This window comes from Doryrhamphus excisus, linkage group LG2, assembly GCF_037039965.1.
Source record: "Doryrhamphus excisus strain RoL-2023G ecotype Guam linkage group LG2, RoL_Dexc_Guam_v1.1, whole genome shotgun sequence".
Lineage (NCBI taxonomy): Eukaryota > Metazoa > Chordata > Actinopteri > Syngnathiformes > Syngnathidae > Doryrhamphus > Doryrhamphus excisus.
The window spans coordinates 674,472-915,775 of record NC_136358.1 but is presented as its reverse complement, the minus strand read 5'-3'; the positions used below and the strand labels follow the sequence as shown (position 1 = coordinate 915,775).

General features: G+C 40.8%; 20 protein-coding genes and 2 non-coding genes across 51 annotated transcripts; 10 read left to right on the top strand and 12 right to left on the bottom strand.

Moving 5' to 3' along the window:
• Positions 1-2,031: 2,031 nt before the first annotated feature.
• Positions 2,032-17,213, bottom strand: LOC131125039 (protein bicaudal D homolog 1-like). Of its 5 annotated transcripts, none has more exons than XM_058066159.2 (12): positions 17,138-17,213; positions 16,064-16,362; positions 11,475-11,687; positions 10,777-10,929; positions 9,057-9,361; positions 8,030-8,195; positions 6,744-7,226; positions 6,117-6,295; positions 4,676-5,042; positions 4,417-4,611; positions 3,961-4,112; positions 2,032-2,992 (listed from the first exon to the last, which is right to left on the bottom strand). In XM_058066159.2, the coding sequence occupies exons 2-12, from the start codon at positions 16,304-16,306 to the stop codon at positions 2,110-2,112; spliced, it is 3,339 nt and encodes a 1,112-aa protein (XP_057922142.2). In that variant the 5' UTR covers positions 16,307-16,362; positions 17,138-17,213; the 3' UTR covers positions 2,032-2,109. The 5 variants fall into 5 exon arrangements, with proteins under 5 accessions (XP_057922142.2, XP_057922140.2, XP_057922145.2 ...); XM_058066163.2 differs by lacking the exon at positions 17,138-17,213 and having other exon boundaries at positions 2,260-2,452; positions 2,782-2,992; positions 16,064-16,550; XM_058066157.2 differs by lacking the exon at positions 17,138-17,213 and having other exon boundaries at positions 16,064-16,549.
• A 315-nt stretch (positions 17,214-17,528) lies between these two features.
• strap (serine/threonine kinase receptor associated protein) lies at positions 17,529-21,080 on the top strand. The gene is made up of 9 exons (XM_058065973.2): positions 17,529-17,963; positions 18,190-18,325; positions 18,614-18,695; positions 18,788-18,860; positions 18,929-19,028; positions 19,115-19,252; positions 19,426-19,562; positions 19,948-20,097; positions 20,358-21,080. Exons 1-9 carry the CDS (start codon positions 17,852-17,854, stop codon positions 20,417-20,419), a joined length of 990 nt encoding a protein of 329 aa, XP_057921956.1. The 5' UTR covers positions 17,529-17,851; the 3' UTR covers positions 20,420-21,080.
• A 1,264-nt stretch (positions 21,081-22,344) lies between these two features.
• On the top strand, positions 22,345-24,871 carry spx (spexin hormone). The gene is made up of 6 exons (XM_058065976.2): positions 22,345-22,401; positions 22,550-22,630; positions 22,944-23,001; positions 23,099-23,161; positions 24,052-24,138; positions 24,717-24,871. The coding sequence occupies exons 1-6, from the start codon at positions 22,396-22,398 to the stop codon at positions 24,779-24,781; spliced, it is 360 nt and encodes a 119-aa protein (XP_057921959.2). The 5' UTR covers positions 22,345-22,395; the 3' UTR covers positions 24,782-24,871.
• Positions 24,872-26,980: 2,109 nt separating this feature from the next.
• gys2 (glycogen synthase 2) lies at positions 26,981-39,528 on the bottom strand. 4 transcript variants are annotated; one of them, XM_058065963.2, is made up of 16 exons: positions 39,364-39,528; positions 36,912-37,093; positions 35,648-35,839; positions 35,021-35,206; positions 33,286-33,430; positions 32,435-32,552; positions 32,208-32,328; positions 32,004-32,110; positions 31,836-31,895; positions 31,683-31,761; positions 29,630-29,743; positions 28,905-29,031; positions 28,696-28,791; positions 28,446-28,609; positions 27,954-28,034; positions 26,981-27,407 (listed from the first exon to the last, which is right to left on the bottom strand). In XM_058065963.2, the coding sequence occupies exons 1-16, from the start codon at positions 39,485-39,487 to the stop codon at positions 27,189-27,191; spliced, it is 2,115 nt and encodes a 704-aa protein (XP_057921946.2). In that variant the 5' UTR covers positions 39,488-39,528; the 3' UTR covers positions 26,981-27,188. The 4 variants fall into 4 exon arrangements, 3 of the variants coding, with proteins under 3 accessions (XP_057921946.2, XP_057921947.2, XP_078650719.1); XR_009128956.2 differs by having other exon boundaries at positions 27,339-27,407; positions 28,446-28,523; XM_058065964.2 differs by lacking the exon at positions 35,648-35,839.
• Positions 39,529-40,217: 689 nt separating this feature from the next.
• kiss2 (kisspeptin 2) lies at positions 40,218-42,303 on the top strand. Its single transcript, XM_058065977.2, has 2 exons — positions 40,218-40,480; positions 41,579-42,303. Exons 1-2 carry the CDS (start codon positions 40,384-40,386, stop codon positions 41,830-41,832), a joined length of 351 nt encoding a protein of 116 aa, XP_057921960.2. The 5' UTR covers positions 40,218-40,383; the 3' UTR covers positions 41,833-42,303.
• A 692-nt stretch (positions 42,304-42,995) lies between these two features.
• ldhba (lactate dehydrogenase Ba) lies at positions 42,996-49,761 on the bottom strand. Of its 3 annotated transcripts, XM_078794586.1 has the most exons (8): positions 49,490-49,755; positions 46,942-47,077; positions 46,723-46,840; positions 46,473-46,646; positions 46,227-46,400; positions 46,028-46,145; positions 44,604-44,727; positions 42,996-43,607 (listed from the first exon to the last, which is right to left on the bottom strand). In XM_078794586.1, the coding sequence occupies exons 2-8, from the start codon at positions 47,068-47,070 to the stop codon at positions 43,440-43,442; spliced, it is 1,005 nt and encodes a 334-aa protein (XP_078650712.1). In that variant the 5' UTR covers positions 47,071-47,077; positions 49,490-49,755; the 3' UTR covers positions 42,996-43,439. The 3 variants fall into 3 exon arrangements, with proteins under 3 accessions (XP_078650712.1, XP_078650711.1, XP_078650706.1); XM_078794585.1 differs by having other exon boundaries at positions 46,227-46,646; positions 49,482-49,761; XM_078794580.1 differs by having other exon boundaries at positions 46,227-46,646; positions 49,490-49,760.
• A 5,425-nt stretch (positions 49,762-55,186) lies between these two features.
• On the bottom strand, positions 55,187-61,944 carry slc25a3a (solute carrier family 25 member 3a). Of its 3 annotated transcripts, none has more exons than XM_058065968.2 (8): positions 61,806-61,944; positions 61,234-61,418; positions 59,700-59,824; positions 58,037-58,216; positions 56,829-57,010; positions 56,477-56,649; positions 56,050-56,160; positions 55,187-55,644 (listed from the first exon to the last, which is right to left on the bottom strand). In XM_058065968.2, exons 2-8 carry the CDS (start codon positions 61,373-61,375, stop codon positions 55,484-55,486), a joined length of 1,074 nt encoding a protein of 357 aa, XP_057921951.2. In that variant the 5' UTR covers positions 61,376-61,418; positions 61,806-61,944; the 3' UTR covers positions 55,187-55,483. The 3 variants fall into 3 exon arrangements, with proteins under 3 accessions (XP_057921951.2, XP_057921950.2, XP_057921952.2); XM_058065967.2 differs by lacking the exon at positions 59,700-59,824 and adding an exon at positions 58,573-58,697; XM_058065969.2 differs by lacking the exon at positions 59,700-59,824 and adding an exon at positions 58,573-58,697 and having other exon boundaries at positions 61,234-61,413; positions 61,806-61,937.
• On the bottom strand, positions 55,777-55,980 carry LOC131127000 (small nucleolar RNA SNORA53). Its single transcript, XR_009129488.2, has one exon. It is a non-coding gene; the product is annotated as a small nucleolar RNA SNORA53 (small nucleolar RNA).
• Positions 57,540-57,744, bottom strand: LOC131127001 (small nucleolar RNA SNORA53). Its single transcript, XR_009129489.2, has one exon. It is a non-coding gene; the product is annotated as a small nucleolar RNA SNORA53 (small nucleolar RNA).
• Positions 61,945-62,410: 466 nt separating the features above from the next.
• On the bottom strand, positions 62,411-73,079 carry tmpoa (thymopoietin a). 2 transcript variants are annotated; one of them, XM_058065965.2, is made up of 7 exons: positions 72,554-73,079; positions 67,099-67,216; positions 65,621-65,770; positions 65,281-65,390; positions 63,835-63,969; positions 63,515-63,615; positions 62,411-63,137 (listed from the first exon to the last, which is right to left on the bottom strand). In XM_058065965.2, the coding sequence occupies exons 1-7, from the start codon at positions 72,788-72,790 to the stop codon at positions 62,732-62,734; spliced, it is 1,257 nt and encodes a 418-aa protein (XP_057921948.2). In that variant the 5' UTR covers positions 72,791-73,079; the 3' UTR covers positions 62,411-62,731. The 2 variants fall into 2 exon arrangements, with proteins under 2 accessions (XP_057921948.2, XP_057921949.2); XM_058065966.2 differs by lacking the exon at positions 63,835-63,969 and having other exon boundaries at positions 72,554-73,077.
• Positions 73,080-74,869: 1,790 nt separating this feature from the next.
• On the bottom strand, positions 74,870-81,952 carry golt1ba (golgi transport 1Ba). Of its 2 annotated transcripts, XM_078794571.1 has the most exons (6): positions 81,806-81,952; positions 80,657-80,748; positions 79,201-79,379; positions 78,845-78,926; positions 78,599-78,633; positions 74,870-76,454 (listed from the first exon to the last, which is right to left on the bottom strand). In XM_078794571.1, the coding sequence occupies exons 1-5, from the start codon at positions 81,828-81,830 to the stop codon at positions 78,625-78,627; spliced, it is 387 nt and encodes a 128-aa protein (XP_078650697.1). In that variant the 5' UTR covers positions 81,831-81,952; the 3' UTR covers positions 74,870-76,454; positions 78,599-78,624. The 2 variants fall into 2 exon arrangements, with proteins under 2 accessions (XP_078650697.1, XP_057921957.1); XM_058065974.2 differs by lacking the exon at positions 78,599-78,633.
• Positions 81,953-82,347: 395 nt separating this feature from the next.
• On the top strand, positions 82,348-92,405 carry recql (RecQ helicase-like). Of its 2 annotated transcripts, XM_058068797.2 has the most exons (16): positions 82,349-82,486; positions 82,794-82,853; positions 83,127-83,351; positions 83,738-83,917; positions 84,018-84,124; positions 84,232-84,430; positions 85,122-85,288; positions 85,516-85,594; positions 85,693-85,841; positions 86,765-86,882; positions 86,954-87,092; positions 87,179-87,270; positions 87,660-87,876; positions 88,391-88,520; positions 90,643-90,789; positions 91,806-91,955. In XM_058068797.2, the coding sequence occupies exons 2-15, from the start codon at positions 82,835-82,837 to the stop codon at positions 90,748-90,750; spliced, it is 1,929 nt and encodes a 642-aa protein (XP_057924780.2). In that variant the 5' UTR covers positions 82,349-82,486; positions 82,794-82,834; the 3' UTR covers positions 90,751-90,789; positions 91,806-91,955. The 2 variants fall into 2 exon arrangements, with proteins under 2 accessions (XP_057924779.2, XP_057924780.2); XM_058068796.2 differs by lacking the exon at positions 90,643-90,789 and having other exon boundaries at positions 82,348-82,486; positions 91,806-92,405.
• Positions 92,406-98,271: 5,866 nt separating this feature from the next.
• On the top strand, positions 98,272-164,972 carry LOC131126458 (pleckstrin homology domain-containing family A member 5-like). Of its 14 annotated transcripts, XM_058068999.2 has the most exons (32): positions 98,278-98,417; positions 98,536-98,612; positions 99,115-99,172; positions 128,837-128,920; positions 130,738-130,791; positions 131,724-131,880; positions 133,250-133,354; positions 133,675-133,747; positions 134,276-134,376; positions 134,779-134,894; positions 135,516-136,553; positions 138,117-138,403; positions 139,358-139,590; positions 139,759-139,842; positions 142,417-142,536; positions 144,244-144,297; positions 146,449-146,529; positions 147,758-147,814; positions 147,895-147,975; positions 148,651-148,803; positions 150,183-150,284; positions 150,354-150,462; positions 150,589-150,632; positions 152,010-152,207; positions 154,778-154,913; positions 155,408-155,532; positions 156,324-156,515; positions 156,655-156,771; positions 157,719-157,841; positions 159,794-159,939; positions 160,708-160,868; positions 161,020-164,972. In XM_058068999.2, exons 1-32 carry the CDS (start codon positions 98,326-98,328, stop codon positions 161,052-161,054), a joined length of 4,593 nt encoding a protein of 1,530 aa, XP_057924982.2. In that variant the 5' UTR covers positions 98,278-98,325; the 3' UTR covers positions 161,055-164,972. The 14 variants fall into 14 exon arrangements, 13 of the variants coding, with proteins under 13 accessions (XP_057924982.2, XP_057924984.2, XP_057924989.2 ...); XM_058069001.2 differs by lacking the exon at positions 130,738-130,791; XM_058069006.2 differs by lacking the exon at positions 142,417-142,536.
• Positions 164,973-165,648: 676 nt separating this feature from the next.
• On the top strand, positions 165,649-174,089 carry LOC131126244 (zinc finger protein AEBP2-like). Its single transcript, XM_078794522.1, is given in 14 exon segments — positions 165,649-166,309; positions 166,956-167,172; positions 167,304-167,411; positions 167,517-167,703; positions 168,367-168,491; positions 169,502-169,569; positions 170,071-170,208; positions 171,272-171,329; positions 172,057-172,111; positions 172,237-172,256; positions 172,841-172,885; positions 173,131-173,247; positions 173,425-173,490; positions 173,959-174,089. Coding segments are annotated over 14 exon segments (1,815 nt in total). The 5' UTR covers positions 165,649-165,800; the 3' UTR covers positions 174,061-174,089.
• Positions 173,328-179,828, bottom strand: cog5 (component of oligomeric golgi complex 5). Its single transcript, XM_078794515.1, has 22 exons — positions 179,605-179,828; positions 179,325-179,464; positions 179,185-179,242; positions 179,057-179,111; positions 178,770-178,839; positions 178,586-178,706; positions 178,348-178,478; positions 178,058-178,217; positions 177,816-177,928; positions 177,632-177,709; positions 177,377-177,458; positions 177,106-177,301; positions 176,811-176,972; positions 176,646-176,745; positions 176,303-176,413; positions 176,131-176,193; positions 175,885-175,988; positions 175,552-175,789; positions 175,402-175,478; positions 175,198-175,324; positions 175,010-175,089; positions 173,328-174,746 (listed from the first exon to the last, which is right to left on the bottom strand). Exons 1-22 carry the CDS (start codon positions 179,744-179,746, stop codon positions 174,614-174,616), a joined length of 2,541 nt encoding a protein of 846 aa, XP_078650641.1. The 5' UTR covers positions 179,747-179,828; the 3' UTR covers positions 173,328-174,613.
• Positions 179,829-179,935: 107 nt separating this feature from the next.
• ipo8 (importin 8) lies at positions 179,936-191,833 on the top strand. 2 transcript variants are annotated; one of them, XM_058068535.2, is made up of 25 exons: positions 179,936-180,438; positions 181,520-181,601; positions 181,903-182,059; positions 182,147-182,305; positions 182,602-182,758; positions 182,830-182,919; positions 183,837-183,931; positions 184,095-184,179; positions 184,279-184,413; positions 184,888-184,987; positions 185,232-185,308; positions 185,473-185,589; positions 185,804-185,893; positions 186,015-186,180; positions 186,363-186,523; positions 186,636-186,761; positions 186,861-186,936; positions 188,103-188,228; positions 188,369-188,466; positions 188,575-188,670; positions 189,172-189,392; positions 189,545-189,750; positions 189,877-190,101; positions 190,625-190,754; positions 191,303-191,833. In XM_058068535.2, coding segments are annotated over exons 1-25 (3,060 nt in total). In that variant the 5' UTR covers positions 179,936-180,354; the 3' UTR covers positions 191,304-191,833. The 2 variants fall into 2 exon arrangements, with proteins under 2 accessions (XP_057924518.2, XP_057924519.2); XM_058068536.2 differs by having other exon boundaries at positions 179,938-180,438; positions 186,861-186,927.
• A 455-nt stretch (positions 191,834-192,288) lies between these two features.
• tmtc1 (transmembrane O-mannosyltransferase targeting cadherins 1) lies at positions 192,289-201,999 on the bottom strand. The gene is made up of 19 exons (XM_058068537.2): positions 201,544-201,999; positions 200,923-201,100; positions 200,285-200,358; positions 199,972-200,148; positions 199,743-199,824; positions 199,119-199,222; positions 198,255-198,444; positions 197,962-198,083; positions 197,588-197,755; positions 197,322-197,435; positions 196,628-196,771; positions 196,206-196,314; positions 195,915-196,017; positions 195,615-195,750; positions 194,988-195,132; positions 194,181-194,318; positions 193,936-194,058; positions 193,685-193,762; positions 192,289-193,476 (listed from the first exon to the last, which is right to left on the bottom strand). The coding sequence occupies exons 1-19, from the start codon at positions 201,837-201,839 to the stop codon at positions 193,351-193,353; spliced, it is 2,607 nt and encodes an 868-aa protein (XP_057924520.2). The 5' UTR covers positions 201,840-201,999; the 3' UTR covers positions 192,289-193,350.
• LOC131126243 (galanin peptides) lies at positions 194,910-214,682 on the top strand. The gene is given in 12 exon segments (XM_078794518.1): positions 194,910-195,769; positions 197,642-197,807; positions 197,947-198,095; positions 198,261-198,425; positions 200,294-200,388; positions 200,887-200,976; positions 212,209-212,326; positions 212,392-212,472; positions 212,934-213,011; positions 213,013-213,166; positions 213,464-213,535; positions 214,387-214,682. Coding segments are annotated over 5 exon segments (432 nt in total). The 5' UTR covers positions 194,910-195,769; positions 197,642-197,807; positions 197,947-198,095; positions 198,261-198,425; positions 200,294-200,388; positions 200,887-200,976; positions 212,209-212,326; the 3' UTR covers positions 214,434-214,682.
• Positions 202,244-209,187, bottom strand: caprin2 (caprin family member 2). Its single transcript, XM_078789133.1, has 18 exons — positions 209,042-209,187; positions 208,032-208,283; positions 207,879-207,941; positions 207,501-207,587; positions 207,040-207,278; positions 206,508-206,590; positions 206,198-206,279; positions 205,949-206,123; positions 205,610-205,795; positions 205,439-205,480; positions 205,257-205,382; positions 205,021-205,105; positions 204,606-204,655; positions 204,442-204,537; positions 203,884-203,983; positions 203,691-203,767; positions 203,190-203,241; positions 202,244-203,048 (listed from the first exon to the last, which is right to left on the bottom strand). The coding sequence occupies exons 2-18, from the start codon at positions 208,266-208,268 to the stop codon at positions 202,474-202,476; spliced, it is 2,355 nt and encodes a 784-aa protein (XP_078645259.1). The 5' UTR covers positions 208,269-208,283; positions 209,042-209,187; the 3' UTR covers positions 202,244-202,473.
• An 841-nt stretch (positions 214,683-215,523) lies between the features above and the next one.
• On the top strand, positions 215,524-218,893 carry cfdp1 (craniofacial development protein 1). The gene is made up of 7 exons (XM_058068554.2): positions 215,524-215,771; positions 216,104-216,227; positions 216,404-216,638; positions 217,056-217,153; positions 217,519-217,629; positions 218,141-218,302; positions 218,568-218,893. Exons 1-7 carry the CDS (start codon positions 215,708-215,710, stop codon positions 218,662-218,664), a joined length of 891 nt encoding a protein of 296 aa, XP_057924537.2. The 5' UTR covers positions 215,524-215,707; the 3' UTR covers positions 218,665-218,893.
• A 912-nt stretch (positions 218,894-219,805) lies between these two features.
• On the top strand, positions 219,806-229,523 carry bcar1 (BCAR1 scaffold protein, Cas family member). The gene is made up of 6 exons (XM_058068542.2): positions 219,806-219,994; positions 222,238-222,783; positions 223,250-223,384; positions 224,292-224,684; positions 224,871-225,722; positions 226,163-229,523. The coding sequence occupies exons 1-6, from the start codon at positions 219,959-219,961 to the stop codon at positions 226,688-226,690; spliced, it is 2,490 nt and encodes an 829-aa protein (XP_057924525.2). The 5' UTR covers positions 219,806-219,958; the 3' UTR covers positions 226,691-229,523.
• sult4a1 (sulfotransferase family 4A, member 1) lies at positions 227,791-234,452 on the bottom strand. Of its 2 annotated transcripts, XM_058068560.2 has the most exons (8): positions 234,157-234,452; positions 232,829-232,959; positions 232,403-232,483; positions 232,102-232,228; positions 231,931-232,025; positions 230,350-230,488; positions 229,849-229,923; positions 228,912-229,054 (listed from the first exon to the last, which is right to left on the bottom strand). In XM_058068560.2, exons 1-7 carry the CDS (start codon positions 234,323-234,325, stop codon positions 229,883-229,885), a joined length of 783 nt encoding a protein of 260 aa, XP_057924543.2. In that variant the 5' UTR covers positions 234,326-234,452; the 3' UTR covers positions 228,912-229,054; positions 229,849-229,882. The 2 variants fall into 2 exon arrangements, with proteins under 2 accessions (XP_057924541.2, XP_057924543.2); XM_058068558.2 differs by lacking the exon at positions 229,849-229,923 and having other exon boundaries at positions 227,791-229,054; positions 234,157-234,450.
• Positions 234,453-241,304: the final 6,852 nt, after the last annotated feature.

Sequence of the window (241,304 nt, the reverse complement as noted above, 5' to 3'; positions counted from 1 at the left end):
TCATCCCAGTTAAGACACCGCACATTGCTGCCAGCTTTATTTGATGAGATGAAAAAAAAACAAACATTTACAACATTGACAATTGATTATCGTGTTAACTGTAAAACATACATTTCCAGAATATGGCATAATTGCCATTGTTAAAAGGTCATGAATCCAAGCCCATGGATGTACATGCTAAACACTTACAAAACTATTGATTGATCCGTTTTGACAAAGCGTGGCAAGGCACTGCAACGCAACACCGTGACAATAAGAGATATTATGATTTTAAAGCTGATATTAGAAGATAAACTTGCTACATATTGCTTGTATATACTGCTGTTTGCCTCCACGGATGGCTCCTTCAGAGGCACAAGGGTTACTCAGGTAGTCCTAGATGACATCCTTTTGGTCATATGCATTTTTGTACTCTATGTTTTGGTATGCTGAACACATCCCTTCCTTGTTCCACAATGTCCCATCATGTCTGGACACAAAAAGCATATATTATACATGTATATAATTAGAAAACAGGAATTTAATGTATATGATATATATAAATCATTATTTGTATTTATTTATTATTATTATTATTTAAAGGGCCTGTATGCAACTCACCCCAAATTGCATTTTTGACACCAAAAAAATGTAAAATATAGTGGTTGAAAAAAAGAGACTGTAAAAATGAAATGGTCATAATTTTAATGCTTGTTGTACGTCCAAATGTTGCTTGAACTTAATCCCTTTAATATCAATGAACTTAAACTTTTGTTGCATAAGGAATGCATATTATATTATTATGTCCAGACACATACACCCTGTACAAATACCCTAGTATATACCTAGTATACCCTAGTATACGTACACCCTAGTACAAACACACCCACATACACACAGTACAAAGTAATGTACTTCCATCAGTCGCTGCTCTATAGGTGAACATAATGAACATAATAGGTCCCCTTTAATTGTAATTCTGCAATGTGCTATGGCCAATAAAAAACAAGCTGCGGGCCACAAACGGCCCCCAGGTTGCACCCTTGCCCTAACCCTTTGGAAATTAATAATTAAATGCATTTATTTATTTGGCGCCTCCCTTGCAAAAATATGGTTCGGTTAGCTAAATTTCTGAAAACATACTCAAGCCTTCACTTGGGGCTTCACTTTGCTTTTGTTTAATTATTTTGCACTCTTGACTTTATTTTTATTTATAATAATATTCAATTTATAAATACTTATATTTTATAGTATATATATATTTTACTTTTTTAACAATTCTATGTAATAAAAGGGAATAATTGTATTATTTTGTTATACTGTGTTGCATTTTGTTGCCTAAAATCTTTGTGATGATCGACAAATTACATGGAAAAAAAAACAAAATCATTGATGATGATTTATTGGTATTGGTATCTATGATACTGAACTTTGATTTGCTTGGCATTGGCTTGCTGTACTGGCCACCCCAAATCTGAATACCATTGAAAACATAACATGTCCTTTAAATATCAGTTTGCGTTTCTTGCATGTGTGTTGTAAACTAAAAACACTCATTGATTAAAAGTCTATTACAGTGGAACCCGGTTATGTCGACGTGAGTCAGCCAATCTGAGTGAGGAATGTCGAATTGAGCCACGTAATTGTCGAAACTAGCCATTAGTACTTGTGACTTTGGCCCAGGACATCAGGAGAACGGGAACCTACGGCAGTTTGTTGATATTGCCAGGTTTCAAAGGACCTTGAAGGTTAGCCATAACCACAATGGAGCGATCATGATGAATTTAACATATGACAACATTTGTCAACATAAACCTAATGATTTATTTTTTATATAAATGATCCCTCCGCATCTGACATCGACTTTTTAGAAATGAATAGAATCCCGTATACCAGGACTTGATGAGTTGGTCGACTTGTCGACATGAACTGGTTCTGCTATAATGTGCTCTTCTGGACCGCCAACCGGTCGTTGCGGAATAAAGGGACGGTAGGGCCACTTGTGCTCCGTATATCAAATCCCTGAGAAATGTTACTATAGAAGAAGAAAGAGGAAACGGTGCTCCCACTCTCTCAGGCCAGGAGGAGAGGATAGATGGATGTTTCACAGCAACACAAAGACTTTAGGAGTCAGTGTCGAGGCCGGTAGGAAGCGTAGTATCTGGGGTAGAGTGGAGTGTAGTGGGTAGAGTGGCTGTAGGATGAAGTGCCGGAGGAGCTGTAGTAAGTGGATGAATAACTGTGGGGGGAAGGCCCGGGACGAGGCGACGAGGAGTAAGAAGATGATGAGGGAGTGTGATGTGCCAAAGTTCCCGTCATGCCGGGGAAGGGACGAGTTCGGATGGAGGGGCTCCACAAGGGGCGGTGAAGCCCCAGCGTTGTGGATCGATAGGGAGAGGAAGGCGCAGAGCCTGTCTGGTTAGGCTTGGGTGTGGTTTGGGTATCTGGGGTGACATGTCTTGAAGCCCCCGGGCTACGGGAAAAAGGAGAAGAAATGTTGAAACGAGAGGAGTCAATTGCAAAAGTTCGAACACCGAGGGTCCACTTGGAGGATGTCGACCCCTTAGGGGTCGAGGACGGGGTCTCTGGAGGTTGAGGAGGCGAGGCAATGGTTGGCGACGACGGACTGCGTGGGAGTACGCGTGACACAGGCGAGCCCGAGGCTGTGGCCGTGGTAGCGGGATCTTCGCACTCAGCTAACGTTGGACTAGTAAGGCAGGATGCGGAGGGACTACTCGTAACCAAAGCTGCACCGGAGCCTTGTGCCAGGTCGGCGGTGGAGGCTGAGGTTGGGAGACTTACTTTGGAAGGAGTGGACTTCCTGCGGGTCAGCTTGCTGCCACGATTGCGGTGCGTTTGCTCTTGATCGAAGGCCAAATCCTCAAGGCGCTGGGTGAGGGCCAGTTTTTGCTGGATGGCCATTCGCAGGAGAGAGTTCAGAGTCTTCTTTTCGTCCTCGGCAGCTGCCAACTGTCTCTGCATCTCATCCAGCTGGGTTACGTACTCGTCGCACCTGAGGAAGTGATAGAAAATGAACCCTTTAAAAATCGCAGTACTGGGAGCTGCACGATGATCAATATCAATACTAGCTAAACCAGGGGTGGGCAAACTTTTTGACTCGCATTGATATGACAAAATTTACGGGGGGGGGGCAGACTATATATTTTACACGTAACAGTCAACCTGGTATTATTGTATCTGTAAAATTGTCATGCAATCTGCTGTTATTATTTATTATTTTATATTTATATTTAAATATTTTAAAAATAATAAAATATTATAATAATTACAATAAAATTAAAACAATAATTATTATATTATTATTATGTAAAATATGCAAATATAACAATAATATTATATATAATTAATAATTAGCATTAATATAATAATTATAATAATCATAATAGTTCTAATAATAATTATAACAATCTAATAATCTAATAATAATCTAATAATAATAATAATTATTATTATTATTATTATTATTATTATGTGCTTGTGTCCCTTTTTTCAGGAGCATTTTGTAAACAACATACCATGTCAAAAAACGAAATTGATAAAACCATCAAAAGGTTGGCTCAAGCCATGATGCCAGCTTGTATGTTGAGTTTAAATACTGAAATGAAATACTTTGGAAAGATTGGGCGGGCCGTATTCAAACACTTGGCGGGCCGGATGTAGCCCCCGGGCCGTAGTTTGCCAACCCCTGAGCTAAACCAAACTGTTGGAAGAAAACAGAACACAATTTAGACCTCAATCCCCATGTTTTCATTTGCTCCGTTATATAGGAGTTTCACGCTATCATCTTATCAGAGCAGACCATTAAGGCTGGGCCATTTTATCAATCTACTTTCCAAAGAAAGTGTCGATGTAGTAAGTCCCATTCAAATATCCACGTGGAAGAGCTTTTCGATCAGCGAGCCGCTACTGTCATTATTGCTAAAAAACACCACCAACCAAATGTGCACAGTTTCAACTGACCTGGTGGCGAACATTGCTCGTAGAGAAGAGAAAGTGGCGGCATCCTCTTTCAGGGCCTTCAGCTCGTTTCTGAGCTTTGTCATTGTGTCGGTGACCATTGACTTCTCTGCCTCGTACTTGCTCTTCAGGTTGGTGAGAGCCACCTCTGCTGTCTGGGTGAATGCAGACACAAAATGATTCATATTGTCATGTCTGTTCAGATAATAGAAGTTTTAAAATGGCCACAGTTTTTACATTAATTCTGACAGGGAAAATATTTGCAATACAAACAAATATGTAGTATGGAGACAATAATTCAACAATAATTTGCAATTCATTTTTGTCCACAGTAGGACTCAAACCATCACCCTCCGCCTTCCTCCACCATCCTTACGGTTGCTACAAAACTGGGAAAAGCAGTGTAATCCCTGCACGAGACTACGGCTATGGCTAAGTACACAGTGTGAAAAATCCTACCTGCTTGTTAGCTTTGAGCACCAGCCTGAGTGTGGCAATTTGCTCTCTTTTAGTGCTGAGCAATGACTTGAGCTTGAGGATCTCCTCCATGCAGCTTTCCTTGTCCTTGTCAAGCAAAGGCGCCAGTTCCCTGGCCGCAGCTCTCTGCCTGGACAGCTGCATGGACCTGTCCACCGCCTGCTGGAGGTGCTTCACCTGGGAATCAAGAGTGGAAATCAGATCTAAAAAAACGGGAAAGAAATCCCCGACGACGCACTACCTGGTCTCTGATGATGGCGTTGAGGTTGTAGACATTCATGGGCTCTCTGCGCAGCTCGCTGGCTGGTTCCAAGGCAGGCGATGATGAGGATGAGGACGATGAAGAGGCACTGATGCTGGGCGAGCGGGTCGGAGGCGTGTAGGAAGTCAGGCTTTGCTCTGACTTGTCTCCGTCCTTACCGCCTCCGTCCCTACCGGATAGGGGCTCTTTGGACGGAGACTCCGAGGGGCTCCGTGACTCTCCAGAAGTTGAGGTTGTGGCGGTGGCGGCCAGTCTCCTGGCAAGGCGTGGCGTGAGGAGAACTTTACTGTTGTCTGACGACATGGCTTTCAGACTGGCACAAAGGCCCCTGAGCCCTCTGCCTTGCCTAGAAGGAAAAACACGATTTTTTCATCCTGACGTTTGGAGTACACGTCTCCATCATGCTGAAATTTAGAACCTTTCAATTAGTCTCACAGGCAGGAACCAAAAATGAAATATTTGTAATTGTTTTGGTCACCATTCATACAGTCATTGGGCATTCTACAGTGGAACCCGTTTACGTCAATGCCCCTCCGGCGTCGACATTAGTGGTTGTCAACATAACTCAAACTGAAACTAGCTATTGCCTGCACATTTGTGCATATTTTTTTTTCTGTTTTCATTAATTCATTTCATTTTCTACCACTTTTTCCTCCCAGCGGGGTACACCCTGGACTGGTGGCCAGCCAATCACAGGGCATTTATAGACAAACAACCATTCACACTCACATTCATACCTATGGACAATTTGGAGTGGCTAATTAACCTAGCATGTTTTTGGAATGTGGGAGGAAACCGGAGAACATGCAAACTCCACACAGAAATGGCAGAGGGTGGGATTGAACCCTGGTCCCCTAGCTGTGAGGTCTGTGCGCTAACCACTCGACCACCGTGCAGCCTTCTGTTTTCACAGAAGAAAAAAAAAGAAAGAAAAAATTCATGTAGTATTTTCTACTTTTGTATAAAATATTTTTGTTTAAAAAAAAAACTTAAACTGTATTGTAGAAAGCAGGAAGTGAACAAATGTAACAGTTAGTGATTGTAAAAGTACCAGATGGAGGGGTAGGATTTAATAAGCTTTGCTTCTTCCTACTCCTTTTGGACATGTGGAACTGGGAACTGATTATGGGATGCACTCAATTGGAATCTGATGCATGTTCAAATGAAATTAAACCATTACCATTACCATTACCATTACCATTACCATTACCATTACCATTACCATTACCATTACCATTACCATAATTCCGCCACATTGCCAAGATAACAACGATTGAAGATGGTAAGTGTCCAGCACTCCATTTTTTTTTTCAGTGTTTTGAGTGAAACATCCGGGTACTCAAAAGACTAAGTGTACAAATTCCGACACAGCCCATCTTTTGGGAGAAATGTAAAGAAATGCAGACAAAATACTAAAGACCTGTAATAGTCCAGCATGACACGGTTGGGTGTCTCGTTGTTGCACAGGCAGACGTGATGATAGAGCTGGGCAAGCTCCTCACTCAGCATCACCAGTTCATCTTGAGCTGCATTCAAAGCCCCCTGACTCTCACTGACTGCAGACTGAGCCGCCTGCAACTCAGTCTCCAAACTAGAAACCTGAAAGAAAAAGACATTTCCGTCAATATAGCAAAAAAAAATGAACTTGATGCTTTTTGCTCCCATCTTTCATGAGCTGAGTTCAAAGTGTACGTACACTACGGATATTGTTCATGATCCAAGTGTGCTGATTAAACATGATTATTGCACGGGTGTGCCTTAGGCTTACCACGACAATAGGCCGCTCCAAAAAGTGACAACATATCTCCTTTGCATTGAGTTCATCAGGTTGTTGGTTGTGGCCTGTGTAATGCTGGTCTATGAAGTTAACAATAAACATAAATGGATGCATTTTTCATAGAAAGACGCCTCTGGGTCTCAAATGTTATGCTAACATTGACTTAAATTGGCTTTTTATTCCTAATAAGAAGAACATGGTGGAGAGTTCCACTGTATTGGAGGATAAAAGGTCAATTCCAAAGTACTACAGTAGACAGTACAAGTTTACCTTCTCCTTTCCCTCCTGGCAGCTCTTTTCTAGCGAGGTCACCTGCCTCTCTAGTTTCTGTAGCTGAGCATTTCCTCTTGGCTTCTCCCGTGCCGTGCCTTCCCCGCATCGAGCCAATCTGCCTTGCAGAGCTTTTACTTCTGACTTGAGCTCAACCACCTCGGTCACAGCCATCTCGTATTTGCACTGCAGGATCTCCAAACTGGGGGACTGATGTGCAAATGTCAGCCTATCGTCCGTTTTCGCCAGCTTGTCGGCCTCATTTTCTTCATCGTCAGCTTTGTGGAGTTCCAAAAGGTCCCCGGGGTAAATCTGAGAGGCCGTACTGGTTTGTGCAACTTGCTTCCCGCAGCAGAGGGCACTGACCTTTTGACCGAGACGCAGGGCCTTCTCGTGCTGTTCAGTCAGAGCCCCCTGGGTGTGCTGGAGCTGGGTCTGGGACTCCTGTAAACTGGTCATCAGTGCCACTTTCTCGCGTTCCACCTGAACGGGACACGAGGGATACAATGTTGTCGTTGATATTTCATATGCACTAGATCCTCGTCTAGTCCAGACTAGGGATTGGAGATTTATTGGTGCCGTCTCAATAAATCATTTCACTCGACATTTTCCAGCAGGAAGATGCTTTGACAAGACGTGATGTTTTGTTTTTGTTAAAAATGTTGTTATCTGCATTTCATGTATTCACAAAGCAACTGGAGTGGACTAATGCCCTTTTGGCGTAAGAATATGCTGGAATAGACAAAGGGACTGTATAGGAATAGAAACAGAATTGGAGGTAGCGGAGATAAGGACGCTGAGGTTCTCATTGGGAGTGACCAGGATGGATAGGATCGGGAACAAGTACATCAGAGGGGCATTAAATGTCAAAGGCCTTGGAGGTAAAGTCCTTTAGGCCAGACTGAGATGGTTGGGACATGTCCAGAGGAGAGATAGTGAATATAGACCAAAGAGGAGGTTTATGGATGTAGTGAAGCAGAACATGAGGGTAGTTGGTGTGAGTGAGACAGATGCAGACGACAGGGTTGGATGGAGGAGACCCCTGAAGGGGAAAGCCCAAAGACAAAGACGAAGAAGAAGACAAAGGGACTGTAGATAAATTGAGAGACTAGGATGTGGTTTTGCAAAGTGGGAATACCGTGCGTGTCACACTAAATTATTCACAAGCCTATAGCTTTAACTCGGAGCCAACCGCATTATGAATCAAACAGATGCTGTCATAATATCCCAAACACCGTTTATAGTTTAAACTCCGCTCGCAAAAAAATCTGGTTGATCATACTCACTGTCGACAGCTGTTGTTTGAGCTTCTGAACCTCTGTCAGGTTCATTTCGCTGAAAAGGTCAGACGATGTCACACCATCAGCTTTTCGACCCGCGCCACTGTTAGCCCCGGTCGCCGACCCTGTGGCTGTCAGCAACCGCGTGGCACCTTGTACATGGCCGTTACACCTGGTGGATCAGAATGAATGAAGCGTCTTGGAGCTGTCATGTAGAACTCCTTATCATAACCCCTTCGTGTCGACACTGCAAGGACTGGCTGAGGTTTTTGTCTTGTCTTGTCATTATCTTTGTGTTTTTTAGCCAAAATAAAATATTACCAAATATCAGCTTTGACTTTGGATAACAGACATTTTTGCACTTTTTCTGATATATTTTGGACCCAGCCACTAACTGGTGGAAAAATGAGAAAAATTAGAAAAATGAGAAAATTAGGAAAATTAGAAAAAAATGAAAAAAATAGAAAAACTACAAAAAAAATTTAAAAATTGAAAAAATGAAAAAAATGTAATTTTTAAAAATAAGGAGGCTGAGCAAAATAAGAAAACATTAGAAAATGGAAACAAATTAGACAAATGGGAAAAATGGGGAAAAAACGAGAAAAATGAGAACATAAGAAAAACAAACAATTGAAAATGTTTTAATCAAATTACTAATCAGATTACAAAGTAATCACATTACTAATGTAATCAGAGAATTTACAGACTTCACAGCCTTGTAACTCAGCCATACGGTCACGCAAACGTGATTAATGGCTCATTTTTAGACAAACTTCTCAACTAGTTTTTTAGTTGGATGTTTAGTTTTGCCTTCTCTGGTCCCGAGAAGCAACAAAAGCCCAAAACAAATCTCCCATTGACGGCGTCTTTTGTTGAGGTACATTTACCATGGAGGCTAAACACAAGAGGCTATACTTAGATATTGGTTCATTTAAGCCCGGGAAATTATTGTAACTACTTTTTTTATCATCACTTCTAGAATGGTTGTCAGAAGTCCAACTTTTCTACCGCTATTTGCTTATTTATGGAGTACCTTGTTGACTCTTCTGCAGTTGGTGACAGCAGCGTCGTCGGGGTCGCCGTGCCGCTGGGTGGGGCAGAGGTGAAGGTCAGGTGCGCGCTGCCAGTGAAGGCGACATCGCACATGCTCAGATGGTGAACCAGCTCCCTGCGCAGGTGTTTCTTCTGCTCACGCTCGCTCTTCAGAGACTCCAGCGCCTCTTCCAGATGCGAGTCAGAGATGTCCTTCAAACGCAGGGCATCCCGTAACTGGCAGTCCAGGACCTCCGCCTCCTCTTCCAAAACCTTGATTTCATGTTTCAAGCCTTCAAATTCCACCTTGATCACAGAGAGATAAAGGGATTTTTAGAAACAGCAATAGTGAATTGCCCTCCGGACATGAAATAACACCCATATAGTCACCTTTACACTCTTATTGCCCAATATAGTAGACATCAATAATAAGCAAAGTTGCATATCTAAGCAAGAAAATAATAATCCGTTTGAGATGTAATTAAGATTTGGGTTGCAAAAAATGTTTTCCGGATGTGTGGAGACCAGGAAGTGAGCCTGTTGCTCCAGCGATCACGGCTGATGCTTGTGTGCCATTACTGACACCTAGTGACCAGTAAAGAATACAACATAGCCTCATACTTTTGAATGCGTCTTCTGAATGACTTTTATTTGTACTTTACTTCATTTCACCATTTTAATGCTTGAAATGACTGTATACCCATACTTTATTGAAATTGTCAATACATACTGTAAATAAGTACAAATTGTTATCAATAAAAACATTTTTAATGAAAATTTTTATTTGGTGGTAAGGATAGTTACATGACTGCCACATGACAACTAGAGCTGCAACAATTAGGTAATGGAATAATCAACGGTTAATTAATTACCCAATTCATCGACAACTTTTTTGTAATAAATATGCCCTGATTTTAGCCTCTCGAATGTGAATATTTTTTTATTTCTTTAGTCGTCCATGAAAGCAGATCTTTGTTTTTTTTAGCAAAAATAAAATATTTCCAAATATCAGTTTTGACTTATAATAGCAATTTTTAATTTTTGCCTCTTTTCTGATATATTGTAGACCCGGCCACTAACTGTAGATGTTTGCTTCATATTAATTTGCTCCATCTATGATCTAAACGATTACTCCATAAATTGAAACAACAAGCTTGAGATTAATCGTCTAAGAAAATGATCATGATCATGAAACTATTTTTTATTATTTAACATTATTTTAACATAGGCTGCATGGCGGTCGAGTGGTTAGCATGCAGGCCTCACAGCTAGGAGACCCGAGTTCAATTCCACACTCAGTTTGCATGTTCTCCCCGTGAATGTGTGGGTTTTCTCCGTGTACTTAGGTTAATTAGGGACTCCAAATTGTCCATAGGTATGTATGTGAGTGTGAATGGTTGTTTGTCTATATGTGCCCTGTGATTGGCTGGCCACCAGTCCAGGGTGTACCCCGCCTCTCGCCCCAAGACAGCTGGGATAGGCTCCAGCACCCCCGCGACCCTCGTGATGAAAAAGCGGTAGAAAATGAATGAATGAATGAATGTGTTTTATTCACACAATTAATAAAAGAAAACAATTAATCAGTTATCAAAATAATTGTTAATTGCAGCCCTACATTTGATCATGGATTAAATGGCGTTTTTTTTATCTACAAACACAGAAACTTGCATCATGAAGAAAAAAAATATGAAATTTCAATACAATGTTTCGTATATCTGTACCTGATTCTGTTTGAGGGTAGAAACGAGTTTCTGCAGTGAGATGTTCTCCTCTTCCAGCTCGGTGTAGTCCTGCGTCAGCCTCAACTCTCGAAACTTGTACTCCCCGATCTCGTCCCGCATGCGGCTGCGCTGCAGTTCCAACATCTCGTTGCTCTGCCGAGACAAAGGAACTGAGACGTGGTGCTACAAATGCTTAGAATGATGTGATAATGTTCCTGTTTAGACTGTTCTTCTTGTACTTGTATCTGCTTGGGTTGATGCGCATACCAACCTCACAAGAGAAGATACTAACTTCTAGCAAACTAGCTTGTATTCTTGACACAATCCATCCTCACCCTTTGGGGTGCAGGGTAGTTTGAACATAACATCATCCATCATTAGAAGGAAAATTCAGGCCTGTGTTGGCCTTTCAAAGCCATGATATGAATCTTTACATCATTAGGCCACTTGATGGCACTGTTGGCCTCACAAAGCTGTTCATGCTTTTGACTGATTGATGACAAGCTTTTTTCAGTGATAAAACCATGGCAAATTATTATTATTATTGATGATGAATATGGTTCTAAGACTCATGGGTATTTTTAAGTCAACACATGTCAGCCAATGTAAAAATCCACAAGATACTGCAGTCCTCTCTGGGACTGGTGGTATCAGTACCGCTTATATATGGACAGCGACGGAGGTTTGGGTAACATTACCTCCCGCACCTCCTGCAGGAGGCCGCTCAGGTGCTCATTGTCAGCCTGCGCATTGGCAGAAGTGGCCCGGCTGTGTTTGAGCTCGGCCTGGAGCTCCAGGAGCCGGCCTATGTAGTAGGCTTCCTTGGTGGCGGACTCCTGAAGCAGCGTCTCCTCATTGGTCTCGCCGTCCTCAGCCACCTTACGCTGGGTGGAGTAGGCCTGGCCGAACGCCTGAATGCAGTAAGAGAAAACAAGGTGTGAAGACGTCTCTCGGCAGACGGCTGGGATAGGCTCCCGCGACCCTCGTGTGTGAGGATAAGCGGTATAGAATGAATGGATAGATGTTGCTATTGAAATTGGATAGTTACATGACAACTAGAGCTACAACAATTAGGTCATCGATTAATCAAGGGTTAATGAATTAATCCACAACTTTTTTCGTAATAAATATCCTCTGATTTCAGCCTCAAATAAACAAACTTTACACTGACAACAATAAGGATGGATGCCGATGTTCCAGAATCCTTATGGAATAAGCATGACTCCATCTTTGTGAATAAGTCATGACACATCTTCCCCTGTGTGTGTGTGTGTGTGTGTGTGTGTGTGTGTGTGTTTTCAGACATGCATCTTTCAGACAGTTAGTCCAGCCTTAAGTGCTTCTGTGCTTGTGGTTCTGCGTTATTCATAACTAGAGACCACGGAGCAGCAGCATGAAGCTTAGAGATTCATAAGCACTATGTTCAGACCAACCCTTTCACAGGGTGAAGTCGCAAGTCCACCTGGATTCTTTTATTCTAACAGTTGTGAAATGAATCCAGGAGTTTCAAGGACAGTTTACATTTAGCAATGCCAGCACTGGAGAGAGCGATCATCTGCCAACAAAGATTTATCCTCTTTCCTTTATGACCTCTGTCAGCGAGGTGGTGCCGTGGGTCTAAACTTGTGTATAAGCACAACCGTGTTGTCATACTGGCCGAAAACATTGGGGAAAATATTCCATTCCTAACAGGTATGAAAGTGAAATACAATGTCATACGATTAACCTGTTTTTAATTCACGTTGAATGGGCGATCAAGAATGTACAACAGTTTCTCCACTTTATTTGTTGAGAATTTTCATTTTTTTATATGATATTTTTATACTCTTATCTGACAGAGCTGTTGTTTTTTGTGGTAATGCTTTTATGTTGAAACTTCAAAAAGCAAACAGGAAGTCACAGTGTGCACATTTTAATGCCGTGTAACTAGACAATGGGTGGGCAAACTTTTTGACTGAGGTTGGGTTTTAAAAAAAAATGTGGCTAGATACAGATCCGACATACTTGCTCACGGTGCAACAAAACAAAAAACACAACACATCCGCAGCGAGTTAGCGCGTCACACGAATCGACAACTAAGCACGAAACGTAACACGCAACTTCAAACTGTTGTTTTCAAATGCCCGCAAGGCATGCTGGGTAGTTCAGTTGCAACAACAATATGAGCTATGTTAACTCCTCCTTGTTGACTTCTCTGACAACCTAATCAACATATTTTGCAATCAAGCAAAAATGTGACAAATGTGGGAACATGTTGGAGGGGGAAGAGTACCACAAGCTACCCAGCATGCCTTGCGGCGGGAATATATGCATGGTTTTTTTTGCATGGGTATAGATATTTGTTTGTATGCCGGTTACTTTGTGCCTCTTGTTGTGTTATTTGAACGGGTTTGTTGTACAATCTACAGAATGCATCTATTTTGGCGACTCAAGCGTGATAAAGGTTTTAAAAAAAAGGAATTCCACCTTTGAATATAACATAACATAGCCAGGACCTTGTGACTCGACATAGACATTTATTAACTTCATTGAAGTCATTTATTCTGAATAATATTCATTTGAAGCTGCACCTCTTCCAGTATGATCCTACCTAAAAGCTCCTTGAGGAAAGCAGTGGGCTGACAAAGGGTGTCAGATGACAATATACCAAGCAGAGAGGTGCGTCACTGGCTGTGACATCATACACGAGTAACAGAGCATCCCTATGGGCCGTGCGTTCCTTCTCTGTTTTTAGCACTGATGCTCAGCAAATAATGTGCATCACAAACACCCTTCCTAACGTTTTCCAACATGTTCAAGATCCGTTTGAACATGACTACAGCTAAGGATCTGAAAAATAAAACTCACTGCATTACAGTTGGAAGACTGTTGGTTGTTTCTATGAAAAATGGGTCCTTTTGTGTTGACACGTGTTGTAATATTGTCAGATTCCTCATTATTGCTATATTGTGTGGGAAAAAAAGGCAGCAATGTTGAAATTGTGTAATTGTAATTTTTGGAAAACTGGACTGGACTGGTGGCCAGCCAATCCCAGGGCACATATAGACAAACAACCATTCACAGTCACATTCATACCTATGGACAATTTGGAGTGGCTAATTAACCTAGCATGTTTTTGGAATGTGGGAGGAAACCGGAGTACCCGGAGAAAACCCACGCATGCACGGGGAGAACATGCAAACTCCACACAGAGATGGCCGAGAGTGGAATCGAACTCGGGTCTCCAAGCTGTGTGGCCTGCGCGCTAACCACACGTCCGGAATAAAGTTGAAAAAACAATCAGAGAAAAAGAGCTATTAATAATACACTTTTTCACCTACATCACAAAGCTGAGAGGCAGTTTTTCATAGAAATATCCAGTAAACCTGCACTTATACAAAACTTAATAGCATCTACTGTACTGTATGAACATGCGTTGGGTTGCAAAATACAAAGTCACCCTTGTATCTTTTCATTTTGTGGCAAAAAAAAGTTTGGATCCCCCAGTTCTATGCTCAGTCGTCATTCCTAGCATTTAGTACTTTCGGTATGTTATGCCTTATAATACTGTTAGGATTTTGTTGTTACTTTCTCCTTGTTTTTTGTCTGGCGTCTTCCTGTACTGCTGTGTTGCTGTTTCCCAACTTTTACTTGTAGTTATTATTATCATTACAATTTGACTTTTTCCCCAGCTCTGTCTGAAGTCCTTAGTTTGTGCTTTGTTCTCAGCCATTTTATTTTTAGCGCTGCGGTCTTGACTATTTTTGTATATTCTTAATATATTTGTTTTTGTACAGCACTTACAGTATTTTTTTCCAAGATAGCAATGCATGTGTCAACAATACTGTGTACAGATACACTCTTAATCCTTATAATGTTATTATTTGAGTAAATGACATTTGATGTATGCCCTTGTCTGACTGTGTTGCTACCCTTTCTCGCTGTCCTTGTTGTATAGGACAACAGAGCCCTCAGCCCAGTAAGCGTGACTGGCATGTGATGTTTTCCGTAATGGATTAGTCCAATATTGTTGCCTGGCAAACAGGTGGCATGAAAAACAGGAAGACGCCATTTTATAGTTGCACACACTCAAGTGCAACCTGTGGGGGATCCATGTACGCTCCGATCTGGAAGTCTTCAACAGGCAAATATAAGTCTGGATCCACATGCATTTGTACTTATATGGAGCCAGACTTCTCCTGGACTGGATCTCATAGAATTATTATCTGCTCAATCGTTTCCGTTTCACATGATCTTACACTATTCACTGTGTGGAGTGAATGGCTTTTGTTTGAAGCCTCGAGGCTCCTGGTGAGGTAATTAGCAGCCGGCTGCGGCTAGCTCTCTACTGCGTGACTGACCAAGCGGTCTGAGGCTACCTCATGCTGCAAAGAACACGATTAAAGCAACAACTGTGGTTGTCTTGGGGGCGTTTATACCGTCTTCAAATAGTTTTATTTCACTTGTGTGGTGATGGCTTTCCTTTTCTTTGACGCACTTGACCGATGTAATGAAGTCCAAACAGATAAATAATAACCGATGATGACTACTATTTTATTGTATTGCGATATTAACTTATTATTTTTCTATGTATTTTAAACCAGCAATGGATTCCAATGTATCTTGGAATTTGCAGCCTTGGCTGGACTGACTGACTGACCGGCCGGACAGTTTGGGCCCACAGGAGTGCTAAGGGAAGAGCAAAAAGGAGCTTTCTCGATGTGGTTTGAGAGGTCATGAAGATACAAAGGAAACCCGTTATCCGCTGAGGCGACCCCTAACGGGACAAAAGCTGAAAGTGAGAGAAGAAGACACTAATTTGCTTTGTCACCATAACAAAAAGCACACAGCGTATACTTTCTAATACAGTATTTTGACCTACGCTGGATTTGTATTACCATCTTTAATGCCCCGAATGCATCAAAGTGCCCCCACCCATCAACGCGAAAGCTAAGCAGTTTTAAATGAGGAATTTTGTTCCCTTATTGTGCCCAAAATGAACTGAAGCGTGAACCTTAAAGCTGAGGTACATACCAAAGCATGATTATGGAGTACCGTTACACCCCTACGATCAATACTATTTGGAGAATATTATAATGAATTTTACAAGTATTGCAATACTGCAATCAATATTACCTGAACATGCATGCAGGTAGAAAAGAAAATGACACTTTTTCTTTGCATTGTTACCACCACTAGAGTAAAATATTAAATATAATTAAAGTACGCCTCACCAGCATGCAGCCTAAAATGACTTTTTAAATCCCATATATCAATGCCTTACTTTTTTTTAAGTAACAAGCCATACCGCTGTTGTCCCCACCTCCTGCAGCTGCTCCAGCTCCAGCCTCAGAGCTTCCTGCTCGGCCTCTAGCTCGGCGTACTGCTGCTTTAAGCTCTGGTTCTCCTCCAGGACCGCCAGCCCGCACTCCGCCGCCCGGATCTTCTCGCGGTTGGCCTCCGCCAGCTCCCGGCTCAGACGCTCCACCTCGGCTCGGCACTGCTCCACCGTGTCTCCGCATCCTCCTGCTGCTGCTCCCCCGGCGGCCATCGCCCTTCTCCTCCTCCTTCTCCCGAACAGGACGCGGCCGGAGGAGGGACAGAAACCTGCTTTAAATGTTATGGAGTAAACAATAGACATCCATAAATCCATAAATAGGTTGAGTCATCTTCAGCCAGAGGATGCAGCAGCTCGTCATGATCCTCTTTGTTGGATCCAGCTGTGGACCACATTTATTGTTAACGGCACATCACTGGAGGAGGATGCGAGTGTTGATATCAATCCGATACCGAGTACTGTACAAACGTGGACAGTATTGCCGATACCAATAATTGAAATATTTTGTGATGAACACAACACAGCAAAACGATTGCAAAATATAATACATTTAAGAATATTTTATGTAATAAAAGATAATGTCACAACAAAATAATACAACCACTCCCTTTTATTACGTACAATTGTTTGAGCTATGATACTGATACTGCCCTATGTATCGATATCGACATTTGGATCAATCTGCCCGCCCCAACCAGCACTACTGCCTTGTAGTGACACTGTCGTAGAGACACTAATGACATTAAACATACACCATTAAAGAACGCAAATGACATAAAATCCATTTTAAATAATTGAAATAGTGACATTTATCGAGTGGCTTTTTTTGCTATTGCGACAAATACGTCACACCAGGCTTTCAATCGCAACTTTAAGGCTAAAAGCACGATAGCGATATTTCACTAGCGTTTCTATAAATTCATTGAAGAAATATAGTAAGCAATGTTGTAATATTTGACGTCCTATTAAAGGATACCAACTGTTAAATGGCTTGAGAATGACCTTTAAATCGAAAAATTAAGATTTAGTAAATTAGCTGTTTACCTGACAAACTGCCATTTTGGGCACTATATACACTATACTGTAAACTTAGTTATAGTGTCCAGCAGGGGGCAACACACCCCCATTTTAAGATAATAAGTGGAGCGCACGAGAACTATGACGTAAGGCCTTCAAAATAAAAGCATGTTATGGTGTTAAACTAATATAGTACTATATTATTTAGCAGTATAAAATTCGACATTGGTAGGCGTGGTAGTATGGCAGTAATATACATACTATAAGAGCATATTCAATAAGTCAATGTTTGATGGGGTCAGTTATTGAGATAAAGTAAGCGCCAATCACGTCATCACTTTGATTTAAAATATGTTAAGTCACGCTACTGTTTTTATTTTGAAAATGCACCCGGAAGTGAAATCCCTGCTGTGGCTAGCGGATCACTGGGTATATCACTCCCGCAGCAGTTACAACACATTGCACGTTGCTAGTTAGTTGCTATGTTGTAGCTATTAGCACGGTAGCCATTCCTTTGCTGGGGAGGGAGACCCGCCGTTTTTTCAACAATTCTCAACTGATTATACTCCAAAGCAGCAGATCGACTGCTATATAACGGATACCGCCGAGCAAACTTCGAGTGTTTTCCATTCGTCGTTAGCTTAGCCAGCCAGCCAGCCAGCTAGCTAGCTAGCTAGCAGCTCCAGTGCTAACCGGCTCTTCGTCCTCGAAGCGAACCGTCACCCGGCCGGCTGGAGCACCATGGCAATGAGACAGACTCCACTCACCTGCTCTGGTCACACCCGGCCTGTGGTGGACTTGGCATTTAGTGGAATAACTCCCTACGGCTACTTCCTCATCAGCGCCTGCAAGGGTGAGACTGGCATGCCATTCATTCACATATACACTAGTAGTAGTTGTGTCACTGCAGGTACCCAGAACATGCTGACTCATTCTTTGTTTATGCTGGTTAGTATAGATTAAGTTAGCGTGTCAGCTTTGTATCACCATATTAAATAGCAAAAAAACACCACACTGATTTACCTGCATGGCACCTGTTGATTGAGCTGTCTCACTGAACATGACTTTTCTTACGTTAGATGGCAAGCCCATGTTGCGCCAGGGAGACACAGGGGACTGGATTGGAACGTTTCTGGGTCACAAAGGCGCAGTCTGGGGAGCCACTCTGAACACAGACGCCACCAAGGCAGCCACCGCCGCAGCCGACTTCTCAGCGTGAGTGAGAAGTGATGATTGCCGACGTACTGTCAACACACGACTGACCTAAAAGGGTCATTTCTATGAAAAATTGGTCTATTTATGTTAACCTTCATGATTATCGCTAAACAGCAACATAACTACTGTCTAGTTACACAGCTTTAAAACATGCACACAGTTACGTTCAGACTTCCTGCTCAGTGCAAAGTTACTTCCTGCTCGGTGCATATGACTTACTTATGACTCCATTCATGTCAAATAATCACAGCTAGACAAATATTTAATGTTAAACATTGTGCTCTCCAGGAAAGTGTGGGATGCAGTGAGTGGCGATGAAGTTCTCACCCTGGCACATAAACACATTGTCAAGACTGTCACCTTTACTCAGGTGAGTAGCGTCCCGATGCCGATGAAGCCATTTGGAAGTGTTACATTTTCAAAAACTTGACTAAATAATCACCGACTCTGGCAACCTCTCAGGACAGCAACTGCCTGTTGACAGGAGGCAACGACAAGCTCCTGCGCATCTATGATCTCAGCAGCCCTGACTCAGGTGAGGACATGCAAACATGATAGTCTTATCGTCTTATCCTTATTTTTCACATTATTTTGTATATTCAGCACCACAGGAGATTGCCGGTCATACCTCAGCCATCAAGAAGGCCCTTTGGTGTAACGACGACAAACAGATCCTCTCGGCCGCAGAGGATAAAACTATAAGGTCAGTGAAGTAACCATAACGTGGTCCCATGCATTATTCGCGAATCAGGCCAATGAACGATGAATGTTTTTTCCGCGTACGGCCAGACTCTGGGACAGAAGCTCCATGGAGGTGGTGAAGACACTGGCCTTTGATGCGTCCGTGAGCAGCATGGAGTACGTGGCTGACGGCGAGATCCTTGTAATCACGTACGGCAAGACGATCGCGTTCTACAACGCTCTCAGGTTTGTCGCGCTTCCGTCATATTGTCCACATTAAGCCAGCAATTGGCATTTCAACAAATTGTATTTATCTTATCATTATGGTACGGTTCCATCATCATAGTGTTACTACAATATAAAGACCTAAATCACCAAAAAATAAAAAACATGACTAATTAAACTCCTATTTTAATCAGCCTGGACCTGATCAAGGCTGTGGAGGCGCCAGCTCCCATCAACTCGGCTTCCCTCCACCCAGAAAAGGACTTTTTTGTTGCTGGTGGCGAGGACTTCAAGCTCTATAAGTTTGACTACAGCACCAAGGAAGAGCTGGGTGAGGACCTGCTTGTACTGCTTGCTTTGAGGGGGGGGGGGGCACAACATGCACACCGAGGGCATTAGCCAACTCCTGTACACGTGTTTGAGAGTGGCTGATAGATATGCCAATACGAAAAATGTAGCTCCTGTATTGCAATCGCTCCTCCACAGTAACATTTCATAAGCCTCCATATTAGAAAACAATAAACTAAAGGTGTCATTTAACAATGCGATGCAGAGAGCAAGTGATAAACTGTAAACATGTAGAAATGTCTTAAGGATATTTACTGCACTTTCGTTGTGATCTGGAACTATGTAAAAGTAAGATATATAAAAAGTAAATAAATGTAGTTTTTGGTAGTCACTGTGCCTAATACCATTATTGGCTCTCCTTTCTCTAGAATCCTACAAAGGTCACTTTGGTCCTGTGCACTGTGTCCGCTTCAGCCCGGACGGCGAGCTGTACGCCAGCGGCTCCGAGGACGGCACTCTTCGTCTGTGGCAGACGGCAGTGGGGAAAACCTATGGCCTTTGGAAATGTGTTCTTCCTGGTGAATATCCCGCTTTTATCATTTTTGTTAAAAGCAAATGCTGCTCGGAGCAAAATGATGGGGAATGGAACAAGTGGTGACGGCAGTATGACGCACGTAGACTGTAGCTTTTAGTACTCACTAGTTACATACACTACCAGTCAGACGTTCATTGAATAGCATGAGGAAGTGTGTCCATCATGAAGGTTTGAATTAGGTTTATTTTCTTCATGCAATCCTCCATACTAATTCTATCTTCTGTGTTTTGTGTGATTCCACAGAGGACCTCGGAGCAGAGAACACAGAGCCGCTCTATACTACGCCCCCTGAGATAAAAGTCTAAATTAAAAAAAAAAAACAATGATTTGGAAAATGCACACAAAAAGGTTGCAAAAAAACAAGGAACGGTGGTCCAGGTTGTATCAGGCCCCAGCAAGGAGCAGAGTCTGGAGCATCTCCATCTGCCAGGAACTGATGTGGATATTATGGCTGACTTGTCTGTCATAGACAACGCCCACCCACTCACACTCACACACACACACACACACACACACACACACACACACACGGTTTATGTAGGCATGTGGCCAGTGAGGGCTACAGGGTAAAGCAGCAGAGCTTATTGGGTGTGTTTTGTTCATGGCTGCCTGCTTTCTCTCTGATCAGCTGCGTTGTTTATGTCTGCTTAAACATTTGTACGCTCAGTTTTGGTTTCATCGTATTTCATAATGAGCATAATGGACATTTTTCTTTTCAGTTCATGGTCGCAGTATCGGAGCTACTTCTACATGCAAACTCTGTGAGGACCTTTTGGTTTATTTGCTTTGAGGGTTTGCTGGAGCTGCACGCCTTATGGAAAAAAGTTCATTGTACAAGTAAAAGAATGTTTTGTGACAAAGTGGAAAGGGAAAGAAATATGTCACCTTTTCCTTTTTGGTTTAATTGTCATCCAATGGTTAAATAAATAAATGTGTTACTGTTTTATTTCAAGGTAATGCACAAAATGGCAATGTGGATCTATTTCCTTTTGTATACCTACAGTAGGTAGTATGTGGGAAAATAAAAAAAAACACTTTTATCCCCTTTAAGAAGCAATTGAACAATTTTTTGAAATGCTCGTGTAGTCATAAGCTCTCCCAAGATTAAAATGTGACGAGATAAATTAATGGCCGTAATAAATCAATCACAAAATAAAAATTAACTTGCTAATTTTTGCCATCCTCAATATATTGCCACGTTTTCCTGATATCTAGAATGCTTCAAAAAGAGGCAGAAGGTTCACGCTCTCTCCGTGGGGGGGTGGCGGGGCCGTGAGCATACACAAAGCGCCAGACTCCAGCAATGCAAGGTTACGTAGAAGTGAGCCGAATATGTCAGAAAGTGGTGGCAACAAAACTTCCCCACTGAAAATATAACCCATTATGCCCAGTGTTTTTGAATTTTTTTTTGGGGGGGGGGGGGGGGCAATCACAGGGCACATATAGACAAACAACCATTCACACTCACATTCATACCTATGGACAATTTGGAGTGGCCAATTAACCTAGCATGTTTTTGGAATGTGAGAGGAAACCGGAGTACCCGGAGAACATGCAAACTCCACACAGAGATGGCCGGGGGTGGAATTGAACTCAGGTCTCCTAGCTGGGTGGCCTGCGTACTAACCACTCAGCCGTGCAACGTGTCGATTCTTGTCATTTTTCAACTGGTCCTAAAATTCTGAGCAGGAGTTATTCATAAATATGCAAACATTTTCCCCAAAATTTGTATTTAAACCATTTTGGAATAAGGCTGTAACATAAGAAAATGTGTAATAATAATACAGTACACAGTATTACCTTGAAGTTACCGTTACCAGAATACTATGAAACTATCAAATGCTTAGCAACTATATCTTTAGACACAATTTCTTGTTTTGTTCCATCTTTCATCTATCTATGTTTGCTTCTGTGAACGAGGGACACATATCAGTACTTGTACAATATTACTGTTGATAGTATTGAGCGCTGCAATGCCATCATTGTGAATGACGGCGCTGTCCGTTAAGAGAGGGAGAAAACTGCTTATGGACGCATTTTTAATTCAGAAATATTTACAGTGACGCTCACCCAGTCAATGAACAAAGCTGAATGGATGGGTGGCGTCCATTCATTCGTTCAACACATTGACGTGACCTATCGCTTGCTGGCGTCCCCCCCACACCCCCCCACATTGATAATATAAATACCACAAGGAGGACGCGCAGCACAAGCAAACCAGGACCTTTTCACCCTTCTGTGTTCCTATTCTGCATGCCAAAGCTGCCGGCTCACTTTCACCATGAAGGTAAGACTATTTCAAATCAACATTTAACAATATTATTATTTATGCACTGATTCTTAACATTTTAGATGTGGTGTCTCCACCACGATTTACGATTTATGATATTTAATTGCTAAGTATCGAAACCATGTTTTTTTTATCTCACTCACAGGGTTTGAAGACCATCACTTTAACTTATGTTCTCACGCTCGTACTGGCTGCATTTGTCATCCAAACCTGGAGTGCACCAAAGGTAATATTAATATACAATATATACATTTATAGTATACTCTACCGCCATTATTTATTAGTTAAAAATATATAATTAATATATGCAGAGTATGTGGTTTTTGTCAATCTCAAGGTGTCGATTGCTGTTAAAAATATATACGGTAAATATATTCATGTGCTATATTACTATGCCGTGATTTGACAAATATATATATATACAGTACTTTTTTTTTAAAGCCGCAATCAATGAAAACACCTTAAGATAGAGAATAAAAGCACATTGTCATTTATTGCAAAGAAGTAGAAATCATGGTGATTGTATTCCTCCCTGGAAGGGTTCTTTCCAAAGGAGAAACTGGACCCCGCAGGCTATGCTGTACCTGAAAGGCACTCGTATGTACCTCTACTTTACCTCTAATGTACTACTTTTTATGTAAGATCACACTTACTGGTTTTCAGTAACGTGCACTGTTTTGTTTTGTTTTTCCAGAAGGACGCAGGTTCATCTCAGAGGACCGAAAAGAGGGAGACGTGTATGATACGTTACACTTAGGTACAGTGACATCTTCCTACATTTAAGTAGAATAGAACGGTCCACATGAATAGAGGAAATTATAATACTTTCAAATTCATTCAATGTCAAATTCATTCAAATAAATAACAATTATTAATGATACATTATTGTTATTTAAGAAAAACTAAAAGAGTGTAATATACTATTATTTTAATGACATTGTATAAACAGTGGTGTGAAAAAGTGTTTGCACCCTTCCTGATTTCTTATTTCTTTTTTTTGTTTTGTTTGTCACACTTAAATGTTTCAGATCATCAAACACGTTTAAATATTAGTCAATGACAACACAAACGAAAACAAAATGCAGTTTTAAAATGTAATTTTTTATGGTTAAGGGAAAAAAATTCTAATCTACATCTACAATCTGCCCCCCCCCCCCCCCCCCCCAAAAAAACCCAGAATTTAGAGATTAATTGAGACCTGTAAGTCTGGAAAAGGTTATAACGACATTTCTAAAGATTTGGGACTCCAGCAAACTGCAGTGAGAGCCATTATCCACAAATGGCAAAAACATGGAACAGCAGTGAACCTTCCAGGAAGTAGCCCGGCTGACCAAAATGAGCCTAACAGCACAGAGACGAATACTCCAAGAGGTCACAAAAGACCCCACAACAACATCCAAAGACCTTAAGAAAGACACTGGGCAAAAAGTTCCTAGACGAAAACCACTGCTGAACAAAAACAACACTAAGGCTCGTCTCAATTTTAGCCATCTTGAAACATTTACGTTTGACAAAACAATAAAGAAATAAGGCAAACACTTTTTTCACAGCTATGTGTATATATTGAAAGAAAAAAGTTTTTTTTGGTGCAGTATCATTGCAGGGTTGAAGGTTTCAAAAGGTACATGTGATGTTTTTGACTTTCAGAGACCCGCAGCCAGAATACAGAGAAGCTGAGTGTGGACCAAGCCGCCTCTATTTTACTCAACTTTTTGCAGCAGTCCCGGGATGGAGGTGAGAGTGGCATCTATGGCATCCAATGCTGAGCACAGAACTCGGGAAATACAAGACGCTATAACTTGATGGTTAAAGGATAGTCAAGACGGCAAAGGAAGCAGATTTACATGTTTGGTTTAGTCTTAAGCATACAGTAAGATTGAACAATAAAACATTCATTCATTCATTTTCTACCGCTTTTCCTCACGAGGGTCGCGGGGGGTGCTGGAGCCTATCCCAGCTGTCTTTGAGGCAAGAGGCGGGGTACACCCTGGACTGGTGGCCAGCCAATCCCAGGGCACATATAGACAAACAACCATTCACACTCACATTCATACCTATGGACAATTTGGAGTGGCTAATTAACCTAGCATGTTTTTGGAATGTGGGTATACAAGTATAATGATGATTACAAAAATATTACAAAGCAACTTCTATGGTTTTCATATGAGATAATTTATGGTGTCATCATTATATCTTCAAAATAAAGTCACCTTTAGTTTTACCTTTTAGGCATTAAAATGAACATAATCATAATAATTTCTTTCCATGAGCGTATATTAGAAATATTGCTGACATTTTCCTCGTTCTTGCAGCAGACGAAAACCCGGATGAGGTGTACTTTCAGGAGATGCCGGTGTGGAAGAGAGAATACTTCTGAGTACTCCTTCAAAGATGTTTTTGTACATTGTGTAAATAACCTGAGTATATTTCAAGCGTGATGTTTTAATAAACGACAATAAAAGTATTATCACAAGTTGCACTGCTCTTCACATGGCCAGCAGTTTTTTATATACACTAAATACTATGTACACTAGACCATGGTTGGGCAAACTTTGACTCGCGGGCCGCGTTCAGTTAACCAAATTGTCCACGGGCCAAGACTCAATATTTGATACATGCAAACTGTTTTACTTTATAATTCTAACAGAATTATTTATCCGTAAAAGGAGCACTTTAAACATCATATCCCATCAAGTAACAAAATAGAATTTTACAGTTTTTTTACGATAAAACACTAACTATTAAAGAACAACTCTGACTACTTGAAAATCATGTTGACAGCTTGAATGTTAAAGGTTTAAATACTTTGGTAGCGACTGGCCGGTTGGATTCAAACGCTTAGCGGGCCGTCGTTTGTCCACCCTTGCACTACACCTTATAATACGTATATTAGTGTGTTCTTTCCATAAACCGTCAGGCAGCTAATGAACACAAGAAAAAAACAGTTAAAAGTTCAAACTAGCAAATATAAACACACGTTGGGTCTTTGCCCCCCATTTTTTTTCATGAACGTGTGAAAGGTTGTTTGTCTATAAGTGCCCTGCGATTGGCTGGCGATCAGCCCAGCGTGTAACCCCGCCTCTGGTTCCAAGTCAGCCGGATAGATATGAGAAACTACAATGCAGTCCTGTTCATTTTTTTTAAACCACAAAATAATTGGGTCATTTCTATGAAAAATATACCCGTTTATATATCAACATTAATATTTCTAAGTCGCAAGACACAGCATAATACAGCATTTAAAATGTGCACACAGTGACTTCCTGTTGAGTGTAAAGTAAGCTTCAAAATAAAACCTTGGCCATATTAACCAGGATTCTAACAAAATGCACCAGAGTTAGGGCATGAAATATTATATGAAAACAAAAGTTGTTATGCAGGGAACATAATGTTTACCGACTTTTACTTACTACAGTGGAATCCATTTACGTCATCGCCCCAGAGACTGACTCTCTGACGCGGACATAAGCGGTTGTTGACATATCCGAAACCGTGACCTTAGAACCATACGTGATTATGACGCACCATCACACCCCTTCAGAACCTCTCACCTGTCATACTACGAACCTGACACAAAATATTAAAGTATGTATTTTTTCTATCACTAATTGGACTTTATTCCTGCAATACTGACACATTTATCTTGTATTATGAACACTTGATTGTGTAACATTAAATCTAAACTCTTTGGGGTTTTTTTTTTTTTTGAGTGTCTCTCATCATCATTGGTGGATTTCAACAAATTTGCAAGTCAAAGAAACTCAAAGAAAATGTTTGTTGTTGAAATAAATGACAAACCTCCCACATTGTCACAGCCATTGCCATATCACCTTCAACTCATATTAGTCAGATTTGGTGTCGGATCAATTCCACTGACCTTTGGCGGGTAAAAATGCCATAGATCAAGGTGGTGTTTACAACCTTATCATAAACCCGTTTGAGCCAAACATACATACATAGATTTTATTGATTTCTGGAGATGAGCAAAATACATCAAATTCCATACTGTTTTGGGGGGCTAATATTTACAATGGAACCCGTTTAAGTCGTATGTCGACCAACTGAAAAGCATCCGCTTAAGTCATACCACTCTTTGTCAAGCCTGATAAAATAAGGTGCAAAATTTTTTGCACAAAAGTAAGCACAAATGGAGGGAAACAATGCCAATGTGGGATGCCAACCTAAATGGGCTCCACTGTGTTTAACATTTCTGCATGTGTTGTGTAGAGCACATTATTACTTTTATTCCCAGTTAGACAAACAGGACTACTTTACTATGTCACCCTAAAAGAGCCAACTACAAAGTTATGAGTGGAACTTCTTAGGGAAGCAGGAAAGCAACCAGTCAGGTTTCCGAAGTGCGGCCCAAGAGCCATTTTGAGACTACTATTATTAATGAGATATATGATTACATTAATTTGCTTTGTCACCTATAGCAGTGTGTTTAGTTTATCTTAGTGCAGTGGTCATTGACCTTTTTGGACGTACAGGCATGTAAAAATGCATTTATATTTCCTAATACTTTTGGGATGTGCCGGTATAAATGGGCTTGTCGATATAATATAATATAATATAATATAATATAATATATTGACCTACCTACACTGGAATGGTTTGAACATGTTTAATGTACAAAATATCAATTAAAAGTGTCCCCAGCATCCTAGGATTTGTCTGTATACGTTTGAACAGCCCTGATGTAAGCCTTCGGCAACGTAATAAAAAATGAAAAAGTCTAATCTCACCCACTTTATGTTATTTCTGTGACGCAGGTAGGCAGCGTGTCAGTTTCCTGATTCACCTGGTTGCTTCTTCTTGCCCTCTGGCGCAGCACCGAGGACAAAAGGAGCCTTTATGTTCAGTCGGTCCCTTTCGGCCTCCTCGTCTTCATCGTAGGGCTCGTCGTCATCATCCTCCACATCACTGTGATGGGGCGTGGAGTGGACGGAAGCCGAGGGAGAGGGGGGCACCGAGTAAGGTCGGGGATAGCGGAAACCCTCCGTCTGAGGAGACAAAGGAAAGAGACTGTAATGAGCGTTGATACTGAAGAGTTTAGATGTTCAAAAGCAGAAAGGGAGAAGAAAAGGAAGAATTCATGGGCCAAAGTAGACAATTTGGGGGATTTTTTTTCTCATTATATTATTATACCAATCTTGTGACCTTATTGTAAAATATTAAACAAGAACAAAAACAACAATGGGGCATTTTAAAGAATATCTGCATTAATTCTGGCTGGGAGGAAAGTCTTATATTGGGACACATTGCACCAATCAGCAATCAGCAATCAATCCTCTCCAAAGTGATGGCTTGTCAATCATCCAAATGTCAAGCTGTCAATTAAAACCCTGACAAATGTGGGTCAGAGAACACAAAAAACCACCGTGCACATTACTGGGAACACGAGAACACCTCTTGAGACCCAGCGATGCATTTTTGTCCTCTGTAAGGGACACGTGTTTGACAGCCAAATATGTCAATCATGTATAATTCTTTACACAAAACACATGGCTATTAATGTAGCCTATTTGCTTATAATATTAATTTCTTACCTTCAGAGGGGCCAATGGGTCCACTTTAAACTTGTCAGGGAAAGCTCTGCTGAGTGCAAGGTGGCGTGCATGTACATAGAACTGTTAACGACAAGTCAGCAAATGCACCATCAATGACAAACTCATTATGTAGATAATTTTTTTTGCATGTGTTATTCCCAGTGGTGTAGCCTGGGTTGCCAAGTGTAGTACATACTTGCATCTGCTTCGTTTAGTGTAATTGTCCGCTCTTAAATCCAGCAAAAGTTTAGCTGCTAAACCAAGTACGAGCAGGTGATTATTTATAGTTGTTGACGTTTCTCTGACCGTCCCCTCTCAAATACTATAATGTAATTATAAACTATAAGTCAACTATAAGTCAAAAATATAAACTATATATATAATAATTATGCTATAGTACCACAAAAGCAACCCAGCTGCCCCCCATGACCGGGGTCCAATGCCCTTCTAAAGGGGTAAGTGTAGAATGCCATAGGTTTTGCATGAACCAACCCGTCCCAGGTATCTCCAGTCCAACAAGTCGGATAACCTCTCAGCTCTGTTGCGTTGGATGATGCGCTGACGACGTGACTGTTGGCAGAAATTGAACATGAACTGAGTCAACTGGTTACAGGACTCCTCCGCAGAACGGAACCGCCGGTCCACGATGTAAATACCTGAAGTCAGGAAAGAGGGTTTTTTTGTTTTTATTCAAAAGTACCGCTATCTGCACATGTGTGTGTGTGTGTGTGTTTATGCACACCATAGGCAGCAGGGTCCGATACATGCTCCTCCATGAAGCAGCCAAAACCAGAAAGATTGGTGGTTACACTGGGAATGCCCATAACCGTGCACTCGCCTGGGAAAGCAGAAGAAAGCACCTCATGAAGGGTACGAGCTAAGATTTTCCAAAATACATTTGTGACAGTAAAAAGCCCTGAGAAGTTGATAAAGCAATTGTAGTAACCGTACCTGGTGTGTATCCCCAAGGCTCATAGTAAGAAGGGAATACTCCAAGGTTACAGCCACGGACAAAGTCCTCATAGTCCATGGGCAACAGGGGACTAGTAGAGGACAAGAACTCAGGATGGAAGATAACCTGGGAAGGACAATATAGAAAGTGATAGAAAGCCTTCATACAATACGGGTATTTGGAAAAATATGTCTCTGAGGTCACACAAATGGTTTGGATCGGTACCAAACATTAAGACACACATTTTCGTGTATTTTCCAGACTATAAGTCGCACTTTTTTTACATAACACCTTTTCTGTTCATGTTTATTTTTTGTGTAGCTGAATAACCATTGTGTTAGCATATCTTACACCTATTCAGGCTGTTCTCTATTATTTTATTAATGTTAGAACTTGCCTTACAAGATGACGTAATGTCTGTTTTGGTCAAGTAGTTTGTAAAATAAATTACCTACAAAAATGCAGTGCGACTTTTTCTACCTATTTATTTAACTTATAGTCCAGAAAATACGGTACTTATTACTTGTTCCAAAGGAAGGAGCAACGTCAATAAAAAGTCCTGACCATCAATTGTTACCATGGTGGATTATAGAGGATAAAACAGTTCCAGTTATGAATGTTGAAAAATGACAAGTGACTCAAATCACCCATGGTTTACTCCTTCATCACTCATTATTTAACATTTGACATCTAAAAGCAAATGGAGGAGCGACCCACTGTATACCTTGATGCGGTCATTCCTGGAATTGAAGAGGCCAACGCGTCGGATGTTACTCAGAATGGGATCTGTTGAGTCATCCAGCATGTTGTGGGTTGTCACCGGAGGGAGGCTGTGTCTCTGTAAATAGAGTGTACATTATGATGTTATTATGACTGGCAAATGGACGGGTTGCCGACCCCTCCCATAAAAATTGTCAATCCCACTGGTGGGGTTGTTTTGCTGCCAGTCGCGAGTGAATGGATGGAATGAAATCATGAAGAAGGACGACTACCTCCTTATCCTTATCCTAATCCCAGACTTCATATTTATTATAAAGGACTCTGCTTTGTATGAAAAGTGTGATATAACTGTAGTTATTCGCGACCAAAGATGTACAGTATTTATACGTCTTCTATGTTTTTTGTGTTAGTGGCAAAAAGAGATGATGACGCAACTCCACAATAGAAGAGAGCATGTGTGGTGCAGTTTTATGAGGAAAAAATGCATTTTCTAAGAACTCGGCCTGCAACTTTCCCATTGAAAATACATGTTCATGCGTGCATTGGTGAAAATATGGTCTCAAAATAACGTTGACGATAATAGCTTTTTATTTGCAATCATTATTCGCCCAGCCTTGTCTATATTTAAAGCGTGCTCTTATTTTGGTTGTTTCCTGTTCATTGCCGGTTGCCCGTTCTGTGTTTCTTCATAGCTTGCAGATATTTTTGTTATATTTGTCTCAGTGGTTATTGATGCTTTTGGGGGCGGTGGGGCTTTTTTTCGCCCTTTTTTATTGTTTCCCCAGACATGTTTTCACTTCTTTGGACTTGCGGCCTCTTGGCTAATAAACCGAGGCTCGCCCATCAACTCACATCTCTGCACCAGGGTCCTAACAACCCAGTTCGTCACGCCACACTTGTCATCAGCTCCATTTGCACTCCATTTCAAATATCAGAAATATTGACATTAGCATAAATTCATTTCATGGAGAGACTTTTTAATAGGCATTTGGATTTTAACTGTCTACTATAGCATACATCACAATGAGACAACAAACCTATTAAACCACAGTCCACAGACAGCTTCAGTCAGCTTAGTTATTGCAGTGGCTTTCATTCATGGTTTTCCACACACGGGGATGGCATACCCCACCATTTTTTGTAATTCATGAGCAGCGGGCGCCATCATTTCATTTTATCGCTACTCTACTTGAGAAATGTCTTATCCATTGGTAAAAGTAGAGCTGAGGTTGTCAAAGTGCAGTGGAACTCCATCTTGCAGATGGTTTTCAACATCTCCCCGGTGGTAGAGAAGATAAATGAATGGAAGAGTGGAAAAAAAATGACCGACAAGTGGGAAGGTCATCCATAGCGTCTGTAAAATTAATTAATATTTATAATAGAGGGGTCAGAGTCCAAAGGGAGCCAAATAACATGCATGAGTGCCAATTGTGGTTTTAATTTGCTCAGACAATTATATGTAATAAAAAGAGACTAATTGTACTACCTTGTTGATATTATCTTATGTTTCTTAGTTGTATTGTTATATATTGCTGAAAAATTATTTGTTTGATTAAATATTGCCAAAAGTCTGCATTACAGACCTGAACGTGATCAGGGAATTTCCACTAAGAAGGATTCCTTATTTCTAAATAAAATATTTTCCTAGTTAGAACATTAAAAACCTGTTTATAACCTTTTAAATATGGTTAACATTACTAGAGCCCTCTAGACATGAAATAACACCCCTACAGCTGCCTTTACACTCGTATTACCCTATATACATAGGAGACAATAACAAATAAACTTCTTGAATTAGAATCAATGGTTTGAATGTGGGTCACATTGATATTTATACATATTTTTTAATTTTATAAAAAAATATGTTTTGAAAATACATTTATTTAAAGCCACAGATTTGCATTAATAAGTATTACAATGTCAGGTTTTGATACCTAAATTTTCATCTTACACCTATGTCACATTTTTAAATACATAAATGTTGTAACTGTATTATTACGCTGTACATCTTATACTTTGACTTTTTTATACTTTATTTAAGTTAGCTACATTATTACCTGTGTGGCATAGATGGCTCTCTTCATTATAGTCAGGTCATCACGGTCCAGAATGGAGTTCATATCAGGGATCTGACCTCTGAGGATAACAACAGAAATAATGTTCAATTATTAAAGAAAAAACATGAATTTTGACACGTAGAGTCTACTTACTTTAACAAAGCATCGTACAGGCGTTTCCCAAATTTCTCTTTCACAGTGTGGGCGGTATCCCTGTGAAATAACAACAAACTGAGCAAGGACATTGAGGTGATGTGTGTATTTGTGTATGAGCGGATATTAATTGCTGTAGCATGAACATTAATAAAACACAGTGCATACCACAGCTGTTTGCGTATAGCTTGCCCCTTCAGGGACTCCACATTAAAGTTGTTGGTTTTCGCTGGCATGATAAAGAAAACGACCACTGTCAGATCATTTCTGTGGACCTACGCAAAAGGGAGGGAGAACAGAAAAGAAAGATTTGCACGAGTAGAAGAACAATGTAAACACATTGAGTGGATTGCGCTCAAATGCAGGCCACACCCTCAGTAGGTAGTTCAGCCTGGAAAGCGACTCAAGGAAAATATCAGCACCCTTGTTGGAGAACTCATAGCGTCCGGCTATGAAGAAGAATAAGGTTTTCTCCAGGTTGAAGTCCAGATGTCTGCCAAAGTGAATGGAAGAGAATCAGAACATCACACAAGTCAACAGTAGACATATAACATAACGTATTTTAAGAAACATTTTTTTTTTAAAAAGAGTCTACCCACCCGTAGAAGTGTCCTCTGACAAACTCCTGGATGCGAGCTTTGTTGATGGAGTGTAGGTTCTGGAACTCATGCATGGCAGAGAACTTTTTCACATTCAGCCCATTGGGAGTCACCGTATCTGTTTGATCAACACACACACTTTAGGTGAAGAACAACGACAACAATTATTCTCTTAAAGGGATTGCGAGAGAGGGAATGAGGGGACTTGCAGAAGCAAACTGTATCAGCTGAATTGGATTGGGCGAACTGGTAACTGGGCATCATCACCATTATGAGTCATTACTAACACAACTGATTGACAGTCGGTACAGTGTCCTTAGGTTTGTTCATCATTGTCACTTTTGGTAGCGGTTTTGGAGCAGGGGTACCTTTCTTGGTCCGCACACCCTTGTGGACAGGGACGCTGGTGAGTTTTCAGTTCATGGCAGACATCAGCCTTGGAGGCTCCTGGGTCTTTTCTGAACATACTAACCAATTCCCTTTCATCTGAGGGTGAAGGTTTTCATCCAGACCAGTCCACATACGTAACTTGTGTGAACTCATGGTATGGGATATTGGAATTTTCAGTTGTTTGGAAATGTCTCTTTCTCAACTTATATCGACAAATCTTCTTAGATGTTGACTTTGTCACTTTTTTATGAGTATTGGTGCCAAACACATCCCTTTCTACTACCACAAAGAAACTAATTGGCTGTAGTCAATCATGATCACAAACAAGAAGGCAAGAAACAGGAGAAAAAATGGACGCAAAGTCCAATCATTCCACCCTGGAGTAAAATAACCCGCAAACGTACGAGCGCCTAACCCTGCCTACATTTCGATACGTGGGTACAGTTAAGCAATATGTCCACCTGGCTTCCTGTGCAGGATGTGATTGGCCTCCACAGCAGTGATCTGGGAAACTGTGGTGAAGACGTGAGAACAGTGGACAGCAGCTCTCTCCAGGCAGTAGCGATGGTAGATCTGGCGTTCACCAGCTTCCTTGTCAATGTTGAACTGCAATACATACACACATGGGGAGGAAAAGGCATTCATTTTGCGTAGTTACGTATTATGTCGCCGACTTTGTCGCCAAATCTGGCGACATTCTGAACCCTCTTGGCGACATATTTCCTCAAAAGCCAATAGCAACAAATCTAGCTACTTTTTCTGTTGTCGTTGGAGAATTTTCTGTTATTAGGGGACTTAAAAGTGAAAGCACGTATGGTTGTGTTCTCACAGAGCACTTTTATGTCTCTTCTACAAGGTTTTGCTTTTTAATTGTTATAATATCATATGCAAATAACATGCAAATGAGCTGAATGCTTCATCTAGCGCCTTTTCTTACTGAGGAGCTGGCACACATTTGTTGATGTGCATGCTGATCGATGGATCATTCTCACCCGTAGACAAGACATCATTCAAAATCAATATGATTCTTTCCTGAAGGTTTTAGATGTAAATCAACATGAATCTGGCTGGGCAATAGTATTGATTTATAACTGCGAGATGTCTGGTGTTTTATTGGAATCCTCCCCATAATTATGCATCAAGGCAGTGTGTTCTCAATATGCCATGTGGAAAATAAATAGTGGATATCATTTCAACAATAAAATAGATTAACTCAACATGGATTAACTGTTCAGGTCAAGGCTGCACGGCGGACGAGTAGTTAGCACGCAGGCCACACATCTAGGAGACCCCAGTTCAATTCCACCCTCGGGCATCTCTGTGTGGAGTTTGCGTGTTCTCCCCGTGCATGCGTGGGTTTTCTCCGGGTACTCCAGTTTCCTCCCAAAAACATGCTAAGTTAATTGGCGACTCCAAATCATCCATAGGTATGAATGTGAGTGTGAATGGTTGTTTGTCTATATGTGCCCTGTGATTGGCTGGCCACCAGTCCAGGGTGTACCGCGCCTCTCACCCGAAGACAGCTGGGATAGGCTCCAGCAGACTCGCGTGAGAATAAGCGGTAGTAAATGAATAAATGAATGTTCAGGTGAAACTTTTGTGGTCAATTACCCACTGAACCAGTGAGTGGCCTTTTGCTCCCCATGTTGACCTTTACAACGAGCCAATTAGAACCCCTTCCTCTGACCCAATTACGCACATTTCAGCAGCATTAATGATACTCTAAGTGTTTGGAAAGGTCTACAATCTTTTTGTGTTTGTGTACAAAATGACATTTTAAAACATCAGTTCCTACATTAAACTTTTTAGACATAAAAGGAACCATGACAACTAAAAAACAGTAAGAAATTACTCACTTAAAGTACATTTTTGTCATACTGCTTGTCATAAATAAACAAGTAACTATGAAATACGTAACAAACAAACACACAATTTAAAATGTACCAGTGAGTATTGTAAGATTCTATGTATGGGTTGAGTAAAAAAATATAGATTCACTTACTGAAAATCTGCAGCAATCCATATTTTCCCAGTAATTAACTTCGAGAACACTTTCCAGCAACCAGCCATGAAATACTTTTATTTGACTATGATTTTTCATGTTTTGTGTCATGTGATGTATTGAATGGTCTATTTGGTTGAGATTATCATTACTAAGATGAATATGATGAATATGATTAACAATGCAAAGATTACCTTGTCTAGGTTGTTGTAGAAGTCAACATTCCCTGCGCAGAGGTAGCGGCCCAGAAGAGTGGCGTGGGTAGTGAAAACCGTTGCCATGGGGATCTTACGAGAGCGTGACAGAATGAGCCCTGGACCTGCCTGCCACTCATGGAAGTGAGCGATGACATTCGGCTTGTCTCCGAGCTGGTCTGTTAACTGGGGAATTTGGGACCAAAATATACAAAAATGAAACAGGACAAAAAGCAAAAATACAAAATACAAAATAGGCAGGAACTATTTTATTTGTGAATGTCCCCCCAGGTCATGTCTTAGGTTTTCCCTGAACCAGATGACCTGTCATCTTCCAATCGGACACGTCCAAATCACCTCACTCGGAGGGCAACTGCTGTATAGTTGATGCCTATGACCTGAGTTCTTCTCTGCTTCTTCACCCTCGCCTTAAGGAAGAACCGAGACACCTTTCTGGGGACTTGTGTGTGTTCTGTCGGACTTCTAGCTTTTAGATGATTCGCTAAAAGCCACTGTATGGCCGAACACAGAGGTTAAAGATAACAGCTGGTCAGACAGAAAAGGAGCCATGGAGCTATGCTAGGAGACATGACATTGGTCATACCAGCAGTCCAAACACTTCCTGACCTCTTTGAAGAACCAGGCAATCAGAGAGCCCAGGATGAGCGCGTCGTTGGCTTCCCTGTCTTGGTACGGAAGACCAATGTTGCAGGTCTCCCACAAGTCCCCCTTCCAACGGTCCAAGTTCCAGGCCGCTGAGCCAATGTCAAACAGGATCACATAGGGACTACCCTCGATTAGCCAGCGGCCAAAATAAACCTGGAATCAAAAAATGTTACTCATAGTATTGAATGTCTGTGGATTATGAAAACGTCTTTGGTGGCTGGATTGACACTGAAACTGATTTAGTGTCTGTATCCAATTGTTTGAGTTGTTGCTTTACATGTATTTTCATGTGACCAAGTGTCAAAATCGGGCACATATTTTATGTTAAGCTACATGTTACATTGTACTGTATTGTATTCCTTATTTGAAAACAACTCAAATTTCCACTTTTTGGCGCACCACAAATAAACTTTGAATTGAATAGCAGAGGCATTTACTCAGCGTCTTATTAGCATGTTTGCTCTCGTGACGTCATGTCAGACACAACAATTATTATGTATTTTCCTAGATTGTTTTCTATGAATTCATTGAAGACATATATACTAAGAACAGTTGCATTGTGATATCTGACAAGCTATTCAAGCAGTAGAATTGTTAAATTGCTTTAAAATTACCTTAAATGGCCAAAAAGGATAAGCTTGAAAAAAAATTAGCTCGTGTTTACGTGACACTGCCATTTTGAGCAATTCGTAACCTGACAAAGTCACATGACTGTCACATGACCATTCCAAAATGTTTAATGAGCTTTTGACAGAAAGAAATGCATTTAAGCGACACTTTAAAGTACTAAGAACTTTAATTAATTTAATACTACAGTATCATTATTAGCACACCGCATGGATGTTATGGGGGTGTATGGTGTACGACTGCCATCTAGTGGCCAACTATATCCATTACTACATTTAAGAAACTACTACAGTAAACATTGACTGTCATAGTAAAATAGATTTTTACAAAACATATATATTTTAGAATATGTGTTTATCATTTTCATTAGTGCACAGAAATTCTAAAATAATTATTTATCTCCCTTAGGAATAATTAGTGATGGAGAGAGTGTCATATTCTTGTGTACCAGGATTTATGCATGAAACCTAATGGGCACCCGAGTGACAGCTAGTACGCATGAGCCCTGCAATTTTGTTTTGTGCGAGTGCATTTGTTGTGGTATTTGAAATCAGCTCCTTCAATCGCTAGAAAGGACACGCATGCAATGATCTCTTGCCTGGCAGCCATTGTGGATCAGAGCATCCATGGCCTTCCGGATGCTGGGAATCGGCGGGTCACAGGCCTCCACCTGTGTCTTGAAGTTGTGCTCAAAGTACGGCCCCAGCATGAAATAGTTCTCCCCCCATTCGTCCACGGTGACTTTAGCCTTGGTCTGGATCACAGTGTAGATTCCTCCGACTGTAGGAACACAAAACATCACAATCAATGTTCATAATATTTTTCATACATTTTTGCCCAATTATCTCTCTGTGCAAAACTCCCAGTGATAAAAATAAACTAGTTTCATATTTTATTAACCCAGACTCATTTTTTTATTTTGCTGGAATGTGAAATCAGTTGATGAATATATCACACTACAAAAAACAACAACAGCCAAAGTAGAAATATCAGCTGCAATTTAAAAAATGTTTACAGATAAAAAGTTGAAATCAAACCAAAAAAAGCTGTCATTTTACAAGAATAATGTCGTAATACTAATGCAATTCCAACAATATATAGTATCCAACTCACAAAGCACGTCTCCGGTCCTCTTATTGCTAACGACACTTCCTCATTCTCACGAGACGACCGCGAGATAGGTTCATGAACACTCGGAAATCGAAAAAGTGTAATATGTGGGTATGTGTGGTCTAAATAAACAGAAAAACAAAGAAAAACAATAAGCGGATATTCTTATCACTCACTAACATAACTCTTAATGTGAAAGTACAATTTGATACATTGAAGTATGCTCGGAAAACAAATCTAAACTCAAAACGTGAATTACTGCGTGTCTTTGAAATCAACTTCATGGCTCATAATGGCTCATAATGGTCAACGTGTGAATCAAATGCTGTGCTACTATTAAAGAGACTACTGTTTTTGTTTTGTTTTTATAATAAAAAAAATGGTGATTAAAGTAAAAATAATTTCTCACAGTGTATGACTTCTTTTGATTTGCCATTTACACAAAACAAATGCTGAAAACTAAACATAAAAAAACACCAAATATTAGTTTTGAACGTTGGCATGTATCCCCAGGAGTTGTTGATACTGGTCTGTGTTGTGCAATAGTGGTCCACGTCCAGGATTTGTTATGGTGTAACATTTAAAACATGTGGAAATGTTTTCTTTTTTCCTCTAGTCTCGTACTTGGTACCAGCAAAGACGACACCGATGTGACGATTGACGTCAGAGCAGAATGACGTGAAAGGACATAAGAGGACATAAGAGGACAGCATCTATGGACAGCATGACCACTCTTGGCAAATTAGTGGACGATACTGACATGAATATGAACTTATTGAACTGAACATATTATTTGGAAAAACAACATACAGGGTGCCCTTGAAGTCTGCACTAACGAACATACAATATACATACAGTACAGTACACTAAATATACATGTTTTTGTCACTATATCGTTACTATATGATCACCTTACACATGTTAAAAAAACAAAAAACAAATCATACTAGAAAGGCAGGAAATGAAAAAATTGTAAAAGTAAGTAAGGTAGGATTTAGTAAGTGTCACTATATAATAATAATCATAATAATAATCTAAAATATAATTCAAAATGAATACATTAAACTTAAAATCGTTTTTATATTAATAATTTACATGATATACAGTTGTGTTCCTAGTAAGAAAATGCACCTATTATTATTAAATCAGAATTTTGTATACACAAAAATGATAAATACCAAATATCGTATTTTAATTTTAATTTTAATTTTAATTTTAATTTTAATTTTAATTTTAATTTTAATTTTTATTTTTATTTTTATTTTTATTTTTATTTTTATTTTTATTTTTATTTTTATTTTTATTTTTATTTTTATTTTTATTTTTATTTTTACAAATGCAATATTTAACAAATATTTGTATGAATGAAAAGGAAAATAAATACAAATGACAGGAAATGCAATATGAAATACGTTAAATAAGTTAAATAAATAAAATAAATAAAATAAATAAATGAATAAAATAAATAAAATAAATAAAATAAATAAAATAAATAAAATAAATAAAATAAATAAAATAAATAAAAGATTAGCTGAATAAATAAAAACAATACAATAAATATATGAGTATATATATGAGTATAGACGCAACATAAATATAACGTCCATCTATAAAATGTTCAAGGCAAACATGAGAATTTGACTTAATATGATCTAATATCATGCTGCACAATGCACTGTGATATGGATTTGCAGAAATATGTGTTCATGTTAATAATTTGGTCGCCAATATTGTAGCAATAGCCAGAAGCACTTATCTGCAGCTTAATGTTTAACCCTTCAGAGGCCATGGACTGTCTCCACTTACTCTGGCTTCCAATATTTACTCTGTGAGGAGCTCAGAGTTTGACCCAAAATGCAACACACGAATTCCAAATGATTGCCAAATATGTGATCAAGTATATGATTTCTATTTTTTTGTTTATGACCTGACCATCTCACCTTTATTGGTGACTTCCCAGGCCACCTCAAAGAGCAGCAGGTCCTCCACAGGTAGCTCATCTTCCTCCCAAGCTGGCAGCACGCCACTTAGAGATGTCATGGACAGCGACCGTGACAGTGGCATCTTCAAAACGTGTGGAATGCAAACCGCCGCCGAAGGAGGACAACACGACAGGAAATGGATGTGCGGATGGATGTCCAGTCCTTCTGGAGACAGGAGAACAAGACAGATACAGGGTGAGGGCGGGGAGTATATAACCTCTACCCCGCCTACCGCCATCAACCTTTAGCCTACCAACACACACACATACACGGCCAACACGTTGGGGTGAAATGTTGGGTGGACATTATGCGTATTGTGAAAATGAAATATAAATGGTCACAAAATTCTTCCATTTTTCAGGACATGTATCCAAACTTTTTCCGGTGAAAATTCAAACCAAAGATTGTGAGGCCATTTTTCGTTCCGTAGTACTCCCATGATGTGGATGTCATTACGGTAATCCGAGGGATTGCCTCACAGCAGCCCAGAGAAGGCGAGGCTTTCATACAAAGCAGAGTGGGGGTTTGTTTGCAAGGTTTCATACGACAACATCCTGCAGAAAAGTCATTTTTATCTGCCGTTTTGTCTTCCGTTTGCGCTCTCATGTCACACTATTGTTGTTTTGGTCGGACGGCAAATAATATCAGCATCGTTTTTTTTTGTTTTTGTTTTTCAACACTGAAACCAAAACGGGCAATTACGTTACGCAGCACCGCATTTCCCTTCACTTATTCAAACTACAAACCCAGGCGTCAACATTTCTGCGAAAAACGATATGAATGATGCATTTGACGGCCAGAAAGGAGCAGACTACTTCCAGCCTGTGAGACGTCAAAGCGTGTGATTGGCTGCAAAGGTGAGCAAGGTCACCTGTTGGGTGGGGTATAAAAAAGTCTGCATGGAGCGTGGAGAGAGTAGTCAAATATTGGCGTTGATGTCGTCTGGATACACAGGAGGAGGACTTCATATCTGCCGAGATGAAGCTTGCAGCTCTGGTTGTGTTGTGTTCACTGATGGCTTGTCAGGGAGCGTCTCTGCCAGGATTTATCCCCGTGCAGGAACCGCGGGGAACAGGTATGATCCGTCTATTATATCTATATTCCATAAACGACTGATATAACTCCTATTGTGTCACGTAGCAACTGAATTTGGAATACTGAATATTATCAGCCATAATGAAGTCAATAAAGTGTATGTCATACTAATATGTAATCATCCTTATCATCATAAAATACTGTAATACACATATGTAATGTAATGTTGAATTTAATTGATCATTTCAATATTTAAAAAAATATATAACTGACAAAGTTGTTTAAAAATGAAAAAAAAATACATATCTTATGCATTATATATGAGTTTATACGACACATGTATTTATATTTATTTGTTTAATATAAGTCCAGACTTTAGGTACACCCTGTAGAGTACAGTACAGTACTGCATTGTACTATATATACTAAACTATAGTGTATATATGTATATAGATAAAAGAATACCTGGATAAAAAAATGACACTCATTATGCAAATGTCAGTGGATCTATTAGTGTTCCTTGTGGGACACCATTTCTGCTAATGCAAACTCCAGATGGATGGATGAATGGATAGCTACCTAGCTCTGTAGATGGGTAGAAATAACCTTTGTTATGCTAATAACACAAGTGGTTCATGCGCAGACCTCACAGCTAGGAGACCAGGGTTCAATTCCACCCTCGGCCATCTCTGTGTGGAGTTTGCATGTTCTCCCCGTACAAGCGTGGGTTTCCGGTTTCCGGTTTCCAGTTTCCTCCCACATTCCAAAAACATGCTAGGTTAATTGGCCACTCCAAATTGTCCATAGGTATGAATGTGAGTGTGAATGGTTGTTTGTCTATATGTGCCCTGTGATTGGCTGGCCACCAGTCCAGGGTGGACCCCGCCTCTCGCCTGAAGACAGCTGGGATAGGCTCCAGCACCCCCGCGACCCTCGTGAGGAAAAGCGGTAGAAAATGAATGAATGAATGAATGAATGCTAATAACAGTGGACCCAATAGAGTTCCCTGTGGGACACCACAAACTCCCTAAATGGATATATTGATTGATTGACAGTTGTTAATTGTATGTACCCTGCTTCTATAGAGCACAGTTGTCCATGTCCGGACTGGAGTTAGATTTTGTTTGTGATTCTCAAGGTTCCGTCCTCATTGAGCTGAGAAGGAGCACCTTAGGAGACGTTTCGGAGGATCCCAGCCTGTGTCTCTCCATGCGAGAAAACGACGCGCAGCAGCAGCAGCTCCTCTGCAACGACCGCAGGAGCAAATTCAACGTGAACCCATTCGGCCTTCGTTTCGGGAAGCGCTACAATCAGGGTTACATCTACAGGAGAGCTGTTAAAACGGCCACAAGAGGTCCATTCTCACCTGGCCAACCGGAGGTGCTGACCTGAAGCAAATGGAGACTTGTGCAGGACCACAAAAATGTGCCATGTGATAAGTAGAAAGGAAAACACGTGATTTATCTTTGTACTTATTAAACACCCGAGCAAAAAAAGCTTTTTTAAAAAAAAAACATTTTATGTAATGACTAAATTTGACACAAGATGGCAGTAAAACGCCATCGTTTAAATTGCTGCTAGGAATGTACCGGGCAAGAAAAACATAATTAAAATGGCATAAATCATAAGTATTGCCTTGACCAGAACTTCATTTTTGAGTTTTGTTGTGGTTATTTCTATTTACTTCCTGTGTGCACTGTCCCTATTGAGACATTTTCTTGATATATTTTTGTCATAATCAGCTCCCAAAGAGTGTTTTTGTCAGTATTATTATTTCATATTTCATGTCTTGTTCTCCCCACCTCTCACATAAAGTCAGCTGGGATAGGTTCCAGCTCACCTGTGACCCTGATAAGAACAATGATGAACAAAAATGAATGAATAAATACATATTTAAGTTGAGGTGTATCATTTTTTCAGGAAAAACCAATAAAAACAAATTTGCTGGATTAAAAAAATGTGATTTTGTTATTGTTTAAGCCACAGAAGTCTACACTTGAATAAATATCAATTGACAAAATTATTTTTATTTTTTTTAATTAAATATTTTATTATATTTATTTATTTAATATTTTTATATTTTTTATTAAATATGTATGAAATAATGCCTATAAGTAGTTATTTTCCATTTAAATTATTTCCATCAGTAACTATTTTTTAATAACTAAAAAAGCTATAATTTTCATTTAATTAAAAAAATGTTCATTATTATTGTTTTAGTTGAAAATACACAAATTCTTTACATTTTAATTATGAGTATAAGTGATTATATACATGACTGTACACATGCATATGTTTCTAAACATCACAATTAGAGATGTCTGATTATCGGTACTGATAATTATTGGCCCGATAAAAATGCAATATGGGTTGATATCAGATTTTTTTTCCCAATCACAAAAAACAATATTTAACTGGTATCGGGAATTGACAGTTGAACAATATAGGCCAAATAAAAGTCTGTAGTCTACCGTGCCATTCCAGTTTTCATATAAGAAAATGAGGGAAAAGAAAACAATAAAAAAATAAGAATAACTTGCATATCTAAAGGGCCATTTGTCGGGTGGTTGAATTCATTTATTAAGTGCTTCTATCACAGACACAACTTGTGCACGCTCAAGATCTGTTGTCTTTATGGAAATGTGCTCTGGAAAAACTGCTTCATAAGACACAAAGGCAAGAGGAAAAGCGTCGGGTTCCTTCCGGATACATCAGGTTCTATTTCTTTCACATTGAGTATGGGAATTTGATGAAATATGCAGACAAAAAACATTTTTGGTTGTGCTTGAATCTGCAGCGGAAACAATCAAAAACACAAAAACACTTTAGTCACAGTTTAGGATAAAATGTGCTTAACACTCCATCACGTCATGATTGAAAAACACTGGTTGTTGTGCTTGAACAGGATGATCAAAGTCCGACACGGAGGAAAGACATCAAATGATGAAATTGTGCACGTTGATTGGCATCTCTGGATGACGGCGGTCTAACACTGAAGCTCACACGTCCTTGAGGCCCTTCTGGATTCCCCACAGAGTGTCGGCGCTCTTCTTCAGTTGGGCCACTTCGGCCTCCGTCAGGGTGACATTGATGACGCTGCTCACGCCGCCGTTGTTCAGAACGCACGGCAGGGACAGGAAGACCTCCTCCCCGATGCCATGCATGCCCTTTGGTAAAAAGACATGTATGCTTACAGTTAAGGAAATACATAAAGTGGTGTTTCAGTGTCTCAGATCATCATACAAATGTAAGTATTCGTCAATGACAATACAACCGATCACAAAATGCAGTCAGGCCATTCCAAAGTCTCCATTTTGTTTTTCTTCAGCCACTCAAAGGTGGACTTGCTGATGTGTTTTGGATCATTGTCCTGCTGTAGAACCCAAGTTGGTCTCATCTTGACGACTGGACATTCTCCTTCCATTCCAGCAAGTCTTCCAGGTCCCGAAGCATCAAAACCAGCCTCAGACCATTACACTACCGCCACCATATTTTACTGTTGGTATGATGCTCTTTTATTGAAATGTGGCGGTATTTTTACACCAGATGTAATGGGACACACACCTTCCAAAAAGTATAATCCAAAGAGTATTTTCCCAAAGGTCATCAAAATGTTTTCTGGTAAAAAAAATTTTTTTAGATGATGCTTTTGTGACCTCTTGGATTAGTTGTTGGTGCGCTCTTGGTATAATTTTTGTCAACTGGCCACTCCTGAGAAGGTTCACCACTGTTCCATGATTTTGTTATTTGTAGATAATGACTCTCACAGTGGTTTGCTAGAGTCCTAAAGCTTTAGAAATGGCTGTATAACTTTTTCCAGACTGATATATCTCAATGAAGTTATGTTTTAACGGGGGCCTAATCACTTTTTCACACAGGACCATGTAGGATTGAATTTTTTTCTCCCTTAATAATAAATAGTTTCACTTAAAAACTGCATTTTGTGTTAAGTTGACTAAATTTGTTTCATGATCTGAAACATTTAAAGGAGCAAACACCTTTTCACGCTGCTATGTGGAGAAAAGACACCGCACCACAGTGGGCAAGACCAAAGAGCTGTCCAAGGGAGAATCCAAATAATAACAGCCTTTAGTCTATACGCCATCATGTGATGGCGTATGAGGGAATAGCATCATTTTCACTTTCTTCTGAATGTATCTGACCTTGACCATGGTGGAAACAGGGTGGACACGGCTCATGTTCTTGACGATGCTCTCGGTCAGGTCGGCCACGCTCAAGCCGATGGCCCAGTTGGTGTAACCCTTCAGCTTTATCACCTCGTAGGCACTTAAAAGCAAATAAAAAAAAGATGTATATGTGAATACACTGTAACACTTGTGAGCATACAAAAATAACCGTGTGCTAAATGCGGCGTGTTATTATACACTGACATTCTGTTCAACAAGTCGACACCAAGGAAAACACTGCCCTCTAGTGTTTTGGTAGAGATTTGCAAGTCTCGAGCTCAGCCTTGCTTATAAATAAAATATTTTCATAGAGCATAGAAAACCTGTATCGTTCAAGTATCAAGTATCATTCCTTTAGTGCTAAACCTCACCATTGATGTATACATTTACACATTAAAACATAAACGTGCCACCGTTTCTTTGATAGCAAGATCATCCATTTAGACCTTCTACATGCACGTACTAAATCTTTTTCTAGCGAGCTTCTCCAGGCCAGAGTCGAAGCGGTTAAAGAAAATGCATGCACGTATGTGGTATGTGTAGCACAGTGTGCTCATAATTACATAAGTGAGTGTTGGATGCTCTTAATACGCATTACTCCACACAGATTGCATTAAGCTGACCACAGCTGCAAGTAGCAAACCCGCGGGGCCGTTTGTACTAAAACTGTTGTCATCGGTTGGCCTCGGATAACAGAGACACTCCCGACCTTCCCGCTGAACATAATCCGTTCACGAATTGATTGGTGATTATTTACCGCCTGTGTTATTGTCTCCAATGTGACATGAGTACACTCAATAATTACATGAACGGTGATTGAAAAATCGAACGACGACAGTACGCTCAGACCAGATCGGGACACGGAAGACTGTCAAATTCACTCTTGTATTGTATATATAAATTCACTGTTGTATGTACAGTTATGCACCACTTTCCTTTGCAAAAAGTAGTTGAATTTGCATAAGAAGTAAGATGGCAGGAATTCTCCGCAGCACGTAGCGGGGCCGCGTGAGGGCTAACTAATCCTTTCACCAGTATGAGTCAAGCCAATGGTAATCTGGAATGCTGCTCGGTAAGTAGAGTCCAGAAGATGACATTTTTATTTTGTATTTGTTCCACCTACTAACTACATCTTTAGTTTAAATAATATACTGTATTTTCCTGAAACCATAGAATGACTATTTCACTCTTTACCAAATAATAAATTTCAGTATTATTAAATTGATCTTCTATTTCTGGCTACATTCACAGCTAAATGTGCAAGCAACAGCCAGTGTTGGTTTTGATTTTGTTTATGTTGACAACCGCTTAAGTCAGCCGGTCCGAAGGGCGTCGACTTAAACGTGTTTTACCGTTTGAATGATATATGATAGCGAGCATTCCACCCATACACAGCATACCTGTCAACCACAGCCTTATGTGTGGCATTCCACTGTTCTTTATCAGCATCAGTGCCGATCTCAGCATTCAGTTTTTGCAAGTTGACCCCGGCGACATTGGCGCCGCTCCACACAGGCACTGAAACAGAAGAGTGCTGTATTAGCACTCATTTGACACGTTTCAGCATTCCAGCAAAACAAAAGGTCCGCAGACACCCACCGCTGGTGTCCCCGTGCTCGCCCAGGACCCATCCGTTGAAGGAACTGGCGTGGATGCCGAGGCGCTCGGCCATCATGAAGCGAAAGCGGGCCGAGTCCAGGTTGGTGCCGCTGCCGATGACGCGGTGCTTGGGCAGGCCGCTCAGCTTCCACGTCACGTACGTCAGTATGTCCACTGTGAAGGGTTTACAACACCAACATGTGACACATGACGCCTTGCCCCGCCCACTCCAAATGTGGTATTTACCAGGGTTGGAGACAACGATGAGAGTACACTGCGGGCTGTACTTAATGATCTGAGGGATGATGGACTTGAACACGTTGACGTTTCTCTGCACCAGGTTGAGGCGGCTCTCACCCTCCTGCTGACGGACTCCGGCTGTTACCACCACCAAGCGAGAGTTGGCCGTCACCGCGTAGTCTGGAGTACAAGACTCATGTTGACATGTGAAGTACTAGTACTAGGGAAGGTGCTGATGTGCTGCTGGAGTCCTGACCTTTGTCTGCAACAATCTTGGAGGTCTTAAGGAAAAGGCTGCCGTGCTGCAAGTCCATCACCTCTCCCTTCAGACGATCCTCCATCACATCCACCAGCGCCAGTTCATCACAAAGATCCTTACAAAAGAACACCAAACCACTCAATTCTCCCAGTAGGAGGCTCAGTGTCCAACATGGCTGCCGATGTGACGTATAAGATGCCGAGGAGGCAGACTTACCCGCAGGAGGATGCTGATTGCACAGGCCATACCCACTTGGCCCACCCCCACCACTGTCACTTTGTTCCTGGGGGGCTCAGTGGAGGTACCAGGCAGAGGGCTGATCAACTTCTGCAGGACCGACGACATTATGGAACTGTAGGAGAAAAACGTGATGACATCACGCGGTAGCGGTGATACAGCTTTAAGAGCCGACTCTTTGATCTTTGCTAAACATTGCAACGCATCACAACACATCGTAACTCAACTTCTGTATGATTGACGATGTCATGGAACTGGAGGGGAAAAGTGATATTTACATTATGTAGTAGTGATGATACAGATGCGTTGCAACGTATGCCATTGCAATGCAGCGCATTGCAACGCAGCGCATTGCAACGCAGCGCATTGCAACGCAGCGCATTGCAACGCAGCGCATTGCAATGCAGCGCATTGCAACGCAGCGCATCGCATCACAACGCATCGCAACCATCGCATTGCAACCATCACATTGCAACGCATCACAAGGCATTGCATCACAAGGCATCGCAACACATCACATTGCAACGCAGCGCAACGCAACGCAGCGCAACGCAGCGCAACGCAGCGCAGCGCAACGCAGCGCATCGCAACGCAACGCATCGCAACGCATCGCAATGCATCGCAACGCATCGCAACGCATCGCAACGCATCGCAACGCATCGCAACGCATCGCAACGCAACCATCGCATCGCAACCATCGCATCGCAACCATCGCATCGCAACCATCGCATCGCAACCATCGCATCGCAACCATCGCATCGCAACCATCGCATTGCAACGCATTGCAACGCATTGCAACGCATCGCAACGCAACGCATTGCAACGCATTGCAACGCATCGCAACGCATCGCAACGCATCGCAACGCATCGCAACGCATCGCAACGCATCGCAACGCATCGCAACGCATCGCAACGCATCGCATCCCATCGCAACCATCGCATCGCAACCATCGCATTGCAACGCATTGCAACGCACTGCAACGCACTGCAACGCATTGCAACGCATTGCAACGCATTGCAATGCATTGCAATGCATCGCAAGGCATCGCAAGGCATCGCAACGCAGCGCATCGCAACACAATGAATTGCAACTCAACAAATCGTAACCCAACGCATTTGCATTTGCTTCACAATGCAACGCAATGCAAAGCATCGCAGTGCATCACAACGCAACGAATTGCAAGTCAAGAAATCATAACACATCGCAACGCAATGCATCACAACGCAATGCATCACAACGCAATGCATCACAACGCAATGCATCACAACGCAATGCATCACAACGCAAAGCATCACAACGCAAAGCATCGCATCGCTTTCACATCACAACACATAGCAACAAAACACATGGCAACACAATGTGACATGACGCTGTACAACACGACACATGGCAACATACGACATCGTAACGCAAGGCAGCACATCACTCCTACAAGTTGTGTTTGACATTCGCGGATATCCCAAATTCCGAGCAATAAAGCATAATAAAGAAAAGCAGGGCAAAGATGAGTTTGATCAAACAAGACAAAACGGTAATGACATCAAGCCGAGCCATGAGCTCCTCTAGCAGCTCCTCTAGCAGCTCCTCTAGTAGCTCCTCTAGTAGCTCCTCTATAGTAGCTCCTCTAGTAGCTCCTCTAGTAGCTCCTCTTGGAGACTCTTCAAGATTTAGCTGAGCACTTTACATGCAGAAACAGCTGCAGGCTTGATGAAGTGCAGTTTCCCATTGGGATTATTTCCAATGAAGAATAAAAAACTGAGATGTGGGCCGCAAATGACCCCCCCCCCCCCCCCGGGAGTTTATTTTAGCCTAAACTCCAAATCTTTTGGACTTCAGAAATTCAACTGTAGGCCAAAATAACTCCATTTTTCATTGAATAGAACAGGTCCAGGCACATTATTATTATCAAGGTCAAAAGCATGAAGTGGTCACAAAATGGGGACACTGTTTTTTTTTTTTCCAAATCTACAGAGGCCTGCCTCTAAATCCAGTTTAACACGCTTCAGCTGTACTACTTTTTAAATCAGCCAGCCAGGACACTGAGGCTGTAATATTTATAATATATTTGTATCAAATCTATATCTTAACAGGTGTTATAAGAGGAGGCGGTTTGGGTGCTGAATGCAATGCAGCCTGATGGTCCAGACAATGGCACCAATAGCAAAATGACACATTTTAATCTGCAAAAAAAACCAGCCACATATTTTTATATGTTATTATATGTGCAGTTTAGACGGGTTTAAAAAATACCCCTTTGGACGCTTATGTAATCGTGGCTGCCATCTTTATTACATTTTACGGATGCTGGCGCATATTTCACCTATACTCATGTTGAATTGTGATTGGTATGGATGTTTGTTTTGAAACATAATGAGGTGCAAAGTGTCAAGTTAAATAAATGAGCCACTTTGCATCGGTAAATCCTGCACTGGTGCGGTGGAAGTATGAAATGAGTGCAAATTAGCAGAGTAATTCAACTCAAGCATGCAAAAATGAAAATGATAATAATAATACGAACAGGCTTACGTGTGCGGGTGTCTTTTATCCGTTATATCGGGTCCTGGTGGGAGGCAGGTGGCGAGTCAGCGAGGAGGCTGCTGGGGAACTGGAGAGAGACAGAAGGAGGAGGATGCAGATCATACGTCACAGATCGGGGCTTTGTGCGTGTGCGTGTGACTTGCAAACATATAATGCAGAAAATATCCCGAATTAAAGGATATTGTAGGAATACTACAGTACAAATAACGCGTGGTTCGCGTCCGTCCGTCTGTGTGTGAGTCCACTAAGATAAGTCCAGTAATGCAAGTTTTCAGCGCCCCCTAGCGACCACGGTACCACAGTATGGCCACTTTTTCATTCTCAACTGATGGATTGCGGACTAAAAAAAGTGAATAGCGGATGTGGATGGTAGCAAGCGTGGGTGGATATATACGTACTTTGCACAATTCACTGTATTTTGATCAAACCGTTGTACGTAATATTGTTATATTACTGTTATGTTGGGCTGTTATACTGTAAGACAAAGTTGAAAAAAGTCATCCATTTCCGAGAACGACTTCGTTCTCATTTGTTTACTTGAGGATGAAAGGAAGGACACTTTCCTCTTGCTTCAGGCAAGCTTTTATTTTGAACGTAGCGGCAAAACAGAGCAGTTTAGCATTTAGATTAGCATGGCTAGTCCTTCTCACTTACCCCGCTCCCGCCACATTCCCAAGACGAAGGTCCTCATTTCATGGCTGTCTCAGGCAATGCCTGTAACATAAAATTACCACTTTTTTTCTCGAATATTTTTTTCTCATAATACAACAATTTTTTGTCGTAAATTTACTCTATTTGTCTTATTTCTGGAAATCTTAGATTATTTTCATAATTAGTAGAAATAGGCATCACCTGAGACAGATATGACGGGGGACTTAGGTGACATTTGGCCAGTCGTAAAATTACGACTTGTTTTTCAAGTTGTAAATTTATGAGAATCAATAAATTAAGTAGAAAAAAGGTAAATAAATAAATAAATAAAAAATAAAAATAAATAATGTGAATAATAATATAATAATAATAATATGAGTTTGATCAAAAATAATAATAATAATAATGTAAATAATATGAAAAAATTGTAGATTTACAAGAAAAAAGTTCATAAATTTATAAGATTTTTTCCAATCAATTTATTACTTGAGTCTCATGAATTTAAAACTTGATTTTATTTTCTCGTAAATGTATGACTTGATTTTTGTAATATTACGGGTTTTTTCTTGTAAATTTAAAACATGATTTTTTGTAATATTACAACTTTTTTCTCATAAATTTACTCAGTTTATTCTCAAAATCTACGATTATTTCAACACCCTGTCGTAACAGGCATTGCTTGAGCAAGGGTATTTATATGACCCTTGGTCACGGGTAATTGTGGGTGATTCGTTGTCATATTATGATGACTATTGTCAGTTTTCCGTGTCTTCTCTATGGCTCTAATGTTGTACTCGTAAAATGCTGTTTGCTTCATGATGCAACCACAGATCATTGGAATGGGCCTGCATTAGCTGCGATGAATAAGATGTCCCTAAATGCTCAGCTTAGCACGGTAGCAACGGTAGCAACGGCAGCAACGGCAGCAATGGTAGCAACGGTAGCAACGGTAGCAATGGCAGCAACGGTAGCAACGGCAGCAACGGCAGCCTCCAGTGTGCATCGCAGCAAAAAAAAAAAAAAAAGCCTGCAGCCAACGGGGTGTCATACATGCATGAGAACACGCTGTACCCGACAACCCCTGCTGATGCTGCGCACGTGATGCCATGATGGCGGTGGTGATACCGGCTGGTACCCAATGGAATGTGCTGTTTCTTCCCCCATCCAATAGCACGGCAGCATCAATGGGCTGCGTCAGGAGCTTTTGTTGGCGTGTTTGAGGACCGTTACATTTGAACCATGAAGGGAGAGGGGAGGATTAGACCAGTTCGGGGCAGGGGGGGCGGGCCTATGGTTACATAACATAACAAAAGCTCCCCATCAAAGAATGAGCCTCACGGACATGTCAGAATCAACAATATTGGCCTGTATGTGCTGGCTGACTTCAATTCAAATGCTAATTTTATGCTAGTCTTCTATGGTGCTTTTCCTCACTAGGGGCTCTAACTTTGGGCGAGAGGTGGGGGACACCCTGGATCCAATACCAAGTAAATATGGGGCCAGGATACCAATACTGAAACCATAAACACAAGGGATGTCCGATAATTATCCGTACCGATAATTAGTATAATAGTCACATTTATTGAGATTCTTTATTTTTTTACTTCATTGTTCAATTTTATGCTTAAAAAGCTTAATTTTGGGGAAGAATACATAAAGTAAGGTGAAATATGCATTTTTTGATGAGTAATAGGTAGGGATGTTTGATAATTATCAGTACTGATCATTGATATCGGTTGATATCGACATCGGATTTTTTTCCCCCGATCATGAAAACCAATATTTACAAAATTCTGTATACAACACATACTGTATGTGTTCATTCCACCACAGGAGATATGTTACACTTATCGGTATCAGTATCGGCTGATATCGGTATTGGAAATTGAGAGTTGGACAATATCGGTTTTCAGCAAAAAATACAATAATAATAATATCATATATTATTATGTATATATTTTACATACATATTAACATTATATACTGTATATATATCATACTAATTTTATTGCAGATTATGTTAATTTTTACTTGACATGATTTTTTGTAATATTACAACTTTTTTTCTCATAAATGTACTCAATTTATTCTCAAAATCTACATAACAGGCAAAATGTGTAAAATTACGACTTTTTTTCGCAAATGTAGTACTTTTTTTCTGATGAATGTATGACTTTATGCTCGTGAATTTCTTACGACTATTGTCAAAAGCTTAGATTTTGTTTTTCAAAGTAGCCAGGATACCAATACTGTATAATAATATCATATATTATTATGTATATATTTGACATACATATTAATATTATATACTGTATATATATCATAATAATTTTATTGCAGATTCCGGTATTTTTTACTTGACATTTTTTAAGATCATTTTTATTTATTTATTTTTTGCTTTAAAAAAAACACTGGACATCATTTTTAGGCCACCCAGTCCGGCCCCCATGGTCATGTGACCAAGCACATCATCACTGAGCTCTGACTGGCACGAGACTGGAAGGTCAATGAATGGACGGATGAACGCGTTAGCACACAGACAACGCAAGACAAGAGTCTTGCTGACTCTTTGCTTTGTCTCACATGCACGCCAACAGGATATGGAGGCTTGCAGCACCGAGGCTGCTAGTGGAGACAACTCCACACCTCCACAATACGACATCATCTGGAGCGCTTTGGTGTCAGTGTTTACATAATAACATGGAAAATGAAATACTCACCAGCGACCATTTAGACCCGCTTCGCCAGCTTCTCATATCTCATTTATTGCGGTTCATTGGATTCCTTCAAAGTAGAATTAAATATCAATAAATGGAATATTTTCATGGAAACAACCCAATAGTCACTTTTACACTCCTGTTATTCTTTGTTTACATTACATTGCACAGGCTACGGGATCTCAACTTAAAAAAGTGTTTCAAACTGAGTGAGGAAGAAAGTCAAAGTAGCCAAAAATTTACCACTTCCACACGGAATGAGAGGAGATTTGGGGTTTTAATCCAAATGGCTCCGGGTTTATAAGATGTTCCGCTGAATGTCCTGAAAATGTTATCTGCCGTTATACTGTATGTATGTAGTTTTGTCACAAAAGGAACGCGATAACAGAATACATGGAAATCACTTTCCATGTTTGAGGACACGGCGGTAACATGACGATCCCACATATAAATGAGCTCCATTTCCTGTGACCCATCCTCGCTACCTTCTCCAATAAGTAGGCCCGGCGAGATGCATCCATCGTTCCGGCAACCGTGTTGGCCGCATACAAACAGCCTACTTTATGAGCAACCAAATGGATTGTAATGACAGAAGGGCGTGTTGCTATGACCCGGGCGAGGCATGCTACCATTAGATGATGCATCTTTCCATGTGTCATACTTTTTGGTTCATAAAATGAAAAAAAACTGCCTTGGCCACTTCCTGTCTTAATAGAATACAAAACGAGAGTTCATCTGCAGATTGTACTGATTAATTCAGTGTTCTCCAAACATAGATTTGAGGCTGTTGCTTGGCAAGACAAAGTTTCAGCTCTCTTTAAAGACATTTTATGGGATTAAATACCAAGATACTAACTTTGTGGATTTTCTCAATTTTGGCCTCACCCCACCACATCACATCCCATCCCATCCCGACGGGTCTCCTATCATTGATTGTTATTGCAACATAGGCTGGTAATTAGAAAATACAAGCTAATTGGCCCCAATCAACTTCTATTCAAAGTGTAGAACATCCACTAATGGTACAATATCATGTAGTCCACTGCTTTAATATTTTATGCAGCATTTTTTCTTTTAAATCTATGACAGGCTGTAACATAAAATTACGACTTTTTTTCTCGAATCATTTTTTCTCACAATACAATAATTTTTTGTCGTAAATTTACTCTATGTTTCTTATTTCTGGAAATCTTAGATTATTTTCATAATTAGTAGAAATAGGCATCACCTGAGACAGATATGACGGGGGACTTAGGTGACATTTGGCCAGTCGTAAAATGACGACTTATTTTTCAAGTTGTACATTTATGAGAATCAATAAATTAAGTAGAAAAAACATAGTACGGTTATGAAAAAATAAATAAATTTACAAGAACAAGGTTTGGAAAATTACGAGAAAATAAATTGTCAATTATTTTTGCAGTACATTTATGAAAAAAGTGTAGATTTACAAGAAAAAAGTTAAATAAATTTATAAGAACCGTCTATTCGGTTCAAGGGTATATCTGTTCTGTAAATTTATTTTACTTTTTATCACACCATTAAATCATAAAAGTGTCAAGACTGACAACAGTCTGTATGTTCACTTCAAGAGTATAGCTGTTCTGTAAATTTACTTTACTTAGTATCACACTAGTTAATCATTTAAGTATACGTTTTCACCGACTCAGTGTCTGTGTATGCAGTGTCTGTTCGGTTCAAGGGTACATAACATCCATTCAGTCAAATTCCATCACAATATATACGTAAGTATATATGCTTTTCCTGACAACATTGTGTAATGCCGTGACTGTCATTTCAAGGGAACATAATTGTGTATTCAGGAATGCAGTACTACCTTTAAGTTCCTTGTTTTAAGTTAATTGCAGCGACACCACCAAGTACCTGGCAAAATAAAGCCAACAATTAAAACAATGGCCAGGTACGTCAAACAGTGGGTTAACATCGCCCCCTTGTGGGCAAACATCAATTTCAATTAAATTAAACAGAAGTGTTGGGATATTCAACGTATTGATTATATAGTTCAATTGCCACCCAAACCTTTGCGTTATATTCTTTTCCATTACGGTACTGAATCAATCATTCACCCAGCTTACTGTTAAATTGATTACTTCAAAAATAAGTGGACACTTTTAGTGCTTAGTACCACGAATGTACTTCATTTTAAGGCTAAAAGCCCAACAGGGATATTTTAGCTTTATTAACAGATTTAGGGAGAAGTTACATTTTAATATGTAAATTGACTGGAACTGTGTCAATACCATGATTTAACTTGAGTGGACGCTTCTTTTGGACTTAATTGAAAAAGACTGAAACATTTCCAAGGAATTGTTTTTAATTTCCATTCTCTAATGACAAACGGAATAAAATCAGACAAGTGTTTTACAAGGGAGTATTCTTTGCCCATCTGTTAAGCAAAGAGTGACAACAGCAGGTCTTTCCGACTTATGTCTGTATGGTAAATATACATGATTAGTTACGGCCCCGATCCCTGAAGCAGCAGAGCTTGAGGACATAAATATAGAAAACTGCTGTGCACGCACAATGGAAGTGGGGAAATCAGTTGCCATCTGCTGGTTGCCGCCCGGTGTGCGAATGGTCGAAGGGATCATTTTTACTCTGTGAGGCCGAGCTTCTTCTTCAGGGACTCGGGCATCTCAGGGGGAGGGGGGCGGGGCAGACGGAAGTAGACCTTGACTGAATCGTAGATGAACCACTGCAGAGCTGTCAGAGTACCAATCATGATGATACGGGCAACCAAGCCCTTCCAGACACCTGCAGGAGTCGAGACACCGATACATAGAACAGTAAATGACTGGTCTAGATGACTAGAATCCACGTTAATACTACCTTGCTTTTATTTGCTTTATTAATTGTTAAGGGAGCCAATATTTTTAACTAAATAAAGCTGTCCGTCCCCCTGGCTAGCAACACTAGGTGTATCCCCGTCAGTATCAGACGGGGTTGCCAGTGGTGCAGGTGAGCCGGGGAACAGGTAGACTGCTCTCACACGCCAATGACTCAAGCACCTCCAATTGTACAGCCAGCAAGCTGCTGAGGGCCTCTGTTCAGAGAACAGCGCCCTCCAGAGGTGGATCTAAGGAGCGTGTCGATAAACATCGGCGTTGGCTCGACTACCCCTGCGGAGCTGCATATTAGTACATTACGCCTGACACACACCTTTGGGTCCCAGCTTCTTCAGGACCTGGACAGCAGTGCTTCCCTTCTCCTTGTTCAGCACAGACACCACAGAATCGGCAGGGTGGGAAACAATGGCGCAAAACACACCAGCTGAGAACAAAGCAGAGAACAAAGATGCATTACAATATTGCTAGCAGTTCCAATAGTCCGCATCTTTAGATAATGATACGGGTTCCGTGGATTGGATTGTGATTAATCAGCTATACTGTATGTAACATTACCATTCAGAATGATATTCATAATTACTGACAAAGAGCTCATACATATACAACACAGACCAACATTGGCGTTGGCACATCAAAACAAGTCTTAAAACTGTTGGCGAGTCACCACGAAGGATGGAAATGAGTTCTACTACATTGCAACCGTACTTGGTCAACTTGGCGATGCGGTTCCCGTTACTCACCGATGTAACCAGCCACAAAGGTAACAACCAGTTGCTCTGGTTTGGTGCACTCGCTGCGGGGCTTGGGAACAACATACTTGTAGAGCATCTCCACAGTGCGCTCAAAGCAGGCAAATTTCATCATGGTGTATGGTATCTGCCTCATCCACAGAGGTACCACACCCTTGTAGAAACTAGAGGGGAAAGATTCAAGGAAATGTTTACAAAAGCAATCAACAAGTTTATTTTTTTTAGTAAAAAGAACACGGTGGGACGGAAGTCGAGCTGGCTGACGACTTCACTGTAGCCAGAAAGTCAACTACTGACACCAAACCAATGGTTGGTAAAAAAAAAAAAAAGACGATAAACTTACGCCCAGAGACCCTCCTCTCCGTACATCTTGGGGACACACTCTCTAAGGGTGTTGGCATAGCCCGGCTGGGTCTGGATACGAACTTTGACAGCCTCCATGGGAGCCAGAGCAATGTCAGCAAAGAACTCGGCACTGGCTGAGGCAGCAAGGTACAGCGATGTTCTCCACATGTAAGAATTTTCCTGTCAAGCAAGAGAAACAAAGGAAAATAGAAATGCTTCGTTACAGACATCCATCCCTTATGATAAAACTGGACCTCTTAAAGATACAGTATGCCCCTAAAGACATGAGCAGTCCCTAACTTTTATGGTATGTTTTTGAAACAGAAAATAAATTAAGCATTTGATCCCATTCAGTTATGTGCCAATAAAGACAAATTAGTCTTTGCCTAGGAAAGTACTCCTTATATGGAGGACACCTGTCACAAACAGTCTTCCTTGAAACCTCTCCACCACTGTGGGTAAGACCAAGGAGCTGTCAAGATTAGTCCTGCCAAAGATTGAAATGGACTAAAAAGACAAACGTTTAACTTGGTGATAAAGGAGACCACTACTGGCACAATAGATTGGAAATGGAAAAACCCAAAACCTCATATGGTGCAGATAATAAGAAAGATCAGGGACCAGCCCAGATTCAAAAGAGAGCAAATGGTTAATGATCAGAGGCGGGGGCTACCACAAATAAAAAGGGTTGTTAGAAAAATGAGATAAAGCTGTCCGTCCCCCTGGCTAGCAACACTAGGTGTATCCCCGTCAGTATCAGACGGGGTTGCCAGTGGTGCAGGTGAGCCGGGGAACAGGTAGACTGCTCTCACACGCCAATGACTCAAGCACCTCCAATTGTACAGCCAAGCAAGCTGCTGAGGGCCTCTGTTCAGAGAACAGCGCCCTCCAGAGGTGGATCTAAGGAGCGTGTAGACAGATACAGTACAAAAAGCAAATGATAATCAGATTGTGTGCTCGAGTTTTTTCTTCTCGTTTTTCCTGTTGAGTTTCTGTTAAATAAAAGGGATTTCACAGCCACCTCGTTCACCAGATATCACTCCTCTGCCCTTCTTTTGTATATTAGTTACATTTGGGCGTGCCCATATGCGTATTAAATCAGGCAAAAACACTCACTGTAATGATACATAAATATGTTAAATTGTAGAGCAACTTTAAGGAAACATCACGTCAGTATGATCTTTGTGTGTGTGTCATTGTACTTACTTCGCCAAGCAGATCACTATAGAAGATTTTAAACACCTCGTAGAACCCAAACTTGCAGAGTCCCTGCATTGAGTAGCCGATGAATGTGGGCGCCCAGCCCTTGGCCAAGCCCCTGACACCATCCTCCCTCACGGTCACAGAAAAGCCGTTGCCAATGCTCTTGTATTTGTCTGGGTTCACCTACAAAAATAACAACAGTAAGGACATTGTATTTTTTCCCATGGATCAACTTCAAAAGAACTCACTCCATTGTTTCTATTCGGGAGGGTGGTTCATTTGCAAACACTGAAATTAACTGTTAGCAGCAGTGCATGTTCGCCACTACAACTTATGGCTGTTATTAATTTAGTGAAGTGACAAATTCACAATTTAGCATCTGTGTTTAGCTCCAGAAATGACACTTTACCAAAGTAGTTTCCACAGATTTCCTATAAATAAATGTGCTACTTAGCAATTCTCAATAGTCATGGAGCCGGGGACTTGGAGGAGTTGCTGGCCTCTTGCTGCCAATGCAAAGTTGTAGCGTCCATACAAACCTGCAGACGACACTTGACAAGGTCGAGGGGTACTACTGCTGTGTGTGTGAGGCCGCAGCTCAGGATGCCCCCAAAGCCACACAGGGCATAGTACTTTGAGGAGCCAAACTCGCAGCTAAATTCCTCTGTGGTAGAAGGGGGACAACAAACGTGCAACATGCAGGGTCACATGCAAGAGACAAAAAAAAATCAACACCAAATCACAGCCACTTAATGGGAGAGTTCTCAATGGAAAGGAATACAACCAAATCTCTATGGACAGCCTGCCTTTAATTCCAATCCCATTTTTGAAGGACCCTTTCATTGTATGTGGCTATATCACAAACATGCCACTGTGTGACAACACCAGTGATTTTAGTATTGACTTTATGGATCGCAGTGATGTTTTGGTTTGACTAGTCTTCCACTGTTGAATGACGAATGTGTGGCAAAAATAGTAAGCATTACTAAAAGCCAATCAAATGTTAAATAAAATAGGGCTCTATCAATACTATATAATTATGTATTTTTGATGGTCAACTTTAATGATTAACCCATTATCTTCCTGGTGTAAAAACATCAGTGTGGTCCAACAAGTCTGATTTCTGATCAAAGTCATTCAACAATTGCCATTGTACCCACTACTTATCCAAGTTATCACAATGCAATGCAGATATAATACAATGTAGCAACATGTTCATCGGTTAGCACTTTAGGATGTTGAAATCAGTCTTACCTGACAGGAGGTTGATCAGACAGTATGATAATGAAGGCCCATATCGTAACGATTTTGTGAAGACTCAACAACTGGTAAACTGTCCAGTCAGTGTTCAAAGACAAATGCCTTGTTCTGATCTCCTTGACCTATACTCTTCCTGAGTTGGCAGAGGAAGGTAAATGGCATTGTGTGTGTGTGTGTGTGTGTGTGTGTGTGTGAGCACGCGACGTGGATGGGGGGAAAAAAAAAATCAATGAGGTAAGTCATGCAGCCATGTCGTGATCACTCACAAACATTAAAAATCATAGGCATTATTGCATGCTGGAAAAAGACAACTGGATTGTGGGCATGTCTCCATGCAAATTCTAAATGTACAAAAAAGGGGAAGGGGCAAAAACTGACGACCGAGACGTAAAAAAAAAAAACAGACCTGCATTCGGCATTTGACCAGATCAAGGGGAACAACTGCTGTGTGTGTGGTGCCACAGCTCAGAATTCCACCAAAGCCACACAGGACGAAATACTTCTGAGAGCCAAATTCGCAACTGTCGCCCTCTGAAGAAATACAGGTGAGATTTAAAAACGGAAAACCTGCGACTAATTGCACAATATATGAAACACTAATTAGTGTCTTCGCAAGTATTAAGAATTTGACACTCTCAAAATTCAGGGAGTAAAAAGTTATTTTGAACATAAAACAGACAACTGTGCAACCTGCCAAAGGTCAACAGTGTTGTCAGAAAACAAAGTGGCATCGTCAAACCCAACGTGAACATAATTTCCTTTATTAAGCCAGCTGACTAATGTTAACATAAGCGGCTGTCGACAATCATTACTTCTGGAGATTGGGCGATAAAGGATCTTTTTAACCGACGGCAGTTTGTTGATGTGGTTTTCCTCCACTGGTGCATATTTTTATTCCAGATTCTTATATTTGCATATAATATTTTACCCTTTTATCCAAGAGAACTGCTGCGGTAATTTTATCACGTCTTGACTACAGTGTCAAAGCTTCCATACATGCACAAATCTTCCAAGCTGTGGATAATAACCTTACAAACAATGTTATTTTAAATGGGTGCACGTTAGTTGTTGTGGTAGATTCAACGTTTAACAACATACTTGCATTGAAGTAACCGTATGCCCATTTTAATGCTGTGTAACGATGCTGCTGTCGTCGTGTCACGCTGCTTAGCAATAATGACGTGAACAATACTACACAACACTAACTTATTCATCCATGTAATAGACACTTTTGAGTCAAAATGTTATGACAAAAGTGGGGGACCATGTACGTCAACACTGACTTAAACAGGCACTTTTTTTAGTAAACTACTTGAGTTGGTGACAGACATAAAGGAGTTCCACTGTATTTGTAACATTTGCACTGTGGCTTTAACACTACACAGGGGCCTGCTCAAACACGTAGTAGCCGTCAATGAAGGTCACTGTTAAAGAAATGAAATATCCTAGCATAAACATTAACATTTGCACTTGGAGAGAGTTGATTTTTTAATAATACAACAAATTGTATTACCTATATTCAGGTTAGGGTCCAAGCCTTCAATCCAAAATGTGAGGGCAATTTGTACAAGGACTGATATTAGCTCAAACTCTAGTCAAAATCTGCAGCTACACTGTACTATTGTGTAGTACATCACTTTAGAAATACTGACTGTAGTGATTTAAAGTGTATTCATGTCAATTTCAGTTGGAGCGGTTTAAAGGCTCGGTATTGTGTCCTTCCTTGTCCTCCATTAGCAGCTTAGCTTTAGCAATGACCTGCCGACTCGTCCCCGTTACCTCAGTTACGATTATCGTAGTTCAGTAGAACGTCACTGTAAGATGGTAGGTGCTAAAGTGCGAATAAAAAAAACGTACTACACAGTAAAACCGCTTGGCTAAGCTAACGATGCTAACACGAGAGTCCCACAGGCGGCCTGTATGCTTTAAGGGGAAGTTACCGTCTGTAGTGGCGGCTGCTGCCAGCCTGCGTGTCCTCTGTCCGTGGAGACGCTGCTCCGGTTCTTCCACCTTTTGGAGGCTGAACAGCGGGGCGCTGAATGGGTTGGCCCGAGCCAGGTGCGTCAAAGTGGCCGGATACATGGTGGTGGTTGTGGTGGTGGTCCTATCTGCCCGCGGAGCTGAGCTGCAATGAGCAACAGGTTAGCTATGAATGAGTATAAGCTAACGAAAAGCGACCCACCCCCAAAAGTCACCACGTACTGACAGCCGAACAGAACATGTTATAATCTGTGGAATTCAATGTAACGACGAGGATACCAAATAAAATGTGCATTCCGTAAAATAGACATTATATTAATATATTATAGTCAGGACTGTTAGAACGCTAATGGTGTAGCACCGCAATGCTAGCATGACCGCTACAAGGTGGAATGGGTGCCCTCTACAAGAAAAGAAGAAACAAGCATCTGTAAAATCACCCGACGTAGTTGAGAGTTCGTGAAAACATAACTCGAAGCGTGTTGTGTCGGATGTCTGCGATATTTACATTTAAAAAAGCAAATTAACTTACTTTATGCGCGAGTTAAAATGGCGCCTCCGCTTAGCTGCTACCGCCGGCTCAGAGAGAGAGAACGACCTCGGGGTAGCGACTTGTCCTTTCGTGACGTCACAACACCCACGTGTTGACTTCTTCTACGCTTTTTATTCGATGAAGGGTTGCTCGAGTCCACCCATTGGTTAAAAAAAAGTGAAGTGTTGAGATGTACATTACAGTACTAGCTTGCATTGTATATGTAAAATCTAGAATCAAATTCAAATTCTTCATAATATACATCGTTTCAAAAGCTCAACGAATGGATATGCGTCTGCACAGAGATGGAGCTGCTGTAAATTCATTGGATACGTATAAAGTTACAATAAAATCCATCCTACTTCTGTTCCTCAAAAACCTGCGTCTTTGCCATTGTCAAGTACACTTCAGTGTACACTAAGGTCCTGAGTGTGTGTGAGATTTCAACGCCTGATAATTCTAATTCTAATTCTCATCCTAAAAACAGACACTGTTTACATGTAATAACACATCCCACCAAACAATAAAAAAATACACAAACTGAATCCCATATTTGTAGTTTATTGGGAATATATTCAATGTTGTGACATGAATGCATAATTAGGTAGAATCTAGCATTTTATTATAGGAAAACATTTCAGAAAAATATTGATAAGGCTCAAAATTTAAAACATTTGGATAACAAAGCCTTAAAGACGGACAGGTTAAAAAAATACAGTTTCACACTCCATCTTCAAGACTGTTAATGACTATGCTAGTTAAGACACTAAATTCACTCACACCATGCAATAATGCAATAAAAAAGTCAAATTAGCTACTGTTTTAAACTTTTGTATATTATAGTCCAAAAAAAAAGACTATATTGGTGATTCACAGAAAAATGAATTACGACTGTAGACTGTCCTTTTGCCACACGTGGTGAACTTTTATGCCTTGCTGTCAATCGCCACCTCCGAGTTGTCTGCTGAAAATGGGTTGATGGTGTTGGTTTCCATTGCTTGGTAAACAAAGAACAGGAAAGCAGCCCCAATGGCCACCAGGAGCACCTTTTTCCACCAAGACATGCCCGGGCGTGCTACTTTGGTGGGACCAGCAGGGGGCGCCGCAGACAGGAGCTTGGCGGTGCTGGACGAGGGATTGGCATAGGAGGGGGAGGAGGCTGCAGGGGCACTGACTCTGTTGAGAATGCGGCTCTCGATGTAGGAGGAAGAGGTGGAGTTGCTGATGCTTCTGGAAGCTTTGGGAGAAAAGTAGGAGTTTTCATCATTCCAGAGATCAAGGGAGGTCACGGGGCGTCCGGAAGCTCCTCGGATAGGTCGTCTGCAAGTGACCCTACAAGTGGAAAAAGACTTCTTGTTCAGGATTAAGTTGGTCCAACACGAATCACAATGTTTATAAACCAGAAAATGAATAAACATGTGCACAAACTGCCCAAGTTCAGAGTTCACACTGTAGGTCATATTAACATGTACAGTACATGTGAAAATGCATCCTCGCCAAATATGAAGAGGGTTACTGCTCACTAATCAGATGACAAAAGGATGCTGATTTGTTTAGGTCCGGCATGGAGTCGAACAGAAACATTGATCAAACTATTGATATTTGCCTATGCAAAATGTGCATAATTAGGAAAATTGTATTTTTCTTTGTTTCAAACATAAAAATATCTAAATGCACTACAATACAAATACATGCTGTGCATTACTTACGTGAGTCCAAGTGGACTGTTCATATCATTGGGATACAGCTCCTTCAGAACATCCTTCTCGACCACTTTGGGGGTTTCGTCACCGGCTGCTATCTTCTCCACCTAAAGACGAAGAAGCACGTGAGTAAAAAGGAGGACGCACAATTTTACGGCAATTTGATTAAACTCAGGAGTGTCATTTTCCACATTCCCACAAAAAATCAAGTGCATGGCCAAATGAATACATGGACCGTCCTAACTAAATTGGCCACCTCACCAAACGTGTGACCTAGACCAACCTCCCGTGTTCCCCATACGTGGGACGCCTGCGAGTGCACAGACCTGGCTCACTAATGTCTCTTTGGACAGCGGCGATGCGCTACTGTGATTCCTCTCGGGGTTGCGTGTCGGCAGGAGGTCTGGGATTTTCTCTGATCTCCTTCCGTACATCAGGTCATCGGGAGGACCACAGTCTTCCTAGTCACAAAGAAGTGTGTGTGTGTGTGTGTGTGTGTGTGAGAGAGAGACTTATCCACCCAACTGTACAGCTGTCACCAAAAAAAAACCAGCTGTACACACACAAGCACAATTTATGTATTGACCCATACCAACTGTATGGCATGTGACAGCTAAACCTATTCATGCCTCACCACCCGTTTGACACGAGTGGAAGTAATATAATATGGATACCCCCCACCCCCCCCTCTCGGATTGGCTGACTCACGTTGACAAACAGTTGTCAACATAACCTAAACTAGCAGTTGCTTCCACACTGACTTTGGCCGGAGACATAAGGAGAATGGGATTTGTGCATATATTTATATTTTACGTAGTTCTGTCTGGGGATAGCAGATATTGGCATAGAAATGAGATATTAGGTCATAATTTTATATTGATATTGCCGCACAAGTGAGTCCTCATTAAACCCGTGTGGAATAATTGGCCAGTTTTGCCTTTGGCTTGTAAATAAAGTGATGGTGTGAAGAGCTGGTTATACAAGGGTGGAGTAAGGCCTTTAATACTTCTAAGCTAATATCACACCTCACCTCAGGACAACTAGTTTCATTAGTTAGTTTCAGTTTCATTCTGAAACTGTGAACGTGCAGCTTTCTTTATATTGTATTGATGGGAGGACATGTAATAATAGTCAACTATTAGTCTGGCCATTTTATTGAGACAAAACTTTTAAAATAAATGTGACATCTTGTATTGCATATTGCAGTATAAACCGTGTTTATTTGTGAAATGCATGCAGTGGCATCCCAGCAGAAGAGGCATTAAGTGTTCATTCATTTCACAAAATTACAAACGCTGCTGATATCGGGCTCCGTAATGAAGTGCTGGGCAACATCGAACATCTCAATTATCTGAGCGCGCTCATTACAAGTCTGGACTTGCAATAAACGTTGACAAACAAGAGGACTGAAATGTGCACGCCAGGAAAAACACATCGGGGCAAAGGGGAAGAAGAGTCAACAGTTAAAAGAATCTACCACGGCTAATCCACATCATGTGCTTTGCGTCTGACATGCTACGTGATGCGATGGGGAATGAAACTGAAGCCTTGCACTGGGTAAAGTCAAATCTAGACACACCTAGACTAATACTACTAGAGTGTCAGAATGCAGGCTTTTCGTTCGAGACGGGGTTGGGTTCATTGTTTGTGAGGACATGCCTTCATGAAAGAGTGGCGAGTGAAAATGATCGGGCCCTACTACAACTAGTACTTGGTGAGAGTGACAAATAGGGTAGAGAAAATAAACGATAAACCAAGGAGCATGTACTTACAGTCTTGTGCTGGCTGCTGCGAGTACGGGTTGTGACGGGCGTCTTCCCTCTGCTTCTAACAGTCCTCTCCACCACGGGAACTGCTTCAGGCTCAGGTTCTGCCGTCACATCTGAAACCAAACAGCATTATAAACACACACAGTGGATAAATACCTCGTTATGTTGGAGTGGCTGACTCGCGTCCGCTAAAACTAAAGCCATGGTAATTAACAATGGAATACCTCGCCAGACTGTGTCAATTAAAACATTATTTGTGGTGAGTCAGGATAAACACACAGTATGTACCGTTGTTAGGAGCCTGTGAATGTAGGATCATACATCATGACGTGCATTCCCTTACCATCCTCCTTGTCACTGTAGAGTTCGGATTCAGAGTTGCCGTTGTGGTTGACTTGGATCTCCGTGACCACTATCTTTGTTATTGTCGCCTGTGTAGGACCATCATCGAGGAGTTTCTGCAGCTTCTTCTCGTACAGTTGACGGGTGGATGCTGGCAGGATGAAAAAAAAATGGGTGGGATGGTGAAGAAAAAAAAAACAAAACTGTTCAATTTATGTATGTATGTCATATTAACATTTGGATACATCTACGTTATAAACATTGGTAAGAGTCACACTTCTTCAAAGCTGCAGTCGAAGAAGAGTGCATCAAAAGTAAGAGGTAGCGAACAACCTCGGGGTAGCGACCTTTCGTGACGTCAGAACACCCACGTGTTGACTTCTTCTACGCTTTTTATTCGATGAAGAGTTGCTCATGAGTCCACCCATTGGTAAAAAAAAAGTGAAGTGTTGAGTTGTACATTACAGTACTAGCTTGCATTGCATATGTAAAATCTAGAATCAAATTCAAATTCTTCATAATATACATCGTTTCAAAAGCTCAACGAATGGATATGTGTCTGCACAGAGACGGAACTGCTGTAAATTCATTGGATACGTAAAAAGTTACAATAAAATCCATCCTACTTCTGTTCCTCAAAAACCTGCGTCTTTGCCATTGTCAAGTACACTTCAGTGTACACTAAGGTCCTGAGTGTGTGTGGTTTTCAACGCCTGATAATTCTAATTCTCATCATAAAAAACCCACACATAAAAACAGACACTGTTTACATTTAATAACAAATCCCACCAAACAATAAAAAAATACACAAACTGAATCCCATATCTACAGTTTATTGGGAATATATTCAATGTTGTGACATGAATGCAGAATTAGGTAGAATCTAGCATTTTATTATAGGAAAATGTAATAATATAATGTAATAATGTAATATGTCTTTTTACTAAGTACAGTAACTCACCACGGGCCACAAATGCCATGCAAAATGTGCAAGGCACCTGTGAATTTCACCAGCTGTGTGCAGCGTGGAGCATATGGGGGAAGTGCACGACCTCATAAGCTTTTTGCACTGAGCCTCGGTCCCGTTTGAGGCTTCTTCCACCGAAGGAGTTTTCCTTGCCTCTACTCCCAAACGTGGGCTTCATTTGGTTCAGTGTCCCTTAATTTAACCAGTGTTTGGAAACATCATATTTCATACGGCGCCAGATCACACAACACAAGTAATTTAATGATACCTTTCATTGAAATACATTTCTTTTTTATGAAGCAAAGTATTGTCACATGACGTACTGTAATGTTACTTCTGTCTTGACACGGTCACACTTTCAATGTGTGCTTACACTACATGTGTATCGGTGTATTGATTATGCCTCCACCATATACAGCATATACACAAAACACACTTAAACTTGAAATGTGACTAAAAAAATAATTAAGACCATTAAGAATTGGAGCAATATAATTATTTGACTGACTCACCCACAATCGGGCCAGCATGTACGCCATGTTTGAGCAGTTCCTCCCTCAGGACGTCGTCAGTCAGTGTCGTCACATCCAGCTCAATCGGCAGGACTTTGTCAGTTTTCCGGGGCGCCTTCTGCGACGACAACAGCAGAGAACAGGTTGTTAATTATGACGCCCAGGATGAATTGACATGTGCATTTCTAACACGTGTTTCATCTTCCCGGACAACACAAGCTGGATAACAAGAGGGTTCACTGGGAATCTGTCTGTGCACATTTGGTTCTGGAGTGGAATTAATGGAGAGACTGAACCCCTCATACTTGCAGGAGCTGCAGTTTATTTGCCGCCGTTGAGGTGAGGATTGGTGACTTAGAAGAGTGGTTGTACACATTTGGCTGTGCTCGCTACAGCTAGCTATATTAGAGCACGCTGGGTTGCATCATCAACATGCAGTATCTCGATACTTGTGTTCACGCCACGCTCTGAGAGCCTCACCTTAGATACCAATTACACTCCCCAAATGGTAGTTTCTATGAACTGTATTCTTTAGCTAAGCAAACATCAATCTCTGTATAACATTTAAGATTTTAATGTTTGCTGAGCCGACAGGCAGTTCCTCAAACTGGTTTAGTGGGGAGATGAAGTAGACTTTAAAAGTACTTTTCAAGTCCTGCTCGAACAAAAACACACTTCTATGTAACCAAGAAACAAGAGACTATTCACAGAGTTTTTTTTTGTTTCTTTCGGCCTTTTCCTGATTCACAGAGTACAGCTGCCATAATCGCCATTCAAACGTTGGGATGAAATGAGTGCCAAGACAAAACTACAGTGCCTGACAAATGTCTTGTCGCTTATCCAAGCTGTAGAAAAAATAAATAACTTCACTTTTATTTGCTCATTTGGATTCAGAAATTGCTTGTATTTAAGCCTCAAGAGTATTGTATCATTTCATTAGGGCACAAAGGTTTGATTGTACTTGGACAAAAGTCTTGTCACATACCATAATAATGTCCTGTAAAGTATCTATATATCTAAAATACATAATCAGACCATAAAGTCGGGTGCCTGGGTACGATTGGGCATCATTTGAATTTGAAACGATTGAGGGTCATTTGAAATGAGGCAGAGTCATAAACGTTTGCATGGTTTAAATGAGGGTTGCTAACCAGAGCTCTTTTTCTATAAAATGTCTGAACTCGTCCATGAATTGTTAATGATATGAACTCTTCATCAATAGTTTGTTCATTTGAATACAAGGAAGTGAAACTTGAAGCCTTAGGCTTTACTGCGTCTATAAAAAATGCCCATGTACAATTAGGATGGATGGTTCTTGGTATGAAAAATACCAATACCAGTTCAGAAAAAAGCACTTTGAAAGCCCACAGATAGAAAGACATAACTGCATGGAAAAACCTGTAGTTTTTCCAGCGTGTAGCAGGGTTTTCAGCATGTAGACCAACTGTGCTTGCACAAACAGCATACTAGAAGTCAGCCCTCGCACACCCACTTTCAGGAAATTACATATTATGAAACCAGCTGAAAAAGAATTCGTAAGTTAGGCTCCAGGCTCAGAGTTGGAGGACCATTAAAATGCATGGAATGTTTTGCAGGAATGTTGTCTTCATGGAGTAGCAACTTTTTCCGGGGCTTTTCCGATTCTCGTTTTGTCCGCTAAATCTAGTGGCATCTAGGGTGAATAATTCATCCAAACAAACAGCTATAAAAGTCTTTTACGGGCTTCCGGCTTGTGACAGGAAAAGGCCTGCCGACGACTTTGAACCTGCACAAATAACCGACTGTGGAAGCGGCTACTTTTGGTCTGGAAGGTTTCTCGTACAGGTGTTGTGATGACACTTCAAACTGTCCTTTCTTTAATCTTTTTTGGTGAATGTGTTAATGAAAAGGACTATGATGGTGCATCAAACGTACAATTTCTTCCGCCCCTTCTATCGTGTTGTCCAATTCACATGGAATCGCTGCATAAATTGCCATCTCTAGTGATAACAAAACTGCTTTTTTGTGTGCCTGGAGTCATATTCCTACTCAGTGTGAATCTTTAGTGAACCTGCAGGCCTAAAAGAGTTGGTAAAAACGTGAAGAATTCAATGAATGTGTGTTAAGGTTGAGGAGGGAGCGTTACGACAGCATGTAATGAACGTGAGAGACACGCTTCAGGAGGTTGTCTTGGAAGATTTCTGGCATTCGCCGAGGCGGGCACGACTTGATTTGAACCTGAGCCGAGTGTTTCGTAACCACAACAGTCTGGTTGAGGAGAGCGGGAAAAGAGGAAGTCAGAAAGACCCCGCTGCAGACCACACCCGGGGGCCTTTATAGAAATACCTGAACCCTGAGCTCACAGCTGGATGTCAGCCTGCTAGCCCAAGTCTACACAAACACCATCAGACATTCATTTACAGTACAACTGGGGCAAAACACGTGTAGAGGTTGAATGTATACTTTAAATCGTTCATTCAAGATGGTGGAAAATGATTCAAATAATAGCAATTAATTAACAGGCAATTGTTGCAGAATAACGTGCGCATGCACGCTGCAGGAATGTACATTTGCACAGCGAGTGTGATTTGCCAAAATCCTCTTGAATTAACAGCCACTGTTTACACTTTCAACTTCACACAGCCTTCAAACATAACCACTACACTTCTACAACTCAACGAGGTGTATTCATACTTGACAGCTTTACACTCTACCTTCAGGTGAGTATGTGAAAAATGTGACCAATTATTGTTTGTGCGGAACAATCACTTCCACCTCCTCGCATACCTGCAAGACTTCTTTCACGCACACCGTGACAGGTTAACCCCGAATGGAATGTTAACCAATTTCCTATATGGAGTTTTTTTTCCTGACAAAATTGAATAAATATAAAAAAAAAGGTTCTGATATAATCTTTAAAAAAAACATTTAATGACATGACCAATGACAACACTACAACAACTACTATATCTGAGGTACACAGTGTTTGGCCAACGATGGAATTAAAGAGCGCATGTAAACTGAGACAAGAGAAAAATGGAGACCAAACCATTGTGTCAATCAAGATCATGGGTCTTCAATTAAAACTGAGTAAGGTCCGTTTATGCAGTTGTTTTCACACCAAAGCTCCGGAAACAAGTAAACAAATGATTTCATTGGCTCATTTTGAGTGACGTCGCTGTTTTTGCTGTCACATTAACTATAAACACTGAAGTCATTAGGCCCGCAATCTGCTTTAATTGGTCACGTGCCCGTAAAAGGCCATCACTGGGTCCGGATCCAGACCGAGGTCTGTTATTTGGCGACGGCTAATCTAGATCGATATTTTATTCATCTCCAAAGAGAATGTTAGTGAACATTATTGGTCACATGACGGCTTTATGTCATCCAAGTCCCATTCTGTAGTCTCTTCATATTCTAACGAAGAACAAGCACTCCCTTGCAGAGTTTATTTACCATGAAAACTCCCACCGCAAGGTTGGCCGACAGGCTAAGCAAACAATCAGCTTCAAATTCAAAGAGCTTAGAATCAACGTATGACTGAGGCGAAAGCTAAAAAAAAGGGAAGCCTGGCATGAACCTGAATGAAAGAAAAAAAAGTATGCAGTCTACCACCTGTACATACGGAAGTCAGAAGGCCCCGACATGCACCACCTTCATGCAACCGTACGCATCCCGTGTGATATGTAATTTCTCTATCATCGGTTTAGTTTACGACCCATGAGGTCTGTTCAATCATCATGGAAAGCTTGATGCCCAAACAAGACAAGACACATCTAACATCACACCTGTTCAATTAAATGAAACAGAGACATGTACAATAGAGGGCAGTTTGAACTGTAAAAACAACCACAACATTACAATGTTTACATGTGTTATTCCAACCATTAACTTCTATGGGTTATATATATTCAGGGCTCGACAATAACCATGTACCGATGGTCCGGGGCAAGTTAAAACAAAATTGGGGCAAGTAAATCCAATCAGTGATATTCCCGTCGGGCAAGTGCACTTTGGCATGCCATACTGCCAAGAGTTTTTTTAAAGCGGTTCTTATTGGGTGTTGGTAAAACATGGACTGCGTAATTCCGGTTGTAATTTGCAAAAAATCCTTGCAAATCTTGAAATGGACCAATCAGAATTGTTTATTTAGACCGCGGTCCGCGTTTTACCCACACCCGTTCTTGTTCGCGATCAACCAATCAGGGATGGTTTGACTAGGAAAACATCTATCATGGCGTCCCTGCCAACATGGTCTAATTCTTCAACAACTTGTGAAGGAAAACAGCAAAAAGTGATGAAACAGTGCCGCCGAAACAAGTATTTTATTAGCGACAGCAAATCAAATGATGGCGCAGGTGAGTGAATCACATTGCTGTGACAATTTGAAGTGGTCAAAATGAAACACCAGCGATTAGATCCAATACCGAGTGCTGATTTTGCACAAGCTACAAAATCTAGCGCTTCCATTTGTGTGCGTTTTTCTCACCTTTGCTTCACAAATTATTGTTTGACTATTGAGTTGAGACCACTTTACTAGTACACAAATGTGTCTATTCAATAATGTTTCATTGTGGTGCACAACTTGTAAAAGGCAAAGTGCCTCGAAGTCTCTTGACAATCCAGATTTCCATGCAACGTCATGATCTATGTAGGAAAACAACCACAAGAAATGATCATCATTTCATCTTTATTTGAGATTCTCATGTGATATCACAAAAATGAGATGATATCATTATGGCAGTCTTTTAATTTTACATGGGGCAAGTAGTTCTCACCTTAAGGATTCCCCATGGGCAAGTCATTTTTGTTTTTAATGTAGAGTCCTGATATTGCCTCTAAACTCTACTGGGAACTTTACAGACTGGACTGAGTCATAAATATGGGGCTGTGGTGACCTGAGAAGACAAAATACTTGATAAAACCCATTCTTAATAAAAGCAATCATGAAGCAGAAACACTGATGTGATCTCTGGACCAAAACCAGTCAGTGCAAGTTCACCAAGCTGGCTTTAGAAGTCACGCTACAGAAATCTGACCGCGCCATGCTTGCAGTCGAGGACTGGAGAGGGATTATTACATTGGAATGTTGACAATCTTTCCCCAAGACAAGAAACACTGTATTCTCACATTCGTCAACATTAGTGAGTAATCGGTGAACAAATTCAGAGTTTTTGTTATGTTCAACTTCTTGGCCAAAAAGACAACTTTTGGGTCAAAAAGCCAAAGGACTTAAATAAGAGCCAATAGTAAAATTCCAACATTTGCACTACTGACTATAACTAACCAATAATGTATATAATAATAAGTGAATAAGGCCATGTCTGTAATTTTACAACGTACTTTTTATGCAAAAGTATTTTTTGTCATACTATATGAAATACCTCTATCGATATTTGGATTAATTGGTTTTATTTAGATTTTTATTTGCATTATCTAAACACAATTACCAAAAAAAGTAAAAAGTGGAACTCACTTTGCCGGAGGATCTACTTCTGTTGGAGACAACAGGCGGAGGAAGCTCATCGTCGCTGGAGAACGCATCCAAAGTTGTGGCATGCTTCTTGTTCTGGGAAGTCAAGTTCTTCAGATAAAGCTGCACGTACACGTCTTTAGTTTGGTTGCCGCTCGGTAGCTCCACGTTGTGGGCCAGCAGCTCGCTCTTCAGTTTATCCTTGGTGAGCAACGACGGGTCGTCCATGAACTCCGGCATGACGGCGGGACAGCGTTAACAGCACACGGGTTTTTTGGGGGGAGATTTGGCTAGCTCAAGCCAACTAAAACAAAATGGCTAACGAGCGCCTCTTCTTGGAATGAATCCGCAAAGCAGCGTGTTCGGCGTGGAGCTAAGCAAACGGACACAAACGAGAATTACTTGTTGCTGTTTTCTCCCACATGCGTTGCAAACGCATGTTAGTAGCGGCCGCCGAATGAAATCCTAGCAAGGCTAAGCTTGTCCTGCTGGCGGGCGTGACCTGAACCGGGTGTGACCTGAATTGGGCGTGACTTCCTGTCTGGGATTTGCGTCTATTGGACACTTGATGTTCGAAAGTGCTTTCTCATTGGTCAATAAGTTGCCACGATTGAAAAGTGAGGAAAGCAGTTACTCACAACTTCACTTGTCTTTCATTTTGGCTGAAACACTGTGTAAACTGTGAACTTACAATGCGGTGCTGTTTTACATCTAGCACAGTACATTTTTTAATTTTACAACCATAGGAGTTGTCATTGTGAATACTACAATTGAATAGGACTATTTAGTCCACTACTACTCCCTGGGCGCGGCTTTGGCCGCCATGATGGTAAGCAGAACCCAGGACCATTGCCTTGAAAACATGTCGTCGGCACACGACGAATACGTTGCACTGTTGTCCGCCTAGCCCTGCCCACCATCATGGCGGACACTCTGCGCCGTGGCTACATACGCTCTCTTCCATTCATTTGCAGTTCGTCACTGTTTGTTAAAGTCTAGTGTCCTAGGTAGTGAGGCGACATAGGAGTTGCCCCCATAAGTAGCTTCACAGACGTACATGTCAAGTTAGTTCCCTCCTTTCCGCTACATAGTCAAAATGGCCATTTTTGAGTGCGTTTCAATTCGCTCACTGTCGAAGTCTGTAAGTGTACTGACCCAAGTGTTTCATTTGAGACACAGCCATTGTGAATATATACTAGTATACTTCATATGTCTATATATGACTATTATCATGTGATTTGATGGGGAAAAATACCAATTAACCGTAAAAAGATAAAAAGTTAAATTGTCTTTATTTGTACTGATATGTATTTAAAGGCTTTTACTGTTTTGTCACACCGGTAAACTATTACAGCTTTGTATGTAATAATATACATAATCGGTAATATAGAAAGTAAAATATATTACTTTTAGGATGTGCATTCTCGTGTGACCAGTGTGATGCACATTTTACATAAAAATAAAAAAACTGAAACCTCCCATATTTTTTTTACATGGCACCCATAACAGATTTAATTTCAATGATTATATATACAAGTGTTTTTGTTGTGTATTACCTCATTTTCTGCATTTTTTTCAGTTTAAACTGATCACCATTTTTAAAATTTCACTTATATAAAATATTTTTTCCTCCCCTAACAAATTTGTTACTTCTTAAATGTAACTAATGTTTATTTATTTATTCATTTACAGTAGTTTCGCCCCACTACTAAGAGGTTTTTAAACATAACTGTACAGGTTGGTTTTTAAATCACAATAAACAATCAAAAATTTTTAAATGCTTAACACAGCAGTCTTATTTGATCAGGAAAAAAGGTATTTGAGCAGTGTGAGTGCACTTATGACAGGGGTGTCTAAAATGTTGATCGTCTCGCGGCACATTTTAAAAATAAAATTAAGTAAATAGGGGTAATGTACGAAGAAAAAGTTAAAGTAACGATGCTAATAACAGCAGTAATACATAAATAAAATTAAATACATTTAAATATATACAATTAGGGATGGCCGATATCAGCATAAAAATCGGTATCATTTACCGATCATGAAAACCGATATTTAAAAATGCTGTTTACAATACCTATACATGTTGCACATCTCAGCATATTGTTTTTTGGCAAAAAAGCCAATATTGGACATCCCTATATACAATGTATGTTTTTTCCAATTTTCAGTATGCGGCCCCTCTGTGAAAAAAGTTTGAACACCCTTGACATAAAACATCCACCACTTTCCTTTGATAAATATGTACATATACATATGGAGAGCCAGGTTGTCCAATGATCAGGTGCAGCTTACCTATTATAACTCTTATTGTATAACTCTTAACAAGATTCCAGCAAAATGACAGATTTCTTGGTTTAGTGCCAAATATTCACACACAAAATACTGTACAGACCATTTGTACGTTCATGGGGCCACCTGGTAATAAATATGTACAGTCTGACCCCATACATGTTTTATACATGAACTCAAACATGACATTCAAAGGAGATGCGATGGGTGACAAAATACATTTCCTCCTTCTGACGAGAAACCGTTTTCCACCAAACTCACAGGAACCTTTTTTTACTACTTACTTTTAAAAATATACCACTCCCCGATAAGTCATCAACCTATTTTGTTAATGATGCCAAACTTTGAACACAGATCACCAATCGTTTTTTCTTACCGTCAAAATGTATGGCTGTGTATTAGGGTCACATTGAATAAAAAATTTTAGAAAATTTATGAAAAAAAAACAGTCATAAATTTACAACTTTACTGTCATCTGATTCATAAATTTACTGCTGTTATAGTGTAAAATTCCCAACTTTATTCTCGTAATATTTTGACTTTTCTTCACAAATGTATGGCTTTTATCATAAAATTCTTGACTTTATTGACCTAATATCACAACTTTTTTTCCTCATAAATTTACAGCTTTTATGTTGTAAATTCACAACTTCATTCTTGTAATATTAGGACTTTTTTTTCTCGTAAGTTTACGACTTATCTTGTAAATTCGTCCTTTATTCTTGTAAATTTGAGACTTTATTCTCGTAATATTACAACTTCTTTTCCTCGTAAATTTACAGCTTTTATCTTATAAATTCACAACTTTCTTGTTATATTCCAAAAAAAAATTCTCATAAATTTACGGCTTTTATCTTGTAAATTTACAGCTTTATTCTTGAAATCTCCAGATTTTTTCCCCCAATGTGACCCTAATACCGATACCAATAATTAAAATTCTGGTCGTAAAGGGGCTACTGTAAAAATGTATCACTCCCCTTACAGCATCGGCTTGGTTTGTATAAATGACCCTGAACTTTAACTTGCAGTAGAAATACAAACCACATAGTTTGGCAAGAACCTTTTTTTTTTTACCCAGGTAAATAACGTTCCTGGAAAGGTTGGTGGAAAATAATGCTAATAATAATGATGTCAAAAGTACATATCCTTGTGAATGTTATACATTTATGCTTGATTGATTATGCACTGCATTTTTTTCCTATAAGAGGAGGCACAAAAAGGACAATATGGCAATATTTGTTGCAGCACAAAGTTTCTGATTTAAAGCTCCACATGAGTCATCACGTGACTTCTAATGCTATCGGGATGCCATCAATCCTCCACGTCATGAAAGATTCACTCAATAGGGAATGCATGACAACGAATTAGAGTAACAGATAGTGCTACGATGAACTATGAATCAGCAGTGAAGACCAGCGACATAACAGTCTTTCTTCATCTTCCGTGTGCAGGAGGGAGTCATGATCCGTATGCATCCCCAGGGCAACCTCAAAAGGGCCCCATGGCAGATTTCGCTCCTGTGTAAAATCTTTTATGTTCAAACGAAGCCGTCCATGCGTACAAGATGCCTGTGTTATACCATCGTGTTGCTTTCGCTCACTTTGTCCACATACTGACAAAAAAAAAGAAAAACATGATAAGTTTGATTTTGGGGGGTATGAAATGACACTTGGCCACTATGCTTACAGCTGTAACGGAGGGCATGCGTGAGTTTAAGGAACACACCACAAGGGAATAAGACAAACACATTTTACATTGAATGTTATTGAAACAACCAAATTTGGTGTAATGGTAGATGTTTCCAAATTTAGATGTACTGTACACGCCTGCTTATTTACCCCTTGTGACATACTTCACCTCGTGGTGCGACCTGGACATCTACCTGCGGTCTTTCAGCCATGAGCCACTCATACCCAGGTGACCCGGTTGGGGTGTGATCAAGGAACAGGCTGTGTCCCATGGAGAATGTTAACCTATCCACTAATCTCCTCTCCTGATCCACAGCCGCATCTGCTGCTCCGTGGCCTCTTGGACAGCCCTGCTGGTCCATCACATGGAGTCCCTTCGCCTTCCTGCCTTGTCGTGGCGCCATATTGTCTTGCCATGAAAGCCTCCAATTTCCCGAATCCCTGTCCCCACCAGCGCCATGAGACGATACTTTTTTTTGCAGCAGTTCTGCAGATAGGAAGCCTCAGCTTGTCGTTTTGCCAACATAGGGCGATGCCGCTCAAAAACGTGGTGGGCACGGTCACAAAACACGACGAGCTAACAGCTCTTACAGCAAAGTGTGTCACAAACTCTGTGCTCCCAACTCTCTTGACATCATTAACCAGCTCCCTCTTTTAACAGTAATTCCGGGCTGGTCCCTCACTTTTCTCAAAATCAGAATTCCTGCTGGTGAGGATGAGATGAAAGATTTACTTTTACTGAATAGAAATGATGGACTGACAGAAGGGCATCAAAATCATTTGCCTTCATGGTATGTCACAAGAGGCTCTTACAGGTTTTGATGGAACAAATTCAATGTATGAGAGGGGACACGTTGGTGAATGTTTGTATTTCAGTCTCTGGGCATTTGATGAAAAGGTATCCATTTTACACACTGATTCAGTTGGATGAAATTGTATGAAATTCAATTCATTTTCCCCCCCACATCGCTATGCTATGCTATGCTATTCTATGCTATGCTAGAGTTAACCATTACGTACTCTCAAAGTAACCTGTGGTGTGTGCCTTCAGTGAAACTACGCTGAAAAGAAATACATTTAATATTACAATTTACAGTCACATGAAAAAAAGCAGGACAACTCATTAAATGCTAGTAAGACAGAAAAATATCAACACAGTCAAACTTTCTTACTTAAACGGGTTCCACTGTACTGAGTTTTAATGGGGTGTCCTCATTTTTTCACACTGCTGTATGTCCTCATATACAGTTGTCCCTCGCTACAACACGGTTCCAATATTGGACCCTCGCTCGCTCTATTTAAAAAATGTACTAATTAATTTTTCCGGTTTTGTAGTTCAACATTGTCTTTTATTAGTAAAAAGATTTGCATATTTAAGCAAATTGTTCTTCTTCTTGGCCTAAATGATGCATATTCAAGCATAAAAATGGCTATGTGAACTAAATTAGAACTAGAAGACGGAGGCAGCATTGTCATTGTTGGCCACTAGGTGTCAGTAACTGTTCGGTGAGACAGGCACCAATCCTAACAACAACACCATGACCCACGACAAGCTAAAACCCAACTCTGAACCCCCCTTCCTGTCCTCCACATGTCTACTATACTACTATATGTCTTTTATATTAGGGTGATACGAGTATAAAGGCATTTAAAGCTGCCATTACAATAAATTGATGAGGCAATAGCCACCACAGGAAGTACACTGAAAAAGACAATAAACTGCTAACGTCTGAGTCTACTGTATGTTGTGTTATTTATGTGTGATATGTCCTATTTTCTCTCATTTTTGTGACTATAGGGCTGTTATTTCATGTCCAGAGGGCTCTAATAATGTTCATTCATTTTCTACCGCTTTTTCCTCACGAGGGTCGCGGGGGTGCTGGAGCCAATCCCAGCGATCCCTAATAATGTCTCTAATAATGTTAAAAAAAGGATTTCTATATTTCACCTATTAATATTGAATGCTATGTTACAGAAATTCAATGCTCTAAACGAGGGACGACTGTACTTATTATTGTGATATGTCTAGTCAAGTGTGAGCATGCATGGAAAATCGGCAGTGACTGACCACAACTGCTGATTATCCTCAGAGCCTTATGAATGCTTCAAAAAAAAATGTAAAAAGACAAAAAATGATCTGTAACTACACAATGAGTAACCGTTATGTCCAGAGACTAAAGCACACATTAACCCAGCTCTTTTTTCCTGACATATTCAGGGACATCCAGGAAATAAAAGTGTTTCTTCATGTATGCTGTACAGTGGCTGTGGTGAACCGTCATGCTGTGAGAACATACGGTGTACAAATACTTACTGCACTGATGAAGGGAAGGTTGAGGATGGAGCCAAGGACTGGTATTCTTCTGATGAAGCCGACCACCACAGGGAAGAAGCCTCTAGAAAAAAGACGTCAGTGTTGGTATCGACCTTGTTGTTATTTCTTATTATTAAGTACTACAACTTAGAATATTGACTTTTGTTTCGCCAGGAAGCACCAATGAAAGGAAATACAGCTGGAATAGGTGCAGATTCTGCTAAATCTAAAAAGTTTTCTGTGCGGATTATTGTGTGTAGCTGCTCTACAGGAGACCACAACTCAATAGAAAGGGGTGAAAAATGAGCATAATAGATCCCATTAAAAGATTCACTGTATTTTGTGTCAACTCTTACCTGAACAAGAGGAAAAAGCCGTATATCTCCAGCACGACACCGATAATGGGCCAGCCAATGAGTACTACAAACACACCCCCGAGGAAGAAACCGGTGGCTTTCATTTTGTGCTTTTGGAAAAAGAAACGAAAGGTCCTTTCTAGGCCAATGACAAAGGCCAGTCCTGCAACAAACAGGATCTAGTAGGAAAAAAACCACATTGTACAGCATTACATAGACTATCTAGAGTAATTGAACATCACTATAAGTAACAGACACCCTATAAACAAATGTTTTCAGAGTCCTGTGGCCTGTTGCACAAAACTAGGATAAGGGATTAAGCCGGGATATCTTGGGTATCCTGTCATCCTGGTATCAAGTCACCATGGAGATGTATTCTGTGGAGTTAGTCTACTTTTGTGCAACGGGCTTATACACAAAGGATTGTTATGATGCCATTCACAACATTTACAGTAATAGAATGGATCAGCTTGTTGCAATATTGCCATTGCACAGCTTGCGTTCACATATTCAATGAATATTGCTACAGTGGATCCCCCGTTTAAGTCAAACTGACCACTTGACATCAACAAAAGTGGATGTTGACATAACTGAAATTAGGTGTTGCTTACCCATTTACATGTGACTTTGGCCATTCACATCAGGAGAATGGGTGACAATGTAGGTTTCCTCCATTTGTGCTCATTTTTATTTTGATTCTTCTGTTTTCAATTGATATTTTAGACTCTTATCTAACAGAGAAGCTTATAATTCTGTTTTATGTCTTGACTACAACGACAAAGTTGTCATACATGCACAAATCTTTCTTCCAGTGGTTAACAATCCCCCCAAAATTTTATAAATGAGTGCATTTTGTCTATACGTTATTTCGAAGCTTACTTTGCACTGAACAGGAAGTCATACAATGCTAATTTTAATGCTACATAGACAGTAGTTATGTTGCTGCTTGAGTTAAGTTTCACAGATGTCTCAAATTTATGTTGACAAAAGTGGTCGCCCGTGTACGTCAACGTCAACTTAAATGACGTTAACGAACGCTTTTAGTAATAAGAACACAGTGGATAGGGACTTGATGAGTTGGTCAACTTAAAAAGGGTTCCACTGTATTAGAATATCACATTTTGTTCACATTTTCTATGAATAAGGCACCAGTATTGCTATTATGAATAACTGTCCAAACATCAACACCAGTGTTTCCCAACCTTTTTTGAGGCACACACCTCTTGCAGTATGAATGGCAACAGGTGGATACACAAGTCAATTATGTACCTTCTGCCATCTAGTGGAAGAGCATTTCATTGTTCTGACTGTCACTCATCTTCGCTACAGATACATTATTTGTACAAAAACTCTTTTTGGACCAAATATTTTGTTAATTTCCCGCCACATACCACAACAGTGCCAGAACACATTGGTTGGGAATCACCGATCTGTACAATAGAAGGCAAACACTCACATTCCCAATTGCCAGGAGTGCTTTGTCAAAGAACAGGATCATCCCAAAGAAGAGGAAAAACACGCCGAAGCCTGTTAATCCCATTCCGATTTCTGTTGGACACACACTTAAATCAGATTTTTGTAGTTGATGTGGAACGCACATGATGTGGAAAGCACTCATAGGTGTCTTGCTTGTGACATAAAAAATAAATAACACAAAAAAGCAACAGAAGAAAGATTTGTATTTGTTTTGTTTTTGTATTAAAAATGACATGCAAATGTGTCATAGCCAATTAAGAAAGTTAGATAATCATGTCATCAAGTGATGCAGCCAAGTCAATAACAACAGGGTACATATTTATCAACATTTCATTGCAATTTATCAAAATAAAGATAAAACAAAACAGCCTGTTTACTTGTATACTTGAAGGGTTTAACATTTTAAGACCAGCTAAACAGGAAGTCAACCTTACTCCACTGGTACAACGACATTTTACAAATGCAGGGGAAAGCTTTGAACTTGTCTATTTGGGGTGTCACACAAGCTGGAGTCACAACATTCTGCAAGATTAAAACGTGACAAGATTTCTCATATAAAATATAACAATAATTTTGCCGGCCCTAATAAATTAGTGCATGCGCCTCCAAACAGGCAGAAAGAGAGTTCACTAGGTGTTTGTTACACAGAACAATGGCATGAATGGAGTGAGACCGTGCCACTCATACAGTTTGTTTGTCTCAGTGGGTGGAGGCGGGGTTGCTAGCATGCATACAGAGTGTAACATGGTATAAATTAAAGTAACAGTAGCAAATTCCAATATGTTATATGTTATATTTTTGGGGATTTCTGTCTACTTTTCTTAGAACCTCCTCTCCTAGACCCAATTTGCATATTTACTTCCTATTCTACGCTGCATGATTCTAATTCAATTTTATTATGCTGTATTGTTTTTACCTGAAGCACAACTAGTTGTCTTTTAAACGGATGTTGCCACGAGCAGCGCCAATTAGATGCTCACTGCATGCAGAAACCTTAGCACACAAAACAAGTAATAGAAGCTAGAGTCGCTGTTTCGCTGGGAATGCTACAAGCTAGCTGTGGAATTAAATAGCCGGTCTTTTCTTGTTTTATTTAACACAAGCGGTGCACAACATTCAAAATCCTTACTTTGTGAGTCCGTTAGGGATATCATCTTGGCACTAACTCGACGACCGAGCGTAAAAGACAATTTTAAGTGCTCATCTAAAAAGTATTATACTCCAGATGACAGCTGCCACTGCAGCAACAGCCACGTTTTCCGGAAACACACCCTCGTACAATGACAACTTCCGGAAAAGCATTGTGTTGCCTTCAGAGCAACGTTTTGGTTAACACTTTTACTGTCATATTTACAATATACAAATGCAATATAATTAATATATAACATATAATATATATATATATATATATATATTTAATGAATTGATGTACTGAGTTGTAATATATTTGTTGAGAAGATTTCTAAAGAGATTCGGATTTTTGTAACGATGTGTTTCTTGAATGCAACCCTGAATGTTTATCTTTTTTTTCATTGACGCTGTCAGGCACATCATATATTAACATTTCTATATTATGGCTAGGGCCTTGGTTGATTTTATATCAAATACATATTAAGTAATTACTTTACCTGTTAAGAAAATGGCTGATTTTTAAAAACTTTATTAGTGCAGAAATTAAGCATGTTGGTAACCTGTAAGACAAAACCCAGGGCAGACTTGCCAGAACAACAAGGGTACTCAAATGTTGAACCATAGCAACCGTGAAAGTGGGTTCAGCAACAAGGAAAGCGGTGTGAATAGTGTTTGAATGGTCAGTATTATCGGTTATTCCTCGACTAATTGCTTTGGTAGTTGAATAAAATGTCGACGCGGTGCTTCAGTAAGTGGGTATGAATATGAATTGATGAGGTAATAGTTCATTTCCTCGTTCACGTGCGCATCGCCTTTGACTCCTGCTCAGTGAAGTTAGCCTGGCTAGTTTGCTGTATAATAAAGGAGGAAAAACGCTAACCTGCTGATGGAAATAATGTAAATGTGTATGTTTTGAACTGTTCAAGTTTTGAAGACAACTAATAAATAAAGACCTCACAAAATAACATTCATTTTTTGTGTTGCAGGAATTCTATTTATACATCTAATAGTTCCGTTCATCATTATCATGGATGATCCCACAAATGGTGAGTCTGTGTTGTAGTATCCACATAATGGAGGTTAACAGCATAAGGGCACAGGGGAGTTACTAGAAAGGGAGGGAGAGACATAATTAACAATGGAGGTGTTAGCCTCAAAGGATGTCTCTGCAGGTGCAAGACCTGGCTGGCATTGTATACACGGTACTAGGCTGTTGGTATTAAAGCTGTTTACACAAAAAACACAAACCATACATAACTACTGTCACAATTAAATGATGAATAACATCATTGTGAAATTCCTGACATGTTCCTTTCCAGATGTTCAGAAAGAGCTGGAGTCGGTGGAGGCAGAGCTTGAGTTGGTGGAGCTACAGATCGCGGAGCTTCGTGAGAAGAAATCCGAGTTGACTTCCCGTAAGAATGTGCTGCTGTGCAAACTGGAAGATGCCTGTGAATCTGCATCTGCATCATCTTCATCAAGCCAGTCTTCCAAAGCTGGTTCAGTCATGAACAAGGAGGAAATGGAGCGATATGATTGCACAGGTACGCAGCCCGCTCTGACCATCATTTAAACACATGTTGAGGATTCACTGTAGTAGATGTAGTTATTATAGTAACATTTTTTTTGGGATGTATTGGTTCAATAGTGGCCAGAATATTTGTTGCATGGGTGTTTTTAGACCTGTATGATAAGTACATGCAGAGGGTATCTCATTGGTATCTCACTGCTTCTGCCACAAATGGAAAACAATGGATGGGTTAATAGTGATAATGCACTGTGTAATATTGTTATGTACCCCTCAATAGGGTTCTAAGTGTTTGCTCTGTAAAGGGCACTTATTTTTATTACTTTCAGTGTATTATTTTATGTTCTGTTATTGTTTTTATTGACTTAAAATATTTGTTTTCATTTTTTTTCCCCTTGCCAGATTTTGCGTGGTCTACGGATGTTACTCGGCAGCTAACAGAGTCGTTCCAGCTGTCCAAATTCAGACCCCTGCAGCTGAGGGCCATCAACCTGACAATGGCAGGGAAAGATCTGTTTCTTGTGATGCCCACTGGCAGAGGGAAAAGCCTCTGCTATCAGCTCCCGGCTATTTGTTCTGACGGTACACTGAAATCGGAGAACACATCCCACAATTGATGAAATGCAATAATGTTGTATGTCATTGGAATACACATGGGTGAAGAATGTGTGTGTGCACCCAGGTTTTACATTGGTCGTCACCCCTCTGGTGTCACTAATGGAGGATCAGATCATGTACCTGGAGTCCATTGGGGTGTCAGCAGTAATGCTGAATGCTTCCAGTGGCAAGGTAATACTTTGGAACCCGTTTATTTTCACGTCCCTTGGAAATAGGCAGTGAAATCACAAGAAAGGCACCCATACCAAATCCCAGTTATACTTCTTATCTCTTTACAGGAACACTCTAAGGCAGTAATGGCTGGTATGATTGACAAGAAGGCCCCATTTAAGATGATTTATGTGACTCCGGAGAAGATTGCCAAGAGCAAGATGTTTATGTCTCGTTTGGAGAAAGCCAACAATGCCTCGTTGCTGAGTCGCATCGCTGTGGACGAGGTACACTGCTGCAGCCAGTGGGGACATGACTTCAGACCAGGTAAGGGCATCTAAATGTTAAAAATGAACACCAGGTTATTTTTATTAAGCTGGACTATTAACTCATTTGCCTCCAAAGACATATTTAGAAGTTTTTTTCAACCCGACCACTTGCTCCCAAAGACATATTTGCACATCTTTTTTGCACGAGAGGCACAGAGAGGTGATGATGCAACTCTACAATAGCATGTTTGATGCAGTTTTAAAGGGGCCCATTCTGCTTTTTTCCACGTTTCTGACATATAAATGTAGTTAGAATGTTGTATTTTTGTGTTAAATGATGCCAAAGTTTGCGACAATGAGGTTTGCACATTTGGAAGTGAGCGCTGAAAGATGTTTGGGATGGCTCAAAATGCTCAGTTTCCAAAGGCGTGGTAAAACTGTTCCTTTGTGACATCATAGAGGGTGGACTTCCTTATATGGTTCATAGTTCAGTTCATAGTATCTGATATTTTGCTCAAAATTGCCTTGCCTCTTCTACTGCTGATTACTAAAGAACATCTTTCTGGTGAAAGATGACAGTCTAACCTTTCTTTTGGTACATACCATGTCTCTATCGCCGTAGAACACAATATTCTGTGTGTTTTGAAAAATCTGTCAAAATCATCCAAAATGGCCGGTACCGATAGGGACGGCTTTTGAAAAAGTGCTGTGATTGAGTGAGTTAAAAGCGTATGTGTTACCTTCTGCAGATTACAAACTTTTAGGCATCCTGAAGAGGCAGTTCCCCAAGGTACCACTGATTGGGCTCACAGCCACAGCGACTAGCAGCATCCTCAAAGACTGCGGCAAGATTCTGTGTGTAACAAAGCCAATCACACTCACGGCCTCCTTCAACCGAAGCAATCTCTACTATGAGGTATAGTAGTCGTGACAGCAATACTTTAAAATATGAAAATAGTTTATGGTTATGGTAACGTTCTAGTTAATTTTAAATGTATAAAGAAGATAAGATTACCTGTTTACGCCTGCACAATTCCATATATAACACTGATGTGGGTACACGCTGGACCGGTCACCAGTCTATCACAGGATACATATGAACAAACGACCATGTGGTAATCTCAGCATCTTTTTGTCTCTCAGGTTTGTGTTAAATCTTCTGACAGCACATTAATAAATGACATTGCCTCACTGATTAAGAACCGATACAAGGACCAGTCAGGTAAGCGTGAATACTACACTACAGCAACCCTCAAAAAGGCTTATAATTCAAGCTATGAATTTGAAGGGAATAAAAATAATTGTATTCTTACACCACAGGCATCATATATGTGTTCTCTCAGAAGGATGCAGACTCCGTGTCTGCTGAACTCCGACAAAGGAATATCTTGGCCTATCCCTACCATGCAAATATGGAACCTGATGATAAGTCTCGTACTCATCACAAATGGACCTCTGGCAAAATCCAGGTATGTGGAATTTATGACGCTCCAGAAGTGCTCCAAAAGTCAAACTTTTTAAGTTGAATGTGCTAGAAGTAAAACAATCCGGAAGGCAAAGAAAACTTTTTCAAAAGTATAACAAGGCAGACACTGAACCTCTGAACTGTAGAGTCTTGGATAAGAACATCCTGGCCTCAGCCAGAACACTGAAGGTAGGTCATAGGTGGGTCTTCTGGTATGATTATGACCTGAAACATAGAACCAAGGCAACAAAGGAGTGGCTTAAAACCTCTTCAGACGTGCATTTTTGATGGGTAAAAAAAACTTCTTCCTTTACTCCACACGCACATAAAAACTAAGTGGACACTTTTTTTTGGTTATGTTTTTTTCTAATTTTTCAATCCATCTTTCAATCCACTCCGCCATGATCATCTTATCGGCTTTCATGCAATCAAGGATCAGATGTGAAACATAATTTCTTGATTGTGATTGGCTCATTGGGAACCAATCATGAACCAGAAGTGCTGACATCACCCAAATCCTGTGTTTCTATTGATTGACAGACGTAAATATGTCACATGCACTTTGGGTCTGAAGGGTTTTAAGACAGGGATTCTCAACTAGTGGGTCCAGACTCAAAAATGGGTCTCATACAGCTTGTCCAAAGTATTAATTAAGAATATTATGGTAATGGTAATGGTTTTATTTCATTTGAACATGCATCAGATTACAATTGAGTGCATCACATAATCATTTATTATTGTTTATTAATAATAAAAAATACAAAACAAATACCAATAAAAGTAATATATGGTAAATACAAAAATACAACCAATGTTTGACTTGTTTTGTGCATATTTATTTTATTAAATGTGTTTCTGTATAGTTTCTCTATCTCCACTGTATGTCTAAAGTGCTATAAAGTTTAACATGAGTGTTGGTGCCACCAGGTGGTGGTCGCCACGGTGGCATTTGGCATGGGCATTGACAAGCCCGATGTCAGGTTCGTCATCCATCACACCATCAGCAAGTCAATTGAGAATTACTATCAGGAGAGTGGGCGTGCAGGTACAGTAGACGCACTAAGATCACTAATAAGTCAGGAAAAAATGGTCAAGTTTGTCAATTGTCAATTGCAGGTCGAGATGATCGTCCAGCAGACTGCATTGTCTACTTTGGTTTTGCGGATATCTTCCGCATCAGCACCATGGTGGTGATGGAAAATGTGGGTCAACAGAAGCTGATGCAGATGGTGTCGTACTGCCAGAGCGTGGACAGGTACTGTCGGGTACTGTCGCGCCTTCTCAGGACTTCACACCGTAATCCTATAAAGCCTCACGGGATCTTTTTCTTGCTGTTGCCAGGTGTCGCCGCTCCGTCATGGCTGTTCATTTTGACGAGGTGTGGGATGACGTAGGATGCAACAGCATGTGTGATGCTTGCCGCAATGGAAAAGGTTTGTGTGAAATCCATCTCTTCAGGGGGGAGACCTGGAAGATTGCTTGATAAAATCCAGGCAAAGCCCCTCTTACTTAGCGGCAGTATTCATTCATATTTTTCAAAGGATTGTTCCCTTGTACTTGGCTGGTAATAACATTTGTATTCATACCTCCGGGCGGCCTTGTAGATCAGATTAAGATTAATATGGGAGTTAATGAAATTAACACAGGAGATGGTGCAAGTACCCTGATTAAAAATTTTAATATTTTATAACCCAAAACTATGTACTTGTATCAGTGGAAAACCTATACTGAAGTAACTTAATAGGCTATGATTTTTTTGTTTTGTTTTTTATAGTAATACCACCCTCCTGTTATCGTCTGACCACCATGTCGATATTTTCAGACTTCCTTACCGTGGACATTACCCAACATGCCAAGGAAGTGGTGCAGATTTTGGAGCTGGCAGCATCCATGCAGGAGAAGCTGACGCCTCTAAAGTTGGTGGAGGCCTGGATGGGGAAGGGCCCCGCCAAGCGCAGGAAGTTAATCGAGACCACCACTCTGTCTCGGTTACAGGTTGAGGATGTGGTCATCCACCTGCTGCTCCAAGAATACCTCAGGTTACTTTTCATGTTATGGGGAGTTTTAAAAAATAATATTAATGGATGGAGACAGAGCAACGCAAATGTGGAATGTGCGCCAATGTTGCGTTGTGTCTGCTTGTTTGCATTAAGGTGACGCCATTCAAAATGGTTTGACCATGGCTTTACATTTATTTGCATTGACTATGAGTTTTTAAGGCATTTTACCCCTCCAAAAATCACAGAATTTTAAATTCTGCACCAAAATTGAATGGTTTCTTAATAACTATGTATGTAACTATGAAAATGTAACACCCTGTTTAGAATACCCTCTTCTAGAATAGAATATGATATGATACTATGAAATTAAAGTACATACAAGTCAGTGTATCATTGTAGGACCTTACATAAAAGCTATAAAAGAGCCTAAAAACATAACAATGGTGCCATTCAATATGGCACCATTCAATAGGCAAGAAAGAGGATTTTTTTTAAATGATGATGTGTAATACTTTGAAATACCATCTTTCATTGTTCTGTCTGTCGCAATCAGGGAGGACTTCAGTTTCACTCCATACACGACTCACTTCTACTTAAAACTGGGCCGCAAAGCGCCCCTGCTGAAGAGCCCCACTCACACGCTGAGCATGAAGATGCGTGCAACATATGCACACCATTCAGGGGTAGGTTTTAATAAGTGTCATTTGAATTGCTTTAGTCAGGTGTTACTTTATGCATGACCATTTATTTGCTTCAGTGTAGAGAACGTATTCATATTTCGATATTTTTCAGCAAAACCAGTCCCAGATATTGAATTGATTTAGCAAAGTACACCCAGTGCGACCTCCTCAGATGGCAAGTCCTTATTTCACAGCCTCAAAATGCAGAGAACGTGTTATATATGAGCTCTATTATCAGAATTGTATGCAGTTTTCTAACAAGGACTAGAGAAGCTCGGTTGTCTTTAAAAAGGACGCAGGGAATAAATATCTGGCTCTGATTTTCATGCTCCTTCTTAACCTTTTAGCTCTCCTGGTTGTGAGAAATGAGTGATTTCAGTCCATTCTCTTTGTTGCATTTTCTCTAACCACTTTCTTCCTTCTTCCAGTGGCTATAGTGTTTCTTTCATTAGTGTCTGTTAGAATATTCTGGCATTTAATGTGTGCATTAGAACATCTTAAGGTAAGTCACCATTGAATCAAATGCTTTATTATGTGTTTGTTTATTGCTGTGTTTTATTTGGAAAATATTGCATTCAGTGACATTTCATTTGTTACCGCAACATAAACGCAACGTTCCAAACGCTCCAAACACAGAAATGATACAAAACCAAAAACACACAAACAACATAAAACAAGAGGCGGGGTACACACCTTGGACTGGTGGCCAGCCCATCACAGGGCACATATAGACAAACAACCATTCACACTCACATTCATACCTGTGGCCAATTAACCTAGCATGTTTTTGGAATGTGGGAGGAAACCGGAGTACCCGGAGAAAACCCACAAATGCATGGGGAGAACATGTAAACTCCACACAGAGATACCAGAGGGTGTAATTGAACCCTGGTCTCCTAGCTGTGAGGCCTACGTGCTAACCACTTGACCACCGTGCAGTCCAGTCACACAAATCGTCAATATCAAAATATGTAGTTACAAATTTCCATGGAACTTATCACTCACAGTGATGGGTTTTGACATCTGCGCAATGTGGGGTTGGAACCCCAATACCCGATTATAAATGAAAGATGAAACAATCTTAATGCACAACATAATCATCAAACCATGTTTATGGTGTTGATGTGGTTTTTGGAGCGTTTGGACGTTGCTGCATGTTTGCCCCAGTCGGCCGCCATACTGCTTAATCATCAATGAAAGGACTTGCGTCACGTAATTTACAGCAGAAGAATATTCATATAGTCAGCTCAGCACGGAGCACCTCCATCTGATGATAGCAAATAACTTTTCCAAAAATATAGATAATCTTGGCGAGGGATTGCTAAACTGAGCAATCAACTGTGCGCTGTGAATGTATATTTTGACGATTTGGTTGTGATACTTGTGCAATGAGGACAGGCGTGTCTTTTATCGCTGACTGTGATATGTGAATTTTAGAAATCAATATTTAATAAATTTAATATTTTTGTGGTTACAGCATAAATATTTTTGTTACAATTATTAGAGCTCTGTGGACACTAGACAGAATTATTCTTTGTTTGCGCAGGCTCCGGGATCATTGCAAGGACACGCCGCTTTAAACAGCGCATGCTACCAAGCTAACTAGTTAGCCTCCAGTTAACTAGAGGGTTAACTAAAGGGTTTCAAACTGATTGGGGACGAAGGACGAAGCCAAAAAGTTACCACTTCCACACGGAATGGGAGGAGAACTTATTTTTCACTGTGATGGCGGACCATGTAATCTAATGGGTGCAAATAGTCAATAGGAATAAAGGAATAGCGACTAATTGTAATTGAAGCTGTAAGTAATAATGTAATACTGCGTGCCAGACTTTGAACACCCCTGCCTTTTCTGTAGTGGTATTACGGTATTGGAGGAATCAAGTTATTTGGGCATTTGAAAGTCTCTGAATAATAATGATAATTATTCTTGAAACCACATGCTCAGTTTAGCAATCATCCTTATACCTCGTGTTGTTTCCCTTCGGGACCATGCCCTCCTTTTGGATTTGAAATCCTGTGGATGGACATATGCAGCTATTTTCTTGATTGATATCCACATCGTCCACAGTCCTCGACGAAGTTTAAGCCCTCTCAGGTAAAGACTGTTGTTAATGGCCAACAGGTAAATACCACGGGAGACCAGGGAAAGGCCCAAGTGCTAAAGAGATCAGTTGAGAGTGCTGGAGAAACCCCAAGAAAGTCCAAGAAAGTCAAGGCAGACCTCACATAGTAGCACAACCCAATCCCACCCAGAGGAGAAGCTGACTAAGTACAGTCTATCATTCTTTTATTCTGCTCGTGGCATGGCAATCTACAGATACTGGAATGTGTGGTTTTTTTTGTAAATCTTTGATAAATGGTTCCTCATCTTGTATCGAACACAATTCATTCCGAAGCGCTGCAGTTTGTCATTTGTTTGGCCGTCAAAACCAGTTTTCTGAAACAAATTAATCAGTTGCTGTCAACCCAAAAATTGATCTTATTATTATTATGTGTTGTATCATTGGAAAACCTATACTGAAGGGACAGGAACAACAGATTTAAAGCACCATCCACCAGTACTAGCCTGGACTTGTTTCTCAGAAAGTTTGTGTACTAAACAAATATGCACATTAGCACTCAATAAGGTTTATGCTTTCCATGTAGTATCGGCATTAGGAACCAAATATTAGGTGAAAGAAAAAGTGTAAAAATACAAAAGTACAAAAAGTACATTGTGAGACAAGAAGGTGCCGGTGAGTTTTCTCCATGTGTATTATTTTCATTTTTTTATCTATAATAATCAGTAAGGATGAAGGAAAATTTAGGAAATATGTGCCATATTTCCTAAATTGATATAGTTTTCGTCAAATTTAATATAATTGCGTATCAAATTGTTTACCAATTTTTCATTGTTACTTATTATAGATATAAAAAATTATATCTGTGATTAACTGGGATTACAAGTTAACAATGGACAATGCGATTAATTGTGATTTAATATTTTTAATGGATTGACAGCTCTAAAATGGACACATTTATTCTCACAGTACAACAAAATTTTACAATATATTCCGAAATGATCTTGTAATGTCGCAACATCTAAAAGGTGTGTTATGAAGTTCAATAAGTATAAATTTGTTAGAAAGCCAATGATCATAAATCATCATAAAGATCACATATGCTGTTCTGGGTGTGATATCTTCTCCCTAAATGTATAAAGGTCTTTCTTGACATTTTTATTATATGTGGTTGATGCAACAGCTTATTTTCAAGTTCTTCTATAACACTTTTTTTTTCTTCCAGGATGCTTCACCTTCAAGTAAGGAGAATATTGATATGGCCACTGACTCCATTGCCCCTTCAAAGCAGAAACCAAAAGCCCACAAGGACCCATCCAGGCAAACTGAAGACAAGGGGACACACGTTATGGCCCAACATGTTTTCGAGGTGGACGTTGAAATGAACGTACCAAAATGCAAATCCACCCCCCCTCAAAGAGCGAGAAGGAAAACCCACGCTGACGGAACGTATGTGGTGGCTTCACCCACGGCATCCAGCTCCCCATCCCGGGCTTCCGTTATTTCCAATACTGCAGCGGAGGAGTTGTATGACTTGAGGAAGTACTACAGCAAACAGCTTCGGAGGATAAACTACATCTCCCATGAATACCTGGGCCAGCCCGCTGAGGCGGGGGTGCTGGCTTGTATCCGGGAACCGTTCAAGTCCCTGCGACTGCCACGGAGGAGGACTATCACCCAGACAGCCCGAAGTCTTTGGACACGTGTCAGTGGGCGCAGAAGGCTGGTACACAGGTGAACTAATCACAGTTTTTTCTCCTGCAGTTTTATTGGAAAACATACAAAAAAAAGAAAAAAAAAGTCTAATAAATTGACTGGGCATTAATCCGTCGTTTATTGGGATTAATTGGTTCCAGACCCAACGGTGATCAGTGAATTTCTGCAAAGTAGGATTCAATATTTCAGAGTATTTTTCATAGTTGCAACACAAAACCTGTTACTAACTTTCTAAATCTGACATTTACCATTATTAGAGCCCTCTGGACATGATATAACATCCCCATAGTCACCTTAACACTCATTATCCAATATAGGAGATAAGATCCCTCAGTGGGGAAATTTGCATTGCACAGCAGCAAGAGTACAGAATCAGTTAAGCAGTATAAAAATACACAATATAAAAAAAATAAACAACCCAAGTATTAACAAATCAACACTTATATACAATACAGTATGCAGGTAATATGAAACAAGATGAAATATATGACCAGTCTATACACTATGAGATGTTGCTAGTGAGATGGCCAGAGATGGCCGAGGGTGGAATTGAACCTTGGTCTCCTAGCTGTGAGGTCTGCGCGCTAACCACTCTACCACCGTGCCGCCTTTGGACGAACATAATATGTCCAATTTCTCTCATGAAATGTAAATAAGACAATATGCATGTCTGTGTCCTCTACGTGAACCATTACACCGTGTTTCGCCTGGTTGCGTATGTGCAGTACTACACTTGACATTATCATCCTACTGCTTATATTACAGTACAGCCCCGTGACCATCCTGCACCAACACAGGAAGTTAACAAACTAGCTGTGATTGGGGGTACGGGGGCATAATTTAGATTTCTTCCTCCACCTTTTTGGACTTTTTTTTTTACATTACCTCAAAACCTGGCCAGTGTATGAATAATATTATAATAACATGTCTTAGCTGTAGCTGTTTGTGTTTCGTGACAAGTCGGGGAATGAATACTAATCCCCGTTGCTAAAGTTAAGATGCATCCTGCAAGGTGATATTGATTTCACGGCTGCTGAATGTGTGCATGGTGTTGCGTCTTAATGAGCACATTTTTCTCACGTACAAAGGATTGCATGCTCTGTTCCATCTGCACTTGTCTGATGGGCACCATTTTCAAAACTGAAAGGATGGAATGTGAAAGACTGATCTGTGCTGATTACTCCCTGAAGGAATCCCGTACATCTGTCTGCCTTTTGGTCCACGTCTTGTCTTGGATTTTCCCCGAGTGCACAAGACAAGTTCATGAAATTGAGTTGACTCAAACAGACCTGGTTTGTTTATGACCGCATAAAAAGTCCTCCGGTCATATACAGACAAGAAAATCCGATATCACTCATTCAACTAAGATGAACTGCACGGAATCGGGATAACATATCAAACAATCACTGATACGATGTGCAACATGACCAAATCACACAAGTCCTCTCTGTTAGAAAGTCCATCATTTACATTGCATTGTTAGGGCACAGACCTCGCAGCTAGGAGAAGCCAGGGTTCAATTCCACCCTCGGCCATCTCTGTGTGGAGTTCTCCCCGTGCATGCGTGGGTTTTCTCCGGGTACTCCGGTTTCCTCCCACATTCCAAAAACATGCTAGGTTAATTGGCCACTCCAAATTGTCCATAGGTATGAACGTGAGTGTGAATGGTTGTTTGTCTATATCTGCCCTGTGATTGGCTGGCCACCAGTCCAGGGTGTACCCCGCCTCTCGCCCCAAGACGGCTGGGATAGGCTCCAGCACCCCCGCGACCCTCGTGAGGAAAAGCGGTAGAAAATGAATAAGGCATCTGTCAAGCTGAAACAGCCCCAGACCACCACACTACCACCACCATATTTTACTGTTGGTAAACTTGTCTCGTTTTCCCAGAGGTCTTGGGGATCAAGCCTAATGTTCTTTTTACACCACAGCCTAAAATATTTGTACTATATTTTCTATATTCAAACAAAGGTAGACACAAAATCATTCAATACATTTGAAACATTTTCAAGTAAAAAGTATTTATATAAGTTATAAATGAGCTCTGTCAACAACTGTGAAACAATGTAGACCGTCTTTACTCTGCACTGCCTCAATGAGCATCTCATTAGGGAGTCTGTGCTAAAAGGCTCTGTAATCCTCCAAGAACCTGCCTTTGTTGGGGTGCTGGGGATTAGTCGCTAAATGGTTTTAACCGGGAGGAGTCAACAGCACTCACAGCAAATGTTTACACAGTTGGACCCTTCCGATTGGTTGACATCGACACGAGCGGTTGAGGTCGTAACCAAAACCAGCCATTAACTGGCAATGGGTGATATTTTTTACAAATAATTCTTAACTTCTCCAGGATCTTTTCTTTGTTTTCTGGCTTAACCAAGCCAGACATTGAAGGTGTAGGATCAGCTGTAACATGAAGCTGGTTAGTCAAGTCTCAAGTCTCTTCCATCTCATCTTCACATTAGTAAATCGTGTTGTACGTGTACGATGCTTACAGTCTGTGCGTCATACTAATGATACGTTTACGTCGATGTAGCTAACAGAAATACAAATAAAATTCAAGAAGAAAAGAATGAATTTCAGAGGAGCCGATGGAGCTGTCATGACGGGAATAGCCACAAATAAGGACGGGATCTGATTTATTTCACTTTTTTTTTTTTTTTTTTTACAGGAACAACAAACCAGATAATGTATATGTGAAATGAAATCAAATCCTTGAAAAAGAACTATTGGGTCTGTCGTTTTTATGGTCACTGTTTCAAAGTGGCACTCAAACATAGCACCCCAGAAGCTATCATTTCCTCCTGAAAATTATGGACAAACTCTAAAGTGTTTTGCAGCCCATTATCTGCAAATGGTTGCTTTTAAAGCCTGAATTACTCCTGCTGTCTGCGCTGACCTGGCAAGGTTGTTATCAATGAACGATGGCTGTGTCAATGAAGGCTGTGATCTCTTATTGGTCAGTGGACTGGACTGTTTTATCTTGGCTCTTATCTTCTATCTCAAAACCTGTGGAGGAATTGTGGCCCGATCATATTTGCAGAATTGTTGTCATTCATCCACATTGGAGGGTTATCCATCATGAAGAACATTTTTGAGTTCATGCCACAGCATCTCAATAGGATGGATTCAGGTCAGGAGTCGTTTTCTTCAGAGGTGGACTTGCTGATGTGTTTTGGATCGTTGTCCTGCTGTAGAACCCAAGTTGGTTTCAGCTTAAGATCACAAACAGATGGCCAGACTTTCCTCCTTTTATCACAGCAAGTCTTCCAGGTCCTGAAGTAGCAAACCAGCCCCAGACCCTCACACTACCACCACCATATTTTACTGTTGCTATGATGTTTTTTTCTGAAATGTTGCCTTACTTTTACACCTTCCAAAAAGTTAAACTCTTGTTTCATCAGACCACAGAGTATTTTCCCAAAGGTCTTGGGCATCTTGCATTGAGGCAGTGAAGACGGGTGAAGACGGTCTACATTGTTTGACAGTTGTTGATAGAGCTCATTTATAACTTATTGTTGATATAAATACTTTTTACTTGAAATGTTTCAAATGTATTGAATGATTTTGTGTCTACCTTTGTTTGTTGATCATGTTTATAATCAGTACAAATATTATAAAAAGAACATTAGGCTTGTCACAAAACATCTCGATGATCCCCAAGACCTCTGGGAAAACGAGTGGGTGAGTGGTTAGCATGTAGGCCACACAGTCAGGAGATCAGGAAGACCCGGATTCAAACCACTGTGAATGGTTGCTTGTCTGCATGTGCTCTGCGATTAGCTGACGACCTGTCCAGGGTGTACCCCGCCTGTCGCCCGGAGTCAGCTGGGATAGGCTCCAGCATACCCGTGACGATGAATGGATGATAATTTTTTGCTAACTGTTTTTTTGGCTATTTTTAAATTGACCATAAATCTAGCACTATTTTCGCAATAAAAATAATTAAAAACACCTTCCGAAAATAGAGGCCCTACTCTTTTCCGGTGAAACTATAGATGAGGCTTTGACACAAAGCAGAGTGGGGGTTGGTTTACAAAGCAGAGTGAGCTGGTACGACGAAGAAGTATGACGCAGTTTTAGTATTTTGGGTCTTTTGTCAGTTTGGGCATTTATGCTGTGTTTTTGTTTGATGGATGTGGAGGAGTTTTTCCTGATTCAAGGAGGGAGGAAGCCATTTCAATCCCAGTTAGCCATAAACACAAAATGGATGAAGGTGCTTTTGGTGTGACCTTTTATGGCGACCAGTCCGAGACCCTAATCATGTTGTCTGATCGCCATCTTGATATGCCACACCTGCCAGGCGGTGAAGAAACGCTCACTAACTCAGATTTAGACAGATTTGTGATCAATAAGCCGTTTGTGTACATAGAAAAAGTTTTTGATCTTTGAGTTCAGCTCATGAAAGACGCAAGTGTTGCTTTTATCTTTTTGGTGATGTATAATAAGACTATACTGATTTTTGTGTCTGGATGACGGACATCATGTATTCTGACGGATGATCAATACATGAAGAAACACTGTAAAATACTCTGCCATCTGACAGACAAAGCCTTAAAAATGAGCCCCTCATTACTGAGCATTAGCGCCGTCATTAGCTTGCATTAGGCCTCAGAAAGGGATTGGGGATTAGGCTGTTGTGCCTCCAGCAGGAGATATGCTTTAACCTGGCTTCAATAGGATGGAATATCTGGTATATTTAAAAGCTTATACCACACAATATACAAAGAATAAGACAATAAATAAAAAAATAAAGTCAGACAATCGCAGGAATAAAGTCAAATTGTAAAATAAATGTAAAAAAATGACTGAATTTGACCAGAATAAAATAACATTGCAATGATTAAGTTATAATGTTGTGAGATGGGGCCTGTTGTGGATCATAACTTTGCAATATTGTATTTTTTTTTGACTCGGTATTGAATCGATATCAAAATGTGCAGTATCGCCCGCAGTTAAACTGTCAGTAAGGTATTATTTATTAAAAGACATGCAAACTCTAAGCACAACACAAGTCTTGCATAATTGGAGACGCCTCCTGGCATTTTGGCAGAAATCATTTGCTGGGTGTCTCCTCTGTCAGGGTGGCCGATACTGCTATCGATTCCGATACCTAGTAAATACAGCACCGATATTGATACTGATTTCAATTCTTACTTGAAATTTGTCCAGCTCATTGAATGTTTTTGTGATTTCATTCATTCATTTTCTACTGCTTTTCCTCACAAGGGTTGCTGGAGCCTATCCCAGCTGTCTTTGGGCGAGAGGCGGGCTACACCCTGGACTGGTGGCCAGCCAATCACAGGGCACATATAGACAAACAATCACATATTTTTTTGGAATGTGGGAGGAAACCGGAGTACCTGGAGAAAAGCAACGCATGCACTGGGAGAACATGCAAACTCCACACAGAGATGGCCGAGGGTGGAATTGAACACTGGTCTCCTAGCTGTGAGGTCTGTGCGCTAACCACTTGCCCACCGTGCGCCCGTTTTTGTTATTTGTACAAACTTATTATTTCACAATATGTAAATATAATACAATAATATAATAACATTAACAAAATAATAGTTTCATTTTATTACATACAAATAAGTCATTCAAATTGTTTGGATTTTTGTATACAATTTATACAATTCACAATATACTACATTTGACTATTCCATACAACTATTATATTGTATTGTATTTATATGATATTATATGATATTATATGATATGATATGATATGATATGATATTATATTATATTATATTATATTATATTATATTATATTATATTATATTATATTATATTCCAACAATTTCCATACAACAATATCAACAGTGTAAGAATAAACATAAAAGAAAAAGCGAAACGCTAATATCGATCCAATAAAGCTCCGATCGATATTGGGATTGATCCGCCCACTCCGAAGTCTCCTCTCCTCGGAGGCGCGTTCCCTGCTCTTCCGAGGCTCACGCGGGCGGGCGGACGGGCACGCGCTTGGCACGGCGCCGCGCACCGCAGCCCCGACACAGCAGGAGAAGACAGACATGGCGGCGGATCCTAACCCGGACTGGCTCTCCTGTCTTCCCCCGTCTTGGAGTTACGGCGTCACCCAGGATGGACGTATATTCTTCATCAAGTAAATATAGCTTGGATTTGTGGATTCTATCACACGGGCCTGATTATTATTACGAGTTGGTGTGTGTTTTTTCGACGCTTTGATCACCTTTTCCCTCCGTTTTTTCTCCCATTAACAGCGAAGAAGCGAAGAGTACAACCTGGTTGCAGCCCGTAAGCGGAGAGGCTGTCATAACGGGGCACAGAACAACTCCTGGTAAGTTACATGTGGCTTTTTAGGCGTATATTTGTGCGAAAAGCAGCCCCTCAAAAGAAGAAGGGCCAGTGGAGAAGTTGCAGTCAGAGAGGAGGGCTCACTGCAGCAAAGCAACAGCCTCCTCTGCTCTCCTCAAAATCCACCTGGACACTTTGCGACACACTTTTTAACTACGTCTTTTTTAACCATATTTCCCCTCGCTTTGCTGCACTAAAAACCGCATGTGGGTGTGTGGGTATTGGAAAGTAATTAAAAAAAACATGAGCGCTGTAAAGAATCCAGATGCATGCGTGCATGGAGATTACCCGAACATGTAATGCAGACCTCGCAGAAACGCAATCGAGGTGTTGGAAACGCAACACACACCAAAAAAAACCCCAAAAAAAAAAACATGAGCTTTCCCATCCAGACACTGCATCGCTATGCGGGAGAGTGTGTATGTGCGTGTCGGTATGTGTGTTTGCACATCTGTAATGCTGTTTATCTCCCCTGTCCTTTGCAGATTTACCAACAGGATGGGAGGAAGGATACACATTTGAGGGCGCTCGCTGCTTCATCAAGTGAGTTGGGGGGGATTTATGGGTACAGATGGCAGTGATGCAGCAGCCGTGGGGGCTGAGGTCGAGCTTTGTTTGGCAGACATTCCATTTCCCTTTTCGCCCACCAAGCTCCCTTGGAGGAATCCTTAATAGATGTGTTTGTTTCTCCTGTAACACAACTTGTCGTTGTGTGCTGATGTTGTTGAGGCCTGTTGTCCTCTTGCCCTTCACCTATTTTCTCCACACACACACACTTATAATCCAATTATGCCGTCAGTTAGACACAAGTTTGTCAAACGAGTGTGACTCAGAGCCGAACAGGCTCTACTTGTTGGTGTTTGTGCAGACGTTTATGTGTGTGTGTGTGTGTGTGTGTGTGTGTCAAGCTTGTTGCGCACATTTCCATTTCTCCACTGTATCCCTCGGACCTGTTTGGCAGCAAATTGGCTTGGTCTCGCCGTCTCTGAGAGGCGACTGCTCGGCGTTCAGTCTGTTGTGTGACTTTCCCCCAGCTGGGGTTTGTGCATGTGGCCATTTTGAGAACAGCAGCCGACATGTATGGTGAGTTAATATAGCCGCTCTAAAAATAGCATCTCTCATTGGTATGTATGGATGCACGGAGAATGCACCCCGGCGTGCATGTATACACAGGCATGGCAGTACCTGTAAATGTACTGATCATCTAATGGGATGGGCTGTATTACTGGGAATGGGGGTGCGTGGATCATCATTCAGGAGGCCTTTCATGGGAAGAAATGTAGATATTCCGTCATTTTATGATAGAGGTGCGTTTTTTTCCATTATGATCAATAGCGCCCGTCGTTAAGATTTACCAGTAGTGCTGCGATTGTAACGTTTTGTGTAGAATCGGATTGCAAGGCTGCAGAGAAAGAATACTAGGCTTCAATGAACAGCTCACAGGTTTGGTTCATTTTTGAGTACGGTAAGGGAACAAAATGCAAAACGTAACAGTGCTTAGCTTTTATGTAAGCGGCTGTTATGATTTTTAAAGTGAAACATGGAAAACTGGTGATCCTCCAGGGTAGATGAAGTCATCGTTTAATTTGCATAATGAGTCGTGACTGACACACATGCATGTCATTGTAATGGACGCTGTAGGATTGAGGAAAGACTTACTGTATGAAGTGGCGGTGCCAAATCTATTTATTCGTGGGGCCCTAAATCAATTTTATTTTTTCCCAAATAAAGTTTTATGTTGTGGAGCTGGGTGGAAGCCTAAACGTGCTTTATTTCACTTGCACAGCTTCAGCGGCCATCATAAAAAAATCTTCCTTACATTAACAAGCGGTGAAACACAACACGTACACTCATACGGCGGCCTAATCGCACACACACACAGCCGCACTAGCATGCTCTGCTAAACTAAGGCGCCTTAATTTGTTTTTTTGCCAACTCGGTGTGACTTTGACATGTTTAGTTTGGGAGGGCTCAGGCTAGCGTTTGTGGTGAGATTCAGCAACGGTTGAGCTATTGAACTTCCTCCATCTTCTCACGATGACAGCATTTCATTCGCATTATGTCAGTTTCCACGAGATTCCGTGTGTTGGGAAAGTGAGATTTACTCCTTGTCACTGCCACAAGCCATTTTGAGCACAACATCCAGGTAGTGACAGTACACTCCATTTTGCCGTACTACTCAGAGGAGAATGTGCTTATGAACACCAAAGACTAAAGTGTTATTGATACACAGCAAATGTTTGCATAACATTATGTTATATTAGGGGGGCTGCCATCTCGGAAGACTAAAGAGGACCTATTTTGCATTTTCCACTTTTATGACCGATAAATGTTGTATTCTCGTGTTAAATGATGCCAAAGCGTCAGATAATGAGGTTGCCGCTTTTTGTTCTATGGACATCAATGCCATTTGGACTTCCTTATATGGGCTGCACTCAGTTAAAGGCAGACCCACAGATCCAGAAGTCCTCGGGAGCTCTTGAGAGTGTGACCAATCACAGCAGAGTGGGTGTACCTAGAGGAAGGGCGGGGGTGGAGTAAAGTCAAAAGAGCGTTTGGGTCAGAAGCAGGAGGTCCGTGGAAACACTGCAGTAAGAGGTGCAGATGCTGGAAGATCTAGAAAGCCTACAGTGTGTAGCTGCTCGATAGGAGTCCACAACTCGATACAAAGCGCAGAAAAATGAGCATAATTGATCCCCTTTGATGGACAAAAAAGTAAAATAGTAAAAGTGTGTATTTATCATAATTTTGATTTCATTTGACTATGATAGAAATTTGACCAAAAGCCATGACAAACTGGAACATTCTTGACAACTCCCTCGGAAGATTTATTTGACGCGTGATTTTCTATTTACCAAGAACATGGCGCGGCTGCAGCAATGTCTTCCCAAGGTCTTCAAAACATGTTTTTTTTTCTGGCTGCCAAGATTTCCAAGCACATCATAGAGGCTGAATCTCTGTGTGGCTAAATTATTTCTCTCAACCTCGAGAGTCTAGACGAGGGGTTTGAAGCACCGCAGCGCTGGAGATTTTTATCAAACTGATGTCGAAGCAGTGGTTCAATAAGATACTGACCTCAAAATATGTGTCATGTTGTGAATCCTTGTTGGAATTGAAGGAACTTCATGAAATCACTCTTACCAGGTTGCTTGTTTGGCAATGGAAAGAAAACCATCAGATTGCCATAGCCACCGGATACTTGTAAACCCAAGTCCTGCTCTACTGTGTTCTTATTAGTACAAATAAATGAATGCGGCGGCATGGCTCAGGTGGTCGAGACGCCGTCTTCCAACCTTAAGGTTGCTGGTTTGATTCTCAGTTCCCTCATTAACATGTCAAAAGTATTCTTGGGCAACATACTGAACTCCCAGTTGCTGCGGATGCTGTTTTCCTCTTCTGGGCTCCAAAGGGTTAAACTGACATCAACATGCAGTAGATTATGTTCTGAGCATGAACACGAGACTAATAATGTCTATTTTTGACTCGCTAATCAAGCCTGGGTTACGCTGCGGTGTCTCGGTTCGCTCCTATCTTCCTCCTCCATATCTTTCTGCCAGCTTGACTTCGGCTTCCCTTCTGATTTCTGATCAATCCCATTTTTCAAAAGCTGTCCCTGTGTCCATTTTTGATGATTTTTGACTTATTTTTCAAACTGCACCAAACATGTTCTCTTCTTTTGTAGAGTTGCATCATCACGTCTTTGTGCCTCTCGCGCAAAAAAACCCCAGAAAAGACATAAATACGTCTTTGGGAGCGAGTGGTCGATTTATTAAAAAAAAAAAAACACGATTTGAAAAAACGTATTCACTTTAGTCATGAATGAGTTCATTGCAATTGTTCACTCTGGACACAGGAAGCTAACAAGGTAATTGGATAGAAGCACAATCAAACCTTGAGCCCTATTATATGCTTCACACACTTATTAAAGGCATTTGAAATGGTAAAATATATAGCCACTCTCCACTAATGATTAATAACCAACGATGATGACATTGGCTTTGCTGTATGAAGGCGGTGAAGGCATGTAGGGCGCAGTGCCAGCTGACACTTGAAACAGAAAGTATAAGGAAGTATAAGGTACACCAATGTGTACTGTATTCTCTATTATGCGGTCAATTAGCATGCAGCGTTGATCGGAGCTAGGCCTGTCACGATAACAAATGTTGCTGTCTCACAAATGATTATTCCTGATAAACAATATTATTGTAACCGTATATGTCGATGTGAATCAGCAAATCCGAGGGATTTGGACTTGTGTGTTTTGCCCAAATAATGTAGGCTTGATAGCAGACACAGGTGGCTGAATCGCAGTTAAGCAGATTTATCATTTGGGAAGGTTTTGTGTATGTGCGTGTTTGGCTGTATGTGTGCTTGTGTCCTTGCTTTGTCTTGGCAGCCTCTCAGCGCTTTGGGAATCTCAGAAAATAAACAGAGTAACGCTAATGTGGCCTCGTTGTCCCCCATGTTCCAGAAAACACTTGTGGTGTATTCACTGCACCAAAAAAAAAAACAGAACTTAAAGTGTTTGCCTGTAAGTTGATTGTTCAAGCAAGGTGTAAGAAGCGTGCAATGCATTGACGGATGGATAAATGCTCTTTTTCTTGGGATGTTTTTTCATTGTAGCGTGGTGAAGTGGTTGTTGTTCTGCATCTTATGAAAATATATTTATAATGGAATACGTGTTCTGAACTTCTGTTTCAATACCTGTATTGCACACCACAATACGGCCTGTAGACAACTTCCCATAGCTCTGCTGGTTACGGTCAAGTAGGGAACTTTTTTGTTGTTACCATAATCAAGACATGATTAATCAACTCATTCATTCATGAGGCGGGGCACACAAGGCGATTGATCAACTCATCAATTAATCAATTGCACTCTATTGACCGTTGTTGAGGACACTTTGAACATATTCTAAATAAACACAGTGAGAAAAATTTGAACAAATTGGACAGCCTCCGTATTGGCAAACTGAGGCGGTGGTGTTTACTTCCTGGTCATGGAACTTTGGACAAACTCTACGCTCTTCCCAGGATCGTTGAGGGTGTATGGGAGTTTTCCTAACCAGTCTACATATGTTTTGTGACTTGGAGAAGGCATTCATCCGGCTTCAGTGACACTTGAATAAGTTAGTACGTACCCCATGAACAGGCTATCCACTTGTGGCTTTCCTGTGGGACAAAAAAGAGCTCCTAACTAACTACATTGCTGGTTTGTGTTGAAAACAAAATGTCACGGTCGTAAGAGTCGCATTTGAAGTCTGAAGAAACTAGAGCGAAAAAAAAAGTTCTCCCTTTCTGTGGGGCAGTTAGGAAGAAATAAATATGAGGCTAACTGTTTTAGCTAGCTTGCGATTGTCTCAAGTCCCCGCAGCATAACAGTTGTGGTGTAAACAATGAATAATATGAGTGTACTATAGGGATGTTTTTTCATGTCTACTAATACTGTTAAAAAATACTTAGAAAGTCATAAACAGGCTTTCTATTCTGTAACTGCAAATACGTATATTATTTCTTTTATATCCAACTCATTTTAAATTACGTAGTACGTAAACACTACAGCTCTACAAGATCATGAGGTAATGAGGAGATCCAAATCAGTCCCTTTACAATCATAGGGTGGGGGCTTGTTGTGGGGGGGGGGGGGGGGGGCAGTAAAATAGTTCTTGAATAGGTCATTGGCTTGGTGGGGCAGATCTTCTCATAAATTGTTTCCTGTACAATCTAAGCACACACATGCAAGTACGGAGACGTTTTTGACTCATTTTTGAACTGTATCAGATTGCTGAATATTAATATTTGGGGGGGGTTGTGTATTCTCTATAACCAGTGGAGTGATTTAGTCAGTATTTCAGTTTTTCTTGTCACTTTATGCTGTGCAGATATGATGTGAGATTTCATTATCTATTATAACACCTAGAAATTGGTTTTCATACACTGTCAGTGTCCACACCATCTGCATTTATATTTTGAGTATCAGTCCAAATAATATTATTTCCAATGATATGAATTTTATTGGTTCATTTCCACTTTGATCGATTTCATTAGCTCCACTTGCTGCATTTTCTTTCTCCGCTGAACACAATGTAGTAGCGCCATCTGCAACTCATACTGAAAGTATTTTCAGGCTTTGCAGATGTCACTATATAAAATAAGACAACATTTTATCCCAGCATTGATCCCTGCGGTACGCCGCACATTACACGATGACGTCTGTTCTCTCAACTTCACCAATTGCTTCCCGTTCTCGCATGCTCACATACACCAAGCGGAAGATCCTCATTTGGCTAACTTAACATCCTGCAGCGTGGCGTAGTCGGATGATGTGCTCTTATGTAAAGCCTGATATCGGAGCTCGGTGTGGAAAGCGTGATAAATGTCATTAGAGGGAACGTTGGGCTTGTTGGTGCATTTCCATGAGACCGTGCTCCTTCTAACATCTGCTTGCACTTGCTTGCCTCAGTTTCATGGCTCATTGTACAGCAGCGGTGTCCAAATTGCGGCCTGCGGCACATTGTTGACATTAAATTACACCAAAAAAAGCTGAAATGTTGACACGAATAACCAAGCTCAACACAGCTTTGTCTTAAATATACTGTATATAAACTTTTTTTTACAAAATGTAAACAATAACATCGTGCCTCCAAGCATTCTTCCATTTTCATAATATTTGGACACCAATGTTGTAGAGCCTCATGAAAAGGTTTGGCAAGGCTATCAGACTAGTGGTAGTAATGCTGGATCACATGCAGATCTTGAGTTATTTTTGGAATGCAAAAGGCTACAATAGCGAGGGTGGTGTCTCACATTGCCTCTGTCAGGGTCTCGACTTGGTCCCGACCAGCCCCGGTCTTGTTTTTGACGATTCAAATGGATTTACGTTGTTCTTGGCTTTGTCTCGCACTGCCTCAGTTTCATTTCCTCAAGAGTTTTTGTCACCATGCGATAAATTGCTTACTCCAAATATTTTTGGTCTCTCTCCCATTTGTTTCTGCATTTTCAAGGCCTACTGAGAACCTCCTTAAAACCCAACAAAATGTAAATATGTCAATTCATGCGGTTTTTCAACTGGTATTAAAATTTTGATCAGGAATGTTGTTTTTTGTTACGCAGTCATGTGAGCCTACAAGCGTTGGTCCAAAGCAAACAGATAATGTGAATAGGATTTTGAGGCGATCCGTCTTCTCTGGAATCAATACAGGGCTTATGCTCGGTTGATGATGATGGATGTAAAAGCAGCCGATAGAAGCGCAGACTTATGCGTATTCATTTTAAAGCGTCTGCTGTACGGCTACAATTAAAATGGTCTGGTCCTCATGTGTTCACACATCACTTGTCCTGTTTTTGCACACACACTGCGGGTGGATAATGTGAAACCGACTGTGTAAAGAGCTACGCTCCCCACATGAGAATATTCCCTTGCCACAGCCTAAAACCATAAATCAGATGAAGTTAGCTGTGCAGTCAAGCACTGTTCTCCCTCTGGGCTCAGCAGATAGGTGTTGAACCACCACTACAGCCCGTTTACACCGTTATGTTATTTCTTCTTTATTGGATGGAAGGAATCTGGACTAGAGCGACAAGAGTGTTCCACAAAATATGTGTTGCACTACTGAAGAAGCATAAATTGTAAAGTTCTAAAGGCTGTGGGGTTGAAAGCTGCACTTTTTTATGGAAAATTAATTCATTCTTGGCAGCTGCAAAAGTTGAATGGGTGGTGAATGAGTCATCATAAATTCCTTTTCTCGGGATATAGAGAAGCCTTGAGGTAGAATGTAGGATAAGCGGTGCCATCCAAGCCACTTCTACTGTACTATAGTGGAAGTTTCCCAAGCAAAAAGGAATGGTGACATGGTCAGAAAATGTAGGAAGGCCAAGCCACATTGGCTGCATGCTTGGTCTATGTGAAAGGGTCGGCTCCTATGAAATTGAAAGTGTAACTAAGCAGCATAGTGGTCTTCCTCCTCCTGGTAAGCCTGTCTCTCCTTGCCTTGTCACGCTCCTTCCACTATTTCATCTGGCTATTGCTGTATTTTATGCCTGTCATGTCTTCTGTGTACAGTGTGAGTGACTAAGGTCTTAATTTAAGTTGAAGTTCCGACATATTCTAATACTCCTACTAGGAATTAAACTACTTTGCCTGAGGACTTCCTGTAAGCATGTATGCCACACAGTCAGGAGATTGGGAAGACCTGGGTTCAATTCCCTGTGTGGAGTTTGCATGTGTGTGTGTGGGTTATCTCAGGGTTCCAAAAACAACTCCACGACTCCAAACAACTCCAAAATTGTCCGTAGGTATGAATGCGAGTGTGAATGGTTGTTTGTCTATATGTGCCCTGGGATTGGCTGGTGCCTGAAGTCAGCTGGGATAGGCTCCAGCATACCCCCTAGTGAATATAAGCCGCATAGAAAATGGATGGATGAGTCACGGTGGCATGCTGGAGTCTATCCCAGCTGACTTTGTTTCATTTATTTGTCACATTCGTGGGCTCTGTGCTGATTTACTTTCAAAAATTCAACATTAAAAAAATGAAATAAACGAATGAAAAGGAAATTCTAATTACTGCGTACAAGGACACACTCAGTGTGGCCTATTTGTAAATGACATCGTCATAACAGTGACCCTGACTTGAATAATTATGGTAACCTTAACCTCCAAACAACATGCATTTTGGGAAAGATCAACATTCCAGCCTTCCCAGCTGTCAGTCTGCTCCTCCTCCTATGGATGTGCCGAACAGCCGCTCGCTCTCTACACTTGTAGGTGCACAGAGAAGGTTGCTGTTGCTGTCACTGCCAAGGAGGGCAGAGTCTACATCGGTTGCTCCTCCAACACAGCAGTGAACTCCTAGTACCAAGCACTGTCTTCATCGAAAACCAACAGAGACATACTGATCTGACATCGTCCCTGTACCTTCCACCTCTTTTATAGCTTGAAGGAAAACTGCATTTTTTCCCCATCATCCACGATCCTCATGTGAGACATGAACGCACATGTCTTTCTCTTTTCTGTGTGTTCTAATGATATAAAAACAGTTTAATGCACGCAATGGGACAAATAGACAGTGTGGACATTGAAAGGGTGAACGAAAATACATTTCTGGGGATCACAATAGATGAAAATATGAGCTGGAAACCTCATATTACAAATATTTCAGTATTGAACAAAGCAAAATTTGTTATCAATCAGAAATCACTCCACACTCTATTGCTCTCTGGTTCTACCATATCTTACTTATTGTGTGGAAATATGGGCTAATAACTATAAAAGCAATCTTCACTGGCTAAATGTACTGCAAAAAAGGCCAGTAAGGATAATTCATAATGCCGCCTACAGAGAACATACTAAGTCCTTATTTCTAAAATCACAAATACTTCAACTTGCTGATATAGTTCATCTTCAAACAGCTAAAATAATGCATAAGGCTAAAAATAACCAATTAGCTAAAAACGTCATCCAATACTTCTCTACAAGAGAGGAGAAATATGATCTCAGGGAAGAAGTACATTTGAAACACTTCTATGCTAGGACTACGTTATGCTAGCCATAGCATTTCAGTATGTGGAATCAAACTATGGAATGGATTGAGTAAGGAAATCAAACAATGCACAACGATGAGCCAATTCAAGAAACAATACAAGCAGTTGATGTTTGCTAAATACAAGGATGAAGAGTCTTGAACCAGTCATGATGTGCTATATATATCACTATATTGACACGCACTATGGTACCCATTATGGCATTGGATGCTCATATCACCCAGTACTTTGGTACGGGACAAAAAATAAAAAAATTAAAAAAAATGTTTAAAAACACCCAAAAAATTATTAAAAATTAATAAAATAAATTAATAAATAAAATAAATTTGCTAAATACAAGAATGAAGAGTCTTGAACCAGTCATGATGTGCTATATATATCACTATATTGACACTTACTATGGTACCCATTATGGCATTGGATGCTCATATCACCTCACAGTCACGATAACAGTCTGATGCTTCTGGTGCTTTGATTTGAATATTTGAAAAATGGCCATTGACTTTTGCAGGGCAGTAAAAGAGGAGGCAGAAGCACTATTTGCGTGACAGTGCAATAAATCCAAATGCATGTCCACGGAGGTCAAGTTTCATCCATTGTTATGGCAACAAACCTTTGAATTACAGGTGAGATCAGGCTCATACGGTTTTGAATGCGGTTCAATTGTGCTCATCTACAATCCTCTTTTTCTTTTAAAAAAAAACCATCCTCAATTTGGGTTGTGCCTGACTTGTGCGGTCATTCGTCAAATTGCAGGGAAAAAAAAAATAACTCCCTGCCAGAGTTTCTTCAGAAAGGCCCTCTCACAGCCACTCGGTCCTTTTTGTCACACACATGTATGTGTGTGTATCTATGTATGTATATATACGTGTGTGTGTGTGTGTGTGTGTGTATAATATGTATTTATGTGTATGTGTATGTATGTATATGTGTACATGTATGTATGTATGTATGTATATATATATATATATATATATATATATATATATATATGCATACATAAGTATTGTAAGACTGCATTCTTTTTCGACAACTCACCGGTCTCCTTAACCTGCGTAGGCCACAGATTTGAGTGACACATGACTGTGTCAATCAGGGAATGAAAGTGTAAACATATTTGCAACAGAGGTCTCATTGGTGAGAAGCGGTCAAATATTTCGGGCCTTTCCCGATGGACTTTTGACGGGGGTTGATCGACCTGTTGTCCCTTCTCATGCCTGCATGTTTCATTTGATCTTTTTCTTGCCCTTCTCTCCTTTCGTCCTTCTCTGTCGGTGAGCGGAATTACAACCACCCTCATGCAGCACAAAAAAATGTTGAAAAGGCATGCCACAACTGAACGACTTCATGCTACTTCATGCTATCCTGTGTACTGCAATGTTCATCTATCTGAATAACGTGCTGCAAACTACCGTGGAACACATTTCAGTATGTCTGGTTTATATCGACCAACTCCAGTCTTGGTCCATCATGTTCTTATTATTACTGAAAAGTGCTCATTAGGCCAAAATCAACAGTGGTTGCATGCCCTGTCCAAGGTGGTCTAAGCAGTGCGACCATCATGAAGGATAAAGGTGGTATTATTGCTCATGTGAAGGATCGGCTCCAATGAAACAGACAGTGATAAATGAGCAGCATTGCACTCTCAATATTGAGACATCCGCCTTCCAGTGAGCTCTTCCGCTCTCTTTTACCAGTGGGCCCGGTGCTTGTTCCTATCACTGCGACATTTGAAAAAATGATAGCTACTAAAAGGTCTTGAGAAGCAGGAAGTTATCCCTTTGTAATATACTGGAGGTGTAACATCCGAAGACCGAGGACACCCCGTCTGAACATGCCAATGACTTGCCGTTTTTAGCCAAGCTGGTCTTGGCTGCTGCCTCTTAAGAAAGCTTTGTTGCTTCTGCAGCTTAGCTAGCAAAGCTTCAGATGTCCAAGCCTGTTCGTCTGGGTTATTGTTAAACCCCACAGACTCTTAAGAGGTATGCAGCGTTGGATGGACGGTACAGACGATTTATAGAAATAGGAGGAGTGAAGGACCAATGGCAGGGCTGAACACGGTGGTAAAACCCTCCAATCAATGGAACAGGCTGATAATATTCTTCTGTCGGCTTAGTGTCAGTGCTCCTCTCTTGGCTCCTCATCTCGCACTTTCTCTCCATATTGTCTATGTTGTTTCCTCCTACGCTCACCTTTTTTTGTGTAAAATTCTAATTCCATGTGTTCCTTTCCCATTGTGCTGCTGCGTGGGTTTACAAATGCAGTCAAGCCCGTTTATGTTGACAACCCATCTAGGTGACCGAGTCTTTTGGTGCATTTGTTGTGCTCTTAATGTTAATAAAAAGCGCCCGCTTAAGTCAACGTTTACATAGACGGTTGAACACTTTTGTGGATATAAAGTTTTAGACCAGGGGTGGGCAAACTTTTTGACTCGCGGGCCGCATTGATATGACAAAATTTACGGGGGGGCAGACTATATATTTTACACGTAACAGTCCACCTGGTATTATTGTATCTGTAAAATTGTCATGCAATCTGCTATTATTATTTATTATTTTATATTTATATTTAAATATTTTAAAAATAATAAAATATTCTAATAATTACAATAACATTTAAATAATAATTATTATATTATTATGTAAAATATGCAAATATAACAATAATATTATATATAATTAATATAATAATTAGCATTAATATAATAATTATAATAATAATAATAGTTCTAATAATAATTATAATAATCTAATAATGTAATAATAATAATAATAATAATAATAATAATAATAATAATAATAATAATAATAATAATAATAATAATAATAATAATTATTATTATTATTATTATTATGTGCTTGTGTCCCTTTTTTCAGGAGCACTTTGTAAACAACAGACCATGTCAAAAAACGAAATTGATAAAACCATCAAAAGGTTGGCTCAGGCCATGATGCCAGGTTGTATGTTGAGTTTAAATGCAATACTTTGGAAAGATTGGGCGGGCCGTATTCAAACACTTGGCGGGCCGGATGTGGCCCCCGGGCCGTAGTTTGCCCACCCCTGTTTTAGACCCTATGGGGCATTTACTCATTACATTTATTGATGCAGTACATCTTTGGACATTTTCCCCAGTATTTCTGAAGCAGACGTGGAATCTTTTCTAATAGGATGTTTGTAGTTCAGAAACACGTAGTTTCCAATGCAGTTCCAATTGCGTTATTAATGTAAGCTATTCCTTTTGGCAATGCACAGCTACACTGTATGTGGCAAGACCGGAAGCACGTTGCGTGTGTTGAGAAGGTCGCTTGGCGGTTAAGATGAGCTGGCTGCAAGAATGAACGTGCCCTTATTTGACTCAGAACACACACAGCTGCACTAGCATGCTCTGCTAAACTAGTCAGCGGCTACTCACACCGTCAGAGGTGTGTTTCAAAGGTTTTTTTTTGGCAACTTTTGCTTCCTGGATGTTGAGAGGATTCAGTTAACTCGGAAATCATAGGGTGCAAGAACTGCCTCCTACCTTCAAAGCGTCAGTATAGGGCCTAAAGGTTTGTCATTTTGCACAAATTATGTGAATGTGCAAGCAACAGCCATTTTTGTTATGTTGACAACCGCTTACGTCGACTTGAGTCAGGAGGGAGGTCAACAAGAGGGACATCTTCCAGTCATGGTGTGCCGATCATTCGGCCGCCGATCCGGTTTTCATGAAAAAGTACCCATATGCCTTCTTCTTCTTCTTCTTTCTCTTTGGTTTTTCCCTTCAGGGGTCGCCACAGCAAACCAATTACCTCCATCCGAACTTGTCTTCTGCATCCGTCTCTGTCACACCAACTACCCTCATGTTCTCCTTCACTACATCCATAAACCTCCTCTTTGGTCTTGCTCTACACCTCCTACCTGGCAGCATCCTTCTACCAATATATTGACTATCTCTGCTCTGGACATGTCCCAACCATCTCAGTCCGACTAAAGGACTTTATCTCCAAGGCCTCTAACATGTAATGTCCCTCTGATATAGTCCGTCCTGATCCTATCCATCCTGGTCACTCCCAATGAGAACCTCAGCATCCTCATCTCTGCTACCTCCAGTTTTTCCTTCTATCTTTTCCTCAGTGTCACTGTCTTTAGACCAAACATATGCCAACCAATGCTTTAGAATGCTGATCACAAAAAGTGAAAGTGAAAGTGTGTCTCATCCTATTGCAGCCTGCAATATGTCTCCTATGTCGCCCAGAGAGCATGTTAAAGATCATGTTATAGAGCTTGTGTGCATAAGAGTGATTTTCGTTAATAATAACCCTAATAATCATAAGTTACTAAATTTGCAGTGGATCCATGTGACCGCTATCGTCAGTGATCTGCTGCATAAAAACCCTGCTAGGAGCTTCCCTGCCCTTCACTGATTGCTTCACACAAGAGGGGACATTTCAAGTAGGTAGTAAAAACCAGTTCAATGACAAGAGGAGACAATCTAGGATCCAGGCAGAGTGGTGCGGAGGGGAAAATAAAAAAAATCTGATATGTATGCAAATGGTGAAGAGAGGACGGGCTCAAAGGTGAGGAGATGATGTGGTGTAGATGAGCAATTCAAGAGAAGAGGGAGAACAGAAGAAGTGACAGAGGGGAAGAATCATCCTGAAAGGAAAAGTCTGGCATTTATGCAAAATACTTGGAGAAGGTGGAGGCAGAGGTATTTAACAAGGACATTCACACTCTTTAGCGCCCAGTCAGCTGTGTGCTCTTTAACCTACCAGCTAGCAATTCATATACTTGAATTATTCATTTTGTGCAGATAATGGTCCAGAGAAGAACGTATTATTAAAACAGGATTCTGACTCAACTAAAAAGCATCACAGAGCAGCATAATTATCACACAAAAATATTCCAAATTACAAGTTTTCCACCCAAAATGGATTCTTTTATGACCTAGACCTTGTGGTTTGTGTTTCCACCACACCAGGTCAGGTTACCACATTCATATCAGGCTCATGATGAAATGTTTCTTCCTTTCAATTGACGTCTCTGTTCAAACAATCCAGTCCTTTGCATCTTCCTCTGTCAGTCCTACCACCTGCGTGTCCTCTCCAAACCTCATCTACAAACCTGCTCTTTGGTCTTCCCCTTCTTCTCCTCCGTGGCAGCCCCATCACAACATAACACGACCTCTCTTTCTCACACAACCAAACCTTCTGGGTCTGGACTCTCTGACCTTGTCGGCCAGACATGTATCCAAATCTCTGCTTCAACAGTTTTGTATTTCCTCTGTGACAAGTCTGGGGTTATTTCTTCTGGAATAGTGCATGTTTTCATGTTGTTTTTGTCCACTACCTTCTCCTTTTGATTGTAGAAAGTTGGTCACCTGTTGCTTCTTCAAGCCAAAATCATCTGGTTCTTCCCTTATATTGTCACAAGATCCGGGTTTTGACCTGGGAGAGACGTTCATTCATTCATTCATTCATTTTCTACCGCTTATCCTCACGAGGGTCGCGGGGGTGCTGGAGCCTATCCCAGTTGTTTTCGGGCGAGAGACGACATTTCCTGGTGATTGTTTTGATAAGTTGTCCATACCTTTTCATTCCTCATATACTATGTTCCTATAGTTTTTTGTGGCTTCGTGCTATGGGTTTGATACCTTTTGATGTGCAAAATCTGACAATTGGGACAATACGATTTAAACCGCTGAGATCACAGGCAGAACTTTCTGCATTTTTTTTTTTTTACTCTTGTATTCACTTTAATGGTCTTATCTGTTTATCTCTGATTTACTTTCAAAGCCAAGAGAGGCTTCTGGCACTGACAATTTTCTGTGAAGTCTGCATCATTGTCGCAAGTTGAAAGGGTGCCGTTTGCATGGATGTGTTAGCATGCTGCCCCCCCCCCCCATTAACGTGCAGTCATTGACTCCCGAGCGTTTTTAACATTTGTTACAATAACAATCGCGATTACTAGTTCCTCACAATTCTGAAACTTCCCATCAGCCATTACAGAAGAACTCATCTGTGTAACTGACAATATTACTAGGCTCCAAAGACTATGTAATAACTATGTAATAACACGCTATACAAAAAAGAAGACATTTCTTTATTCTTTTGAAAATGTCAGTAGGATTTCAAACAAAAATGAGCAGGGTGTTTTCTTTCTGTTGCTAGCAGAGCTCAGAGAGGCTCTATGCACTTGTGCAGACAAACCTGATTGTGTTCCACCTCTGGAGCACATGCTCCGCTCATGACTTGTCATTCTGCCTCAATCTGTTCAACCACTGTGTACTCTGGCGCTGCATACTGCCAAAATAGTGTGGAACTCTGCTGGACCTTTTACCGTTTTGCTGTGTGTGTGTGCGCGTGTGTGTGTGTGTGTGTGTGTGTTCTTCACACAATTTGTACACAGCCAGCGAACTTTGGATGTGTCCAAATGTCTTCCCTGCCAAACGTTTGACACACAGCTCAGATTTCCAGTCGGGGAGGAGATTGAAGAGTCGTTGGTTTGGCTTCGTTAATTCACTTAAGGTGACAAAATGCTTGCAACACAATGCAAAGGCATAAAAAAAGTTTCAAAAATTAAATAAAAAAAACCAAAACATTTTCAACACTACCTATATAGATTGTGTCCAGAACTAGAGCTGCAACAATTAGTTGATGAATCGATTAATAATTGGTTATCTAATTAGTTGACAACGAGTAGTATTAGAGTATCTTTTCCGTTATGTTGCTGACCGAAAATCTAGATGTTCGTGGTTGCTTCATGTTGATTTGGTCCTTCTAGGGCCTAACCGATTCCTTGATTAATCCAAACAACAAGCTTCAAATTAACTGACCAATAAAATAATACAGTAGTTGTAGCCCAACACCGAACAGGAAGTCGCTGTGCGTGTTTTTGACTGGACAGTAGTTGTCTTTTTCCTGCTGCTTTGCGGTAATGGTGAAATAACACACGTTGACATAAACTTTTTTCAACTTCTTTGGCTGTGACATTTTTAAAAGCGGTTTCCCACGTATGTCGACGAAGCAGGCACGCTTCATGTACAATACACGAGAAGGGGTCTATGGGAACGACCATTCACACAACTTGATATTCCTCATAGATTTGTTTAATTCCTCTGGAGGTAGCAGTTTAATTCCAGTCGAGAAAAATAATGATGTGTCATGGTTACGACTGGAGGCTGTGATTGGGGTTTTTGGATGGTTTGTTTGGTTTTAAGTTACTACTTCCTCAGAATGACATAGTTTGTATAATTACAATGTGGGGAACTGTAAACATCACTTCTGTCCACGTTGGCACAGCTGAAGTCTTTTAAAGTCTGGGTTAGCTGGCATCTCAATAATTCAATAAATGTGTGATGATGACACTTGAAACTACAGTAAATACAAGTCGATGAAAAGTTTAAGGCCGGTTGAATGGATTTACTAGACTTTTACTGAATCTACTTTAAATTGCCATCACTCAATCTGTTCCGGCAGCTTGGATGAAATTCAAAATAAATCTCCATGGTAACACTTTGATGCCAGCTCGCTTTCAAGTGTTCATTTTCCTTGCAGGTATTGTTTTTGTTATTGCTGTTGATGAGCTGTTTACACGTTCTGTGCTTATGCTGCCACTATCTGCTTCAACAGGATTTAGTTGTGGTGACAATGTGATTCAACCTTGATCCCCCCCCCCCAAGTTTTGACCGTAACAGCAGAATGGTGATGTGCGATGGCTGACTTAACAGGTTTCCAGTTTAGCATGTGGCCATACACGCAGGCCCGAGCAGAGATGTACTGTTGGCATGTGTTTCTCTCCCGGGCATTCCGATATTATGTATTTTTAATGCTTACAAATGGGAGTAAAGCATCGCTCTTCGCTTGTCTGAAGCATGACTTAATGTGTCAAGTGAACCTTGAGTCGCCGCTATTAAAGATGCAGACGGCACAGCTGTTTCTTCTTTCTCAGTGTCATACGTAACATTGTCCTTCTGCAAGCATGACAATGTCCTTGTGGTTAGAACTTTAACTGCTATGGGATGTCGAGGAGACAGACGTCAAGACGCCAACAGGAACTGCTCTGCTTTATTAAAAACCTACATTTAGTGCAGGTCCAAAAAGCTGTTGCAGAGATGCCAGTTCACAATGGGGGTGTTTTCTTTTATCTTACTAAAAGACACGCACAACATCTTCAAAAATAATTGTTTTTTATTTGTTGGGGCTCCAGCATTAATAGTCATTTTTTGTTTTGTATGATTTCATTAATCATATTTATTATTGTGGGCGGCACGGCGGTCCAGTGGTTAGCGCACAGACCTCACAGCTAGGAGACCATGGTTCAATTCCTCCCTCTGACATCTCTGTGTGGAGTTTGCATGTTCTTGCATGCATGCGTAGGTTTTCTCCGGGTACTCCGGTTTCCTCCCACATTCCAAAAACATGCTAGGTTAATTGGCCACTCCAGATTGTCCATAGGTATGAATGTGAGTGTGAATGGTTGTTTGTCTATATGTGCCCTGTGATTGGCTGGCCACCAGTCCAGGGTGAACCCCGCCTCTCGCCCAGACGGCTGGGATAGGCTCCAGCACACCCGCGACCCTCGTGAGGATAAGCGGTAAAAATGAATGAATGATTGAAATGGTTATATAATATAGTATATGTAATAGGTATAGTTTTGTAAAAAAAAAAAAAAAAGAATTCTGTTGCTCGGTTTTTGTTTGAAGCCTTGATGAAAGAGCTCCCGATAGCCATCTTGTATCGCAGTGTAATAGATAATAGATGATGTGTTGGTGGTTGTAAGCGTTTCTGATGATCTCCATCAGAACATCTCTATGCCGTTATGGAAGCGTCACATTGCATTATATGCTCTGCGAGATCTTAGCTATGTAGCGTTTGCCTGAAAGCTAGTGTGTCCTTTAACAGGCAGACATAGAAGAGCTTTGAAAAAGGCTATTTCTGCATTCTCCAAGGTTCTCTCTGGGTACTCGGAATTCCTCTTACATTCCAAAAATATGCATGCTGGATTTATTGGAGGCTCTAAATTCTCCATAGTTGTGAGTTTGAGTGGTTGTTTGTCTATATGTACCCTTCGATTGGCTGGCCACCGGTCTCAACTCGAGGGAGCGCACGGCCAACATCACTCCTACTTCTTGCGATGCTGTTAAGGTACGCTGTGGTTGTGAACATGTGGGGCCACAGGAGTGATCAAAGCTGCACTTGATTGCCGTAGTCTTTGTCAAGTTCCATTTTTTTTTGCCAACCTTACGTAGGGTTTGCCACTGCACACCCATCGTTTCTTTGCGATTGATCGTGAAAGGCGTTTCTCGGCATAATTTGATCACATCTTTTTTTTTTCTTCAGAAATGGTCAATATTGATCAGTGTCTGATCGATCTGAGCATTGTTCATTTGTAGGACCGTTATCATCCAGCAAAATGAGTTATCGTGACATCCCTAGTTTAAGGTTAATTACACGCAACACTAAACCTAATTATTGTATTTCTCCCTATATGAAACTGGATCAACAAGAGGAGTCTAGAAAAAGGCTTTAAGGTTAATCATAAGTACAAACCTAAGCCAAATTGGCTCAATGAGATTGGGCTTTAAAGAACGGGTTTGGACTGATCATAACTCCAAACTCTTACCCTATCACATAATACATAAGCCAAGTTTGGTGTGGTCTTAAAAGAGATTAGTTTGATGAACCGGACAGCCCCCCGACAGATTTAGTTCAACAAATTCATAAGAGTGGGGCAACCTATATTTATGTTGCCAAGTGCTGTGTGTAAGCATATGAAATGCTGAATGAGGGAACTATTGAACGCTGCAGGGCTGGTAAGAAAGAGTGCTTTTGGGCCAACACCAGCAGAACTGCCAGCCCCATTATGCCAAATGTCTGCCACCCACATGATGCACACATACAGTACGCTTCCTCCCACATGCACCAGCCATACTTTATTGCCACACCGTTGGGAGAGTGCGTGCAGTCCTTCCACGACTAATTGAAATGATCTGCTCTGCAATGAAGTGTGTGTGCGTGTGTGTGTGTGTGCGCTTCCATGTGCTCGGTCTCGCTAGTGCTCAGCTTATAGGCTGCTGGAGGCCAGATTCAGAAGCAGACCCATCCTTAAATGGTCATCCTAGTTTTAACACGTCCGTGTCACGTACGCCAACCCCCCAGCAGTGTTGTAGAAGTTTGTGGTTCTCACTGTTCAGTGAATTAGTTGTACATTGCTGATTGGGGAAAGTGGAACTTCTAGGTCAAGCACTGTTCCGGAACGCTGTGAAAGCAGAGACCATGTTCACGCTTGGTTTATTTCAAATATAATGTAGTGAGGTTGCTCTGATGGCCAAGTGTAAAACCTCTCATCAAAACCAAGTTAGCTGATCTAGGCTGTTTGAAGAGGTCGGTCTCGGTCCGAAGTTCGGTTCACTTGAGGTCAAATTTGCTCCAAAGAATTGTATTCACACTTTAAACGCTGACCAATCAGATTGAGACTTAATGCATATGTTGAAGCTCCGAAGAACTGGAGTCTAAGGCGGAGTGTCGAATTTCGGAGAAAACTTATTTTTCTTGCAAACATTAACTTGCAGTCTTTGACATGAGACATGAAACCCCCGTCTCTCAACCACAACAGGAAGCGGAAAACCCCCGTCCCTTGCGCCCACCCCTCCGAGTGGCAACCCCTCCCCTATGGATCGTTCCGGGGTGAATTATGTTCCGGTAACCTACCACTACACAAATTCCCAGAACTCCGGCAATTTTAGGGTGGCGTTTGTAGCCATGTTTGCTGTAGCTCCGAACACTTCGGGACTACTGTCGGAGTCACCAGTGAAGCGCCGAAGAGCTGGAGTCTGAGGCGGAGTGTCGAATTTGGGAGAAAACTTTATTTTTCTTGCAAACATTTACTTGCACTCTTTGCTATGTGAGACATGAAAGCCCCGTCTCTCAACCACAACAGGAAGCGGAAAACCCCCGTCCCTTGCGCCCACCCCTCCGGGTGGCAACCCCTTCCCCTATTGATCGTTCCGGGGTGAATTATGTTCTTTTTTCTGTGTTCTTTTTTTTTTTTTTAATATTGGGAAGCCAGTGATGAGCAGGTTTACATGCACATATCAGTTGGACGGTTTAACACTTCGGTGTGAAGTCCCAGTTTACATGCACTATCTCTTAATTCCATTGTTGGCTCAATGCTGCTCGGGGGCGATTTTGGTGATTTCAGCTTGATTTTTGTGCAGTTCAGACTAAAAACAAGCCGTCATTCATCATGCGTCGTGTGTGTGTGGGAGTTTGAAACTGAATGGAACAGTTGCTTCCTGCTTCACTGGAGCCACTATCTTGCATGTGTTTACCGTTGGAAAAACAACAGGCCCCTGCCATGCTATGTTCGGAGTCTTTTTTTTTATGGTATGTTCTGGGGCTGTTGGGAAAAAAATGTGAATCACGATGTTCTTGCTTGGAGTGAAGGAGTGACGACTGTTCTTCCCTTGGATGATTTTTTTTTTTCATACACGCACGTCACATTGAAAGCTATGTGATTAAAAAAAAACGTAACAAATGACAGTGTTTTTATTATAATCATTGTCATCAGAACCAGGGCAGCGGCGCCAACTTGCCCTGGTAAGAGTAGCTCGCTGAGGAACAGGGAGGACGAAGTGTTGGTCGTTATACCAAGGACAGTGCAATGTGAGTCCTGGCAGTGTTAGCTTCTGAAGTAAAATTTTAACAATTGTAGTCATAGAAATTGAATTCCATTAATTCAATTTTTGTGCAGCCCTAGTATGCTCTTAAAATGTAAAAGGATGCAGCTAAAGCGACCCTTTTTGCCTCTGCGCCTTTTGTATTTGCAGGTCTCACTTGAAAATGTCTCATACGCATCTCAGTAGGACTTCAATCATACTTCAGTGGATGAATTAATATTTCAGCCCTGCGAGGCAACTGAGCCCTAAATCCTTTCCCCGACACAAAGAGGGAATCTTTTCTTGTTTTATCTGAATTATTCAACCACTTGACAGAATCATAAATCTGTCTTTTAGGGCTCTTCAACCTCTGTGATTAAATAATTGGTGTTAAAAGAATGCCAAAACAAAGCAACCCCCAGAAAAAAGAATCATGCATAAAATATTGTTAGTGCCTAATGTTGACTCTAAAGGATCTTTATGGTACTGTTTAAAACGCAGATAAACATCTCCTTTACTTCATAACTACTACTATTTGTTTAAATACTGTGCCACTCGCAAGTCAGTCAGCCAATCACGACCTATCCGTGCACTCACTGGAAATTGCAGGAAGTCATGAGCTATACCAGTATTACAACATAACAGTCCCACTGTGTCATCTTTCAAAGAATGCTATACTAACACTACTAAGTGTATATACAAACATGTCCCAATATGAGTTCAAATAATAATTAAAGTTGCCCGAAAAGGCATTGCGCATGAGCAAGGCATTCATTTGGGTGCTGCAATGACGTCAGCCTCTCTCTGGGCTTTGGGCTCCGGGTTCTCTGTCTCCCCCAGGTGGACAGAAGCAGCATTACAGTGTCAGCCACCATTTCTATGCCCCTCCATTGAAATGGTTTTCTCATATGAAATGCATTATGGGAAAACTATGGTTGACAAGCTTGTCTTGTCACAGCTCAATAAGCACAAGTGCAACAGCAATCATTTGAACAGTATGAATGATTATTTTATCTTTAGTAAATGAAAGTTTTTTTATATGCAAGACAAGATACTACTACAAAGTTTGGTATCGATATGACGCCAAGTATACTGGAGGAAGAACTACTTCTGGCTCTCGCGGTTAGTGAACAATTTGCAGTTATACAGTACCCCTAACAGTAGCTATATACAACCTCAGCAGCGCTGGACCATAAAAGCGCCACTAAAACTCTAAAGCTAAGCTAGCGACTGCTGGCTCTGATGACAACATACAAATCATTCTTTATGCAAATACATGCACATGTCCTCATCACCAGCATCGCTCCTCCTGTAGTGACTGTATGAGCTAATCGCTACGATCAGGGGAAGTTTGGGTGGAGCAGACAACTGAACTTCTAGCGCTGACTTGTATCACTTTGATTGCACCAACCCCCTGGGAGGCCGCCAGAAGAGTTTGCCATTTTTCATCCTTGTCTTCTTTTCATCACAAGCCTGTATAATGATGGCTTCATGCTGCTGTGCAACACGGCTCCTATTTCAAATATCATCTTGTATTGGATTGTTGTTCCCTTTTATTATATTGCCCTTTGTGTAACCTCACATTTGAAAGATCCTATTTGTTTATGTCACCTGTATGGTAGTATTGTTGTCATGTTAGTTGGCGGCCACAAGGGGGTACTACTATACTAGAGTACTACGCTTTTGAGGCTGTCCTTTCACAGAGGTTGTGCCCAATATTGTTGGGGGGGGGGGGGTCCTATGTGCGCATGTGGCTGTTCTCATGTATTTTCCATTTAGCATTTCCTCACCGAAAGAAAACACCTTTGAATGCTACTTGGAATGACCATAATAATGGATGAATTGATGACTTAATCTAAGATTTACTTTGATTCTGTGGAATCATCTCTTAGAGGCAAAAAGTTCTTTTTTTTACTTTATTTTCAAACATTAAATGTGTATTTACAACTGTGATAGACAGTGGTAGTGTTAGTGTAATAGTGGATCTTTACAACATATGTGACAAGGTACAAAATTATACATAAGACATACTGACAAAAGATTCCCGTAATTGAATGGAATATGAGGAAAACACACTTGAGGCAAAATTGAGCGCAGTACTTGGCTGTTACCAGCAGTGTTGTTGTTGTTGATTCAGCATTCTAATGTACACTTTAAAGGCTTCATTATGCTACAGTGTAGTCAATACACCAGCCCTACAGACGACATCTTCATCCTGTTGTAGCTCTTTGGCTTTTTAGACAAGAAATATGCACATCACAGATAATTATTTGTCATGTTTTGCCTAAATTAATAATTTTTAAGCATTAAAATTGATAAAAGAAGTAAAATAGAGATATGATGCATTCAGCAGACACATTCAAAAATGCTGTGAATGATATATAGTGTTCTACACTGGTTACTAGATGTCAGTACTGTTACTGTAACAACAGGCTTCTATTGCAGGTTTGAGTTATCTCACAATAGGCATAAAAATAACAAACAAAAACACGGCCGACTGTTGCCAAGCAAAGCTAAGCTAAATCTAGACTCTGAACCCCCAACGTCACAACGTCGATTGACCCGCCACTCAGCTCTAAGTGTGTGCACGGTCCACGTCTCCATTGACCTTGAATGCAGTTGGCTTCATCAAAAACGTACATCTGAAGCTGGTTCTTAGTATCAACCGAATATCAAAAACCATTTGACAATTATTGGGCGGAGTGTTGAGCTTTGGTGTCTTAGTTCCGGTCTAGTGCCAAATGTCCTAAATCACGCCTTTAATTGCTGTTCCTTTTTCATTTAGCTTCCCTGTCTGAAGGTAGTCCATTGATTTCACAGTGTGTAAGATTTGATATGCAGCATGACATACATTTTCAACCCGGGACTCGATTCCAATATGTTTGGAATGCTAGCAGACGGACGTGTGGCTCATTAAATAGTAAATAGGCATTACACACGATAAATCAATTGCCTCTTTTCTAAGACTTTATTTTTTTAAATACTCGAGTACGCTAATGTGGTTTGAGGGACTCACGGCTCAGGTGGTTAAGTAGGACATGCTAATATGATCCGCTATCAAAGTATCCCCGGGCAAAGAACTGAATCCTGAGCATGAAAATGGTTGGCATCACTAAGAACATCAGTCCTTTCTTATTTTCAATTGACTCGCTTGAAGACAGAAAGGGAAAAAAATGAGCTTGAGATCTGTATTCCACTGGAACATACAGGAACTTATTTTTCTCTTCTTTTCATGTCCAACTGCGGTATTTGCTCATGCAGCAGGTATGGCATTAAGTTGTATTTTCCTGTTGTGTGTTTATTCAGGTTGTTGGCAATCATGTTTCATTTACTGCGTAATGGCATTTTTTATATTGATTATTTTGACGGGCTAACAGGAGACTAGCTCATCGGTTAGATCACAATAGTCTTCCATGCAGTGAATGATCACCACTGGTATGTGCTTAATTGCCTCTGAGGATGTCGGTTGGCTGGACGTGGGTGTGTGGGGATGCTGGTTTATCTATACGTGCTCGGGGCACATGTACATGCATGTGTGTCTGCAGATGGGTAACCATGACAACAGCAGCCCGAAGCAGTGATATGGTGGCAGGCGCGGAACCACAGTATGCCATCCCTTTCTCTCGGTAGAAAGAGATGCAGAGATAACACGTCTCTTCATTTCCCCTTCACATACTCGTCACTATGTCTTGTTTTCATTCACAATGTTTATGTCATCGTTCATTATACAGTGGAACCCATTGGAACTTGCCATTGTTTGTACATTTATTTTGGCCACAGACAGAAGACGAATGGGCGATAATTATGGCTTTTTTTTTTAAACATGTTGATATGGTTTTCCTCCATTGGTGCATTAAGATAGTAGGAAAGAGTAGGAGTGATGTTGGTCATTTGCAGCTGGGTGCAAGCCTTTTATATGCACAAGGTTCCTGTAGTGGCATATCGCGCTGCAATGATTAATCGATTAATTGTGAATTAATCGACCATTATTTTTAAAATTTCCTTAGTCATCTTTGAAAGCAGACCTGTTATCTTTGTATTTTAGGTAATACAAAGCCTGCCCCCAAGGGTTAATTGTGATTCCAGTGACTTGTTGACTTGCAGTATTGTGTTTTGTCACTTGATTGTTAAACCATCTTTATATGATTTTTGGTGTCTGAGGATTTCCTCTCCTTTGCCCTCTTTGCTATGCTTTTGGGGAGGAAAAAAATTCATTTATGCATTCTTAAAAGGATTGTGAGAGGCGGAAATTAATTTAAAAAAATTTATCGACTAATTCATCTTTGTTAAAAATAACATTAGTTGCAGCCCTCGGATGTTTAACTCAACAGCATCCCACAGGAAACTCCCACAGGATGACAAGAATGACCTAAGTAGCACTACATTGTGGATGAAACTAGACCCCAGATGCTCAAAGACGTAAATGGGTTTGTTTGTTTTTCCACACTTATTATTGTTCCTTGTTTGAATAATAACACTTTTCTAACATTCCTCACTACAAAATGGGTAATAAATCTATGTATGATCTGTATTGATATCATTATTATCGGTAATATTGGTATCTCTGTTAAGTTTCCACTTGTTTTTATACCCACAAACCTGTAACAATTGCAAGGAATATTAAAGAATGGATTAATGCTATTTTCAATACGTTCTATGGGAGAATAAGCTAACAAATGGCAGTAGTACGTCTGTTTGACCTTGACGTATCTCCCGTACATGCCCATGTACTACACTACATGGAATTTATTTTGTTTTATGTATGTTTATGAGGTGAAAACAAACTGAAGCTTAACCACTTGGTTTGCCACTTCCTGTGTATTTATAAGGTGCCCAGCTGCAGCTCGGTTACTGGGAATACACCAAACCAATGTCAAGGGAGGAATGCCAGAAATTCCAAAAGAAAGAAATATCTTGAATCACAGTCTCTGGGCTTTGAAGAAAGCATTTGAATGCGTTCACTGGTTGTTTTAGATGACTGCTTGATATTCATCTGGAGTGCTGCAAGCTCCACTGAAAACCCTGCACTGTGTGTTTTGGGAACAAAAAACCGACGTGGGATTCGTAGTATTTTTGACACAAATCCAGGCACACGATAAAAGAGGGAAGCATTGTACTTAGCCTTTCGGCAGTAAAGTGTTCAAAGTTGAAATGTTTATTTGGTAATGGTTTGAAACACTATTGGATTGAAGTGTGTTTAGCGATCTCCAGGGTTGCAGGCATCAAACGTTGGCAGCATGTGCAGGTTTACAGTATGATGTCCGCAATGTCAGATATTTTACGAGCTGTTTCGTAAATCAACATGATATTTTGTGCGCAATGCAATTTTCCTCTTTTCACTCGCTTTGCTCTTCTTTTCTGAGTGGCCGCTAAATTGCTGCTGTCACACCAACTCATATTGTCCCTGCAAAGGTATCAAAATGCAAGTGGGAATCCACCGAGTCCAATTCTGCCTTTGTTGCCAAGCAACAGTGTTTCAGTGTGTATTGTTTTTTTTTTTATTTGGGGAGGTGGTAGGGTTGTAGAGAGCTGTGGACCTACTTGTACAGCCTCTTTAATATAATTATGTTATATGCGTTATGCTAGCAATACGATGGAATTCCTGGGTGGCATGTCTGCCTCACAGTCAGGGTTCGAATGAAGCTCCTTTGGAACCTCCTACATCGTAAAAACATAAATGGTTGGCGACCAGTCCAGGGTGTACCCCTCCGGAGGAAATATTGTTTTCTTTGATCATGTTGAGCGGAATTACCTTATTGGGGTGTAACTGTACACCATAATCATGGTTCAGTCCATAACTGTTGTATGAATGTATGAATGACTGAAATGAATGAAATCTCCAACTGCTGGGAATTAATTCTCCAATAAATAAAATAAAAAATAAATACAATGGTATGGGATCTCTTCTGTGCTATTCGCAGACCATGTGGTCCTGATGGTTTCATCAGGCTTCAGTGTGTACTGAGGCGCTTTGCAGCTGACTGTGAAGCTTCCGGGATGAGAGAAGGTTGGAGCGTGAGGTCGAAAGAGACGGATCGCCGCAGTCATGTGGTCGCTGTAGAGAGGACCATTGTGGCGAAGAGAGAGCCGAGCCGCAAGGCAAAGCTGTCAATTTAGTGGAGAATTTATGTTCCCACCCTCACCTATGGTCATGAGATTTGAGTCCGCACTGAAAGAAGATTACTTCTACAAGCGGCTGAAATGAGTATCCTCCCTCGGGTGGCTGGACTCACCCTAAGATACAGGACAGGGTGAAGAGTCATTTGTGTGCCGTTCAGCGTAGAGCCGCTGTACCTTCACATGGAGAGGAGCCAGTTGAGGTGGCTCAGGCATCGAGTGAGTGTGCCTCCCGGACGCCTGGTGAGGTGTTCTGGGCATGCTCAGCTGGGAGAAGGGGCAGACCGGGGCAGACCTCGGACACGCTGGAGGGATTATGTCTTACAGCTGACCTGGGAAGCCCTTAGTGTCCTCCCGCTGGAAGTCTGGATTTCTGGAAGCGGAGGAAAGTTTTTCATCTGTCGTATCTTAGGGCACGCTCACACTGGATCGGTTTGCATGGAGTCCAGTCAATATGACCAAGGGTCTGCAAATAAAAAAACATTATTAAGTATTAATGTCAAATTTGAAATGTGATTAGTTAAGGACTCGTTCATATTGTGTTTTCTGGTTAATACTTCAACAGTAGTTATTATGAAGGCATGTTTCTGTGGGGGAAAAAAGTGTAGTTGACTGTTGGACTTTACTGCAAATGGTTCGAGGACAGCTTTACATTTAGCTTCGCGACTTAAGGTGTTTAAGCCCCCCCCCTCCAGTATGTGGACCATAGAGTTTGGACATCCCTGGTCTAGACTATTTCAGCATCATGCAACTCAAGTATTCCAATCTATACATCGAGCATGTTGAGTATGTAGTCAAGGTTCAAATCCATGCATATATTTACAATTTGACAATATGCATTCTGATTTTTGCTGTGCAAAATACCATTTAAATTATGCACACAAAAAAAAATCTTTTTTCACACTAATTTGTAAATGAAAAATCATCGGCATGACGTCTGACGCTTTGTCCTCGTTCTCCTTGGCCCCCAGAGAGCTTCGTCAGACAGGGCGAGTTAGTCCTCTGGCCTTTTTCTACCCACTGACAGCTGACACAACAGCGAGCCCTGCTCGCCATCATTCATCAGCTCGCAGGAGGAGGGATCGAGTTAATTCATGGACTTTTTTTTTTATGAATTTGTCTCTATTACGTGCATGCTTGTACTGGCATGTCCTTGAGCGTGCCATGATAACTTTCGTCTTTTCGTTGCTTCCTCTTAAAATCCACTGTCAGCTGACATTGGGAAAAAACACAATAAAAAATGACATTTAAAATATTTTTTAAATGGAAAAATATATGTTAATAAAGAAATTAGATTTTTTTCAAATACTAAACAAGACAATAATAATGATGATGCTAATGTTAAAAACAGTAATATGCACATGACCCTGAACAAGCAAAACAATACAAAGAAATATTTGACAGTACATCCAACAGCTTGGTTTTACTGTCTTCACCGGTCAGCCTCCTTTTGGGATCTGGAATAACTTTGACATATGGGAATAATAGCACAGCGGTGGCTTAGGCAGAATAGTCGAAGAGGAGAGAGAAAGGCAGAGAGTGCTTTTGAGCAGCGACTTGCACTCGGAGCATCACTGCCTTCTCTCAGGGAAAAAAAAAAAAACCACGGACCAGGCAGACAACCTCTGCTGGTATGGATATTTACTTGTAACAATTTCTACTATTCCTACATCTATTCCGGTGAGTCAACAATGTGGAGTATGATGCTGGTGTTTTTATGTATATGCCATGTGGTTGCATCCGTGCGGAGAGGAAATGTATTGGCAGAATGTTAGCGTGTACTAGTAGATTGTGATGTAATATTCACACATGCTGTTGCCAAGGCATGCTCATACAAATACCAGCTTGTTAGAACAAGCCGTACCACCGTGGCTATTTTATTAACTGCAACTCTTCTTCTTCTTGTCATTGCTGGATGAACTCTGGATGCGCTCAATATGTAAATGCGGGATTTTGGCTTTATTTGGGATGGCACAGCACGTACGGTATTTCAGTCTCCAACCCACTGTGGATATGCAGCGCATTTCCACCGCATAGATCACAGATAATTAACGACTTATTATCTGTAATGGCTGGAAGTCAATTGTTTGTGTGGCTGCCTTATACAATAATGATTCCTGTTTGTGCCACCCCTCACAGTAACTCTTTTCTCTCAGTTCTGACCATTTTTGATGATTTGGAGTGATTTTTCAAGGCATACAGAATATTGTCTTCTTGGACATGGTTATATACCAACAGAAAGATTAGACTCTCATCTTTGAGGTGCTCAATTTTATACAAAAACTGTGGTGAGACCCACCATGTTATTTGGTCTAGAGACAGTGCCACTGAGGAAAAGACAGGAAGTCGACCTGGAGGTAGCAGAGATGAGGATGCTGAAGTTCTCATTGGGAGTGACCAGGATGGATAGGATCAGGAAGATTACATGTTAGATGCCTTGGAGATAAAGTCCTTTAGGCCAGACTGAGATGGTTGGGACATGTCCAGAGGAGAGATAGTCAATATATTGGTAGAAGGATGCTACCAGGTAGGAGGCGTAGAGGAAGCCCAAGAGGAGATTTATGGATGTAGTGAAGGAGGACATGAGGGTAGTTGGTGTGAGAGAGACAGATGCAGAAGACAGGGTTGGATGGAGGAGACCCCTGAAGGGAAAAGCCCAAAGAGAAAGAAGAAGAAGATGGCTGTATTTTCCATAATCAAAGTCATTTTTCTGGTAAAGCGGGTGGCAGGCTGAAGTCCAGTTCATTTCCTTTGTACTGGAGGAAACCACCCCCCACCCCCCTGTTGCTCGGTGGAGCTGACATTCTGCTCATGTTTAATTCAAGCAATAAACAGTCTCATATTTGTAATGCAAGATCCGTGTTTAGAAAACATTTTCATCTTTGTCCTTTCTGTGTGTTTTTTTTTCTCCAGTCACAATGAGCGAAAGGTGACCTGCAAGCACCCCGTATCAGGAGCCCCCTCCCAAGACAACTGCATCTTTGTTGTAAATGAACAGTAAGTCTCTCTGCTTTGCGGTGCATGTGGTTAGCCTAGCGTGCTTATGATGTATGTACTGATTGGCAGTCATATAGACCTGTAGTGTAGACCTGTAGACCAGGTCTTTGCACTAGTACTAGGTGTGTCACAAGATCTCGTAAGATCGAAACGTGACCTTTACCTGATCCTGCATTGATATTGGATATCTGTATCAGCTTGCATCTAAAATGTTTGATACAAGCGTTCTGTTCCGGATCGTAAGGTAAAATGTTGTGTGGGGGTCACACCTTAATTTAATGGTAATGGTAATGGTAATGGTAATGGTTTTATTTCATTTCAACATGCATCAGATTCCAATTGAGTGCATCCCATAATCAGTTCCCAGTTCCACATGTCCAAAAGGAGTAGGAAGAAGCAAAGCTTATTAAATCCTACCCCTCCATCTGGTACTTTTACAATCACTAACTGTTACATTTGTTCACTTCCTGCTTTCCATAATACATTTTAAGGTTTTTTGTTTGTTTTTTTAATAATGCACCTTGTATCGAAGTACTGGGTGATATGAGCATCCAATGCCATAATGGGTACCATAGTAAGTGTCAATATAGTGATATATATAGCACATCATGACTGGTTCAAGACTCTTCATTCTTGTATTTAGCAAATTTATTTTATTTATTAATTTATTTTATTAATTTTTAATAATTTTTTGGGTGTTTTTAAACATTTTTTTAAATTTTTTTTATTTTTTGTCCCGTACCAAAGTACTGGGTGATATGAGCATCCAATGCCATAATGGGTACCATAGTGCGTGTCAATATAGTGATATATATAGCACATCATGACTGGTTCAAGACTCTTCATCCTTGTATTTAGCAAACATCAACTGCTTGTATTGTTTCTTGAATTGGCTCATCGTTGTGCATTGTTTGATTTCCTTACTCAATCCATTCCATAGTTTGATTCCACATACTGAAATGCTATGGCTAGCATAACGTAGTCCTAGCATAGAAGTGTTTCAAATGTACTTCTTCCCTGAGATCATATTTCTCCTCTCTTGTAGAGAAGTATTGGATGACATTTTTAGCTAATTGCTTATTTTTAGCCTTATGCATTATTTTAGCTGTTTGAAGATGAACTATATCAGCAAGTTGAAGTATTTGTGATTTTAGAAATAAGGACTTAGTATGTTCTCTGTAGGCGGCATTATGAATTATCCTTACTGGCCTTTTTTGCAGTACATTTAGCCAGTGAAGATTGCTTTTATAGTTATTAACCCATATTTGCACACAATTTACAATATTTATATATTATATACGCTATGTATTATTCCAGTCTGTCACCCAACTCCAACTTAACCACACACTGACTACACCACTAGACGACTTTGCCAAGCTCCTTTTCAAGCGTCCAAGCATTCACTTGTGTTTAATAATGCGCTTGGTTTTGTGTCGCAGCGTGGGGTCTTTCGGTTGATGGCTTTCATCATGCATTGTATTGATGTGTTTTTGACTCCTGCACGAGATCAAAAATGGTCCAATGCTTAGAACAATGTCCCTGCAGGGATGCGTTTTACACATTTAAGAAGCAAAGCAAGCTTTCAGGTGGGGAAGAATACAAAATACCTTCTGCTTTTACAGTTCTGTGCTTCCCAGAGGTAATGGAGAGACATTGTGGATGGATACGTATATGCATAAAGATGCAATTTAAATGGACTGCATCTTCTGCTTCATTGTGACACACACCTTCTTTTTATGTTTTGTCATTATTTGTTGCCATTTTTCATTGAGTCATGCTTTGAGTTTTTATCATTTTGTCATCTGTTCTGTTTTTAGTGCGAAATATGGAAAGCTTGTGCATCCTGATAAGCCCCTCGAGGCTGACGACAGGTAATAAACGCTGAAAATTACAGACAGGAGCCTTCACTCATCATTTGACTACAACTATTTGTACTATAGCCAGTTGTGACAGTGGATGACAAAGGATTCATATTTCATATTTCATCAAAAGCTTGTAGAACATACTTTTGAAGACCGCCACCTGTCATTGCAAGCGATGGACTCCTTTATCGTCTCCAAATCCGAACTCGACAATCTGTTTACGTTGACTACTCACTTTCAACCACCACTACACTGCCCTTCGTTTCTTTGTTGTGTGTTTTTGTTTTTTTGTTTTTTTGGTTTTTTTTTTTTGGAACTAGAAAAGTGTTCTCAACAAACGTCTATTTGAGCGAAGGCCACAGGGTGATGAATTGTCTTTGAACTTGAAAAAGACACTCTCATCAATCAACGATCTTCCCTGGTGTGTTTAATAACCTTGGCTGGCATTGTTTATCAACTATCGTCTTAGCATCTTAGCCTGGACTTGGGGGCAAAATAAACAGGCTTTGTGGGATTGTGACCAAAATTGTAGTCCTCACTTGGGGTGGTACGGTCGGTACACCATCATCACGGTTTGGTACGTACCTCGGTTTTAAGACGGTTTGGTTTATTTCGCATACAGTAAGGGAACTAAATGCAAAAAAATGCTTAGATTTTGTGTAAAGTTAGTTTCTTTTATGAGTGTCTGTTTACCTGTTTTACCAACAAGGTCAAATATTCCCAAACAAGAGACCTTAATGTACCGAAGAGTGTTTTCAAGCTCTTGGCTTCCCCTTGGCAAATATTCCATGTGGGAATTTGTTACGCCTCTGTACTGAAGGTTCCACATCGAACACTGTGATTATGGAATGGATAATATGTACCATTTCATCACTAGTACTCACCATGTTTTCCATATTGGTCAAACGTTGTGTTTCTCTATGTCTCTTACATTGTGGCAGGACAGCTCCAAAGACGGAGCAGGAAAACGGCGCTAGTAAGAAGGACCGTCCCATGAGCACCATGAGCGAAGCGTCCAACTACACGGGTGGCTCAGACAACAGCACCTTTGCCGAGAGCCCTGCCGCCACTGTGACCATCTCTTCTTCGTTCACACGGGTCAGTATGGCTTTTAAACGGGCGGCCATATTGAATTGAGGTGATAGAAGGGATGTATCCATTTATTTCAATGAAATGCAATGCTAAAGTCAATACAATTATTATTACATGTGAATTTTACTTAAAAATTAAAAAAAATGAAGAGGGCTGCTGGCTGCAAATGGCCTTTGGTGAAATATCTAGCTTTTGAAATATCTAGCTTACTATATATTTAGATGGAGAAAAAAAATATATACAATATTTCTATAATATTTTGATTTTATTTTTAGATTAAAGATCTATTGGCCATTATAGTTTATATAATATTAATTTTGGGTGTAAAAAACAATTGAGAGAAATATACTGGCCTGTATAATATTTAGTCCACCAGGATTTGTGGGTTTTTAATAATTACCTATTTGTGAGGCCCCTGGCAGTCAGGGGTTCTTGGAACCCCCCCCTCCCCCCATATATTTCCTCCAAAATATATTCATGAATTAATTAAATTTTTACATGGTAAAAAAATAATTGAGAAATCAGTCATGCTATCCCTGACATATATTTGTGGAGAAACTTTATCATGCTTTAAATTAATGGTTAATGTAGTTTTTACAATAACTCTTCAGTACATATTGGATGAAAATATATGTCCAACCTGCAGTTTTCTACTGCAATTAAAATCAGTTTCCGCACCGTCATGAATAAATGATGTTGTATTTCTGCATACACTCGCTAAACATCACATGTACAGTATTTCTGTATTCATGAGATGTCATTATGTATAAACCAGTTTGAATGGACCCAGCTTTGTGTATTGCAGGGAAAATGCGGTGGGAAAAAAAACGTAAACTTACAGTATATAGCATGAATTCAAATGCATTGCTTTCACTTTAAAATGCTTGCATCTGAGTAAATAATGACGAAGTACGCCATAGAAAATGTATTCCTTATACAGTGGGGTTGGAAGAAAGACCAATATGTATTTTGCATGGAAAATTACACTTTGTTTTAGATACAATATAAAGTATAAGATACGAGCAGTCCTGATTTCTAATGGTATGTTTGCAATCACAATCAAATGTAAAACTAATTGACAGAATGTAAAAAAATAATAATAAATTCAGAAAAATGTAAAATAAAAATACAATTTTAAAAAGTTATTAATTGCTGTAATTTCCAGTGTGTAAGCCTCTACTTATTTCTCATTCTTTGAACCCTGTGGCTTGTACAGCTTAAAAAAAACCACATTTCCCATGATGCTTAGGTCTACAGTCTTGTACCTGAGGTCCTTTGACAGCTCTTTGGTCTTGCCCATTGTGTTGGAGATGTTTGAATGGAATAGACTCTATACACGGGCCGTTGAGTTTGATATATTTCTCTATTTCAACAGCCCTCCAGGTCTTCCAAAAAGGTTCACAACTTTGGCAAGAGGTCCAACTCCATCAAGAGGAACCCCAATGCCCCAGTAGTCAAAAGCAACTGGCTTTACAAGCAGGTAAGGCAGCGTTTAGCACGCTGTTATGATGACTAATTATATTTAGAGATTTACTGCCGTGTAGCGGGACCTTCAAAATCAAACACAAGAATTTTCGGGACAGTAAATGACCTTCATCATCTCCTTTACAAGTATTAAGAAGCATAAAAGCATGAACTGAGTCTTACAATAAGTTCTATACTCATGCCTGGGAGTCTATTCATATGAAGATTAAACACATAATCTGTGAGATTATCTATCATCTGTGAGATGTGAGAGATGTATGAGAGAGAGAGAGAGAGAGAATGATTGTCTGTTAATGATGACCCCCCCCCCCCCAGGACAGTACAGGCATGAAGCTGTGGAAGAAGAGGTGGTTTGTTCTCTCGGACATGTGCCTTTTCTACTACCGAGGTAAGCAGACACAAACGCAATGCTTACAGCTGATGGATAACTAATTCATTTCCTAATGAATACAGAGTTCCTCATGCAGATCAAGGCAGCTTTTTACATAAACAATACATGCAAACAAGTTGCTGTCCAAATCATACTGTATGAAAACCATAATACAATGTATTTTTCTTTTTACTTTTTACGCTAATAATATGTAGTAATAATGTTACGTTTTGACAGGATTATTGTGATTGATTGATTATTGTGGTTGTGGTTTGCAGCGGCCTTCAACTATATTGGTCAAACATTTGCATGCAATCATTGTATTCTATTGCACTCTTTTAATTGTATCATTATTATTATTATTATTTTACTTTTTCTCATGTTTTAACTGTGTATTAACGAATGAATGTTGTATTTTGATGTATCTTTTACTCTATTTACTTGCTTTTATTCAACTCCATTCTTCTATAAAGTGTCTGAGTATTTTGAAAAGCGCTATACAAATAAAATGTATTATTATTTTATTATTATTATTATATGTTGCAGATGAAAAGGAAGACAGCATCCTGGGCAGTATCCTGCTGCCGAGCTTTCACATCTCCATGCTGTCGGTGGATGACCACATCAGCAGGAAATATGCTTTTAAGGTGAATTAACTCATTTGATGTATTTCAAAGGAGGAGTTGGTTCATGATGTCAATGGAGTTAGGAGCACAGTCACCAAGAAAAGCATTAGGCAGAGATATGATCCCAACAACCCTGACGGCGATAAGAAGCGTCTGACTCCTGTGCTTGCCAACAACCTTTATAACCTTTACTAAATGTCTTTTTTTTTTTTCAAAAAAACAATAAACCCGTTCTAAAAATATATGCCAATCATATCTTTGTAAGGGGGTAAACGTATGTGTCCTGTGATTGACTCCAACTCTCACCCAAAGTCAGCTGGGTTAGGCTCCATCTTGACAGGATAATCAAAATAAGATGAACAATGGTGTGGAGACATCATGGTGGTACGTCAAATGACTCCATGTTCTCTCTTTATCCGACAGGCCACTCACCCTAATATGAGGACGTACTATTTCTGCAGCGACACGGCCAAAGAAATGGAGTCCTGGATGAAAGTCATGACAGATGCGGCCCTTGTCCACAGTGAACCCGTCAAAAGGTGGGTCATCATAATGGAACCAGAAATTATATCCGGCTATATTTGGATTATTTGTAGTATCCCTGTGTACATGTCTTTATGTGACAACTTCAGAGATTATTGACACGCAAGACCACCTGGGGCGTCACTAGGTTCTGAGGACGGGGGGCTTAGCCCCCTGGAGATGCACAGGATATGAATGAATGTAGTAGACATTAAAAAAAAAAAATGTTTTTATCTAAAAAACAAATAATAAACAAGAACCGGGATATAACTTTTCCACTTTTGGACAGATTTAGAAGAGATACTCAATTGTTTTACGAGTAATCATTATTATATTATTAATTACTATCATTATTCCTCTTCTGATTACTACTACTACTAGTGGGCTAGTATTAGCCTGCTTATTGGCTTGCTTATTTTGCCCTATTATATGAAATTTGTCAGATTTTTTTTTGTAAAAAAAAATCTAATTATTTAGGGGGGCTTAAGAACATAGGCCTAATGACGCCACTGAACGGCACCCTACCATCCTAGTAGTCAAATGTTGTACAATGTTTGAAAAGAAGCCACGTGAGACCCAGCGTAACTCGCCCGCTTTGTTTGAGCTTTTAGTTTTTTTTGTTGTACCTGTCTCCTTAGGTTGAACAAGATGAAAGTAGATCAGCGAGCGCCTCAGGAGATGAACAACATACTGAATAACAGAGTCTTTCGCCGACCTGAGATTGACAACAATGAACGAAATCGGGAGCCTGTTCATCAACACTCCTTCCCGCGGACGGATGACAAACCGCTAAAAGACGCAGATAAACCCCACAACCAGAAGGAGCGAGAGGGCTGCACATTGCAGAACGACAGGGACCGGTGTTGTTTAAAGCAGGACGGCTACGTGCTGCAGAAGGATGCTGACAAGTATCTCCTCCACAAGGGAGGTGAAAGACACTTGGTGCGAAAGGATGGAGACAAGTACTCGGTTCACAGGGACCTGGAAAAGTGCTCGGTTCAGAAAGTGGATGAAAAATACACAGTGACAGCAACCGACGAACAATATACTCACACTAAAGTTGGTGATAAATATTTTGTCTCCAAAGACGGAGAGAAATACACGCTGCAAAAAGGGGGAGACCGCCCCAACCTTATGAAAGAAACGCCAAAGTACATCCCTCAAAAGGAAGTGAGGAGACAGCTTTCATTAAGGGAGACGCCAAATAAATATGGTACATTACAAATTGTGGACAAGTACGGCACTTTGAAGGAAGTTCGGAAGTATAGTACACTACGAGAAGGGGATAAATACGCCACCCTTCGAGACTTGGAAAAGTATGCCACGCTTCGTCATGGGGATAAATACTGTTTTCAGCAAGATCCCACGGCAGAAATGTCTCGTACGAGACTCAAGCTGCAGCCAGCTCAGGCAGCTGCCATCGCGGCGGCTGTGTCGGCGTCCCGCCAAGGCCACCAGGCCAACCTCACAACACCGAAGCCCGCACACATCAATGGATCAGGGTCAGGGGATCATACGAGCGACTGCAGCCTGGCAGCGGAACACGGAAGCCAGGCTACCGTCCAACCAAGTCCAGTTCAGGAACTGGAGAGGTTGTCTAGAAGCAACTCCATTCACCAAGTGGAGCACTTGGCGCGGATACACCGGGCGAGAGGTTCGGAAGAGGACACCAGAAGGTAAGCTTGATTTTGTATCAACCATTTCAATATTTGATGATATATTTGATGCTTGATGAGGTCTTTTGGCTTCCTGTTTTTTTAAGATGTCTGTGAAACTCTGATTGACAGATTGTTTTTCCAGCCATTGTTCAGGGATCTGCCTGCAGCTGGTGCAGAATGCTGCTGCCAGGCTGTTAACACAGTCCAGTGAATACTGTCACATAACTCCTTTCCTCGCTTGGAAATATACGTATACTATATACAGACATCCCTTGCTTATCATGGCTACCTGATTAGTGAATGTCCACAAAGTTACATCCCCTAATTTATAAAACAGATATTTCTGTGGTTAGAACAAAGAGAACCCATTTACAGTACAACCGTTATTAGAGCCCTCTAGAGATGAACTAGCACCCCTATAGTCTCATTTACGCCCGTATTATTCGTATAACAGACTTAATAAGACTGACCTGCTCCGTGGGGGGGCGGCGTGACTCAGCTGGTAGAGATGTCGTCTCCCAACCAGAAGGTTGTGGGTTCGAGCCGCCGTCCCCCAATCATGTCGAAGTACCCTTGGGCAAGATACTGAACCCCCCAGTTGCTGCTGGTGCTAACAATGTCAATTAAGTTAAAGACCATTTAATTAAGTTGTTTAAGACTTGTGCTTTGTGCGTTGCTATAAATGTGTTCCCTGGGGGGGGGGGGGGGCTGAGTGGCAGGCGGAGCTTGGCGTGGGTGACTGCAGCAACAGTAGCCCATGTTTTCATTAGGGATTATTGTGCCTGTCGTGAGATCATTCAAACCTGCAATAAAAGACTGTTGACATTACTGACATCTAGTATTTTACACATCAAATGATACAATTATACATGTCCTGAATACCTTATATGTATTTTAGTTCATTTATGCTTGAAAATGTTTCATTTATACGTGAAATTTATAACTTCAATATGCGTATTCTTTTGGTTAATAGGCCATATGCAACCACCAAGCAGATTTATTTGTGAATATATTCTTGAAAAACAGTAATAGAGTGAAGCTGTAAAATGAACTGAAGAAAAATAACAAGCGTTTCAGAAAATATTCTTTGGTGAGCGAGCCAATTCAGCTGGCGAGTTACTGTTCGCACCCGAGCTGCTGGTTGAAGACCCCTGTTTTAGCAAGATAATGATGATTCAATGCTTTGACGCACTATTACTACTACGACTCATCTGCTGCTCCTCTGGAAGGTTTAAATGCCGTTCTGCTTCTTCACTCTGTTAAATTCCTTTCGTTCTTTTGACCTTTCTGACCAGAGGAAAAACTAAAAGCTTTTTGTGTCACCACAAAAGTGCATCTCAGTTGGGAGCGCTGATGTTTTATGGCCATTAAGTCATCTTACAGAGTAACACAGGAGTAGTGCAGCATCCCCATCAATCAATCGCTAAGTGTTCTGTGCCAGAAGAGCATCGCCAGTTTGGCAGGGTGCATAAGATGAAGCACTAATATTCCTAAGACAATAAAGTAGTTAAACGTGTATAATTGATTCTAACAGTAACAATTTCCTGTTGCCTTTTTTTGCTGTTGTTGTTGACTTCACAGCATTACATCCTACCAGACCTTACCGAGGAACATGCCTAGCCACCGTGCTCAGCTCGTTCCCAGATACCCAGAGGGCTACCGCACACTACCCCGCAACAGCATGATAAGGCCCGACAGTATCTGCAGTGCAGCAGGCTCCGTGTACGACCGAGCTCTTCGACCCGCGTCCACAAGCGCTGTCACCACGGCGGAAAAGAGGAGATCGATGAGAGACGACACCATGTGGCAGCTCTATGAGTGGCAACAGAGGCAGGCCTTCTCCAGGCAAAGCCTGGCTCAACCAACAGGTATAGATACCACGGGGTAACAACAAGTCAATGTATCTGGAACATTTAGTATCAGATTTCAGTATTGAACAAAGCTACATTTGTTCTCAATCAGAAATCACTCCACACTCTTTATTGCTCTCTGGTTCTACCATATCTTACTTAGTGTGGAAATATGGGCTAGTAACTATAAAAGCAATCTTCACTCGCTAAATGTACTGCAAAAAAGGCCAGTAAGGATAATTCATAATGCCGCCTACAGAGAACATACTAACTCCTTATTTCTAAAATGACAAATACTTCAACTTGCTGATATAGTTCATCTTCAAACAGCTAAAATAATGCATAAGGCTAAAAATTAGCAATTAGCAAAAAATGTTATCCAATACTTCTCTACAAGAGAGGAGAAATATGATCTCAGGGAAGAAGTACATTTGAAACACTTCTATGCTAGGATGAGCCAATTCAAGGTACAAGGTAAATTATAAAAAAAAGCCTTAAACTGTATTATGGAAAGCAGGAAGTGAACAAATGTAACAGTTAGTGATTGTAAAAGTACCAGATGGAGGGGTAGGATTTAATAAGCTTTGCTTCTTCCTACTCCTTTTGGACATGTGGAACTGGGAACTGATTATGGTTTCTGATGCATGTTGAAATGAAATAAAACCATTACCATTACCATTTAGTACATTTACATGCAGTCAAATAATTTGCAATAACCCGGTTGGTTCATATTTATTTTTAAAAATCTGAATAATACCTCTGGGTTACTGTCGGCATATCTTGATTTGTGTTCAGCGTATATTCCATTTGAAAGGGATCTTGTGTCTTTGGCAGGAACTACCATGTTTTGCAATCAACCATGACAGCATGTACACCAGTTTTTTTTATCATCCTAGTATTTTCAATTAGTGTTCACCGAAAAGTGCAACATGTTATCGCTGTCTCTTTTGCTTGTTTTCTTTTTTGCTGCAGGTCATTATGGCACCCTTGCCAGCACAAAGACAATGGGCAACATATCAGAACATGCCGCCGTACACTCCATTCCTCCCTCCCCATCTCATGGATCATTGGCCCTCTACAACACCCTCCCCACTTCCTGTCAGCAAAGCGTTCCCAACAGCAACAGCTCCCTCTCGGAGGCACCGTCACCCGTCATAAGAGAAGATGGGACACTTGATCGCCGGCATCGGACACACCTAGCCAAGGTAGAGGGCAGGACATGGGCCTGGTACATTTTTGCAAAAAAAGCTGTTATGATTCATTGACTTTGATTGACAACTTTAAGGAGTTACAAAGAGTTCAAAGCGAAACAGTGAGTACATGTTATGGCTTTTTCACACACACACATATATTTATTTATTTCTCCCCTTTAGTTTGGAAGCACACTAGATCGCCGACTCGTTGCAGCCGGTGTTTCTCCTCAGCCCATTACTCCTCAGTCATTACAAGGCAAGACGGTGAGTGTGACAGCATTTTCACAGACACGCTTCTTGCATTTGGCTTTTGCAGCTTGCTGTTGACTTGCGTCTATTGTTCCCCATCTACTGTGTCGCTATCACCTCCTTTATAAAAATCGCTGCATCAGAGATCCAGCATACGTTGACCTCTGCTTTTAACGCAAATCCAACAAAAGTCTAAAATGACAAATACTTCAACTCGCTGATATAGTTCATCTTCAAACAGCTGAAATAATGCATAAGGCTGAAAATAAGCAATTAGCTAAAAATGTCATCCAATACTTCTCTACAAGAGAGGAGAAATATGATCTCATCGAAGAAGAAATATCACTATATTGACACTTACTATGGTACCCATTATGGCATTGGATGGTCATATCGCCTTGTACGAGGTACATTATTAAAAAAAAATAACCTTACACTGTATTATGGAAAGCAGGAAGTGAACAAATGTAACAGTTACTGATTGTAAAAGTACCAGATGGAGGGGTAGGATTTAATAAGCTTTGCTTCTTCCTACTCCTTTTGGACATGTGGAACTGGGAACTGATTATGGGATGCACTCAATTGGAATGATGCATGTTCAAATGAAATAAAACCATTACCATTACCATTACCATTACCAAAAGAGATTCTGAGATGAGACAACTGTGTGCGCTTTGACACAGTGACAGGGCATCCCTATTTTTGCAGTTTGCGGTAGCATCACACAGGCAGGACCATGCATGTGTGCAACTGGTGTATGGAGATTTACAGTGGTTGTTTTCTTATCACCGTGGGAGTGCACACAGAATTGCTGCATTCTGTGTGAAATTTTGCTGCGTGAAAGACTTATGACTCCATAAGACTCCATTTTACTCATAGGCCACAATGGCTTTTAAATAAAAGAAATAAAACCCAGAATGTACATGAAGAAACGGTTTTGGATTTACAGTTTGAACTATAAAGTATAAAACATCAAGGAGTAGTTGAGCTTTTTTTGGTACTAGGATTCAGATGATTTCCTACCTCCTTAAATCAGCCGTATATCGACCTTGTGGACGTTTTTGCAATCAAACAAAAATACAGCCAAAATGTGGTGGAACAGGAAAAAACACACAAGTCATCTGACAAAATAGAAGTTCATCATGTAAGGCTTGCTTTGTCTTCCCTTTTCCTCACACAGGCTCACACTCCTTTGTAAACAAACACCCACTCTGCTTTGTATCAGTGTCTCATCTTCTCAGAACTGCTGTGACGCAACTGGGATTACCATAAATAATCATAATGTACATGACTGGAATGTGCAGAGCCTCTAGTTTCACAGAATGTTGGAATTACGGTTCATTTACGATATTTTACAGCTAGCATTGCCGATCTCAGGTAGCTTTCGTGTTTTTTTGGTAAATGTCAAGAATTTACACCACAATTTTGCATTGTCCGATTAGTGCGTCTTGTGTTGTTAACACTGCATGAGTCCAACTGTTTCCTTGCTTGTTTATTAGCTAGCAACCGGAAGCTAGCTAAGTTACGTCGCCAGTATATATTGTCATCATCGGTTGACTCTTAAAGATGTTAACATAAAATACATTTTTATTGTTTTACATGCTTAAAACAATTCTGAACGAACATTGAAGGTCAGTTTTATCTTCAAGACGTGACTGTTCCCAAAGATACTATGTTGCAGCAAGATCAACCTTCCTGTTTTGTCACGTCAAAAATCTTCAATTTTCAATGAAGGTAAAAATAACCTTAAATGTTCATTTATCCCTTTCATTAATCATGTTATATGCATTTCAAATTGTTTTGTGTATGTAAAACTAGGATTGTAACTACAAAAAATGTTTTTTGTGTTTACATTTTTTTGCTTTCTGGAGCGGATTAATTGGATTTACATTATTTCTTATGGGGAAAAATTTGGTTAGGTTAAGGCCCCTTTTGGTTAGATAGAGTTTGACCTTCTGGAACAAATTAATGATGCTAACCAAGGTTCTACTGTACACTGTGTGTATATATATATATATATATATACAGGAATATATATTTTTTTCTTATTATTTCAAATATATAAAAGCGGAAAAAGTTTGGACACCCCTGGTCTATACAGTTTTTGGCTTGTTTACAGGTCAGTCGTTAAATTTTAGAGTTTCCATGCAAATGTTTGCATGTGGATCATTGATGTCATTGCAAAGTTTACCCATCTGACCTATTAACATGTTGAGAAACCCTTCAGCAGCTCAACCATCAGACCTGTTACTTTAGCCGTGTGCCATTTATGTCTTCCAGAACCCCACCAAAGCCTTTTCTTTGATTTGCAGTCATCGCATATCTCATCTATAATTTACAGCCTAAAATGTGTCCCGGGTCTTTTCCACTTGGCTTACCTCGCTCGGGTGCAACTGAACTTGCATACGTCTTGTGCGGGTGCTGGTTTAAATGCAGCATTGTGTAAAGGCTTGTTGGGCTGTCAATCATGGTTGGGGCATGTGTACCTGGAGGCGGTTCCTTTCTATTACGTCTGTGAGTCATCAGTGACTTCATTGTAGCAGTTTTTTTTTTTTTTTTTACTCCTCCACCGTGTGATGCTATATACAGCCTGAGGAACTCACACTGATGCTGATCAAGCTTCGGCGGCAGCAGGCAGAGCTCAACAGCCTGCGGGAGCACACGGTAGCCCAGCTCATGGCCCTGGGCATGGAGGGGCCCAACCCCAAGGTCAGCGCTGCGTGTATGCATATACAGTTGTGCTCCAAATGAATTCCCTCATTGTCAATTCTACTTGTTTGCAAAGTTTACAAACTTGCTCTAGCAATTTTAATTGTTCAGCACTTCAAATATTATTACAGCGTCACAATATATACTATTGAAAGTTTGTACATTTTGCAAATGAATGTAATTTACAATGGGATATTATATATCATGAGTGCTGTGTGTGTGTGTGCATGTACAGCCATTGCTGCAGATATTGTATTGTATGTTGATATGTCAACGTATGTATCAACAGCAGCATGTGTCTGAAGGTAGCTGATCCAAAGGAAATTGAATTTGGTGACAGTTTTAGTTCATTTATTGGACAAATTGATTTTAGACTCATTTGCAACTGCTCAAAAAATTGTAGTGCAGTTCATTTTTTCCCCATAAAAAAATAAAGTAAAATAAATAAGTCTAATTATGTTAATTGCTATAGTAAAATCTAGATTAATACAGCCAGCTTACTTTGCACTGAACAGGAAGTCACTGCATGCATATTTTAATATTGCGTCACTATACAGTAGACACCGCTTAATGATAACAATGAAACTAACAATACTAAAACACGTGTACTTAGGGATATGATTGGTGGGACACCAAAATCAGTTTCACATTAGAAACATTGCATCGGTTACCAATGTGTTGGGTATTGGTGTGTTGTTCGTGTGTGTGTGTACATGTGCATGTACGTATGTGTCAGAGCTTGATGATACTGCGTCTTGGCAGTTAGAAGCCAGGACACTGCGGCTATGTCAGAGTAGATGCATCAAACATCAAACTTTGTTTTTCAACTTGTTGTTTATCTCCACCATTGCTCTTCGCACTGTCTGACATCTGGTGTGAACCGTTCAGTTGCCTTGTCTGTATTATTTAGTATTACATGTTAGCCTATTTATTATGTATGGACAAAGTGTGAGATATTGCACTGCAGAATTTCATCTGGGAAATTGCTGGAAACAATGACTTGGCATGATAACAGTATGCACGTTGTAAAATATGTCACTTTTCTGACCTATAAATGTCGTATTCTCGTGTTAAACGATGTCAAAGCATCAGGTAATGAGGTTTGAGCATTTGGAAGCGAGCCCTGAAAGACGCTTTGGATGGTTTTGCTAACACCAGGTTCAACTGATGTCCACTGATGCAGATTGCCTGCACTCAGTAAACACAGTCCAGGATTAGACCCAGCAGGGGGGGGGGGCTAAGACCGCCTGAGAGATGAGTCTTGGTCCTGCTGATGCTGACTGCACCGGATATGATGCAGTATATACAGTACAGTATTTAAACATGCCAGTGTTTCTCATAACAATTCACCAAAGTATTTGTCCACTGTCATCTGCAGTCTTCCTCAGAAGTCGTAGTGTTAATTAAATCTGAAATAAAGTACTGAAGAACAAGTAAGAACACATACTTACTTAACGAGTTGCTTAGCGTGACAGCCGACAATTCCTCCTGCTCAATACCAAATGTTGTCACATGCTCATCCTCAGTTCCTGCAGCGTAGGCTAGTTTGAACAACAGAAACAGCTACCATGTTAAGTCATTGCCTAATACAACCCTCCCTTTGTTCATCACTTTTTCCCTTGGTAACTTTAGTCGAATCTTTAACCGCCTTTTACCAAACAGCCTTGCTTTCTGCCTCTTTTCCTCATTTTCCTGCTGCACCTGTAGACTGATGTTCTTTCTCACCATCTTCAGAGGAACCTTGTTTACCTCCAAAACCAGGTGAGGATCCCCTCCACCTGTGTACTTTGTGCTTCCTGTTGCCAAAGATCCTATAAATACGTATGCACAGAATGATATTCCTTAAGTGAAGATTGGGGTTTTTAGGCGTGGTAGCATGCCTCTATAATCAGCAGCACCATCCCTACACTGCTCACTATTAACAGGTTTCCACTGGTAAAACCAGGCAATACCAGGTACTACAAGATTCATTTTGCAGTATCAGTGGACATAGACAACTCATGGTCACTGTTTGATCGAGGTGATTTGACGGTATCATGGCGTTGTGACGATAAATTAAAGTTAAAAGAAGTTAGCTTACCTTGTTGCTATGCTATAGCCCTTGATTCCGCAGTATCATAATCCAGTTTTCACTTTGCCTTCCTGTCTTCTTTCTGGGGGACAATAGCCACACACCAAGCGGTAAATACTATACAGGAGATATTGCAAATTTTGGTATTGATACGATATCATTCAATGGTTTTGGGATTTTGCCATTCATTTCCAGGACTCTATTACCGTAGAAACTACAAATTCGTTCATTTTGCCTTTTGAAATAACCAAAATTAGCAGGTTTGTGAAAGGCACTTTTCTTTATTTTTCTCAAACTGCTGTGCCTCCTCTGAAATGTACTGGTTCTTGTCAGGGGAGGCCCTCCTCGTGCTTTTGAGAACCCCTGATTTATGTAATACACCTCTTATGAAGAGATTGGGGTAAGGTAAGAAAAGTTGGGGAAAATAATGTCGAACAATATAATACCCTCCTTTTTTTATAAAGAGTCATTATTTCCTCTACCAAAGGAGCTTTCATAAGAGGACAACCTATAAATGTAATGGAAAGTGAAAGAGACCACCAAATCCCTGAATGCTTTTCGCTGGGTAGCTTTGATTAGATTCTGTTGTATTATCAAAGATCTCAATTTTGCCAAGAATCGCACATCCAGAAAGACAAACCCCCACAGGGAAGCTAAGGGTAAGAATGACTTTCCACACTTTCTGCATTCCTGTTGAGAGGATAATGATGTTTATGCATTGTGGATGTCTTGCAGTGCGGCTTTCTCTTCGCAGGTCCTTTGGAAAATTTCCATTGTCGCAGACACTGCCGCTTTCGAGAAATTGGCTGTGATCTTGGGGCTTTTTTTTTTGTATGTTTGCTAGAAAGCATTTTTAATCTTCTCGAGAAACATCATGAGTGGTTGTTCGAAAGCTGAGTAACTAACTGCAGAGTACATACATGTACTGTAGAACCTGTTTTAGTCAAGCCTGAAAAAACATAAAAAATGACCAGTTCAAGTCCTGGTTGACAGTGTTTCTCTCATTACTAAAAATGGTGAACTTTTGTGGACATAAAATTTGAGATCCAACGTGGTAATAGGATATTTGGAGAGAACACATAGACAGAGGTACGTTATCACTCTGGCTAAGCACACAAAAATGCACAGGCAGCGGTTGGTTTGGACATCCGCTTATGTCCAAGTCAGTCAGCCACTCCAAAGGCCGTTGACATAAGTGAGTACCAGTGTATTTATTGTACTCCGGTATTAGGGAAAACACATTTTAGATAAAAACCCGGAACCTATAAGAGCTCAGTTGGTAGTGAGACAAAAATTCAGCATCAACTCTTGTGTCATTGAGGCGGTCAGGGCGCAGAGAAAAGAGTTTGGGTTTTGGGTTATTCAACTGATCCATGAATCCAGCTTTAGGGGCTGTCCACACGGAAATGTTTTTAGGGCAAAAGTATTTTTGGCCTTCTGGGTGCACTTATACTGTACGTTATTTTCTGGAAACGGCTTCCAGAATGGGAAAATCTGGAAAAGCCGACCTGTTGTCGTGGTGTAGACAAGCAAACCTCATCTTTCTGAAAACCATGACATCAAGACTCTGTCACATGATTTCTTCTTCTATAGTTTTGGTGTCACTTGGTTCTGTTCACAACACCACGGGTTCAGGATTTACAAATCCGGCCCAGTATGGACATGATATTTTTTCAACCTGCCAAAAATCCCTCCCAGGGGTGTTCCCGTGTGGACAGGGCCTTATCGCCACATTGTAATCAATCAATCAAGGATCGTCTGTATTTATTCAACCTCATACTGTATCAGGTTTAAACGGTGCTTACGCCACTTTATCCTGTTTCTCCTTTACACTGCGCTAGAAAAAAGAGAACGAACCTCTTATCTTCATGATTCACACTATGATCGAGAACTCGGCACCAAGGCCGCAACTCTACCAGCAAGTAAGATTCCAGGCGGAATTGTGGCTTGAGTCACTGTTCAGTCAGTCAATTTGGGATGCACGATACCCAATGATTCAAGAATTGTTGTGTCTATTTTGTCCTGAATGAGAAGTTCCTGGCAGTTGACTCAAGCCAGACAATTTGCCTTTGTACTGTACTGTAGAGCGTCCCTTCAACATCACTTTCTGTTTCTCCATTTTGGATGTGGTCAGTCATCACCCAGAGAGAGACCTCATAGACCTCACCATAGCATTGTTTATTGTGTTGCTATGCGTATGAACATGGCTTACAGTCCCATGCTCTATTAGTCATGAACTTCCCGCCTCACCATCCACATCAGCACTGTTCAATGTCTCGAGCATTTCACATTCATATTATTTCGATATTGATTTTGGTATTGATCTGATACCATGACTTTTGGTCTATGACTTTTGGTCACCCTTCCTTTTGAGTCTCGTGAATTACTCCTGCATGAGCAAGTGGACTGTGGGCTTTGACTTTGTGGAGTCTTTCTGTTTATTTACATTACCATGGTTGCTGATTATCATTACCATCATGTACCCACGTTACCTGTACAGGTGCTCGTGCATGAGCAAACCTTTCTTGAGTCTTGAGTGCTTGAGCGATGCTCATCGGCATTTTCGGAGTCAAACTTGCCCAAGTCAAGGATTCACAAAAAAGGTCTATTTGTTGCCTTTTATCAAGCAGAGCACCATGTACTCTGTATCTGTTGTAGTCATTATAATATGGGAAATGCTGCAATAAATCATTATTGTACTTCTCTGTAGACTTATCTTTACCATGACATTGTCTTTTCTATCACTTATTTTTATCATTTGTGGGGGAATCACAATCGCATCGTCCAGTTTTCATCATCATATACAGTATCTCACAAATGTGAGTACACCCCTGACATTTCAGTAAGAGACAATACTATCGAAGTATTGTCACCAAGTATGGACACCAAGGGTAGATTTGGACATATCCACTGTGGGGGTGAACTCATGTCTGTTGCCAGCTATTTGGACTATTCTCATAGCGCAATAGTCAATTGATATGGCTTTCCAAGATGTACACTGACTACTCTTAAGTGATATTACATGCTGTGATGAAGTGGTTACTCAAATGTGAGGGGCGTACTGTTGGACTGTACTTGAAAGGACAAGCTATCCACTCTTCATGTTGTCAGCTGTTGTCCTTCCTGACACTTTCTTTTTTTTTCTTTCAGGTCAGTCCAGATGAATACAAAGACGGTTCCTTCGTCCAACACAGAGAGGACATAGATGTAAGTCAAATGCCCTTCACTTCTTGGAACATGTTCCAAGAAGTCGTTGCTAATTGGTGTACTATGATTCGGTGTGACAGGCCAAACTAAGCAGATTATGTGAGCAGGACAAAGCAGTGAGGATGCAAGAGGAGAAACTGCATCAACTACATCGAGAAAAGGTAGAACTTCGTCTGTGTCTTCTTGGACAGGGAGGACTTTCATTATTAATGCAGACCTGCCGATATGTATGGATTTGTCGTACTCGGCATGCAATTTGACTCATGCATGCTTCACTGGTCGCTATTTTGTAGCATTTTGCTGGTTTCGAGTTGGGTCTGCACAGTACCGTTAAATAAATAGATACGGTACGATCGGTTTCTCAGTGTATCAAATTGGGGGTGGCCCTCAGTGGTGACGTGATCGAAAATAATTGAGAAGCACTGTATTGAAGTACTGTATAGTACTAGTGGCTGATGTGTGGCTCATTAAAGTCATTCATGCAGATACAATACAGATTGTACTCGTTGTACTTTCTCAATCCAATTGTTGTTTTCATTTGGCAGAACTTTTCCTCACTTCTTCCACATTTCATGCGGTGCACCATGCATGATTTTACAAGCAGATGTTTTTTATTACCAAGCCTTTTGTATACCTGCCAATGTGTGCCAGTATTCTCCCAGAAGTAGTTATTTTCAATTTGCCTGAAAAAAAAAGAATGAAATCGCCATTATACTAATCGAATGCAGCAGGCATAATGAGATGTGTACATATCTTGAACATTTAGAACTCACCCGTTGAGGGCAACCATAACCACGTGTAATTCACTCTGTACCCCGTTTTCTTTGGTTTCTCAGCACACTCTGGAGACGGCACTCCTGTCTGCCAGTCAGGAGCTCAGTGAACAGACCAATTCCAGTACTCTAGCCACACAAAGCCTGGTTCAGCAGAGAGATGTGCTACAAAACGGTCTGCTGAGCACCTGCAGAGAACTGTCTCGAGTCAGTACGGTGAGCGAAGCTTTCATTAATGCAAACGTGGAAGAACGAAACAATACATTTTGTGTGTGTAATCTGATACAAAGCAGAGTGGGGGTTGGTTTACGCAGGAGTGCAAGCCTTTGTAACAAATGCGGGAGCTTTATATGAGGAAGTTCTGCAGAAAAGTAATATTTCATTGACATTTGAGTTTCCTTTTATTGTCTTTTTTTTCTGTATTGCTGTGACAGGAATGGTGTAGCCTTAGTAAAGCTACGTTCACACCGACGCCGAATGTCGCGCTTTGAATCGGCGACGAATTCGGCGTCATTTTTCAAAAAATCTCACGATCTCCTCAGATATGTTTAAGCTCTGATAAGCTCTGATACGCTCTGATACGAAATTCGTTCCTGCTTTAGGCGACAAATTATTTCCCGAATCGCTACGGCAACTCACGCTTTGATGCCGATTGATCAGGATTTGTTACGCTTTAAATCACGCTTTGATACGCTTTAATACTCATTGATAAGCTTTGGTGCGCTTATCACGCTTTAAATAACGCTCTGATACGATTATCAAGCTCTCTTGTGCATTGATAGGCTCTGTTAAGCTTTGTTACGCAATGGAAAATTTTGAGATCCCGACTGCATCCCGCCTCTGATCCAGAGCATATTGTAGCGACCCTGACGTATTCATGTTGACGTTGTGCTCTTGGATGTCCGACTGTTCCGGGTGACTGTGAATGCACCAGGGGGTGGGGGCGTGTCTGGTGGAGGAAGTACTGTTGTGTTGCTGGCGGTGGTTGCAACGGTGTGGTTACAGCCGACGGTAGCCAGTATTATTGTTGTGCAATTATTATTATTGTTGTCAGCGATCGCAGTCGTGTAATTTCCATAGCGTCGGCAACGACGCTACAATATATAAAGATGCAGCAGATCCATTGATCCTTTCAACCAAGCTCTGTTAAGCTTTCCTACGCTTTGAGCAAAACTTTGATAAGCTTTGTGACGCTTTGATAAGCTTTAATACGCTCTCCCCGCTTTACGCAATTCGTGACAGATCGCCTCAAATGTTTAAACAGTTTAAAAAATGTTGGCGCTCTTGCCGAATGTCCCGAATTGCTCAAACCTTTCTTACGCTGTATTACGGTCTTTACGCTTTCATTAAGCTTTGTTACGCTTTGCCGCCGCTTTGCTCGCCGATTTAATTCGCCATCGATTCGGCGTCGGTGTGAACGTAGCTTAAGAATGGCCTTTTATATTGAAAGGCAAGGTTAGTAACTTTAGTCAAGGAAAATGAGACCTTGAAGAACAAACCGACACTGATGAGATATGCCTGGAAAGCTTTAATGTTAGTCTTTTAGCAGCTTTTATGTCCTCGTAACTTCCTTTTTGGCTGCATCTTCATTCCAGGAGCTGGAATGCTCATGGAGGGAGTACGATAAGTTGGAAGGAGATGTCACCTTGGCCAAGTCCAACCTCCTGGAGCAGCTGGAAGCCCTGGGCAGCCCACAGGTTGGACACATCACGGTCAGTCATCACCTCGGTTATTTCAACGTAAACTCTGCTCGTGTGCGTCTTTAGACAGAACCTCCAAGCCAACGGCACATTCAGATCCAGAAGGAGCTATGGAGGATCCAGGACGTGATGGAAGCACTGAGTAAAAATAAACCCCAGCGCAGCATAGACAGCAGTGAGTATCTGGAATAAATGGAATGTCAAAGTCCGTTTTGGATCATGTAGTATGTGACATTGAGTTGAAGACTTCTAAAAATGTGTTTGACAACAATCTGGCGCTTTTGAAATTTCATTTCTGCAGATTTATCTGATTCCAAGCCACTCTCTAGTCTACAGAAGAATGAGGTAAGCTCCTACGTATTTTCAACAACTGTTTTCAGCACATTTTGAATTACAGAATTACTGAGATGATTGAGTTTAACCTCTTGACCATTCATTTTTTTATTGGAAAAAAAAAATCAAATAAGGTTATTCACCGCAATTTTTGAAACTCTAGAAGACTGGAATGGCACATCTTCCTTTTTTGTGGTCACTACCTGTGTTTTCAGACCTTCAGCCCCCAACTAAATGAACATAATCGGCAGCAGACAGATTGCAACTCATGCAGATCAATTTCATAGAAACTCTCCGTGGAGTGAAGTGTACTGTAGACTATGGAATACTGTCTATACTGGAATTATTCAGCATAATATCAAATAATTACAAACACATCAAACACATGTTTGGACTTGCTTTCTTGTCAAAAAGCCAAAGAAAAATCCAAAACATATTTATTCGAACGATGCTAAGGTTTCTGTTGACATCTTGCAAGATGTCCTGCATGACGATGATCCAGCAATTGCAGCGTGGGCTCTCTAATTTTCGGCCTGCAGCTTGATGACTAAATATTGATTAATGACAGCTGGGATAGGCTCCAGCATGACCATGACCTTTGTGAAGATAAGCGATATAGAAAATGAATGAATAGGGCTGTCAAATTATTTAAAAAAAAAGATTTGATTAATCAGTTATTTAATTAATCATGATTAATCACAATGAGCAACTATGTCTGAAATATTACTGTATTTAATGAAAATAAGATACCACTCATCTAAAAGTCTATTTGTCTAGCACCTCTTACTAGTATTATTTTTTCTTTATCTTCCTGTTTATTTCCATACACACACACTGTCACTGAATGCATCTTGCTTTCTTCTAACGAGAATGAGGAAGTGTCGTTCCCAGGATGAACGCACTAGCGATGTGCGAGTTGCAGATAGATACCGTAGATGCAATTTCAGAATGAAGTTAGAAAAGAGCTTCGGGCTCTGTGACTGTGTGAGTATACTCCACTGTGCTTCCGTCTGCCGTCATAACAGGGAGGTATGCTCGAGTGTAGTTTTTGTTTAAAGCCGTTCAAATTTCTACTATACCTTCCTATTTTGCCCAATGTGGTTAAATTCACATTATATTTTTTTATATGAAGGGAGATGACTTGGGCTGATCATTCATATACATGTAAACAAACAACATAGTGCAGTGGAGCTGCATATATTGCAAACTTTCATAACAACAAATCACTTAAGGACTCCAAAATAATCCATAAAGTCCAAATATAAGATGGGTAATTTATTTCATTCCCCTACGCATGCAGGCCCCCCCCCCCATGCACGATAATAGGGTAAAACGCAGAAGTGATATTTGTTTTCTTGAAATGAGACTAGCTGTGTTAACTGTTAACAGGCAGTGACGTTGCTGCCACTCAGTCCTCCCAAGGACGACCATGGCATTCCCCCACGTCCGCCCCTTCCACAGTACTACTATTCATCAGAGCACCCCCTTCACATGCACCAACACCATCCAAACTCCGGCAGCCGCCCGCCCCCTTACACACAACGTCCCGAGGACCGCAAAACGGGCTCTAGGAATGGCACGCACAGTGTAAGAGCGACCGTAAACGTCCATACTCATCCACGTACAGTACAGCTTTTGGTTTCGTTGTTGGTTGTGGTGTCCATTGGCCTGAGCAGGTCATTGTGTGTGCTCGCTATGATTTCTGCATCATTCTCATGCTTGTCGTTTTTACACTTGGTTAAAAGTCTTCAGCTGACCAGTAACTAGAGGTGGGTGATACTGAGCATTTGGAACGGAATGGAATGGAATGGCCTTTATTGGCATTATACAAGATGTACAACGAGATTGGAGAGTTTCTCCTTTCAGTGCAGTAGTCAAGTTAAAAAAAAAAAAAGTATACAAAAAGTAGAGTAAAAAAGACAGTTTAACAAGATATATATAGAAGATATCCAAAATATACACATAATATTGCACAGGGGCATATGCAGGAGCAGACATATTGCAGATATATTCATTTTAGTGCAATGATGAATGGATCTTGAGTAAATGAGTAAAGTCACGTATGACTGTATTGTATTGGGTTGTTAAATAAATAAATAAATATGTTTGCGGTAGTAACAGAGGCAGTGATGGAAATATTGCATATTTGCATTACGCTAATTTGGCTATGTTGGCTAATGGTTTAATTTCATTTGGTACTTTTACAATCACTAACTGTTACATTTGTTCACTTCCTGCTTTCCATATTACTAAGTAATGATATAACGATACAGTTCCTAAAGAGATTACATTTTAGGATTTAGGGCTGATTTCAGACACAATGGGCCATTTGGACCGTGCCAGTCCACACTTAGCCGCTCTGTCCCCCGCTTTAATTTTAATGTAACATCTTATGCAACATATTAAAAGAGTTCGTAGGTGTCTGTGACATGCTTTGGTAAAAGTTTTCCAAGGATGAAGAATTCTAGCACACTTCTAACCCTCTATCAACAGCCCTGTTTAGAGCAGCTGGTTTTGGGAGGCAGTCCTGTCTCATGCTTACCAACTTCCGGCATTACCAGGACGGCTCCTGAGCACGACAAAGCATGGCCGCCGGGGAGACATACAGAGCAAGAGGATTACATTCATCCTTAAATTTCACATTCACTCATACAGTACAACAGAATGTCTGTAACCGAATGGCTACTTTTTTTTTTTTTTTTTTAACTTTGCCACGTTTAACATCAACTGTTGATGTGAGCTAAAAATCTGAAAAGGCGCTCTGCAATTTCACACGTGATGCTTTGCAGGCACTTGATGGGCCCAAATATGTATAATTCTGTTACACAAGCAATGAAAAAGTTGTATTTCCACAATATGGTCCTGTGTTTTCCTGTTTATTCCCATTGGAAATCCAATCCTCACAATGCAAGGGAAACTTACATACATACATACATAAGTATATACTTTATATTCTTTCACAAACACAGGCTGCCTGGTCCAGTGAGGGTTTATGCAATCTTTGCATTTCATTTTTGTGTTATTGTTTTGTTTTCCTTGTGATTCATACACACTGTCACTCAGTCTCTCACCTGCAGGGTATTCAAACAAATGCATTTGTTTGTACATGCAGTATTTGTGGCTTGTGCATGCATGCCTTGTTGGTGCATGCATGCTAAAAAAAAATATATATATATATATATACAGTGGAACCTGTTTATGTCGACCAACTCGTATAGTACTGGTTCACGCATGGTCGACCCCTTTTGAAAAATGTATTTGTTTCTGGCAACATTTAACTTCATTATTGCTCAGCAGCCCGAAACAACAACAACAACAACCATTACGACTCTTCAGCACAAATTAAGCTTCAAAATATAGAATGTCGGTATTAAGCTGGATTCTACCACAGTATGGAAACAAAACTTTGTTTTTTAGATTGTGAAACAAATGAACCTGATCATTTTGCCAGCCTCGATATATCGCCGGGTGCTGGTGCGTCTGTTTCCCTCGTCTCCCACCTCCCACCAGTGTTTACGCTGTGCACCTTGTGGAATCAGACCCATAGAACAACACCATGAACGGAGTGAGCCCTTTTGTTAGTCATACAGTCTGTCTCGGTGGGCGGAGGCGAGGCCGCTAGCATACATACAAAAGTGCAGAAGAGTGTAGCCTTGAGAGGAGCAATGCAAGGTAACATGTAAGGAATTAAATTAGTGGACTGCTATATACTGTAATATATATTTTTTTATATTTTTCATAGTTTTCTTGAAAGGAAAGTTAAAATCTTGTTTCTTGTAGACCCAATCTTGTTTATCGTCTCGTGACTTATCACTCGTTCTCGTTACGTCAAGTAAATATGCAAGGAAAAGCTAGTTTCTGTAATGTCGACAACCGCTTCAGCCAGTCAAAGGGGCGTCGTCATAAATGGATTCCACTGTATTTAAATGTACATTATAGTGTATGAAAAGGATTTATTTTTCACAAAGTAAGACAATAGTAATGTATATGAGTTTCAAAGTACTTTCACCAAAATGTTCGTTTAAGATTGTGTTTTTGTTGTGTTGTGTTTTTGCTTGGTCAGAAACGAATAAACAGCGGCCTGTGTACTTGCATGTGTATGCATGTGTCTGAAATGCTGGCGCCTGGTTGTACTCAAAGCATCTGTGTCCTCACAGCAAGGTCCAGACTATCGGTTATATAAGAGTGAACCTGAGCTGACCACAGTCAAAGAGGAAGTGGATGAAGCCAACGGCGACAACAAGGACAAGAGCGAAAGTGCCGTGGAGAATGACGACATTGTGGCCTCAAAAGGTACTTCTAGAGGTTTTGCACTTCAGCTCCTATACAAGTTCGCTAAGTTCAACTTAAAAGCAAAATTAGCGCAGGCAACAATCTGGCAAGTAGTTTTTAGGAGTGGTTGTCAATATGCTAGGAAAATGGCCTTGGTCAGTATTTTGAAACCAATTTAACAATTCTAATGCTGTAATAGGGTGTGAAATATTGCAGTTCTTGCTGTACTTTCTATATTAATTGATATAATTCTTATACAACACGTTAGAAAAGTATTTTTTTCATAATTTTAACCATAAAACTTATTCAGAAAGCCTTTTTATAACAATAGTTTTATAACAATAATTTGACCAGTCCAGGGTGTACCCAGCCTCTTGCCCGAAGTTAGCTGGGATAGGCTCCAGTAAGATTAGCGGCATAGAAAACATATGGATTCCGTTTTTTTCCCCCATAATTTAGCATCTTTTGTGAAATGGAAAATATTCTTACGCATCTTTTATATGTGCTTCCTCTAGCTGTGCCCCCCTACCCGGTGGGAATTGTTGCACCTCGGACCAAATCTCCCATGAGCCCTCCTGAGTCCACGACTATCGCTTCCTACGTCACCCTGAGGAAGACCAAAAAGCCTGAATCCAGATTGGTATGTTTTGAGATCGCCATGACGTCCCGGTTCTCTACTTAATTACCTCCACGTGTGTTATGAATCTTGTCATTATCGTTAGCAGCAGCAGCAGCAGCATAGCAACCGTCTAGTTCCACAGCATTAATGTGTGCACACAGTGACTTCCTGTTCAGTGCAAAGTAAGCTTCAAAGTAAAAACATTGCAATGTTAACCTGGTTTCTGCCACATCAACTAACAAAATGCCCTTTTTTATTGCAACTGGAAGAAAGATTTGTGCGTGTAGGAAGGCTTTATTGTCGTTGGAAATCACTGCAGCAGCTGAGTATAAAATTACAAACATGAAAACAAAAGAATTCAAATAAATATGCACAAATGGGGCACGGCGGTCTAGTGGTTAGCGCGCAGACCTCACAGCTAGGAGACAAGGGTTCAATTCCCACCCTCGGCCATCTCTGTGTGGAGTTTGCATGTTCTCCCTGTGCATGCGTGGCTTTTCTCCGGGTACTCCGGTTTCCTCCCACATTCCAAAAACATGCTAGGTTAATTAGCCACTCCAAATTGTCCATAGGTATGAATGTGAGTGTGAATGGTTGTTTGTCTATATGTGCCCTGTGATTGGCTGGCCACCAGTCCAGGGTGTACTCCGCCTCTTGCCCGAAGACAGCTGGAATAGGCTCCAGCACCCCCACGAACCTCGTGAGGAAAAAGCGGTAGAAAATGAATGAATGAATGCACAAATGGAGGGAAACCATGTCAAAAAACTGCCATAGTTTAATTATGGCTAATTCTTCTTAATATGTCCTTGCAGGATCGTCCCAGAAGTGCCGTAGATCAGGTGGGCTATGGGGAGAGAGAAGTGGGCAGACCCAGGATGAGTGTTGAGGAGCAATTAGAAAGGATGAGGAGACACCAGGAGGCCTCTTCTCTTCGAGAAAAGCGTAGAGAAGCTCTATCCCGGTCTCAGTCTTTCAGCAAAGATGACCCCTACGTTATGCTGCAGGTAACGTTGTCCTCTTGTGTGCTTTTCTTTCACACCTTCCGCATCAAAATGATATACGAGCGCTAAGCATGTGACTGTGTAGGGCTTTATGTATGTATGGATGTACATATGTGTGGAATGTAAATGTGTATGTCATCAGGCCCGGGCCCATGCGGAGGGGGCCTGTGCGGACCCAGTGGAGTTGGAAGCGGCCCTGCAGCACCTGAAGGCAGTTCATAATGAGCAGAGCACAGAAAATACGCTGACGACATCACAGGTGGATGGAATTTCACGCGTTCACAGACAAACGTTGTTTGGTTGTGAGAAGGCTGCACGGTGGACCAGGGGTTAGCAGGCAGGCCACACAGCTAAGACACCTGAGTTAGATTCCCCACTCAGTTTGCATGTTCTCCCCGTGCATGCGTGGGTTTTCTCCGGGTACTCCGGTTTCCTCCCACATTCCAAAAAAAACATGCTAGGTTAATTAGCCACTCCAAATTGTCCATAGGTATGAATGTGAGTGTGAATGGTTGTTTGTCTATATGTGCCCTGTGATTGGCTGGCCACCAGTCCAGAGTGTACCTTGCCTCTCGCCCCAAGACAACTGGGATAGGCTCCAGCATCCCCACAACAGCATCACTCAGATACTGTGAACATCCAGCAGCAACACAACATTTTGGCATGACTACTATTTTGATGAAAAATATACTGAACCACGGCTATACAGCGGCCGGGTGGTTAACACACACAGGCTTCACATTTAGGAGACCCGAGTTCAATTCCATCCATGATTTATGGATATATTTTTGGAAAATCTGTGAAATTCAAAGTACATATGTCTTCATGAGCAGGGGGACCATGTGGGCACTGCAGGATCTCAGTCCATTACAGCAAGGTGTATTACTAATGCCCCCCCCCCCCCCCCCTCCAACTCCCTTGACACCAGCTCCTCTCTTGTAATTCTGGGCTGCTGCCTCACCTTTCTCACAATCATCTCCGATCCACCAGGTGACATTTTGCATGGAGGTCCAGACTGTGGTTGACTGTTATCGTCTGTTTCTGGCATTTATTACTGTTTAGCATTAATAAGCTCGGCTTCTTCCAACACCTTTTCAGACATGTTACGTTGTGTAACTGCGATGTTGCTTCATCCCACTTCTTAAGCTTCTTAAGCAACAAATAAACCATGACGGTTGTGTGAAAGGATTCTGTTTCAATCAACAGGAGGTGCAGAGATTAGAGGAGGTGGAAACGGACCGATGTGAAGAGGCATCGCAGGACAGGAAAAGGACCCCGCCGAGTGGATGCCCGCTGCAATCTGAGAGCAATGCTGACGCAGAAAATGAGGTAGAGAAGGCTTGATACCTCCAGTACTTGTTTTTGCCGGCAGACTGTTAGTTTGGTAGAGTTCAAGGACTTCTATTGTCCTACCAGCTTTTTAGAACTTTACTGATGTTGCTGTCGAGTTGTGTCCAATAAGCAGTTTGTAGTATGAAATTTTGATATTGTAAAATATGATAATTGTGGACTTTTACATGTGGAGGAAGTCGAGAACCACGGTCAGCCTCCATTAAAGAAAAGCAGCTGAACCCAACTTGAGCAAGACTTGGTGACAGAAGGAGAGCTTCCAGCTTTCCAGCATGCTTTGTGGCACTTGGTTTAAAAACCGTGCATAGAGTTAACATATTTGTTTGAGCTTCACTTGGTTGCTACTGTAAATAGTGCCAAGCCTGACCCTTAACCTTCCTCTTGTGTTAGCTTTCTGGTATCATCTCTTATGTTAACGGGTCGCTTTTGACCCGTGTATTAAATCAGCTATAAAATACACTAAAAACAATAAGTTACCATTAAATTTGCTTCTTATCTCTTGATTACCTTCTTAGGCTTCCTCATCCATGAAAATGTTGCTTTTAATACTTTTGGTGTGGGCATGTAGGCCTTTTTTTGTCACTATACACCTCGATTTCATTCATTTTCTAGCACTTATCCTCACGAGGGTTGCAATTTCCAAAAATGGTCAAATGAACCTCAAAAGAATCATATTAATAAAGGAAAGGTTATTTTGTTACCTGGCTATTACTGAGAGCTATAGAACATATCTATTAAATAAATTAGTTTTATTTATTTTCTCATTGTTAGTATTAATCAATAAAGAAACATCTATGGTGTTGGGGTCAATGTTGACCCATTATTATTATTAATGTCAAGAAAAGGTAGAAAAAGTTATTGTTTTCAGCAACATAACTTGAATATAAACTTGGTTCACTGTACTTCTCGCCATTCTTTCCATGATCCAAATAGTAAAAGTGAAATCAGCCAATCAAATGAGTGAATTCACCTCACATGTCTGGACATAGTTTTTCTGCTATTATATTGGAAAAGCGGTCAAAATGAGAATCCCCTGAAGCTTCCATGATGAGAAGAGGAGCTGGTTGTCATTGTGTTGGCTAATTCTACACTTATCATTTCAGTTGTGGCTCAAAATATTGCTTCATAGTCATATTATTATAACCGGGTCCAAACCCACCCTAACAATACAGTGGTCATAATTTCAACCTGACCATTTAAAAATGTATTTTTTTGGTTTTATTTAGTTGAAATAGAGTTTCCTGACAAAGTCAAAAAGCCTTGATGCAATAAACAAATGTTATGTGATTCTTTTTATGCATAAAATGTAAAAAGAGGAGGGTTAAACATTGAACCGCTGCTAACAAAAGGGAACAGCGGGTGGAGGTGATTGAATGTGGGACATTAACAAGATTTGTAGAACCGTAGATGAAAACATGTTTGCCTTTGTGTTCTTTATCATCTGGATGCAGCCTGGACCGGAGGATGCTGGCCAGTGGGTGGACCATCTGTTAACCTCTTAAACCCTCAGCCATTTGGTTTAAAAAAGACATATGCAGCAAAAATGATGTTTTCCTCTGCATCTCCAAGGTCTACACGGATGATCTTGGTGTCAAAGTAAACGGGAGAGTGTGATGGTGACTGCAGATATGAAAAAGGATGTATCTTTGCTACGGGATAAGAGTAAATAAAGCTGTTTGTTTAGTGAGAGAGGAATTCTACTTTTACCCTGCTAGCTTTCAAGCGAGGCTGAGTTTGTGGCATTATTTAGTTTTGTGAAATATTCACGACGTGCTTTTGGACATTTGCCTATTTAATGGCATGTTGTTTGAATGAAGGTTCATTTACTGAATTTGCAATTCAGCGGATGTTCTTCTTTTGTGTGCTCCGCGTTCTCCATGCAAATCCGACACATTTCTCCGACCGCCTCACGTTTGCGTTGCCTTTTTCAGCGTTGTGAGAGGCAGAGGGCACTGATCTTGGACATCGGCACGGAGACCCAGCACGTGGAGATTGTAAACCTTCACCACTTTGAAGATAACACAAGCACAGAAGAAGACGTGACAAGCTCCTTTATTACATGCGCCAATGAAAATAGGTGTGTATGTGTTTCTTTTATTTTGTCTTTATACTCAACCGCAATGAACGTGACTCCATTTCATCTGAAAAAAAAATTCTAGACATTGACAGACAGCGCTGGCTGTTCTCTTATGTTACTTTGGTGGGGGGTTTTGGGCAGAATCCTACTCTTTTTTTTTTTAGACTTTTATGGTTGTGAGGCAGGTGGGCAGCTCGTTCTTCAGCCATAGAATGCACCATATGCAACACGACTTTGACGACAATAGGATAAAAATGAATGTTTTCACAGCCATAACATGTCATGTATTTCAAGTAGGGAGCCCGCTCGTCATCACGCTCAGGCAAGCCCTAAGTATTAATAGTAATACCTCAATATTCCAAGATAATAGTGATCCAATGGTGAATTTGCCAGCATAAGACACTGTCTCATGTCAATAGTTGGATGCAGTGATTAAATATCACTATGTAACATGGCTTATAACGATGGCTTGGTTCTATAGACTTGGTTCTATCCTTGGTTGTCAGCCACCCTAAAGTGCAAATATAACCATGATTTTTAATTACTGGCCAAAAATCATTTGATGTTAAACTCTGGAGTCACCACCTTCAGTCGCTGTTTGTTTGTGTGTTACCACCTTCAATTTCATCTAAAAAAACGACTAAACATGCTCTATTGCCTTGAGTTTGATTGATTGATTGATTGATATTGCCTTCAAAAGCCTTAAGTTGCCACATAACTTTTTGATTTGTTCGATATGCTGAAATATTCTGCTCCCGCCGATTATAGCTTCCAGAATCCTGATCCAGACCCGCCGAGCACGGAGCGCATAGCGGAGGCAGATGTGACGCAACAAAACATCAGAGAGGAGAAGCTGGAGAAAAGACAAGAATCCTACCATCAGATCACAGCGGATGACAAGAAACACAACAATAATAACTTGTTAGCTTGTAAGTGATTGGAACCTTGAACCTTGAAACAGGCAGGGAACATTGGGCCGGATTCACCAATGGTTCCTGAGAATTAACCCAAATCAACCCAAATGTGTTCATTTTTGTTAAATTGAGTTGAATTCCTCCTGCTTTGTCCTTCACCCCGCAGCACCGATGTTCACCATGGTGAGCAATGACACGTGAGCGCCCGCCTGGACATCCGCAGCGCCGTCCTATGGAGTCCAAATGTAGCAAGTTTCCAACACTACAGTATGACGACGTCGTGCCAACAAGGAGAGTGGAAACTTCCAGCACAGTGACCAAAAAAAACACAAATCATTTTAGGCAGATTCATATCTTATTATATCCCAAAGTTTTTCTATATAAAGTAGGACATATGCATGTGTGTGTTTGTGTGTGTATACAGGTGGTATACTTCCATTTGCCGCTTCCCAACCTTCACCCTTTTGGGTCAATTATTAGTGTACAAAACAAAAAGACGTGTGTAATACGTTGGTGGAATACAGTAGGACAACGTCGTTTTTATTTCCTATTTAACTTGAACCTCCCATTATGTCTCCCAAGGCGACCATCATGAAGGATAAAGATGGCATTTATGAAAATGTATTGTAGTGGTCTCATCCCATTAAGCCTCCTTGCGACGCCTCTTCCAGTGTGCAAGATAACCACATGGATAAAAGTAAGGAGTTGTCCTTTTTATGACTCTTTATTCTAATTATTGTATTGTATTTATTTTTTGTAGCATTTGTTTATGTCCTTCATGTGTTCTGTGTATAGTCTGAGTGACTTGGGCGTTTCATTTAAGGCATAAGATCCGACTTACATCACAGTCTAGGAAGGGAACTCGAGGACCACCTGTATGACACATTCTCCGAACCTGCTGACTAAAAAACGAGAGTCAAGATCTAAAGTTGAAGTGCACTCAAAACTTTGTTCATAAGTTAAGAACGGTAAAACAACACTTTTTTTTTTAATTGTGCTCGTAATCCACAGTCCTTATGTGAAACATGACCACACATTTCTCCACGTTCTAAACAGAGACAGCTACGTAGCATGTAGGAGCTAACAATGCACATAACGGGACACACCTTATTTTGACTATAAAGCCCTAAAAAAAACGAGAACAATGTTCTATTTACATAACTCACCTGTATATAAACCAAGCTACAGCGACATTGTTCTTGTAGCAGCTAACACGAAGAACTATTTTCCTCGTGTAGTGACACGGCGCCTGTACCGAGAGTTGGCGAGCCCACTCCAAAGCAATGCGATGGGACACTAATCTGTGCTGACTGGGAAACGGGCACAAGCATATGAATAAACAACTCAATTATCTTTATCTGTCAATTATTGGCCCACATTTTAAAACCTTGCACTCCAAAAACATTCATTTCAGTGATAACAATCATGATGGTTGGACACCACATGACTTTTAGATGACAGTACACAATGAACTTAACGTCTCATTCACATGGAGTAATTTGACTCCATAATCAAGCTAGCTTCTTGCTTTGCACCTGATGTGGGTTACAAGCAAAACAGAAGGCATTCAAGGCGCTTTCCATGCTAATTAACAAGCGAACTGCGGGCATGAAAGGTAACAATTGTTATGGATTTCCAAAGTTCCTGCACTAAAATCTATTGATGTGGTGTCCAATCATCACGACTGTTATCACAGGCATGAATGTTTTATGATTCCAGGGTTCATTTGCAACTACAGTAAAGTCTCGTTATATCGATATCGGTTAAAACGAATTACTACTTATTACGATACTATTTTCATTTCCCGGCAAATTTCTAGTCTTTTATGATATAATTAGCTCCGTTAGTACGATACCCGGTTATTATGATAATCCGGTTACTACGATGCCCTTTTCATCTCCCGCCAGCCAATTTGGTCTGCTTATATCGATACAAAAGCAGCTTAAATCAATCTTTGCTTAAGGATTTCAATACCAAAAAAGAACACGGCGAACGGCTGCTTCCAGTCAACTTTATTTTTCACACTTCCACCACCAGAGTGCAGCACACACAGCGGAAAACACCCGTCCCTCGCGCCTACCCCTCCGGGTGGCAACACCTTCCCTATCGATAGTTCCGGGGTGAATTATGTCCCGGTAACCGGTAATCATTACAGCGTAAGTTTATTTTTATTTACTGTAGTACAAAATGTATTGTAGTACAAAAGCATGCTAGATACGCAATCCATGAACTCAAGGAGAAAATTACATGCCATATCAAAGATCCGCCCACTTTTAATGCAGTTTGGCGCAGGATCGGATATATGGATAGTCCGGTTATATCGGTATTTTTTCTGACTCCCGAGAATATCGATATAACGAGACTTTACTGTATTGCTATTGAATTAACATTGTTTTTTTTAGGATGTGGCGGAGATTGAACACTGCAAAGCTTTGAGTGCACCTTTAAATTTTCACTATCAGTTTTTCAGTCAGCGGGATAAAGGCCCAGTGGAACCGTGGTTACATGATTTCTTATGGGGAAAAAATCTAAACGGTTCTAGTCAGTCCGGGGACGGATTAATGAGGCTAACCAAGGTTCCGCTGCGTATATACGTACGCTAAATATATATGTGTACGCTCAACAAATGTCAAAGCAACACTTTTTTTGTTTTTGCTCCCATCTTTTGTGAGCTCAACTCAAAGATCTAAAACTTTATTCTGTGTACACACTAAAGGCCTGTTTCTCTCAAATATTGTTCACAAAGCAGTTTTAAGCTGTTAGTGACCACTTCTCCTGCGTTTGTTTGTTGAGTATATATATATATATATATATATATACATATGTGTGTATGGATGTATATTTATATACTGTGTATATATACATATGCAGTGTATATATATATATATATGGGTGTGTGTGTGTTTCTACGTATATGTATAAATATACATATACTGTGTATATATGTATGTAGAAATGTACATATAGTAGTGTATATATGTACTGTATGTATATAGTATGTACATGCAGTTGACATGTATGTGCTGAGAAGTTGTACATGAGCTGTAAAGGCCATTAGACTATTTCCTTGACGGATTGAAGTATTTTGAACGAAACGGGAGAATCGAAATGTTCTGAACGCCTGCTTCCCCGCTACGTTGTACTGAGCGGAGTAAGGAGTCGCAGCCGATGTTCTTCTAAAACGCTGCTTGGTTAACGCCGACTCAACAGTATTGATTGCAGCCGCATCGTCTGTTCCATTGTTGATGTTATTTAGCGACAAACAATTGATGCCCATTCATATTTAAAACATGTTTTCATTCCAAAATATGAAGTGTACTGTATGTGTGTATGAAGGATATATATTTTGCTTTAAATGCACTGCAGTAGTATTGTAAGTTGTGGTGCTGTCAGCCTGCTCATCACGTGACTTGCAGCCATTTTTTTTCCTCAATATATAATAAGAATTAATAACAGTACAATACAGAAAGATTATGTTGTAAGATACACACAGTGAAATACAAACTGCTTAACTACATTTGTTTGGAGGAAGAAGTATTAAGGCCACAGTTAAATGAAAACTACTTGTAAAAGATAACATTTTTAAAGACAGTCTCATAACTTTTTTTTAAAGACATAACTTTATGTAAAAGATCTTAAAGTATTTTCAAGAAGTGTCTCACAAAAAATACTTTTTCTTTCTTAGAAAATCTTATTTATTTATTCTAAAACATCATTTTTAAAGACATACCTCTGGGAATAATGATCATTTTTAAGACACAGTATCACACAAAAATGTGTTCAATACATAATACAACAAAAACATGAGTTTTTTATTTTTATTTTTTGGTTTCCTTGTTGATTTTTGTCACAAGATTCCATAGGGGTTGGCATTTTGCAGCAGAATGAGTCAGAAAACAGCACATGTATGAAGCAATAAATAGGACGTAAAAGACATGTAAAAACTGTAATTATATATATAACAATAATAATTTATGTACACATGAAAAGGAAAAAAGCAAATATTATAGATACTATTATTAATGTTAATTAGGTTCAATATGCAAAAAGTTCATACCCCATGTGTTTTATATTGTGAAATAAATGGTGAGTTCATACAAAATTGATTGCTTGTTTTTTGGTTGATTCTTTTTAACCCATAAGAATACTCTTTTAAGTCCTAAAATGTGTCCATGTGGGAAATAATTATAATAGTTTATTGATATCCTTACATTGTGTTATATTGCTGTATTTGCATGTTGTTTACAATTATGTTTGCTGGAAAAATGTAGAAAATATTTGTCTGATGATAATCACGATCAACAAAATAATTCCATGAAATTGAAAAATGTCAAATGAAATGTATCGGTATCGACAATGTTGGCCGTGTTTATGTGGTATCGGATCCATATCAACATTTGCAGTATCGCCCATCGCTCCATTTTCCTGTTTGTTCGAACACGTGGAGCAACTGAGACCACAATGCCAAAGATCGTGTATGTTACTGAGAAGTGCCACTCGTACGATTGACCCATCCCTGCTCCAAGTCATACTAAATGACCCAAGACGAATGAATTTCGTTCAACAAAACAAGGTGGGTTTTTTGCAATCGAATTTCTGATCATTTCCTGTATGTGTTACTTATTACCAGGATATGAATCAGTCTTGTTAGAACAGTCACAGACCAAGTTATCATTATTTTCCATTATTGTTGTCAGCCGGGACATATTAATGAGTACCAAAGGTTTGGAAAATGAATGCAAACCAAACGTTTTCGGCACCGAGCTATGTATCAATTTCTTGTAAACGATCTTGGGCAGCCAAGCGTCCTGACGTCACTACAAACGACTGCTGTCGTCTTGACTTGAATTGTAGAGTTGAGCGGAGGAAAGAGTCGGCAGGAAGGCAACTTTTTGACTGGAATAACCCCGAAAATAACACAAATAACAGCAACCGCGCTGGTCGAATATGGCTCCAGTGACTACCGAAGGAGCCACCCAGGATTCTCAGTCAACAGTGGCGCACAATGACAGCGAAGAAGCCGCAGATACCGGTTTGGAGGACCAGGCCGTGTCGGACTCCACACGGGAGCCGGGTAACAATGAAGAGGACGGGGCAGGAATGGACGCCAGTGGTGGTCGCGGTGAAGAACACGAGGGAAACACGTTGCTGACTCGCGACGACTGCAAAGACACGGCTTCCCCGAGCGAAGGGGGCCACTACGGCCGAGACGACAAACTATCCGAAGCGGGGAAAAGTCCCGCACAGGGGAGTCTGGCGAGTAGTCCCGAGTCCGCCCAAGAGGGCTCCCGGGTGCTGAGACAAGAACAAAGAGAGGGAGGGAACGTGTCTCCCTCGCCGCCTCCCGAGCACACAAAGGCGGCGGAGAAACACGAGCACGGCGTTAAAAGACGAGCCAGCGTGGAGCTCACCTCGTCGGACGGAGAGCCGCTAAGTCGGATGGATTCCGAGGACAGGTTTGTGGAAGTAGCTCGGAGACTCGTTTGCTGCCCCCGTTGACTGTGTTCATAAGATAGCTTTGTTATTGTTAACATTGTTACCGTCATAGCTAGTAACTTTCTGTATAAATATTCACAGTCGGTCTGAAATCCCACGGAAAGTACCTATCCAAACATAAACAAATTACACACTTAACTACTCTCTGAGTCAAATAAAATCCATTATGTTTTTCTTACCACTTTGGTGGTTAATAACTGTTTGAATATGACAAGTTAGCCTACAGTAAAGAATTACATCGATTGTAGGTCGATTATGTCGATTTCAACAGAAAGGAGTGCACTACTTTACTGCAACCAGCAGAGGCGCTGTTTAGTATTCTTTGGTCTCCAAAACTACATACATGGGTGGATGGATGGATCAATACGTTATGTAGCCTGAGGTTGAATTCCAACCTCCAGTTGCTGACAGCTAAGTTACAGGCATAAAATGAGATTAAAAATAAGGCCATAAACTTATTGGAATAAACAGACACAAACAATACAGTCCTCTACAATCTACCTTTAAATCTGCATGAAGCATACTTGCAGTTTACCACCATCTTTGTGGATGTACTTTTGAGGAGTTAGGACTGCCACAATATTCTTCGGTGTCTTTGTGTCTCAGCATCAGCAGCACCTTAATGGATATGGAGAGCACGGCATCGAGCGGCCGCTCCACGCCGGCAATGCTCAACAGTCATGGCGGCAGCAACGGCACGGTGCCGGTGAATGGCAAGTCCAGCTACACGTGCTGTTGGGATCACTGCCACCTGCAGTTTTCCAACAGTCCCGATTTGGCCGATCACATCCGAGCTACGCATGTGGACGATCAGCGGGGGGGGGTAAGGCTTTTGAGTAGTAGTTGCTGCAAGTTTACCATACTTTTGTACACATCTGAGTCATCAGTCGGGAAATTGGGTAATATTTTTAAAGCTCTTTTTGGTCTGGACGTTTGTTTGGGTTCTCCACGCAGGTGTTTGTGTGTCTGTGGAAGGGCTGTAAGGTTTATAACACCCGATCCACCAGTCAGAGCTGGCTGCAGAGACACATGCTGACGCACAGCGGCGACAAACCATTCAAGGTGACGCGCAATTCCCGCATAGCAGATATTGTCCTCGCTGCACACTTGGCCTGCCTTTCTCAATTGTGTGTGTGTGTGTGTGTGTGTGTGTGTGTGTGCATGCAGTGTGTGGTTGGAGGCTGCAATGCCACTTTTGCCTCTCAGGGTGGGCTGGCACGTCACGTTCCCACTCATTTCAGCTCTCAAAGTTCGTCCAAGGTTTCCAGTCACGGCAAAGTGAAGGAGGAGTCTCCGTCCAAGGCCGGCCTCAACAGGAGGAGAAAGCTCAAGAATAAACATCGGCGCTCGCTCCGTATGTATTTAAGCTTTTTGTGCATTCACATGTACCGTATCATCATGTCATAAGATTGTATTATTGCAACTTTTCTATCTTATTTGATGTCGTGTGAGGCGGCATTATAACTGGCATGAGTAACAACTGCATTGCTAATAGACATTTACCGTACAATATAAACTCCCCATCAAAATGAGTTTTTACTGCAGGCTCATAAGTGGAGCTTCAAAATGCAAAAAGAAGAAATGGGAGTTAAAAAAAATGAGTAAGCAATTCTTCGTAAACAAGCATTAAAGTCTTCATCGAGAAAAAGTCATTTTTGGGAGTGTCGCCACTCTGGCAGGGAGGGAGCCGTTTATACTGAAGGTGTATCACACGCCTCCTAAAGGAGGCGAGCTGTTTTGCGAACACCCAACTGGGTTTAGAACTAGGACTCTCCTGGAGGGACTGGATTATGCAAATGACCTTAGTTGTACTGGGACTGTTGCCCAAGTGTGCCTATGTGCTCAGCAATGGCACCGGCCCGTCCCTTTCAAACGTGCTGAGGCCACACACAAGACACACAAGTCAAACGATGCACACTTTTATACGTCAAGTACGCTCAAACACAACACACATTTGGGCAAATCTGAACAAACATAATATGAATGTTCGTGTCTTTTTTTTTTTTTTTTTCCTTAGCCCGTCCTCATGACTTCTTCGATGCCCAAACCATGGATGCCATCCGCCATCGAGCGATATGCCTCAACCTGGCAACACATATTGAGAGCCTGGGCAATGGGCACAGTGTGGTGTTCCACAGCACGGTACGCACACACACACACACACACACACACACACACTGACTCTTTTGTTGCTGAGCCGTAACAACACGATGGATCTAAACCAGGGGTGGGCAAACTTTTTGACTCGGGGGCAGACTATATATTTTACACGTAACAGTCCACCTGGTATTATTGTATCTGTAAAATTGTCATGCAATCTGCTATTATTATTTATTATTTTATATTTATATTTAAATATTTGAAAAATAATAAAATATTATAATAATTACAATAAAATTAAAATAATAATTATAATATTATTATGTAAAATATGCAAATATAACAATATTATATATAATTAATATAATAATTAGCATTGATATAATAATTATAATAATCATAATAGTTCTAATTATAATTATAATAAATAATCTAATAATAATAATAATTATTATTATGTGCTTGTGTCCCTTTTTTCAGGAGCACTTTGTAAACAACAGACCATGTCAAAAAACGAAATTGATAAAACCATCAAAAGGTTGGCTCAGGCCATGATGCCAGGTTGTATGTTGACTTTAAATGAAATACTTCGGAAAGATTGGGCGGGCCGTATTCAAACACTTGAACAAAGACTTCCACAGGGTGGGGGCAGCGATGGAGAAGGCGAGCTATAATATATTCAACAAAGTCTCCTCCAGGCTGGATTATTGTAACACGCTCCTCATGGGATCCCTAGCAAGAGCATTCACAAGCTCCAATACATCCAGAACAACGCTGCTAGGGTCCCTGATGAGGGTGCACCTCCATCCTGGAATCACCGCACCGGCCCCCTGTGGAACTGAGGAGCCAATATAAGATGGCCCCCCTCACCCACCAGTGTGTACACGGTGACGCTCCATATACCTTTTGTTGTGTTGTTCCATGGCTTCACTGTAGGTTTTATGCTTTCTTTGTAGAACTTTGAGATTTCTATAATGTAAAGTGCAATATAAATAAAATGTATTATTATTATTATTATTAACGATGAATGTCTACCGTGTGTGTGCTTCCAGGTAATAGCAAGGAGGAAAGAAGAATCTGGCAAAGTCAAAGTTCTTTTACACTGGACACCTGAAGACATGTAAGTTGTTTTTTTTAGGGGTGACAACAGCCATGTAAGGACTTGTGTTTTGGAAAGCAAAGGCGTGAGTTCAAGTCCCACTGTGGACATCCAGAAACTGCAACTAATCGTTGGAGTAACGCTGCTCTGCTTCCTGATTTATTTATTTTTGTGCAACGTGTGTGGTGCGTTTGTGTATGCTGTACATGGCAACATTTATAGCACAGCGTAAAAGTCCATTTCCTTCCGTGCCGCATTGTGGCCTGGTGGTTAGCAAGCACGTCTGCCTCGGAAACGTAGAGCGAGGTAGACGGCTGACTGCTTTGGGGTCACATTTACACGTGGGACCCCTTCAGGTGCGGCAAAGTACTGTCAGTCTCAGCTTCTGACTTTCCTCTGTGGTTTGTTGTCGTTTCAGCAGAATGATGTCACACACTCGCATTAAAGACATTCCATAGGAACTCTTGGGAAATCATTGCGTATGATAAATATGAATGAGCAAATAATTCGTTTTTGTTTTAGACTGCCAGATGTTTGGGTGAACGAGAGCGACCGACTGCAGCAGAAGACCAAGATTGTGCATCTGTCCAAGCTACCAACCGACACGGCTGTACTCCTCGACCCAAATATTTGCAGGTGCGTGCATCAGAGTATGAGAAAGTAATATTCACGGCTAATAAAATAATAAAATGTCTCTACCTGTTTTGTATTTCTGCACAGGATGTTCTTCTAAGCTGTTCCAAAGGACAGCTAGAGCCGTTCTGAAATCCTCCTCTAGGTCAGTGATTTTCAACCACTGTGCCGCGGCACACAAGTGTACCTTGAGAAACCGAATTATCCAATATCCCTTTTTATAATTAACATTTATTAATCATCATTTGCAAATATTATATCAATAGCATACATGGACCCAAATATTCCAATTGCATTTGGTTTATTTGCTCAAACGGAAAGAATTGAACAGGGATGGAATATTTCTTTAACCCAGGGGTCTCAAACTCGCGGCCCGCGGGCCAACATTTTGTAACATTTTTGGTTAGTGGTGTGCCACAAGATTTTTCCAATGTAAAAAAAACGTGTCGTGGCTCAAAAAAGGTTGAAAAACACTGCTCTAGGTGACCCCTCTAGGAGTTTCGAGACTTGTGTCCACAGTTTGCCGAAGCCATGTCTAATAGGTGCTTATTAGCACAAGATAATTAGAGAGATGTTTACTGTAAGTAGAGAACGACAGAGTAATTGTAGACACATTTGTAGCAAGAAGCCGTCTTTGTAAATACTTCAGATTTGTAATATATTTTTTTACTTTGACTTTTTCTCCTCCAAAGGAACTGTAGCTGTATGTGCCCTTTTTCTACCAAATGTTCTAAAAATAGTTGCTCCAGTTGGATGTGGTTGAACACTGGCTGTCAGTTCAAACATAGTGACAAGTGACTGTAATTAGTGGCGTACTATGGCAAGGCGTCCATGAATGTAACGCCATCCTTGGTCTGTTGAAGTCATCAAAGCAACTGGTCCATCTGCTGTATTGTTCCAAAGAGTGTGTGTATGTGTATGTGTGTGTGTACGCGTGTTTGAGTGTGTGTTTGCTTAGGTCCATCATAAAGTTCACAACTTGAGACTCAAGGCTTGGGTGTTTTCTGAAGAAAAAAAAAAACATCTCATAGATTTCAGCACAGCTGTCAAGAAGCATTTCCTGTTATTTGGAAGCAAGAAACTTGGTGAGAAACAGCATTTAGAAATGGAAGAAATACAAGCTAACACTCGTGATGATTGTGACAAAGGTGAGGGACCCCACCCCCCACCCCCCAATGAAAATAGATGTGACCTAATGATGCCATGAAGGTCGGAGCGCATTAGTAACACTATGCTGCAATAGATTGCTATCCTCATCCTCCAGTGCCTGCAAGGAACTTTGCCATTGAACACCTGAGTGATGTAGACAAAGTTTGGGAGAATGCGTTGTGGTCACATGACACCAAAATGGCGCTCTTTGGCATCCACCTGATGTATTTGGGGGCAGAGAAATGTTTAATATGAGCCGACTGTTCCGATGTTTCGGTATGTTTTGCACATATCTCTGCTCTCCAACAGATGTGTGATCTATGAACGGATCAATAAATGTCCTCTGGTTCAATTAGAATTTGTATTTAAGCTTTTTATCAGTCATCTTCATCATGCTGGTCATATTTTGACCTCATAAAACCAAGACCACTCCTAACAATTGATCAACTGGGCGGCAAGGCCTCAAAGGGGCTGTTGGGAATTTTCCCATTCAGTCTTTATAAGCATCATATACACTTTGTATACTCTAAATACATAAATATATATGTATGCATGTACACTTACAGATATGCATACACCAATAATAGTAATAGTAAACCCCATATAACGTTACACACAACCGGAAGACGGATACTGACGGATACTGCTTTCGATTTCCGAGTTAAATAAACGCAACATTGAAGGACCGGTGATTTACTGCATTGCGTCATAATTCGTCGCCGGAAGTGTTCCTCTGCAATGGCAGGTCTTCTGAAAAAGGTACGGGTAGAGGTCAATATTTGTTTTAATGTTTACTCCACACTTAAAAGAAGCTATACGTTGTATTTGTCTAATTATTATATAGTTAAGCGTTTTTGTTTGGCGTCGATTCCACAGCTCAAAGCGACGACTTTAGCTAGCGTTTAGCTTCACTCGCTCCATTGAGGGTTCAAAATGTGTATACCTTTTTAATATTAACTGTATAATTCTTCATATGAACTCGATGCGTTGTGGTTATTGCACGTTATGCTGTCAAAATTCCCAACTACAAGGAAAGTATTTGTGGTTTAACGTGATACTTTACTACTCGTCGCATAACGTAACGTAAATACTGTTGTGGCCCCGCAGAAATGGCTTTGTTCAAGAAACTATGGTAACGTTAAATCTATTTAAAATATGTCGTGAGAATTTGAAAAAATAACAGTTCGTTATTGGGCGTTTTATTATATTATACTAAAGGCAACAAAGCCACATTTCGACCTTGTTTTTATTATATGCTCAATACCAATGATGGTCTCTGCTGTACAAAAAAAGTACTGAGGAGTCGTATTGATGTCATGTCCTTTTTCTTGCAAGGTTTCACAAATCACAAACTGTTTTTATCAATCTTTGGGGTCTGTAGATTAACCCAGTCCAGATTTGAGAAGTCTAGGTGTAGTGCTTTTTGAAGCGAACTGGGTCTAATAAGGGCTAGGTGCTTTAAAAAAAAAGTCTCCATCGTTTTAATACATCTCCTGATGATCTTTTATAGTCAACCGGCCTGGTCGGACTGGCGGTGGCCCAAAATCCACATGAGGTGAGACACACACATCCATAGTTGTCAGAATTGATCCAGTTGGGTGCACACAGACCAGGTTCAGGGTCTCGTGCTTATATTATTAGACAAATCATACAGTTTTTATGATTCTGTTCTGTGTTTTGAAGAAACAGCCAGTGTTTTTTCTGTTTTACCTCAAATAATTGAGACGCCTGTGTAAATGTTCACATCATTTCGAGTGCAACCGCACATCATTCCTCTAACCTGCACGGGGTGTTTTTCAGCGGCTGAAGATTCTCTACTCCAAAATCCTGGCCTCTCTGCAGACCATGCCACAGGATGCTGCCTACAGGAAGTACACTGAACAGCTGGTCAATGAGAAGTATGGCCACGTCCAATCGGTGAGTGGGAGGGAAAGGTGATGTATAACTGTCAATACAATATTATTCCATCAGCAACAGTAGTAGGGATGAAGATATGCTCACCAGTTAAATATAGTTATATTCTCTACATTGTGATTCATATAAAAAATCTCAATTTCACACTCTGCAGTACCATGACAAGTACTTTCTTCACAGGAACCTGATGTTGAAAAGTTGGAGAAAAAGATCAACTGTGGACAGATTGAAGAGGTCATTTTCCAGGTACTGCTCACAAAGCTGCAGACTCGTTCACTTATTGGTCGACATTCCATGTCAGAATGAGTCTGAATTATTGTTGACAATTCTTGCATACATATATTGGTCTGGCTGCACAGTGGACAAGTGGTTAGCACGCAGCCCACACAGCTATCGGATCGGACATCTCTGTGTGGAGTTTGCATGTTCTCCCCGTGCATGCGTGGGTTTCCTCCCACATTCCAAAAACATGCTAGGTTAATTGGTGACTCCAAATTGTCCATAGGTATGAATGTGAGTGTACCTCACCTCTCACCCGAAGACAGCTGGGATAGGCTCCAGCATCCCTAGTGATGATACGGATGATTTCAGTCGTAGATGATACGACTTGGCGGCATAAAACCCTGATGGGAACATCCTTACAAAATGTCATGATGCAATTATCAGTTTTCTAGTGTCTAACGAAAACGTGTGTGTGTGTGTGTGTGTGTGCAGGCAGAGTGCGAGCTGGCTTTGTCAAGAAAGATGTCTGAATGGAAACCATGGGAACCACTGATAGACGAACCTCCTCCCAACCAGTGGAAGTGGCCCATTTGAAGGCACCTGTGTATGGTACTGTCATTAATCCAATCAAATAAAAAACACCTGTGTATATTAGTGTCATTAATTAAAATAAAACACCTGTGTATATTAGTGTCATTAATTAAAATAAAACACCTGTGTATATTAGTGTCATTAATTAAAATAAAACACCTGTGTACTGTCACTGAAAAAAGCATCCTGTTAAAGCTTTAAAAACAGGCCTGTGTATGAAAAAGCTTTGTAATAGTCTAAAAACACCTGCTTGTGGTTGATTTAAAATAGCTGTAAAAGATGAACTCCAAAAAAATGTTAGCATTGCAGTATGTTGCTCATGGCACAGAAATGCTAGAGAAATTGAATACACAGAACACATCCATTCACTGTCATTCTTAGTTGTACTGAGCATATACAGGCATGAGTAATATTTCATGAAAACATGCAGCTAACGCCATCCACACTGAGTAGTGCGAATAATGCTTTGAATGGTACATCTGTACCACACCTTCATAAACCCCCCATCAAGAAACACTTCTTTACCGACTTAAGGTAAAAGCGTACACACGCGTCGTCATCCTGATGCCTTCACGTCCAAAGACTCTTTGGTGGCTCGCTGCAGCAGCTGGAGCATTATGGGATAGATGGGTGCAAACTCCTTCCCCTGCCGAGCCCTGACAGACTGGACGTACGCCTCCAAGGTGCCCCTACAGAGGAAGCGGATGATTTAATAAGCAAGAAGTCCGTTTAACAAGAACAAATCCATACTTTTGTCAGAATAAAGTCTGAACATGAGAAGAAAAGTCAAATTTCAATATTAGAAAAACAATGATTTAAGTAGAAAGTCATCATTTGACAACAATAAAGTTGCAGTATTAGAACACAAAAATATTATAAAAATGATATTTTTAGAGCTGTACTCTTACCAGGCAAATGGTAAAATATTATTCATAATTATTCATGCGGTCACCTGATGAGTGTGAGTCGGTCTTTCTCTGATGGATGAGCATCCATCCACTGGGAGTATCGCGTGATGGACCACTCCGCTCTCTGTGAGTGATTGACACAACGCTTTACTTTTTCCATTTCCTGCGAGACTCCATCAGGTTGTACAAGCGTCTGAAAGCGTGTTGTTGTAAGTGTGCGACGTGTACAGGCCTGGTAGGGGGACTTGAGCTCGGATGGGGCCCTGGCGAACAGGAAGTGAAGGACGGTGCTGTAAGGAATGAGCTCACCCACAGCTGGGCTGCTGATGATCAGATTGCTGGTCTGAAACAGAAGTGGCCTGAAACGGGTGACACGTTTAGGACATTTTTTCCGAGTTTGTGAAATGTTTTCTTGAATGAAATTGAAGCTACATACCGAAAGGAGCGAAGCATTCTGTAAGGTTTGCCCAAATCGGATACTCTTCTGCATAACGGAGCCACGGCCAGCTCCATCTTCAGACAACAATCGGATGCAGTTGACAGTGAATCAAATAAACAACAATAAACTAATTATTGTTATCCTCACCTGTGCACAGTCGGTCGCTAACTGCATCTTTCCGCCCTCCCCCAAGGGGCGCAGCAGGCTGGCATGTCGTATGAATAACTGGATGGCTCGCTGAGCAATGGACTCCGTGCTTTCGTAGATGAAGTCCGTGCACTCGAAGTGTCTGAAGTAGTCGCTCATCACTCTGGAAATAAAACCCTGCAGCTCCTTCATGTAGAGCGAGCAGACAGCGTCAGGCTTACCGGGGTTGTCCAGACCGCTGCAACACACAAAAAATATGTTCAAGCACTGAAAAAATGGAGGTGCACAAAATGGCTGTTGTATTTGTGTAACTGCTGTTCAATCAAAGCTGACCCCGAGAAGTCCTCCTGGTGCAGCGTGATTATGATGGCCTCTATTGAGTCGCTCACTGACTGCAGGAGGGGCTGCACTGCGCTGCTCATCAGGGCCTGCCCTTCCTAAAAAAAAAACAGGGAGACCTTTAGTCTTTCAACTTAGTCCAGACATTTTCTTAACTGACCAGGGAAGCAGATGCCCACACTTCCCATTTTATGATATATTTCTATCCATAAAAACACAGTACAACAGCGGCACTGATACCTCCAAAGAAAAAGAGAGAGCCTCTGCAGGAGCGGTCGGGGTTGGCCCCAAACTAGAAATAATCTGCAAAAACAAGACAAAACAATTACGACTTTTTTTTCCTCCCTAACATGGAGGATATTGCTCAACGTATTGTTATAGTATGTTATAGTATGTTATAGTAACGCCTCACCCTGGCAACAGCCTGATGCAGACGGTAGAGGGAGTTGACCACGCCGATGTTCCTCCTCTGGCCTTCAGTTAATGGGCCAATCACCTGACTTGCATCACCCTGGGTAACCAACTAGCCCCCCCGACAAATGCAATAAATTTCAATGTAATGAAATAAATGCAATTACAATTTATAGAGTTTTTTTCATATTAGCAATTATAGTTATTTACTAATAATTGTTGAGGCTTTTTCAGGCTTAAATCATCCAAATCAAACTGTGACTTAACATTTTGAACATCGGAGGTCTCCGAGGGTGAGAATTTGTGTCTCATTTGAACATGACCACACGGTAAATGGTCCATACCAGCTGTTCAGACTTGACACAGAAGAGCTGTACGGTCTTGGCGGCGTTCTTGGCAACAGCAAGGTAGAGATCTGAATCGATGGATGCCACGTTCAGCTCACTGCAAACAAACAAAGACGCTGAGATATGTTCTTCTGGGGGTAATCAACTGCCATGCATGCATGCCTGCTGATGGTCCTGATGATGCTCTCCAGCTCATCATTGGAGGGTGGGTTGCGGCCCCCCATCGGGAACACCAGGTTGATGGGATCGAACAGGCGAGACAGGGACTTGGAAAGGTAAGCTGCTTTATATGGACGCAGAGAGTCCTTGAGAGCCCTCTCTGGGCTGCACCCAATGACACAAACCACAAAACACAAACAATGCATGTTGTTTATAAAGCGTGGCTGTGGAAAGGTCCCCTGTGTGAGCCCCCCAGCCCCCCAGGACAAAACAGTGCTGTGGAAGGAACATGGCTTACTTGTAGTCCTGTTTGCTTTGAGAGAAGAGATCGAGGTTGTCCGTTTCTGGCTCCAGAGTGGCATCCACCCCCCCGCTGCTCATAAGTGCACTATGCAGGCTGGCACTATACTGCTGGAGGCGACGCCAGAGTTCGTTGTACAGTCGCAACAGTTTGGGATATTCTCCTTCAAACGCTTGCTTCAGGAAAGATGATGCTAGTAAGAGGAAGAAAAAACATTCATATTTATCCACTCTACACTATTACACACCGTTACTGCGTACCATCCTACCTTCAGTTGCTTTGTGAAACTCTTCTCTCAGATTGGTAGTTATATCAGTCCAAAAGGTATACAGGATATCGGGGTCACCATCCTGTCCGTAGTCAAATATGAAAACACGCGTTAAAGCATCATAATATCCAACTCCTGTCAAATTGAGTTGAATCGCTCCACTTAAAAACCAACCATGCACTTTAGAACATTTACAATTAATTTTCAGGTTTTTTTTATCCCTTACAACCCTGGTTCTTCAGGTGTATCACTTACCTTAATAATCTCATCAATGAAGCACCTGTGAGTGACAGGGTCTCGCTTCTTCATCAGGACCTTCTGAAGATGCTGCACCTGCAAATATAAGAAAAACAATGACGTGGCTATGCTAACATGCCCAAAGTCATATTCATTCTACTCAAGTTGTGTCCAATTTGTCTTAGTTTGTGTAGTTCCTCACTTTTTTGCATGCAGAACATATCTGGTCCATGAGTTTCTCCAAGTTTGTCCAAAGAGCAGCACGAAAAACTGCCGTGCTTCCCGGTGTTGGGAGAACCGCTCTTCCTGGGGCACCTGAGTCGGGAATTACAGCGGAATATCATTTTTACTACTTTAGATCCACTTATTTACTTCTTGTGTGCACACAAGTAGCATGCTATGCAAGATTGCTACTACGTAAGCAGTAATTACTTATGTCTTCACCTCTGGGGTTGGCCGGCTGTGTCAGGCTCTTGATGTCCAGGGCGCTGATGATGCTCTCCTGTATGGTGGTCTGGTAGGCCGCCAAAACGGAGGTGATGGTCTCTCTGAGGTTGCCAAGGTTGTAGAAGACTTGCAAGGCGGTACCAACCTGGGTCGGATTCTGACAGATAACAGAGAGAACAGATATATGTCCCATGAAGCTGAACCATACAATAAAAACATAAAAAATGCTAAATGTCTCCTCCCAATCACAAGACCTTCTCCAAATGTTTTGGTTTTTTTTTTTTTACCTGAATTTCTGTTCCCTGTTCCAATAATCGTTTAGCCTGGTTCTCCACCTCCAGCCTCGCTCGACTGATCAGTAGCAGGTCATTCTCTATCACCTCAATGCCGTTCAAATTGACTCCTTGAGACAAATAATCTGTAGTATTCGAAGTAGAAGGAAACACAAAAAGATAAATCGTTGAATGGCTGAACATTTCACTCATGTGCGTAAAAACAACACAATTGGAACTAGTTTGGACTGACCTAGCTCATTGAGGCTGTGTGCAGCTTTGGTTATCTCCCGACTGCCACCCTGAAGCTGAACCTGAAGCCTCTTGCTTAGGTGTAAAATACGAATAATCCTCCGCAGAAGGTCACAGGCCACCTGGATAGAAAAGGGAAGCAGATATTAAGATGCTTAAGAGACCTTTTCGCTCCGGGTGTTTACCTGTAATCTGCCCAGCTGAGTAATCCTGGCGACAATCCTGTTGTATGGATCCACAATTTTTGTCCTTATCCTGAAAAACACATGCAAGAATGATCATACTTTATCATGGCAGTGTGCCATGCCAGTTCAGGGATGCTGAACTATGTTATTAAGTGCAGCCAATCAGCTTCAGTTCCTGCTTTGCACCAAGCAAAGGCTCCAGCACCCTCGTGAATATAAGCGGTAGAAAATGAATGAATGAATAATGAATGAATGTTTTTAGAATGTGCATTTTGGCACATTCTTACCTGTCAACGGTTGCCTGAAGAGCACTGATCCTTGTCTGCATCATCTGGAGAACCCCTGAAAACAACAATACAGCTCCAGTCAGTATAACTGCTAAAACTCTGGTATGGTTTCTTATGTTAATAAGTACCTTCTAGAGACTCTATACCAGTTGCCTGGGCTAATAAGTCCTCATGTCTGGCAACCACCTGGAAGGTCAAACAAGTACTATTATACAGAGAAGAGTGAAGTCTATACAGTCCAACCCAATTGTGTGTATGGCGTCCATGCCTGGCTGTGCAGCTCTTTATCCAGTTGACTGATTCCTTGTGCCAGCTTGGCAAGCTGCTCCGCAATGACGGCATGGTGAATAGCCTGAGCAGTGTATGCCTTCACATCAAACCCCTCTGACAGGAAATCAACGTACAACTCTGCCAACACACACAGTAGCATATAGGCTATGTAAACATGAGGTGCACGTATTAAAAGTTAGCAATTAAAAAAAATACGTTCTAAAATTATTTAATAAGACTGCGCAAAATGCCGACAATGGCTTATAAAGTGCTTTTACCGTCTTTCAATGATGAATTCACGGGTACTTCGCTGCCCTGCATCGTCCGTTCCGTGTTGACTTCCGCAATGGATGACGTTGCAGTGGTGACGTGTACACGAGAAGTACAACGACTCTTCTTCTGTGGTTTTATTTTCTTCATCCGGGTTCCCAGGTGGCAGCAGCGAACAGTAGAGTGATACTGGAAATGTAACGCCGATACAGAAACGGCCACTTTTTCCGTTAGGTTGTCCTGCGATTATGACTGCTTTTTATCTTTTACGACAGGTCCCGAACCAATCAATAAAAAATACATAGCTATTATATAGTACGTACAGTGCAATATGGCCATGCTGTTTTGATTTAAAAAGGAAGAATGCGGACAGTACCGCTCCCAAACTCAAGATGGCGACAGACAACGGCGCTCTCGAGCAGACGACGAAGAAAAATGAAGCCGTAAAGTGTGTGTTCAGTTTACTTTTACGTCAACCAATTGCTACTTAGCGGCTGTTTTGTTCTTTTAACAAGCTTTATGAAATTTCACCGAAAGAGCTGTGATACCGCATCATGTGTAAAGAAAGCGCCAGTGGATGAGACAAACAGCAGCGGTACTCGCCAAACGGCTTTTGATACGTGGTCGTTTTGACTAAATGTCGAGTTCAGTTACTCAGGCGACATTTAATTAATGCAGTCCCCGGACGGCCTTCGGAATTGAGTGCGTGTCGTTAGTTTTCATTGCAAACACTGGATCTGTGTATGTAAGTGAAAGCAATGGATCCCAATCGAATAATCCAGGCTCTGAGGGGAACTATCGATCCTAATCTGAGAAGATCGGCAGAAGATGAACTCAATCAGGTGGGTGCTGTCAGAAGCAGCGAGTTGTTTATAGTCCTTCATTGTGTGTGTGTTTTGTGTTTTGGCTTGAGATTTCTACTGTGGTTATTACGTTGTTGTTTTATGCACCTACAAGTACAAAAACTACCGTCCGGTTGTCATTGGTTATGGGCCACCACGACGTTAATTAATATGTATATTTATATAAATATTGTATATTTTTAATATCGCATGTAGTTTGCATGTATCATTATTTGAGCGGTGTGTACGGTGGCCGACAGGGGGAAACACGCATCAACGTGCAGGCGCTCCAAACAGAAATGATCCAAAACGAAATGCGCACGCACACACCATAAACACATGCAACGGGAAAATGCTGCAAGTTAACAACAAACTCCGCGATTTAAAAAAATAATGCAGAAGAAGAACGTCTCACACGGAAACACACCCAAAACTCCTGCACAAGAGACACGCTGCAAGTTCATGAAACGATGCCAGATCTTAAGAGTTATCTATCTTTAAAGACATAAGATGTAATCCTCTACGGTAGAGCCACCAATTTTGAACCAAGAGTTTAACAAAGACATAAAAGTAATCTAGCATGCCCCCTTTCTTCTCTGCATCCTATTCATGTCTTTGTCCGTCAACGGCATTTATCTCATCAACAACAAATGCAAAAGAAAAACCCAGCAAATGCCAAAACTACACACACCTGTTATGTCACTTTGTGGTTTTCTCTGTATTACTCTTTATTTAGACCACATATGTACGCATAGTAAAGACTTTGTGGGGATTTTCGGAGTGTCTGTGAACGCACCTCGTGGTTATCTTGTGGCAGTGAGCAAGTGTTGTGATGAGATGTGTTTGTGTGTTGTGGAGATGCATTGCTGTTCATGTGTTCAGGTCAAAATAAAGTTGGAAAAGAGCGTCAGCATTAATTAGGCTTATATAATTAATGAAATTAACTATATATTTTTTCATAATACTCTATAGTGTTTGTATCATCCGTATGGTGTATCATAATATAATATCAAATCAATATTTTCCCCACTGCATTATATGATGTCCAATTCCTTTCTGTCTTTTTTTTGGTCTGTTTTAGTCCTACAAGATCATCAACTTTGCACCAACTCTGCTCCAAATAATTGCATCAGAGCAGGTGGAATTTCCTGTCCGCCAAGCAGGTATGACTGTAAATCCTGCAATTACATTTTATGATTGTTATGATATAGGGATGGACATGACGAATAAATACAGAAAAATACACTGCAGTTATTTGACTGTGGATATAGAAATCATGGAATTTGTCCGCAACACATTCAAAATATTTAAATTTCCCACATTTTTTCATCATAATTCCACATTTTCCGTTCAGCATTTCAGCTCAGCTTCAGCATTCACATGCAAAAACTGTTTAAAATGTCCCAGTTGTACCAACAATAATTGATTGTGTGTCTGATTGCGTGTGTGTGTGCGTCCCTACAGCTGCTATTTATCTGAAGAACATGATTAGCCAGTACTGGCAGGACAGGGAGCCATCTCTGGGCAAAGTCGTGTTCCCCTTCAACATTCATGAAAACGACCGTCAGCAGATCAGGGACCACATTGTGGAAGCCATCATCCGCTGTCCTGAGACCATACGGTACATATAATCTCTCACTTGGTCCAACTACTGAATTAGTTTGACTTGTATGATAATAACATCACAAGTCTTTGCACTATTTTACAGCGCCCAGCTGACCATATGTCTTCGAACTATCATCAAACATGACTTCCCAGGACGTTGGACGGCCATAGTGGACAAGTTAAGTTTGTACCTCCAGTCAAACAACAGTGGCAGCTGGTATGGCAGCCTTCTGTCGCTCTACCAGCTGGTCAAAACCTACGAGTGAGTATTCTGCTTTTAATCCTATTTTAAATGGGGCCCTCAGGGGGCACTGCTGACCTTTTTCCTTATGCAAGCTCACATCTATCTTTTAACTGTTTTTGAGTTGCACCATACAGTAGGGTGTATGTCTGAGGTAGTGTGCACATTTTGATATTTGTTATCAGTTGCAACACACGAACCACAGTGGAAACAATAGGTTGATATTCATCCACTATCATCTAAAATATCGTTTCATCTTCTTCTGATGTGCAATGGTTCTCTCCAGTGGTCTTTATCAGAACGTGTGTTCACTTCAGGTACAGGAAGGCAGATGAGAGGGAGCCATTGCTTGCAGCCATGCAAATCTTTTTGCCGAGGATTCAGCAACTTATCATCCAGCTGCTCACTGATGCCACAATCTTTGCTGCCCTCATTCAGAAACAGATCGTTAAAATCTTCCATTCTCTTGTACAGGTATGTTTGTTTCTTCGCCTTATACTGTTGTACTGTAATGACGGTGATCTTACTCTGGGGTATCCCTGCAGTACTCGCTGCCCCTCCAGTTGATCAACAACACTGTCATGACTCAGTGGATGGAAATACTTCGTGCCATAATGGACAAAGATGTTCCTGCTGTAAGACCCATGCTCTCACACACGCACACTCATCATTTTCCTGTCTATGCCAAAGTTTACTTGAGTAAATGATTGTTTCTAACAATTGTTTTTATTAGAGGTATCACAAGTGCTCATGTCAAGAGCACTTTAATCTTGAATTAATCTTGCAAGATTAAAACTAATTTGCTACTACCCCTATGACAAGGCCACGGTGGATGATACGTAATATGCAAGTGGCAGAGCATGAGGCAGGATTGGAACCACACATTAAATGCTATACGCACACTATAATCCTTTCCAGCCAACCTACCTCGGTCACTTGTCACATATGGGTTTTATTTTTCCATCAGAGTTGAACATCTACTGCCGTGTTAATATCCAAGCAGACGCTGGAATAATTCAAGATTTGATCAAAGTTACTGAAGATTTGTCAGATCAAAACACAATGGCTGCATAAGACTTCATGCGATAGTAGCCTCTATTTCACTACTTTCTGGTAGTGCACTCCAAGGATCATGGGAGCTGTAGTTCTTTTAGCATAAACATAAAAATAATGTACTGCAATAACTTCAACCGCATTATTTAATGTTTTTGTTTCAATTTGTGGAAAGAAGTTCACAGTAAAAAGCAACATGCAAACCTCTAAAACATATCAAAACATACCTGCATTGTTTTGGGACTTTTGTTATGAAAAGTCTGTTTGTCCATTTCCATATACGTATGTTGTCATTGTCGTTTTCTTATCATATCATGACACCACGAGTTTTTATACCGTGACTTTTTATTGGCAGTCCATCCAATAGTCCAGAGCACAAGAGCATATAGACACCTAAAGTGTGGAATGTTTGATGAATGTAATCTCTTTCTGCCTTGCCCAAGCACGGCACACTTTAACACCAAATCTGGGTTCATGAATGGATTGTTCCATTTGTTAGGAGACGTTGAAGGTGGATGAAGATGACCGTCCTGTGTTACCGTGGTGGAAGTGTAAGAAATGGGCCTTGCGTGTCATCACACGACTTTTCAAGCGGTGAGAATGGAACTTTTTTTGTTGTCTTTTGCTGTTTACGTAGGGATTTGATCCTTATTGATTTTGTAAGTTTATTTTATATGGATGTGAACATTCGGGATTATACTCATGTGGATAAAAGACGCCTGCCACAGAAACGCTCTCTTCCTGGTATGTTTTACAGCTATGGGAGCCCTGGCAATGTGACAAAGGAGTACATTGAGTTTGCTGACTACTTCTTGAAGACTTACGCAGTCGGTATACAGCAAGTAAGTATTTGCCTTGGTTTGAAATGTACTTATTTGTTGCTCGGAGTAACGATCTTGCTTTTGCCGTGGCCCTTGTTTCTGTTTTCGCCTTCTGTCCAGGTCTTGCTGAAGGTGGTGGACCAACACCGACAGAGGCAGTATGTTGCGCCTCGTGTTCTGCAGCAGTGTCTCAACTATCTCAACCAGGGCATTTCCCACTCTCTGACGTGGAAACAGATGAAGCCACACATGCAGGTACCACAGAGGCCAAGCGGGACATTTAGCATTACCATGTTTGTGGAAGGATCTAACCTTTATTTGTATAGCATTTCATCACCTCATTAAATCAGCTCATGGTGTACTCGCACAAGGCCAAGCACGGTGTGTTTGGGCACAGCACGATGATACCATTCACATACACGTGCATGCATACTACTTAGATTAGCGATAGAATGACTGTGATGTGAACACTCCTTGCAGTTTTTTGGTAATTGACACATATAACAAATATGAAGACTCTAAATAATCCAATGAGCAGTACATGCATAGCAAAAATCCATCCATACATTATGGCCATTGTAACTTGTGGGGACCAGGCAAGGATGATATCAAATTATTTATTACGTGTACGATTAACTGTACAAATGTGTTAATTGTTAAAAGTCAGTGGTTTGACAGAATTGAATGAGTTTTGTCGATTGGTAAGATTTCATCTTTCATCTCTTGCAGACTATTTGTCAGGAGGTGATCTTCCCTCTCATGTGTTACAAAGATGAGGACGAGAGGCTGTGGCAAGAAGACCCATTTGAGTACATCCATATGAAGTTTAGTAAGTACTCTCAAAATATATACTGTGTAGAAATCACACAATGAGAAGTGGGTTGTATGGAGGGGGGTGGTAATAATACAATAGTAATACATAGTAGTCTTGTAGTTTTGCTATATTGGAGAGAGAGAAATAAAAAAAGCAAGTATTTATATACAAATAGTAAATTAAGATACACGAAATGACTAGATCTTCCAGAATTTACACCTATTCTTATTAGGTTTTTAAATGAGTCATTTTGTTCCAGATCTCTATGACGACCATGCCCTCCCAGCCACTGCTGCACAGAGTCTTTTGTGTAATGCTGCACGGAAGAGAAAGGAGGTAAGAAGAACAGTACAATTATTGTTGAGCATTACATTACCCTTCGTAGGAACTGACTTCTTGTTTTTTAAATGTATGAATGTTTATTTGGATTGGATTGTAAATGATGCTGGATAGACTATAGGCATGTCACGTCACCATTTAACAAGCCTTTCTCTCACAAGGTTATGCCTCAAATGATGGAGTTCTGCCACCAGATCCTGATGGATCCCAGCTGTGACTCTCATAGGAAGGATGGGGCACTGCATTGCATTGGTGCACTAGCTGAGCTACTACTTAAGGTATATTACAGAGGTTCTTGCATTAAAAAAAATGCCAGGTTTTTGTGGACATATTCAATGGTTTCACAACTTGCATTTAAACATGAAAGATAAATAATAAATGAATGAATTAATCACACAATAAATCATTTTGTGTGTCTGTGTTCCTCGTCTAATACCTCCAAGCAGACAGGAAGAGGTTTCACTCTGCATTGCTATGCTGTGTGTTTTACAGAAGCGGGTTTACGTGGAGCAGATGGAGTTGGTGCTTCAAAACTATGTCTTCCCTTTGCTCAACTCTCCATTGGGTTACTTGCGAGCCAGGGTAAGAGTTCATACAGTACCAAAACATCACTAATGTAGTCACTTTGCACAACAAATTAGCATAATGTGAATCAGATGACACCAAAATTGAACCTTATTGTTCTATTACTTTTTTCCCTCAGTCATGCTGGGTCCTCCACTGTTTCGGCCAGCTCAATTTCCGCAATGTGATGGCACTGAGGAATGCGGTGGAGTTGGTCAAAAAGGACCTGGTCGATGACAATGAGATGCCTGTCAAGGTGGAGGCGGCCATTGCTTTACAAACCTTGGTCAGCAATCAAGAAGAAGGTATGTCGAGGAAAGCCAACACGTGGTGTTGAAGTTGCTGCTGTTTTGCTCTATGAAGTCAGGTAGTTGACAGGGATGGGAAAAATCCAATTGTGTGAATGATGAAGAGCATTCACACATGTTGTTCTGCAGCAACATTCGTTGATACAGAAATGATCCAGTTCATTTGTGTCTTTGTGTAGCAAAGACGTACATCAGGCCTTACATCCGACCAGTTATGCAAGAGCTGCTCCACGTGGTTAAAGAGACCGAGAATGATGATTTGACAAATGTCATACAAAAGATGATCTGCGAGTACAGCCAAGAAGTTGCAGCAATTGCTGTTGACATGACACAGAGCCTGGTGAGACATAGAGACATAACCTCTTACATCATTCTGTACAGTCTATTGACACAATATGTATACTGGACATACAGGTATGTTTAACCACCGGGTGTTTACGTGTACTTCCCAGGCAGAGATCTTCACCAGGGTTCTTCAGAGTGAGGAATATGAGGAGAATGAGGACAAGACTGTCATGGCTCTTGGTGTTCTTAGCACCATCGATACCATTCTTACAGTCATGGAGGATCACAAGGAGGTAAGTCATCCTCTATATTGCTTCCCTAATCACCCATATAAACAGATGAAGGAAAAGTAATATTAATGCTTTTTTCTTTTCTTTTATCCTCTTCCTCAGGTCACGCAGCAGTTGGAGGGTATCTGTTTGCAAGTGATCGGTCTGGTGTTGCAGAAACCTATCATAGGTATGGCAGGTGTGTGTGTTGAATAGGCAGTACAGTTTCAGATTCTTACCTTTTCACTGTGGCACATCTTTTCTGTAGTGTTAGTAGAATATCTTGACATTGGGGTTGTCACTATTACTACTAATATTTTAACATCACTTTCAAGAAAACTGACACAATATAGGATTGGGCAGACTAATTTATGACACGTATGTACTTGGTAATGGTGTTATTTCATTTCAACATGCATCAGATTCCAATTGAGTGCATCCCATAATCAGTTCCCAGTTCCACATGTCCAAAAGGAGTAGGAAGAAGCAAAGCTTATTAAATCCTACCCCTCCATCTGGTACTTTTACAATCACTAACTGTTACATTTGTTCACTTCCTGCTTTCCTAATATAGTTTATATATATATATATATATATATATATATATATTTTTTTTTTTTTTTTTTTTTTTAAGTTTTTGTCACGTACGGAAGTACTGGGTGATATGAGCATCCAATGCCATAATGGGTACCATAGTAAGTGTCAATATAGTGATATATATAGCACATCATGACTGGTTCAAGACTCTTCATCCTTGTATTTAGCAAACATCAACTGCTTGTATTGTTTCTTGAATTGGCTCATCGTTGTGCATTGTTTGATTTCCTTACTCAATCCATTCCATAGTTTGATTCCACATACTGAAATGCTATGGCTAGCATAACATAGTCCTAGCATAGAAGTGTTTCAAATGTACTTCTTCCCTGAGATCATATTTCTCCTCTCTTGTAGAGAAGACAAGAGTAAAATAGATTGGAGATTGCAGTACTGTACATGAATTTCCTATTTACGCTAGAAGAACAACAGTGCTTTGAGTGGGAGTACTGAATTTCTGCGATACTTTAGAAAGACATCTTATGCAGCAATTGTGTTTTGATCTGATAAATCTGAAGTAACTTTGATCAACTGTAGAATCACTACAACACCATAACATGTTAAGCGGCGATGGGGAACCGCCGGGTGAGAGCAAAGTGTGGTTCCACTCCTTCCTTGTGCGCTGCCACGTCCATGTTATGTGTATCATCAGCATACGTCTGATTGGCTTCTGGTTCCACTGTTCTCGCCAGAGGAGATGTTTTTTGATTCAATGTGAAATAAAGGAAATGAAAGCTTCATTTTTCCACATGGCATACATCTTTTTTTCAGAGTTCTACGAGGAGATCCTGTCACTGGCATTCGGACTTACATGCCAAACCATCTCCCCCCAGATGTGGCAGCTCCTGAGCGTCCTGTACGAGGTCTTTCAGCACGACTGCTTTGACTACTTCACCGGTTGGTTGAACCCTTACTGTTACTTATACAGTGGGGAAAAGAATTATTGAATTATTTGATCCCGGTTGGTTATTACAGCCTTGAAACCAGCCTCAAAAACCCTCTCGCTCTTGGCTAGCATGTTGCTTTTTTTGTTCCAGACATGTTGCCACTTTTGCATAACTACGTCACTGTGGACACAGATGTCTTCCTGTCCAACCCCAAGCACTTGGAGATCATCTACAGCATGTGCAAAAAGGTAGCAGTTCTCTTCTGCTGCTCCTTTGTGTACCGAGGGTGAACCGAATGGAAAGTGTTGCCGCTTTGCCTTCACTCGTTGACCATCGTGGTTCACCATCCATCCCAGGTGCTGATCACAGATGCCGGTGAGGACGCAGAGTGTCACGCCGCCAAACTTTTGGAGGTGATCATACTGCAGTGCAAAGGCAGAGGGATCGATCAGGTCAGAATCGGATCCTACATTGCTGATAGGGATGAAATAATACAAGGTTTAGTATTGTCGTGTTTGCTTTGTTTACTGTTAATATATTGACTTCATGAAAATATTTTTGCATCTGCTCAGAGGACTGTGGTGCGGGCATAATTACACACCTTTTACAATGCATTGATCATTTATTCATGTTTTTATTATACAAATTATAGTCCCACAAGGGGGCTGCACGGGCATAAAGAAAATAGTTAGTAAACCAAACCAATTGTCGAAGTAACTTTTCCATCCTCTGATGGAAAATACAAGTTTTCTAAGCTCTAACTGCAAAAATATTAAATGTATTAATATTAAATCCTACTTGGCGGAAATTCATTGCCACGGCTGGGTCTAGAACCAACAGTGTAGCCATGCTCAACTAAGTATTATGGTTTTTCATGAGAGTTCATGAGAGTGGTGTCCGCCCGTGTACATGTGTATAGAGGTTTTAAACACATTTGTGTCTCTCAATCGTAGTGCATCCCTCTGTTTGTGGAAGCGGTCCTGGAGCGTTTGATGCGGGGCGTAAAGTCCAACGAGCTCAGGATCATGTGTCTGGAGGTGGCTATTGCTGCTCTTTACTACAACCCGGCCATTCTCATGCACACTTTGGACAATACACACTTCCCCCAGTACTCCCAGCCCATCACTGTACACTTCATCAACCAGTGGATGAACGACACAGAATTCTTCCTTGGGTGAGACAAAAACCTTTTTTCTTTTATTATTAAAGTCAATGAGACACTTTTTTTTCTGAGAAGAGAATTATACGGTCTTTTCTTGAAGAGTAGCCTCTGCTCTGTACGCATTTTATCATTCTTTTAAACCGACCCTGCGATCCACTCACCAGGCTCCATGACCGTAAGATGTGCATCATTGGCCTGACGGTGCTCATGGAGCTTCCGAGTCGGCCGGCGGTGCTGGAGGGAGTCGCCGCCCAGATTATTCCTTCAATATTGCTGCTGTTCTTGGGCCTCAAACACCTTTATACCTCCCGTCACATCAATAAACCAGACCAGCTGGCCCATAAGAAGACTTTGGCTGAAGATAAAAATGGTGAGATGACAAACGGGGGTCCATGCAAGCATAAAAACCCCAAAGTGAATTACCATGTGGTCTTATGTCTTAAGAACTAGTGCCAGATTACATCCATATGCGGTTTGATGTTGTCTGTGTGTGCAGAGGAGATTCCCAGCGATGAAGATGAGGTGAACGAGAACAGCAATACTATGCAGCAGCAGTCCAGTACACCGATGGGCATGGGAGATGGGAATAATGATGATGACTACTGGGATGATGATGATGATGATGATTGCTTTGAGGGAACACCTCTGGAAGAGTACAGCACACCCATTGACTATGACAACGGAGAAGATGAGTATCAGTTCTTTGCATCCGCACTGCTCAGTAAGTCCACATTTTTGTCCTTCTGCATGATTTATTATCTTTTATAAGACATCAGTGGAACCCGTTTATGTCGACCAGCCCATCAAGTTCTGTGTAATTGACACGTGTTGTAGTATTGTCAAGTCATTATCACAGCAGCTTGAAACGACAACAGCAAGACAGTGACTTCCTATTCAGTGCAAAGTAAGCATCAAAATGGCAGGTGCATTTAACCACAGCAACAAACAAGATGTACAAATGGATTTTATAGAAGAGAGGGTAACATAAACAGGTTCCACTGTACATACAGTAGCATTCGGTGATATTTTATTATTTTATATATTTGTATATTTTGCTAGTTGTTTATGTAATAACTACTATTAATAACTACTACTATTTAACATGAAAGAGTAAGTAGACATCAAGCTCAGTCCAATGAGCATTTCTACAGGATGTGATACTTTTACCCAGTATTAGTGTGGAAAAAAACTACAAATACTACCCACATTGTATAACCCTGCACTGTACTTATTGACTGTTTTAGGGGTCCAGAGTAACGATGCAGCTTGGTACCAGTGTTTGATAGCACCCCTGAGTGACGACCAGAAGGCGCAGCTCCAGGAGATCTACAACATCTCACAACAGAGAAGGAGCAACGCCACCAAAGGCCAGTGGTAAGCGTGGTTCCTACGCAAGTATGGAAATTGATTTTTGGAAGGTAGACAGTAGAAGAAAAAGACAGACTATATCTGCTGAGCATTTAAAATTTGATTTGCAAGCAGAGAACTATGTCCTCTGTTAGTGTTGCTTTACTGGGTTTTTGATTCATGGTAAATTTTACAAGCTAACATGCTTGTTTGAAAGTTCTCTGGGGGACCTATTATGCTTTTTCCAGTTTTCTGGAGCAGGTGTGCCTGCAGGTAATAAAACTGACCATTTTCATGGAAATCCACAAAATCCAAAGAAATACAGCTGAATAGGTGCAGATTCTGGAAGAACTATAAAGCTTTGTGTGCTGGTTATTGTGTGTAGCTGCTCTACAGGAGTCCACAACTCAATACAAAGGGCTGAAAAATGAGCATAATAGGTCCCCTTTAAAGCATATATTGTACCCCTGTGTGTACTGCCCACTTGTGGCGGCATCATAGAAAAATCAGTATGCATAAACTTCAGATGGCACGAGGATTGAACCTTGTGATTTTTTTTTTGTATGTATGTTTAGAGCTACTTCAGACTCCTAAGGATAAGGAAGCTGGTCCGACTGGTCAGTCTAGCAGCATCAGAATTTCACCTTTGGCCCATGTTTCTACCAGGTGGGCTAGCTGTCATCTGGGACGTGGTGCAATCATTTAGTCAATACTGGAATTCCCACCAGAACAGACTGTGTGTGTGTGAGTGTATGCGTGGGTCTTTGTTGTAATATATATTATTGGGACATTTAAAAATGTTATTTTACAGTGCAGTTCATTAACTGTGTGTGTGTGTGTGTGTGTGAATGGTTCTTCAAGAATAAAGCTGGGATGAATAACATGTTTGCATGTGCTGTCCTATAATCTGTCATTGTTGCTGTAGCAAAGCACTTCTTGTCATCTCATGAATTTGTCGCTTTCGAACGGACACACTGGCGTATTTTACCCCTGACTATTGTGTCACAAATAAGACGTAAAAGAGAAGAAACAGTGTTTTGACTTTGTATCTGTGCCTGGATTATGTTGTTTTGTTTACTGAAAATGATAAAGAATCATGTAACATTTCTGCTGTTCTTGCTCATTTTCCAGTCTATAGCGACACCGGGTCAGACTTTGGTCCGATGTCTGCTAATTAAGGATGTTTTCAACCTACAGCAATTAGTTGACATGGTTTTCCCACTCCTCGGGTTTAAAGGGTGCCTTCTCCAGACGGGTTCATTCTAAAAGCTACTTGAGAATAGTGGTAGTGTCTTGGTAGTGTCTGTGTGTCTTGGGTCTTTATCCTGTTGTTTGTCCTACGTATTTGGCTCCAGAATGTCTTGAGATTTAACTGTACCCTGCACAGATTAAAGACACCCTGTGCGGAATGCAGCGAAGCAGCCTTAGAACAGAAGCGAATCTCCTCCACCATGTTTTACAGCAGGTATGGCCTTTTCTCTCTATGCGCTTCATTTTTGCAGCGGTTAACAGCTGAAGCGACTCGGTATCGACAATTTTATTCACGTTATTTCCTGTTGCTCCTCTCATCATTTGTCATTTCTGACATAACCACAAATCTGCTTTTGCAAAATAATTATTTGCTCACCAGCTTATTTTGTAGCCTCTTACACAGACATAAACAGTCCATTTTAATGGTAGGTTTATTGTAACAGAGATAGAATGTCAACAAAAAATAAGGTTATACATTGATTTGCATTTGATAGAGGGAAAGAAGTAATCCCATAACCTAAGACTATTTGGTATTTGGTGGAATAGCTGTCTATATGTGCCCTGTGATTGGCTGGCAAGCAGTCCAGGGTGTACCCCGCCTCTTGCCAGAAGTCAACTAGGATAGGCTCTAGCATAACCCCTTGACCCTAATAAGGATGGATAGATGACAGGTATTGATAACTGAATAATTTCAAAATATGCACACCACAGCATCAAATCTCCAGGCTGCAGTGGTGTACACATCCCAAATAATGAATACCTAAAGATGCAGGTAAGCATGTTTTGGTACAGCTGATAAGTGGCGTCAAAGGACAGGTCCGGTCTGAGGTTGACATACACTAATCATGGACATGAATGACTTATTTTCATTGGGACAGTTTGTTTGTTCCAAGAAGGAAGTACCCGGAGAAAACCCTTGCATACAAATAGTGTTGAGGTGGAAGCTGCTAAGGGCCATGTTACTAGATTTAGTTACTAGATTTTATATTTATTTAACTTGAAGAAATTAGGGAAAATTCAAAATACATTTTTGTTTTTAAATATAATTGAATATGTACACAGTATAAACATTCTACCCTTCAAATAAATGATCAAGGGCCCCCAATGAATGTTCATTCCCATGATGCGTATGTAAACATGCGACTGGAACCGTACACGGCAGTATGTACTGCCCTGTTACAGTTCCTCACTTCAACCTGGAAATCCTGTGGCTCAACTAATCCTCATGAGTCCAGAAAGTACTTAGTTCACCAACCCAGTGTCAGATTAAAAGGATCAGTCAGCATCCCAGCTGCTGTCAAGGCTACCGAAGGTCAACTGGCGGTGAACCCTGGGAGGTTTCCGGGAAAAGAGCGCCGTCCGAGTGACTTGACTACGGCACCCCTGTCATCCTCTTCTCGAGCCGGTCCAACTTCTCCAGATTCTCTTTCAGCAGTTTGGAATCAGGATTCAGACTCAATGCTCTCTGGTAGTACATCCTGGCTGCCGCGTAGTCTCCCTGGGTACACAAATACACAGCAGATGGAATGGAAGCCACTTGTATCCACTTTCTTAAAGCCATTCTCCTTATGTCTCTGGCCAAAATAACATTGTTGCTGTGAGTCACATGGTCTGGGGGCCATCCGCCATCTTTAGATGATGGATTTTTTTCCATGTATTTCTGTTGTAGTATTCCACCAATTATAGAGTGAACAAACATGTTTCACCTTGATATGTTGAATTCCTCCCATGTTCATCCATGCTTGGGACTGATCAGGTTTGAGTTCCACAGCCAACTGATAGCTCTAGGAAGAAAAGACACAATTTGTCTCTAGATCTGGTGACATTTCAATCCCCTTTGGCTAAAGTTCTCTGCATGTAACCTAAAGGCTCCCTGCGGGTGACAGGGTGTCAATGTGGGCGGCATTGTTGGCTGACCCAGGACGAGGCGTAGAGAGACAATGAAACAGAACAGTACCTCGAAAGCCAGGTCCAGCTGGTTCATCTCTCTTAGCTGATTTCCTTTGGAGAAATGCAACTCTGCTCTCACGGTGAGATCACTGGGATTCTGCTGCAAAGCCCTGTTCAAAGCTTCCAGAGCCTGGCACAAACACATACACTAAAGTCAAAATAAAGCCGAAATCCATCTAACTGAGAGACAGATTTTGGATTATTTCATAGGATATACATTGGATGGTTATAACGAACATATAGTACACACACCTCTGTATGGTTGCCATGCTTGCTGTACATGGAAGACAGCAGGCGGTAACATTCGATGCAGCTGTCGTCTCTAGAAATGATGTTGCGGGTCATTTTCTCTGCCTCTTCGGTATGACCAGCCATGGCTAAAACCTGAGCCTGGTTGGACACACAAGAAATGAGCATGTGTTGAGATGCCAGTAGGCAATTTTAAGATTGAATTATTAGTTTCTCACTTGTTAGTTTCTTAATATGTAACATTTAGTGTCTTGTCTTTGGGTCAAATACAGTGTTTCATGTGATTTCTGAGATTTCAAACGTGCGGGGGAAGAATACTTTCAGTGACAGCAAGAGTGGGCGCTCTTTTCGCTATTAGACAATCTTTGACGTTTTCTCTGTGAAGTACAAGCTAGCAACTGCAGAAAAGTTTGAAAAGCTCATAAACAAGCTGTTTACTCTAAAACGTTTGGGCCTTGGGTAACTTTCGTCTTGTATCGTGTAAAAAAAACACTTCAAATTGTGTTCGCAAATGTTCCTGAATTATTACTTTGAATATGTTTGGCAACTTGGTGTGCTGTAGCTAGCAATGCGTCCCTGTGTTTTAGCTAGCTACTAGCTACTAGCTATATTGAATATACATGTATAGAGATTAATTGTATTTTCTGTATGTTACAGTTACCACACACATACATGCACCTCGAAGCAAGCTTCACGAACGCAAGAAAAGTAAGAGTTTTTTTTATTGGTTCGCTGACCGTCTACTAGCATACAGTCACTTGAGGTGAGGCAGCTGATTTACTGCTATTTGTGTGAATGTGCTATGCTAACCAGTGCCAGCCAAATGTCAGTGTTCTCTGGCTGTAGGCTCACAGCCTCCCTGTAAACCTGCAGGGCTTCATCGTAGTTGCCGGTGTTGTAGTACAGAGCTCCAAGTGGGACCAGGATCTCCACCTTCCTGGTCACTTGAAGTGCCCTGCAGGCAGAGGTCAAGAATCATGGTTACTGGTTTGGTTGTGTGTTATGATGTCACTGTCTTTTAAATGTCTTACAGCACCACAAAAGTGAGTACTCCTCATACATGTCTGCAAATATTTTATTACATCTTTTCATGGGACAACATTGATAAAATGACACTGTGATACAAGATAAAGTAGTGAGTTGTCATATTGCATTCAGCTTGTATAACAATGTAAATGTACTGGCAGTATACCAACATAGTAATGACCCTAAACACACCAACAAGACCCAAGAAGCTGAGGGGAACGGTGATGGACTGGCCAAGCATGTCTTCAGACCTATTGAGCATCTGTGGAGGTTACAACATTGTGTACCTGTGTTGTCCCATAAAATGATATAATACAATATTTGCAGAAATGTGAAATCACTTTAGTGAGGTACCATATAAAACTTCTGATAACTATAATCCAGCAGGCAAAGAAAAATGTGCAATGTTACCTCTTATACCAAAACTCTGCCTCTTTGTTCTTACTGGTGGAGCGGAGAAGGCGGCCCAGGTTCACCATGGCAACATAATGAACTGGTTTGAGATTAATGGCTTGGTGATAATGAGCAGCTGCCAGTTCCTCTTTTCCTGTTGAAGAGAAAGGCCAGTAAGTAAAATCAAAAACAGGTATGAATCAATGTAAGCGGACCCTTGTTATGTCAAAAGTAATGAAACACATGTTTTACAGCATTATAGCATGGTAAAAATTACTTTCATTGAATGTCTAGATAGAACAGTATTGGCTAACTTACCAGTATCCACCAGAAACACTCCATAGTTATTATGCAGGTCTGAGCTGTCTGGACAATTCTCTATACCTTTCAAATAAGTTTCATTGGCTTCTGCAAAGCGCTTCTGTGGAAGAATGCAGATATAAATGCATATATAAATTCAGAATGAAACCGAAAGCTGAAACTTCTTCTGAATAAGACAATAAGATAAAACAGAAGCACCGTCCTCACAACAGGACACAAGCCTTCACTAGCCTCTGGAATTTAGAAACACTAACAATCACACTACGGACACTTTTTTTTTTTGGTTACCTGGTCAGCATAGAGCGACGCCAGACTGGAATAAGCATCAGCAAAATGTGGACCAAAGCTAATTGAGTCCTTCAGGAGTATCTCTGCCTCCTTCTCCTTCCCCTGTGACCTGGATGAGAACATCTTCACAGTTACGTTTATCGACACCTTCGTCAGCCAGCTGTGATCATGATCGCTATTTTGTGACTTTTTAGCAACGTGAGAAGAGTTACACCTTGCAAGTACTGAAAAGTAAGTGGACTCACGTTAAAACCTTGTCCTAGCAGACTGACATGTTCCCTTCATACATGTATGAAAGTTAATACTAATCAAAACATAAGACTTTAACCACTTCCTCATTCATCATACAAGGTAAGCTAAAGCATGTGTCCATCCACTTTCCATACCGCTCGTCCTCATTAGGGTGTGTGCGTTTGACTTACTTGAGAAGGTTTCCCAGGTTAAAGAGTGCTCGATTATGCTGAGGGTTGGTGTCCAATGCTTTCCTGTAGTAGCGCTCTGCCTCCTCGGGGCTGTGTGTCAGAGTGCCAAGATTGTTCATCGCACTGGCATGCCGGGGATACAACCTGAAAATGAAAATCATTTTAATGAGAATATATGTAATAAAGAAAAGTGAAGAAAATGAGGAATGGATTTACAGGCTAATGTGGGATGTATAATAGAATATATTTATGATGCAATCTGGATGAAGGGGCGAATGCAACAAATTTTTGGTTTGAGTCATGTTGGCAAAACCCCTGTAGTCACGTTTACACGTGTATTACCAATATATAATGGACATAATAATTCTTCTTGGTGTGGCTATTGTCTCATCAATTGAACAATACAAGACAAGACACCTAGTGACCAGTGTGGATCACTACACATCAGTCTTTCAATGCATTTTATTGATTCATTTAGGTTTGAAAATGCTTCATTGAGGCCCAAAAGACATACAATTTGCTCATATTTGCATATTTTTATGAATTATAGGCAGTAGACAACCACAAAACAGCATGAGTTATCAATTAATGTATTCTGGAAAATTGTTATTGAGTGAAGCCGCAAAATCCAAAGTGCGATATTTGCAACATAGATGAAACATTGTTAGACAGTTAAGAGGGCATAGAGTCAGACCTGAGGGCCATGGTGTAGTGGTAAGTGGCTTCTTGGTACCGACTGTTGTCCTTCAGGAAGTTGGCATAGTTGTAGTGGACTTTGGCATTGTGAGGCAAAGTCCGGATACCAGAACTGAAACAAGGAGGAAAATAAGTCAAATAAAAACAGTGATTGTTAATTGTCCAGATTCAGACTAAGGTCCATGCATTCATTCAGAGATTAGGTAAATTTAGTGTGTACCTGCTCTGTTTGTTATATATTATTGTGACAGAAAACACACACACCTGAAAAGGGCCTCCCTGGAGAGCCAGACTTGATTCTGCTGAAACGTCTTCCAGGAGAAGAGCAAGAGGAGGATCAGCATTGAGGCGCTCAGGACGGCTGTCCCCCAACGGCCAACCAGTGAACTTAAACGACTTAGACCATGAACCACCAGGATACAGTAACCCATACTTGCAGGAGGAGAGTCCAATTAGCACATTTATGGAAGAAGAGGAGAAAAATGTAAGTGGAACGATTCCTTCTTTTTGCTCTAGACTCTTAATATCAAATTAAATTTTCACTTAATTCTGCACACTTCATAACTGTGTGTTTTTAAAAAGTGAAATAATAATAAAATGTACTTCTGACTTTGTTACAGTAGCCCGCAGACACTCACCTGGGCATGTAAAGAACCCTCTCAGCCACAACAAATCCCACCCTGAAGAAAAGGTTACTCGCAGGAATGAAAGGAAACACCAAAAACAATATTCCCATCAACACCTCCTTGCTCTTTTGTCTCTAGAAAAAGGGGTGAGAAACAACATAGATAGAGAAAATCACATCAAAAGTAAATATGATAGAAATATTTACTGAATTAGTCAAGACGTTTTTTTTATTAGTTATGGCAGAATAGTCCATTATCAAATATCCAACAAGGGCAGAAAACGTGGGAAATCAAGGTGTATTTACCTGCAGGGATCGGATACAGTTGAGGCAGAGGGCGACCATCACCACAGCCAGTAGAACAGAGGCCACGTTGCGAATGTCACTCAGCGATTCGATGAGAGGAATGCTACCCACTTGCCAGTCATAGCACAGCACGATGGGGGCCAGCAATAGCCAGGTGTTGAAGTGCAACAGGTAAGAGTATGTCAAAAATCTGAGGATAAATGCACATGGCGGGCAAAGATGGAATGGACAACATCAACATCATAAAAATTATTTATTGTTTAGGATTCTGATTTGCTGTTGTTACATATATCCTTATTGTTATCATTAGCTTAATAAGTAATGTGATGTTAGTCATGCGTATATAGACGTTAGATACCTTTATATGCAAATCAGTTACTAACACTGTTAGTCACATTTATTAACATCACATTTATTAATTAAACCTGTCACACGGAGATGCTTAACATCTCCCACTAATACATAGTACCTCACAAAAGTAAGACCCTGCCTTGCATTATTTAATTACATCTGTTGACACTGTATAGCTTGTATAACAATAACAAGTATACAAGAGAAACTTGTTGACATTAATATCTAACCCCTGGCAACAAAAGTGAGAACATTTATGCACCGCCCCCCACCCCTCCGATATAATAGTAGGGGAAACCCAACAAGCTTTTGATTCTCCCAACACTACTTTGGGAGGGACAATAGCAGATCTTGTGTAGAAGACCAGCAAGATGAGACTATGGCAACAACAAAAAAAGACTAACTCTAACTAGAGGTGACCCATATACACAGGACATCAAAAAGATGGTCCAGTAGCCGAGCCAATTTCACCAAGATGCAAACGATGAGCTAGTACATGCACGTATTACTGACCTGGTGAGCAAGTAGGGAGCAAAGGAAGCGGGATTGTCCTGTTCAGAGAAAAGAGGCATGGAACCTCCCATTAACCACAGTCGAGCTGATATAACAGCCACTACCTGAAAAAGGTAACAAACATGATTGAAACGTGATATAATGCAACAGACATGTGCATGCTGTTGTTCTGTGTTCCATGGAACGGAGTGAGCCCTTTTCTCAGCTATACAGTCTCTTTGGGTGGAGGCGGGGCTAGTAACATACAATCACAGTGCAGACGTGTATAACGCAATATATTTTACTTTTCTTAAATATAATGTTAAATTCTCATCTCATAAACCCAATCTGGTTTATCGCCTCATCTCAGGAACTGTCTCCTAACACCCCTAGTTATTCATGTTTTTATGACATCCATATTTTGTTTACACAATTGACAGAATGTAGGCAGAAGGCCAGAAGTGTGTTGTGATCACTGCTTATTTAGTAATATGATGTTATGTTTACATCATATCAGACACACAAACTAATATTTTATTACCAACATATTTAAATGATTGATCATTATTTGGAATAATTATTAATTACCATAACGACCAGTGACATTAAATTGGCCAATTTCTAAAACACTGAATGCATACTCACATAACCAGAGACAACAAAGGCTCGTTTGATAAAGGGTGTCCATATATGGAAAAGACGTCTGAATCTGGATCCAGACAGGTGACTACAGAACAGAAAGACGAGAGACTCAAAATGAACTTTCCATTGTTGGACTATTAAGTACTGGCTATGAAAATGATTCGTTAGGTAAAAGAAAACAAAAACTAAATGTACTGTACAAAAAATAAAAAAGCATTGCCTTGGTGCTTACCTGAAGAAAGGCTTGCCGCAGAGCACTAGAGCATCATAAAACATGCACACGCCAAATACAGTGATACCCGTCTCCTTCACCAGCATGGCGCTAGTGCCTAGCAGTAAACTGGTGAGCAGAGACCCTGCTGAGACTGTCGAGGGTGCCGAGTCCTCACAGGCACTCACACCAACACTCCTGGGAGGGGAAAGCACAAATGAACACACATAATGTTCACTCAATTTGGTATTGTATTCTATAGTATGTTGTCGTGAACATTAGGAAATGTATTGTGTCTACACAAGTAAACAGTGACGATGTGAAGTCCATATACCTTTTATAGGAAAGGAAAGTCAGCAAGAACAGCAGACAGGCCAAGATGTCAGCCCGGCCCACGATTCCAGACACCTACAAGACAAGACAGACTTCACTACTCTTGTAAGATGCACAATGTCTCTGCAAAAATCAGCTTTTACTGTAAATGCTGCTTAATAATGAAATACCACTATAAGTTTCCAAATAACCTATCATGTAAATATGCTGTATGAAAACATAACTCATGCAAACTGAGGGAAAAATTGTGGCAGAAACTTCGGATGTTATCCAAAAACATCCGAAGGGGCGGACGCTAACCGAGGTTCCACTGTAAATCACTAAATTACATCCCTTATGTCCCATAATGGTGAATTTAGCCACAAGAGTCACAATTTTTGGCTTCATACGAGAAAAATAACTTCCCAAATGAATACGATTTGAACAACATAAACTGTTTACATAGTGATAACACATTTTTGTGGCCACTTGTTGCTAGGCAGAACCCATGGAGCTTCTTAATTGATGCCCCAAAGAAAAGAAAATCACATATTATACATTCAACATCACATATTAATATGTTTTTTTCATATTATAACTCCATTGTCTCCCCTTGTAATACAGGAGGAGATGACTACATGATGTGTGTCATGAACTCACAGCCTCAGTGTGGACCGGGTGCACAGCAAACAGGACGGATGTGATGAAAGCCAGGTGAGGTTCTTTAAATACACATTGTTCACATGTGTGCATGAGCAGGCAGGTTACAGCGCAGTGCAAACACACATTGACCATGTGGAAGTACAGGGGCGTCATCCCGCCCAGCAGGATGTTCAACCTAAGACAGGGAGGGAAAGATACAGTAAAACCTCATATCCATGATGGATGTGCATTTGCATGATTGCTGGGGTGACGAAATGAATGTTGTATGAATTTGCAGCGGTAAGACACCTACTGTAAAGGTGGAAATATTCTGCTTTGAGGTTGTTTCTGACCAAAATGCACATTTGCATTAGTGTATTTTATTAATAAACAAAACATTAAAAAATTATAGAAAAAAAAAATAAATGACTTAGCTATTGAGAGCATTATTAAATAGTCACCTGTAACCCAAAACTAAGGTGGCTGTTTTGTTCAGATGGATATACATGTATGTACCATTGTATATGGAGATGCAACATGGCTACCTTAATGACTAATGTCTAACATTCAATGCTAACACTGTACCAATATAAAGATGGCTGTGTTTGTGTTGGTACCGATAGGAATGTAACAACTTACTTAAAGGTGAGAATGCAAAGCGGTCGGTAGGACTTGTGGCTCGAATTGTCCGACATCCTCTTGCCCCAAAAATCATTACGGAAGATGTTTTTGACACTGGAGCTCGGTAGGACGTCCGGGTTGTTGACGATAGCCCAAACATCGTCGTGCACCAACTCCCCATGGATGGAGTTGCTGTAGCATAGGATGCACAGTGCGGCTAAAGCCACATACCGACTCGCAGTCCGTACCGTCTGTGGCCGTCCGGTGTTGAGAGGATGCGGGTTGATATTTCTCTCTTGTCCCGGTGCTGTCATGACGGCCCTGACTTATCCACAGGCTCTTGTGGGATGTAAATCAACGGGGTGAGACTAGATGCTTCGTCCATTTCGCGAGACAGGAAGTGTCCATGGAGGTGAATTCGAAGAGGACAATCCGTTGTCCGTGTTACCTTCAAATGCAGTGGGAAATTTTTTGATACTACGGTGGCCGATAGGGGCATACGCGCCGCAATCCAAACGCTCCACACAATCACAAACGCTTTTTTGCTGTTTAAAGCAAAATAAAACAGCTGCAAATACAAAAAAAGACCTGGGGATATCCCCACACAAGTCTGTTAAACACAAAGCACAAAATATATTATTGAGCCCCCCTCCAACATCCCACTCCTCACCAATGAGGTATGGTAAAAAAAAAAAAAATCCAATCACACAAACCTCACTGCTCATACTTTATTGAGGTACACAAAAGAGACCAGTTGGACACCTTTTTTTAAATTCAACATACTGGCCTTGTGTTCGACACCATACCCACCACCAAAAACAGTCCTTCTTTCCTGAGTGTTAACGAGTACCGGAAAAGCTTCATTGGTGATCTTTCACAACAAATACTCTACAGAAATGTCATCCAGTTGTTCCGCTTCGGTACAAAACCCAGGAACCAGACAGGAGTTCAATCGTGGTAGAGCAAAAAGCCAGAAAAGGTGCTGTACCTCCAGGTGCTTCCGTAAATAGCGCCACGATGCAGCCTCAGCCACACCTGATCTCCCTGGAAGAGAGGCAGGATGGCGTGGTTGCTGGCTGTCTCGTGATCCGGCGAGCCATCATTGGCGTACGCCGACACCATCACCTCTTCGTTGCACATTAGGTTGATATAAAGTGGCACGTTGATTGCGAGCTTAAGAATATGAAATATGAACATGTAAGTGCCGTTAACAGGACAGGTGAAGCGACCGATGTGGCTGTCGTACATCTCCCCGAGGTTGCTATGCAGCTGATCAAAAACAATGGGCTGGTCTAAGTTGCCCGGGGAGAAATTGGCGGTGCGAGAGGCGGTGAATGCCACTCGCAGCGGCTGGGAGACGGGATAGAGTTGCATAGGGAGTAGAGCGGTGTGATGGTGGCCACGAGGACTATGTGGAAATTCTAAGATGGAGACGGGGAGGGAATCACCATGTCCTGAATCCACCATTGTGAATTCGCCCTCACGCTCTGGGCTGCTAACCTTTGAGGACTCACTCCAGGCTGCTAAAATAGAGTTAGAAAGGAATAGAGAATGTGTAGCAACAGATGCAGAAAATTAGACTATACATTCAGCTATTTATAGTAGCTACTGCATCTTGACAAATGATGGTTTCCTACACACATTGCACCACTTCAATAACTTACCACTGGAATGATGCTCTCCTCCACATCCGTATATATGGTGGGATCCAGAGTTCTGTGAATATATCAAAAGCCCATGAAACACCTCCTTTCATCGGACTAGTGTTTTTATTCATTTCAATCAGCGAAGCAATCAAGCGTTTACAGCCAGCGACACCTGTTGAACGTGTGACAGGCGATCATGATCATAAGTCGGTCAGAATTCAAAAAGCCATTACCTACGCGTACTTGAATCACCCATGTGCAAACAAACGCATGCAAATTTCCACTGTGAGCTCTTCCATACTACATGCCTCTGAGCTGAAAAATATGATATTTGGGAGATTTCAATTCAATACAAGTATACATTTAACACACATTATATAGAGACATTATTAAATGTTTCATATTTTAATCATTTGTATTTCATATTTATGGATCAACTTTTAACTGTATGATTAATTATATGTATAGTATATGTCCAGACTTTGGTGAAGGATGTATAGAGCTGAGAGATGTACTTACTCTTGAAGCACAGAAGAGAGGGTCAGAGTTCTTGAGATGAGCCTGAATAGTTCCCCCTGCCAGACAAAAATTTGGTTCTAGAATCAAAATGTAGAGTAAATTAAATAAGTATATTCATAATTTATATACTGGCATTTCACAAATAACACGATCACAAGGCAATTTACACACGGTACATACAGGACAGACTTACCCCGTGGCTGTGACTGTTCTTCTGATGGAGCAAACTCAGGTGGTGTTTGAGTGCTAGACGTGGTGTACCTGGGCGCTACCTCGCCACCACTACCTAAGGCCTGAATTAAAAAAGAAAAAGTAATTGACTTGATTCTTCATTCATTATTTTCATAGCATTCATGCCAGGCAATTTCCAGCAGACTTGAGGCGGTGACTTTACAACAAACTAGGACTGCAACTCATGACTATTTTCTTAGTCGATTAATCGACTAATCAATTAGGCCCTAGACAGACCCAATCAATATGAAGCAAATCCTAACACTGAATGTAAAATGTAAATCGCCGAGTCAAAGCTGATGTATATGAATATACTGCCATATAATGCTATGGATGACGAGGGAAAATAAAAGTGTGTATGTTGGGGGTGGATGTATTGCAGTTATTGTGACCTTCTTCATGGATATGATTGTAGCTCTAATATCACTTTTGTATAGTCAGTACCCGTTGGCAACAAGAGATCGCCAGCTCTTTGTAGCCAAACAATGACAAGGAAAATGTTAAGTGTGTTAAATCTTACATCGGAGGAAAGCTCCAGTCCATAGCTTTTTAGGTACTGATCGCCATTTGTCAGACTGCTTTTTCGTTCGAGAAGCCTGGTGGAGATTGGGGTGGACTGCGAGAGAAAAACGATTAAACTTTAGCCACAAATCTGACAACAGTCACAGCTGGTTGATCGCTTACATGCAATTCCTTTGGATGGGCATCACTTGAGCTTCTTGAATGTCTCTGAGCTGTTTGTAGAAGGAAATCACACATTGAGAAACGTGACTCGCCAAACACTAGCTTTATATTTATATTCAGCATTAATTGTAGGAAATTGCATCAGCCCAAGCTTGTCTCACTCTCCCTCAAAACATACCGTTTTAAATCACATTTAGACGATATCTGATTGCAAAAACATAGTTAATGTTTGTCTGAAAACATGCATAATAATCTGAATAAAATGTCAATGTTTGGCATTGTCGCAAAAACCAGGCGATACTATATACAGAGGAAAAAGTGAATAAACATTCAGTAAAGACTACACAAATTTGTACAGTGCAGATCAGAAGTCAAACCAAATTTGAGAGTAAAGCAATTTCCAGGTCAACATTACCCAAAGGAGAGGACGATTCAGATGGCTCCCTTTTCAATCTCGAGTTTCCATCATCTGGAAATGACTCACAATCCAGAAGAGAATTCTGCACACCAATTTCAAATGTTTAACAAAAAAAGCGGACGCACAAGGGGAGTGTATCTAACCCACCACCCCACCAGATGAGTCCATGTCTTGTATTGATTTCCTAGTGTACTGGTATACATTAGGTCATCAATAGCTACTACATACCCCACCTGCATAAAACTGAAAGAGCCACAAATATTCATCATTAGGTTTTCCAAGTGCTGTTTCCTCAGGATGGGGTCTTTGGATAAGGTTGACAGGGAGCTTTTTAGTCCGGGTAAATCCATGTGGCCATCCTGTCAGGAATCAAAATCAAATAATTTTCTTGAGATGCTGTTGATTTTATACTCACAGTCTTGGTAGTTTGCCTTCTTTTAGTTTTCCTCTCTTTTTCCTGATTAAAAAAAAAAAAAATCTTAGCATTTATGTATCGTGTGGTAGAAAATTACATGCAGTGGTTTTGTGTTTGAGTTAGTAAGAAGTATTACAAAAAATAATAATAATGACACCAAATCTAAGCTACCTTTCTGCTGCCAGCCGTTTTGCTTTTGTCAGTAACTGGGACTTTGGGGATCAAGGTGGCTGCTCCTTTCCATGGCTTGTGGACTGCAACTTTAGGTGAGGTGCCTCCATCTGAATCCCAGCAGTCAGGAGGTTCCTCTACGCTCATGACCTGGAATTCGCCCTTCCGGTTCAGAGCAGCTAGAGTCTTTATAACACACAAATAACTGTCAAGAAACCGACATACCCACAAACTCAGTATATTGAAATGTAAAATTTAATGTCATTCCTAAAATCTAGTAGAAATGGCAGAATTATATAAAATAATTATCCATGTATAATCAAGCCAAGTGGTATTTACCTCCCCCGAAACTTCAGAGGGTGTCATCTTCGATATGTCTGTCAGATGCAAAGAGATGAAAATATGTATATTTAAAAAAAATACAACAAAACAGGTGCTTGTTACGAAGGCCATTGTCGGTAGGAACTTCAAAATGAGTTTGAGGCCATGTGCATTAAAGTTAGATTTATTTACGCTGTGGGATATTAGGATGAGTTGTCCGTCACATATGGGAGTCAGTGAAGGTAACCACTTCATATCAGTTTGGACTCACCTGGAGTCTTTTTGGAAGGAAGACAAGTGAAGTATTTGCAGTTCAGCAGTCTAGTGAGATCCTCTTTGAGCAGTTTAACTAGACAAAAAAAATGGAATATTGGAAATATATTGGAAACTTTGCAAACATTACAAGTCATTTGATACAGTACATTACTTAAGAATAGTCTGGAATGTATGTTTGAGAATGAATTTTAGTTACAGAAATTGGGAAAGTATTTTGTCCCTGAATATGGAATATGAATAGTATGTCATATTAGAAATGACGAGTCAATTACGTATCTATACATCATATTTTCATACACACATGTCGATCCAGCCACAGGTTTGTCTTTTCCCTCCAGAAGGTCCATGTAGATCAGAGTTGCTTGCTCCATCCTCTGTGCTAAACTTCAACACATGAAAAACGCCATACAAATTAGTCTTTGGTAAATTTAAAAAAAAAAAACAGTGACTTTGTCAAAATGACCAACAACGCTAAATTACAGTTTTCTTTAAATTTAACGATCCACCCTCTCTATACAAGTGTAGACTTAAATGTGTCCTTTTTGAGGGGACCAAAATGTTCTGGATCATCACTTATTATCTGAACCTATGCGATATTAAACACATTTGCTGTAATTATTTGTAGTACCAACCGGTCAAGGAACGAGAAAATCTAATTGATGCTATGAAAGAAGCTGGCCAAGAAAAGACACTGGTGAAAAGCAAATCTGACAAGTGGAGTGTGTCTGATACAAAATGCATATGTGCATGAAGTAAGACAAACGTATTGCCAAGGAGAAACACTTGACCTGTAAATATAAATATATACCAATCTCCAAAGAGCCAAAAATCACCTTAAACTGTCACCCTGCCTCATTGCAAGCAAGTTGGCAAGCTGGCTCAGGTTGTGCAGTTTCTGGGCTGGAAGGTAGGGTGCCTGGTTGAGTCCGTTAAGCAGGTCTTTCTTTACATGCTCCTCCTCTAGGCTGGTAAGGAGGTGCTGGATCTGAAGCACCATGTTTAGCTGCCTCTTCTCTCCCTCCATCCTCACCACTTGCTCACGCTTTACTGCTCTCTTCTGCGACCTCAGCAGCTGTCAAGACATAGACAGTCAAGCAGTGCATTCGCTCACGTAATAAAAGACCCTATTTAATAAAGGCAATGGTTGCTCCACAAGTAATTATGTCTAACCAACAAAAGGTACAATATCAACATCTCCCGTGTTACAGCTGTATCACAACTTCTTTTTTGTGCAATTGTTCATCTTTTGTAGGCGTTGATGAAAATATGCAAGAGAAAATATCTTGATTCTTACAGTTTGTGTCAAGCTTTCCAGGGTTTTGTGTAGCTCCTGAGCAAACTCCAGATTGTGCACCACTCGTTCATATTTATCAACAGCGGCCTAAAAATCAAAACAAATGTCAGTGTGAATGCTTGTTTGTCTATATGTGCCCTGTGATTGGCTGGCCACCAGTCCAGGGTGTACCCCGCCTCTCGCCCCAAGACAGCTGGGATAGGCTCCGGCACATAAACGGTAGAAAATGAATTAATTTGAGGGACTGGAGACAACTGGAGATGTGATTAAATGAAGTCAAGTGACATATTGATACAGGTGCAACATCGAGAACAGTGCACTTCAACCCATTTTGAGTCACATTTATACATTTGATGCTATTTCAAAATCTGGACTCACCATTTGGTCTTTGTTAAGAGTCTCACCACAGTCAAGCCTCTTCTTATAGTCCTCCAGTTTCAGCTGTGGCAGCATGACAAAAATCTGTCTGTCTGCAACACGCTAACATTCAAACGTCTTTCACCACATACGAAGGGCATTGCTGCCGCCTACCTTCTTTTTCTCCAAGTTGCGAACCTTATGTTTGAGGCAAATAAGGCCGTCTTCTATGTAGCTTTCATACCCATGATAGGCTGCGGGGAATTCAAAGCTCTCCAAGACGCACAGGCTCGCGGGAACATCTCCCTTTGGGCTTCCAACCATCACGGTGTCTTCCGGTCGTTCCGTGCTCTCCGGCGACTCAGAGAGATGAGTGACACCCATCTTTGGAGATGATGGAAGCTGCACCATTGTTCGGCTCCACCCCTAGAAGTGGGGGACACGCGAGTTTCATCCATTCATTTGCTATACCGCTCATACTCGTTAGGGTATGCTGGAGCCTATCCCAGCTGACTTCGGGTGAGAGGCAGGTTACACCTTGGACTGGTCACCAGCCAATCGCAGGGCACACACAAAAATGTTGTGTTTTTCTGTCACTCTTCATTATGGATAACGGTGTATATTAAATATGATGTTATATTTTAGGTTTAAAAAATGTGTGGAATTGTGTGGCAGGAAAAAATAGATTATTTTTATTTTTGTGTGTTTTGTCTCTGAAATATTAAGAATCCTGAATGCATGGCTAAAAATAACAAAATATGTATACTAATTGAAAACAGTAAACCACCTATACCACCACCAAATAATTTAAAAAGAAACTCCTGAAATATGACTTCTAGAGGTGGACTTCCAACAGACCTGAAATTGTGGTATCGATGTGATACCAAATAACACCAGCATTTTTGTCGCCGATACCAATACTCTGCAATTAAGCAGCTCCACTGCTACAATTCATATGAGACCGTGTGTAAAGTACCTTCACGCAAACGGCATTATTTATTATCATAGTAATAATACGGCACTGAAGTGAATAAAAAGAGAAATGTTCGATTCAAAGTCGCCTCGAACTTTTTGTAGGAAACGTCGTCGGAGCAGAGCTAATCAATCCACAATTAACTTTGGCCAACAGGACACCCGGTCCTACTAAAGGAAAGATGGTGGCTATGGCGTCAAAGGCTGCCTACCTCGTTTCTCCGTCTTGGGGGGTTAATTCCAAGCAGGTGACGACCACGTCCAAACCAAACTGACTCCTACTCGTTCTAAGTGAGAGGGCTTCTGGGTCTAGTATAGCCCTTATATACATACTTCCGGTTCTGCTTTTCGGGTAGCTGGGATAAGATGGAGTGGATAACTGCACACTGCCGATATCGGTGATCAAGTTTGATATTCTAACCCGTATGAACCCAGGAGCACTTTGAAAGTCCAAAAACACAGCTTTGTGCTAGACTTTAACTCATTGAGAGAGCTAAGGGGGTCGATTCAACTATCGATGGTATCGATATCAGGGTCATATCGGCATCGGATTCATGTTTGTTTTCACACTCACAAATATGCGTGTTTTTGCAAGCAGGTTCTAAGCACTCCACACACAGATGCCCGAGCAGAGAATCGAACCCACATCTTCCCTGTCTCCTGACTCTGTCACCTACACGCTAACTATATTTACATGATATATTGCTAAATTGTCCGCAGATTGTTTATCCTTCCTATCATACATTGGCAGAGATTTTAAACATTATACATCTCAAATATTGATCAAAAATCGGAGGAGGCTGTGCCAAAGTAAACTGTACGCACTCTTAATGAGACATACAGGAAATAACGTAGAACAAACTGACCAATCACAGCCTAACAAGGTTCGATTTCGGGGAGAGCACAATCCAGGCTTGTGTAAGACAAATGTGTCATTGCTAACACGGCCAACATACATTCATTCAACATTTGTAGAAAAGCTAGCCTGGTTCTAGAAACGGCTGTGAAAAGTGAATCTTAATGGAGTAGAATTCCTTGTTTATAAATAGAATAAAACCTGTTCACAACCATTTTTTTTAAACATTATTAGAGCCCTCTAGACATGAAATAACACCCCTATAGTCAATACCCTTGACAATGGTGGCTACTCTCTCATCAATGTAACATTACTGACACCTAGTGACCAGTGTAGAATACTACATCACACATTTTTGTATCATCTTTGTGTCTTGTGAACGATTTGGTAATGGTTTAATTTCATTTGAACATGCATCAGATTCCAATTGAGTGCATCCCATAATCAGTTCCCAGTTCCACATGTCCAAAAGGAGTAGGAAGAAGCAAAGCTTATTAAATCATATCCTACATCTTGTACTTTTACAATCAGTAACTGTTACATTTGTTCACTTCCTGCTTTCCTAATAATTTTTTAAAATAACTTTATTTCATTCATTTATTTATTTATTTATTTATTGTCACACACCAAAGTACGTCATATCTATATTTGTATTTTCATTCATGTAGTGATTTTATACTTGAAAATGCTTCATTTAGGCCAAGAATATGTAATATTGGTTTAAATATAATGCATATTTGTGAGTATTCATTGGCCATAGTCGACCAGGGTGAAACACGGTGGCAAGTAAACAGAAGTGTAACTTTAAGAACGTGAGGTGGTGTTTTGTTTGTGGTTCCAGCCCCGTGACGGTCAATTCATAGGCCTGAAGGCTACATCTTAATATTGTACTCTTAATTCATTCTCACACGCTAGGAGAAAATTGTGCACTTTTCTTCACTTTTTTTTCTTTTGCAATTACCTTTTGCCTCCAAATAACACATAATTGTGCTAACGATATAATATGTTTGGATGACTGTCGTTTCCTTTTGAAGTCGACCTAAATGGTGAGTGATTAAGTGTAATTTGCACATATTAGTACAAGTGGGTGACAGAGTGACGTCAATCATTTAAGGGTAGACTTAATGCTTTTTAGTAAGTCATTCTCATCTGATTGGTTGGAGTAGGAGCAAGTTATAATATTGCTGGATATACTTGCAAACAGCCTATTTATTATGCATCTCATTATATATACTTCATAACTCGGTATTGTTTGTGTGGCCTGACTTCTGAAGTAGGACGGAACAACGAGGCACACTTCATAATCATTCATAAACACAGCGGAAATCCACAAATGATTTAATCCAGCTATATTCAAAGACAAGTATCCATACTAAATATAGTCATGAATGGGTTTGGAATGAAATTTAAGAACCACAATATGGTTTGAATTGACAAAGAAGCAGGATTGAAGAAAACCAGAACACTCGTAAAGATAGGTGGGCGGTAGCCGTGGTCGGGGCTGCAGTGTTGGAGAAACATGACCCTTGACTTTAGTCCAAACTGGACAAATACAGTAGTAAACTTTGTAAGGAATAAAGATCAAATGATTACATACAAATGTTCTTAACATCAGTTATTATAAAAATGATAATGTCTCACATTTCAGTCTTTTACTCCTGTTCTTCGCCATCCTGTTCTGTTTATGATATTTGTCCTTGCACTGTGTGTCCTCCAACGCAGTCATGTGATTATGTGTGATTCCAGTTACCATCAGTAGTACCTGTGACAGGAAATACCCAGTGGGCGCTGGCTGGCGTGGCGGTCTATGAGAAAAGACATATCAGTCTTTAGTTTGACTATTGTATGGAACATGTCAATTATAATCATTTCACGGTGAATCATTTAATAGCAACATTTTTCCTCTGCTGGGAAGATTATTAGCATGAAAGACTAATTATGTATATTATGTATAATTGTATACACAGTGTCTGAAAGGCTGGCCAGTGACCATTCTGAAGTCTCTTTCAGGCTTGTGTGTTTTGCGCTGCTTCGTCATATGAGTCCTACAACAAAAGTGTTTGATATAATCTATCCATCACATCCATTTTCTTCTTCTTCTTCTTATCCAGCAGTCTAAGGGCTCGGACTTTCCTCAGCACCACTTCATCCAGCTCTCCTGGATGTCCCAACACCAGTTGAGACTCTGCAGTCATCTCTGCAGTATTGAAACATTTATCTCACTATCGCTCGAGAAAGACAAAGTGTAAATCATAACTTGTCCAGGACGCTTTGTCATGTTTGTGTTTTGTTTTATGAACTTATTCATTGTCTTGTCATAAAACAGAAGTTTCACCAAAACTACACAGCCTTGGCTGCCATTGGCTGCCATAAACTCAAAACCCAATCCAACAACCCAAAGGACAAAGTTGCCAGTTTTTCATGATCTTATCTTATTCATATATAACCCCTACCGCCCCCCTTGGCTAAAATGTGATCATTACGTGATGTCATGGGATTTTGCTTTCTCTTATACGTGAGGAGAGGGCTGCTGACGCTGAGCAGGAGGACAATAAAAGGTGAATGAAGTGTCCATTTCCTCACTCAGCCGTTCCAGCTGGACTCAAGGAGGAGCAGACAGCGTTTTCCCATCTTTACCAAGGTAAGCTATGCTTATGAATTAATATTCCTCTTCTGAACCTCAATGAGTTTTTACTTCCTCCTTAGATGAACAGGTGCTTTTGGATTTTGTGTGCGACACTCATCTTGTGTGGAATGTTCTCTGACACCATCCAGCTGGTTATTGCGGTAAGTTACAAATATGCCATTTCATTTTATTTCATCAGTACTTCACTGAACAAGTTTAATACATGTGGTTGAAACCAAAAACTAACAGGTCATTCTCTAATAAATAAAATAAAAACTCTCTCTCTAGCTACCAATGGCGGTCTTATTATCATTATTGCTATTGTGACAAATGCGTCACGTCAGGCTTTCCAGCCTTTTTCTATGTCTGGTTCGTTGATGAGCTATAGTAAAGTACAGTTTAAGGGTTTTTTTTTGTTTTTTTAATTTTTAATGTTGTAATATTTTGTCCCGTATCGAAGAACGAGGTGATATGCCCATCCAATGACATTATGTGTACCATAGTAACTGTCCATAAAGTGATATATATAACACATCATGACTGCTTCAAGACTCTTCATCCAATATCATCCATATCATCCAATTGTGATATGAGATTCATGCCTTCCCATTTGATCCTGCAGACAAAGGAGAAAAGAGGCTGGACTCTCAATAGTGCTGGCTACTTACTAGGTCCACGTAAGTACTTAGTGCACACCTACTGTTCAGCATGCAGTATTGTTACACAAACCCCCAAATTCACACCGGTGTACTGTTGGTATACATACAGATGGAATACACGGACATACAGTATTGGGAGACAAGCCTGGTCTGGCTGGCAAGAGAGACATGGACCAGGAGGAGGACTTCACAACAGGTTGGTGTGGATGTTATAACATCCATTTTAAATGCTTTTCTTCCGTTTATGTTAGGGTTCATGTTCCCCCCATTGAACCGTAGCTTTGCACTCATGCAGCCCCAAAAAATCAGTTACATTGAGCTGACATTTATTTTGGTTACGTAGCCGTTACACTTTATTAGCAATTACAATGGCAGCATAGACACAACTTCATGGGTTCCAGTACTGGGCTCCTACGGTTTTAAATGGTTAAAAGTGTTGATTTACTATACCTATACTTCAAAATATGAACATTATTTGTTGCTGTTTTCACAGGTAGCCAAAGGAAAGCAGATGAGGACATTGTCGACACTGTTATTGACTTCCTGTCATATCTCAAATTTAAAGGTACTGACAGCCGTCCCTCTACACTTCACAAATATAAAGCATTCAAAAGACACATTCAAAGACATTGAAGCAATGTAGTATTCCACACTGGTCACTAGGTGTCAGTAATGTTACTGCAATGTAGGACTAAATCAGGGGTGGGCAAACTTTTTGACTCGCGGGCCGCATTGATATGACAAAATTTACGGGGGGGGGCAGACTATATGTTTTACACGTAACAGTCCACCTGGTATTATTGTATCTGTAAAATTGTCATGCAATCTGCTATTATTATTTATTATTTTATATTTATATTTAAATATTTTAAAAATAATAAAATATTATAATATTTACAATAAAATTAAAATAATAATTATTATATTATTATTATGTAAAATATGTAAATATAACAATAATATTATATATAATTAATATAATAATTAGCATTAATATAATAATTATAATAATCATAGTAGTTCTAATAATAATTATAATAATCTAATAATCTAATAATAATAATTATTATTATTATTATTATTATTATGTGCTTGTGTCCCTTTTTCAGGAACACTTTGTAAACAACAGAGCATGTCAAAAAACGAAATTGATAAAACCATCAATAGGTTGGCTCAGGCCATGATGCCAGGTTGTATGTTGACTTTAAATGAAATACTTTGGAAAGATTGGGCGGGCCGTATTCAAACACTTGGCGGGCCGGGTGTGGCCCCCAGGCCGTAGTTTGCCCACCCCTGGACTAAATAATCACATATATATCTCTTCTGTTCTTGCAAGCTGCTAATCAGATTTTAGTACCGTTTTTTACCACTGCAGTATTTTCAAGTATGCTCTGAAATATTGTTTGTAATTTGCAGAAATGGTTGCCTTGAAAAGCTTGGGGTCATCTGTGACATCGGATTAAACGACCCACCCATTGACGGTTCACACGCTTCTACTCAACTGTTTGGACTGAAATAACTGTTGTTAACTGTTACTTGTCACAATAATAACCAGAATAATAGTAATGACCATCAGGTTGAGCTTGGTTGTCTCCCACTACAGACATGATGATATTTTATGAATAACACGATGCAGTTGAATCCAGACCACCATAATGTAATACCTCCCAGTGTGCGTATAATCAGCTTGACAATGGGGTGAAATAAAGAAACACAATGCACTGGATACTTATTTGGTTCATTGAAACCTTTACATGTTGACTCTGACAGGCTAAAGCACTGGAATCAAAAGCACACTCTCATTACAAATGACAAGCATTTAGCAGCTAGCTAGACCAAACATGGGCAAATTACATTCATGCCACATGATCATGAGAATTTTTGAACCACACACGAAATAATCCAATAGTTTCTGAAAGTAAATTGTATTAATAGTGAATTTAAAGATACACCATTTCATCATTACGTTTCTTAAAGACACGCGATTTGTAGTTGTTAATGTCATTAACAACTAGTTCTTTTTTATGAACGGAATGAACGATGTCCCCTAAAATACCCGTTCAGTTCGTTCAATTGCAAATGTTTTTTTTAATTGGCTGGAGAGTCAGTTCGCCGTTCCTTTTGCAGGGCGGGACTATCTGCGTGCTTGCCTGTCTTATCCCACAGTCGCCCCTCGCTCTGTGGGTGGGTGGGGTTAGCTGACCGAAAGACCGAGACCGAGAGATTGACCTCGTTCATTCCGGTTACAAAAAATAACTAGTTCTTTTGACCCGTTCGTTCATTTTGACCACTAGTCATCACGTGTTGTTGCGCGGTTGAGTCTGAACGAACTTGAACATGAGTGAACGGACTGACTCGACACGGCTGACCGAGTCTATCCCAGGCTAACGACCAATTGACCAAAATGAACTAAATGAAATGATCCGGTTCCCTGAAATGAACGGTTTTGCCCACCACTACTCCCGAGGTACATTTCTTTCCAGTAGATGGCGGCAGTGCACCGAATAGCTGGTTTGCCTATCTACAATATTTACCGAAGAAGAATTAATAGTAGAAGAAGATAAGCGCATGCGCCGTGTACAAAACTACCATCCACTTTGTTCTCTTATCCTCCAACAAGCAGAGGTGTGATTATGTAAATCGAATGTAGCGCAGTTTCACCGTGTTCATTACACATATATTATACATTATATCCTTAATACATTTTTGTCAGCGAGGCTTGAGTTTGAAGTCAGAGATGAACTGCTTTGACGATGACGACAGTTCTTCATCGAGTGAAGATGCAGATTACCTGCCATCAGGTAAGACGTTAGGTTGGGATTTGATGCCTTTATCATCAAGAGTAGTCTCACTGTGGTACAAATGTAACGGAATTGAGCTGTACTAATACTATGTTGAGATACGTATGTACAGCATACGGATAACTATATTACCTCATAGCATTACAGGACTTGAAATAAGAGTTGCAGTTGACAGGATGATAATAAAGTACAGGACATTAACTCAATCAACTTTGTGTTGGTAAACCCATATCTTATGAGAAAACAAATATGTTCAAACAGAAACAAATAACCTATCATCTCCTTTATAAACAAATGTGACACTGATTGAAATTGATTGTCTTTCCGCTCAGATGATAACCTGAGTGAGGATGATCTTGATGAGTGTGAAAAGGAAGACCTTTTGGATGAAAGCAATGTGCCGCATCCCGGCAGTTCGACCAGGAAGAGCACCAAGAAAAGGGGAAACAGTATGAGGTTGGTGGAGTTGTCAGTCACAGCATAGAAATGAACTGTACCTGTATGTAGTATGCAGTATTCCATCTTAGTAGTTGTAGTAGCAACACTTGACATCATTGTATTGCTAATGCTTTAATACAGACTGAGATGTAAGTATTTTCGTCATAAAGTCTATTACACTCTTATTCACTCAGAATCCCCAAGAACCGGACGAGACGAGTAAACAAAGTAGACCAAGAAGAGAATGGAGGCGCTGCAAAGGAGGCTGAGCCCCTGCAGGAAGGTGGGCAAGAACGGACCCAAATACAGAAGACCAATGAAGAAGGACAGAAGAAGCAATCAGATGACCTCTGGGCTCGTTTCCTGTGTGATGTTGGCTCTAGACCCAATGCATCCACATCCGCTGCACCGTCCCACACCCCGCGTGAGGTAACTGTTACCATGACAACACCATAAACTCATGTCTTCAATGTTGCATCAATATCTGGTCGTGATGTGTGCAGTTATTAGGTATATACATATGCGTTTTCAAGCATACAAATAGCAGTAAATAGCAAATGAACGATAGTATTCCACACTGGTTACTAAATGTCAGTAAAATTACATTGACTGAGTTAATTATGTCTCTTTTATGTCTACCACATTGGGTAATATGAGTGTAAAGGTGACTATAGGGGTGTTAGTCCATGTCTAGGTAGCTCTAATATTGTTAAAGGTACTTAGGAGGTAAACAGGTTTTCTATGCAGTAACTACTAAAATCTTTGACTCAGGTCTGGAACCAATTAACCACGATAGGGATTAGTGTACAAGGTTTTGTGTGATTATCTTTTTTTTTAATTCCTTAGGCTGATTCTTCAGCGTCAACAACAACTGAAACCCGGGCAGCAGATCCATCTAAAGTCACCATCATCAAAGTTTTTGACTTTGCCGGGGAAGAAATCAGGTATGATGACTCACTATTCCCACATATTATATTTTGCCATTATTTCTCTCCCTCTGGCTGACATTTAGTTATTAAAATGTGGTGCAGAGATGGAACAAATATACAATGTTACTGCATTCACATCTGAGATTACTTTTAGTAACCTTCAGCCAAAGCTTAGTGGAGCTCCATGCAAGAGTTTGCCTGGTCTGGTAACAGAATGACAAAAAGGAAGAGCTGGCGAATGATGCCAAGGGAGTTGGGAGCACAGTCACCATTAAAAAAATATATAAAAGCAGTGCTAACAGAGGCTGGGTGAAGCAACATATTTAAAGAGTTTACATTTGTCTAAGGCTGCATAAGATATTGATTGTTTATTTTGTCAGGCTCAATAAAGAAGTATTAGCAGACTCCAAAGAAGCAAAGATGCATCTAAAGAGCCAGTGCACAAAAGAGGAGGGGCGAGATGAAGAAAATCCCACTTCTCCCGGCCCCAGGTAGTAACAACTCATGCACATTTACACAAATATGGACGATTCATGTATGTTATTTCCACATCTTATCATGTTTGTATTGATGTACTTCACCAACATTCCTGTCTCATGTTTATTTTATTGTCTGAAAGTTACGCCTTCCTCCCACACCCATTGGAAATATGCTTTAAAAAAAGGTTTAAATAATGTTTTATTGGTCAACAAAGGATTCCTTTGCAACATCTTCAAATAAGTACAGGGCACAGATGAGCACATTGACAGGAAGTGAAAACAATGGGCCGTATCGACATTATTATGAAGCAAAAATAACTTTTGGCCATGTCTACCGTGGATGTGTGCACACTTCCTGAGAGTCCCCAGAGGCTGCTGATGTCCCTTTTATTAATGCTCTATTCAGACCCACCATCGTTTTTAATAAAGGGATCAAATTCAAAGTACCACTGTTATTTGGCATCTTCAAGTTTAACCCAAAAACTTTTCCTAAAGTTAACTAGAATTGTCAATTTTGTGTTAGCAGTACAAAGCGGCCAGCGGGGCTGTCCGGTGTGCTGAGTCGTTTTGGGGGAAAGAAACAAAAATTGAGTACACTGGAGAAGTCAAAGATGGACTGGGACGCTTTTAAATCTGAGGAGGGCATCACCGAGGAGCTGGCAATCCACAACAGGGGGAGAGATGGGTAAGACGTTTCATAGCTTTGTTTTTTTTTGTTTTTCTTTTTTTTTCCCACTATGAAATGACTTGAAATGCATAACAAATCAACACTATGTTAAAGTCAGTGGGCCCCCGGCCCTCAATTTGGACACCTGTGCAGTAGCGGTGTGCGTACGAATGGTGCATCGTCTATCTTGTGACGTAGAATGTCATGTTTATCCTTTGTGTGACTGTGTTTTTGAAAGTCGGCCTAACATGCATATTTGATGCTTTTTTTCCCCCCTGTTAAGGTATGTGGAGAGGAAGAACTTCTTGGAACGTGTTGATCACAGACAGTTTGAGATGGAGAAAGCAGTGCGTCTAAAAAACATGAAACCTTCTTCTTAACCACATGTTACAGTTTCTATGAGAATCTTATTAGTCTGTACTGCAGTCTTTTAAGAAAACATTTGATTTTTTTTTCACAGTGGATGTAAAGAAGTTGTGGGAATCTGCTTAACTGGAACATGTTCTCTTTTCTTCCGGTTATGAATTTAGTCTCAGTGATCATCATTGTGTGTTTCACTGTACTGTTGTTGTACTTTATTGTCGTTGACAATAAAGGGCATCCATCTGCTGGCATCTACCGTTTTTGTTCCACGGCATGCATGTTGTTGCTGGCAAACAGACACCAGGCTTTCCACCAGAATTGATTATAAATATGCAAGCCACAATGCAAATGACAAAACCTACAATTGCTTGGCCATTAAAAATTGTTAGCTCTATCGTACTCAATATCATACAGTAAAATATTACAACTTGAGTCTTTTCAAGATTAATATGTGAAGGCCGAGTGTCTTCAGTCATGATTTACCCATCAGTCCTTGACCCATATTCATTTCTTGCTGACTGCTGTGGTGATGGCAGAGTCTTTCCGCAGGCAACAGCTGGGACAACCCCAAGCCGAGGCCCAACACCAGGCACAGGATACAGCAACCCTGCTAACTTGTTGTATAGATTTTTTTTCAATATAAATGTACACTACAAACAACAAAGTCACAACATGACTGACAATTCTCAAACCGTCTTCTCAAACCACCGCATGTTAATTTATTTTGACATCATTTGGATGTTATTGTGAAAATGCACTTTTATTTTGAAATGTACCGAACCCGGGAATTGGATGTCAACTAAAGGCACTTGAATTGAATAGTACTTCCGTAGTATGCCCTGCGCTGGTTTGGCCGCCATAATGGTAAGCAGAATCGTAAGCCGTAAGTCATATTTTCTGCGGTATAATGGATTTTTACACATTGTATATACAACATACTGTATATATTCATTTTGTTCATTCATTTCATCAAAGTGTAAACCCAGCGTCTAACTTCAGAGTTCGCGAATACATTGCACACTGTTCTCCGCCTAGCCCCGCCCACCTCTTGTGCTTACCATCATGGTCGGACTTTGCGCTCCACGGCGTACTACAATGTGTTCCTTTCATTAGCCGTTTATGGACGGTCTTATTCCATTCTAACGTCCTTGCTGTTAACTCCGTAAGCTTCACCCAGCGACCGGTGGGAGATGTCAGGCTACTCTTGTGCGCACTTCAGCCAAGAAGAGAAGGATAAGTCAGGAAGCCGTTAGACGAAGTTAAGAAGAAAAACACCCAACGCTGTCAAAGTACAGCGTTACGTGAAGCCAGATGACTCTGCCGTTGGCCGACAAGCAGGCTAAAGTGGTCAGTGTCGCCCTCTGTATACTTTATTAGCCCTCTATGCTAAGCAGTGCTATGCAGCATTTTATTTTATTTATCTGTCAGGACTTGTGTGGCGTTTAGAAACATCCGTAAAAGCTAGCTGGAATCTAGCATACCATCAATGTGCTGGATGTTGATAAACCAGTGTAGGTGAAGTGTCTTGTCCGAAGACATAACAGCAGCGACTAGCATGGATGGAGTCAGTAAATGTATTATTGTTATGATAACGATTCTTATTACTAGTATGGAAGGTTTTGCTGTCATTTTTTTACGCTCATCGGTTTCCACATTTCTCAACTGGTTCAAACCATTCCTACATGAAAACATTCTGCTCCTGCAGGACACAATGGCCCTTTGAGACATTCCATTCCATTCCACATTTTCAAAACACTATTTCCCTTTCATCTTAAGCATTCCTTCTACTTCCTCATTTAGGACATTCGGACATTTCCATTCTCAAACAAATCAGACAACATTCAGAATATTCAGACAATCTATTTTCCACAGCCAAGAAATTGCTGTTTCTTTGTTTTTTCCCCAATCCCCCCAAAAAGCATCAAAACATTCAGAAGTACAATTTTTCACATTCCAAAATAACGTAATTCCACATTTTCAATACGGCATTTCAATATTTATGGTAATGGTAATGGTAATATGGTAATGGTAATGGTTTAATTTCATTTGAACATGCATCATATTCCAATTGAGTGCATCCCATAATCAGTTCCCAGTTCCACATGTCCAAAAGGAGTAGGAAGAAGCAAAGCTTATTAAATCCTACCCCTCCATCTGGTACTTTTACAATCACTAACTGTTACATTTGTTCACTTCCTGCTTTCCATAATACAGTTTAAGTTTTTTTTTTTTTTTTAATAATGCACCTCGTACCTCATAGGAGGTGATATGAGCATCCAATGCCATAATGGGTACCATAGTAAGTGATATATATATGATAGTGATATATATAGCACATCATGACTGGTTCAAGATATTTATACACAGATTGGCGTCTGTAGTTTTTCTTATTATTCCAGTATTTACTGTATGTTTTATGATGTGTGTGTGTGCATGTGTGTGTGTGTATGAAACCTAAAAGAAAACATCCAAAACCCAAACCCCAGTCAGGGCATGTCCTCTCAGCCCGTTCATACACGCACCAGCTACTTCTCCTCCCTGAGTGAAGGTGTACTTAATGTTGTACAGGACTAATATACTAATATGATAGCTGCTCTAGTAAATACAGTAGGAGGCGTGGCTTTTTAATGTTGTAAACATGCGTTCCAGGACTGATATGTCTGCCGGTCTCGTCATTCGGAAGCTGTAGTTGCGTCTAAGAGTGAGTTTAGCACATGGGTCAGTTTGGGAGCTGAAAGCGACGTGTTGGGTTCCACGGTCTTTTCCTCAGGCGAGACGTAACAAACGGTGTCATTTTTCTCGTGTGAGATCACAGAGGAGCAGCATGGTTGGAGATATGCTTGATAACCGAGGGCAAGATCATACAGGAAAGAAGAGGGAACATTCCAGGGAAGGGAGGGAGGGAGATTTGTGCAGGTTTTCTGTCTCCTAATATCACATACTTTATTCACACACTTCCACGGGGCTAGGAGCTGCATGAGTTAGCGTTACTGTAAGGAAAATGAAATATCTGGTGGGTGAGTTTGCATGTGTGCTATCATACTTTGGTGTACTGTATGTGTATGAAAGGATAGAATAATTGTGTTAAGTGGTTATGATACGGTACATCGGTGTTGATGTAAGAGAACGAGGTTTTATTGAGTGGCTCTGATATTAGCTGTAATCGCATCCTGTGCAATGAAGTTATTATTAGTGCACTGTTTACAAAATATGCACACGGATATACTGACAAAGTACAGGAAATTTGGACATTCAATTATGATCGTGACCTTTTGTGTCCTCTGCCATCACACACATGTGGGAAGCGCCTGGAACGCCTTCTGTTGTGTTTCTAACATGCATCAGCCGCAGAGCAAGAAGCTAGGTTATCGTTAAAATGTTAACTTAATTATATATTCATATCTAAAAATCACTTGGTGTCCAATCATCACAACTGTTATCACTGACATAAATGGTTTGTCAGTGCAATGGTTTCAGTATTTTCCATGATTTTCCATGCATTGTTTTTAGTCGTCAGATTGGAAACTTGTTGTTAGAAACAGTTTTCCAAAGGTTGCATTCAAGTAAAATGGGACAATTTTCTCTTCCAGAATGTGTTGGCCAAGGCTTTGTACGACAATGTTGCTGAGACTCTGGATGAACTGTCCTTTCGTAAGGGGGACATCCTGACCGTGTTGGAACACAACACACAAGGACTGGATGGCTGGTGGCTCTGTTCGCTCCACGGCCGCCAAGGCATTGTTCCTGGCAACCGTCTCAAGATCCTGGTTGGCATGCACGATGGAAAAGAACCCGGCATGGTGGATCCAGCATCATCTTCTCCCACCTCCCAGCTGCAGCGATTGCTTCATCCCAAACCTTCACTCGCTCAGCACGCACCAATGCCCTCCATTTACTCCACCCCCAGTCCTGCAAAGCCCAAACATGATCCAGTCTACATGATCCCCCCTAAGCACGGCCCCAAACCAGACACCCACATTTTGTACCAGGCTTCCTCTGATCCAAGTGGACTTCCTCTAAAGGTCAAGCTAGAGCCCTCCGTTAAGGCAGTTGGTGCGGGGATTGGCAATGATGTGTATCAGGTGCCCCCCAGTCTGGACAAGAGGACCTGGGAGGACAGAACACCTCTTGATAAGGTAAACCAGGGGCTCAATTATATACCAAAACGGTGGTGAGACCAGCCATGTTATTTGGTCTAGAGACAGTTCCACCGAGGAAAAGACAGGAAGTGGAACTGGAGGTAGCAGAGATGAGGATTCTGAGGTTCTCATTGGGAGTGACCATGATGGATAGGATCAGGAAGGAGTACATCAGAGGGACATTCCATGTTAGAGGCCTTGGAGATAAAGTCCTTTAGGCCAGACTGAGATGGTTAGGACATGTCCAGAGGAGAGAGAAGGATGCTACCAGGTAGAAGGCGTAGAGGAAGCCCAAAGAGAAGTTTACTTTAGGTTCCTTGCTGTGCTACTGGAGATGTTTAAAGCCATTGAGAGCTGCCATAGTATCATACCCATCCATACCCATCCATACCCATCCATACCCATCATGTTTGTCATCAATGTTAGCAACTGTTCTGAATTCTCACCATATGTTTTTTTTCAGATGCTTCTTTCCAATCGAGCCTGCGACACCATGAACTCCTACCAGGATAAGTACGATTTCCCACCCAGGCATCAACTGCCATCCCGGCAGGATATTTATGACGTCCCTCCAACCCGTGACCAATACAACACACAGGTCAGTTTAGATGTTCTCATATCATCTTGTTAGACAGAACAAATAACACGGGGAGAACATGCAAACTCCACACAGAGATGACCGAGAGGGGAATCGAACTCAGGTATCCTAGCTGTGAGGCCTGCGCGCTAACCACTTGTCGGCTTTTTTTTGGCGTATAAAAAAAAATCATATTGTCATTATGTAGAATTTTTGTTCATTTTCTACCGCTTATCCTCACAAGGGTCACGGGGGTGCTGGAGCCTATCCCAGCTGTCTTGGGGCGAGAGGCGGGGTACACCCTGGACTGGTGGCCAGCCAATCCCAGGGCACATATAGACAAACAACCATTCACACTCACATTCATACCTATGGACAATTTGGAGTGGCCAATGCAAACTCCACACAGAGATAGCCAGTGGTGGAATTGAACTGAGGTATCCTAGCTGTGAGGCCTGCACGCTAACCACTCCTCCACCGTGCAGATTTTTTTGGCATATTAAAAAAAGTCATATTGTCATTATGTAGAATTTTGACTATAAAAATGAATAAATTCCATTTTGGAGTAAGGCTGTAAGAAAATGTATCAAAAGCGAAGCACTGTGAATATTACTGTGAAACACGGTGGCTAAGTGTTGGAGGGGCACAGTGAGGTCTTTGTGTCCCTGACTCTGGTGTCAACCCAGCCATGCTTCTGTAGAGGAGGGTGGGATGGACACCCTGCCCCCTAATAAGCCCCATGCTTGTTTCAGGAACTCTGACAATGGCGTGTATTCAAATAGACAATAGACGTTATGGAAGACCACCAGCACTTGTTGATGGTCAGCATAAAGCAGTCGTGTTCTTCACTCATTCACCAAACCTCTACATGAAAACAAACAATGAAATGAAACACATCTTTTATTAATTATCCTTGTGCCCCCCCCAGGTTTATGACTTCCCACCTACAGTCAGTAAAGATGTTCCTGACGCTCATGTCATGAAAGAGGAAACCTATGACGTTCCATCCCATTTGAGCAGAACACAAACCCAAGCCTTCGCTCCGGAATTTGGCCGGAATACGGACAGCCGTCCCAATGATGACACCCAAGACAATGCAGCCCTCGAGGACGTATACGACGTCCCCCCCCCACTGCTGAGCAGCAGACATTTACATGGAGACGGTAGGAAAGTCAGCCCGTCGGCCGAGGACATCTACGACATTCCACCCAGCCTTCGCACTGCAGGACACCCCACCCAGGGCGTTTACGACATCCCGAGGGAGCACGAGGAGGAGGGAACACACACGGATGACGCATACATCTATGATGTCCCGCCACAGGTAGAATTACGGAACACGGAATATCACTTGTAGACATCTTATCCCGTTCGGTTAGCCTAGCTTAGCTTACCTGACAGCAGTCGAATGAGTCCACCACCATTTTGAAACGTCCTCATTCCGTCGCAGGCATCCGTGATGTTTGGTTGTCGAAGCGTTTCCTTTCTGAAAAGAAATGTTGTGTTTCAGGTCCTCCGTGACGGCCAGGCGACCGCCGAGGAGCTCCACACGGCGTTCAAGCGACTTTCCGCCTCAAGCACAGGAAGCACCCTCAGCAACCACTCCGCCTCATCCGGAGACGCCGCGCCATCACCGCTTTGCTTCTTCGCCGCAAAACCACTTCTGCTGGACCTGGATACCGCCATGGAGCGCCTTTCCCGCCTTCAACAGGCTGTGGACTTAAGCGTTTCCATGATGATGTCAATCATCACAGGCAATTGGCGAAGCCCGGGAAAGCTGGAAGGGAATCTCCCGGCCCTCCACCAGGCCGCCAATGGAGTGTGTGCCACTCTGAGAGACTTCCTGGAGTTTTCCCACGGTGCCGTGGCAAACGCTGGCCAGGCCACCGACCGCTCCTTGCAGACCAAACTGGCCCACCAGGTGGGAAAACTGGAGGAGGTTTTTCAGAGCGTACTTACCCAGACTCAGAGCTTGGATGCCATTTCTGGGACTGAGCCCACCAGACCCCAACCAGGTGGAGATGTTTTGGACCAGCTCACCAGACCCCAACCAGGTGGAGATGTTTTGGACCAGCTCATCATCACAGCACGCGGGATCCCGGAAGACACCAAACAGCTCACTTCCTTTCTCCACGGCAACGCTTCTTTGCTCTTCAAACACAGCCACCAGCCGCAGCTTCCTCCGTTGCCGGGTCATGTGACAGGAAGTGGCAGCCATCCGATGGGAGAGAAGGCCAACATTCAGTCACGGCCGCTACCCCCTCCGCCAAAGTTTGCGGCAGCAGAGGAAGACGGCGTTGGAGACGATTCTTATGAGACCACAGAAGGATGGATGGAGGATTATGACTACGTTCATCTACAGGTACACACAGTATTGGTGAATTACAGTACATAGTACAGCGCTAGGTACTTCCTGCGGTGGCTATTGTCTCATCACTGTATTGTAATGGCGGCTTCACACTTTATTAGCCAATATAGTCCACATAATAATGTCAATAAGACGCAAATAAAACTGCTCATGTCACAGTGAAGATGGGCGGACAGGAAGTGACATCACAGGTTGCATTTTAGCTTGTTATGGGTTGCTGCCCCAACAGTAGGGGTCATTGTGGGGTCATTTCAACCTGCAATAAATGCCTGTTGCGGCCATAAATAAGTAAAAGGCCGCCATATTCAAGCATGAATCTTTTTAAAGGCGGGATAGATTGAGTGAGGTTTATACTTTCACTTTCAGTCTTCATCTTTCACTTTCAGTCGATGAATTTCAGCCAAATATGAATGAGTCTGCTCCTCTTCCAACAGATGAAACATTCCGAACGACAGGAAGTTGGTCAACCAATCAACCAGGACTTGACTGGGCGGGTTCATCTTCCTCAAAATGACTCCTCCTCCTCCTCCTCATCCTCGTCCTCCTCGTCCAGACTGTGCCGTGCTGACCGCCAACTCCTCCTCTTCTACCTGCAGCAGTCTGAGCAAAACTTCACCAGCGTTAACGACGCCATCGTTGCCTTCTCCAGCGCCGTCAACGCCAATCAGCTGCCCAAGACGTTTGTGGCGCACAGCAAGTTCGTCATCATCGGCGCTCACAAGCTGCTCTTCATCGGGGACACGCTATCCCGCCAGGCCAGGTCGCCCCAGGTTCGAGCCCAGATCAGTCAAACCAGCAGCACCCTTTGTCATAAACTGAAAGATTTTGTAATGAGCACAAAGACGGCGTCCCTCCACTATCCCTCCCCAGGAGCAGCCAGGGAGATGAGCCAAAGGCTGATGGAGCTGGCAGGAAGTACTCGCCAATTCCAAATGGTTCTGGGACAGCTGTTGATGGTCTAAGTGGCCAGGAGGGACCGGGGATTGTTGGAGACGCCTCATAGCATGAATGCGGCAACATGGCCGATCTTTTATTACAATTATATCACAATTACAAATCATGAGGGACGGGGTCGGGGTTATATTTATATAAACCGTACCATAAATGAACTGTGGATCATAATACTGGATGGATCATAATACTATGTATTCTATGTCACAAATTCATCTCGCCCCTGCCTGTAGCCTCACCTTTCCCTGGAACCATCAAAATCAATACAGTACCTGGATCTTCTACACAAGTCCTTGGAGATGCTTCAGCATGTCAGAAGAAACAATATGATTGTTATAATATTACTTGGAAGTATTTTTATATTTAGAGCCTCTGCAAACTGGAATGGTTTTCTCTCTCCCGAGTTTTTAATTTTTTTTATATATATATAATACTGCTAACTATGTGTACCACCATTCCAAAGTAACTGCATACTTTGAAAAAGGCATTGGTATGGTACTGGTCTGTGGACAATATCATTTCAGCATGTTATTATGCTTTTTATGAATGTCTATGTGTTGTTTAAAATAGCAGAAATATTTTATACCGGATATGAGAAGTTGGTATAACTATGTTTTTGTGATGCTATAGTATATGAGAGTGAGATATATTAATATATAATCATATTAGAATGCTTGTCAACTGGGATAGGCCCCAGCATACCTGTGACCTTAGTATACATTAGTATACATTAGTATACATGAGTATACATTAGTATAATGTATGTACAGTTAAGACTTTTAAACAGATGTTTTTTTTATTGTATACTTCAGGTTATGGCGAAGGAGTCAATTAGTCAACACACACAAGCAATTCTACAATCTTATAATTGATTACCCTGTTGGATAATTGAATTTCCTAAATAATCAATACATGTTATCCATTATAATAATCATTAGATCAGTTTTTAGACATCTCACAGCATGCCATGACTTACAGTACATTGCATGACGAGCAACAGGTGGACACACATGTTAGTCATGTACCTTCTGCCACCTCGTGGAGAACATGCCAACACTCTGCCTGTGACCACATTTGTGGGTCTCAACTATTTTGTCACTCCACCCCAGAAACGTTTTCACATCTCACTCAACTTCTTCATAATATGTAATATGACGCAACGCCAGTGATCAGGATGTGCACATTTATTCGATGAACGCGTGGCAAGTAAAGTACAACTGGCACGCAAACACACAGCAGCAGGTTCAAATCCCTGTCCTCAGCCTCACAAGCGATTCACGTTTTTCTGGAACAAATGTCGAAATTGGAGGAGCAGAAAAACACAGATTGATCACACACAGATTCCACTAGAATGTTCCCAATACTGGTGCTTCTCGCTTTACGGTGTTCCGTGTTCATTTACACATAACAAATCCACATTTCAGAACAGTGGGTACTTAAGGTAGGTAGGTGCCTTAAGTGGAAGAAATATGCTTTGAAATTACACCTTCAGACCTTTCATAAACAACGCAAAATATGTCCATTGTGTATGTGTATACATGTCTATATGTACACGGTGTTCCCTCGTTTGTGGTGTGGGGGGGGGGCACAAAATAGCCTGCAATAAGTGAAACGTACCCGACTGTTACAGTAAATTAGTCACTCACGCAAATTTCACTCGTGGCGCCGTTCCGCTGTACTGTAGCGTTTTTGTATCCTTGCTAAAACATTGTTGTAGTTCCCCTCCTTCGTTTACAAGCTGGCAAGCTAGCAAATCACAGGCGACACGGCAGGGCGGCATTAAGGAGCTTGATTGACAATGGTCTACAGCCAATTAGAATGCAGAAAAGAATGCAATTCTTCTTAAAGGGCCGGGATCGCCCTGTAACAGCGTTTACACCCTGTCATAAAAAAATAAGCAAAAGAAAATTGTGCAAACACGCCAAAGGTGAACTACGATAGAGCGAGGGAACACTGTTCAATAAATAAATAAATATAAATATATATATACAGTATATATACACAGTATATGTGTGCGTGTGCGATGATATACATACAAATAAATAATTCCACACCATTGTGTAGCTTAATATACATAATTGTACATTAAGTGGTGCATTATTTTGCAGGTTTGCTTCAAACAGACTCAGGTGTTACAGTGGACTGATTGACAGGTCAAAGCACATAGTTAAGCACACAAGGTTCATGCACTGGTTGTTCTGGTTGTTCTGGTGAGCAGTTATGGTTTTCCCAGCAGGTTGGTCACTGGCAGGCCGGCCTTTCTCCCAGGCAGAAATGAAAGTTCAGGTTGGAATTTCCCATTTTCTGTCTGTACACGGCATCAAACTTTTCATTCATCGACACGGTGAAGACGTCCTTCCACAGACCCACGTGACCTGCAACGAGCGTAGTCACTTCAATATCGTTCATTCAATGAATAATTGATACAACACAACTATTCCTGCTGAAGTGTGAGTGGTGGTCAGACGTTTGTCTGACATGGCGGGTCGGGGCATCATTTGATTTTCGACAATTCCTATACCAATTCCTCGCTTCCAGTTCCTAAGGATTACTGGTTCCAATGCTTGTCATGGTTTAAAGTTATATTTTCATGTTTACGTTAGGCACTTAAACACGCAATTGTACAAGGTTTGACTATGAACTATGAGTCTTGAGCTAGCATATTAGCACAAGTATGCTTTGCTGCCTCAATGATGGTGGAAGCTTTTTTTTTTTAGGGAACCCTTATTTTGTTATCACAAGGAAACAAGATTTATTTTGAAGGCCGAAGTGTGTTGTGTCTCTTGTGACGCTGTGTACATGAATAAACTGGCATCGTGCAGTCGTGGCTCCCGACCTTTATTTACACTGAACTTCCACGACATCAGGAGGCGTCCTGGAACCCTCGCTAACGCTGGCGTCAGACGGATGTCATTTATTGTTGCACTTCACTGACAGGAAGTGATACTGGAGTGATACTCCATGATACTGGAGGGGTTTAAAAATGTTGGTCGGCGGACGGGGCATCAAAACTAGGAATTGACGTAAAAAAAAAATGTGAACAGTCATGGGAGGACTTGGGTTGGGTGGACTAACCACAGCAAGAAAGACGCTGTCAAAAAAGTGAAACCTTAATTAAGTTGATTTCATTGAACATAACTACATTGAAAGCAAATGAAGTGGAGCTCACCTGCAATGAAAGGTGACAAACACCCAAGTGAATATCAGCAATAGACTTCCATGGACTCAAAACAAAATGAAGAGACTGAAAAGCAGAAGACAACGACGTAAAGCATAATGAAAAACTCAAGTCAAATAACGAGGAAAGATAAATCAAATACAAAGACAAATGAAAAAGATGGCATGAAAAGACTCCATGACAAAATACAGGGTGGAATTGAACCCGGGTCTCCTAGCTGTGAGGTCTGTGCGCTAACCACTCAACCGCCGTGCAGCCCTTTCCTCTATTATATGCATTTCAATTAAATAAAGTTTGTAAAAGTATAAATAAGCATCCAAACATAAAAGTCAACAAACATTGTGTCGTTTGCTTCGGTGTAGAAGCAATCCAATGTTCACAAAGTCTCCACAATTGAACAAAAAAATATATACTCCTCATTTTGGAACATTCCGAGAATTCAAACATCTTATTGAAATCTTTTCCATGTGACGCCCCCCTTGATTGACTCACCCCTGCACGCTGCCTGCGCCTCGGAGCTGCAACACTGTTCAACCAGTTGGCTGCAGCTCTCCACCATAGCGTCGTGCTGAGCCTTGTCGCTGGACACACCCAGGAACCACGCCAACTGTTCCACCAACGCTCCAAGATCCTGGACGGAGAAAAGAACCAAAGTTAGTTATGCATATCAAGTTAATATGTTCAAACTTCCAAAAGAGCAAATCTACAGGTTCTTCGGGTTAACCTCAAGTGTTGCTTCTCGTAAAAAATAAAAAGCAAAATATCCAAGTTAAAATCTGTTTCATCCACATTTGCCATATTGTCAATGAATGTTTGTTGGTGGTGAAAGAGGCAGCCATGTTTCCATCAGTGTACCCCAAGGCGGCTGTAGCTACAGATGTACATTACCACCACCAGTGTGCGACTGCAGAGGGGATGAATGGCTCTCAGTGGAAAACACTTTGGGTATCTCTAGGCGCTAGATTAAGATTAATCAGATTATTCTTATTTGTTATTAGTGTTTTTGTTTTATTATTTCTTTGTGTTATTGTGTTTATTTATTTATTATAATTATATAAAATAAAATATATAATATATTATATATATAATATTTAAATAAAAATAATAAATTAATAAAATAAATAAAAATAATATGTTATATAATAATTATATATAATTATATATTGGATAGCTTCAGCTTTACAAACTTTTTAAATGATGACGCTGTGATGTTATGAGCAGGAGGAGAGAGATAAGATATAGATTTTTAAGCATAATTTCAAGTGTGGGGAAACAAAAAAAAATTCAGCCATTCAGCGTCCTTCCCATCAGCCCCATTTTGTTTCCTTCCAGTTTGTCATGCTCTGCTTACTTACTCTTACTGTAGAGATTTCCTATTCCTGTCTGTGTTTCCTGTTTGTGCTACGTGTCATTCCCAGAGGACGCGAATGGCGGTTGATTGTCCATTTAATATGTCGTCTTGGACTTTGTGAGAGTGGCCGGAAAATGAGCAGAAGAAAAGCAAGCAGAAGAAGACGTTGAAGTCCAAAGTGTGGACTCACTTTGGATTGGGAGTCAGATGCAACAACGCTGGATTTTGCAAGATGTGCGGAGTGTATCACTAAAACACAACAAACGTGCAAAGCCGCCTCATTTGTTAGCATCCATCTTTTCTCTAAGCCGCTTATCCTCACTGGGGTACGCTGGAGCCTATGCAAGAAGATGCTAAATGTTGACGTGTGTTTGGTTTAAGTTGTTATTGGCCTCATGCTGCTCGACCTTATCTGTGTCGTTCTCTATTTCTTTTCCGGTTTTACATCACTTCTTCTATACACTAAGTGTTCAGATTTGTTATGTTTCTATATAAACACTGTGAAATTCATTACTTATGGTTTTGTTTTCCTCTATAATTGTAAAGAGATATTTTGGTATCATGAGATACCTGACATTTCATGTCTGCAGCAGGAAGCATTATTAGCATTAGCATTATTGCTAAATGTGCATTGGCACCACAAATACCTCCACTTGAGTTAGTGCCACCCCTTCTGACTATTGAGGGTAATAAGTGTCCACCAATTAGGACTCAGCCTTTACCTTGTACATGTCTTCATATTTCAAGAAGAGAACATTGGAGTCGGTACGATGCTCCCAAAATTCTAAAACATGTTCAAACCAGGAACCGTATCCCACTGTAAAAAGAAAGGAAAGCTGAGTCTCTAAATGAGTGCAAGGTTATCTGGTATAATAATAATAAGGAATAATTACACTTGTCATTCATGAAACGCTGGCAGAACTCTTGGAAGGTTCCTCTGTAGCTCATGGTCCTCAGGGATCGGTGGAACTGGTAGTAGGACACCACCAGGTCTTTGGGGTTCCGAGCCATGTATATTACCTGGTGGGAAACATAATGAGACTAAATAAAAAGCAAAATCTTTTTATGCCACTTTATTAGCGCCAAGCTAATAAATAAACCTATGTGATTTGGACACTGGGCTGCACGGTGATGAGTGGTTAGAGTGCAGGCCACACAGCCAGGAGACCCGAGTTCCATGAGGAAGGAACTAACCTTAGCTTCTCCATTGTGTATTCCTCTGGGAAGGAATCGGTAGGGAAGATGACTTTTGATCAGGCGAGGAGACATGAGCTCCTGTAATAGTAACAACAACATAAACAATAAAACAAAACAGTAAAATGAAAATAAAACCAGAAACTGACTTCATTGTCTGCATCAATTTGGGTCCTGCTTTATTTGAACACTTTACATTCTGAATGTTATTATTTTATTCATCACTGCTCCTGAGGCTACCTGAAAGCGGTGGTTGGGGACCCTTGCTATACATCATTCCCAGTTGGGGGTCCTAACCTGTAGTAGCTAAAACAACATGCTTTTGACAATAGAAGCGTTGAAGCTGCAGACCAAGAACAGTTTATCCGATACGTAGGCTACAAATCCTACTTCTATACCCAACAAGGTTCCCAATACAATAAATACCTTTATGATGTCCAGGCCTGGTTGTGGGTACTCTAAGACAGGTAATTGTTCATCAATGTTCATAAGACCAATCTCATCTGGGTCTGCCCCTTGACTCACAAGATACACAAACTCTTGCAGTAGACTCGTGCCTGCAGTGACAAAACGCAACAACGCATTAGGGACATCAGACCTAATCCTACTGAGTTGTATAGACATATTATCCATAATGTACATACATGATGTACACTAGGGTCTTGTTTGCATGTTTTCAAAGAGCCAATCTTGATATTTTACTATTTAGATTTTCCTGATACCAGCCAAGCTCTGCAATAAGACGAGCTTGGGGTCGTTGCTCATGCTAATGTAGCCGTAGCCACTTGATGGAGATGTGTCTATTCATTAGACGATAACTACGTCCTGATGGGTCTTTAACGCCTGCTGACGACTGATATGACTTGTAGTCCCTTCATGGTGGAAGGGGGGGGGGGCAGTACATTCAATCCATTCAAAGCAATAGAAACTATTTGGCCAGGAAGGCGGAGTGGAGTTTCAATGATTAAAAAAATGTATGGAAAGGAACAAACTCCACCATCTTAACAGACAAACAACAAAGTTGGAGGGAAGAAAACAAACTTGGATTTTGGTCACTTTGAATTGCTTTTAGAATCCCAAACACTGAAACACAGAAAAGAAAAATATGTATTTCAAGATGCCTTCCAATAAATACACTTATATCCAATCTATATGGGACAAATAGTTTAAAAGGACAAAAGAGTACTGTGCAAAGTATGGTTGGGTGTATTGGTAATTTGACTTGAAAATGTGGATGCATCAAGATTGCCTCAAATAGAACCACTGGTGCTTTTGCAGTTCATAAGTGCTTCTCTTTTGTTGTTGTTTCAGCTGTGGATTGTATCTAAATTCCTGTTCAATGTTTTGATTTGTCCTGCTGTTCAATTGTCTGATTTGTTCACAAATACAACCCAAACAAAAGCACTGGCTTCTTGAGCCATTCAGTGACAAAACATCAAGTGTTTGCAAAACATGTATTTCAAGATATTATATCCAATCTATATGGAAAAACAGCTTAAAAGGACAAAAAAGTACTGTGCAAAGTATGGTTGGTGTACCCATATTGATCATTTATGGGGGGCCTGTAAAGTTAGCTTTGGTCCTATGGTTAGCATCACAATCATGATTATAATTGTGCTGTACGTATGTATGTACACACACATACATATATACATACATACACACACACACACATATATATATATACATATTAGCTGATTTTCAATATAAATGTTGTCAAGTTCAGCATGCAACACGGCGTGTTGTGTGTTCACCTGACTTTGGATACGTTATAATCCAAATGTCACTCCCTCTGATGGAGAAGTTGGAGATTTCCTCCATCTTTCCTCTACAGAAGGGTGGTAGACGAATCCCATCAAACTCAAAATATTTGCTGTCATATTCGATCGGCGTACTTGGCGTGTCCACCTCACTCTCTGCCATTATAGAGACAAAACCACTCCGACAATTTCAAATCAACATGAGCTATGTTGACCAAAATGTTGCCCTCTACGTACAATGCGGAGATTTCTCACTACTTCCGGGTCTACAAGAGTGACGTAATGCTTTAGCCAGCCTTTGGACAGCATCAAAGAAAAATACCAACACTGCTAAAAATCCTCTTATAGGTGTGTTTAACTGTATAAACATCGATCAAAATCACGCCTTCACTCATGTATTTTATACACCGCTTATTCTCACTAGGGTGGTGGGGGTATAATGACTTTTTTATAACATTTAAAAAATAAAATCCATTTGTCCTTAAAGTAAAATTCTTCTGTCCTTTAAGTGGATTCATTGTGTGCTGCTATAATTCGCCGTTACTTCATTAGACGTCACAATTCCCGAGCTTCTTCTTTGGTGGTTGGATTTGTGTGGCAGCGCCATCTAGCGGCCATCCATTGTAAGCAGCAGGCAATTTGGTCCGAGCGCCATTTTGGAGCAGCATTCACATGAACTCACTTTTCTCCGTAACTTCTTTTGTAATGTTATGCAAGCCAAAAATTCGCCAGTTTTCCTCTGAACTGAAAATATGATATGAATCGCTGCTGCTGATAATCAAAAACAAAAAAGCAGTGAAAACCTTTCATACATTGGAGAACGTTCTAAAAACATTTCATATGAAGAACAAACTTAAGTGACATGTTTTCTATTGTTTTTATTTTGTTGTTCTTATTTTCAAGCAATATCCTTGGCACTTTCCTTTTTTTGTTATTTACTTTTTCTTATTTATGTTGATATTGTTCTGTAGAATTGCTATTTTATGTACCTGTAACTCTGCTTATATTGTTTTGTACAATTGAAGTTTTAAAAAAAATCCTATTAAGGGGTTTGGCCGCCATGATGGTGAGCAGAATCCAGAAACATTGCAGAAACATGTCCTTGGTACACCTCTCAGCCAATAATTACTCTAATAGACGGTCCAAAAGATTACATTTGTCTACAAAAACAGGTATACGTGGTAAAAATGCTGTAGATTTATAACACTGATTGTAAAATAAACACGACATTGGGGGGAAAATAAATAAATAAAAACCCTTGGAAAATCATAGAATATAAGATAAAAATAAACGGTCTTCAGACAAGGATGCATAAGTTGAGTAGTTGAGCCAGAAAAAATAATTCTGAATATATGAGAGAGAAATACTCCTAATTGTAGTGATGTTACATACTGTTGTCCACGGTAAAAGTATTCATGATTTCAACTGAACTGAAAACTTTTGGGGTATTTTTGGTACACTTTGAACATAGCCAAAAATTCATATAAATAATTGAAAATGTGACATTTTTTGAGTGTCTTATGAGAATTTGTACAATTGTGACAAGTTAATTTTATAAAAAGGCTAAAATATAGCCTTTTAAATGTAGATATTTTAAAACCAGAAGGTAAAGTATAGTACTAGGTTGTTTATTGTTTAACATTTGAGTTTATTTTCTATTGTTGAGTTTGTTCTTGTTACAATATGTTTTTTTATTACCAATGGTACTGATTACATCTGATTACATTCTGAACTGTAGATTGTGATACACTGTACATCTTGATACCAGCAAGCGCAATGGGATTATTTGGCAATAATGCGACTGAAACAAAAGCACAGACTTGTCTTTTGTTGAGACAAGTCTCAAAAACATTTGCTACTGCTCATGCAAATGTAGCGATAGCCATTTGGTGGAAATGTTTCTATTCATACGGAAATAACTCCGTCCTGATGGGTCTTCAAACCATGCTAACGACTGATATGACTCGTAGTCCAATCATGGAGGAGGGGGATTCAATACATTCCAGACCATTTCAAACCAACAGAAACTCTATGAAGACAAAAGAAGACAAAGAAGGTGGAGTTACATTTCAATGGTTAAAAAGTGTATTTAAAGGAACAAACTCCAACATCAGACCAGAGAAGTTGGAGGGAGGACACATCCATGCGCAGAAAGAAGAAGAAGTCCTCAAGAAAAGGAACAAACGCAGTCCGTCCTTCTTGCATTGACCCAACCAGATCGCTGACTTGATGGTAAGCAACAGTAAGTTCTACTTCTTGGGGCAGTCATATCCATTTTCTTCATTATCTAGAATGTCATGTTGTTCAACTGACTGTTTGGATCACTTCAAAGGGACTACAATTATCTAACCTGTTCATACTGGTCAATGATTTGATTTGTACAACCCCAAACAAAACCAATGACTTGAATTTCACTACATTGAAAAGCTTCTTGTTAGGGTTGTGTACTTAATGTAAGCCATTATTGTACAAAAGGAAGACCCTCTGTCCACGTCTGATTCATTGACCCAACCTGAGCATTGACTTGAATATTAGCAACAGTAAGTGCTACTTGTTGGGGCAGTTGTACAGACATATTCTCCATGAAATACAGGATGTACACAATGGTCTTGTTTGACTGACCTGGATGTCTTTCCTGATACCAGCCGAGCAAGCATGATTATTTGGCAATAAGACTACCTAAACAAAAGCACAGACTTGTCTTCTTCTGGGAGTAAGTGCTTCTTGTTGGGGTAGTCTTGCTGACTGCTTATTTGGTAATTTGACTTGAAAATGTGGATGCACCAAGATTGCCTCAAATAGAGCCGCTGATGCTTTTGCTGTGCTTTTGGCTGTGGATTGTATCTAAATTCCTGTTCAATGTTCTGATTTGTCCTACTGTTCAATTGTCTGATTTGTTCACAAATACAACCCAAACAAAAGCACTGGCTTGAATTTCACTGCAGTAAGTGCTTCTTGTTGGGGTTGTGTTCTTGAACCATTCATCTATAAAAGGAAGACCCTCAGTCCACGTCTGATTCATTGACCCAACCTGAGCATTGACTTGAATATTAGCAACAGTAAGTGCTACTTGTTGGGGCAGTTGTACAGACATATTCTCCATGATATACATGATGTACACTGTGATCTTGTTTGACTGACCTCTGGATGTCCTCAAAGGGACAAAACTGATAGTTACGATTAAATACCAGCCAAGCAAAGTGTGATTATTTGGCAATAAGATTACCTAAACAAAAGCACAGACTTGTCTTCTTTTTGGAGTAAGTGCTTCTTGTTGGGGTAGTCTTGTTGACTTGCATGCATCATTTTAAAATGTAGATGAAATCACACTGAGATCACCTTAAGTAGAACCACTGATGCTTTTGCAGTTCATAAGTGCTTCTCTTTGGGGTTGTTTCATCTGTGGATTGTATCTAAACTCTTCATCCTACTGTTTAATGTTCTGATTTGTTCACAAATACAACCCAAACAAAATCACTGACTTGAATATCAGTGCAGTAAGTGCTTCTTGTTGGGGTTGTGTTCTTGAGCCATTCATCTACAAAAGGAAGATACCAAGTCCACGTCTGATTCATTGACCCAACCTGAGCATTGACTTGAATATTAGCAACAGTAAGTGCTACTTGTTGGGGCAGTTGTACAGACATATTCTCTATGATATACATGATGTACACTGTAATGTTGTTTGATTTACCCGTGGAAGACAAAACTACTGACTTGGATGCATCATTTTAAAAATGTGGATGGAATCACACTGAGATCACCTCAAATAGAGTCGCTAATGCCTTTGCAGTTCATAAGTGCTTCTCTTTGGGGTTGTTTCGGCTGTGAATTGTATCAGAAGTCCATGTCCTACTGTTCAATTGTCTGATTTGTTCACAAATACAACCCAAACAAAAGCATTGGCTTTAATTTCACTGCAGTAAGTGCTTCTTGTTGGGGTTGTGTTCTTGAGCCATTCATCTACAAAAGGAAGACCCTCAGTCCACGTCTGTTTCATTGACCCAACCTGAGCATTGACTTGAATATTAGCAACAGTAAGTGCTACTTGTTGGGGCAGTCTTACAGTCACACTCCATGATTAAAAAGATGGACAATGATTTTAGATTTCCTTGATACCAGCTGGGGACAGTTTGATTAGATGCAATAAGACTAACTCAACAAAAGCGCAGACTTGTCTTCTTTTTGGAGTAAGTGCTTCTTGTTGGGGTAGTCTTGCTGACTTGCATGCATCATTTTAAAATTGTGGATGAAATCACACTGAGATCACCTTAAGTAGAACCACTGATGCTTTTGTAGTTCATAAGTGCTTCTCTTTGGGGTTGTTTCGGCTGTGGATTGTATCTAAACTCCTACTGTTTAATGTTCTGATTTGTTCACAAATACAACCCAAACAAAAGCATTGACTTTAATTACACTGCAGTAAGTGCTTCTTGTTGGGGTTATGTTCTTGAGCCATTCATCTACAAAAGGAAGACCCTCAGTCCACGTCTGATTCATTGACCCAACCTGAGCATTGACTTGAATATTAGCAACAGTAAGTGCTACTTGTTGGGGCAGTTGTACAGACATATTCTCCATGATATACATGATGTACATTGTAATGTTGCTTGATTGACCTGTGGTTGTCTTGATCGTGTACTATTGACATTTCCTTGAAATCAGCCAAGCCCAATGTGGCAATAAGACTACCTAAACTAAAGCACAGACTTGTCTTCTTTTTGGAGTAAGTGCTTCTTGTTGGGGTTGTCTTGCTGACTGCTGCAATTGCAAATGTAGCGATGGCCACTTGGTGGAAATGTGTCTATTCATAAGAACCTGATGGGTCTTCAACACCTGCTAACGACTGATATGAATTAAAAAAGACCGGTGTCCATTCATGGAGGAGGGGAATTCAGTACATCCCAGACCATTTCAAACCAATAGAAACTATCTAACCAGAAGGCGGAGTGAAGTTTCAATGGTGAAAAGTGTATTTAAAGGAACAAACAAGACCATCTTAACACACGGATGTTGGAGGGACAACATGCCCATGCACTAAAAGAACTCTCCAAGACAAGGAAGACCCACAGTTGACATCTGTTGCATTGACCCTACCAAAGTATCCACTTGATGGTAAGTGACTTCTTGGGTCAGTCCTACATTCATATTCCTCAGAATATACAGTATGAAGAATGTCATGTTGTTTAACTGACCTCTTGGATCACTTGAAAGGGACAAAACCAATATTCACAAGCAAATACTTTATATTTTCTTGATACCAGCATGCATCATTTTAAAATTGTCGATGAAATCACACTGAGATCACCTTAAGTAGAACCACTGATGCTTTTGCAGTTCATAAGTGCTTCTCTTTGGGGTTGTTTCGGCTGTGGATTATATCAGAAGTCCATGTCCTACTGTTCAATTGTCTGATTTGTTCACAAATACAACCCAAACAAAAGCACTAGCTTGAATTTCACTGCAGTAAGTGCTTCTTGTTGGGGTTGTGTTCTTGAACCTTCATCTACAAAACGAAGATACCAAGACCACGTCTGTTTCATTGACCCAACCTGAGCATTGACTTGAAGATTAGCAACAGTAAGTGCTACTTGTTGGGGCAGTTGTACAGACATTCGCCATGATATACAAGATGTACACATGATATACACTGCGATCTCAGTCATACAGGCTTACTCCATGATATACATGATGTACACTCTCATGTTGATTGATTGACCCATGGATGTATTCAAAGGGACAAAACTGCTGACTTGGATGCATCATTTTAAAAATGTGAATGAAATCATACTGAGATCACCTTAAGTAGAACCACTGATGCTTTTGCAGTTCATAAGTGCTTCTCTTTGGGGTTGTTTCGGCTGTGGATTGTATCAAAACTCATACTGTTTAATGTTCTGATTTGTTCACAAATACAACCCAAACAAAAGCACTCACTTGAATTTCACTGCAGTAAGTGCTTCTTGTTGGGGTTGTGTTCTTGAGCCATTCATCTATAAAAGGAAGACCCTCAGCCCACGTCTGATTCATTGACCCAACCTGAGCATTGACTTGAATATTAGCAACAGTAAGTGCTACTTGTTGGGGCAGTTGTACAGACATATTCTCCATGATATACATTGTGATCTTGTTTGACTGACTTGGATGTCTTCTACGATTAAATACAAGCAAAGCAAAATGTGACAATTTGGCAATAAGACTACCTAAACAAAAGCGCAGACTTGTCTTCTTTTTGGAGTAAGTGCTTCTTGTTGGGGTAGTCTTGTTGACTTGCATATGACATTTGAAAAATGTGGATGAAATCACACTGAGATCACCTTAAGTAGAACCACTGATGCTTTTGCAGTTCATAAGTGCTTCTCTTTGGGGTTGTTTCATCTGTGGATTGTATCTAAACTCTTCATCCTACTGTTTAATGTTCTGATTTGTTCACAAATACAACCCAAATAAAATCACTGACTTGAATATCAGTGCAGTAAGTGCTTCTTGTTGGGGTTGTGTTCTTGAGCCATTCATCTACAAAAGGAAGATACCAAGTCCACGTCTGATTCATTGACCCAACCTGAGCATTGACTTGAATATTGGCAACAGTAAGTGCTACTTGTTGGGGCAGTCTTACAGTCCTACTCCATGATATACATGATGTACACTGTAATGTTGTTTGAGTGACCCGTGGTTGTCTTAATAGTGTACTAAAACTTCATTGAAATCAGCCAAGCCCAATGTGGCAATAAGACTACCTAAACTAAAGCACAGACTTGTCTTCTTTTTGGAGTAAGTGCTTCTTGTTGGGGTTGTCTTGCTGACTGCTGCAATTGCAAATGTAGCGATGGCCACTTGGTGGAAATGTGTCTATTCATAAGAACCTGATGGGTCTTCAACACCTGCTAACGACTGATATGAATTAAAAAAGTCCGGCCTCCATTCATGGAGGAGGGGAATTCAGTACATCCCAGACCATTTCAAACCAATAGAAACTATCTAACCAGAAGGCGGAGTGAAGTTTCAATGGTGAAAAGTGTATTTAAAGGAACAAACAAGACCATCTTAACACACGGATGTTGGAGGGACAACATGCCCATGCACTAAAAGAACTCTCCAAGACAAGGAAGACCCACAGTTGACATCTGTTGCATTGACCC

Coding starts and splice junctions, on each gene's coding strand:
- LOC131126458 (XM_058068999.2), top strand. CDS start 98,326: ATGGCGGCGGATCCTAACCCGGACTGGCTCTCCTGTCTTCCCCCGTCT. Junction 130,792..131,723: donor CCCCTCGAGGCTGACGACAG/GTAATAAACGCT, acceptor ACATTGTGGCAG/GACAGCTCCAAAGACGGAGC. Junction 150,633..152,009: donor CTAGTCTACAGAAGAATGAG/GTAAGCTCCTAC, acceptor AACTGTTAACAG/GCAGTGACGTTGCTGCCACT.
- sult4a1 (XM_058068558.2), bottom strand. CDS start 234,325: ATGGCAGAGAGTGAGGTGGACACGCCAAGTACGCCGATCGAATATGAC. Junction 232,026..232,101: donor GCGTTTCATGAATGACAAGT/GTAATTATTCCT, acceptor TTCTTTTTACAG/TGGGATACGGTTCCTGGTTT. Junction 230,489..231,930: donor AATATGAAGACATGTACAAG/GTAAAGGCTGAG, acceptor TTCTCCGTCCAG/GATCTTGGAGCGTTGGTGGA.
- bcar1 (XM_058068542.2), top strand. CDS start 219,959: ATGACTCTGCCGTTGGCCGACAAGCAGGCTAAAGTG. Junction 219,995..222,237: donor CCGACAAGCAGGCTAAAGTG/GTCAGTGTCGCC, acceptor TTTCTCTTCCAG/AATGTGTTGGCCAAGGCTTT. Junction 225,723..226,162: donor ATGACTACGTTCATCTACAG/GTACACACAGTA, acceptor CTCTTCCAACAG/ATGAAACATTCCGAACGACA.
- ldhba (XM_078794585.1), bottom strand. CDS start 47,070: ATGTCGTCGGTCCTGCAGAAGTTGATCAGCCCTCTGCCTGGTACCTCC. Junction 46,647..46,722: donor CAAGATTGTTGCAGACAAAG/GTCAGGACTCCA, acceptor CTTGTACTCCAG/ACTACGCGGTGACGGCCAAC. Junction 46,146..46,226: donor CGAGCACGGGGACACCAGCG/GTGGGTGTCTGC, acceptor CTTCTGTTTCAG/TGCCTGTGTGGAGCGGCGCC.
- slc25a3a (XM_058065968.2), bottom strand. CDS start 61,375: ATGTATCCGGCCACTTTGACGCACCTGGCTCGGGCCAACCCATTCAGC. Junction 58,217..59,699: donor TGGTCAAATGCCGAATGCAG/GTCTGTTTTTTT, acceptor TTATTTTTGTAG/GTGAACCCAGACAAATACAA. Junction 56,650..56,828: donor GGAGAGGAGGGTCTCTGGGC/GTAAGTTTATCG, acceptor TTTCCCCTCTAG/TTTCTACAAGGGTGTGGTAC.
- strap (XM_058065973.2), top strand. CDS start 17,852: ATGGCAATGAGACAGACTCCACTCACCTGCTCTGGTCACACCCGGCCT. Junction 18,326..18,613: donor GCCGCAGCCGACTTCTCAGC/GTGAGTGAGAAG, acceptor TGTGCTCTCCAG/GAAAGTGTGGGATGCAGTGA. Junction 20,098..20,357: donor TTGGAAATGTGTTCTTCCTG/GTGAATATCCCG, acceptor GTGATTCCACAG/AGGACCTCGGAGCAGAGAAC.
- caprin2 (XM_078789133.1), bottom strand. CDS start 208,268: ATGGTGCAGCTTCCATCATCTCCAAAGATGGGTGTCACTCATCTCTCT. Junction 204,538..204,605: donor CCCATCCAAAGGAATTGCAT/GTAAGCGATCAA, acceptor TTTCTCTCGCAG/TCCACCCCAATCTCCACCAG. Junction 203,768..203,883: donor AGAACAGTCACAGCCACGGG/GTAAGTCTGTCC, acceptor TTTTGATTCTAG/AACCAAATTTTTGTCTGGCA.
- LOC131125039 (XM_058066157.2), bottom strand. CDS start 16,408: ATGGATTTATGGATGTCTATTGTTTACTCCATAACATTTAAAGCAGGT. Junction 10,930..11,474: donor TCCTGCAGGAGGTGCGGGAG/GTAATGTTACCC, acceptor TTGTCTCGGCAG/AGCAACGAGATGTTGGAACT. Junction 7,227..8,029: donor TCAAACAACAGCTGTCGACA/GTGAGTATGATC, acceptor TGTCCCGTTCAG/GTGGAACGCGAGAAAGTGGC.
- golt1ba (XM_058065974.2), bottom strand. CDS start 81,830: ATGATATCCCTAACGGACTCACAAA. Junction 80,749..81,805: donor ATCCCTAACGGACTCACAAA/GTAAGGATTTTG, acceptor TGTGTCCAACAG/AAATCGGAATGGGATTAACA. Junction 78,927..79,200: donor GGCTTTTTCCTCTTGTTCAG/GTAAGAGTTGAC, acceptor TCTTTTTTCTAG/AGGCTTCTTCCCTGTGGTGG.
- cfdp1 (XM_058068554.2), top strand. CDS start 215,708: ATGAACTGCTTTGACGATGACGACAGTTCTTCATCGAGTGAAGATGCA. Junction 216,639..217,055: donor CGTCCCACACCCCGCGTGAG/GTAACTGTTACC, acceptor TTAATTCCTTAG/GCTGATTCTTCAGCGTCAAC. Junction 217,154..217,518: donor TTTGCCGGGGAAGAAATCAG/GTATGATGACTC, acceptor TTATTTTGTCAG/GCTCAATAAAGAAGTATTAG.
- tmpoa (XM_058065965.2), bottom strand. CDS start 72,790: ATGCCGGAGTTCATGGACGACCCGTCGTTGCTCACCAAGGATAAACTG. Junction 65,771..67,098: donor ACATGCTGGCCCGATTGTGG/GTGAGTCAGTCA, acceptor TCATCCTGCCAG/CATCCACCCGTCAACTGTAC. Junction 63,970..65,280: donor GCAGCAGCCAGCACAAGACT/GTAAGTACATGC, acceptor CTTTGTGACTAG/GAAGACTGTGGTCCTCCCGA.
- recql (XM_058068796.2), top strand. Junction 83,352..83,737: donor GGAGCGATATGATTGCACAG/GTACGCAGCCCG, acceptor TCCCCTTGCCAG/ATTTTGCGTGGTCTACGGAT. Junction 86,883..86,953: donor TCAGGAGAGTGGGCGTGCAG/GTACAGTAGACG, acceptor TGTCAATTGCAG/GTCGAGATGATCGTCCAGCA.
- ipo8 (XM_058068535.2), top strand. CDS start 180,355: ATGGATCCCAATCGAATAATCCAGGCTCTGAGGGGAACTATCGATCCT. Junction 185,590..185,803: donor TAGCTGAGCTACTACTTAAG/GTATATTACAGA, acceptor TGTGTTTTACAG/AAGCGGGTTTACGTGGAGCA. Junction 190,102..190,624: donor CTTTGCATCCGCACTGCTCA/GTAAGTCCACAT, acceptor TGACTGTTTTAG/GGGTCCAGAGTAACGATGCA.
- tmtc1 (XM_058068537.2), bottom strand. CDS start 201,839: ATGACAGCACCGGGACAAGAGAGAAATATCAACCCGCATCCTCTCAAC. Junction 195,133..195,614: donor GCAGAGTTTTGGTATAAGAG/GTAACATTGCAC, acceptor CTCTGCCTGCAG/GGCACTTCAAGTGACCAGGA. Junction 194,059..194,180: donor AGCATGGCAACCATACAGAG/GTGTGTGTACTA, acceptor TGTTTGTGCCAG/GCTCTGGAAGCTTTGAACAG.
- spx (XM_058065976.2), top strand. Junction 22,631..22,943: donor AAACCTGGAGTGCACCAAAG/GTAATATTAATA, acceptor CCTCCCTGGAAG/GGTTCTTTCCAAAGGAGAAA. Junction 23,162..24,051: donor GTATGATACGTTACACTTAG/GTACAGTGACAT, acceptor TTTGACTTTCAG/AGACCCGCAGCCAGAATACA.
- cog5 (XM_078794515.1), bottom strand. CDS start 179,746: ATGAAGAAAATAAAACCACAGAAGAAGAGTCGTTGTACTTCTCGTGTA. Junction 178,840..179,056: donor CTTCAGGCAACCGTTGACAG/GTAAGAATGTGC, acceptor TGTGTTTTTCAG/GATAAGGACAAAAATTGTGG. Junction 176,746..176,810: donor ATCATCAGGACCATCAGCAG/GCATGCATGCAT, acceptor GTTTGTTTGCAG/TGAGCTGAACGTGGCATCCA.
- gys2 (XM_058065963.2), bottom strand. CDS start 39,487: ATGCCACTGTCACGGTCGCTGTCCATGACATCTCTAAGTGGCGTGCTG. Junction 35,840..36,911: donor TGATCCACAATGGCTGCCAG/GCAAGAGATCAT, acceptor TTTTGATTCCAG/GTTTATTTTGGCCGCTGGCT. Junction 32,329..32,434: donor GTCAGAGGACACTTCTACGG/GTGGGTAGACTC, acceptor TCACTTTGGCAG/ACATCTGGACTTCAACCTGG.
- kiss2 (XM_058065977.2), top strand. CDS start 40,384: ATGAAGCTTGCAGCTCTGGTTGTGTTGTGTTCACTGATGGCTTGTCAG. Junction 40,481..41,578: donor GCAGGAACCGCGGGGAACAG/GTATGATCCGTC, acceptor GTGATTCTCAAG/GTTCCGTCCTCATTGAGCTG.